General features: G+C 44.1%; 1 protein-coding gene across 13 annotated transcripts; it reads right to left on the bottom strand.

The window, feature by feature from the left end:
* Window positions 1-69,441: 69,441 nt before the first annotated feature.
* Window positions 69,442-198,827, bottom strand: SYNDIG1 (synapse differentiation inducing 1). 13 transcript variants are annotated; one of them, XM_084887123.1, is made up of 6 exons: window positions 198,672-198,807; window positions 179,697-179,759; window positions 179,404-179,471; window positions 133,488-134,047; window positions 116,040-116,287; window positions 69,442-70,599 (listed from the first exon to the last, which is right to left on the bottom strand). In XM_084887123.1, the coding sequence occupies exons 4-6, from the start codon at window positions 133,962-133,964 to the stop codon at window positions 70,350-70,352; spliced, it is 975 nt and encodes a 324-aa protein (XP_084743249.1). In that variant the 5' UTR covers window positions 133,965-134,047; window positions 179,404-179,471; window positions 179,697-179,759; window positions 198,672-198,807; the 3' UTR covers window positions 69,442-70,349. The 13 variants fall into 13 exon arrangements, with proteins under 13 accessions (XP_084743249.1, XP_084743248.1, XP_084743243.1 ...); XM_084887122.1 differs by having other exon boundaries at window positions 133,488-134,050; XM_084887117.1 differs by lacking the exon at window positions 198,672-198,807 and adding an exon at window positions 198,214-198,603 and having other exon boundaries at window positions 116,150-116,287.
* Between the last annotated feature and the right edge of the window lie 89,531 nt (window positions 198,828-288,358).

The following is a 288,358-nucleotide window of genomic DNA, read 5'->3' on the forward strand; positions in this document are numbered from 1 at the left end:
CTGGACAGCGAGTGTAACACATTCCCCGGGGAAGGGGGCGGTTGGACAGGCAGATACTGAACCAGAACTTGCATGTTAATGCTATCTAGGGCTGAGGTTGGCAAACTGTGGATCACGAGCCACATGCGGCTCTTTGGCCCCTTGAGTGTGGCTCTTCCACAAAATACTATGGCCTGGGCAAGTCTATTTTGAAGAAATGGCATTAGAAGTTTAAGTTTAAAAAATGTGGCTCTCAAAAATAAATTTCAATCATTGTACTGTTGACATTTGGCTCTGTTGGCTAATGAGTTTGCCAACCACTGATCTAGGGGAAGATCTGCCCCCGATGGATCCAGATGGGTTCTGTTGGATTCCAGGCAGGGATCTGGGTTTGTGTGACTCGGGCAAGCCTTGTAACGTGTTGGAGTCCCCCAGGTTTCTGGCTGCCCTGAGGACTGTTATCAGCAAAGTGTGGTTAACACAGTATGTGGTGCATGGTGACATTTGGTAATCCATGGCGGCTGAGGCAGCCGGTGTGCTCTGCTGGGCCTGCTCTGGCAGTGCTGGCCGCTCACCCTCCGGCTGTCAGCAGCTATGCATGAGGACTCCTTGCCAAGCTCTGTGCCCTGATCACATGTGCCACGTCTGGGATTCGTTCCCGGCCGGGGACTGGGCTGGAAGAGAGAAAAGTGCACACAACTGGTGTTTGCCCAACTCGGTGGCAGTTTGGCCGTAGGGCTCGCTGTTGGTGCTGTGGGCTGTTTTTAATTTCTGAGCATTGGGCAAGGCTCAGGACGGTTTGGGACTTTCCTTGGCCACTGTCTTCCCCGGCTGTAGCTTTTTGGTCTGTGAATGTGGGGAACAGCCCTCCACGTCTTTAGCCCTGCCCCCTTCACGCTGGTGGGGAAACAACAGTACAGGAAGGCCCTCATTCTGTCACAGAATGCATGGCAGGAAGGAGCGGATGTCACATGGCATGGTTAGAGGGTCCTCCAGGGAAAGTGTGTGTGTGTGTGTGTGTGTGTGTGTATATAGTATCATATATGTAGATGTGTGTGTCTGTTTGTGTCTCTGTGTGTATGCTGTGTGTCCAGGAGTCTATCTTAGTTTCAGTCTCTTGATATGGTTTGAAAGCGAATGTGTGTGTTTTCCTGAGTGTGTACAAATGAGTGTGTATGTGCTCATGTGCACGGGTGTGTATTTGTGTGGGCATGTTGTATCGTCAATTCCATATGTCAGCTGGACTGGGCCACGAGGTGCTCAGATATTTGGTTAAATGTGATTCTGGGTGTGTCTGCAGCATGTTCCCGGAGGAGGTGACATTTGAAACCCTGCGATGAGTAAAGCGATTGCCCTCCCATTGTGGGGGGATTCACCCAGTCAGCTGAAGGCCTGAGTCGAATTAAAGGTCAACTAAGAAAGACTTCTCCGTCTGACGTCTTCAAGCCAGGACATTGTCTTCTGCTTTCAGACTCAGATAGAACTGACACCACTTCTGAGGCCTTGGGACTCCAGCTGGGACCATGCTATTGGCTTTCCTGGTCAGACCTTTTAGCCTCCACAGTTGTGGGAGGCAGTTCCTTATAGTAAATCTCTTAACACACCCACACATACCCAATTGGCTCTGTTTCTCTGAGAATCCTGACTGATACATTTGTGCACATGTATCTCTGCCTATATGGATATCTATGTATGTAAGTGTATATTTGTGTATCTGTTTCTCTTTGCTTGCATGTTGTATGTTCATGTGAATCTGGTTGAAAAGCATTATATTTGTACCTCTGCATGTGAGCATGTGTGTGCACACATGTGCAGGTGTGTGATTGTGTGTAAATATGCTATATGCACTATTTCTATTCTATCCAAGGCATGCCTAAAGTGCTGCGGGGGTGATGGGCTCAGTACTGAGTCTCATTCATTCATTCATTCATTCATTCCTTATCCATCCTTTAACCCTTTTCTACTGGAAGTAGAGTCAGCATTTCCTGAAAATGCAGATTCTCAAGCCTCACCACATCTTATGAACCAGACTCTCTGTGAGTGGGGCCCAGGAATCTGCTCACAAGCTCTCCGGGAGAACTTTTGGCCTCTAAGGTTTAGGAGGCACTGACTGAACCCCTCTGTTGCCCCTCCTGTCCTCCTTTCTTGTGGATATGCTCAATGTCCTCCTGGCCTCCATGCTGTGCCCACTGCTGGCTTTGGCCAGTTGTCATCCCACCATGTGGAGAACATGGCTTGGCCCACTAACTGGTCTTACAGCAGGGCTCCTACATGAGATTCCTAGTCCCCAGGGTGTGAATGGATGCTGGAGGGACACAAGGTGGGTGAGGGAAGCCTGTGGCTGAATGAGGTCAGAGAGTGTGCATGCTCTTCTTCCACAGTGGATGTGAGCACCCTCTCAGACCCATCCCTCTGCTGGTTGGGAAACCTTGACTGTGGTTTTGCCAGAACTTCCAGAGCCAGGACTTCTAAGGCCCAACCCACATAGCTGGGAGCCTCCTATCTCTGGCTGGGTGAGCAGGAAGTGCTGTCTGTCTATTTGAGCAGTTAACAGAATTATAGACCTTGGTGGTGAGAGGGGGTTTGGGTCCCCTCGTCCCCAGCCTGGGTCACCTGGGAGCTCTTCCTCGCCTCCTCTTGGGGTGAAAGGAGGCAGGTGCAATTTAGGTGGCAGGGAGTCTCTTCTGAGCTTCTCCTTCCTGCCATCTCATTTTTTTTTTTTTTTTTTTTTTTTTAGCTCGTGGGACATAGCTGGAGGCTGCACAGTTGATTCAACGGTTAAATTTCACTTCAGAGAGAACATCTTGGCACAGACACTTTGCTGTGTGAATTCCAGGCAGGCCCTGCTCTCAGGGTACTTGTCTTGTTGCTTCTATCATGGATCTCTTTTGCATTGAAAGGAAAATCCAATGAAGTGTATTGCTATTGGATGAGTTATCAATTGCTGCATAACAAACGACCACAAAGTTAGCAGCTTAAAACAGCACACACCTGTTAGCTCACAATAACTGTTGGTCACGATCTGGGCACAGCTGAGCTGGGTTCTCTGCTCCAGGCCTCACCACACTGCAATCCAGGTGCATTTGAGGGCTGAACTGGAAAATGATCCCTTTTCAAGTTCAAGTGTCTGTTGGAAGCCACCAATGTGGCCATGCACTTCCTTAAAGCCAGCCAAAGGACAGTGTTACAGGCCTGCAAATAAGAGGGCAGGCATTCGGAAGGTAACCTTAGAATATGGCTGCCACACTTACCAACACTAATACAAACACGCATTAATTCTCCCCACTGAGGATGCCTGCAAAAAATAACCCAGGAGGTGGCAGTGAGCACCTTTAGGTGCACCTTCTCACTAGAAGGAGCCAAAGCTACTTGGAGAAACAGTGGTTCCAGGCCAGGACAGGAAATTCACAAGGTGAGCCTGGAACAGCTGGTCTACCCAGAGATCAGGGAAGCCATTGGAGATCATCAAGGTCATGTCAAAAGAACTCTCAACAAACAACAAGTGTTCCTGAGGATGTGGAGGGTAACCCTCGTGCATTGTTGGTGAGAATGCAGATTGGTGCAGCCATTATGGAAAACATTATGGACAGCCCTAAAAAAATTTTAAAAATGACCCAGCAATTTCACTTCTGGATATGTATCTGAAGAACCCAAAACACTAATTCAAAAAAACATATGCACCTCAGGTTCATCTCAAACATCTCAAAATTGTAGTTAAAACCTTACCATATACAAGGAAATAGCAGCAGAAAATCACTAATCTTAAACCAATCAACCAAGAAACAAAAACAAGTACAACTCTTAAAAAATGGAAAAAAAGTGCCATTGCAGCATTATTTACAGTAGCCAAGATATGGAAGCAACCCAAGTGCCCATCAATAGGTAAGTGGATAAAGAAAACTGGTTCATATATACAATGAAATGTTACTCGGCAATAAAAAAGAATATCTTACCATCTGTGATAGTATGGATGGACCTAGAGGGTAAGAGAACACGGAAGTTGACTTGAAGAGGCTCCCACTGGCCCAAGGGGACAACTTAGCATCAGTAAGAATACAACAGGAGGTTGAAACACAGCAAATATTCATACATGGTGAGTTTATAGTGATACAATGATTACAGTGATGGTGATTCTTCCTCCCCATCCTCTGAGGGCCGTGGCAAGGTGGGGCCAATCTCCCAGCTCCTGATCCCTGCTTCACCGCCCTGCTGCAGAAAGTGCCCTTCCTACCCCACAAAGCCTCAGGAAGGACAGCCAGTGCCACGACACTTCTGTGTAGTGGGAGCCGCAGCCCTCCCTCACCTGCAGAACATTGTGTTCCTGAAAAGCCATAGGATGGAGCTTTGTGGTCCAGCTGTGGACACTGGGTGGGTCATTGGACTTCTCCACATTCAGTCTCCTTGTCTGTTACAAAACAAGAAAAAAAGGAGGAAAGAAAAAGAGAGGTGCTTACCTCTTAGACTTCTTTTGGGGTTTAGGTGATGTGGAGGACAGCATTGTGACCCTGATTGCCCAGTGACAGGAAGCTGTTTTGTCTCCATGCTCATAGCTGGCGTCATATTTCCCAAACTCTCAGACGCCAGGTGTGCACCCACAAATTCCTTGCACAAATATGCACAAGGTCTGGGGGACTTCTCAGGGCCTTTAGAAAGCAGGTCTAGTGTGCAGATGCCCAGATTAATAGCAATGGCGACATGCTGCCACCTCTGCCCAGAGGGCTCTGACCTCTTAATTGGGGCTCGGGATTGAGGGAGGGTTCTAGTGAGGGAATGGCAGGGCAGAGGAGTGAATGGCAAGCCCTTCAGGGTGCTGGGGAGTGACCTGCTGCAGCCTGCCTTGGGGTTTTGAGTCCAGCGAGGAGGCATTTCGTTAGAGGGCTCCTGCTAGGTCGGGCCCCACATAGTTGCCTCCAGTGGTTGTCAGTGGACCTGCTACCCAGCCCGCTGGCCTTGTGCTCCAGCTCAGCAGTTTCAATGACTTGAGGCTCCGGAGCCTTGGTATTCACAGCTGCACAGAGGACACAAGCGGGGCCTTATAGTTTATGAAAGGCCAGCACCAGCCTATGGGAAGGTAGCCCCAGGCCTGTTGCCTCACCTGAAGACAGAGGCCAAGGAAACATGCCCCTGGCACAGTCCCTGCTATGGTGAAAGGAGCCGATGTCAGTCAGGCACCTATAAGACTGGAAAAACCATTCCAGCCCCACCCCCAAAAAAGCATGTCAGAGGTGTGGCTGCCTGCAGCTGGGTGGCTGTCCATCCCCACCCTGGGAGGTCAGCAATTCCCTGGCTGTGGGCGGAGAGGGGTGCCAGGAAGAGGCAGAAAAGGTGTGAGGGTGGCCTGGGGTGGTGTGGTTGGGTAGATGGAAATAATCAGAACAGCTGTCATTTATTGACCGCCTCCAGTATTCACATTAGCAAATCGACTCAGTTGATTGTCCTCATAACCCTTAAAGATGGGTGTGAGTGTCCCCACTTTACAGATGAGAAAACTGAGGTTCAGGTTGGTGAGGTCACTTGCATAAGGCCACGCAGCTCCTGTACTTGAGAGCCAGGCTTTGCACTTAGCTCTGAGGCTGAGCCAAGATCTGGATCGACTGCCATGCTGTCCCCAGCAGAGGGGGCTGTTCACCAATGCACCTGCTCAGTAGCCGGGGACCTTATGCTTAGTTCTGGAATATTCGAGAGCCCTGGCATTCTAGGGTACACAGCTGCAGGACAGAGCCTTGTCCAGAGGGAAGGGCCTGGCAAGCCTTTTGAAGACACTTTCAAGATCTGTGCATTTGTTGTTTCCATGGAGCAGGACTAAGCATGGGGTCAGACCAGTTTTGGTGGGTTCTGCAACCTGAGCAAATGCATTTAATCTCAGGAAAAACATCCTTCTGATTTTTGACCCAGTGCCCTTTGTCAGCCTAGAGCCCTTACTGAAAGGCCTGGGAGGTCTGGCATCTCAGAGGAGAAGCTGGCTGCTGGGTGGTGGTGGTGGTGGTGGTGGGGGGGGGTAGGAGAGGGGTTGGTGGTGCAGGAGCTTGGATATAGGTGGGGAGGCGGGGGAGGGTGCAGGCCACTCCCTTCCAGGCCACTGAACCCCTGCGATGCAGGCCAGGTTCCCAGGGGTGCAGACCTGACTCCAGTGTGGGACTCGACACCTCAAAACCCTGTGGGCCTTGAGGGCCTGCCTGTTCTGAGGCCCAGTGTCTGCCCTGCTCCAGCTCGCACTTGCACTATGTGGAGCTCAGTTGACCAAGAACTGTCCCGTATTTACATCGTCCTAGCCCCATCTGTCCAGCCAAGCAGCCTAGAAGCAAACTGGACATCTGAGACATCCTGTCACCTTCGGATCCTGAGCTTTCCTCCTCGTGCCGCCTGTCTGAGCCTCAGCGGGTCCCAGGGCTCCGTTAGCAAATGCTGTTCCTTGATAGAAACGACAATAATGAGAGGGGACGTTCTGACAGCACTTACTATGGCCCGGCACTTCCTCAGCACTTCATGACCATTTCTTCATTCCATCCCCACACCGTCATTTCACACACAGGAAACTGAGGGTGAGAAGTTGTGAGAAGATCTGCTGAGTTGGAGCGCAGGTCCAGGCAGTGTGCCCTGGCTTCTGGGTCCTCCCCATTGCCTGTTCCCCACTGGACCTGGTGCCCCCGCCTGTGGCTTTCTGTGCCAGTCATGCGGGCACTGGCTAGACTTGGGATTAGGTGAGAGGGACTCGGGAGCTCTGGACAACCTGCAGATGCCAGGATGGCAACGGGGGTCCCTGCTGGTGGCCTGAGCTGCTGGGAGAAGCAGAGGTAGAGGCACTGACATACCACCCGGAATGACCGGGAGCAAAAGTCACAAAGCTTTGCACAGCTGAGCTTCGGAAGGAGTCGCAGGGACTTAAACACTGTGTAGAAGAAACAAAAACCCGTGTCCGTGAGAGGAAACCTGATGAGTTTCTGAGACCTTTATGTTTTGTCTGTATTTTATTTTTTAACGTTGATGGTGGTTGTCTGAGTGGTGAGGCCAGAAGACCTTATTTTGTCTATTTTTCTGTGAAGAATAAAGTTCACACAGTTCTCCAGAGCGATTGCACATGTTGGGAGAATGTTGTCTACATGGTGGCGCTGTGATCTAAGCCATGAGCATGGCCTTGCCTGAGAACTGGTGTCTCCCAGCTTATTCCTTGGGACTCTGGGACTTCCTCCTAGGTGCCTGCCATAGGCGCTCCTCCCCCGACACACCCACACCCACGCCCTGTTCTGGAACCTGCTCCAGCTTCAGGCTTCCTCCATAAACAGCGGAGGGATTTCAGCAGTCTTTGGCCTCTTTCTGCAGGCTGGGAAATGTTCTGCTTTTGCAAATTAAGTCATTAAAGAAAGAGTAGCCAAAACCAGTTTGGCTCAGTGGATAGAGCGTCGGCTTGTGGACTGAAAGGTCCCAGGTTCGATTCCAGTCAAGGGCATATACATTGGTTGCGGGCACATCCCTGGTGGGAGGTGTGCAGGAGGCAGCTGATCGATAATCCTCTCTCATCGATGTTTCTAACTCTCTGTCCCTCTCTCTTTCTCTCTGTTAGAAAATCAATAAAATATATTAAAAAAAAAAAAAGAAAGCGTAAACTTGCACTAATTGTTGATGGCTTATTAGTGTCTCTGAGGATGGCCAAGCTGGGACAAGTGTGAATTTCATGAATTTCTCCAAGCTTTTGTGGTTTGGCTTGAACTCAAAGGCCCTCCGAGTAAACTCGTGTACAGCTTTAATTAACTTTCGCCAGTCTCGGTGTGTTTTATTACCTTTGAAACCCACAGCCTTCCTCCTGACTATTTACTCAGAGGCTCTCCGCTGTGATGAAGCAGGGGCTCGGTGCCCACACAGAGGGGGTTAAGTTGCCGTAGGCTCCGGCTGGACGGCAGTTCCTCTCCACCAGAGAGGATAACGGAGGGCTGCTCTATAAGGAAGCCAGTCAGCTTGTTTCCTACTGTCATTTGTGCCCTGGGTTCCTGTGGGGAGATAGTATCCTGTGGGAGGTGTCTGTGGGAGACCCCTGAGCCTCTTCACTCATCGTCAGATTTAAAATATATATATATATATATATATATATATATATATATATATATATATATATATATATTGATTTTTTACAGAGAGGAGGAGAGAGGGATAGAGAGCTAGAAACGTCCATGAGAGAGAAACATTGACCAGCTGCCTCTTGCACACCCCCTACCGGGGATGTGCCCGCAACCAATGTACATGCCCTTGACTGGAATTGAACCTGGGACCTTTCAGTCTGCAGACCAACGCTCTACCACTGAGCCAAACCAGTTTCGGCCATCGTCAGATTTGTCATTTCTTTCTAACATTTCTTGGTGAGTATTTATCTTTTTTCTTTTCTCCTCCTCTTCCTCCTCCTCCTCCTCCTCCTCCTCCTCCTCCTCCTCCTCCTCCTCCTCTTTTCTCTTCCTCTTCCTCTTCCTCTTCTTTTTCTCCTTCTTCCTCCTCTTCTTCTTCTTCTTCTTCTTCTTCTTCTTCTTCTTCTTCTTCTTCTTCTTCTTTATTTTTTATTTTTTATTTTTTATTTCCAGGCAGTCCTTTCTCCAGTGGCCCTCCTTCTTGCAACAGGGGCATTGATTGGTGCTTAGTGGGTCCTTCCCCTTTTTTGCAGGTCCCACTTCTCTTTCCTGCCTCCCCACACTGTTTCTAAGAAATCGGTGGCCTGCTTTAATTTCCTTGCTTCCTGGGCTTGGTAAATTTTAGAGACTATGTCCACCAGCTGGGAGGGACTCATTCCCAATGCTCTGTCCAAATGCTGAAGCTTCCCTCTGATATCTGGGGTGCTCTGCCCAAGGAAAGTCATGTTTACCATCTGGACATTTCCCCATGACTGTGGGTCGGCATCAGTGTGCCTTCAATAGGTCCAATAGATCCTTTCTAAGAATTTGGATTTTCATTTGGTTTCTGCTGAATGGCTTGTACCACATACAGGCTCCTTTGCTTAGGCACCCAAGTCCCTCCAATATGCACCCTCTGCAATGCTCCAGGAGGCCCAGGTCTCCACCTGTCCAGTCTGGATGGTGAGTGGCAAAATGGAGGTGATAAGATCTGCCATTCTCTGAGGATCCTCCCTATATGAGGGGCTGGAATTCTTTCAATGCAGTAAATCTGAAGTGGAAAATGAAATAGGGGCCGGATTGTAGACAGCAGGCTGGCCTTCCCAGTTTATTCACCTGTGGGGTCTCGCCTCATAGGGAATTGCTCTACTCTGGGTAGAGATGCTCTCTGGCCAAACTGGGTGCCTTGCAGGGTCTTCAAGGGGAAGACCATTCCTTCCTCATACAGGGGTGGGCCTGTCCCCCTCTAGGCCCTACTTCAGCGGTACCTAGCAGCAGGGGTGTTGGCAAGGGAATTTTTCCTGCTGCTAATTCTGATCTTCCTGTTCCAGAGCATTAAAGCAACTCATCTTGTTTTCCTTTCTTCCCATGTCTTATTATCAGGAAGAGTTTTTGAAGCAAATTTGCTTCTCTGCATCATTAATTTATTTCTCTCTCTCTCTCTCTCTCTCTCTCTCTCTCTCTCTCTCTCTCTCTCTCTGCCAAATTCTTATTATGTAAAGACATGAATGCCTAGGCATAAGGGATTTAGTCCCATTTCCATGGAAAAACAGTTCCAGTGTTATGATAGTGTAGAAATTTGAGAAACCATCCAGGGACCATTTTCCCTCATAGTATAACGTATACATAGGTCAAGCAATATTGCAATAGAAAACCAATTCCTATGGCTGCACATGGACCAATCTGCTAAAATTTGGTCAAGTGAACTCCCTTTAGGAGTGGAAACATAATAACCCCTGATGTCATGAAACTGCAAACCCCAAACCATAACTTTAGCAACACCCCAGGCAAAATGGAAACATATAAATAAAAATTGGATCCATAATTCCATTATTCCAGATGCTCACCGGAAAATCCTAGCATCTTACCTCCTGCCAACTAATACCCAAGTGACACAAGGCCCAAATTGTGATGTATCTTGGTGTGGGTCTCTTTGGATTAATCTTGACAGGGACTCTCTGTGCTTCTTCAACTTGTGTGACGTTTTCCTTCACCAGGTTAGGGAAAATTTCAGTCATTATTTCTTCAAACAGGCTTCTATACTTTGCTCACTCTCTTCTCTTTATGAAGTGATGTTATGTTTGATGTTGTCCTAGAGGTCCCTTAGACTTTCCTCATTTTTAAAAAATGTCTTTTCTTTTTGATGTTCTGCTTGGATGCTTACTTTGATTTTGTCCTCCAAGTACTGATTTTATCTTCTGCTTTATCTAACCTGCTTTTGATTATCTCTAGTATATTTCTCATTTCAGATATTATATTCTTCATTTCTGACTCTTTCTGACCCAGGCTGGCTTCCCTCTGGCTGCCCACAGGCACTAAGGACCTGGGCTTCCCCCCAGCCCCAGCTTTGTCTAGAAGAACGTCTGAAATGACATCCAGTCTAATTAGCATATTATCCTTTTGTTATTATAGATGTGATTTGGATATATTTTATTCAGTCTGTGAATTGTTTGTTTTTACTTGGTTAATAGTATCCTTTGGTACACAAAAAGTCTTACTTTTAATAAAGTCTAATTTAGCTATTGTTGTTGTTGTTTCCTGTGCTCCTGGTGTCATATCTAAGAAACCTTCAATGTCATGTTTTCTTCTAAGAGTTTTATTGTTTCAGATCTTACAGTGAGGTCATGGATCCATTGTGAATTAATTTTTTGTAGATGGTGTGAGGTAGGGGTCCCACATTATTCTCTGCCATGTGATACTGTGTCAAATGGTGATCACTGTTACTTTGGCAGGCAGGAGTGAGAAGATGTGGCAGTGTATGCTCTGGACCAGTGAATTTTTGTGAAGTTTCCTTATTCAAGCTGAGCTTGTCCACACCTTATTTGATTCCAGTTATGTGGAGTCACATGTCAAAAGCTACTCCAAGGTTTTGTCACTCATGTTTTCTGTCTCAATTCATGTTATCCCCAGGCTCCAGGGCCCATGGCTATGGGGTAGGGTGAAGTCCTGGGCAAAATACACTTCTCCTTAAAAATGTGTTGTTGATGAAGGGATTCAGGAAAGAAGTCAGCAGTTGCCAGGGGCTGGGGCTAGGGTTGGGGCTAGGGGTGGGGATGACTCGAAAAGGGCAGCATGAACGAGTTTTGAGGACAGTGAGACTCCTCTGAATCTTGATTGAACCTAGATTGCGGTGCTGGTTCCATGACTGAATACAGTTGTCAAAACTTCCAGTATTGTAACTGAAAAAATGACTCTTACTATATGTTAATTTAAAACATAGAAATCGGTAAGTGAACCTTGTGCTGTTTTGAGGCAACAGAATTTTGAGTGAGAGCGCCCTCTGGAGGCAAGCCACTTCGTTTCAAGTCCAGGCTCCCCCACTTTCCAGCTGAGGGATCTTGTCAACAGCTGCATGCCTCAGATTCTCTTTCTGTGAAAGGAGGGTGATGTGTAGGGTTTGGAATGCTCAGTGACCAAGTTCAGAGTTCCGCCACACAAAGCTTGGGGGATGGGCTGGTGTGTAGAGAGTGCTATGTGGGGGTTCGCTATTATCACAGGCATCTCCAGACCCCAAGGGGTTATGTGGGAATGAGGGAAGGAGGAGCTGAAGGGCTAGACGTTTCCGGTCCCTGTAAAGTACTCTGTTGTCAGTGGCTTTACTTGTGCATGTCACACTGCAGTACTAAGGCCACGTTTTGGTGGATGCTGTGCCTCCCAAAGAATCTCTCATGTCCTGGGCACGTGGCCTGAGGAGGTGGTTGGGCTGGGCTGGCTCATCTCTCCTGGGCCTTCTGATGGCTGTGGCCCCATCTGCTAGCCCTTAGAGGCCTCAGCCCTATGGTCCTGGTTAGGTGGGGCTGTTTCTGGGTGTCCAGGCTGCTCTCGTATCAGTATGACTCACTTTGCTGGTCAGCGGTCACACGGAAGGGAGAACTAGGCAAGTTGAGAGTGGCCACCTTGACTTGCAAAAGCTTCACTCTGCTCTGTCACCCCAGGTGCTGCTCAGCCCAGGAGCTTGTCTTACGGGGAGAGAATGCATCCTGTTATGGCCTGTTTGCCTGATGGGAGCTGTTCCTCTGGATTTTTCTGGTGAAGGGGCAGAAGCCAGGTCCTCACCTACTGGGCATGTCTGTGATATTCTTTCTAAGTGACTCTCAGATTCACCCTATCCCCCATCCGTGTGGCTGAGCAGAGGCCTCTCTGGGTCCTTCTAGGCACACTCGTCCCTGTCTGCTTGTATTTTGGGATGTAGATCCCTACCCTCTGTTTCACCCACCAACGTATTTCCATCTGCTTTCTGTCTGCCAGAAATGGAAAACTTGTGCCAGCTTGCTGATGGCCTGCTTCTAATTCTTTTTTCGGTAACAGGTTTATTCCCTTTTTTTATTTTTTGGTTTTGAGCTGTTTGAACCATATGGCTTTATTCTTGCAGATACATTGCTTATAGCTTATATAGCCATTCCCTAGGTCTTCAGCAAGAGGGAAATGTCAAGTAGCCATGAATCCTACTAAAAGCTCTGTTTTTCATGGAAATGCCCAAGGTGGTTGTTTCTTAAATTCTGCAACATGTTAACATTTGGAGGTGTAATCAAGGAAATAATTCTCAAGCACAAAGAAGATTCACAGTGGGGGACTGGAGTGGTCTCCTTAACAAGGCAACTACACACAGAGGTAGAGCCTGGCAGTCATTTACATGCTAGTGAGAATGATGCAAATCTGAGTATCTTTGAAAAGACATTTTTAGGGTGTGGGGAGCTAGAAAGAGTCAGCCATGTCTGAATTGAACATGGCAGGGGCAGTGTGAGGGCAGTGGTCCCAGTGATGGGGAGAAGGGACACTAGGAGGTAGGGTACAGGAGAAAAAGATAAGAATGAAGGTTACCTTAAAAAAAACAGGACCTTTGGGGATGGCCCAGCAGTAGGGCTTTGAGACAGGGTTCCAGGGGAACTTCTAGCTAGACATCCGGGGTTTTCTCTTTCTTCTTTCCAGACTCCCAAATGATGGATAAACCAGTTTTGTCAGACAGAAAGTAAAAGAATTAGAACTTTAACAGACACACAGCAGCCAGGAAAGTTTCCACCCAAGCACTTTATTCAGGAAAACAAAGGCAGCAGCATTAAGACGATTCTTAGGCTAGATTTCCCTGCAGGTCTTTCCTCGGGAAAAGGTGTGAGAGCCAGCAGTGAAGACTTCCTGGGGCAGGAATGAGGGCAGAGTGAGTGAGCAGGGGAGCAGGAGAAAGAGCGGCTGGGAAGCCCCTGGGCTGAGGGAGGGTCATGTGCCCCCCTCTCCCCATCCCTCTAAACCCTACCCCCCCCCCCCCCCAGTGATTTTCTGGGCATTGACTTCAGTGCTTCAGGCCCAGGATGCCTCTCTCACCCAAGCAGCATCGGTAGCACTGGTGGAGCCTAGGGTGGGTGGTCAGGGGCACATGTGGGTGTGGGGTAAGGCAACTGAGGCACACTCCCGTGGCAGGGCCCTGGCACACCAGAGGCAGAGACTGAGGTTGTCCCAAACCCCATGAGTCCAAGCAGGGCACTGTCTCTTTTCCCGTTAGGTTATTATTCTTTTAATCATTCCTTTTTATATAAAATATTGGCAGCTGTGGCCTCACCTATCACATTCCCTTTTCCTGAAGCATGAAACCTTGGGCTGCCCCCAGCCTAGCAGGGCTCTTCCAGCGGAGTGAGCATGCCAGCCTCACAGCCACACTCCCTCCTGCTCTCAGGGATGTGCTCACAGACCGTCCTTCCCCTGGGAGAGGTGCCCTCTGCTGGCAGGGCTAAGAGAGCTCCTGCCACAGGTGCTCAGCCAGCCCGCCCCTCAGGCATCCCTGCTGGGCTGGACCAGAGGGGGCTGCTCCCGTGGGCCTGCCCATCACCCACAGACGCTGTCAGTGCCCACACGTGAGATATCTCTGCACACAGCCATGGCCACAGGTGCTCATTCGCTCAGGTGGCTGACTTTCCCCTTGCTTTGTTTTTCAGGAAGGAAAATCGTGGCAGTTGGTGGTGTCTACGTCATTCCCTGCCTGGGGTGAGCCCAACACTGTCTCTGCTGAGCCCTAACAGTACATACTATTCCCTCTCCCCCCTTCCCTCACTGGCTCAGGCCCTGCATGCCTCCACAGCACCAGGCAGCCTGACCTTGTACCCAAGTGCCCCAGACCCACCTGCCTGCATGGCAACTCTGATGTGAGGGGCAGGAGAAGAGACGGAGACCAGGCTCTTTCTAACACACACGGGGGCTGGGGTGCATGCTGAAGGACCCTTCCTTTGGCCTCGGGGTGTCCAGGCCACCAAGTTGGCTACCACCCTGCTTCTGCTGGGCTCCCGGGCCATGCTGTGGCCAGGGCAGCAGCCTGTAACGCGTTGGCTGCCTCTTCATCAACTAGGAGCTGCCTCTGCTGGACCTCAACTGCCGTGCCCAGCTGAAGGATGAGAGCTGTAAGTGGGCAACGTGTGACAAATGTGCCCTTGGTCCAGGGCCACCATGAGAATGTGTGTGTGGGTCTTTATATATGTCTTGAGTGGGTGGGCTTATCTGGAGCTTGGCTAAGGATCAAGGAGACCCACTAATTCCCCCTTCGGGGGGTGCTGCCAGGAGAACCTCTCATCTCATGAAGTTGCTGGAGGGTCTCCCCAAATCGGCTCTCAGTGAAGCAAGCACTCCTGATGGACTTTCCTCTTATTTATCTCACTTACGATGCAGAAAAATCCCCAGCTCAGAACTGACTGTCCTGCTCTTCCTCTAAATGTTAGGTGGGGATCTGATCAGGGCTCCCCAAGAAATGTTTCAAATCCTCGCTGAGAACCCCTTCCCCTTTTCTTCTTCTGTGCCCCCTACTCTCCTCACATGAGCTTCTAGCAAGGACGTCTTGGCAAGGAAAGCAAAGTGAGTGAAGTCAGGAGTAACGGACTACCTTTTCATTTTCCTGTCCTGACAACACACCTGCCATGCTCACCCTCTGGCTTCTCTTCCAGTGGGGAGGGAGGGCAGTGGGCCTGGGTGAGGGGCAGCTCGGCAGCTTGGGCTGCAGGAGGGGCTGGGGGAAGCTGGGACCAGGAGGGAGTGCCTGGTGGCTGCACGTAGACTTAGGACATCTGGATTTGGGGAATGTTCAGCAGACCTCCTAGTGAGTGAGCATCAGGAAGATGGGCTTCCTTCCTGGCAGGTGGGGTGCCAGCTGGAATTCAAGGGGGATGCCATCTGAAGGGGTCAGAGGGCATGGAGTCTGGGCTGAGAACGCATTGACCAGCTGGCCAGTCCGTCTTCCTGGCTGTGAGTCCTGAGGGTGCCAGGCACAAAGGCTGGGAGGAAGTCGGCTCCCAGGCATTGCTCCCTAGATGTTCACAACCTGTTTCTAAAGGAGCCTTTCCTTCTGAGAGCACCAACTGGAGGCTCTTCCCATCGCTTTAGGTGGGAAAAATGATAATGCATTTTGTCAGTCCAGACCTCCAGATGTTGTAGGTGAATGCAGAGTTCTTGGGGTGCCATGAGGGAAATAATTCCCCGAGGCCCCTATGGGAGGATGGGGTGTCATGGAAAGCTTTATTGATGATGCCAAATTAAGGAGTTCCCCTCCAAGGTGCCATCTCTGTCCCTCCCACCATGGAATAAGTTCGACCTTGTCTTCAGCAGGGCCAGAGTGAGGGCCACTGCCCATACTTGCTGCTCCATGTTAAAGTCCAGACCAGTTGGCTAGCTTAGCTTCTGTTCCCAGCAGCAGTCCATTGCCTGTGGGGTCTGCATGCCCATGGGCCATGAATCTGCTTAAGGCCATATGGCTATGGAGAGAGAACATGTGAGGGCACAGGTGAGTACAGCTCATGGAACTAGAGAGAACAAGAGCAAACAAGAGCTTGAGAGAAGAACAAGAAAGAACTCTGGGGATTTGAAAAACAAACACACACACACACACATATTTATTGATTGCAAAGAGAAAGAGAGGGAGAAATAGAAACATCAATGATGAGAGAGACTCATTGATCAATTGCTTCCTGTCTGTGCCCCACTGGGCATCCAGCCCACAACCCAGGACCCTTCAGTCCACAGGCCAACATTCTATCCACTGAGCCCAACTGGCTAGGGCTGTCTGGGGAGTTTAACTTTCTAAGATTTTGTGCCCTTCTATGGAGTCCACTCCCTAGTCAATCCATTGTTCCCCAGGCTAGACTGACAGGCCAACACTTTCCTATGTCCACTGACTGCATTAATCCCTCACCGCAGTGATCTGCAGGGAATCCACTGGGTTCCCTGGGGAGCACGAAGCTGTAGCTTCCTGGCGAAACTGCCCAGATGGCCATGCTTACAATGCCTGGCCTCCCCTTTGCTCTCTTCCTATTATTAAAATTAATAACTAGGTAATATGCCAATAACACAAACAAGTCCCTAAAATATATATAAAACACCACAAAATTCATATTTATAAGTAACAGCCCAGACATATCCCCAGCATGTGGCAGAAACACCAGAGCATGCTCTCTCACAGGGATAATCTATGACGCTAGGGTATCATACACTGAGCACAGCCCTTCTGGGTCGCCAGCCAATGACTTTATGAAGGCTGTGTTGCAGGAGGTGACCCGCCAGTCTTGGAGCTCCTGGATCCCTTGGAGCCCGCACCATCTGAGAGCAAATCACGGTCACAATGCAGTGACTGTTGCTGTGTGAAAATTTACCCCCAAACCGAGTGGCTTAAGACAACCACTCTGTTAAGCTGCTCACAGCTTCTGAGACCCAGTGATTGGGGCAGGGCATGGGGCAGCCAGAGTTGCTCCATGACATCAGGGCCTTGGCTAGGAGACCCCAAGTTTGTGAGCTTCTTCACACACACACACACACACACACACACACACACACACACACACGTCAGGAATCTGGGCAGGAGCTTCCTCACAGCATGGTGGCTGAGCAGTCCGACTTCTCGCTGTGGTTCAGGGTTCAGAGTGGCAGTGAGAAAAGCAGCTCTTCACCTTTGAGGATCCCTCTTGGAAGTCACAAAGCATCACTCTGTCTACTGGGGGAAGCAGTCACAAGACGCCATGCGATTCAAGTACAACAGTGAAACAGACCAAGGAATAACCCCAAACTCCCCTCTGCACTCATTTTAATGCATCAGCATGTAAAAATGCACCTGGAAAGCTGATGAATACTCTACTGTAACCCTCCCCTAAGATCCTTGCCTGCAGGGAAATAAAAGATAAAAAGCCCTCAGGACAAAGGCTCAATGTGGGCTCGCTCTAGAGCAGGGCATGGACTTTTTATTTCTATGGGTCCCCACGAGACTTGCAAGCGGGGCAGCAATGTGCACCAGCAGCTTGACTCAGGCTCACCCTCTGATCCTGTCTCAGGGCCCCTTTTTCTCTGACTTTCTCTGAGCTAAAGCAGACCCACCCAGACTCCCTTTTGTCACCGTGACCTTCACTTCCCGGTGAGCTGCTTTCCTATAACATTTCCAGGAGGACAAAACAACTCTGCCTAGGTTCTCCCTTTCTGCTGCTTCTATCCTAATCCTCTCCTTTGTTTCACTGTCCCGCTTTAGTAAACGTACTCTCAAACCATCTGGACGGTGTTGTAAAATTCTTCCTATACGAAGTCAAGAGCCCACATACTGCCCAGCTGGCGTGGCCAGGTGGTTGAGTGTCAACCTATGAAACAGTTCGATTCCCGGTCCGGGCACATGCCTGAGTTACAGGACTCCATCCCCACTGTGGGGCATATATATATTTTAAAAATTAAAAAAAAAGAACCCACACACTACAGGCTGGTCTGAGGCAGACCTGCTCTCAGCCGTCCCTGTCAGGTAACAGATGCACCTTGAACACGTTATATGATAAGCCAGACACAGAAGGCCATACCGTATATGATTTCTTTCATCTGCAGATCCATAGATGTAAGAGTGGACTATTAGTTGCCAGGGGCTGAGGAGAGGGTGAAATGAAGAGTGACTGCTAATGGGTTTGGAATTTCCTTTAGGGCGATGAAAATGTTCTGGAATTAGTTGTACAACCTGTGAATACACTAAACCCACTGAATTGCATTTCATGGTTTGTGGATTAAATATCAATAAAAACTTTTTCAGAAAAAACATTTGAAAGTATCAGCTGACAGAATCTGTTGTATGACTGGGTGTTAAGAGTCAAGTGCCTTTCTGCCGGGAGCTGCAGCTGGGAAATGGTTAGCAGGTTTTGCTGCAAATGAATACAGATCCGCTACCTCCCAGCCCCGGGGCGGCCTCTCTGCAGGATGAGTTGGAAATGCAGTTTATGCTGGCAGACCACGCTGGCCTTCTACCCCAACCAGATATGAATCCTGGGACCAATGTTCTCAGCCAAGCCTGGCGGGTGGGGTGGGGAAAAGGGTGAGATGAACAGAAGCAGAATTAAAAGCTCAGGGCCCTCCAAGGATGGTGATTTTGAAGGCACGATGATGACCCTACCAGCTAGGACAGTGGTTGGCAAACAAACAGAGCCAAATATCAACAGTACAATGACTGACATTCCTTTTGAGAGCCAAATTTTTAAAACTTAAACTATATAGGTAGGTACATTTTTATTAACTTAATTAGGGTTAAGCTGGCTTTTGGTAAAAACTCAAGGGGGCCAAAGAGCTGCATGTGACTCTCAAAGAGCCGCAGTTTGCCGACCACTGAGGTAGTAAATGAGGCCCAGGGAATGCCTGGCTCCTCCTCTGCGTGGGATCATGGGAAGTGGTGGGGTCATGGAGGAATCAGGGGTCAGGTGAGACTCATGACAGGCAGTGATGAACAAAGTGGTCCAGTGACTCAGTCTGGCCACCGCTGCTACTCCCTGGGAGGACAGGGTTGGAAAGGTCTAGGTGGGGTGTCAGCACCCAAGGAAGTGGCTTTAAGTTGAGGACAGAGTTTCCATCCAAAGGGGTGTGGACGTGTTGGACACAAGGACCAAGATGGAGGCAGGGGATGGACTGGCTGCCATAGCCTGGGAAGAAAGGGGATACTGCAAATTAGGGGACATGCTCTGAGGTAGTCTGTGACATCGGGGTCCCCAAATAAACCCAGTCTGCTGGTATACACCACCTGGTGTAGTCCCCTGCCCTATGACTTGCTTTAACAGGAAAAATGCAGAGGAAGTGACACGTACTAGTTCCAGGTCTAAGCCACAAGGGGCCAGGCTTCTGCTTTTGAACTCTGGAAGCCCTGAGACCAGCGGGGAGAGCGAGGCCCACCTGTCTCAGCATCCAGCTGAGCCCAGTGCCAAGCTGGCCTTTCAGCTGGATGTAATCACACAGGTGACGGCTGGGGATCCCAGCAGGACAACTCAGCTCAGTGGGCAGAATCATGAGCAATTAAACCGTTTTGGTTGTTTTGGACTTAGTGAAGCTGCACGCTCTGAGTCTGTCCCCTCTGACTCCTGTCTGGAGGGCAGAGGCAGCTGGTCTTCCTCCAGCTCTGGAAGGGACTGGCGCTGGCCCTGGAAGGAGGAGATGCCGCAGGGAGAGAGAATCTGTGAGAGGCAGGCTGCCTGCAGGGGCTACCTGAGCTGAGGATGCATCTGTGGGATGGGCAGCTGTGCCCACGATGTTCAGGGCAGCCACAGCTCCCAACTCATGCTAATGTGCCCACCATCCGGTGACTCCTTGAAGCTCAGCCATGCCAGCCGGGCAGTATGTGGTTTTCTTGACTTGGTGTAGGAAAAACAATCTGCAGAGTTGTTCAAAGAGCTGCTCCACTGCTGCCTGTCACAAAGCCTGGCCCGTGTCACCTTGTTCACTGACTTGGTACCGAGCACATAGTCTGACACAAGTGGGCTCAGACACCACAACTCGGATGAGGGCTGAGTGGAAGCCTTCTCCAGCAGCTTCAGTGGCTGGATCCTTCCATAGCTCTTACCACGGGCCCGAGCTGGTCTCTGTGCCCACACCACATGCATCAGGAGGCCAAGGCCAGAGTTCGCATCTTTCCTACCCTGGGGTCTGGAAGGTACCTTGCACACAGAAGGTACCCCGCGATGATTGTTGAATGAAGAGCAGGCAGAGGGCAAGAAATGGGGAGTCCTGTCTCCCCAGGAAACAGAAGGACCACGGACGCTCTCCCTGGAGGCAAGCACAGTGTGAGTGTGAGTAAGTTGGAGCTGACAAAGAGAAACAACCTTTATTTCCTTCTGGCAGGCACAGAGTTCCATGTCTGCTCTGTGTCAATTATTCTGAGTTATTTAAAATGTAGCTATTGTGACTGAGGCACCCATACCTGTCAATGTCAATCTCACTTGTCAATGTCTCTCTCCATCTTCTCTCCCAACAATGAAGCAAGGCAGGAGAGACAGCCAAGACGCATCAGTAGTGACCTCGGGCACTAGAGAGCCTTCACTGTGGTGTAGAGCCCTTATATTAGAGCTGATTCTACTTCTTTTTTTAAAATTAACATTTTTTAATGTTGACATTATTGCAGATTTCCCTATTACCCCCATTTGCCACTCACCCTCATCTCCCCCTCTTTTGGCCTTCACCACACTATTGTTCCTGCCCATGGGAACAATCCCTTCAGCTTCTTTATCTTGTTATCAAGCTTCTTGTTATCCTTGATCCTTGAACTCCACCTGCCCTCCTTCCCTCTTCATCGGCCCCAACCTCACATCCCTGCAGAGTTCCCTCTTAATATCTTTTGAACCTGACCCCTTTTGCCAGCCACCACACTGCCGTGGGATTTCCCGATGGCGTTGTAAGAACATCCATATTCTTTTTATTTATTTATTTATTGATTGATTGATTAAAGTATCACATATTTGTCCTCATCTTCCCATTCCCATCGCAAATCCCTCCCCACGCATGCCCCCACCCCCTATTGTCTGTGACCACTGGTTAGGCTTATATGCATGCATACAAGTCCTTTGGTTCATCTCTCCCCCTTACCCCAACAATCCCCTACCTCCCCTCTGAGGTTTGACAGTCTGATTGATGCTTCCCTGTCTCCGGGTCCATTTTTGTTCATCAGTTTATGTTGTTCATTATTTCCCCTAAGATGAGTGAGATCATGTGATACTAGAAATACACGTATAAGAACCCAAAATGAGACAAACAATAATGTTTATGCTGAGATGCAAATGAATCAGTCTGTAGTGAGTTTCTTTCTGGGCCAACGGTTCTTTTGAGTCCCAATTTCAATGTCAAACAGTTCCTTATGTATACATTTCAGCAATGATATTTCAGTTCTGGATGGTGGACAAATGGTGGTAATGCAGGTCTGACCCTCTCTGGTTTGGTTCTGGGCAACCCGCAGTGATGCACAGCTGCTGACGGCAAGGTGTCGTCAGCGTTTCCATCTCTGTTGCTCCCACTTCTCCCCTCCTCTGTAAGTTCTTCCCCACACAGCCGCCAGACTGAGTTAATACAACCATAAATTCATTAATTCACTACCCTACTGTGCTCCCCACCTGCCACAGCCCCTCATTTCACCCAGATCCATCTTAGTCTCATGGCAGTTACAGGCTCCTTGTGTTCCAGGCTCCATCCTGTGGGCAGCATCGGTGTTGGTTGGACTCATGGGAAGGATGATGGCCACGAGGTGCCCTCTGGTCTGTTAGGTTTGCCTCTGCAGGGTCTTTCCTTGCTGACAGGAAGATGCATGGCTATGCTTCTCATCTCCCTAGGCTCAGGGAAAGCTCTTTGGGCCCCTGGTGAGATGACCTGAAAAGGCACCTTAGTAAGGTGGGCAGAGCTCAGTGGTGATTCAGCTAGTAGGTAGTCCCAGGTACCTGACCTTTCCCCTATAACAGAGGCGCACTGACTCCCAGGTTTCAGGATCCTGGGCTTTATGCACCCCAGGAGACTCTAGCATTTGGATGGGATTTATGCCTGGATGGAGAGAAATTTGCTGGGACCATCACTGGCACAATTGCTGAGCTCAGAATTTCTGGAAAGTCATCATTAAGAGGGGCAGAATTCCCCTGCTATCTGCAGACATCTGAAACTGAAGTTGGTTGTGGGTGATAGTGAGGGGGGGGAGTGAGGCTTGTCTTTGACCCCCAAGCTGTGGGATTATGGAAAAATCTCTCATCATAGCTCACAACTATTGTTGTGACTGAATCTATGGAATGTGGTTATCATGACAATTTATTCACAGAGCAAATAAAGGTGCTGTTCTAGGATGTGGGGTATATCAGTGAACACCAGGCAAACTTCTCTGCTCACATCTTCATCCCTCCCTTACCAAGAGCACACATTTATAGGGCTTTAGGAATGCTTGTGCCATGAAGGGGAGCAGGTGTTATTGGTTAGACATCTACATTTATTATCCTTTTAAATTTAGCTTTAATTTAGATAGAATAAAATACAAAGGTCTTAAGTTTCAGTTTGATGAGTTTTAGTAATTTTATATATTTGTGTAACCATCATCCACTTGATCCCCAAACCTGCTCCTCACCTAGGCAACCCACTGTGATCTTCAGCACAGACTGGTTTTGCTCTTCACATGCGGTGTGCCCTTTCTTGTGTGCCTGGTCACTTTTGTTCTATGTAATGATTGTGGACTCACCCATGCTGGAGCCCACTGCAGAATCCCCTCCTTTCTGCTACTGAGCAGATCTCAAGGTATGAGTGGACCATCATTTGTTGATTAATCTTGATGCACAGTGGGTCAGTTCCAACTTTTGTGGTGATGAATGAGCACTGTGAACATTTGTTCAGGTCTGTGTGTATACATGCATTGTCATTTCTCCTGAACGAATGGCCAGGTCTGGACCATTAGGTCATAGCCTGAACAAAGAAAGTGCCAAACAGTTTCTAGTGAGGTCCTGCTGTGCTACGCTCTACTCACAATTTCCTGTGATCTCCACCTTTGCTGGCATTTGACCATGTGTGGCATTTTTTTTTTCTTCTCTGCTAGGTGTGTGGTGAATCTCACTGGGATTTTAATGAACATTTCCTGATCACTGATGACACCAAGCTTCTCCTGGTGCCTATTGACTATTTTTTAAATAATACAATTTCTTTTCAATTGTTTGCTCAAGTCTTTTGCTCATTATTTCCTAAATGTCCACACTTAATTCTAGTGCTGGTTCTTCTCTTCATCGAGTGAAGTATATGGGGGCACAGAAATTAGTGGTGATTTTGTACTGATAGCAAGAAAAGTTTGAAGAAATGTATTAATTCCATAAGTTGGAGAAATTCTAGTTTTAAGACTGTCTTATATTCTCTGTAGCTGTTTCTGTTTTTTCATCCCTTTCTATAGTTGGGACAGTTAATCTTTCCTTTTTTAAAAAAATATATATTTTATTGATTTTTTAAAGAGGGGAAGAGAGAGGGATAGAGAGTTAGAAACATCAATGAGAGAAAATCATCAATCAGCTGCCTCTTGCACACCCCCTACTGGGGATGTGCCCGCAATCAAGGTACATGCCCTTGACCGGAATCGAACCCAGGACCTTTCAGTCTGCAGGCCGACGCTGCGGAAAGGTTTCGGCTAATCTTTCCTTTTTGATGCATGGCTACTCTTAGATGATTCTAAAATATGCCTGGGGAGACCTCTCTCTGACCATTCATTCAAATATCCGTCCTTGCATCTGCCCATCCATTTGTCCACTATTCATCCACCCATCCATACATGTATGCATCCATCCACTTATCTGACCCACTATGCATTCAATTGTGCATTCATCCATCATCCATCCATCAGCCACTCACCCACAACCCATCCATAATCCCTTCATCCATCCATTCATCCATGCATTCTTTCACCAATGCATCCACCCATTCACCTGCTCAATGAACTGTTAGAGGAGAGGCAGTGCCTGGACTTTCTTTTTTCTCTATGTTCACTATTCATGTTCTTGTTGGTTTCTTGATTGGACATTCTTGGACAACCCTTTAGATCCTCTTGGCACCTTTTCTTACTGAAGCCTTAGATATAATAATCAGTCCCTTGTGGCTTCTATAAGCTTTATGCAACCTGACACAGCCTTATCTCTCTTATTTCCTGCTTGTTCTATGTCTGATACTTTGGTGTGAGACACTCTGTACCGCATGTAGCACCCATACATCCCCTGAATGTGCAGAATAGCCAACCTTCTAGGGAGCTGATGGAAAAGTGTTTTCACCTTCACTCCTCCCAAGAGTGTCCTTAAGAAGGCCATAAGGGTTCTTACCATCCCAGATCAAGTGACAGCAGGCCTTAGCTGAGACCAATCCAATAAAGCAACTTTGAGTGAATTTTTCCTTCCTTGTCTTGCTCTCTTGTCCCTCACTCTTGCTCCTGGGATTATATCCCATATGCCATTGACTCAGACTTGGTTTTTGTAGTATCCAGGCTAAGATCATCTAAATGTACGTGTCATGTTGAAAACTCTACAGTGGCTGACCTGCACCTCCAGGACAAGGTGCTGGTGCTATAATGTGGACTGCTTGGTTTTTTCCAGGGCCAGCTCTGTCTTTCTCCCTTCATCAACACACCTCTCTCTCACAGAAACTGAAACTCCAATCAAAGGGGATGAGCAGTGCAATCTGCCAGGACTGGGGGACCAGGGAGCTCAGGGAAGTTTCATCAGGAGAAAGAATGCTTAGAGTCTTTTGGTTTGTATTTGTAGAGTTGTAGAGGTTACTGTACAAGGGTTATGAAGCCTTTTAATCAAAGCATAACAGAACACAGGGCTTTGCTTTCGATAGCATAGAGGAGGATTCAGTCCCACTGGTCACACCTCCCAATCTCCGGGAACATTCATTGGTTCTATCCAGAATTCCCTGGTTCCCAAAGATTTGAACCAGAAGTTTGGAAGGAATCAGGGAAGTTTCTCACTGGAGGAAAGACAGTGAACTTCCTAGGGCTTATAAGATGACGAGAAAAGGTTTTTGTGTTCCTGCTGTTGATTGGACAGAAAAGCTTATCTCCAAGGCCAGCATGGTACAAGTGTGCAATCCCTTTGATACAGATACAATTTCTGGAACTCTCCATAAGCTTAATGAGCTGAGGCTGAATCTCAGTTGCTAGAGAGAGGAGTTCCTGGAAACAGATCCTGAGATGATGACTCATGGGCAGATGATTCCTAAGGAAGTGTTCTCAGCTGAAACCAACATGGAGAGGAGGAGGCAAGAACGGCAGGGAAAGGTCAGCCAATGTGGGGCTCAGTCCACAGGGGGTTCTTCAGTCTGTCGGTCATTGAGACAAGATGCTGGTTTTTGTATTCCTTACTAGTCATTGTACAAGGATGACCAGGTTGTATAGGTGAAGAAACTGAGGCAATGAGCCGAAAGTTATCCAAATAGATATGCCGAAATGTGGATTTGAACTAGGATTATTGGATTCCAAACCCCATGACTGCAGATAAAGGGAAAATAAGGGTCAGATATAAAGATTTAATTGTGGAAAGGGTGCTGGGCAGTAGCAGATACAGAGCGAGAACTGATCTCTAGGCCCCAGTCCCGTGTTTGGCCAAGTATCTTACCATGTTGGAAGTGCCCAGGGGTCTTCAACTGAGATTTGAGATATCCTTGGAATCACACCGTTGGCCCTGCTTGGCCCAGGGCTCACCATTCATCCTTAAACCTATTATAGTTGCTTGTTTCCCGAGCACCACAGAGTGGATTGTGAGAGATATAAACCAGAGGCCAGGAGTCCTGGCTTGTTTCCATCTTGCCTCAGCCAATTGTGTGGCCTTGGGTGAACCCCCGCCTCTCTCTGAGCCTTGGTTCTCAGCTGTCCTTTCAGGTTCCTTCTGGCTCTGATGTTGGCCAGTTCTGGAAGATGTGAGCTGGTACAGGAGGGTGTGGTCTGGGCCCCCTGAGCTTCCTGTCGCCTGCTTTGTCCCACACCATCTTGCTGAGTGATAGCTGTATTTGACCACAGAAGCATAAAGAAGTGACCCTGGTCCAGTCTTTCGGAAGATACTTGTCATCTCTCATTATTGCCCATCCTTCTGACCTGCCATAGCAATAATGTTAATGGCTAACTTGAAGATAATTTCTAAGACTGACTAATGTTTATATTTTAAGGAAGAAGTAAAACTCTCATTATTTGTAGGTGACATGACACTGTATATATAGAAAATCCTAAAAACTCTACTGAAAAACTATGAGAACTAATAAATGAATTCAATAAAGCAGGATACAGAATAAATATACAGAAATCCATTGTGTTTTATACACCAATAACCAACAGTCAGAAGGAGAAATAAAACAACAACAATTCCATTTACAATTACTTCAAAAACCATGAAATGCCTAGGAATAAATTTAACCAAAAAGATGAAAGACATCCACTCAGAAAACCATCAGACCTTGAAGAAGATATAAATAAATGCTTATGCTTATGCATTGGAGGATTAATATTGTTAAAATGTCCTTACTACATAAAGTAATATACAGATTCAATGCAATCTCTATCAAAACACCTATGGCATTCTTCTCAGAACTAAAACTAATTATAAAATTTGAAAACATTTTCTTTTATTCTTTGTTTTTTTAACATTATTTTTGTTTTTAATATATATGTTTATTGTTGATAATATTACATATGTTTCCCATATAGTTAATATATAATATTATATTAGTTTCAGGTGTACAGCATAGTGGTTATACATTTACATATTTTATGAGGTTATTCCACCCCATCAAACTAGTACACACTTCACACCACACAAAGTTATTACAATATTATTGACTATATTCCTTATACTGTACTTTACACCCATGTGCTTATTTTTATAACTGCCAATTTGTATTTCTTAATACCTCAACCTTTTCATCCATTTACCCACACCCTCTTCCATCTGGCAACCATCCATTTGTTCTCTGTATCTATGAGTTTCTGTTTTGTTTGTTCATTTATTTTGATTTCAAGTGAAATCATATGGTATTTGTCTTTCTCTGATTTATTTCATTTTGCATAATGCCTTCTATGTCCATCCATGTTGTTGCAAATGGCAAGATTTCTTTCTTATTTATTATTAAGCATCAACACATGCATGCACACATGAGAATACATACATGCACACACATGCACACAAAATGCAGGGTACATCATTGCACAGGTATTTATAGAGTGCTGACTGGTGCAGGTTGTGCTAAGCAGTGCTCTTAGGGTTAATACCTATGGAAAGGCAGAGGTGGCTTGGAGCTGGATGCAGACCTAGTGTTGGCCTCTGCCACAGGAGCCCTGGAGCTGGATGGTTCCCCAGACTTGCCCTTAATTGGGTCAGAATGGCCAGGTCTTTTTATTCCCACCTGAATGAAACCCTGGATATGTGATGGCCTGAGCAGACCATGACCTTGGGTGAGCTGGCTCTTGCAACTGAGGCATGTAATAACAGCAGCTACAGTAACATTTCCTTTCCTAAGCCAGTAGGTTCGGGAGGTCACTTTTATTTTAGTTCAATTCCTGTCCTCTGTTTCATTGAGGACATCCATAGTTAGCCAACAAGGCACATTCCGGATGTTGGATGACCTGGCGGTTTGTAGCCCTAATGAAAAGATATTGCTGAACCCTGTTCATCCTTGATCGACACACAGCTCGATTACCTGCTCATAATGTGAATATCACTTATTTCTTCATTATGCACTTCTTTTCAAAGCTTGCAGAGATGGAGACACATAGCCAGTGAGAAGCAGTGTCTGCTACCAATGGTGTCTCAGGATGGAGAGAGTGACAGGTGCTCAGGCAGATGGAGGGAACCCAGATGTCAGCATGTTTGGAAGGAGGGATAAGCACTTCCTCACTAGTCCCTAGTCCTCACGCTTGCTGGGCCAGACTGCTCTAAGCTCCAGAGTAGTTAAGAGGGCCTCCTGAACACAGGGGCACATGGATGGGTGAAGGGGACTGGAGTTTGTCTTAAGACCCAGGTTCAAGTTTATGTAGCATTACTACTGCAGGGTTTGCTCCTCCCCTTCCCCACCCTGTGATCCCCGATCTGATGCTGCCAATCAAAACCTGACACAGTGGTTTTATTATTAAGCATCAACACATGTATTCACATATGAGAATACATACATGCACACACATACACAGAAAATGCAGAGTACATTCAATACACAGGTATTTTAGAGTGCTGACTGGTGCAGGTTGTGATAAGCCTGCCAGTGCTCTTAGGATGAATTCAGATCAGTTTCTCACCTCTCCCAAGGATATTTACATTGTAAGCACACTTCTGACTGTAGGATTAAAATATGCATCATGATAAAATTCCTTCAGAAAAGGAGGGGAGGGTTTGAAGGACTTGCCAAAACCCTAAAATTGATTTGACAGACATTGGTTTTGCACAAATCAGTCTCCATTTGTACCTGCTGTCCTGGGTTATTACGAAGGCAACTCTTCCATTCTCTCAAATGGGTCCTAGTCTGAATAATAACAATACTGTCCCTCTACTCACAGATCATCTCAGAAGAGCTTTCAAAAGGATGTCTTTGTAGAGGAATAATTGAGATGTGGACTCAGAAATGATCCTATCTTCCTTATCCCCAATTACTCAGCCGCCAGAACAGTGCAGACAGTAGGTGCTCAAGCAAAGAGTGGGTGACTTCCTTCCTTGGTCCCATTTTGAAGATGAGGAGGCTGAGGAAAGTCATTGTGTTACGGCCTCCCATTTTCTGACCTATGGCTCTTCCCCTGCTTGGAGTGGCTTTAGGCAAGTCCATGTTGGGAGCCAAGGCTGCTCTGCCTGGGCAGGGCTCTCTGGGGTCTGTCAGCTGTGGCAGGCCAGGGCCTGGGGACGAGGCTAAGCCCAGTGAGATTGCATGTGCAAGCCTTTTTAAAAAAATGTATTTTTATTGATTTCAGAGAGGAAGGGAGAAGGAGATAGATTCATCAATGATGAGAAAGAATTATTAATCCGCTGCCTCCTGCACACCCCCTACTGGGGATTGAGCATGCAGCCCAGGCATGTGCCATACCCTTGAATGGAATTGAACCTGGGACTCTTCAGTCCCCAGACCGATGCTCTTTCCAGCCAGAGCCATGTGCTTGTCTTAATGTCACTGCAGTTTCAGTTTTGTGCCCGTCGACTAGACTAGCCTAAGCATTCATCAAAAGGCACATAATTGGGCCTCCCCAATGCTAAGTCCATTGAAAGTCTACACTCAGCTAAGAAGGAGAACTTTCTTCATTGGATGCACATCAGCAAGCTTCCTGAGATGAAGGAGAAGATGTTAGTGGAGCATCTTTTAGAAAATGTATGTGCAAATGTGTGCAGTTAAATCTTGGGGAAAGAATAACCATTTTCTTCCAGCGGGTCTCAGGGCTGCCGAGCTTGTGGATTTAAGGCTTGATTAATTCCCTGATATTTGGCAAAAATCCAAAGTTCATGAATACTAGAAATAGGCTTTTTTTTTTTTTTTAATGAAAAATGCAAATGTCAGTGAATTTTGTTTATTTCAACTAAATACACTGAGGTTATAGGGAAGATGCATTCCGGTCCTAGTTTCACACAGGAAGTCATTAACTGTTCCTGATCTATGTGGGCTGGGGGAATAGTGATGAGATGCACCCAAGATTAGGGCTGTGGGGTGTGAGGCATGTGACAGCCTCAGGGAGAAGGAGGGGCTGTGACTCTGCTTAGCAAAACCATGGTTCATTGTGCCCTGTCAGGGTCCTGGGGAGTCAGCCTGGACACCAGGAAACTGTAAAACACAGGTGGGATTACCTACTCTGGCCTCCTGAACACAGGCACCTGTCTGACGAGAGCAAAAGAAGGCAATTGCATGACCCTGACCTTGCAGAACACAATCCTCCGTGTGCCAGTGGCTTTCCTCTTGGTGTTGCTCAAAGGGTTTCCTGGAGGGAGTGGGGGATGATGGAGAATTCCGGATGCCTCCTCACAAAGCCCAGATACCTTCTTCTGTCTCACACAGTGGCTATGTGGAAGAGTTCATAGAAAAAAGGGTTCCACGAAGAACCAGTCACTGAGTTAGAAAAGCACTCAGGAGCTCCAAGATGCCCTGGACATGCTCCCTGTCTGGCCATGGCCTCGCCCATAAATGTGAGATAAAGCATGTTGTTGGATCAGTGTTTGGTGCAGGAAATGTTATTCCCTCCGGCAGGAACATTGAACGGACAGACCGCAGGGCAGCATGGGCCTCCTTGGCTGGGGTCAAGGATGATTTGTCCACCTCAGCTTAGGGCTAGGGCAGATAGATACATATTCATTCTTTGGGGTCAATATTTTGCTCCTTATAACTTTCCCCTCCAACATTTTCATACAAAATTATCAAGCCTGCAGAAGAGGTGAAGAACTAGATGCCTCTTAAGAGTGGGTCTGCCTCTTGATCTCTCTCTAGCCCTTTCCAGTGGGCTTGTAACTGAACAAAAACAGGTTTGGCTTCCTGCCATAATGAAAGCCAACTAGTGAGGAAGGTGCTGGTGCAAAAGAAGAAAAAGAGAGTTTATTTAGGAGCCACAGGACCTAATTATCTTGCTGGCTTTTAGCGTTCAGGGTAAGAACCCCCTCCCCCCGCCCAGTGCCATCTTGGCTAATGGGGAGGCTCTCCATGCTTCTTGGCTGTCTTTGCTAACAGGCTGACAGGAGTAAGCAGCTTGGGGATGATGGTGCCCAGCAGAGACCTTTGCTGGACATGTCTGGGACCTTTTCCATCATGGCAGAGTCCTGTCCACTCAGCAGCGGTAATGGGAGGTGAGGGCAGATGGTGGTCCCTGTTCTCAGACCCCCATCAGTGGGATCACTCTCTCATACCCTTCATCAGCTCCCACACTTTGTTCTATCTGCTTTGATCCCAGATAAGCAGTAGGCAGGCCTCAGCCTGCAGAGGAGCATGCCTGGTGATGCCCACTCGGCTGCACGCTGGTTTGTGGGTCAAGAAGGTCAACATTGGCTAGCTCATGTATTGAAATAATGCGTATGGTTAAAATGTCCATGGGATTGGAGGATGTTGAACATTCAGAGTTGAATATTTATTTTAATACAAAAAAACTTCTTCCTCTATAATATTTATTCTGTTTTCCCCCCATTGCCGAGTCTTCTAGTTAGAGGGTTTGGGGGAACTTAACATTTACCCCCACCCTGAACCAGCGTCGTGTTGGATGTGGGATCAGCAGGAGCAAAGCAGAAACCCTTCTGGCTGGGAGGAGCAAGCTAAAGCCTAGACAAAGGCCTGGGCTTCCGGGGACAGTGTGGGGTGTTGGAGCAGTGGTCAGGGAAGGCCCCAGGAGTGGGGGGAAGATGGTGCTGCTGAATCTGTGTTGTAACTGGTGTCCTGAATACCACCCGCTAGGCTCTTTGGCCTGTCCCCTGTGAGCCACTGTGTCACCTGAGGGTCCTGACAGCCTGGACTTGTTATTTGCCGTGACAGAGGGGGTGGTACAGGTGTGGGCGGTGAGGAGACACAACTAGTAGAGGCGCTGTGTCCCAAAGCAGCACTGGGGCACAAAGAAGGGGGTTGACAGGGCTTAGAGACTGTGTGTTTTTTTCTGGTATGGATTCTTAGTCAATTCTTATAATATTTTATTTCAAAAGTCCAGGATCAAAGTAGGAAGGAAAGCGAGGGGCTAGAGAAACTTCAAAGGCTGTTTGTGATTCAAGCCCCTCCCTTCTCTTCCAGTATCTAAAACCAAATTAAACCGAAACACCTGATCCAACAAAAGAAATCTAGACCAAGGACTCCGGAAGTGGTGGGAGAACAGGAGTGAGTCGTCTGTGGCACCTTCTGGGGAAAGTTAAAATAAGAAGGAGCCAGAGTCACTGAGGAAGAAGACTCGGCACTGAAGCAAAAGCATCCTTCAGCTGGTCTCTGGATGGGGTTTCATGTCGTACCTACATTTAAGAGTGTTAGCGGACATCTAGATGGTTCTTGCTGGCCCCTGCAGGGCCAAGATTTGGGGGAGATTTTTCTTGAAAGTTTCACTGGCAGGAAATGACATGTTGGGCTACATAAGTTATTTTCTGCTTCCTATTTTATACACACTTTACACTTGCAAAGTTAAAAATGTTGCATGTCATGAGATGAAAAATCAAAGCTCTTCTACAACGAGGACCCACAGGGAGGACACGGGAGGTTTGCTGATTTTAAACAAGCGTTACTAGCTCTGTCCTCAGTGATTCTGGAAGCTGAGGCTGCCTGTGTGTGGGGAGAGGCTGTCGGAGGGGTAGCATGCTGCTCTGGTGACTGGAGGGACGACATGCGAGAAAGCTGGGCTTTTGATTAGAGTCTCTCATTAATTTGCTGCCGCTGCTGGCTGCTTCATGCCAGGTTTGCTAATGAAGTGAACTTTGGGTTTTGTGTGCAATTATCAGTGTTCTCTGATGAATACTGACAATATTCCAGGGGCATCCATGCGAGTGATGGGAATTGTACAGCACATTCTGGGAGTGCTTCACCACTAATGATAGTGGATGGTTCAAAGCTTTGTCTGGACTCTATTAAGCCAGCTAACGAGTGTCAGGTCAGTTACTCGCCTAGCAGAGGCTGGGAGCAGCTCATGGTTACCTACAAGGGGCCCCTCTGGGGATTTTTATTGCTCTGGAAGGACACTCAGGGGCACTGATCTGTCATGTGAGCTGTGAAGAGGTTTATGGGAGTCACAGAGCTGGGGTGGGTATGAGGATGATCACACGGATGTCATGTTTTATGACAACACCGGCCAAGGGCACTTGTAAAAAAATGCAGACTCCTGGGTCTTACCCTAGACTAGTGGAACTGGGATCTCTGGGTGTGGGGCCCAGGAAATTGTTTCTGCAACAAGCCTGCACTCTCCCATGTACATTCCAGTGACACGGAAAGTGCAGCTGACAGGATGGAGAGGGCCTGGCATGACTGAGACTCTGACATGGGCAGCCACTAGGAGTTTCTGCAGGAAGAGGAGGGGGAAGGGTTTGGTACACTTCTCCTCCCTCGTGTGTGTGTGTGTGGGGGTGGGGGGTGGGGGGGGGCATTGAGAAGGTGAGGAGGATTGGCTGGTAGGTGTCAGAGCAGTTGCCTTAGTGCAGATCTCATTCTCAAGACCTGTCTTCCCTCACCTGATTCCCTGCTTCTGACCTGGCCCCTCTGGACCTGCGCCTCTCTGCTTGGAGATGATTTGGACCCTCGTTGCTATTAAAAAAAAAAAAATATATATATATATATATATATATATATATATATATATATATATATTATTGATTTTTTACAGAGAGGAAGGGAGAGAGATAGAGAGCTAGAAATGTCGATGAGAGAGAAACATCGACCAGCTGCCCCTTACACAACCCCTACCAGGGATGTGCCCACAACCATTGTACATGCCCTTGCCCGGAATCGAACCTGGGACCTTTCAGTCCGCAGACCGACACTCTACCACTGAGCCAAACCAGCTTTGGCCCTCATTGCTATTTTTGAGACTATGTATTTCCTATCATAATCCAATGAGGATTTAAAACAGCAGAACAAGCTAGTTAGGGAAGGAGAATGCCAGCGCACGAAGAACTAGTTACAAGACTGGATGAGTGGTTCAGATGTCAGTTCAACAATTATGAGCTACGTGAACTACCAACCTGTTAGGGGCTGAATTTTTTTTTTTTTTATAATATATATTTTTTATTGATTTTTTAGAGAGGAAGAGAGAGGGATAGTTAGAAACATCGGTGAGAGAGAATCATCGACCAGCTGCCTCCTGCACACCTCCTACTGGGGATGTGCCCGCAACCAATGTACATGCCCTTGACCGGAATCGAACCAGGGACCCTTCAGTCCCCAAGCCGACGCTCTATCCATTGAGCCAAACCGGTTTCGGCGAGGGGCTGAATTGTTGAATTCATATGTTGAAGCCCTAACCCTCAGTACCTCAGGATGTGATTGTGCTTTGGAGATCTGGCCTTTATAGAGGCGATTAAGTTAGATGAGGGCAGATGGACTGGCTCTAATCCAATATCACCGGTGTGCTTTAAGGGGACATAATGCCACAATGATGCGCAGAGGGGAGACCAGGTGAAGATACATGAGAGATGTCATCTACAAGCCAAGGAGAGGGTCTCAGGAGGAACGAGCTTGATCTCAGACTTCTAGTCCCCAGACCGTGAGGAGATTGGTCTCTGTTGTTTCGGCCCCCAGTCCTTGGTACTGTGTTCTGGCAGGCCGAGCCGATTCATGTGCCACCTCAAATCAATTTAGGGAATTTTTTGGCTTATGTAATTGGGAGGTTGAGGGTTGGGTCTAGAGGTAGGACATTTGGGAGGGGGCACAGATGTTGTCAAGGTCCCTCATGCTCTCTCCCCACTTAGCTTCCCTCCGAGTCTGGTTGCTTCCCAACCTGCTGTAGATGCCTCCTTTCCAGGTAGCCATCTCGATAGAAAGTCTCCCCAATTTTCAAGAACCCGCAGTGTGGAAGGATCGGACTGGCCCTGCTCCAGGGCAGAGACACCTCCAGACCAACTGCTTTGTGCCAGGAGGTGTGGACCATCGATGTCCAGGCTGGGCCCCTTGCGCATCCCAGGGCTGAGCGTGTGTGTGGGGAAGGGGAGTGGTTGTACAGAGGGAGGAGCAGAGCAGACAGAACCAATTCAGGTCTGTTAGAGTCACATATTTGGATGAATTAATCTACATTATAATCCGTATTATTTGGTAGTAAAAACTTATCTAATAATTAAGAGTGTTATATATTGCAATACAAAACAACCCCAAATTATTAAAAATAAATGGCTTAATTTTCCAGATGACTTTCTGTGTTTTGGCAAATTTTAATAAGTGTAACCCATAGAAAAGGGTTTCATAGTTAAATACACTTGTGGAATACTCCTTAACCTCCTTGGGCATTCAAAATAAATATTCCCAGATTAAAGGCCCTGAGAATCCCAGCTCTGAAGAAATCTTTAATCAATCAATCAATTAATTAATTTTTATTGATTTCAGATAGAAAGGGAGAGGGAGATAGAAACATCAGTGATGAAAGAGAATCATTGATCAGCTACCTCTTGCACGCTCCCTACTGGGGACTGAGCCTGAAACCCAAGCATGAGCCCTGACTGGGAATCCAACCGTGACATCCTGGTTCATAGGTCAATGTTCAACCACTGAATCACACTGGCCTGGCTGAAGAAATGTTTTTAAGAGAGGTTATCTCTGATTTGCCAAATTTATTTGACTAAGAATCCCCATCTCACTCCCAGCCAACTGGTGTTTATGGAAGCCGTTTGGAAGTGCAGGGCTCACACTGTTTGGAGGGCTTGGGCATGCACCTGCTTGCTCAGCTTCATCTGGTTTTCTCCACAGTCACAGGTGGGGAGTGTTCCTGTTTTAGAGATGGGATGAAACCATTCAACTAGGATTTCACGGCTGGTGAGGCACAAGGCCAAGCTGTGTCTTCTGCCAGCCTCATTCTCTTTACCGTTATTCTTATAGGAGCCACAGCTGTCCGTTAGGCCCACTCGCTTTCCCAGATGCATGGGGTGCAGGAAAAGGGTGACTGGCTGGCATTCCAGGTAGAGGTGAAGGTGCAGGGGGAGGTAAGAGCCGAGCTCTGGACATGAATGTTCACAGATGAGGGAGGGTGCGTGGGCAGCTCCAATCTGCTTCCTGGCTCACCTGAGGGCCTGGTGGGGTTTCCAGATGATGGGAGTTTCTTTCCCCTTTACTCTATGCATAGCACTTGGAAGATCCTTCTTTCTGAAATATTTTTCCAGATTGCATACATGTATAAACTCAAATATATATACACAGATTTATAATATTTTGGATAGTCCAGTGGAGAGCAATTCTGGAGCAATGCAGAGTCTAAAATACATTCCTTTTTGTGGGGGTCATGGCTGTGGGGGTCGTGGCTTCCTCTTGGACCTCATCAGTTAGTTGGGGCTGGAAGCTCTGGTCTGCAAAACATGGAGGAGAAATGTAATTCAACCCTTTTTATTTCATTATTGTTCCTTTTTCCATAATTAGCTTAGCCAGTGCAGCCATTCCCGAACTAGGGCTCCCTCAGATGGGGTTCCTTCCTTATTCCCAGGAGACAAATCATGGAATTAAAAACCCTTTTAGGATCATCTGAGAACATGCCTGGCACCCCTCCCCACCTTGCCTCTTCCTGGAGTGCCAGCCAGTCACCCCAGGATTCAATGTTCCTTCTAGAATTTCTGCCCGAACCTCCCAGAGGCAATTCTCTCCTAGTACTGTATGCCAGCCATGCTCTGGGATGAATATTCTGGATTATTGTGTTAACATGTATGCAGTGAGCATGTAGCTGGGGAGGGGTGGAGCCCCTCACCGTGTCCACATGTCTGGTGCAAACCTGGAGCCCCACAGAGTGCACGGCCAGAGGAAGCAGTGGGACTGGGTGTGGAGGCCAGCATCTTGGGACCAGTGTTGTGAAGGTGGCTGGTACTTATCTGGAGCCTGCAGTTTTATTGTGGGCATCCTCTAGACACTCTGCAAGGAATCCTGAAGCCCTGTGTGGGTGGAAAGGGCTTCTGAGGCCTGGGAGAGCAGGTGCTGCTTGCAGGAGGGGTTGAGCGGGTCTGAGAGGTCAGAGTCTAAGCACAGGCTTCAAAGGGGAAGCAACCTTTGGTGTTTTGTGTCCTCTGTCCTGGACAGAAAGGTTGTGTCCTCTGTCAATGACCAGGAGGGATGGGTGTCCTCTGTCCTGGATCAGAAAGGTGGGTGTCCTCTGTCAATGACCAGGAGGGGTGGGGTGTCAGTCCCAGTCCCCTAGGAGGAGAGCTCCCATGAGCCATGCTGCTTACACAGAGTTCAGGCACCGTGAGCTGCTCCTAATTAGTTCAGGGAATGGTAGGAACTCTCCTGAGAAATCCAGTTCCAGATGCCAACCAAGGCCAACTTGCTAAGCAGCCTTCCAAGCAGAGCAGCCTCAGGCCTGCCTTACTATCTCATTTCTGCCCAGGTGTGGACCCTCTGTCGACTCAAACGGCGTGGCTCATGGGACTTAGGGACAAATGGCCAGCGGCACTGCACACTGATGAGCCAGAGAGCAGTGTGCTTCATGCCTTCGATCTTCCTTTTTCTTTCTTCCTTCCTTCTTTCCTTTTCCTTCCTTCCTTCCTTCCTTCCTTCCTTCCTTCCTTCCTTCCTTCCTTCCTTCCTTCCTTCCTTCCTTCCTTCCTTCCTTTCTTTCTTTCTTTCTTTCTTTCTTTCTTTCTTTCTTTCTTTCTTTCTTTCTTTCTTTCTTTCTTTCTTTCTATCTGTGATCCTCTGGCCCTCACTGCAGTGCCCATAACCCAGGCTGTGCTTCTCTCCACCCACCCTAACTCCATGCACCCCAGGAGTGGTCAGGTCCCCTTAGGATGCCGCCACCACCCACATATAGTTTTACAGCTTTATTTTTTCCTGATCCAAGGTTATGCTTTTTATTTATTTTAGAGAGAAGAAAGAGGAGAGAGTAAGGGAGAAACATCAATTGGTTGCCTCCTATCCATTGCCCAAATGGGGATCAAATCTGCAATCCAGGCCCTGACTGGGAATTGTGCCTTAACTGGGAATTGAACCTGCTACCCTTTGGTGTTCCAACCAACTGAGTGAGCCACAACAGCCAGGGCCCATGTGTGATTTTATTTTATTATTTTATTTATTTTATTATTTTTTTCCCTATGTGCAATTTTAAACCACTCAAGGGACAGACCCCAGGGCTCTGATTCTCCCCATGGTGATGACTCAAATGCATTGAATGGCATAGCAAATGTCAGGCTTTTCTTTTTGGTGGCCTTGCTCGCTGGGGTCCAGCCTGTGATGAGCACTACTGTTCTCAAGTCTGACTTTATCTCTGCCCCCAAGACAAAGCCACCATAAACCTGAAGCTACCTCCTGAGTCTGAGTGAGTGGTGTGTCCCACCCAACTGTCCTGAGAAGACGTCTCCTGGATGTTGACTCTCTCTACTCTCTCTTTAAGGCCCTCGGTGTCTTCTTAAAGCCACAGGACCCCTACTGATGCCACCTACAGTCACACCTGGCTCCCAGCTGCCTCTGGATTGCAGCTGAGGAGAAACATGGCTCTAAACCAGAAGTCCTCACTTCTGGTGAGGACTCACCAGAAGCCATGTATCTGAATCAAGGTTTTTACAGAAGATAGAATATTTCTTTCCTTTTAAGTTTACACAATTGTTTACAAAGGCTTTCAGATATTTCAGGATTTTATACAGACAGGACTGCTTCCTTGAACCCCTGTCGCTTTTGGAGGGATCACCTGTGCAGGATGCCTGGAGTGGCAGCCACGAGGGCACAAGTGTGGACTCTGGCCACTGCAGATTGTGGTAATGTTCCCCACAGCCCACCTGGGGCCTCCCAGGCCCCAGAGTGTCCTCTTCCCCTGCTTTCAGAAATGGATTTCTCACTTCCCCACATGGCACATGGCACCCAGCTTCACAAAGTCCTTTAGTTTCAGATCTGAGGGAAAGATCTAACCATCTGGAGTTACTGACTAGTTGAAGCTATGAGTGACCACACATGAAATCTGGGGTCCTGAGCGACTCTTCGCCTTGCTAAAGGAGGGGCTTCCATCCAAGCTGACTACTCAGATGATTTTGGTTTTAGAAAATGACGCCAGTATTTCCTGATGCGAAAGGAGAACAGTTTCAGTGAGATGGATGCAGAAGCCACCTGCTTCCTACAAAGAGCCATTCCCCTGGCCAGCCTGCTCGCCCAGCTCAGTTGGCTTTCTCTGGCCCTAGGTTGGGATTGATCACCGCCCAGACTCCTTGCCCTGGCCTCTGATAATTACGCTTCATACACATGATCATTTCTCATCATTAGAATCCTGGGTGGCCACCCAAAAGCCATTCATGGGTGGGAGGGGGCATGGCTATGTTCCCTGGCTCTGAGATGAGCTGGAGAGCTGGTTTCCTGTTCAAGTCTCTGGGTAATTCAGGCCACAGCAGTGAGTGCTGTTGTCCACGCATTGCCTTAAATGAAGACCGTGTAATTCACTTTCTTTAGTTTTCTAAGGGCCCAGCTCATCACAGATCTCTTTTGACTTCTCAACTGCAAAGCCTGGTCCTCCTTCCCCCCCCTCCCCTATTTCTTTCTTTCTATCAAGTGTAGGCTTTGAGAAAAAGCTGCCTTGTTTCCTAGTTTCATAAATATAAGGTAAAACCAGGCCACTCACTTTTCCCAATGCCTCTGTGTCCTTAAAATCTCTGGCCGGTTAGCAACAAAAGAAAATGTTGCTATAACGTTCTGTTTAAAAAACATCTAACATGCAGGTGGGGTGGAAAGAAAGCCATGCTGGGCTTTCTCTCTCTGGTGTTGGGCAGGGGTCCATGGCAGGGCCCTAACTCTGAAGCCTTCTATCTGCCCATAGCCCCACAGGCAGGCCTTCTCAGCCCCATTTTAAAGGCAAGTAGGATGTTCCCCTGAAACCCCCATGGAGGGAAAGGGGGGAGCTGGATCCAGATTGGCCTGACCCCATCCCGTTGGACCCACTGTGTGCTGAAGGTGACTTCATATCTGCGTAGTTTCTGGGTTTTGTTTTGGTTGGGTGTCGGGGTGCCTCCCTGGCTGTCACCCAGAGGCGGGCACTGGCACTCAGAGAATACACTCTGAGTCTCAGGGCCCCTGATTGTTTGGTGTGGGACTTGGCTCCTGGCAGTCACCCCAGGCACCTGCACTGCCTCTGTGTCAAAGGGAGTCAGAGGGACTGGGTGCCGCTGCCTGGCTGTGGGACTGGGGGAGGTATTAGCTCCTTTGTTCTTTAGTGCCTTTAAAATGTGTGCTTTGAGCATGAAGTCAGAAAAGGGATATACAGCACCCCGGAAGGCAGGTGGTGAAGGGGTGCTCAAATATGGTAAATTTGTGTTGCTCTGCTTCTCATCTTCCCCGTTTCCCTTCTTCCTGTTTTCCAAGAGGGAAAGGAGGGAGTGAGACTCTCAGCCTAGAGACAGCGGTGCGGGAAGCGGGTGTCTCCCAGTGAGAGGTGAACATGGAACATAAGAAAGCAGCTTGAATTTTTAAATTAAATATTGAAATATAAACAGGTGTAAAGAAATAAATATTTCTCATGGTTTTACATGATTCAAACAAACAAACAAACAACAACAACAACAACAACAACAACAACAACAAAGAGAGCAGCCCAGGCCTCCCTGCCACTCTCTGCTTGCACCGCACATGGCCACCCTCCTCTCCTGAGACCCAGCGGAGCCATTGCCAGCTCAGCATGCAGGTTACCCCAGAGGAAGAGAAGCAGGGGGGCAGCCAGGGCCAGTCCCTGCTAGTGCTTCCCTGAGCAGCGTCAGCCAGGAGTTGAAGGCAGAGAGAGAGCAGCCCGCCCCGCACGCCCGGCCTTCCAGGGCCCGCTCTGCTCATGCCAGGGGCAGCCCCGTGGCAAGGTTAACCACAGTGTGTGTTTCCGCTTTCAACCAGACACCGGCCCCTGGATCTATTTTTTTCATCGGTTTATTTTGTTCATTAGATTCCACAGATGAGTGAGACCATGTGTTACTTATTTTCTCTGACTGGCTTATTTCACTTAGCGTGATATTCAATATTATTTTGTATTGGTTTCAGGCATGCAGCCTCATGGTTAGACAAGGTTAGACAGTCGTACACTTTGCAGTGTTCCCCTAGATATTCCTAGTACCCACCTGGCACCGTACATATTTATTGCAATGCTGGCTGTGCTGCTTGTGCTGTACGTTACATCCCAGTGATTATTTTGTAACTGCCAACTTGAACTTCTTAGTCTCTTCACCTTATTCACCAGCACCCCACATCCAATCCCCTCTGGCAACCATCAGTCTGTTTATGAATCTGTTTCAATTGGGTTGCATTGTTCACTTTGTTCTTTAGATTCCACATATAAATTAAACCATATGGTATTTGTCTTTCTGATTGACTTTTACTGAGCATAATACCCTCTAGGCTGTCAGAGATTTCATCATTTTTTATGACTGAGTAATATTCCATTGTACGTATGTACCACTTCTTTATCCATTTGTCTGTTGATGGGCACTTGGTTGGCTTTCAGGTCTTACACTTAAATCTATAGTCCATTTTGAATTTATTTTTGTATATGTTGTAAGAAACTGGTCTAGTTTCATTTTTGCAAGTATCTGTCCAATTTTCCCAATACTATTTATTGAATAGATTATCTTTATCCTATTGTATGTTCTTGCCTTCTTTGTCATAGATCCTTGTGTCTCTTTTTATGCCAGCACCATGCTGTTTTGATCCTGTCTAGTAGTAGAGTTTGATGTCAGGTAGCATGATACCTCAACTTTGTTCTACCCTCTCCAAATTGCATTGGCTATTTTGGGTCCTAGGCTCATGGGGGAGTCTGAACGGCCATGAGCCCATGGAGACAGTGGAAACTGCTGCTCTCAGAAAGGTATATATGGCCAGAGCACCTCCCTCAGCAGGACATGGTCTCCCTGGGAAGCGGCAGCAGCACCCTACTCTGCTCTGCATCCCCAGAAGGTGAGCAAGATCCAGGTAATTTAGCTAGCTTGTGCCCTGGGCTCTCAGGCACCCTAGTTCCCAGCACTCTTTCTGGGAATCTGTCCTGCACTGTCTCTGTGGCCCACCGCACCCCTCACAGGGCACCGCACACATACACTGGTTGAATGCACGCCTGAGAATGGATGCCTAAAACGAGCATCTCTAGTTGGGATAGACCTTGCTAAGGGCTTCGTTTGCATCTGGCAGGCTGTCTGATTGGGTCCCTCTGCCCTTGTTTGCCTTGAGAACGGGGCCGGGAGTATGTGTAGTGTTAGCTGCAGTTTATGGGGGGCTGGGGTGTGGGTGAAGCAGACATCCCGCTCACTGCAGACATGCAGGGAAACTTGGATCATTTACTGGAAGATTCTGCCGCTCTCTTCAGTCCTCACCTGTCACTCATAGAGACTTCCGGGATCCACGTAACTGATGACTAATGTCCTTATTTCTCATCTCTGCTTCAGGAAATTGTTGTAGAATTGGGGCGGGAGGGGGCGGGTGGAATCCCACAGCCCATGTGCACTGCTTTCTTTCCAGAGTCCTGCTGCCTGTCCCTGAGACCTTTCATTTTCAGTAAGAAGACGGACAGCGGAGGGCTGTCGCATGACCCCCGGCCTGGCTGTGGCTGCTTGGAATTTCGTTTTCCACTGGGGCTTGTATCTTGTCAAGCTCTTCAAAAATCATTGATCTGCAAGGACTTATTTATATTAGATCAACTGACAAAGCTTCCAGGAAAGTTGGTGCTGAAGCCACTTTATGTAGCCATTCTCTCTAAATCAGAGGTCAGATCATCAGAGTTCTCTGTGTAGCCTGTGTTCAGCCTCTTGGAAATTCAGTGCATGGTGGGAAGTCAAATATTTCACTAAACAACTGTTAGATTCTGAGCCATTCTCAGCCCCAATATTAAAAGACCCTGGGTGTATGGGGCTTAAGGAGGTTAAAACATGATTCTGTAGAAGCAACATTGCAAGCACTGTCCTTAAAAAAAAAAAAAAAGAACGGATTCAGGGTTTATTTTTTCTCTTCTAAAGAGGCAAGTTGTAGTTCACCAGAGGACATCTCTGACTCATTTCCAACTGGAATTTTCACTCTAAGCTGAATGAATGAAGTGAATTACAAACCTAAAAGCCTTTCCCAGGCTTTCTTGCATCCAGATGAAAAAGCACAAGCTCATTTTCAAGGAAGTGCTCAGAGCCCGACTGGGTGGTTTCCCATAGTTACGAAGGTTTTTAAAATGATTATGTTCGGTTCTGAATGTGCACCCAGCACCGCCACATTGTTTCCCGGTTCGATGTAATCCATAGAGTGATTCTGATGCTGACCTCAGAATCCTGCATCATGGCAGCCCCATCAGAGCCCTCTGCTGGGTTCCTTAATGAACCAGAGTGTGAACTTGCCCCTGGAGGGAGAGGAACCCTCCCTACCCTGTCCCTGAGCATCTACAAAGTCTGCAGCTGGAGGATCGCCTCTACGAGAACATGCCTAAGATTTTCGTGGATGGGATTCTGAGACTTTTCCAAATCACTAAAAAAGTCTGTTGAAACAATTCACTGAAAAAAACAGCATGGGGGGTGTGAAGGGTCAGTGGCTCACTCAGGGGACCGCAAATACCTGAGGCCCTCCTCGAGCACCATGACCTTCATTAAGGTGCCTAACTTTCGAGCCCTATTGCCTTCAGTGTGAAATTAGGCTCGCAAGCCTCATGAGACTATTGTTGTGTGGATTTAACAGAGTCATTACAGGCAAATCACTGAGGACTCTGGCACAGGTACACACTTGAATTCCTTGTACCCTTGGGGACATTGAGTTGGCTTATCTCCATTCTTCTGTTGGAAACCACCCAAAGCCACCAGGAGAGAGGGAAGCCCCAAATGAGCCTTCTCTGGATGAATTAGGAGCGTGTGCTACCCCGCCCTGGCTCCTGCCCAGGCTTCTGGCATTTCTTGTCTCTGTACCACAGGCCCTCCGGTTATTCACATTCTTTGGACCCTCCTCACCTGACATGTTTTATTTCTCAGAGGCATCATCCCTCAGTGTGCCAGAGCAAGGGGCAGCCCTTTCACATTGTGCTGTCTGGGTTTCTCCAGAGCCCTCATCAGCATGCAAAATTATTCCATTTAGTTGTTTACTTTTTCAATGTTTGTGAACTGCTTAGAACAGCGCCAGTTTATAGTGAACACGGCATAAATATCTGCTATTATTGTTATTACTTATTACATCTCTGTGGGATGACAGGTATAGAGAACACTACCTGCCTAGATAATGTGCCTTCTCTGAATGTTTTAGATAAAATATTTTCAAGCCCATTCTCTTGGGAGGCACTGAGGGGTTTCCTTTCTTTGTCATGATGATTGTAATAGACTTTAGATCCACTATGCACTGTATGTATGGAATAGTTGGGTATATAGATTTAGGTAGAGATTAAGTTAATGAGGTCAAGGTGTGTCATGGTGAAAACACACACACACACACACACACACACACACACACACCTTGGAGTTAGAATATCTGGGTTCTAAAAGTCTCAGGCAGACCTAGCTGGTTTGGCTCAGTGGATAAAGCAGCCTACAGCCTACAGACTGAAGGGTCCCTGGTTTGATTCCAGTCAAAAGCACATACCAGTTGCAGCTTGATACCTGGCCCTGGCCAGGACACATGCGGGAGGCAACCAATAGTTGTGCCTCTCTTCACTGATGTTTCTCTCTTTCTCTCCCCCTCCATTCCACTCTCTCTAAAAATCAATGGAAAAATATCATTGGGTGAAGATTAGCAAACAACAAAAAAAAGTCTCAGGCAAAGTACCCCCTCCCCTGTGCCCCTGACCTCTGCCTTGAGGGCTCTCCATTCCCACTCTGCCCCCAGAGCAGAGTCGACTAGCCAGGAGCCAGGGGAGGGGACCACGGTCACTCTAGCAAGTCTAAGCACCTTCACGCTGACTCTTCCCTCAACCTGTCTCCTGACTCTCAGCATCTCACTTGGTGAAACTGAACTTAAGAAAGGGCATGATCTGAAAGGCAAGTCCTTGCAATCTCGAGAAAGGACATGAACTTGCCATGGCCATGCACTGCATGGGTTTGAGTCACTTGCATATGGAAGTGACTAGCTTTGCCAACAAACCTGGGTGTCACCTTGGCTGCTGTGGCTGCTCATCCTTGGGTGCCTCTATCATCTTTTTTTTTTTTTTTTAAGTAAATTTTTATTTTTAATTATAGTTGATACTAGAGGCCTGGTACATGGAAATTCATGCACTGGAGGGGTGCCCCTCAACCTGGTCTGCCCCCACTCACAGTCTGGAAGCTCTCAGGGGTGGGAGATGACCCATTGATTAGGGGAAGGCTCATTAGGTGTGAAGGTGCCCCCATCACACCTCTGCTGCTGCCACTGCTGACAGCACAAGCCTTGGCCCAACCCTGGTTACCTGAGCCTCAGGCAGCCCTGGGTGGCTGGGGGGCTGAGGAGACTGGGTACCATGCTAATTTGCTAATTGACCATCACGCCCTATCTTTGAGGGCGTGATGGTCAATTAGCATATTCCCTCTTAATTAAATAGGATTATATTAGTCTCAGGTGTACAAACCAGTGATTAGACTTTTATGTAACTAATGAATTGATCATCATTATCAATCTATTACTCATCTGACAGTATACATAGTTATTACAGTATATTGACTATGTTTTCCATGCTGTGCTTTACATCCCCCTGACTATTCTGTAACTACCAATTTGTACTTCTTAACCTCTTCACCTTTTTTTTACCCAGTCTTCCTACCCCTCCCCACAAAAATCTGGCAACTGTCACAATGTTCTCTGCATCTATGATTGCTCTCACATGCCTTCTCCCCTGGATGCTAGTCACACCTAAGTTCATACACTGTCATCTCACTGTATGAACATGTATCCCTGAGGAAATTTTGCTCTAGACCACATGTGTCAAACACAAGGCCCGTGGGCCAAATCCAGCCCGCCAGGCCTTGCAATGTGGCCCGCACCGCGCTGTCATCACTGCACTCCGCTGTCAGTTTATGACATTGTCAGTTTATGACTGTTCAGTAAACCATTTGGCCTGTGATTTAGGCTGGATTTTAGATTTTGGCCCCTTCTCTGATTGAGTTCGACACCCCTACTCTAGACTAAAGAGAGTCATCCAGTTTAAGATGGTGTGAGGCACAGTGTCCTTTAGAACTCTTGTTAATGGACTTGGGATATTGTTATGAAACCCTTGCTTCTCACTCATGATGTTTCCTTCTATGCAAGGTATTGGCCTCTCAACCCCCACCCCCCCCCCCCCGCCCCTCACTTACTCCTTCCCTCCCAGGGAACGTTCAGATTGGAGAATGCTGGAAGAAGGAATTAGGCATGCGTTCAGCTCCTTCTGCCTTTATTTTAGAGATGTGCAGGAGCACCTGGTGAGCTCAAGGGAAACTGCCCCAGGCTGAAGCCTACAGTCAGGACTTTCTGTCACTAATGGGTAAAGAGCCTCTTCTAGGGCACAGAACCAGGAAGCCTCCGCTGTCTCCTCCCCCTCCCACCCCTCCTTTGCTACATTCTCCAGGATCAGCTGTGATGGTTACAGAGTAGACATTTGGTTTCTGACGACCTGGTTGAGTCAGTATGCCTCAACTGGCTATTACTTTATCTCAGTTGGTTTTGAAATTGATAATTTGTATGATTCCACTGGTTTTGAAACTTGAGTGTGAAGCAGAAAGGCCTGATAGACAGACCCCTTCAAAACATAAATCCTAAGAGCCGGGGTTTCCTTTTCAGCTTATCTTGTGGTGACTGGCACATGGTGGTGGTACATGATGGAGAGGGGCGAGCCTGTAACTGGAGAAGGGGCGGAGATAGGAGACAACGCAGGCCAATAGCCATGATCTTAGTTTCCACTAAGGGAGGAACACAGCAGCAGCACTTCCAGCCCTGCCAAGGCCAGGATCCCTGCCAGCTCCCCATGGCCAGGCTCCTCCCACTCCATCAGCTGCAGGGAAGTGTCCTGTTCTCTGTCCTACAGGTCTGAAGGGGGAGCCTGACCGTCATACCCACGGTGTAAACAACTAGACCTCAGGAAACTTTCAAGGAAATGGCTGATTTTTCCAGGGAATGGATGACTTTCCCCATTGACCGTGGCTGGCTTGGCGACCGCAAGCTGGTGGGTGGTGCCATCACAAGTCACCTGAAGCATCCTTCCCTCACCCCTGGCTGAGATGATACTCCAACAACTGGTACAAAAACTCATCAGAAGCAACTGAAATGTTATGTAAATGTTACTTTGGAGAACTGGTTAATGTGTCAAATTATTCGGCTCCCAATGTATGGTAAAAATAACAGAGTTCTCTGTAATTTCATGATTTTATATTCAAATGATCAATTTAAGTTCCATTTCATAACATCCTATTTAAACCTGTCCCCCTTTCCAGGGTGTTGGATGGCTGCTTTGCTGTGTCCTGAATTTGTATGGGCCATAAATCACGACAGCAAACGACAGGTTTTGAAAATTGGGACAGGAGGCTCATGCTCTATTCTCTTAATAACAGCGCTCTGCAATTGTATTTGCACTACAGCAAAGAAAGCAGGGGGCCAGGAGCACGTTTGCTTCGTAGTCCTGGCCCACCACAAGCTTTAGGGGACAGGCTTGCTACACCAGGCAGCAGTAGTTTGTTTAAGGGCCCTATTGCTCATTTTCTCTGTCCTGATGGTAAAGGGAGAATGACCTCAGGGTGAATGCATCCTTCTGGCTCTGATAATGCTCCCAGTCGATTCTTTTTGGGGCCCATCCTAGACTGGACTCCCCAGAAAAGAGAGCCTGAGACATACAGAGCACGTGCTCACCTTTCACTGAAAGCACAATGGCAGGGAAGGGAAGGTAGTGAGCTGGAAAGGGGAGAGAAGATAGGAGGTCATCTCTGAGGATTGCTGGCTGCACTGGCATCCTCAGAGAGACTTAGGAAGCCACTGTGGAGGGGAATGTACCCCACCTCCATTGTCCTGGGGTCTCCAAGCGTTTTCACTCACACTTTAAAGAGCTGTGCATAAATCAGCATCAGAGGGCCGCACGCCCAGCAACACCATGGGCGATGGAGGCGAGACCTTGCCCCTTTGTGCTCCTTGCAGCATGCAGCAAGTAATGGGGTTAGAGCATTAATTGCCTACTTTACAAGGATTCTGTGGGTGACAGTAGATCACAGATCACAAGTGCGGTCCTTATACCAGCAGTCCCAACATGCCCAGAGGGCTTGTTAATTTCTTAAAAAAAAACAAAAAACAAACCACAAATAAATAAAATCTTGGCCCTGTCCAGACCTGCTGAGACAGATCCTGCCTCTTTATATGAGTTCCAGCTGTCTCATGTTTGAACCTGAGATGCTCTGAGTTGGATAGAAGAGCAGAGGCCTGGGCCTGGACTCTGGGTGTGGAAGCTCCCAGGATGCAGTGCTCTGAGAAGCAAGCAGCTGAGGGTCCTGAGCTCCTGCACATCCATGTGTATCTAAAACATCTGTCTCCCTTGGGGGACTTCAAAAGGGGATGATTGATTTGCTGAATGTCTCGAATACGTGTTACATATTCAGCCTTTTATGTTATGTTTCTAAATTATGACTGCAAGTTATCAGGCCACTGGCAATTCTCAGAAAAATATCAGTAAATTAGAGGCCTGGTGCATGGATTCGGCCTGGTCCCTCAGGCCCTCTTGTGCCCTCTTGAAATCTGGGATCCCTCAGGGGATGTTGGACTCCCTGTGGGGATCAGGCTGAAACCAGCAGTCTGACATCCTCCAAGGGATGTAGTAGTGCATAAAGCAGCAGGCAGTCAGGGAGGAGCCTGAGCCCTGGCCAGGAGCCGCATGCTCTCATTCCGGACCTGCCTGATAGCACTGCCACTGAGGTAGGAGAGACTCAGGCCACTGCAGCTGTGCTCACCAGCCATGAGCCCAGCATCTGGCACCTGGCACATGTTTGTCAGCTAAGTGGTGCTCCCGTTGTGGGAGCACACTGACCACCAGGGGGCAGCACCTGCATTGAGTATCTGCCCTGTGGTTGTCAGGGCCCATCATGGCAACCAGTCAAATGGTTAACTGGTTGAATGGTCCACCAGTTGCATAGGGTTTTATATAAATAGACTAGAAGCCCAATGCATGAAATTAGTGTAACTGTAGGCCTTCCTCCCCCTGGCTGCTGGCACTGGCTTCTCTTTGGCACCTGGGATCTGGGCTTCCCTTACAGCCCTGGCTTCAGGTCATCTGGTCTAATTAGCATATTATTGGGCCATAAATCACGACAGCAAACGACAGGTTTTGAAAATGGGGACAGGAGGCTCATGCTCTATTCTCTTAATAAGTCCCCATTTTCAAAACCTGTCCCCATTTTCAAAACCTGTCGTTTGCTGTCGTGATTTATGGCCCTTTTATTATTATAGACTAGTGGCCCGGTGCACAAAATTTGTGCACATCAAACGGGGATTAATTAGAGAAAATATTTATAATTGCTATTTGCCCTTTCTCTATAATAGAAGTGTCAGAGATGAAAGAAACTTAGTAAAATGTATATGAAAATCTTCCTCCTGTCAGAGTCTGGGACATGCCATGGGACGCAGATTCAAGTCCCTGCCCACCTGTGGCACCTCAAAATTGTGTGAGACCCAGATCCAGCCAGCCCACTCCCATTGGGTGAGATCCAGACCTGGCTGGCCCCACCCCTGTCAAGCCCTGCCAGGTGTGTGTGGGGGCACAACCTCAGGGCCCCCATCAAGCCCCGCAGGGTGGGAGGTGCAGCCTCAGGTCTCCCAGTGCACCCTCAGGTCCCCCAACCCTGCATCGGGGCAGGGGATGCACCTTGAGGTCCCCCATCAAGCCCCACCAGGTGGGGGGCATGGCCTGAGGTCCCGTCAAGCCTTGCTGGGCGGGGTGTGTGGCCTTAGGTCCCTGAGCCCGGGGTAGGGAGCGTGGCCTGAGGTTGCTCTGCCTGGGGCTGAGGGAGCAGCCTGAAGTCTCCCGGCCTGGTGCCAGGACAGAGGGTGCATGTTGAGGTCCCCCCTCATGCCATGCCAATGGGGGCGTGGTCTGAGGTCCCCTGTCAAGCCCCTCTGGGTAGGAGGGGCATGGCATCAGGTCCTCTGGCCCAGTGTTGGGGCAGGGTCATTGTTTGAGGTCCCCTGGGCCAGGGTAAGGGGATGCAGCCTGAGGCCCCCTGTCAAGCCCTGCTGGACAGGGACATGACCTCAGGTCCCCTGGCCCAGTGTAGCCTGAGGTCCCCCGACCCGGTGCTGGAGGTGGCAATGTGGCCTGAGGTCCCCCAGCCTGACACCAGGGCAGGGGGCGCAGCCTGAGGTCTCCTGTTAAGCCCCACCAGGCGCAGGATGGAGGCTCACGTCACCTGCCCTGGCTCAGCAGGGGAGATGGGAAGTACTAATGCCACGCAGCCTCAGGCCCCTGCTGATTGCTCCTTAAGGCTCATTATGGGGACTCAGCCTCTGCTGGGGGTGCAGCCATCTTGTGTTACAGAAACCCTGCCTCCACTGTGGGTGCTGCCATATTTGTGATGGTGTGTTGGTCGATTTGCATATCCCCTCTTTATTAGATAGGATGGGGCTCTTTATCAACAGTCAAAGCAGAGACACTGTATGACCAAGAGAGGGTGGTGCAGGGGAAGGTGATCCCACCTGAGAGCAGCTGTGAAGAGAGGACAGACTGACAATGGCCAAGTGTTCCCCAGGTCTCTGAGCCCCTGAACTGCAAGTACCCAGAAGGCTGGTCTAGAGTCTCCTGATGTTAATGTGCATTGAACTGGTCTCCATAACTGGTCAGGACACAGGGCGCAGGCCCTGCCCTGGAGAGTCTATGTCAGGAGGCCTGGCTTGGACCTGAGACCTGCACAGTAAGAAGACATTATTGGGTCTTCAGTCAATGCAGGTGGTCAGGAACTAGAATAGTACAGTCCTGCTTACTCCTAAAAGTCCTAGGGTTGGAAGGTGGCCAAAGCAGGGATGTCTTTCTTTCTAACAGACTTTTAATAACTTTCCAAATCCCAGCTTTCCAAATATATACTTACATATTAATAATTATATAAATGTCTAAATATAATGAATAAAACTTATATTTATATAAAAAATACAAATTATATGATATATACTATATTTTTATATATGGAAAATGTATACTTTTTCCCAGAGAGAATCACATTAACAGTTCAGTGTATACTTCTCTCAGCTTTCTTTTTTAATATTTATCTCCACTTTATAAAGTGGCATGATTTTGCAGCATCAGTTTTCCTTAATCCTTGGTCTCTGCTTTCCAGAGGCATGTGTGCACACACCTCCAGACTTTCAGGGGCAGGTAGTTTGCCATTGAAGGGATACACAATGAATATTTTTTTAATATGTGGTTAACCACATTTATAGTGTGGTTAATTGGACCCTGTAGTAAACCTTCTACATCTCATTTCTCGCCTTTGCCTACTGCCCTGTTGCCTGAGCAAACACACCCAGAACCCAGGAGTCTTTATGGTGAGGGCAGGTCCCAGGTCCCAGGGTGGCTTTTGGTGTCTCCCACTCCAGGCTGGCATCTATGTCCTCCTGCAGGCAAATCCTGCCTGGAGGAGATTCTGAGGGAGCAGCACATTTGTGGTGTTTGCTTCCATTGTCTGCTACCAGCCAGGGACATGCTGTCATGCATTAAGTGTTTGGTTTTGCATATTTGCTGTTTTGCTATGATTGACCATTAAGGACTCTAAAGCGAGCCAGAGAAAAAGCCCAGCAACATTGGGTGAAGAGGTGTGAAGTAACAAAGATCAACCTGAATGGCCTCTGCCTCCCCTTCCCCTTGTTATAATCAACAGAAATGATATGCTCGCTCACCACCCAGTGTGTCCCCAGGGGCCACAAACCCAGCAAAATGTCCTTGGAGACGCAATTGTTGTAGTTACTATGGCTTCAACACAAATCACCACAGATCTCACCAGATGGATTGGCCTCGAGGGCTTGTGGGTCAGGAATTTGGGTGAGTGCAGTGTAATGGCTTGTCTTTGCTCTATGCCACTAGTTCTCAAACTTTCTGATGCTGCGACCCTTTAATACAGTTCCTCATGTTGTGGTGAGCCACAACCATAAAATCATTTTCATTGCTACTTCATAACTGTAATTTTGCTACTGTTATGAATCATAATGTAAATATCTGTGTTTTCTGATGGTCTTAGGCGACCCTGCTAGCGGTTCTCAACCTGTGGGCCTGCCTGCTGGTCGAACTCCTGGTCAAGGGAACAGTTTGCATATTAGCCTTTTATTATATAGGATATACACGAAGTGGCCAGATTATTATGATTTCTGAATGCATAATAATCTGGCCACTCAGTATATATATTAGAGGCCCGATGGGGTCTGGCCCGCCTGGCCAGGGGAGGAGGAGACATGGGCGGTTGGCTGGCCTGCCTGCTGGTCGAACTCCTGGTTGAGGGGACAATTTGCATGTTAGCCTTTTAGTATATAGAATATACACTGAGTGGCCAGATTATTATGTATTCAAAGATCATAATAATCTGGCCACTCAGTCTATGTCACTGGGCCAGAGAGTGAGTTGGGACTCTCAGGCTGAGGCTGTCCCAGGATGCTGTGGAGAGCTTTTGGCTCACCTAGGCCCTGCTGATACCCAGGGATAAAGTGTGACCACAGAAGGGTTCAGGAAGGGGATCCCATGGATTTTGACACTAGAAGGCACCATGTTGCTGTGGGTTCATCAGTTCATTCAGACCAGGAGCCCAGCCAATGGCGGGGAGCAAGGAAATAAGAGAGTGGGGGAAGGGGGCGGTGCTGGCCCCCCAGGCAATATCCCAGCCAAGGAAGGGTCCAGGTGTCAAGCTGGATCATGCAGCCAGATGCAGGCAAGGGGGGAAGGTTTCCGTTAGCCCAACCTTTAACCAAGACCCTTCCAACCTGATTCCAGTTCTGCCTTACTGGGTAAAAGACCTGCTGGCCTTTTTGCCCGGTAAGAATAGGCCAGAAATTCTAGGAGCCCCGCTGGGTGGGGCCTGTGAAGGCTGACCCCTGTACAGTCTTGCAGTGTCTCCAAGGAGCTAGTCACCTGGTGGTCTCAGGAATGAAGCGTGAAGAGCAGAGGAGGAAGCACACTCCCGCAGGAGGTGCAGGGGCACCCTGAGCTGGCCGTGGCAGCACACCATCACCGCTTAAGCTCAACCCTTTCAGGAGCCTCCCCCATCTGCACCTTCCTTCTGGAAGCCCTTGGTGACTTCCTGCAAAGAGAGTTCCAGTGTCTGTCCTGAACTCCCACCTTCCCAAGATGTGCATGAGCCAGGGCTGGCAGCAGGACCTGTATGGCTAAGTTCTCCAGGTGCAAAGCACTGTCTATTCCACAGAGAGCACAGACCACCTCATCGTGGCTTGGCTGTGAAAGTTGTGGTTCCCATCCTCTTGTCCCAAGGACAAATGGTGTCAGGAATGTGGGGAGACAGCTGGGAGATGGCATCCTGTCTGAAGCCCATCCAAGCCATTGGCTCTCAGCCCCACTGGCTCAGGAGGGCTTTCCTGAGCAACAGGTTGCTGTGTCCTGTGCACATAGAAATGGAATGGAAAGTGGACAATGCCACCAGGAAATGGAAGAGCAAGGGGCTGGAGAAGTCTCATGCTAGAGTAATGGTAGGGTTCAGGGCTTGGCAGCTGTCACCCAGAGTGTAAGAGGGAGGCTCTGCGGCTTAGTCCCTGAGCATGGTGGACACTATGGGAGAAGCTGTGGCCTGGAGCCTGGAGGAAGGGCTGCACCTGCCTTCCTGCTGTGGGAGTACAGTCACGTGCTCAGGGCAGGCTGGTCTTTTTGGACCTGCCCTCCACATCCTCTGTCTCCACAAAGAGCCGCCTTGCTGGAGCCAGGCCACGTTCTGGGGTCAGGGCTGAGGCACTGCAGATGCAGAGGTGTCTGGAGCTCCCACCTGCTAGTCCACATGCTCCACCAGAGTCCCTTGGGCACCCAAGCTCACTGTCACTGTCTGCGGGCGCTTCTTGGAAGTTGTTCTCTGTTTCAACTTTTGGTTTGTCACATGTCCTCCTATTGACTAGAAGGGACTCTGTATCTTTACACAATTATTGTTAGCAAAATAGCAACTCCTCGTCACAATGTAAAAGAGGGGAGTGGCACCAGCAATTGCCTAGCCATGACAATTTTGTGAGTAACGTGGACAGATGTGGTGACTCACGTGGACAGTTAGGTGGAGGGAGGCATGGGGGAGGAGGGTGTTGGGAGTTTCTGAGAAGTCCCGGGACCCCACCACTCTGCAGACTGGGAGCGGAACTAGAATTCTCTGTCCACAGGGCCAGTCTCCAATATCTTCCAGTGTCTCCCAGCTCTGAGCCCAAGAGGCATGTGTGAGTCATGGCCTGATCTGGACAAGATGCTTAGACTGTTAATTAATGTAAATGTTTCTTAATCATTCTCAAATCATCCCATTGAGGGTTGCCATGGCCACAGGGCTCTGGTGAGGAAAAGTCATGGTGTCTTCACATCACTCTCCAACCCTCATGGGGTTCAGACAGCTCAGGTGCCTGCAGCATTTACAAGGTGCCTAGCACTTTTCCTTCTGCAACTCCTGAGAATCCCCATGGTGCCCCCTGCCTAGGAATCTGAGACACGAGGCCACCAGGGCAGGTTGCGACCAACTTTGGTATTTGCCACATGCCCTCCCAGTAACACCAATAGGGATGGCAAAGAGCGGCTGGTGCAACACTGGTCAGAAAGGAAAACAGAGGTTCACAGAGGACCGGCGACTCATACAACTCAGTCATGACTGGTCCAGCCTCGTGCCTGGTGAAGATGCTGAAGATCCTGGGCAGCTCCATAGCATTAGGTGCCAAGCTGGGGGCACGAACTGTCCACTCAGTCCCCTAGGAACATGTCACTAGCATTTCAGGTGAGGAGAGAGGCTCAGAGATGGTGTGTAAGTTGCCTCAGGTCACAGAGCAAGTGCGTGGCTGAGTAGGGATTTCAGGCATTCCAGTGCTCAGGCCTGGGAGGGAGGCAGGGTCCAGGGCTGGCTATGGTTCCTGTCTCCACCACAGTATTGAGCCACCCCTTGCCCCTGCCTGCCCTGCACTGTATCATGAGACCCTGGACTCGGAGCAGGAAGAGGGGAGTTTCACTGTTTGCTCCATGAGTGGTGCAGGGGAGCGTGCTTCTGCCCGTTAAACATAGAAGTCAGTTCTGTCCGGAAGGCTGCAGTGGCTCCTTCCAAAGGGGTGGAGTGTTTTTTACTTGTACCAGCACTCAGGGACTGTGCAGGAGCCAGGCCAGATGCCTGAGGAGGGTCAACAAGCTGTGGTTATGCTGAGGGCCCACAGCGGGCAGTCAGCACTGATGCTCACCATCAGGAGTGGCCCAGGTCCCATCATTAACGTCCCTTGCCCCACTGTTCCCAGCCTCCTAATTAGGACATGGTATCATTATCTGTGCTCACCTGCAGATTTATCAGATCCCCCTTCTCCAATTAGGCTAAGTAGGGCTGTTAGACCTAATCGTGTTAGAGGATTGTGGGTTACCGGTGTCAGATATTCCTTCTGGGAAGTCAGGTGTTCGAAGCACAGAACTATTGCTTAATTACCTGCCTCTCCACGCTCATGAGAATGAGTGTGGGCTGCTTCTTTGGCCTGAGGCATGTGTCTGTCTGGTACTTGACCAGAACACAGGAACGCAGCCCTTTCTTCCAAACTCACATCTCCTCATGACACTTCCTTGGTAGAGGTTCTTCAGATAACTCAGGTCTGACTCAGTTTGGGTATACTAGTGTGGCTGCTATAGCAAAAAGACCCCCAAATGTCCCATCTCTCATATGGAAACTCACTGCTTATTTGCTGAAGAATTCAGAGTGTGACTTCCTGGTGGGCAGGTGCTCTCCTCCATCTGAAGGTCCCTCCAGCGACCCAGCCTCCCTGCCTGGATGCAGCCTGCGGGAGGGGAAGGAGCATGCAGAAGGCACAGCCACTTCTTCAATCGGGACCTGGAGAGCATTATGCTAAGCAAAATAAGTCAGTCGGAGAAAGATAAATATCACATGATCTCACTCATTTGTGGAATATAATGAACAATATAAACTGATGAACAAAAACAGATCCAGAGACAGAGAAGCATCGATCGGACTGTCGAACTTCAGAGGGAAGGCAGGGGAGGGTGGGGGTAAGGGGGAAAGATCAACCAAAGTATATGTATGCATGCATATAAGCCTAACCAATGAACACAGACACCAGGGAGTGAGGGTGTGAGTGGCAGAGGGGGGAGGGCAGTTGGGGGAGACGATGGGGGATAAGGATACATATGTAATACCTTAATCAATAAAGAAAATAAAAAAATTAAAAAGACTTAAAAAAAAATAAAAAATCCAGGACTAGATACCATTGGCCTCTCTTGCTCACATCTCCTTGGTGGGAACTCTGTTGCTACCTGGCTATACCTGCCTGCAGGGGAGGCAGCACACAGGGAGAGGTGAGTGGGGCCCAGGTGGCCTCCCCGCACACATGTGAATGAGAAGGGCAGACTCCTGCAGGCTGATAGTGAAGGCTGGCTGTCAGCGTGGTGACTTGCGTCTCCTTCTTTGTGTACAACCCGCTTTATCCAAGGGCACACGGCCTCAGAGAGCTGCCGTGACCACACAGCTGGGCAGGAGCAGATGGGAACACAGACTTGAACATGGATAGTGCTTTCTCCAACATGACAGCCCGCAGTGGTCGGCACTGTCCACCTAAGGGACAAGACGACACACTGGTTCAGCCCCCACCCCTTGTAAGACCAGAATCCTGAGTCACCAAAGTTAACAGAAATTGTCTGTTACTTTCTAGTGCTTACCGAAATAACTCAAAAGAAGCAAATGAGGATCGCCCCGGTGGCCCAGCTAAAATCCCTAGGAAGCGCCAGTGAGCAGAATATCAGAGGTGGGTTGAGGCTGCTTCTTCCGGGGCCAGAAGCCACGCAGAGGGACGTAGCTTCCTCCCGTTACTTCTGCCGCCTCTGTGGAAGGTCTCTGTGACGTTGTGTTTGCGTGAGCAAGGCACAGCCAGTGCTGCCTCTTCCCCATTCACATTCTGAGCCCGGACTCAGCACATGCTCAAGGAGAGCAGCTTGCCTGCCTCAGCATGTTCTCTTCCCCCCCAGCCCACACTTGAGACTCCTGCGACTGCAGCACTGCCCTGAACTTGCCCTTGCCCACCATGATCCCACCCACCAGAGTCCCTGTTGGCTTGCCAGGCTTTCTAACTACTCCCCCAATTGCATCTTCAGTTTCCTTCTGGGTTTATCCCAGGCTTCTCTCTTCCTAGCAAGTCATTTCTCACGTTCCCTCTCACCACTAACCATCTCTGAATCCTGTTTCCCCCATCTCCCCCCCTCACCCCAGGAGGGTTTCCTGCTCCCTTCTCAGCTATGAGCACTCAGTTACCTTCTCTTGTCACGTCCCTGGTCTGAGGTTCAGGACCATCTTTGTCTTGGGGTGCATTTGACTGTGTGCCACACATGGTCTGCACCAGTGTTCAGCAAAGAACCACAGCCTCCAATATGCAAAATCCAATTAATGAGGTGTTCATTGCACCACAGCTGCAGGGCATTGGGAGAAGATGAGGGGTTAGTGAGTAAGGCTGACCTTGAAGGCTGCTGGTGCTCAGTGCTGTACCTCCAGCCTCCGACCTTGGGCTACTCCCAACTCTTCACATCCTCCTGCTTTGGTGCCTGTGGAGACCCCTGGGGTTGGTGTGCCCGTCAGTCTTGGGGACTGCTCAGAGCCCTTCTGATACCCTTTCCCACAAAACATTCTACTGCACATTCATAGGGCCATTTTCTCTGTTTTCTTATAGTCATTAATGTTTGTTTCATTATATGTGTTACAGAACTCACACACATTCAGACACACATAGATACACACACACACACACACACACACACACACACAATTGTCCATTCCTCCCCTTTTCCTCTGGGTGGACTCCACCTAGCACAGAGCCTAGGACAAGGCTGCTGCTCACCTGACTCCCACCTGGACTCACCATCGCTTGTTGTCAAAAGCAGACTCAAGGCAAGGACTTGGTTCCAGGAAGCACCGGTGAGGAAATGGTGATGTGGGACAGAGAAAGCAAAGAATTTACTTAAATAAAGTGAGATTTTGTGGTCCCCCAAAATTGTTTGCAGCAGCTTTATTCATAATTGCTCCAAACTGGAGACAACCCAAGGCCCTTCAGCTGGTGAGTGGATGACAGCCTATGATGGTGCCCACTGAGCAATAATGACAAGGAAGCAGCAATGCTCACCACGGCCCTGGCAGCCTCAGGGCCGGGCACAGGAGGCCGCATGCTCTGTGAGTCTGTTCCTGGGCCAATCGGAAGAGGGAGCACTGTGGGTGGAGGGTAGTGAGTGGTTGTCACAGGGAGCAGGTTGACTAAAATGGCATGGGAGATTTCTAGGAGGCGATGACATTTCTGTATCTTACAGTGATAGTGATTACAGGGTCATGTATATTGTCCAGCACGTGGAACTGTACATGAGAATAGGTGAACTGTGGGATCCCAATGAATCAACAAAGCTGGGCTCTACGTGCTAGTGTAGGGGTGTCGAACTCAATCAGAGAAGGGGCCAAAATCTAAAATCCAGCCTAAATCGCAGGCCGAATGGTTTACTGAACAGTCATAAACTGACAATGTCATAAACTGACAGCGGAGTGCAGTGATGACAGCGCGGTGCGGGCCACATTGCAAGGCCTGGCGGGCTGGATTTGGCCCGCGGGCCTTGTGTTTGACATATGTGTGCTAGTGTGTACAAATATGTGGTCAGGACACCGTCTGAGGCGGAAGTGGATGGGAACCCAGGCTGAGCTGAGCCAGACTTCTCAGGCGAGGTGAATGGTCCGGAACTTCATATCTAAAAGCTGCAGGGCACCTCAGAGCAGGAGAGCCATGCTCACAGCAGGGAGGCAGTGGGTCTGGAGGAAAGGAGGAACCCAGCAGGGTTTGAAGGTGAGATCTCAGGAGGCTCTGGAGCAGATGTGGGGACAAGAACGGCCCTGGGCATGTTTGGAAGCACTCCACTTTGCAGGGGCCATGGAGGGAGGTTTGGGACCTCAGGTTGCCCACCCTCCACCTGAAGCCCAGACTGGGACTTGGTGCCCGTGGCATATTTGGGAGGTTGTCCAGGAAGCAGTGGTGGGAGTGGGGGTAGGGAAATGAGATGGGACAGGGAAGAAGCCAGTCTGAGAAGGCGGTAAAGAACAGGTGACATCAGGGTGACACCTCAATCCCGCAGGGAAATCTGGGTGCCTGCCGATCACCTCAGCATTGTCTCTGAGCTGAGAGGAAGCTGGGCTTTATTCACCATTCATTCCCACCTCCCTGGACGAGGCTGCTCTTGACAGTAACGTCCTGGTACTGTAGCCCCGAGGGCAGACACTGTCAGCACGTGTGACTGAAAGAATGTGGGCAGGTGCCATCAACATTCACTACAGTTGGTGTCAACACAATCAACTTGCATTTGGTGATGTCTTATTATCAGGAAATGCAAATTGATTTACATATTGTTCTGTTTTCTTATTTTATCTCATCAACATCCACATATGCCCCATTATATGCATCAGCAAAAAACACTCTTGCCCAAAACAAAACAAACAGCAAAAAAAAAAACACTCTTGCCCAGATGGTGTGGCTCAGTGGTTGAGCATTGACCGATGAACCAGAAGGTCATGTTCGATTCCCAGTCAGGGCACATGCCTGGGTTGTGGGCTTGGTCCACAGTGTGGGGCATGCAGGAGGCAGCCAATCAAGAATTTTCTCTCATCATTGATGTTTCTATCTCTCTCCCTCTCCCTTCTTCTCTGAAATCAATCTATGTAGTAGTATATGAAAAGCTAGGTCGCTATGATGCCCACAGCGACCAGAGAACCAGCTGATCAGAGGGTTGGGCTGGATGATCAACCTTCTCACCCTCCCCTGCAGCCCTTCCACTTGGCCAGCCCTGCCACTGATCACCCCCAATAGGGGGTGGGGCTGGCCAGCCAACCTCCTGTAGCCTCTCCCCCCTGCTGGCCCCACCCCCAATGGGTCCCACCACCCAATCAACTTGAGACCCCTCCTGCCAGCCATCTCCACCCCTGATTGGCCCCCCACTCCGATCAGATCAGGGACAGGGCCTGCAGGCAAACCACCCATGACCCCTTCCCCAGGCTACTGGCCCCCAATTGTATCCCCGTTCCCCCACCCCCACACACACCAATCGGTCTTCTTATGTCTCAAACCCAGCAGAGCGCCCGGCACAAAGTAAATCTCCGACTTTATTAAACCATGAAGCAATATGTATAAAGGCAATCAGCAGCACCTGTGGATAGTCTCCCTCTTCCCCCAGCCCACCCAGCCTGAGAAAGGGAACCCTGCGGGTGTCCAGACTGCCCTCCTCCCTGCTCCGCGGGGAATAATCACCACCTTGGATTGTGTGCTCTCACAGCCCAGCCTCTCATGCTCTTTCAGTCACTCATGTGCTCTTCATTGCAGTTCAGTTTTTCTTCATTTGAACCACATCTAAATGGATGACATCATGTATGTTCTGCGACTTTATTTTTTTTTCTTTCTTATCTGTGTTTGGAAGTTCCTTCTGCACTCATTTTCACACCCCGGAGTCCCTCCACATTAATGGTGCTGGGTCTGTCATAAATGCTGCTGGTTCAGGGAAAGAATAAAAACATCACAGGTGCCTCAGCACAGAGGGTGGCGAGAGGAGTTCGGAGTTTGCAGGCAGCCCAAAGACAAGGCTTGGCGATGGGCTTGCATTTGCAGGGCCTTCTCTGGTGCGCACCTGTGTGGGCTGGGGGCAGGTTGGGGGTGGGGTGTGTTTCAGGGACCTGGTAGGACAGGGCAGGCCACACTGAAGGATCCCTGACCGAGGGCAGGGATAGGGGAGAGGTGTAGTGAGAGGCACTTCCTGGGGCCAAAGTTAACATTTCAGTTTTATGTGTGGACAGTGCTCCTTGGAGGAGGCTCTCGGACCTGAGCTCCAAGGGGAATGGGGCCAGGTCCCCAGGACCTTCTGATGCCAGTCTCCCTGCCTCAGGGCAGATGGCTGAGGGAGACACACACACTGCGAAGGCCCATTGATGAAGTCATCAAATCAACGTTCTTGCTAGGTGGGACCCTAAATGTGGTCGTTCGCAGAGTCCAGAGAGGCGTTCCCTGGTTTCCCCTTGCAGCACGCTGCTCTCCTCAGCCTTTGTGTCTACCCAAGACCGCTCCCAGCACACACATCTACTAGATCCAGGCTGACAGAAACCCAGGATGATCCTGGTTAAGCTAGGACAGCTTGTCAGCCCTGGCAAATGAGTTCCTTTGGGACAGAGCCCCCTGGGCCATGCGTCCCCACTTTCTGTGGATCTCTCTGTTTCTCCTGTGGGACGGCTTCTGCTTCGATCCCCGTGAAGAGCTAGAAAACACAGAGCCAGCTTGATGTCTCTGAAGCCAGGGTGTGTCCTGGCCAGGACCGGCCGCCAGGCTCTGGGGTCAGCTGGCGGGAGGTTGCCTCTCAGACTGAGGAGACGGGGCTCTAGTCTTTAGCAGCCACGGAAAGTTTTTAAGCAGAATTGTGATAGCAACGTGTGCACATTTACTCTCTTGTGTGTGCCTGTCAGAGAGAGGAAGAAGCAGGGGTGGGGAGGTGGGGGAGAGAACACCAGTTTGGTTCTGGGCCCCAGAGGAACATTCATATTTGAGTCATTTATTGAGAAAAAAAATAATTAAAATCCAAAACCAGAGTAAAGTTAAGGAACAAACTGATGTTCAGTGGGAGTGGACCAATTGAAAAGCAGAAGATTGAAGCCATTTTCCTTTTCTCTCTACTGTTCAAGCTCAAAAACCATTCCGAGAGAACCTTGCAAAATTGGCCCCGGAGAATGTGAGGAGCCCTGGGCAGGTGTGTGCTGTAAAGTGGGAGGGGCCTCTCCGTGGTCTGTTTTTCACCTGCACATGTCTGAGTGAAGCTAAGGTCATGGGCATATGCCACACACTGTGGCAGAAAATTAACTTCCCTGCATTACGGTCACACCTCAGTCATCTTCCTCCGGAATTACATTAAATATCCATCTCCCCCGCCCCTGCAATGTGTGCACCCAAAAGAGAGCGGTGCAAGGCAAGTGACAGCTCTGCACTCATCTTCAAACTGTGGTCTGTTCTCTGAGTTTCTCAACTCGCAGGACATCTCTCAAGGGGCCAGCTTTTGCCAGATGAGCAGGTTAGATGGCTGGAGGCTGTCTCAGGGCATCTGGAATGAAAGTCCCTTCCCAGCAGCCTTAGAGTAAGTTCCCTTTACGTGCAATTGGGGCTTGAATGGATTGGGGTTCAGTTAGCAGCAGGAGAGGCTGGTGCACTGGAATCTTCATGTCCTTGCTGCTCTGTCGCCAGCAGCAAACATGAAGATGACCCCTGATGGACGGGGTCTCATGTGATGGCCTAAGCTGGGCTGATTTAAACATGTATTTTTTTTTTTTTTAACATCACACTCTTATAGGATTTTTACATTTTACATTACAAAATTTCTAGGGTAATTTTGACCACGAGGTTTCCATTTTATGGTCTTTTAGAAACTATTTCAAAATGCAGCTCCAGAGTACTACCTGAGATCTTGAACACCCAAATACTGTTATCTTCAGCTCCCACGTCACAAATTACCATCATCAGAGCTGGTGTTTGTGACCAGACTGGTGTGACCACTGACTTCACACCTCACCTGGCCATCCTAAATTCTTACATTTCTCTTTTCTCAAGATTCCTACATCCTTTGCTCCTTTGCTGAATGGGTACAGGTGGTGCGTTCTGCCGGTGACTTTGTCAGTAAGGGAAGAGAAGGGAGAGGGGAAGGGAAGGGGTGTGGCCTGGGGCCAAGGATGTGAGCATGGCAGAGCAGTAAATTGATCTGGCTCAGACCCCTCTGTGTGTTTCATCACCGATGACACATGAAGTTCGAGAATAGATATGAGCATCTAAATCATCATGCTCCAGGACTCTGCGTCAATGGCATCTGAATGGGCTTCAGGGCATCTTAGCCATCCCTGTCAATCAGCCATCTCTGACAATCCCCATGGTCCCTCCCACTCCCACCCTGTCCCCTGCCTTTGTTTCTCCTGACCTCCCCATGTTCTGCAGTTACTTTATTGGCCTCTGGTTTGTGCGCTCACCTTCTGCCCTTGGGAGGCTGGCCTGTCTCTCGCTGATCCCTTTCACGAGAGCGCAGAGTGGCACTAAGCACAGAGGAGGTCTGCAGTAGAAACGTGTTGGATGTGTGGGTGTCCAGCTAAGCTTGTGTGCCAATCAGCGGGATGAGTCGGGACTTGGGGGCTAATGTTTAGATTGGGCAGGGGTCCCAGTGGGCTCAGGAAGGGGTCAAAGAAGGCTTTCCAGAGGAGAGCCTTGGCTGGCCTTGGCAGATGGGCAGCGTGTGGCCTGTGGGCCTCAGGCCGGGAATGCGGTAGCTGTACCAGGGCAGGCGCCTAGACCACTATCATACCTGCCAGCTGCTGCCCGCATTGTGGAGGGGACTGTCAGGGGAGTTCTGAGTTGGCCTTGGACTTCTAGCAGATCTCTGCTAGAAGTGTGGGTGGGAAGGGCCCCAATGGCTGATGGGAACTGATTCCTGGGAAAGCAACTGCTGTGGGCATGAGGTGGGCAGAGACAATGGGAGTAACACAGGGCTCCTCTCCCTTGGCTGCTCAGTGAGGGTGTGGAAACGCTGCCAGGCTGCCGAGGAGGGCTGGGGGGCCACCCTGGGGCAGCCTTGCTGGCGGTTTCTTTGCTGGCCCACATGCCAGGAGCTATGGCTGGGGAGCAGGAGAGAAGCTGGCCTGGTTCATTTTCTAAGGAATTCAATTTGTTTCTCAAACTTTCAAACTGAAAGGCGTGTTCATTTTTCTCTTTGGCGCACCGCTTATAAGTGACGAGTTTCCCAGCTGCATTGTACAGTCCCGCGCGGCTCCTCGACACCTGAGCCGAGATTCAGCCCAGAGGGGGACCTCCCGCATGCGATGAGCAAACAAAAGTGGAGGAAGTTTAACTGCAAAGGGAACGCGATGAAAACCCATATAAGCTGCCATGAGTATACACGCGGGGCTCTGCAAGCATTGGCACTGAGCCTGAAGGACACCTTTTCCGTGGGATTCTGCTCTCAGGCCCTCCCGCAAACCCGGCCTGCTCTCTCCACAGAGGACCAATCTGCCCTGCGCTGTGGACTTGCAGTGGGTTTGCTCAGTCTGTGGGCTTGTCTCTACCAAACCGAGTCCGTGTGGGCTGAGTTGAGCACCAGTGCAGAGTCGGCGAGCAGTGCACCCCCTTTCCCTCCAGGGGTTCCTGCCAGAGCAGGCGCTGCTCTGTGCTGGGCAGCAGCAGGGGGCCTACCTGGACAGTATAGGGACGAGATGTGGGCCCGGGAGCCCAGAGGAAGGCAGGTAAGTTCTGGAGCTGGCCACTGCAGGAGCCGGGTGTCACCTGTGACAGGGAAGGAGGTGGATGTGTGGCTGTGGAAGCTGAGGCTTCTTCCAGGAGATAGGGTGCCTCCCTCCTCCCCCTCTCCTCCTCCTTTCCCTTTTCTCCTAGTTGAACTATGGAGGGGTTTGGAGGAAGTGTGGCTCTGCGAGTGGATGCCAAGCTTCCTGGGCTGGTTGGTGCTCCACCCAGGTGGCACTGAATTCAGTCAGTGTTTAGAATATTTTGGGAATGACCAAGATGGATCGTAGAGTACAGGCTGGCTGATTCTCTGATGTGGTCGGTCTTGTGCACTGTAGGTTGTTGAGCAACACCCTTGGCCTCTATGCAGTAGATGGGCAGTCGTGACAGCCCCAAATGTCTCCAGATATTGACCGATGCCCCAGGATGGCGGGCGGGTAGGGAAACTGACCCTGGTTTGTTCATTCTTGTGCTGTCAGACCTCCATCTCTGGCCCATTTCCTCCTAGCTGGATGTCTTTGGGCTCTCTCTGCTGTTCCCTCTTTCCTGTGAATTGGCCTCTGAGATCCCTAGACTGGGTTCAGGGGACGTTCCCTGAACCATCTGAGAAGCTGCACAGGCTCTAAGGCAGCCACATGCCAGGCGTAAGGAGGAGGAAGCCTGGTCTTCCCAGTTTTCCAGCTCCTGCCCATCTTCCTGCAGGTTCATCAGCTTCTCCCAGGTGCCCTCCTGGACCAGGCTCAGTAAGATCTCAGAGAGCCCACAGTTTCCTGGTCCTGGTTGTGAGGGCACGGGCCCCAGAGCTGCTCGGCTGAGCCCAAGGCCAGGTTCTGTCACTTCCTGGCTTGATTACGGTGGGGTAAGAGCCTCCTCAAACTCACCTGACACTGAGGATCTGACAGGCCTGGCATGGAGCTGGACCCACTTGCAATGCCCTCTAAATTTAAGGTTCATGTTATTTTAGAAAGATCTATTGTATGGGAGTTCACAGGATGCCAGATAAAGAGCTGGTTTGGGACTTTGGAATAGCTGGGTTTCTGTGTGGGAATGGTAATGAGGGAAGCGTTATCTGTGGGCATCAACTTGAACTCCATTATGGGCTAAAACAAAGAGCGAGCAATACTGAAGTGGCCTGATCCCTGTTTCTAAATTAAAAAGGACTGTCTCTGGACAGTGACAACCTCTTACTTCTAATCGCACAAGACTTTGTGAGAGAACGAATGAAAGCCCTGCCTCATGGTGCTAAGTTGAGATTTCATAGCTCTTTATCAGCCCTTCGGCGAATTCAGCCCTTAGCAATAGCTGGTCGTAGCAGACTACTTACCAGGAATACTTTGTTTACCAAATCAAATAGAAAAATACCTTTTTAACATGTTCTGGGATCATATTCAGGGAACAAATACACTAGGTGTTTTAGAAGACTGCAAACCATTCTCCATCTTATTCCACCTATAAATCTTGATTCATTTAATAAAATAGTTTGGATCTAAATATGAATTCTCTTGTGTAGACAGGCAGCATACCCAAATCACCATTTATTTTTTCAGCTGAGCCATGAGTTGGACTCGGGTGATAGGAGGTGTCATAGCTGAAGGCTTGAGAGCTGCATGCATGGCTGGTGCTGTGATTTTGTGCGTGTTCACCCATTCTCTTCTCTTTCTTCCTTCTCTCCTTTCCTCCATTCCTTCCATCTATCAACTTTGATCTTTCTATTGGCCCATAATGGCCTAATTTTAGTGGAAAAACCAGGCATAGTCTGCTAGAGGTCGTAGGGATGCAGTGAATACTCCCTCTGGCACTTACCTGCCTCTCCCCCCTCCCCCCTGGGAGGGGGCAGAGTATCTTGTTTTTGGTCACTCCCTGCTGGTCAGTGGAGAGCATGGCTAAAAGTTGAATTCAGGTTCAGGAGCCAGTCTCCCTAGCTCTGGGTGTAAAAACAGCCACCTCTAGGCCTGGAACCCAGAGTCATCCTAACAGCAGAGGAACCGTGACCCAAAGCCCAGAGCAATTGCAGCACAAAACTCTGGGGAGGCAGCTCCTCTCACCATTGTCTGGATTTGAAAAGCCCAGGCTAGCCCCACCCCTGGGAATGCCTTCAGCTCAGTGCTTATCCATGCAGGTACCCATATTCCACCTCATCACCCCTATCATCCTGCCATGCTCTCTTTTCTGTGTGGTGGGTGTGGGAAAATCTTTAGAGCCCCCCAGTAATCTCCCCTGACCTGTGACTCACTGAAGACACAATCTCTACTAGGAAATCCCACAGGGAGCTCCACTCCTGAAGACCATGACCTTCTGTGTGGGGCAGTGTACTGGCTGTTATCAGTGATCTTACCAATATTCTTCCTGCAATGCAGGACAGCCTCTGGCTCACAGAACCCTGCTGTACCTTAAACACAGGGCAAACAGCTACTACCCACTCCCTCCTCACCCATGTGGAGCCCTGACCCCTCCTATGGGGCTCAGAGAGGGGACAAGTTCACTTCTTTATTTACATGCTTGTTTGGCAAGGAGCCAGTAGTCTGCTGGCCTCAACTATCTGTGGGTCTATTGTCCACCATTGCTTTCTTAAGATGTGTGGTCTTCAAATGAGAACTCTGGGGAAATGAGATTCCCCCACCGCAGGGAATGGAGCAGCCTTCCCACATGCCAACTCAGTGCATCCTGAAGACCAGGGGCTTCAAGAGGTCATGGGGGTGGAGACATCAGAGCCACAGCTTCACACACAACTTCTGGCTTCCTCTAATATTTCTAATGGCATCAAGAGCAGAGACAGATGCAAAGGTGGCATCTAGGTAGGAGATGGGACACCTGCATTTTTAGGGTCAGCCTCAGTTTAGGGTAAACCATTTACACTAAATGGTTTATTGGTAAATTGGGCAACAGATGTCAACACTCATGGCAACAAAGGTGGTGTTTGAGGGGGAAAGAGTGAAACACAAGTTGCTCTCATAAGGGTTAGGAATGAAGCAGTCCTCAGGAGGCCTCAGAGGCCCTGTAGAACCTCAGGGGTGAGGCCCAGAAACCCAGGCCAGGACCTCTGAAAAGGCAGCTGTGGCCCTGGCTTTAGCTGTGGTGACCATTGGACGTTTGTATATCCTGGAGCAGTAGAAGTTGTTGGCATGTGGGAAGGCTGCTCCATTAATGCATTTTAAATCCAGAAGCTGCTTCATATGAGGGAGGCTTCTAGCACCTTAAAAGGTGCCAAGAGTCTGGCTGGGTGTGAGGAGTGCCCTGCCCAGCTTTTGAAGAGGCTGGTCCTGTTGTCAGGGCCCTGGTTCTATTTAGCTGGATGGCCTAATTGTCTGTGGCACCTTGGGCAGCTGCTGATGACACAGTGACCAACGGATGTGGCTTCTCTCACCATGTTCTCCTTGGGCCCATTATAGTTCCTTGGGGAGAGTTGGGCAAGTGGGGATATCTGATGAAGTGGGAACACCTGGTGAAACCGGAGGCATTTGGTGAAGGAGGGACACCCGAGGAGGCCAGGCATGCCTAGTGAAGCAGGGTCAAGAAGAGCTTGGTGGCCGGTGGAGACGGGTTATCCAGGGATACCTCTAAGGCTGTGGGAAGGAGAGCATTGTGCACAGGAATAAGATATGCCCATGTCACCTTTGCCAAGGTGTCATTTCCCATGGAAGTCAGCTCAGCCCCCCTCCCCCCCTCACCACATTGTCCCACCACTTAGTGGCAAAGACAGGCTGTGAAACATAAACCAAAAGCATCTTTCCCGTCCCCTAAGAGTCTTGGCACACCGACAATGGGATCTTGGCCCAGATGCATTTTTTCTTGCTTATAAAGCCACAACTAAGTAACAGTGTAAGAGGAATCCGAGGGGGTTCATGATCCAATGGTCTAGGATGTATCTTGGCTTTGCTGTTTTCCAGGTGCGGGACTTAGAGAAAAATTATGAATGTGCTCTGGGTCTCTGTATGTCAATAAAATGGTTGTAATAAAGAGCACTTACAAAATGGAGTGAGCTGCTGAAGGGAAGGCTGTCTCTCATGATGAGGGGCGTGGAAGCAGGTTCTACCAGTAGGCACTATGTTGCCTGGAGGGGTGATGGGCTGGGGTATTCTACAACTGCCATTTGTGTGGTGTTGGGTGAGTTACCTTCTCTGAACCTCAGTTCTACCACCTTTTCACCTGCCTCCGATGGGATACATGAGATAATGTGGGCCCAGTGACTAATGTAGGGCCTGCCCAGGGCACTGTCTCATCCATGGTGGCTGCGATAACAACTAAGGTAATGTGACTTTAGAAGTTCATGGCAGCCCCAACTCACTTAAAAGACTGTTATGCTGCTCAGCAGTCACTAACAGGACACCGAGGTGACATGCAACCAGCTCCCTCACTGGTCAGAGAACAATGGGTTATGTTGTGTCTATCTATCCAGTGAGCTGTGAGGCCATACCCACTTCATTCAGCTGTCCTGACAGGTTGGGCCCTAACCCTATGCATATGATCATATGGTACCACATGTGGTCCTCATGCTGGTCCTTGGGAAGGACTTGGTAGAGCTTCAAAAAATACAGAGGGATGATGCACTGGAAATGAAAGCTTTTCCAACTGGAAAAGCAGGGCCTGAGAGAAGTGGGAGGTTTGTCTAGCAGGAGACAGAGTGTCTGGGCATAAAAGAGTTAGTGCAGAGCAACTATGATGAGGTAGTGAGATGGGGGACATGACATACATACAGTGTTGGTTCTACTTCTTAACCAAATCCAAAGTCATGGAACTTTGGGCACCTCTTAAACTTCAAATAAACTTTTTTTTGGACAAATATGAAAAAGCCCATTTCACACAGAGGTTCCTGATAAATAAACCTGGAGAGATTGGGCTGAAATGATGGGACGGTACAAGCAAGCCAGGGGATAATTACCCAAACACTGGGAATAACAGTGGCCACTCCAACTCCTTCACATGACCCAGGCCAGGGCTCTGTGTGCACACACTTACTAGCCATCCTAGGAATGGGCCTCACTTATCCTCTTCTAGAGATGAGGTTCCAAAAAATATACCCATCTACCCAGGATCACACAGCTAGAAAACAGCACAACTGGATTCAAGTCCAGGTTGGTTTGATCTCAAATCCCTGCTATCACTGGATTACTCGGATTCTTACAGGGGCATTTGGATTTCTTCCATATATATTTTTTAGAGCACATTTTTGAAGCAGCTATTACAACCAAATGGTAGAAGATCATAGACTTGACCTAGGAAGGCAGTGCTAATAATTTTCACAATATTAAGTGTTTAAAGTCAAGGGTAAGGAAGATCAAACCAGAGTCCTTATTCCAGGACAGTGATTCCGTACACTGGGATCACCAGGCTGTGCACCAATCAATCAAATCAGAAATCTGGGGCTGGAGTCCAGGCAGCAGGAATGCTGTAGGTGCTGGGATGAAACCGTTATCCTAGGGCCTAGAGAGATGGTCTCAGCATCTACTGAAAGTATCAGAACAACAGTGTTCCAGGTGGAACGTAAGCAGTCAGAGATGATGTGATTCTCATCTTAGGAGACCCTTCTCCAGTTTTAGCATCCAAGTCTTGCCTGGCTCTTCAATTATTTTAAAAAGAAACAATTATAAGTGAAAGCTAAGAAATAGTGTTAATAAAAAAAAATAGTCTTAGACAAAATAGCTAAAAGATAATTTTTGTTAAATAATGAACACTCGTGAAACAGCAATGAAATGGTATTAAAATGTCTGCGATTATTTCTCAGCAGTCGCCTGATAACTAAGCAGCATGAAGCAGTAGTTGCACTTAAAAAATGACAAGAAAATAGCTATTCATTTAGTTGACAGAGAAGGTTCATCTCCTTCTAAGATCACTAGCGCCCCTTTTATCATGAAGGCGGGGGCCAACGCTGGTCTTTATGCTGAGATGGAGTCCACAGTCCTGGAGCCAACCTCGGCGTCCTTCCGGGAGGAGTCCTGGGCCAGCCTGTGGCCTGCTCCCCTCGCCCTAGATCAATGAGGCCCAAGGTTGCAGACTGCTATGTGGTGAGTCCTAAGTTTGGACATGACAAGGGAGGCTGGATGAGCCTAGGCTAGGGAGAGGGGGGAAAGGAAAGATTGAGCCTGGGGACTGGTCCCACACAGTTCTGACTTGGCATTCTTAGGGCTGCACCCATTGAAGACCACAGACAGCAGGATTCCTGCCAGCAGCTTTGTCTGTCTTTTCTGATCAGCCCTGTTTCCTCTCCATGGGGAAGGTACATGGACTGGGAAAATGGCAGAGGCATCAAGCAGGGCAACAGACAGAAGAGTGACACGTCCCCGGCCTTCTGCCTATTGCACCATATCCCATAAAAAATAAACACAGTTTTACTATTTATATATTGCTAGTGCTATGGCTTTCCAGGCTCTGGCAGGCTGCTGAGAGCAGCACTGCCACTGGTCCACCAGACCCATCCAGACACAGCCCTCAGGGTAAGGATCTTTGGAGCTTCCACTGGGAAGGGTTAACGGTGCCCAGCTGTCTCCTGTTCTACAATGTGTTGTGAAAATAAAAGGGTAAAAACAAAACAAACTGATGAGTAGAAAACTCCAGGGTGTGATGGAGTTGTTTGGCAATAATTTATACTACACAGCATCACACAGGTGTTTCTCCCCTGCTAGCCCTGCTCTCTCTGCGCGGGCATGACACCAGCCCCGAGTTCTCCTCCTTCATGTGCGGAAGAAGCTCATAGGTGATTGTTCTTGGAGAGGTAGGCAATGAGGGCCACGGCCACGCCCACGTAGATGCCAGTTCCGATGGTGATGGAGAGCACGGCCAGGAAGAGGGCCCGCCGAGAGCTGGTGCTGGCCTGGTGGAAGTCCCCCTTGGCCACGGCTTTGTTGGTCTGCAGAGTTGAAAAGAAAGGAGGGGGAAGGAAAAGGAAGTCAAGAGGAGCAAGTCAGGACAGATGAAGAGCGTGCGTGGCTCACGTCTGGCTCCCTTCCAACCTTGAACCTGACTGGTTCCAGGGAGACAGGACTCCCTGCTCTGAGCTGGTGACAGCTGTTCTTTCTAACTGGCAAGAAAGGAATGGGGGACTGATGCTTATGACTGCTTCTCCACTGCAAGGCATTCAAAGTGAAAAAAGAAAAAAGAAAAAAAGGGCCTCCAGCAAACACCCATGGTCAGCAGTCGTCCAGCTGAACACTGTAAATGTGGGGCCCAGGGTCTCGGGCACCAGTATGCCAGGGATGGATAGCTACCACTCAGTGCCCTGCTTGCTACCCAATAATGCCATTTCCTTTCATCTGAATAACACTAAGCTTTCTAAAATACGTTCACACTTTATTAACCTTAATAGGAGGAGTGTGGGGAAGGGTATTATGGTCCTTATTTCCCAGAAAAGATATTGTGGCATGAGATTATTAAATTGACCGCAGGATACTTGAGACTCTACTCAACTGGTGGCCCTGGAGTCATGCTTCCCTTACGGTCTCCCTTCCTGGAACAGCTAGACTTGTTACAACTCATCCTTCAATACAGTGGTTTGAAGTAAGAGCACTATCTAGACATCTGGTTGTTCAGTTACATAACACGGCATTAGTTCTATTCGATTCATTTCTTATGATCTTATGATCATGAGGTGGCAGGAACGTGGTTTTGGATGTTGAATCAGATTTGGTATTTTTTGGTAGACCCACGTATTCCCTCTCATTCCCTTCCTTTCTGAAGGAAGGTTTCTGGCCGGGTCTCATTTCCATGTGTCACCAGTGGTATTTCTGCGTTGTGTAGGCAGGTACAGGAGTCAGGATATTTTTTACTCAGATTGAAAACACCGAGGCCTTTGCAATGAACCACAAGAGGTGAAACTCCAAGAGGACTCACAAAATGAATTTCTCTTCTCTGTGGTCCAGACCCCAACTGATGAGGTCTGCATCCCTGTGTCAGGTTGAGAAGGGACTTGTGTCTGCTTCATGGCTGCTCTCTCTTTCCCCTAATTTCTGGATCGCGAAGGCCAGTTTTTATGTCCTCCTCCCTCAATTTTTTGGCTTGGAAGTGAGCTTTGGATCTAACCAATGACTTCTAGTGAAGCAGGGCTAAGAAAATGCAAAATGGGAAGTCTCCTAGGGCAGTAATAATTAAGTCTTAATTAGGTGAGTTTCATTTTCTAGCAGTGCTTCTACCCTCTAATGCCCTAGAACATAACTCACTGTCACTGCCCATCTTCAGCCCAGCAGCCATCCTCTATTAGAATGTCATTTGTGCTTATCTCTGCCATTAGCCCTGTCCTTGTCCCCATCTGCCCACGGCTCTGCTGCCGGAGCAGTACATACAGAGAGGAAGGCAAGGTGGACACTGCATTCCTTACCCCTGGACTCAGGCCCCTGCAGGGAATTCCTGTCTCAGAGGACTATCCCATGAGAGTTCACACATTTTAGTAGTGCCCCCTTTTTATGTTTCATTGATCTCCATGCTTCTTCTTATACCAGTGCCAAGCTGTTTTGATTACAATGCCCTTGTGGATAATTTGATATTGAGTGGTATGATATCTTCAACTTTGTTCTTTTTCAAGATTGTGTTGGCGATTCAGAATCTTTTTTGGTTCCATATACACTTTTTGGGATATTTGTTCTAAATCTGTGAAATATGCCATTGGCATTTTAATAGGAATTGTGTTGAATCTATAGATTGCCCTGTGTAGGGTGGATATTTTAATTGTGTTAATTCTTTCTATCCATGAATACAGTATATGCTTCCATTTATTTGTATCTTCCTCAATTTCTTTCTTCAATGTCCTGTAATTTCCTGAGTACAGGGTTTTTTTGTTGTTTGTTTGTTTTTTACCTCAGTTAAATTTATTCCTACGTACGTCATATTTTTTGTTGCAATAGTAAATGGGATTGCTTTTTTAGATCTTCTTTCTGAGAGTTCATTACTAGTGTATAAAAATACAACTGATTTCTGATTATTCATTTTATAGCCTCCTACTTTGCAAATTCATTTATTAGATCTATCCCCACTTACCTGGTTGTAAAGATACTTAGAAAACCCAATTTTTAAATTCAAGAGCAAAAGTAAGTGGTAAGCTCATGAAAACAACAGACTTCCTTGAGTAATGTATTATTTACACCGAGGAAATGAAAATCGTATAAACAGGGCATGCGACAAGCACACGTGTTCTCTGTCTAAAATCTCTACCACCAGAACCATGATGCATTTTCCATCAGCATTTGCTGAAGAGGCAAGACTTCTCTATCCTCTATCTGTCTCTACCCACCATGCCTCAACTCCACAGTGGCAGACACCAAGGCTGGCAAGCTGTGAGGAGGACAGGACAGGAGAGACCATACCCTCTTTCCAATACGCAGGCATGCCATTGGCAACTACATTTTAAAAGAACAGTGCTATATAGCAACCCCCAGAATGGCTCAAATGGAAAAGTGACCCAGTAAAAAATGTCAGTAACAATATGGAAAAACTATAATTGTCATCCACTCCTAGTGAGAATCTACATTTGTATCACTATTTGGGGAAACTTCAGTACTTCTTATAGTTGAACATATAGCTATATTTTAACACTATTCCCTTCCTGGTAAATACACTACAGAAATTATCCCTATGTTCACCAAAAGACATCGACAAGAATGTTCACAGAAATATTAATAATTGTAGCCCCCAGATGGAAAATCAGTCAAATGCCCAACAACAGTAAAAAGTATAAATAATAATGGTACCCCAACATGGTAATGAAATAAATCTCAGGAACATAATGTTGACCAGAAGAAGTCTAATACATGATGTTATTCATATAAAGTACAGCATAGGCCAAAATAATCTATGCTATTTGTTGGCAAAGAAGTCAAGTTAGTGGATAGCTATGGGGAAGGTCAATAATTGGAAGAAAGCACAGTTTAAAAAAAATATAATTTTGCACCTCAAGATAATTTTAGAAATGATTCTAGCAAAAATTAAATGAACAGATAAGAAGCATCAATAAAGAAATCAGAAACTCATTTTATGAAACTACAGAAGAAAAGGAAAGAGATGCTAATTTCCCTATACACAGATGTAAATGAGATTCATCAAGGTGTGTCCCAGACTTGCTTCTCCAGGCTGCTCTGTCCAGGCCCTTGTGTTTGCAGTGGCGTTTTCATTACTCATCATCACTTGAATCCAGGACTCATCTCTATATTCATAGGAGCGTGGCCTGCCCCTTGCTGAGGGATAGGCCCCTGGGCCTCTTGAGGCTTCCATCCCAGAGCACAGCACCCGTGCACTCATACTTGCCTCTCACCCTGCATACTGGGACCTTCATCCAGCAGGGGCGGCATGTTTCCCAGGGGGACTATCCCTCAGCAAGGGGCAAGCCATGCTCCTATGAAAATAGAGATGAGTCCTGGATTCAAATGACGATGAGTTATGAAAACGCCACTGCAAATACAAGGCCTCAACAGAGCATGTTCACTCAATGAATAAACCACAGAGGCAATTGGCCTTTCTTCTCACCATTCTGAGCACAACATGCTTTAGTCAGAAACACTGCCACTCCAAATTAGAACCCCTTGGATGCATCTTCATGGCTGATAATCACTGGTCTTCTTCAGAATCTATAAGCTGATAAAGATGATAGAATCAGGCATTTGCAGGCTTCAGCATCCATGGCGATAGGAAGAGGGGTATTTGCTGTTTCTCAAGGAATATAGGAGGTGAGAAAGGCCAAGACAATCGAGGCTGGAGAGAGCCTGCCCGGTGAGTGCTGGGGAGGAGCTCCCTGTGATTGCTGGAGATGTTTCATGTCTGTGCTGTCCAGCATGGTGGCCACTAGCCACCCGTGGTTATTAAACACAAATACTATAGGCTCATGAGAAAACATGGCAGGTAACCCCACAGGGAAGAGACATGAGGGAGAAGGACCCCAGCTCTGGAGTGAACCAAAAAAGAAGGCAAAATGCCTAAAACTGAGGTTCAAGGAGTCTACCAGGCTATGCACTGCATGTGGGGCGCCCCCAGGCCCCTGGGAAACGGGCTCACACACGCCTGCCCTGTGTGGACCATGTGTGAGCTTGTTTTACTGCCCACCCAATCTGGTTCAGTGTCTGGCTGAGAAGGAAACAGGTGACCCCATGTCAAGGAAAAGCCCCTTGAATTTGCAGGTAACTTGGGGAGTCTTGGGACTTCCGCATGGCCCGGCACGAGCTTACCTGTATTTGAAGAGCACACAGGGCTCCTTTACATTTGGAATCGGGAGACACACTAACCCTGGCCTTTGGGGACCCTGAGGCAAGGACTTCTAAATGGAACACCTTCCCCTCATATGTGACCATCTCCTCTTCTCAAGCCAGCCCAGAGCTGCTCTGTGGGGCCTGGGCTCGGTCTCTCTCAGATGGATCAGGAACCCTGGGCTAATGTTTCTCTTTGCTCTGGATTCAGTTTCCTATAGGCTTTGGTCAAAGGCTTCATTTGACCAAACACCCACTATTTGGAAAACACCCACTATTTAAAAAATATATTTTATTGATTTTTTAAAGAAAGGAAGGGAGAGAGAGAGAGAGTTAGAAACATCAATGAGGGAGAAACACCCATCACCTGCCTCCTGCATGCCCCCTACTCGGGATCGAGCTCCCAACCTGGGCATGTGCCCTTGACCGGAATCAAAGGCTTGTGCCCTTGACCTGCATGCTTTATCCACTGAGCCAAACCAGTTAGAGCAACACCCACTATTTAAAAAATATATATATGGCCGAAACCGGTTTGGCTCAGTGGATAGAGCATCGGTCTGCTGACTGAAAGGTCCCAGGTTCGATTCCGGTCAAGGGCATGTAAATTGGTTGCTGGCACATCCCCAGTAGGGGGTGTGCAGGAGGCAGCTGGTGGATGATGCTCTCTCATTGATGCTTCTAACTTATATCTATCCCTCTCCCTTCCTCTCTGTGAAAAAATTAATTAAAAATTATATATATAATTATATATTATATATATTATATATATGGATTATATATATAATATATAATTATACATTATATATATATATATATATATATATATATATATATATATATATATATAAAGGATTTCAGAGAAGAAGGGAGAGGGAGAGAGAAATAGAAACATCAATGATGAGAATCATTGATTGGCTGCCTCCTGCACGCCCCCTACTAGGGATTGAACGCTCAACCTGGGACCCTTAGGTCTGCAGGCCAATGATCTATCCACTTAGCCAAACTGGCAAGGGCAGAAAACACCTGCTATTGTTTTAGGAAAATTATTTCCCCCTGAGATATGTCCCTGCTGTTTTGTTTTTCTTACACACTTATTTTAGGGGTAAGGTCGGATGTTTCCAGGTTCCATTAAAATCAGAGATATACAGTATTCTCTCTGCTCTTGTTGAGCACAGGGTCCAGGCACAGCCGGGAGGGCCTTAACAGAAAAGCCTGTGCCACACCCCAGCCTCCGAGATGTGTGATGGGCTCCCCAAGACACTCACTGCCCCTGCAACCATGTCTTCAGAAATGTATAGCTCACTGGGAGCATGGGGGCTCATTTCCCTCCAGTTCCAGTCTCTGTCTGACTGGTTTACATTTCTCTGCATTACTGCAAAGTTTGTTTCTAGTATTTATTATGCCTAACATTCGCTATGCATTCACCAGGCACTCGGAGCTGTACTTGATAGTCAGACTCAGTGTAATATTCTGCATAACAAGATAATGTAAACATACTACACCTGGAGGATGAAAAACCTCTCAGATGCAGGTGGTTTCACACACAAGCCTCAACACACACGTTTCTTTCCTTAATGAGTTTAACTCCAGGTGTATTTTCACGCGCCCCCACCTGCACTGCTCTTTTGAAGCAACTCTTCTATTTTAAGGCATTAAAAATACACTGAGTGGCCAGGTTATTTTGATCCTATATAATAAAAGGCTAATGTGCAAATTGTCCCCTCAACCAGGAGTTCGACCAGCAGGAGGCTGGCCAACAGCCCATGTCCCCTCTCCATGGCCAGGCTGGCAGGACCCCACCCATGTACGAATTCACTGAGTGGCCAGATTATTATGCATTCAGAGATCATAATAATCTGGCCACTCAGTGTGTATCTGTTGTTAGTTAAGTCTGAAGGGCAGAAAGAGTATATCAGTTACAAAACAAATGCACCAATCGTGTCTGGGTAACTGGATCACCTGGGTTTGAGCCCCGGCCTCCACAGAGCCACCCCGCCTGTCCTTGGCTTGGATCGCTGCACTCGGAGGGAGGGACTTCCCACAGAGATGTCTGCAGTGCCTTTCATCAAGGTCACCCCTTCTGTGGACCTTATTTTACAGGGACGACAGCATCATAAACATAACAGCATAAATATAAACGGAACAACAGTTACTGTGCCCGGCCCATGCAGGACACCCAAGCTGCTATTATCTCTCCATCTCCACGTGAGATCTGAGAAATCTCAAAGCCTTTAAGCCACTCAGCTCACGAGTGGCCTTCCCAATGGGCCTGAAGCAGTTTCACGCTCTTGCACTCTCTCACACGCTAAACTCTGGTCCCAACCAGAGGTTTTCTCTCCTGTGAGAGGAGGGCTGGGAGGCTGGGACTCCTCCAGCCAGGACGCAGGAAACCTAAGCCATCCAAGCAAAATGGGAACCCCTGGAGGAGGGTGGAGGGGCGCCTTCCGCTCAGCCCTGCCCCTGGTGCCCTCTCACTGCCACCTCCTCCCATTCAGCCTGCCATCCACATCCTCAAATACTCTCTCTCGAATCTCCTACCCAGCGCTGCCCCATTGCACTCCCATTCTCTTCTGGGAGTCACTGGCGCTCAGGTTGGTAGGAAGTAACCATGATAATAAGAATTTCTACTATTAAATTTTTACTCTCTAAAATAAGTTAAAAAATATATATATATATATATATATATATATATGTGTGTGTGTGTGTGTGTGTGTGTGTGTGTGTGTGTATATATATATATATATATATATATATATATATATATATATAAAATAAAAATTTGCTTTTGTCATTCTGTGAGATTCATCCCTGTTGTAGTAATTACGACATCATTTATTAAAGACAAAATCAGAGGGACTAAAAGTTGCTACCTTCATTTCTTAAATATGAACAGCTGTAACTGGCCAGAAATTTTATAGTGGCTTTCCCTGTGTCCTTCATATTTTTAAAAATATTTGTTTGCATAAACATACACACATACTAAGTATAAGACTCATAGAAAAGCGCACAATTTAAAAATTAATAAATACACAGCTTGGTGTATTACAATGTGCACACAGCCCTGTAGCCATCATTTGGAACAAGAACAGAACAGTATGTTCTGAAAAGTATGTACTTGAAAGCCTTCCACTGCCCCTTCACTGCCATTTTCCCACAGCAATAAACACTGTCCTGATTCAGCCTAGCTCGTGATTTTGTGCTATAGCAGGTGCTGCAAGATTCTTTAGAATTTGAAATACCTGACTATTCAGTCGAGGGCACTGACTTCTTTTCCCTTTGATTGTCAAATAACAAATGACAACAACTAACAAAATAATAGCCGTCTGGTGTAAATAGATCAAAATTATGCCTATTTTTTTTTAATCAGATAGGCAAAAATATATTTTTTGGAGGGTCACAGAATTTTAGTAATTAAAATTTAGTATGTGTGCCATGAGGTAAAAAAGGTTAAAAATAGCTGGCTTAGATTGTGTTGCCTGCTTTGGAATTTCCTGTAACAGGTCTTGTGGTATAAAAACTGGCTTCCACCCTAGCTGGTTTGACTCAATGGATAGAGCGTCGGCCTGTGGACTGAAGGGTCCCAGGTTTGATTCTAGCCTGGGTTGTGGATTTGTTCCTCAGTAATAGGTGTGCGGGAGGCAGCGAATCAATGATTCTCTCTCATCATTGATGTTTCTATCTCTCTCTTCCTCTTCCTGCTCTCTAAAATAAGTAAAAAAAAAATAAAAATAAAAATAAATATGTATATATATATGTGTGTGTGTGTGTGTGTGTGTATGTGTGTGTATATATATATATATATATATATATATATATATATATATATAATAAAAACTTGCTTTTGTCATTCTGTGAGATTCATCCCTGTTGTAGTAATTACGACATCATTTATTCTCTGGTGTCCTGCTGCATTAATATACTATGATTGATTTGTCCACTCTCCTGTACAAAGGCATCTGGGTAGTTTCCAGTTTTTGGCTATTATGAATAGGGCTGCTATGAACATAAACATTCTAATGACCATCTATATTTATTTCTGTTGGCTATACAGCTAAGAATAAAACTACAAATAATAGGGTATGTATATATTCAGTTCATAAAGTAGTTTTATAATCATAGTAACCGATGAATACAGGGTTTTATAAAATACATGGCACAAAAGATTTCTAAACTGATCCATCAACAGCGGTGTCACAAATACTTCTGTACCTCTGAGGCTTTTTCCAAAAGACATATGATGAACTTTTTAGTGGATCTGACTGTTATTTATTAAATTCTTAAAAGGTTAAACTTTTTATTTTTTAATTTATCAACTTATCATCTATTTATCACTGGCCACCTATTGTGGTCCTTTCTTACAGAACTTCCTGCCCTTGATTCCACCTCCCATTTGTCACCTATTCCCTTTCCCCACCTCCTAATGCATTTAGTTAACTCTTTATCTGACCAAGCCAAGCACACTGGTGTTGCTTCTTCTAGCTTTGATTACTAGTTTCTCATATGTTATGGAATTATTCTTTTTTTTTTTTTTTTTTTTTTTTTTACCATACTCACCAATAGCCTTTCCATATATATTTTTTTCATTATATGATCAAACGTATCAGATAACCTATCCATTTTTTTCCTTATTTTTCTGGAGACCACATTCCTGGAATCTGCTATCCTTCTGCTTCTATTTAATAGGATTGCTCTTTGATGCCATCCCTTTAATTATATTTTGAGATTTTCTTTTGCTTTTCCTCTAAGATAAAATTTTTGTATCCTTAGGTCTTTTCTGAGGAAGACTCATGCCTGCACTACATGCTACTGAAAACCCCTGAGAACCATTAGTGTGTGGATGATATGTTTGTAAGACTTTGCATATCTATAAATGACCATATATTACCACTGCTACCACCACCACCACCACACTTGATTGATGGTTTGGCTAGGTATTCCACATTTGACTAGAATTCCACATTGGATATCATTTTCCCTCAAATTTCTGAAGACATCTGTCTGTACTTTTCCAATTTTCAATCCTGTCTAAAGGTCTAGAATCCTCCTTATACCACTCACTATTAAAACCTGCTTCTTCTCTCTAGAAGCTTTTAGGAATCCCCCATTTATGTCCCAGATTCTGAAATGTTAATTTGAAAGGCCTTGATATTAAATCTATGAATTAATCCTTCAATTGTCTCATTTTTTTTGTACTACTGTCCATTTCTGGCTTTTTGTTAATATTTTATGGAAGATCTCCTCAACTGTTGAAAGGTATTTTTCTACTCCCTGCATTGTCTCTTTATTTGTCCCTCCTCTTACCCTTACCCATAAATTCAGTTCTCATTTTTTCAGGTTAGAGGCATTCTCAAATGTCAGGCAATCATCGGTGGCTACTTGACATTTAAGAGCACCAAAGGCCAACCAGATGCTCTGTGTGCTACTGAAATGCTCTCTATACCTACACTTCCTAAAGGTGCTATTTTTGTTTCTTGTTGGTCCATGTCCATTCTCTTTTTCTTTCATGGTTTTATGATTTTTATTTTATTCTAACGTTTTAAACATAATCCTATAGCATAAAAGGCTAATATGCAAATTGACTGAGCAGTAGAACGAACTGTCAGTATGACGCACACTCACCACCAGTGGGCAGATGCTCAACGCAGGAGCTGCTCCTGGTGGTCAGTGCGCTCCCACAGGGGTAGCACTGCTCAGCCAGAAGCCAGGCTCACAGCTGGCGAGCCCAGTGGTGATGGTGGGTTCATGTGTTCTCATTTTTGATCCTTTGCCACTTGTGTGGTAGTGTTGCCTACTCACTACTTTAAGAAATTTTGATGGACTCTTGATGGGGAAAGTTTATAAACCAATCAACTCATAATCTCTTGCTTCCTCATACTTTTTATTAAGAGAGACATTTGTGACATTTTTGTGTGATCTTTTCCTACAGAATTAGTTCAGCCTGTTGCCATGTCCCTAAGATAATACTTGGGACATGGCCCTGGTGGGCATCAATGCTTACAGTTGGCCTCCTTGTAGGAACGCAAGGCAGGTAAATTCAAGAATGCTGGCCTTATGAGTAAACACATATGGACAAATAAAAAGAAGATACATCAATAAGAAAACAATAATGAAAAATAAAAGCATGAAGAGAAAGAAAAGAAATTTCTTGGTACCCTGGCAAGCTTACAAAGCTCATTGGCCTTAGTGGCAAGATGTGAGTTTTAAGAAGTATGAGATGTATTGCAGTTTCAAGGAACACAGCTTTGTTTTCATGTTATAAAAACAGTCAATTTAAATATTTGCCACAAAACAATAACAGCTGACAGAGGCACCTTTAGGGATTCTAATCCCAGCTATGTAGGTTAACAATTTGAATTCTGGGACTCGGTGCTTAAAGAGAACAGTGGGACCATTTCCTTACCCGGAGAATTTGTACAACATGCAGAGTTGAATCTTCTACAGTTCAAGTAAAAAAACAACACCAAGTATGGAAATGGTGCTGCCCCAGGCCATTTGTATTATTTGATTCCATGATGCTCTCCCTAGACATAAGGAAGCAGTGACGATGCCACATAGCACTGGACAGTACCCAAATGTCAGATTGGAGACACACAGTTGGACATGGTTTTTTGTGGACAGAGAGAGGATAGTCAACTGTGGCCAGGACACAGCACAGATTGGAAGAACTGTTTATTTTTAGCGCAGCTGGCAAACCTTCAGCTTTCTGTTTATGAACCTGTTGTTTCCTGGAAGGTAGGCATAGCATTCTTCTTGTTTGCGTGTTTACTTCTAGTTGGTTTACTTTCGGTGAGGCCCCTTTCAGAACAGCCTTAAGAACTGGTCAGGCTGACATGTGATAGATGAGGAAATGGAGGCAGGGAAAGACTCAAGGATGCAGTTAGCAAAGGTTTGAAAGTGGAACTCGTGTTTCTTAATCATACCCAGCACTCTTTCTGTTCCGCATGCTACCTGTTCCAAGAATTGCCAAAGGTTAGTATATACTACAGGCAGGAATGACTACCTACTTTTGGATTTCAGTGGTGTTTGCATTTTCTATTCTAATTCTTTCCTGTTTTTTTTAAAAAAACAAAACTATTTACCTTTTCTATCATTATGGTGCTTATTTATAAAAGGCACCATGTCCTATGTTCTGGCAAATGATAAGCTGGCTGACATGGGAGATGCCTCCTGGAAAGATACAAAGTCAGGAAGCCCAAGGGGAATGCACTTTAGGAGAGAGGTCTGGGGGTCCATGTCTGGGTTTCTAACACTTTTGAGGGGAGAGAGGCCGTGGTGTTTGGCCAGAGAGATCCCATACACAAATCCCATAGCTTCAAAGAGTGTCCCTTTATGAAAGGGGTTAGAAACTTCTTCCTGCGGCTTGAGAAACAGCTTGAGAAACCAGAGGTTAAGTTTTTTTGTCTGTCCTGGATCCTGAATGTGCATTCAAAACCTAAGGGCCAGGCTAAAAATAGGTGCCAGCCCTGAATATATATATATAGGCACAGTGCCGAAGCCCTGATAACAAATTAAAATATACATGGATTCAGGACTTAAGCCATGGAAAGTACAAAGATGTTCTCTAAGGACAATTACAGTTTTGCAAGCTAGAGCTCATGAGTTTCCATTGGGGGGAAAATTAATCTTAGCTCTAGATAAAACCACAATAGGAAATTATAAACTACATGGTGTGTGTGTGTGTGTGTGTGAGTGCAGAGTACAATACATAAGAGGGTGGTTGGTGATATATCTCCCAAAACAGAACTATTACTTCCAGAATTAAATGACTCCAAGACAATTTATTTTTAATATCTATTACAACTCAAAAAGATTAAAGTAATTGAAATTATTTAAGTGAGTAAGAAGGAACAGAAAGCCACAGTGAAAAAACAAGAGACTATATTTTAAAAAATGCAAAGTTGGAAAATCCACAGCTAGAATTTTTATACTTTCCAAAGATTAAAGCAGTGAAAAAAAAGAAATTTCATTTTGGAGTTTTTAGGCAAAACCCAGTGTCTTGAGAGAAGACTGGAAAGGCAGGTCAGGAGGAAGATGCAATGATGATGGTGGTGGTTGAGAGGGAGTGGCCAGCAGGAAGGATGACAAGGTTGGCCTTGAGCACTGGATTTGAGTTTATTTTTGAGATATCCAAGTAAAGATACCAAGCTAAATATATGCATCTGGGCTGGAATTATAAGACCAGAAGTTCACTATATATGGGTGGTAATCAATGCTTTGGTTATCAATGATATAGAGTACTTGATATAAAAGTAAGCATAGAGTACTTGATATAAATAGTATAGAGTACTTGATATAAAAATAGAAACAACTTAAGGGTCAAATAGCAGACTGATTAGATGCAGCTGAAGGGAGAATCTATCTGCTGGAAGATGTTTAGAAGGGCATTAGCTAGGTATGCACAGAAAGACACAGAGATGAAAAATAGGCAACTTAGCACATAAAAGAGTCCAACATACTACCAATAGGAATTACAGAGGAAAGAATGGGGAACTAATGAGGTCATGAAATAGTCAAAGGTGGGAATTGTCCAAACCTATGACAGATAGGCATCATCAGCTTGCAGGAATTCACTGAATTCGGAGCAGAACAAATAAAACTGAATACACATAAAGACACACCATGGTGGAACTGAAGAGAATGGTTTGAAAGAATAAACAAAAGGCTTATTCTAGACCATTCACATTTCCACTTTACTCTTTTACCATTAAGCATATCATTAATATCCATAGCTTTGATGACCAACTATGTATAGTGAACTTTTGGTCTTATAACTCCAGCCCAGATGCATATATTTAGCTTCCAAATATATCTTTATTTGGATATCTCAAAAACAAACTCAAATCCAGTGCGCAAGGCCAACCTTGTCATCCTTCCTGATGGCCCACTGTCCCCCTCAACCACCACCATCATCACTGCCCATCTTCCTCATAACCTGCTTTTCCAGCCTTCTCTCAGGACACTGGGTTTTGCCTAAAAGCCCTGAAACAAAATTCCTTTTGCTTCACTGCTTCAATCTTTGACCATGCCAGCTTCTATTCCCTAGCCTTCACTCTAGCTAATCTGAAAGGAATGGAGTACATTTTTAAAACATGCACCACATGCTCTCCCTTCTCTCTTTTTAAAACAGCCCCCAGTAGCTTCTCATTCTAAAGGGCTCCCAAGACCTGTATGGTCTGGTCCTTTCTGCCTCTCTGTCTTGTTCTCTTCTGTCCAGCCTCTCGGGTGCCCTACCGTTAGCCTCCTTTCCCCTTATCTGCCTTCACAACAGGATATCTTCCGATTGAACGCAAGCCCTCAGTCACCAGGTGAATTTTGCCTAACTCCCATTTTGGTCACACTCCTCTGAAACATGCTTTCAGGCAACTGTGACCCTTCATTTATGCCATTTACGACATTAATGTTCAGTTCATCCCCCAAAATGTTCAGCTCCCCACTAGGCTATAAGCTCCAAGGCAACAGAGGCCACCTTCTTGTCAACTTCTTTATCTTCAACATTTAACACAGCACCTTGCACATCAATGGCATTAAAAAATATTCCTTTAGTGAAGGACTTTCACAGGTTCTTATTTTATAATTGTATCCCAAATACATGAGTGAACTAGTACCTTTTCTTTTTATTTCTTTTTTATAAATATATTGTTATTGATTTGAGAGAGAGAGAGAGAGAGAGAGAGAGAGAGAGAGAGAGAGAGAGAGAGAGAGAAACATCAATGATGAGAGAGAATCATTGATTGGCTGCCTCCTGTACACCCCCTACTGGGGATCGAGCCGACATCCTGGGCAAGTACCCTTGACCAGAATCAAACCTGGTACCCTTTAGTCCACAGGTTGACGCTGAATCAGTGCCTTTTCCAACACGAACTCAAACTCCATGCTGACTTGTGAAGACAGCAATGATGCGTCTTACAGACATAGGCCTCTGCGGGCTGCTAACATCACAATGTTATTTGTTGAAAGTGAGGCGTGGCCTCTGAGTGGCTGTGCTCAGCTTGCACATTCATTTATGACATTTATCTCTCTCCCTCTTATCACAGCTTGTTTAGCAGAGAGTTGCATGTGTATGTCCTAAAATCATTTTGCATCTGCTGCCAGCAAGTAGCCCATGCTGGTCCTCATTTTGTGCTCACTCCTGACCATCTGGCCTCTTCCTGAGGAACCTCACTGCCTTCGGGTTGGCTGCAGAGTCTGCCAGCTGGGGGTGTGCACTTTCCAATTATGCTCCCTCGGGATTCAGTCATTTGTTTTTATTTTCCTGCTGCAAGAATTCCTGACCTGAAGAAACCCCAAATGTGCGATGATCACATAGTGAGAAAGAGGAAGTTGAGCTTCAGAACTTATTGTTGAATCCAATGGAATGAAGGTGAGGTAACATAATAATTGCTAGTAAAACTAAGGAAGCTTTAAACCAAAATACTATACAATATCTAGGATTTGAATGATCAAAAGGACAAAGAAATTCATTGCTGGGTTGAAAGGAAGCATTATCCAGGGTGGCTCTACCCGCCATCAGAAGGTAATTACATGGATTCCTGCAAATGACTGGGTTTTGTTGACTTTGGATTCCTAATTTTGAAATCCCTATATAAAGCTCTTAAAAGAAATGACAATGAACCATTAAACTGGAATGCAGAATGCCTTAAGGCGTTCCATGCCATTTTGGAGACACTTTTAACAGCTCCAGCACTTGGTCTCTGGGACATTAGAAAGCCATTTGATCTTTTTGTGCAAAATATCACAGTTTGAGTCTTGGAACTAACTCAAAATTTAGGAGCCAGAAGACGAATACTTTACTCTTCTAACTAGTTAAACAACTGCAATTCAAGGATGGCCAGTTTGCCTCTGGGCTGTGGCCTCAAACTGTGACCTTTTATAGGAGGCTGAAAAATGTATCCTGAGACAGCCTCTACATTGTGTGTTACCTGTGTTTGAACAAAAAGATGCTGGGTAAATACCAGGTCATATTACTTGACAATTGTAATGTTAAATCAAAGGTGGTATCTATTCTACCTTCAGTATGACAGGAGAACATGTTCAAGGCTGCATATAAATAATTGAAGAAGTCTATTCTAGCAGACCTGACCTGGCCTTTCAGTCTTTAGAAACTCGTGACATGGAGATGTTTATTGATGGAAGAGCTTCATGGCCTGGTGGTTAAGATCCAGATATTTGGGAAATCCCCATTTCTCTTCCTGTTGTTGCTTTCTACTTTAATCCCTGCATTGTGTAAGGTGTCTTTTATGTGTTTTTTCCTATTCTTTTCCTATTTAAGGATTGTGTTGTGGCTCAGAATATGGTCTGTCTTGGTGAATGCTCCATGTGTGATATACTTACTTCAGAAGAATAAGTATTCTACTGTTGTTTGTTGGTATGTTCTTTTAATGACATATCAGTCAAGTTGATTAATAGAGCAATATAGCAAGTAAAGATATCTCTGTCTTCATTGATTGTCTGTCTACTTGATCTATACTGACAGTGTTGATGTCGCCAACTATATATCTACTACTCCTTTCATTTCTATTAGTTTACCCTCATATTTTGACTCTATAGTTGGGTGCACACACATTCAGGATTATTTCTTTTTGGAAATTGACCCTTTATTATTATGAAATGAGCCTCTTTATTCATGATAACTACCCTTCTTCCAACGTAGGTTTTTCTGACATTAATATAGATACCACAGCTTTGTGTTGGCATAGTATATCTTTCTTCATATCCTAACTTTTAATATATCTGGGTATATATATATATAGGTTTCTTTAACTGATTATAGTATATATATAGTATATAATTTATATTTAGATAGCATATAATTGAGTTTCTTTTTTAAACAAGTCTGACAACCTCTGTGTTTTTTTTTAAATTGAGTATTTAGCCCACTTACATATAAATTATTATTAAAATAATTGAATTAATATTTACCAACTTTATGTACTTCTTGTATTTTTTCCCCTTCTTTTAGCCTTCTCTGGTTTTAATTGGGCAATTTATATGATTTCATTTTTATCCCCTCTATTAACTTATTATGTACTAGAAGCCTGGCACTTGAAATTTGGGCACTTGAGGAGAGGTCCCTCAGCCCAGTCTGCCTCCTCTCACAGACTGGGAGCGCCAGCCCCATCACCCCACTGCTGCTGCCACTGCTGGCCGCCACAGCTGTCAAGGTGTTTTGATCAACACGGACTCCAGTCCCTTCTCCACAAAAAAATGACAACTTTCTTTCGGCATTTTCAAGATGTGTCTTTCATAGGATATGACATTTCTTTCTTTCTTTTTTTTTTTTTTTAAACCTTATCTGAGGATATGTTTTCATTAATTTTTAGAGAGTTTGGAAGAGAGAGGGAATGACAGATAGAAACATCAATGTGAGAGGGACACTTTGATTGGTTGCCTCCTGCATGAGCCCTGACAAGGGAGGAGCCTGCAACCTAGGTACCTGCCCTTGATCAGAATGAACCCAGACCCTGCAGTTGGCAGGCCGAGGCTCTATCCATTGAGCCAAATCGGCTATGGCAGAATATGACATTTCTTAGCCCTTCCAGCAGCAGACCTTAGTTTTTCCCTCCAGGAGTGAGGTGGAAAAACCCTAAATCACTTTCTTGGATTCTTATTACCCAAGTTACCAAGAACACTGCGAATAGTGTAGGGGGAGCTTAGCCAATGAGCAGTCAGAAAAGATGTTTCCTCTGCAGCTGATGTGCAGAGGCCCCCTGTGCCACATGGCGCCGCTGGGAGCACACCCCCGGCCCTGTGCTGTGTCGCTGTGCTGGGGGTGTGCTGCCTGCCCAGATGCCCTCCATCCCTCCCTCCATGTCCCACCCTGGCTGCTGTGAGTACTTCCATCTCTGTGATGAGTGACAGTTAATTTGCATATTATCCTTTTATTAGATTAGATACTTCTTTTTAAAAATATATATTTCAGTGGAGGTCCTAGGATTTACAGTAGCATTTTTAACTAGCTCAAGACTACTTTCAATAACACCTAATGTCTTAGTTGTAGTTCATACTTTATGACGGAATATTCCCAAATCCTGTTGTTCCTCTAATATTATTGTCACTTTTCATTTTTAAAAAATTTCTTTATTGATTAAGGTGCTACCTGTTTCCTTATTCCCCCACTACCTTCTCCTATCTTCCCCACTCATGCCCTCACCCCCCTGTTGTCTGTGTCCATTGGATAGGCTTATATGCATGCATAAAAGTCCTTTGGTTGATCTCTCCCCCTTACCCTCACCCTCCCTTCCCTTCCCTCTGAGTTTTGATGGTCTGATAGATGTTTCTCTGTCTCTGGATTTGTTTTTGTTAATCAGTTTATGTTGTTCATTATATTCCATAAATGAGTGAGATCATGTGATATTTATCTTTCTCTGATTGGCTTATTTCACTTAGCATAATGCTTTCCAGTTCCATCCATGCTGTTACAAATGGTAAGAACTCCTTCTTTTTTACCATAGCATAGTATTCCATTGTGTAGATGTACCACAGTTTTTTTAAGCCACTCATCTGCTGATAGGCACTTAGGCTGTTTTCAAATCTTAGCTATTATAAATTATGCTGCTATGAACATATGAGTGCAAATATCCTTTCTGATTGGTGTTTCTAGTTTCTTGGGATATATTCCCAGAAGTGGGATCACTACTTTTCATTTTTTCACATATGCTACAATCATCCAATCCAGTGTTACTATTACTTTAAACCAAGCATGTCAAACTCAAAGCCTGTGGGCCCCATGCAGCCTACAACAAATATCTGCCAATATAATGGTATATAAGAAACGTTTTAATAAAAATTTTGTAATTTAATTTTTATAATATCCTGTTATACATAACTAGAGGCCCAGTGCCTGAATTCATGCATGGATGGGGTCCAGCCAGCCCTCCCTGATTGGGACTGTAGGCAACTGGCTGGCCAGCCCCACCCCAACCCTTGGTCAAACTCCCGGAACAGGGAATAATTTGCATATTAGCCTTTTATTATATAAGATTATTAATAACAAACAACAACATTCACTAATGATTGATTACTATAATTGTATTGCACTCATTTCCCTTACATGCCTTATGTGCAGGCGCACCATTTCTCTCCACTCATACCAGCAGCAAATAAATATCTTAGTAGCCGATTGCCACCTCATTAGTCTTGGGCTGACATGTTTGGTATGCGCAACAGGAAATATTTCACTTTTGTAGAAAAGAAAAATAAGTTTATTTGTGTTATGCTTATTAATTTATGTCTGGTAAGTTATGTTCAAAAATATTAATTTTTATTAAAATGTTCTATTACTTTATGTTAATGATTACTCATTTATTTCAGTCCTTTGTATTCAGCATGTTTCTATTGAAGTAAACCTATGTTTCTATAAAAATTGAGCCACAAATTTGTTTTTTTGTGGCCCACATAAACTTAAACCTTATTTATTTGGCCCTTGTTTATTTTATTAACCTTTGAGTTTGACATGCTTGCCTTAAGTAGACATTTATATTTCAGATAAGTTAAAAACAATAAACTAAAAGATTATATTTCACTTCTTTCCCCCCCCATTATTGCTGCTATTCCTTTTTAAATGTGAACCCTATTTTCTAACCCATACCATTTTCCTGCATCCTGAAGAACTTCTATAATAATTTCGTAGAAATCAGGTCTGCTGGCAATGAATTTTCAGTTATTTTTTTGAAATCATTATTAATCCTCAGCTTTTGAAGGGTATGCTCACTGGATATACAATTTTAGGTTGGCAGGTTTTTATTTGTTTCATAAAGATTGCATTCAACTGCATGGTTTCTCTGTAAGTAAGGGTTTTGTTCCCCCCCCCCCCCTTCCTTTTTGGAGATCTTTCAGATTTTTCTTCTTGTTTTTAATTTTTTTCAGTTTAAATATGACACATCTAGATATTATTTTTCTTGTTTTTGTGTTTAATTCTGCTTGGAGATTTTTCTGCTTTTTGAACAGTGGTTTGGTCTGTCACTAAGATTGAAAAACTCTTGACCATTATTTTTAAAAAAAATATTTCTTCCTTTGGTATTCCAATTATACATGTTAAACCATTTCCTGCGGTTCCATCACTCTCAGTTGTAAGTTCTGCTCTGTTAGTTTTTCTTAATTCTTTTTTCTCTTTTTATTTCAATAATTTTTTGACCTATCTTCAAGCTCACTGATTCTTCCCTTAGCTGTGTCAAGTCTATCAACAAAAACATTCTTCATTTCTATTATTGCATTTTGGTTTACAGTTTTAATTTCTCTGCTGACATTGCTCATTCGTATAAATAATTGCTTTTTCTATTAGAGCCTTTAACCTATTGGTCATAGTTGTTTTAAATTCCCTGTCTAATAATTCCAACATCTAATCATAACCAACTTTGATTCTGATGATTGCTTTGTCTCTTAAAACTTTTCTTGATATTTGGCATGCCTTGCAATATTTGTTGAAGGGTATCTTGAAGAGGGCAATGCATATTGAGGGAAATAGGCCTTCAGTATGAAAATGTATGCTAATTTTGCCAGGGGTGGAGCTTATTTGATGTTTGTGATAGCTTTAGGTACCAAAGCTTCAAGGTCCTCTAAGTCCTCATGTTTGTCTTCCCTCTTGACTTCCCTATGTATAGACTACTCCTTACACAAAGTATATGTCTTTCATCCCTCCCAGCTCAAACCCATGGCTATCATACTGGTGGTTTATTCACGTGGTGGTAGGGTGTGGGGAGGAGAATGTCCTCTGGTCTAATTAAGTCTCACCCCTTGGAATATATAATGGGCCTAGGGTGCATTCCCCACAGAGGTATACATTTCACAATCCTTCTGTTCCTCCCACAGGGTAGGGTCCCCACCCATAAAAAGTATGCCAGAGGCCACCCTACATCAGATATGAATACCAGCAGACACATCCAAAAGGGGGCTTGGGATAAAGATCTATTTAGAACCATGAACAAACACTGTGGCAATTTAGAAATGCAGGATTTCAGCAAATATGAGATGACATCTTTTGTAAATGGCCACTTAATAAGACGGTGTGCTAAACTGGTGCTAACCATGTGCTAAACTAAGTAATGTTCTTACGATGCAATAATTTATTTACTTAAATGGCCAAAGTAAAGATGATAAGCTTTTTCCAGCACTTTGCTTTTGGATTCACAAATGAAAACATGTTGGAGATATTTTTAAAAATGCTCTAAGATAGCTCTCTTTTGCTCAGAAAGTTTCTATTTCTTTCCTGTACATACACATAGTGTTAGGCTATAGATATTTGAAGGATATGCTAAGTTAACTTGTTTTTAAATGATTTAAAAAATTTAATGTGATCATGTACCCTTACCAAGATAATGCTGTCTGCTCTGCTGACTGAAGATTTACAAGGTTCTCAGCCTTTCTATCTTCCCAGGCAACGTGTTTTCAGCACTGTTGTGCATGTCCATGTGTATTTGATCAGTATAACAGCTTTTAAGTAAAAATACTCTTTACTTTTACTGTAATAATGCCATGACCTAATAAAGGAGAAGGCATTTTAGGTCTCAGGAGAGTTGTTAATTTTATATAATCTTTCTAAATATAGAATTTAGGAAAGAAAATAGTTCTGGATTACAAATTTTTCTATAAACCTAGTAACATAAATATAGGGTGGAACAAAAACAGGCTTACAGTTGTTCATATAGAAAATAATATAATAGTTAATAATATAAGAAAAAATTCTTTTTCACATACTTACTGCTGTAAACCTGCTTTTGCCTACCCCCTGTATGTTGAGTGCCTAATTTTCTTTTCTCCCCAGAAGTGCAGCTATATTTTCCCCAAATGGCTGCTGCTGTATTTCCCATTCTTTGTTCTAGAGCCTTGACTTCAGTGTCCCTTCCCACGAGTCTGGATGGACCTGTCCCAAGGCCTTGACCAGTAAAGTCTGGCGGTAGTGATGCTGCATGACGTTGGAGGCTAAGTCATAACAAGATAACATATCTCCCTTGATATGATTAGGCTCAGATTAGCCCACTCGGAGAGACTACATGGGAAGGCCATATAATGGATACTCCTGTGGGGAGTCTGGTTCAAGTCCCAGCCAACAGTCAGCATCAATTATAAGACATGTCTGTGGAGGAACTATTAGGCCTTTCCCCACTAGCTGTCAAGTCAGCCCAACCTTGAATCTTCCCATTTAGGACAAACCATCTTAATGATACCGATGGATTCCCAACCCACAGAAATAGAGAACACAGTGAAAATGTCTTATGGCACTAAGTCTAAAGTGGTTTATTTTTTTAGAAGTAAGTGGAATCAGCATCCTAAACAAAATGTAAAGCTCCCCCCTCCTCCATCCCTGGAAAACTGGAAGCAGGTGTCACATGTAAAACACTTTTACTGTAAAACAAAGAACTACACAGATTGTGGGAGTTTGCAGGAAACTCCACAAGCCTCTTAAAGGCAGAGGAATGCAGCTACTTCTGTAGAAGTCTTAGGTCATTTCTCCTTGGAAGCCAGGGTTTTGTACTTCTTATTAGTTGGTACACTCTTGTGTCCACATTATAATGTTAGGAACTCAGCTGCCTCATATGCAGAATTTGACAAAGTGCTTTGGTTCATGCTACTCTCAACTGGAAAATGATGAACTGAGTTTAGTTAGGCTGGGACACACTGCATTGGGTCAGGAATACAGCTGTTCTGGTCACTAGGGAAGGACCTCCCTTTTATCACTGGAGCTTTGTAGTCTGATAAGCTAATGGAAATACTATAGACAGTGAGGGCTATACTATTATTCTGTATACAAGAGGGCTGGTGCATGCAATTCATGCGTGTGTGTGTGTGTGTGTGTGTGTGTGCGCGCGCACGCGCGCGTCCCTCAGCCCAGCCTTCACCCTCTTCAATCTGGGATCCCTCTCACAATCCAGGACTCCTGGCTCCCAATTGCTCGTCTACCTGCCTTCCTGATTGCCCTAATTGCTTTTGCCTGCCAGCTGATCACCCCCTAACCACTCCCCTGACAGCCTGATTTCCCCTAACTACCCTCCCCTGGTCGCCCCCAACTTCTCTTCTCTGCCAGCCTTGTCAGCTCTAACTGCCCTCCCTTTCAGGCTTGATTGCCTCCAACTGCCCTCCCTTGCAGGCCTGGTTCCTCCCAACTGCCCTCCCCTGCTGGCCATCTTGTGTCCATATGGGGCCAGCCATCTTTGACCACATGGGGGCAGCCACCTTGTGTGTTGGAGTGACAGTCAATTTGCATATTACTCTTTTATTAGATAGGATAGTGACAACACTACATTTATCTGGCATATAAGCATTACAAATAAGTGTGATATATGGGTAAGGTTCTTAAATTATGTGTGTGTACATGCAGGCATGTTCATGTGCAGATGTGCAGTCCTGTTCATGCCACATACATTTCAGCCCCCATGAGAATCATCTCTGAACAGGAAACACAAAGGTCAGGTGGAGAAGGGACTTGGAGAGGTGTCATGGGCCCACACACTTCCTCTCTGCTCTTGCTTTTCATTGTGTGGCTACCCCTTTTAGAAGCCTCAATATTCTTGCCACCCTCTTTTCCATTTAAGAAACAAGTACAACCTCTAGAAGTAAAATGCCCCTTTGGCTGGGGAATTAGTAACAATAGACCAAACTTTGCTCTTGCCTACGCCCACCCCTTCTGGATAACCACTTTTGTTGTGTACCACCTTTGGGTCAGGTAGAAATAGTCTGGCCTGTCTTGTTTCTCCTCAATACTGAGGGATGAAAGGAGGTGTGGTTAATACTTGCTGCCTCTAGTTCCCTAATGACACTGACATTTAAAGATCAGACTTCACTGTGACAAGTGACAGCTGAGCTTGGGATGGCCTGGGTGTGCCTGCTTTTTGGAGGACTCACAGCACAGTCTGCTGCCCTGCAGGGAGCTTAGATGGACATGCTGCCCCACCCCAGTCCCCAGGCCTTTCCTACCCACCTTGGTTAAGGATCTGAAGGACCCAATAATGGTCAAGTCTGGCTAAGGGTTCCAATAAGTCAAATTTCTAGGCTTAACATTTCCTTTCTTCCTTCCCAGCATCCAAACAAAGTGTTATGTTGTACACTTTAAACATAGACAATTTTATTTATCAATTATATCTCAATAAAGCTTGAGGGGAAAATGATAAACCCAAGGACATGGTCTTCCTCTAGACCCTTTTAGTAGTTCTAAATTATAGAAAACCTCAGTAAAAGCCCCCCACCTAGGGTGTGAACTATACCTCCCAACTACACCTCGAGGTCTAAATCTTCTCATGTAAGAGTCTGAGATTTGCTGAGGCCCAAAGGGAGAAAATGGGTGATCTCTTTCCCTCCGTATCATCTCATGTTTTCTTCATTGCTGCTGTGGCTTCAGTTGAGGAAATACTAATTCTGAAAGATGCCCTGGTCACTGGCTATCGAGGACTGATATCTGAATTTCAAAGAAGCAACACAGGGAAAGCAAGTGGAGGGGAAGGACGGAGAGGGGAAAAAAAATAGACTCTTATAAAAGGAAGAAAGGTCACTATGGCTATTTTCAATGGGTGAACTATTCCATTAGCTCCATTATGTGGAGAGCATTAGCGTTGTGCACACGGGAAGGGACATTTTAATGTAGAACATCTTTTTCCAGCTTCAAAAGACAAGACTGAAATATAAAGGCAATAAAATGGCTGTTGGGATGATGTCTTTTCTCCCTGGGGGCTTTGCAGGTTGGCAGAGTGACAGGAACATAATGTCCCAGGTCAGAGATGACCCTGGCAAGAGAAGAAAAGATAGGCTGAGCCCTCACAGCCAGCAAGGCCAGGTGCTCTGACTGGCAGAGATGCTGAAGGACCCCTGCACCCCTTCTCAGCCAGCAGGGGAGCAAGAGAGCCATGGGTTAGCCCAGAGGGTTAGCTCATTTCCTTCATGTAAGTGGCCTGTTCTCATGGCATTTTCCTTGTCCCCGTTTCTAAGGTCTGATGGACTATATTACCCTGATTGCTGCAACATCTTGAATGAGGAATTAAGGTCAGAAGACCTGGCTGAACCACCAACTAGGGATTTCAGGAGGTGTGTAGCACCATTTTTCAACCAAGGAGAATGGAAGGTTTTGGAAAAAGAGCTCATGGATGCCAGACCCATTTACCGTATTTTCCGGCATATAAGATGACTTTTGAAATGAAAAAAAGCCTGCTCAGATTGGCCAGAGTCAGAGAGGCAGTCTATTAAAAAAAGAACTGGTGTTGCCTCGGAAGTGGGGGGTAGTCTTATACAGCAAATATAGGCCTAAACCTATGTTTTAACTGTACAATTAGGGCGTCGTCTTATACGCCGGAAAATTCGGTAATGTTAGGATTAAGTTTTAGTCTTTACACCACCAATCAACAAACTCATGGACATGTATTTATTATAACCCTTTACTAGGCCACAGATTGCACAGGTACTGAACACTCTCCTAATGCATATTAAGACTATAGAATGATGCAAAGCCCCGTGACCGCCAGTGTGCTCTCCTTAGTAATCAGCACTGTGAGTAGCCCTTATGCCGTATGGGAGGCAGCACACTATCCATCCAAGCCATCCCCGAAGCCGTAAAAGCCCATCCTCTCCTGCTTTCAGATGCTAAGAATGCAGACTCACATCTCACTCACATCTTTGTCATTAGTGGGTCACAGTTCAAACTGGAAAGTCCCCTGAAGTCTTTCACTGTACCTGGAGAAGAGCTTACTGGGGCCTAAGGGAAGGGCGGACAGTGATTCCCAGCCATCCAGAGGGGCTTTGGAATGATGTTTCTAAGGAGGTGGCTGTATGGTTGAAGCAGGAATTCCCATGTGTTGAGAAGAGGATGGGCACAAAGGGAGAGACTCTAGGTCACATGTGTCAAACACAAGGCCTGCGGGCCAAATCCAGCCCGCCAGGCCTTGCAATGTGGCCCGCACCGCGCTGTCATCACTGCACTCCGCTGTCAGTTTATGACATTGTCAGTTTATGACTGTTCAGTAAACCATTCGGCCCGCGATTTAGGCTGGATTTTAGATTTTGGCCCCTTCTCTGATTGAGTTCGACACCCCTACTCTAGGTGAAGGCTCCAAGGTGGGGTGGGCAGGCAGCTTTGGGAGTTGCAACAGGTGGGTGCACAAGGTGTGGGTGCAGGCAAGACTCCACAGGTACTAGAGGCACCTTGGCAGGTTCTTACTTCGTCAGGTTGAAGTGTTTGCATTCTATACTGTTGGCCCTGTGGAGTCCTGAAGTTTGCAATCGGGTCCCATGAGCAGGTCTGTGGGGCCAGCAAGAAAACGGCACTGGGTGTGGAGGATTAACTGTTCCAGCTGGTAGATAAGGACAGGACAGTTGTCCAGGTGGGAGAGGTGATGTTCCTCTGACTTTGCAGAGCATGGTCACTCCCTGTCATCCAGGGTACAAACAGCTCTGTGAGGCCAAATGACATCACTTCCTTTATCTTGTATTGTCTTATCTTAAAGGCCCAGGAACCCTGAGTAACATATCCAGGGTCATGCAGCTGAGAGTGGATACTGCCAGGGTGATCTCCAGAATCCCAACCCCAAATTCTTACAGCCTTTATTTAAACAACATAGAGATGCATATGAAGGGGTATGCTCTGAGTCAGGTCTGCAGCCCAGGTTTCCATCCTACACTCTTGTCTTTAGGGAAGGCAAAGCCTCTCTGGGGCTTTGGACAAGTGATCTGATTTCCCTGAGACTCAGTTTCCTCATTTCATCTCAGAACTATGGAAGGATATGTGCAATACGGCTCGTGAAATGCTTTGCAGGGTGCCTGGCACATGCAAGTGCTCAAGAAATGATGGCAAGAATCGCTGTCATTGTCAATAGGGTAAGCTGGGGGTGGTGTCCTGTCAGGGCAATGGGTCACGTGTCCTGTCCCTGAGTGGCTGACAGTGGTGCGTCTAGATCAGGGAACTTGCTTAGATCCGGAGTTCTTGACTGTTCATAGATCACTGTGAACTAAAACCCTTAATCTGTGTTTTTAGATCAGTGGTTCTCAATCTTTCTATAATGCTGCGACCCTTTAATACAGATTCTCATGTTGTGGTGACCCCCAACCATAAAATTACTTTCGTTAGATGATAAACTATCGTTATAATTTTTTGCTAGGATCTGAGGGGAAATAGTTCTGAGATTAGATACATTTAGAAACATCTAAGGCTGATTCTGCTTTCAGCCCTTTCCTCTAGTTGCTGAATTCTAATCACTTTGCAGATTAATGAAAGTAATCATTTTGCAGATCACTTTTAAGTTCTGCTCCAGGACCATTCTTTAATTTTATGGCTCGCGGTGTCTCATGCCACGTGTGATGTGCACAGACTTCTTATCTCTCCTGCTTATGACAAGGGCACGAGGAGGGCCAGTCACAATATTCCCACCTGGACAGGGATGGGGGTTGGTGGTGTTCGGAGCACATCTGATTTCTGTCCTGGCCTTAAAGGTTAAGTCCTCTCTCCTAAGTCAACAACACCACCTCCCCAAACCCTTCAACTGGAGTCAGACAGTTCCTTTCTAATAAAAGAGCGAAAATTAATCGAGGAATAGATCACTCTATGGTGAAATATATTGAGTCACCTTAGGGACCCCCCCTGCTCCTAAAGTGGAGATGAGAAGTAATAAAGTAATAAAGAATTTTCAAAAGGACTTGGCCTTTCCTATGAAAGGCTTATAGGGTAAGAATTCGGACAAGTAGAATTAGTCTACATTTAACCAATCATATACTTACAGAATGTGATAATTTAATGGAATATTCACTAGGGTAATATTTTCTTGCCATTACCATTAAGTGGTTATGTAACTGTCAGCTCAGTTATGCAATGCACTTGATAAAGCAAGGACATGCTCATGAAGTTATCTAATTACAGGACAACAGTGTTTCGTGTGTTTCTGTATTTTAAAACTTCTGGCCCGGCAGGCTTGGCTCAGTGGTTGAACCAGGAGGTCACAATTCGATTCCTGGACAGGACACATGCCTAGATTGTGGGCCAATCCCCAGTAGGATTGACTGAGTGGATAGATCATTGGCCTGTGGACTGAAGGGTCCCAGGTTTGATTCCAGTCAAGGGCAGATGCCCAGGTTGGGAGCTCGATCCCCAGTAGGGAGTGTGCAGGAGACAGCTGATCAATGATTCTCTTTCATCATTGATGTTTCTGTCTCTCTTTCCCTCTCCCTTCTTCTCTGATACCAATAAAAAATATTAAAACACACACAGAAACTGAATTACAGGTTCACCCTTCTGACACTGACAAGAAGATGAGTCTGCCTGAGTCCCTGTGAGTCTGAGCCAAGAGAAAGTTCCCAGATGTATCTGAGATTGGTGCCATAAAACATAAACAGCACCAGAAAGGACCAGAGCATTTCCCTGAGGGGCACACTGGGTGCATATCTGGGTTAACGGAGAACACTCGGCACTGATTTTGCAGACCGAGTAGAAGCCTTCAGGGAGGAAGGCCCAGGGAGGGTTCTTGGGGGCAATGTGAGGTAGTGGCGGGTCTGGGAGAATGGGCCAGTGGTTGTGGGGAGGACAGCTCAGAAATGTGGACAGCAAAGGGGAGTTCCGGACATTCACGCAGCATTTGGAGCCCTTACTGCCATCAAACGCTAGCTCCATTAGGAGAAATATAATAAATAACACACTCTCAGCCCATCCCCAGAATACCCTGAGCATCGCAAGGTTCACACACGGGAGCAGGTTCTAAACTGTCCTCTAGGCATTGTACCCAGAGCGCACCCAGGCCTGAAAACCCCCCTCCGACTACAGAACAGATGCCAGCACCTCCCAATTTCTGTGACTGCAGCAGGGCTTCCGGGGAAGACACAAACCTGCCCTAGAAGGCACAGCTGCCCAGAGCAGCTTCCTTTCACCCATGAGCACATTGCCCCTTTCCCTAAGAAGTGACCAGCACAACTTTGGCAAAGAACACCCACATGCACCCACGTAAACATATAGCGCCCGCCCAGAGGGAGAGGCCTGGTGGCTGCATTCAGGGCTTTGACTTCCTTCAGACCTGAGCATGTCAGCTGGAGGCGCAACTCCCTTTCTCATAGTTCAGCATTCATGCATAGTAAACAGTGCCACACTGAGTGTTCCCTGCAAGATGTGTTGCCAATTACTTAAAAAAAAAAAAAGCTTAAGGAACAAGCAATCAGGTACTGTATAAATCTGAACCTTTGTGAGCAGTATGCCTGACTCAAGACCCTGCTGTAGAATCAAGGATAGGACTATTACCCCACATCTGGCTGATTAGTGCTTGGCTCCCTCAGGGGCACGGCTACAGGCATAAACGTGCTCCCAAGAGCCGCTGATGGGTGATTCCAAGCAGTTATAAACACAGATGGCTCTGAAAGGAAGATTTGTCGCTTACAAGATTCATTTGGTTTTCAGTCTCTGCATGTCATTTCCAAAGGAATGCACTTTATACACCTATAAGGACCAGGCAAAATTATGTGAAATAACCTCAGAAATGCACAGAATTATTTTAAGATTGAGCTATAGGAGGAAGTGTCTCAAGATGGCCATCTCTCTCCCCACCTACTCACCATATCTCCACTCCATATAGAGGGATTTCTGGGAGGACCACATAGGGACGGCCCATCTGTTCTTGTGTGCTTTATGCCTGTAAACCATTCGAGGACAGCCCAGAGCTCCTGTGACTTTCTTGGGGACTAAGAAAACCGTCAGAGACCATATCTGGTGGTGGGATAGGGGCAGGTGGCATTGGAGGGTAGCAACGTATCAGGATGCTGGGATAAGGGCAGAATTGGGGCAGAGGGGTAGCATTGGAGTTCAGGCTTTGAAATGCCAAGTTAAATGGAGCAGGCAGTGCCAGGGGGGTCCTGAGAGGTGATGCTGTCCCTGTGAAGGTTGTGCCTTGCAGGAGCCGCAGAGACAAGGACCAATAGCTGTTCTGGAATGGGGGATGAGAAGGGTGCAGCACATGGCCACAGGAGGTGACTGGCCCCAGGAACACCTGACATACTCATAAACTCACTTGCCTTCTACTATAGCCTAGTACAGGGCCCGCCAGTTCTAAAAGAAACCTTTCTGAATATCTTGGTGTTTCCAAATCCCCTAAGTAATCTGCAGCCATCTCATTCAAGAAGTCATTAAATGTGTTTTTAAGTCATTGATTCCAAACCATGCAGGCATTGCCTAATCTCTGTTTTGTTATTTATCTTTGAATTATTTTCGAGGCAACCAGCCTCATAGCTCTCACCTACAGCTTACAAGCTGAGAACATGGACTCACTATGCTTCTATTTTTGTGTGTGCCTGAACATCGCTGCAAAGCAAAGCTCAGATGGATTTAGATATAGATCAAGGGAAACACATTCTGTAGCTGCATTTCAAAGTTTCCTTACTATTTTATGCATAATCTGGACAAGTTAAAAAATAGTGCCCTGTCAAAAAGAGATAAGAAAAATAAAATCGAGGAGTATAACATACATTCTCTGCAGGTCACAGCACATGTTATGCTCAAGGTAACTTTTCCAGCTCCCCATTCAGTATTTGCTAATCTCTATGTCTGGGATTCACATAACTCTCAAAGTGCCAGAAAATGCTAACGTTCATCTGGAAGGAAGGAAAAGAGGGGCATTGGTGAGAGCAGACACCTCCAGAGTCATAAGGCAGGGCCCTGTCCTCTTGCAATAACATATTTTATGGCAGATGGGGATGTTATAGCACCTTTAAAATGTCCATGTACAATGGGCCTAAATGGTTAAGGGGGTTTCTGTCTGTGGGAAAGACTGAATTCCACTGATGTCAAATCAAAATCCATGAAAATTTACAAAGTGCTCATAACTAATGACTAATCGCAACCCTTCCTGAATTTGTATGTTTGGCTTGCATCAATATAGGTGAGAGTTAAAGCACATGAAACTGCTATCCTCCATGCAAAGTGGCACTTCATGCTATGAATGGCAGGATGGATCAGTAGCCTTGGCCCACCCCCTGTTTAGGAGGCAGAGGTGACCTGTGGACCACACTGTTGGTCACACCACTGACACACCTGGAGCCGTGAGATATGACTCAAGGCCATCTGGAAGTCAGCAGGCAGGGCTGCCCATGTGGCTGCACCCAGAGACACCTGTGGTGACCCCTAGGTGCCTCTTCATAGACCCGGGCATGCCCAGCTGTGTGTGTGTCACAGGTGATGGCAAGGCTGAAGTCACCATTCATGGGCATGGCCATGGGTGGTGGCCAGAGCTCCTGGCACTGCCCTTTCTGTTTAGTTCTCAGGAAGTCAATGGACCCATTCAGAGGGACTTCAATCTTAAAAGAGATGCAAAAGAAACAGGAACAATCATGCTTTTAGAGGCATGCTATGTCCTCAGAGTTTTAGCTACATCATCTCTAAGCAAAAGATCACACATTTGGAAATGAAATTTGAGGTGACCCATAAGGACAAATGGAAGAATGTAAAATTTAACACATTGTTATTTTAATCCTAGATTCCAAACATGCAGGCATTGCATGATCTCTGCCCCTGAACATTAATGTGTGAGTTTCTCCGCTGCAGACAATCACAAAATCAAAATACTCATCACTGAGACACTGTTTCACCTATAATTGAAAAATGACCCATCCATACATCAAAGGAACAAAACAGGCATGATGTATTTGCTCATTTATATACCCAAACAAATAAAAAGCAGTAACTTAACTCCAGCATAGATTCTAGATGAAAAGAAATAGATCACAAGTCGGTTTTATCTTCCCTGCACTGAGTCATTAATATTTATATGGAATTGTTTAAGTCCAGAAGTTGCAAAACAGCTTTCAGAAGCTATACTTTCCATATTAAAATATACATAAGCAGATAGAGTGATGGGACAGGAGGGGAGGGTGGTGAAGGGAAGGAATAGAGAGGGAGGGAGGGAGAAGGGAAAAGAATAGAGAGAGGAGGAGGAGGAAAGAGAGAGATGAAGAGTGTAAGGGGAGAAAAGGAGAGAGGAAATCTCACTTGATGACGATGGAGCTGCCATTTTCCCGATCCAAGTTTAAACACATCCATTGCTATATTGGGCCTATTCCTCTAGCAGTGTATTATAATCCATTTGTGTGCAATGGCAATGCTATTCCTATGGCTGGTTGATCTCTTGTAGCCTCAGCAGCTCCTTCAATGCAACCTTAATTTACATGTCATTCTCCTTGGAAACTGAAGTGGTCCTGGTCCTAGTCCTTCCCACCCATTTTGTCCCTTGGTAGCCTTTTCCTTCCCGCACGGTCCCACCACTCCTTCTACACCTCCTGGGGCTGAGGCGTGCTTTGCCAGATAATTCTCCCCTATTCCAGCACAGATTTTAAGGCTTCGGCAGTTATCTTGTGATTCTTAAGTCAAGAGTTAGATCTTAAGCTAATTATGAATCTGCTAATGCCTATACATGCATTAATTGGGTGTATTCAACTTACTATAAATCAGGGGACATTTGAGAATAATGAATCTGAGGACAAAAGAGGGACATGGTGAAGTACATAAAACATTAACTCCAAGACTTATTAATGATTATGATGACACTGTTTAGTGTGTGGAATACGCAGGGTCCATTTTTATGTAATGAACATGTTCCAAGCACACACCTTTGGGGAAACAAAAGGAATGATGAACATTTCAAAGGCCTGCCTTTGTGACAAGGTTTAGATGGGAGAACATGAAAGTGCTTTGGTGAGATAAATAGTGAGAAAAGACAGGTGGCAGTGCTGAAAACACTTAAAGCATTTTACTTGGAAAAAGTCCCAGTTCAATTATCACACTAGGCTAAGGTTTACTGGAACTATGCTGCTGGCTGTCAGGAAGGCAGAGGGAGATGAACTCTTTCGGGTTTTTCTCCATCTATGCCCTGTGACCTCACAAAGCTTGACAACATGCTTGCTCATTTCCTTGTGACAAGATGTTATGGTCTAAGGAAGAGTTTTCTTAGTTTTCAGTATTCTTCCTGTTGTTCTATTTCCAATTCTTTGGCTAAAATGTTCTATTAAGAGACAGTCTATACTTTGTATTCAAGACTCTCTGGCCCTGCCTTCCCAGTCTTATGTCAATCTATTTCCTTTTGCAGCATAAAGCTTATATCAGTATAATTTACTTCCTCCCTGAATTACCACTCAGGTTTCTCTGCTTTTGATTTCCCCCCACCTATGATGCATGAAGAACAAGCCAGAAGAGCCAGAAAATTAACATTTCCTGGAAGCAGCTCTAGACCTACAATTGACCACAAGCCACTCATGAAGGAGCATCATATCATGGAGGAGTGAGATCCATACTATCCCTTAGAGGTCCCTGGTGGGGTTAGTGCCAGCTGCCCACAGTCCTGCAGAGGGCACAGCATTTGGTGACTTGATTTGATCTCATGCCTGGCCAACTCTTCCCAACTCTTCCTGGACACATTAAGATGATAATACATTTATAAGCCAGCTGGTTTATCTAGGAAATGACCAAGCAGAACACTGGTGTGCAGGTCTCTGCATCACACATAGATTCAACCGGGACTTAGTGAGTAGCTATGAAGTGCCAGAACCTGTATATTCTACACAGGATGCCACTTTCTCAGAGTTTGATGAGGCGTATGAGGACTGTGTTCCATTTTCTCACACACTCTGTCAACTTAAATGGAATTATAGTTGTTGTGATTATGCAAAGAGACAGTTCAAATTTCTATTAGCACCAGCAAGAATGGGAATTCAAGCACAAATGATCTAAATTCCTCAAACAACCTTACTTTCTAGTTAAAAAATATTCCTGTTAAAAGAGGAATGCATTCTCTGTATAAACAATTAAGGAAAGAGAAAAAAGGCATATTTCTGCTCCTGATAATATCACTAGAAACCCACTTGCAGAAGACAGCTAAAAATCATTGAAGATATCTTATATAATAGAGGTAATATGTAAATTGACCCTCACACCCTCACACAAGTTGGCCACCCCCATGTGTTCAAAGATGGCTGCCACAGGATGGCTGACAGGGGAGCAGGTCAGCAGGGGAGGGTAGTTGGGGGTGACCAGACCTGCAGAGGAGGGCAGTTAGGGGTGACCGAGCCAGCAGGGGAGGGCAATTAGGGGTGACTGGGTTGGCAGGAAAGTGGTTAGGTGTCAATCAGGTTGGCAGGGGAGTGGCTAGGGGTTGATCAGGATGGCAGGCAGGTGAGCGGTTGGGTGCCAGCAGTTATGGATTGTGAGAGGGATTGGGCCTAAACCAGCAGTTGGATATCCCCTGAGAGGTCCCAGATTGGAGAGGGTGCAGGCTGGGCTGAAGAACACCCCCCAGTGCATGAAATTTGTGTACTGGCCTCTAATATGAGATAATTTTAAAGCATTGAAGAGATAAAAAAAAAAAAAAAGGAACTATTAGGCCAAGATCAAGAGAGAACGAGAATCTGGAGGGGTGAGTCAGCCACAGGGATGTTTGCTGATTATAAGAGATGCCTGAGAGGGTGAGTTTTGGGTTACTTCGGGGTTCAGAGCCAATCAAAGAGGGAGATCTTGGAAAATCAGCCCCTGTCATAGAATGGCACATCAAAAAGCAAAAGCATAGGATAAAGAGTGAAGTAAAAGTATATCCTCCCTCTCATGAATTACAGCCTGTCTTTGCTCAAAACATGAGCTTAGACGAAGGTGACTCTGAAATGTGCCCTTTGTCCTGGTGAAAGCAAAGAAATACCCTATTTGAAGGAAGGTAGCATCATTCTAATCCTCAAAATATTACCATGAATTCTTTAAAAAAAATAATTACCAGCCTGCAATGAAGAAAAATCTAAGAAAATATACCATAAGTGACAATAAGAAAAAGAAAGTAAAAGAAAACTCAGACTCACAGGGATTCCAGAGGTTGTAATCATCAGGCACAGCCTATCACATAACTCTGCTTACTCTACTTAAGAAAACAAACAAAAACAAGTTCGAATATCTTGGCAGGTAATTGGAAATGTTAAAAAATGTTACAGCAAATCAGAAAAAGAGACAAGTTATAGAACCGATAAATTTTGAAAAAAATTATAACTCAGTGAATAAGTTTATCAGAAGTTTCAATACAACTGAAGAAGAAAGTGTCAGTCAGAATCCTATGCCTAGTGAAAACACCTGTAAGACTAAAAGTAATGAAAAGACATTTCCAATGACACAAAACAGAGAGAATTGCCACCAGCAGATCCGTTCTAAAGGAAATTCTAAAGAATGTTCTTTAGACAAAGGGAAATTATGAAAGTACAAGGTCAAAGATTTAGGAAAGACTAGGAACATAGTAAGCGGAATATGTGAGTATACACAAGTAAATATTGACAGTATAGTAAAACAATCACAACATTGTGTTTTTGGAGGTAGATATATTTATCTATTCATATATATAGCTGCCTGTCTGTTTGTCTATCTATAAATCCTTTTATTTATATCCAAAAAAGAAATAAGTAAGGCCCAAATTCATACTTTGAAAAGATTGATAAAATTATGGAAAAAATACAGCTTGCCAAAGTAAAAGCTAATTAGACTCATCAATATTAAGCAAATTAAATCAGTAATTTAAAATTTCCTGCAAAAAAGCTCCAGGCCTAGATATATTCAACCAGTGAGTGCTACCAAAAAGTCAACAAATAAATAATCTCACATTCATAAAACTGTGACAAAGCATAAAACAAAAGGAAAGTCTTCACAGGGAGATAATACGGCTACAAACTTAAGGAAGAAATTACCAGAAAGAGTAATACAGACCAATCTCTCCCATGAATACAGATGTAAAAATCTCAAGGAACACAGAGGCACACAAATTCAACAACATATAAAAATTATGACCAGAGTCTATAAATGCAAGGTCAGTTTCACATTTTCAAAGGAGTCAATGCAATTTACCACATTAAAGATGATTATAGAAAGATTTATAGATTAAAGGTAAATACTCATAATTATTTTCATTTGCAAAAAGCTTTTGATAAATTTGACATTCATTCATAATAAAATTAAAAAAGGTACTAAAGATCCTACTTAATAATGAAAGTTGGACTTACAGACCCAAGAGACCCTTAGAGACCCAAGACAAGGATGTCACTTACATTCAACACAGTTCTATAAGTGCAGTAAGAAAATATTTTTTAAAAAATTAAGGCTTAGGAATGCAAATTTAGGGGGTAAAACAATAAAGATATGAAAAGAAGTAAGTCCTATAGAAGCCATTACAGTATGTAATGGTGGGGACATGGGTTGTGATCAGGAAGGGTGGAATTTGGGATCCTGGGGATATTCTATTTCATATCTTGGATAATGGTTACTTGGCTTCATGCTCTAAAATAATTTGTCAAGCAATACAAATTTTCAAACTATGATAGGTTTGAAAATCATCTTCACATTAATGGTGTTCAAACAAATAAGCAAATACACACAAAAACACATGTGGGAAAGAGAAGAACACCAATATTTGGGGTGATTTTCTTTCAGCCCCTTTTTCTTTTTTTTTTAAACTTAAGAAATATACAACAGCATACCCGAAGTGCTCAACATTTTTTCAAATGAAGACATAAGAAGAAATATTTAACTACTTTTCCCAAAAAACAGTTGGATGCCATGGGATAATTTTTGAAGCCACAAAATTGTCTTTGTTCGAAGGAGAAATGGGTAATAACTGAAAACAATTAATTTTTCCATGGGAAAGTAGTAATTCAAAACCAAGTAGCATTGAACTGAAAAAAAAAAATGTGACCATGAATAAATTGAACTAGAATCTCTAAGAGCCAAACATTCAATATCCACAGAGAGATTCCCTCAGAATCCCATCCCCCTGTTCCCTTTCAACCCTGCCCACCGTGGGCGTGCTGTGTGCAGTTAACCTGCGGGTGATTCTGCAGAAGTGTAACAGCTTTGCTGTCCTCCAGCTTCCCCACTTGCTGGGTTTATAGAGCCTGACTCTCCTTCAGTAGTCCTTGTGAGGAAGAAATAAAATGGACCATAACCCTTGTTCTGAAAAAGTAGCTCTGGGTGTATTTAAAGGATTTAAACATAGCACAGACGCTGATCTGAACAGGGTCCATAAGCCTTTTTCATGTGCAAAATGGTGATAATTTAGTACCATACTTAACGGGCCTGCTGTGATAATTAGGAGCATGCAAAGGATTGGTACATAGCCTAGTTAATATTCATAGCAAGATTCTAGTTCCACAGAGGCATGAAGGGGCTTCACCCGACCCCCTGCAGTACTGTTTGCCAGAGGCCTGAGGTGGGGGCACTGCCCTTGCCCAGCAGGACACTGTGGATCTCAGCAGTCCAAACAGGATTGTCTCAGGAAGGACTGCCCTCTCCAATGCGGTGTCCAGTGTAGCTGACACAGTTTGAATTTTGAAAAAATGCTGAATGTCAGCTTGTTATATCACCTGGTTTAGTTTCCCTGTCAGGTGCGGTCCAGAGCAGAATGAGTCTACATGCTAAATTTTCTTTTTAAATATATATATTGATTTCAGAGAGGAAGGGAGAGGGAAAGGGGCAGAAACATTAATGATGAGACAGAATCATGGTCTGAGTCTTAGGGAGCCCGGGGCAAGGCCAGGAGGATGGCAGGCATTTCTGCTTAGTGCTCACAGGCCACCCAGGTGTGGGGTTTGGTGTCTCTCAGGGCCCCTAGGAGAAGCAGGGGCCTGCGTCCAGCCCTGATGGGCCAGCCCTCCCTCAGTCACTCTGTGTCCACATCCTATGGAGAATAAGCCAAAATCGATACCATGGAAAAAACCCTACACTCTGTAATAACTGCAGCTCTTTCTGAAACAGACATAAAATGGAATGAGACAGTCCCTAAAGAGGTAAACTATGTCCTGAAATATTAGGACAGGAACAAGGAGAAGCACATGCGGCCCATAACACAGAGCCATAATCCCTACTGCACACATGATTTCTTTCCCCAACCTGCACGTTTATGTGCAGACAGACGCACAGTGGCCATGGCATCCATCATCTGTCTGCCGGGAAGCAAGGCTCCAAGTGCATTCTGGAAGAAGGCTGTGAGAAGGCCTTGGGTGGTAGGCTACGGTGAGAAAGGACGGAGGAAGAAATTCAGGGGCAATCTTTCTCCTGACCCCCCATGGAGGAAATGATCCCATTGCCTTCAGCACACCTGAGACACTGCATGTACCCCTCTGTGGTACCTTGAAGCTCTCTGCAACTCGGCAACAAGGGCTGGCGTCCCTTTGCACCCTGCACAGGCTGCAACACTTGTGGGCAACAAGTGAAACCGTGCGGTTTGCATAGAGACAAAACATGTAAATAAGATGTCCTGCTGATGGCCACTGAGTCTCCTGAGTGGGGCTGGAGGGCAGGGCGAGGACCCAGAAAGTCACCCATCCAGAAGGTGGACTGTCACCCATCCAGAAGGTGGGCTGCTGAACCATTCTGACTGAGGGGAAAGGGCAGGCATTGCCAAAACCAGAAATGACAGGTAGGTAAAACACATGTGTGGGGAGTGTCAATAGCAAATGGCATGGAGAAAATGGCATATTTAATCATCTCTTTGAAGAGCTTTGGACAAATTACACACACACACACACACACACACACACACACACACACACACACGACCTCTGTCTGACTTACTGCAGTTGCAATGAACAGAAGTCCCCAATAGTTCCCGGTTTTCTATTTTCCAATCATTTTACCAACCTCTCATTCTTCCAAGGGCAAATCAAGTACTCAATTCATGTTTTTTTTGATAATAGAAACTGAAATATGGAGGAAATCTTCTAAATCCTCATGACCTTTATGGTTTGTTTATTTTTGTGGCACAAGAAACAACTATGAAGAAGAAATTCAGCAAACATCTTTCTTTGGCAGGCTAACAGAAACCAGGCCCTCACTCTCCTTGAGAGGCACATGTCTTGACAGTGATTATAGAAGTTGGGGCTCTTTCTGAGAAATGGACTGAAAACTCGGAGAAGAATCCTAGGAGCCAGCCATAAGCGATTGGAGTAAAGATTCAGGTGGCAAACATTTACTTCCCTCTGGAACAGCAGTGGTGTCTCTCGTGCGCTCTTCCAGGGCTTACCTGAGTGACAGGTTTCACACCCCAAACCCCATAATTGTTCCCCTCCACCTTCACAGAATTTGCAGAACTGCTTATTGAAAGAGGGAAAGACATAGCCTGCAACGATCTTGACTTATATACCTGCTCTGCTGGACAAAGTCAAATTCAGGAGAAATGGTAGTGTTAGTTTATATCATTAATCAGGATTGCCTTTCTCCTCCATGATTTACTAGTATATAGTCTTGATGGAGTCAGATGGGGGAAGGATAGACAGGTCCGTGGGAGCTGTGGTCAAGGTTCTTATCTCACTGAGAAAAAAGGGAAATGACTCTGGACTTAATATGTTTCTTCTCTATTTGGGGATTTGTAAGTCTAAGTGAGGCCTATGGTTTCCTTTAACACTATTTGGGTAGAATCCGTCACCAAGTACTTAATTCATTGAGCACCAACCCATAAGAGGTCAATGATGCTGGGGCGTGGGGATCTAGGCTCTACCCCCGGGAATGTGACCTGGACTGTCAGGAACACTGCCCTCAGGCCTGCTGCAGTGTAAGTGTGGGGAGGTGTGTACCCATGGCCAGCACCATGCCTGGAGCAGCAAATGCTTGGTGCATAGGAGGCTTATCAGCACCCCATTGCCCTCACCTTCTCTCTTCCCTCTTTGCTTTGATGTCATGGCCGGCATCATAACCGGTCCTTTTCCCACACGGCAGAGTTCCTGCATCTTGTGCTTGTGGTCTTCCTCAGGCAGGTGGCCAGCCCTGGTGCATTCCTTCCTGGCTCTCGTTCTAGCTGCACATGCACTCAAAAATGTGGCCAAGGAGCCCCTGGTGAGGACCAGGCTGCCAAGGCCCTGCACCTCTACCAGAGTCCACAGTCCTGCCATGCTCTCTCTGGGCCCCTGGTGCAGCCTCGTCACTCTCCCTTTCTCCCCAGATTTCAACACCTGCTCCTCCAGCCCAGCTTCCTGGCAGCTCTCACCCACCTCCTGCCACTCTGCATGAACTCACGAGCTCCACCTCTCACTCCCCCATCTGCTCAAGAACATCTCCCCAAAATCTCTTTCGCCAGCCCCCCTTGACAACATCAATTTTCCCTCTTTGTTGGATTATGTTCATAAGCATTAAAATATGCAACCATTTCTCCACTTAACGAAATGCTCTTGACATCACTTTTCCTGTTAGTGATGACCCAATTCTCTCTGTTTACAACAGAATTCTTAAAAAAAAAAAGATAATTTGATGTACCATAACAAAGTGGTCATTTCCCATAATGTTTTTTAAAAAAATGTTCAAAAGTATAACATACCTACAGGAAAATGCACAAATCATAAGAGTCAAGTTCAGGCAGTAGAAACTAGTTCACTTATGAGTATGGTGGCAAGTGGGTAGCCAGCACCCAGAAATCCCTCTTTTGTACCTTACCCAGTGCCCCGTTCTAGTTCCTAGCATCAGGCATGGTGTTGCCTGATCTGTTCCTCCTGATCTCTCTTAAGTCCACACCATTGGGCTTTCACTTCCAGCCCCCCGAGACTGTGCTGGTCAGTGTTGCCATTGGCCTCATTGCTGAGAGCCTAATGCTCAGACCTGGTCTTATATGCCTATCCTCAGCCTAGATTTCTTTCTTGAACCTCCAAAATGTTCACACCCAGCTGCTGTGGGTGCCTCTACTGGTACGCTCACAGACATTTCGAATCTTCCAGAGGAAATGGATCAAAGCCCAGCTCCACCTGCTCCTTCGGCACCTATGCCCTGGCCAGAGGAGACTCCATCTTCTAGTCATCCTGTTCTTTCCTCCGTTTTCACCCATAACAGAGATCTCATGGCTATCCTTCCGCAGTCCATCTGTCCCCCACGGTTCACTAAATCCCCAGCAGGGACCGCAGTCCAGACCACCGCTGCCTCTTCTGGATGGTCACACAGCCTCCGGCATGGGGGCGCTTTCCACCTTGCTCTCCACAGGCTACCCTGAGAGAGCTGATGGTGTCTGTCCCCTGAGCAAATACCCCATGACATCTCACCCCAAAGAAAAGGCCCAAGTCAACATTACAGCCTAAACGGCCTTGTGGGGTCTGCTCTCAAACACCCCAGTCTTGTCACTTCTCTTGCCCCACTCCCTATTTCCACACCCAAAGGGCCCCACATCATTCTCAAACACACTGGCATGTTCCTACCTCAGAGCTTTTGCACTGGCTGTCCCTCTGCCTGAGAAGCTCCTCCTCAAGAGATCCGCATGGCTCATCCTGTAGTTTTATGGTGAAATGCTATCTCTAAGAAAGCCATCCCATGATCACCATTTTAAAAAATGCATACCCCATATCCATTTTTATAACTTATCACTGTTAGGCCCTCTATGACTTACTCTTGTTTGTTCCCTGCCTCTCAGCACTAGAATGTCAGCTCTGTGGAGCGGGTGTCCTGTTTCATTCACTGCCATATCCCTGTGCTCAGAACAGGGCCCGATGCAGAGCAGACGCTAAGTCAATGCTGGATGAATGAATGGATTTCAAGGATGCAGTTCCGGGTTGGACTCTCATTCTTCTAGGTTTTAAAGAGATTCCTTCTTCCCTAACTTATTCAATTCCCTTTGTTGGTGCCATTCATAAGATTCATAATCTGATTTTTAATACCCTTTCCTCATTTAATAACTGTTATAATGTTGCAGTTAGCAAAGGAAAGAAATGTTTTATGGAATAAAATGCTCAAATGTTGAAGCCACCTGCATGTAACCGTCTGGCCTGCACCCTGCCCAGTTCCAGACCCACGGCCTCACGGGGGGAGGGTCTCCAGTGGGCACCTGCCTGTGGGAGTGAGTAGGGAGCCCTGTTTAGAACGGGCTTCTCTTCCTCACTGCACCACGCTCCAGGCAGAGAGGGGGGCTGGATTTAGAAGCCAGTACTGGCTTCTATTTTTGTTTCCAAACAGATAAGAAGGTCAAAGTTTTATGGCAGAAAATGTCATTTTTAAGGTATAGAAATATCTCTATTTGCATCTACCTCTCTGATTTTTATAAATTATTTAATCCCTTGAAACCAGCTTCTTCATCCATAAAATGGGAATCATAATTTCCCACCTTTCAGACTCATTGCAAAGATTAAATCAGTGTGTATATGAATTAATTCACTAAAGTTGCTCAGCAAATTATGGATTCAGTTCTATCCTGCGCATCATTCAGAAGCATCCATTCCTAGATCTCCTACCAAAATTGCACATAGCACTTCCCTCTTCATAAAGTGGGTTAGGAAGCTTGCGTGCACTGGGAGCTGAATCGGTTAACATGGTTGGCGTACAATGATGTCTGAGACAAATGCTACGCCCCCTCCCCCACAGGCCTCCATGCTGATTCCTTCACCACAGTCAGGCCTGAGCACTGCCTTTTCCAGGGATGGCGCTGAGCCAGGCAGCCTGGCAGCCCCAGCCCCTGGCCAGCCAGCTCAGGCCTTAGGTCACCTTCCCCTCCCTGAACCTTGGTTCCAAGGCCACAGAGGGATGCTATGGCAGTGCCACATCGCAGGCTTGCTATGAGATCATGCAAAGGTACCAGCAACTTAAACTGAAGCAGCATCAGGACCAGCGGGAGGGCCTGTTCAAATGCGGGTTCCTGGACCCACCCCAGAGGCTCTGATGGAACAGACCTGTGGTGGGGCCAGACAGGTGCATGTCTAACTGTGCGAGGGATGCTGATGCTGTTGGCCAGGCCCACACCTCGAGTGGCAGGTACAAAGTATTTAACATGGGACCAACACTTAGTGGATCAACATGTTTCCCACTTTACAAGCACTTTCATTGTGCTTGTCAATGATAAAGTCTGTTGGAGAAAAGACCCTAAGTCGTCTTTTCCTAGGAGTCTCTTCATCCAGGGCCCCACACATGGACCGACAGTTTAGATTTGCAGGACAGCGTGCTCAGCACCCCCTGCTTTCCCTGGTACCTGTGGGGACTTCCTCTCTAACTTCAGTTCCTGAACACCTGGTGAGCTCCAAGCCTTAGGTAATTTTAACAGCACTTTAGGGATGAAGAAACTGAGGCGAGAAGAAGTTGCCTACCGATCTGGGCCCAGGTGAAATAGGACCGAACAAACACCACCCTGGGCTTTGTGAGTCCCGGGAGTCTGTGTATTTGTCTCAGCACTGCCTCCTGTCATCCAACCACTGAGATGCTGGGTTGGCTTTTCTAAAATGGCTCTGCATGTTCCCTCGACCTCACTGAGTGGTTATTTAACAAAGTGCAAACGCCGTCTAACTGTCAGTGAGACAGTGAACTAGGATCTGTGATAAATGAGGAAAAACTGCCGTCACACCAGTGTCAAAGATTTCCTTGTAAGTGGCGTTGGGACTTGGGGAGCTTTGGCTTCATCAGTATTCCGTTTGCTCTATTCTGACGTCACCACCCCAGCCACCAGCACCTCTGGGCAGCAGGAGGCAGTGGTAGCAATCACAAAGGCCACTGTAGAGATGGCTCTGGGTGCTCCTCTCTCCGGTGCCCTCCTCTCTCCAGAACTCCCAGACGCCTTGCCCGAGAAAGCGCTGATTAATGTGGTGTCAGGACGCTCAGAGTGGCTGTTCATTGCAGGTGCACACTCTCCCTGGGGCAGCTGCGTGCTCCCCTCGAATGCCTGCGGAAGACTGTGTGCCTGCAGACAGGCTGGAGGAGCACAAACAGCACGCCCACAGCCTCGTGGCTGTGCTGAAGCCTGTGTGTGTGTGTGTGTGTGGGGGGATTCCCCGGGTCTGCAGCCGAACCCAAAACCACACAGTGTGGACGGTGATGGAGAGAGCTGCAGGGGCCTGGTCAGCCTGGCCGTTCCCAGGTGGACAAATCTGGATACAGACCCCGTAGAGGGCACTTACCTCCAGAGACTTCTGCTCTGCTTTGCTCCCACTAAAGGGAAATCCATCCTCAGAGCACAATGAAAAGGACTGAAAGCCTGGGACCTCTTCTTATCCCCACAGTGAAAGCAAGCCCTCGACTCCCAGACCCCCGCCTTCCCCTCGGAGAAATGTGACCAGAAGCCTCCAAGGAAACGGCATTTCACGCTCACTGTTGAACAAATAATCAGAATCCTCTTTATCAACAAAGGTATAAAATGTCATGACTGGTCAGACCCAAGTCGAAGAGGTTTCTACAATGTGAAGAATAAAATTACTTTCTGAGAAAGAGACTCTACATGCTCGTCTCTGGAATTGTGGTCTTGGTGTTAGAAGTGCACTCTTTTAGACAAAGACCCTATGCACAACCTGCCCTGCTCTGAGACAGGCTTCACCGGGACACGGGGAGCAGCCAAGACAAGGGACAGCCTCTGTCCGGCCTCACAGGCAACCTTTCCTGTGCCCTCCCATTACCCAGGACACCCTCCCAGATGCATTTATGCATGTCCACTTCCATCTCCTGGAACAGGTGGTAACTGTCCTAGTAGAATCCAAGGTAAGAAGTCAATCCTCTGCTAAAAATGGGCAACCAGAGCTCTGCTGTGGACAGCACCTCCTGCTGGGGGCCAGGTCGCTTTCCCCAGGAGGCTGGGAGTGCCTGCTCCGTTTAACCTCACACATGTTAGGACTGGGATGCAGGAGAGACTCAGTTCATCGGAAAAGCCAGAAGTCCCACAATGTGTGAGATGCCATTTATTTCTCATGGCTCCATCCTGACCTTCCCTGTCGTAGTGAAGATGCTCTTGTCTCTGCAGCACTGTAACCCAGGTTGGGTGCAGTGTACACAACGTGGGTAAGCTCTCCTCCTCTGAGGTCTTCTTTCAGCAGGTTCTGCACACGAAGCATGTCTGTCCATAAGCCTTTCTCCAGGGCCCAGACTACGTCCTGGTCCTCAGCATACACAGGACCTACATTCTCTCCTTGGAATCTGCACACCTGGGCCTTGCTTCACCCAGAGCCTCCCAGGCCCCTCCCAAGCCTGGCAGTCTTGCTTTGCAGTCAATGTGTGTGCCTCCAAAGAAGGGGGGCCTGTGGCATTCTTGGACAGACTCACACAAGCGATGGTCAGGTCAACCCTCCAGGCCATCGATGGACATAGATCAACTGCTCAGCCCCACCTCAGCCGTGCAGGACTTTCCCATCACCCTCGCCACCCATTACCCTCTGGAACCAGGACCACAGGGCAGCCCAGAGCAGGGCCCCACATTGTCCCTCAGCTCCTTCGCCCCTACCCTGAAGGGTCTCCCAGTAACCCTGCTAAGAGGTGCATGCCTTCAGGAGTACCACCACCTGTCAGCTCACCGCTCTCCCCTGAGGGGTGTCAGGAAAGCAGGGGTCCAGGGGTAAAATAAAGAGCATAATGGGACTCCTGTCACAAGCCAAACAAAAGCCAAATCAACACTGAAACCAGCAAGAAGCAGTGAGAGGCCGCTGCGGGGCTTGGCCAAGGAATGGGTTTTTAAGCCAAGAGAAATGAGTATTTCAAACAAACGACCTCTCAGAGTCAGTGTTTGCTGCCTCAGTCCCAGAACCTCGCAGCTGGAGAGGGAAGCCCAGGGCTGACGGACGTCCCAGGAGTCAGGAGAGCAGCGCCACGCTCTCCCCGGCCAGCCCTGCAGCTGCCTTCTTCTCTGCTGGGCTGGGATGGTGGTGTTGCTGGAACCTGGTGCTTCAATGGGCAAATATAAAGGTCTTCCTTAGATTAATAAAAATGGGAAGATAGGTTATTTTGGAAAGAATGCTTTTCATTTGCTGGAGGAAATCTTCCAGAGCCTGGGTTTCCTGAAGGCATAGCAAGGAGGATGTTCTGCCATGAGAGAGGGCTAGACACCGAGCCCTTCCAAAGCCCTCTCACTGGCCACCCACCAACATACACCATTTCCGCTGGCAGAACATTGACTGAGGGTGAGTACACACAGGCTGCGGTGCAACAAGAACCTATTTTATCGAATGGCCCTTTCACAAAGAAAACACACCCCCTTTGAGTCCATTATCAGTTGGTTAGATGTCCTCACCTTAGGCACAGTGCTCTCCAGCACTGGTCAATGCCACTGCTGAAGCCCAAGTGCCCACGTGAAGGACAAACTACCCAACTTATCTGCTTTCCCCAGCAGACACTTGTTTCCGGTATTCAGCCCTTTCCCGGAGACTGCCTGCCTTACCTTGGGGAGCCATGGGGGCAGTCCCAGGACAACTCCTGAGGTGAGGTTGCCCTGACCCATGAGCTCCCTGTGGCACCCCGACTTACCCAGGCATGTTCTCCAGCCATAAAGTAAAGAGTCCTCTGGTGGCATGAGTAGAATGTCTTTGCTGACTCTCCTCTTTACTGCTGGGTGTGCTGGGTGTGTGTGGCCTTACCTCGTGGGACAGGTAGAAGGCTGCAATGCCCAAAGGCCAGAAGCAGCAGAGCATGGAGAAGACGCTGAGACCCAGGTGGTCCCGGGGAGGCATCATGAGAAAGTTGTCCTCGCTCTCTGTGTCACTGGAGTAGTTGCTCTGCAAGAGAGAAAGGGGGGATGAAGCAGGAGAAGAGGGTTAATAAAGAAACCACTCTGTGATGCCCTCTGAACCTGGCCCCAGAGAAGGTCACTGTTGTTATTGCCTGCAAGCACTTCCCCTCAAAAGGAAGTGCCTAACTGAGGGAACTCTTAACAAGAACAAAAGGAGAAGAATTCCAGGCACAAGGTTTTGGGTCGTTCCATAGATGACAAAACCCTACTCACAGATTTTTGGGACGAGGGCTGGGCAGTGGGTGTAAAGATCTACTCTACGGAAGATAGAACTGGATATTCTCTGAAGGACACATTCTGTGGATTCCACTCTTAATTCTGACACAGGGGGATTTCTATCTATCTATTTATTTATTTATTTATTTTATTTTATTTTATTTTATTTATTCACTACTGGCCTGGTGCACAAAATTCATGCACATTAAAAGGGAATTCATTAGAGGAAATATTTTAATATTGCTATTTGCCCTTTCTCCGTAATAGAAGTGTCTAGCCGGCCCCACCCCTGTCAAGCCCTGCTGGGTGGGGGACACAGCCTCATGTCCAGGCATCGGAGCAGGGGGGTGGCAGGTGGCTAGCCCCATCCATGCGGCCTCACCCAGACCTGCCACACTGTGAGACCCCAGATCTGCAGCTCTGTGGGACCCATTAATGCACCTCCTGGTGCCTGGTCGTTTGGTCATTACAGATAAAAATAAAGTCATGCGTTTAAGCATGCACATTCATTTTCAATGCCTGATTTGTCTACATTCTCTAAATTGCAAAATAAATAAGATCTTCAGCCAGATAGCATCACAATGTTGAGTTCTTTATGTAATGACACATACTATTCTCTCCACTCAGTATGCCCCATTTGAATGGATTAAATGTATGTGACTCATATCAAAGGCACTGCTGCTTGCTCTTAATACAGGAAAGCATTAGCTCATTACCTAATGCCATAAAGTGGTTTAAACGGCATATACTGACTTGAAGAACAGAAGGAATATAACAACAAAAATCAAAACAAAAAACAAGGTTCAGTGCTATGGATGGCAGAATCCTCTCCTCCCCCCCCTTTTTTTTCTTTTCTGCTTTTCCCATGAACCTATTTGCACGCTGCTTCAAAATCAACACAGAAGACAAAATCAGATGAATCTGCATTTTATAGTGCCATTTGCATACAAAGAGGTGTTTTTCAATCTTTACCTTTTTTTTTTTTTTTTTTAATTAATGCAGCTCAAATTTGCTCCCAACATTCCAGGAGCCAGGCCAACATGGCTGTGCATACACAGCTTTGCTAGGTGCTGTCAGGCTTCAGGGCTGGGGCAGGGAACACGCCAGGTGTTGCTGAAAACGAATCAGCTCTCCTCTCTACGTGGTAGGAATCTTTTCATTATAAAATGCAAAGCAGCAGCCATTTTCCATTACCCCCAGCCCCAGCCCTCCACACCCGGGGGGCGTAGGAAGAGGCTGGGAGGGTATTTACTCTTGGCTTTTTGATTTCTCTTATTTAACTGAGCCAAGTGACAGCTGCTTCTCTGAGCTTAGCGCCCGCCAGCTCAGGGCTAGCCGCACCTGGAAGGCAACCGGCAGAGCTGACCAGGGGCTTTGACCAAGCCTGAGTGCGTGGGTCACAGCAACCTGGGCAGGCGGGCTGCTCCTGAAGACTCTATGGAGTCCCTCCCAGCTCCCTGCCCTCCCCCTTTCACCCACAGGCCCCACTGGCATGGTGTGCCCCAAGGCTTGGTGTGCAGATGCCAGGGTTGCAGGTTCAAGACACTCCACCTCCTCCTGGCACTTTGAGCCATAAGCGCCGGCAGGGACCTTACCACTCGGTCTTGGTCTTTGGTCACTGCTGAGGTTTACTGGACTCTCTAGGCCAGGGACAGCCAGGACCTTTGCCTGTGACCAATGCCATGCCTGCAGCCTGCCTGGGGTACCCCCAGCCCTGGGAAAGTGTGGGGGTGTGACCAGCCTGAGTGAGGGGCTGGGGGCGGGGGAGGTTGGCTAACCATCCCACCCTGAGAGGCTGATCAGGGGTGGTGCCAAGGGAGGGACTGAGTGGAACAGCCATCTTGTGATGGCATTATGGTGTGAGGGTCAATTTGCATATAAGCTCTTTATTATATAGGATTTTTTAAGACTAGCTTATTGAGAGAGAGAGAAACATCGATATGAGAGTGCAACATGGATAGCTGCCTCCTACATACCCCCTAGTGGGGATCAAGCCTGCAACCTGGGCATGTGCCCTGACTTGGAATCAAACCAGCAACCTCCTGGTGCAGGGACTATGCTCAACCAACAGAGCCACACTGGCCTGGGCTGAGACAGAGGAATATTTAAAAAGCAGTTTGGACAATTCCAACTCTGATCAAACCTCCCTGCAGAGGGCACACTGGAGCGGAGCTCAAGGACACAAAAAGGCAGTCATGTTGTGGCAGGATGGCAAGAAACCAGGGAAATCCCTGGGCATGTGGAATGGGGAAACTGAGACAAGAAAGTTAAACAAGGCCAAGCAGTGTGGGCAGCTTGTGAATCACAAGACCTTCCCTTCCCCAACCAAGGACACTTGAGAGTAATGACTGATACCTCTCCTCCCTAACCAGCGAATACAGAGCTCCATCACCCTGGCCTGGGAAAATAGCGAGCAAAGACCCAATTAATGCCATTTGTGCCAGCTGAACCCTAGGACAGACGAAGCTGGGGAACAAATAACAAAAACCCCATTAAAGCCAGACGGACTTAAGGTAAAAGTACAACAGTAAAACGGACCAAAGAATAATCCAAAATTCCCCCAATATACTCATTCTGACACATCAGCATATTAAAAATGCACCTGGAAAGCTGGTGAATATTCTGCTGAAACCCTCCCCTCAGATTCTCACCTGCGGAAAAAAAAAGTGGGGGGAGCGGGGATAAAAAGCCCTCAGGACCAAGAATCAGTGTGGCGCCTATGCCCCTTCTTGGGCACCAACATTTGATTTTCTTCCTGAACTACGGTCCCTATGAGACTTGTAACCAGGGAGCAGTGGGCAGCTGAAGCCTGACTTGGGCTCACCCCGAGTCTGTCTCCAAGGCCCCCCACTCTACCTTTCTCTGACTTCCCAGTGAGCTCAACAGCCCTGCCTTGGCTCAGCTCTTTCCTGTAACATTTCTAAAGAGCCAAAGCCCTATGGAGCCCCACCTAGGCTCTCCCCTGCTGCTTCTTCTACCCTCATTCCTTCCTTTGTTCCCCTGTCCGCAGCATTAGTAAATGTACTCTCACACCCATCTGCACTGCTGATGTGAGATTTTTCCTACACAAAGTCAAGAACGCACTCACTACAGGCCATCCTGAGGCAGATCTGCTTTGGGTCGGTCCTTACTGGGAATAATCCTGTCAGTGTGCTTCCACTGCGACGTGCCCAGCTAGAGGATGCTTTTGTTCCAATTAGTTATCCCACTTGCTGGGCCCCCATGACACATGTTCTCTCCTCATCAGCATATGGCACACTCATTCCGGTTCATCCCAAACTGGGGCCACCCTCCGGGATGATTTTATAGAGATAGAGCCACGTTTTACTCCAGCTTCTGTCAGCTGTACGAGGTTGTTCAGCACGTGCCCTCCTGGTGCAAGCTGGAGACATGCAGGACCACCGCAGTGCATGCTGGCCTGAGGTGGCTTCAGAGGCAGGAGATCACCTAAGGTACCAAACACTCAGGGTGCCTAACACCTGTGTGGGTGCCATGGCCACCAGCACCACCCAGCAGTGCCCCCTCGTGTCTCCCCTGCCTTCCTACGCAGACAGACACCGAGGAAGCCCACAGGTGATGACGATGATGTCCTTTCCTATTTTGTTAATTAAAATGCATGTGAAATGCCCACCAGAGCCTCTAATCAGTGTGCAGACAGCAGCGGTGCTTTGGTGAAACGGTAGAAGCTTCCTGCTAGGACTTCTCTTGTCTTGTTGAGAAAACAGGCCAAGTCTGATGGGCTCACCCAAACCACAAACAAGGACCTTGTCTGGAGGGCCCTGTGATGGAAGTGGGTGACACACAGTCTACACAGCAGCTGTCCCTCCAGCCCTGCAGGGCAGTGGCTTTGAGGACCAGCCCCTTCCTGCCAGGGGTTACTGCCCCTTCTCAGGTGAGTCACAGGCACTGCTGAGTCTGGGATCACACAGCATATGACCACCCCCCCCCCCTTTCTCCACCCTCCCTTCCCCCCGAGCTGTGTCTGGAATTTACATCCTTTTACTCTGCAGCATCACCTCCCAGATGGTCTCCCCAACAATAGAGGGAAATGAAAATTACTCCCTTTATGTCTGTCAGAGACGGGAACTGAGCAGCCTTCAGGGATGCATAATTCATGGTGGATGAGGGCTGCCTCATGGGTATGCTGGCAGAGGGGTACACGAGTGGGGACCCTCCACTCTTTGTGGGATTCTGGGGCGTGGCTGAATTAGGAATTTTCAGAAGCCCCTATGGGAGGATGAGGTGGCAGAAGATTTCACTGGTGCAGAGCTGCCTCTCTCAGGTTCCAATGTCCCATTTCCCCCCGAGCCAGTCCAGGAAGAGGGGCAGCTGGAGTTCCGTAGAGCCAGAAAGAGGGCCAGTGTCGAGTTTCCATCCCATGTTGCAGCAGGGAGTGGTTCAAATTCAGGCCAGGTTCGAGTCTATTAGTCCTTTTGTGGGGCCCACCAAGGCCGTGCGCCATGTGGGCATGGGAGCCAAGAGAGCTCACTTCTTTGTTTAGAAGTTGAAACATTCAGGTTTTGTGTGCTTGCAGTGACCATGCCCATTCTGGCCAATTACCTGTTCCCAGGTCTGATTGATGAGCAATTGGCTTCCCCCATCACTCAGACCTTATTGGGCATGCATCGAACCTGCCATTGTCTAGTCCCTTCCCCCATGGATCAGCGGGGAATAGACCTGGAGGGTGTTAAATGCAGCTTTTTGGCAAAGCTGGGTAAGTAGCAAGCCTCTACTATCTGGTTTCCTCTTTCACTCCTTTCCTGTTAAACAATAACCAGGTTATTACAATGGTATGAAGTGGAGATGCACAGGTGCCAGCCCCTTGGAAGTTAACATCTTATTTGAATGGAGGCTGTGCAGAATGAAGGCTGTGCAGAATGGAGGCTGTGCAGTGTTGCCGGGCAGAGTCTGGGTGTCTTCATAGGCCTTCCTCTCCGCAGCCATATCAACCTCAGGGTCTCCAGACCCTCGTCTGGAAACAAGGGACCTGGAGCGCTGAGCTGTGCTGGAAAGGCTGAGCTGCACTTTCTGGGGGGAGGGCAGAGCCTACAGTGACAGCCCAGGCTGAGTGAATCCACAGAGCCTCTGAGCGAGGGTGAGGGGCAGGACTGAAAGGACAGCCTCCTCTAACCCTCAGCCAGTCTCTGAGTTCATGAACTTCATGCTGACAGATCCAGGTGCGGTTCCTGGTGTCCTCACACATGTACAGCAACTCTGTCTATGGATATCTGTTTAGTGTTTCTGATTGTTCCTTTTTTGTGTGTGTTTAAAAAAAAAAAAAAAAAAACCCACAAAAACACATGATTTTTGTTTTTTTGGTTTTTAGTTCGGGAAGAGTTTTATATACCCGAGTTGGCTGGATTCTAATAGCAACTCTGGAAATAGGTGCTCCTGTCTGTATTGTCACTTCTATTTTACAAAGGACAGAGCTGGCCTCCGAGAAATGGAAATCTTTCCCAATCACAGAGCCACCCAGTCGATGGCTGCTCAGTCCAAATTATGCTGTGTTTGGACACCAACCAAAAACATGGCTATAAATCAACTCTACTTTACCTCAGTCTCTTCTCGTCCAAGATAAGGTGTCTCCTATGACCCAAGGATTCAGATGACTTTACTTACTTTAAAAAAAAATATATATCTTATTGATTTCAGAGAGGAAGGGAGAGGGAGATAGAGAGAGAGAGAGAGAGAGAGAGATAGAAACATCAATGATGAGAGAAAATCATTGGTCGGCTGCCTCCTGCATGCCCCACACTGGGGAGCAAGCCCACAATGTGGGCATGTGCCCTTGACTGGGAATCACACTGTGACCTGGTCCATAGGTCAACACTCAATCATTGAGCCAACCGATTGGTTGGACATGACTTAACTTCTTGACTGGCCTGTTTCATGGTGGTGACATGGAGGCCAGTGGTGGCAGTGTCCCATGGAGAGTTTTCTCAATCAAATGGCCAGGGTGCGTGAACTGCTGGCCCAGGCCACACAGGCAGCCGGCAGCACCAACTTCCGCCTTTGGAAACTGCTTAGAATGACACTGCTACACCCAGGAAGCAAAGAATCAGACTCCAGGGCACTCCCCCAAAATCCTCACAGATTTTTATTCAGAAGCATAAGGAAGCACACTACAAATTACCGAGTTGTTGCTACATGGCACCAGAACAATTAGTCAATCTTGACTAAAATAGATTTTAAAATAGATTCAGACAAATTACAGGGTAGACGGAACAGCCCAGCTTTCTTCCATTAGTAGGTTGTAAGTGGCTGTGGGCTTCGTGCCACCAAACAGCAAGGAGAGGAAGCGAGGGCGCGTGCAGGAGGTTATGTACACAGCAATACACCAAGCGGAGAAAATATGCATAACTACCAACACCCATACATCATCACCCACAGCAGCTGTTACTAAAATTCCTCCTCATGGGTCGTCAGATTGGAATTGCTGCAACGCAGATTGAAAGTATTCTAATGAAGGTGAAAGTCCTCCCTTTTGAGCTAACCCTCTGCAGGAGGCAAATGCTACAAAAAGGTAGAGAAATGAAGGAGCCGCTGGGATCCTCAGCCGGTGACTTGGTGACCTGCTGATCTGGCCGTTCCCCCTACCATCTGCTCATTCTATATCCCATTTTTGTTGCCTCCACTCAGTGGAATGGCTTTTAGTCAGCTTGGGGTTTTCTTGCCTGGGGTATTTTAAGTCCCGATGTGTCCCATTCTCCCAGCTCTGCGAGCAAGGGCAGCAGGGTGCCTTTCAAGGATGGGAAGCTGTGCTCAGCTGTGTGACTTAGTCTCCCTCAGGCCTCACTCATCCCCACAATGCCTCCCTCTGGGCCACATGCTGCTCTCCCACTGCCCCCTGGCCTTCTCTGCTTGCTAATTCTGGGGCGCACCTACTGCTCGGCTTGAGGGAGAGAGCAGAGGACCAGCGAGCAGGCTGGTGCAGGGGTGGCCTCGGCTAGGCCGGGATGCAGAGTCCAGGAGGCAGCCTTCCTGTGGAGGCTCAGGTTGCAGAAGCACTGTTTAAAAAACACAAGGACAAGCATGCAGGGGTGTTCCTTCTAGAGTGTTCCTGGCAGCACTGTTTAAAAACAGTAAAATTATAACAGAATTCTACACACCAGGCAGGTACGAGGGTAGCGGTGGGAGACAGCAGGGACAGTCTGGCAGGGTGTCCTGGAAAGCTCTGAGAAGTGGCATTTGGCTAAAGCCCTGAATATGGTGAGACAACTAAAACTGGTGGCATGGCTGATTATTGGTTGCCCAGGGAAGGTGCTTATAATAAATGGAGTGAAAAACCAGGGCAGAAAGTGAATGTATCATAGTTCCTCCAGGGTGCCTGGAGTTAGATGCTTCTGCATAGAGGACATGTCCTTAACTTCTTTCTTTCTTTTTGCATTCCTGGGTTTTCTTGTTTTGTTTGTTTTACTAAAATAGGTAATATGCATTTGGCAATGAGAATTATAAAAAACAGAGGTGCTCCCAGTGTAGAGGCCTCCACCATCCCTCTGTCCTCGCCAAGAACTCAGTGGAGTATGTTTCCCTGAGACTCAGCCTGGAGAAATCGCATGGCATGGGCCTGACACTCAATGAGCCGCCGTCAGAGTAGGATCCGAAGGAACCAGCACCACCTAAGGGCGTGCGCTGAGACACGGGTCACCCATGACCCCTGGCCCCTTGGACCTGTCTGACTGAGGATTGAGCTCAGGGCCTCCGAGCTGCCCAGGACACCCATGTCTGTGCGGACTGGTGCAGCAGCCACAGCCACATGAAGCTCCATACACTGAAATGATCTCAGATCAAATACACCTGACAGTTAGTTCCCCAGCCACATTACCATATTCCAGTGCTCAGTAGCCAGAGGCTGTTGGTGCCTCTCACAGTGGATAGCACAGAATCCCAGCATTTCCATCATCTCAGAAAATTCTGCTAGACAGCCCTGTCTCATGGGGTCTGGTCCCTATTAACTCTTGCCTCATTCTCTCCCACCCAGGGAGCGCTCTGCTGTTCCTCCAACAGGCCGGCACCTGCTCCTGCCCCAGGGCCCTTGCACTTGCTGTTCCTCACCCGGAAACACTGTTCTTCAGGTATACACGTGACTAGTCTTCTCACCATATTCAGGGCTTTACCCAAATGCCATTTCTCCTCAGAGCTTTCCAGAATACCCTGCCAGACTGTCACTGCTATCTCCCACCGCTACCCTCATACCTGCCTGATGCATCCCTTTGATCCCCAGGGGTTGCTGGCTTATTTACTGTCTGAGACCCTTCCTCTAAGCGCTAGGAGGGCAGAAGTCTCTGCATGTTTTGTTTGTAGCTATATCCTAAGTGCCTACAATAACACCTGGCCCACAGTAGGCACCTAATGTACCTGCCAAGTGAGTGAAGAATTAATGTGTGCCCTCAGCCAACAATGATAGCACTGACTGACACAGCAAAGCTCCCCAGTTTGTTCAGAATACCCTGGGCTCCTTAAGGTTATCACTGCCCATGAATGCACCGTCTTCAGCCCTTCTGCCCCACCACAGCTCCTCTCCTCCCCCACCTACAACACCTTTCCTGTGTATTCCAGGATGCACACCCAAACCAGCCATTCAGGTGAGATGGCAAGGAGGGAGGGAAAGAATGATGACCCATCTGGCTCAAGGCTGCCTTACTCAGGGCGGCTGATGAACAGAACCAAGGATAAACCATGGCCCGCATGCAGGCAGGTGTATCTGTCAACCTGCCTGTGTTTGTCAGCTGCATACTTGATGTCTTATGGTCTTGGTAGCCAGTATGCAACATGGTATCTTTGTCTGCGTCAGAGTAGATACGTGTGGGGAAGCATCTTTGATATCCCAGACAGGTCAACACCTAGCAGAGCTTCTACTGAAGGAAATAACTCCTAGTGAGCCCTGTTGGCAAGGCTAATGTCTAGGTTTTGAGCCCCGGGTTTCTTTTTTTCTTTTTTGTTTAAATATTTTTATTGATTTCAGAGAGGAATCATGCTCTCTACTGGGGATTGAGTCCACAACCTGGGCATGTGCCCTGATTGGGAATTGAACTGTGATCTCCCGAATCATAGGTTGATGCTCATTCACTGAGCCACGCCAGCCGGGAGAGCCCTGGGTTTCTTACAAAGCTAACACTGGGATTATCTTCCTTCACCTGTACCATTAGGGTGGGCTCCAAAAATCCCCGGGTATCCACTTAGGGGTTCTATTTGGCAGCCTAGCTTTGGAAGAGTAGGTGAAATCATCCCAGCTTTCCCCAGCACCTTGAAGCCCACTTGCCTCTCCTTTACCCAAAATTAGATCAATAAACACCACAGATGTCTCCTAGGGACCCTCTCTGTGTCATGCGTATGGCTTGCAGATGCAAAGAGGCATAGAGATCTGGGGGTTCAATCTATGAAATGCAAAGAAATCATATTTTAGTTTCTGAACACATATTACCCTAAATTACTATTAAATTATTCCAAGAATAAAATTTAGTTTCTCCAACTAGATAGTAATTTTCTTGTCAATAGAGACTATTTCTTACACAGATGTGATGGAAGCAAATTAAGGCACAAAACCCTCTACTGCAAGACTGAAACTGTCTCTTTGGGGCCTTTTTAAAGAGCTCGTTTGTTGAGTATGTTGTACCTGAACAGGCCAGGTAGACAACAGGACAAGGAGCTGGAAAGAGCCCCACCGTTTTTCCAAAAGTGGTGTGGATTTGGGGACTCCTAGGGAAAGCTGTATAGAAAAGGTGGGAGGGAGAGGGGAGGTCAAGCGAGGGGTGAGAGGGTATCTTGGGTTTGGGGCAAGCAGAGGGTGCGAGCCAGTGAGCAACAAGGCTGCAGGGACGGTCTAAGGCCTGCAGCCATCCTTATTTATTCCTTACCACACGGTAGAGGTCCTCCTAGAAACAATCCCAGTGGCTGTCACTCCCTTCCCAATACTCAGTGAGGGCCAAGGCATTTGAGTTCACAATTTTGGAATCAGTCGGCCAGGACCAGGAGCAAAGCATAGCATGAAGCCAGACCTCAGCCCTTGCTGCAGCCTCTTTCAAGTATGTAATGCTGGGAGCACGTGCTTTGCAGCCCAGCCCCCTTCTTCCCTGCACTGAGATAGCCCAAAGGAGATTTTCCTCAGAAACACTCAACAGTCATCCTCCTACTCAGTAGCTCGCTGCCCCACCCTTCTGCTGATGAGTGATCTGGTCATTACGCTTCAGGGCAAAACAACCATTTGCATATTACATCTTTATTATATAGGATATGCATAGCCCATGGACACAGACAATAGGGTGCTGAAGGCTTGGGATGGGGACGGGGGTGGGCTGGCGGAGGTCAATGGGAAAAAGGAGGTATATATGTAATACTTTTCACAATAAAGAATTATTGAAAAAATAATCACCCCTCTAAACTAGCACCCTGCATTATCATAGGAAGATGTACTGCACTCTTTATTCTAATTCCTAAAAGCTGGGAATTCAGTTATTCTTTGTTAACCACCTCTCCATTAATCAGGCAAGTAACAACAGGGACACGATTTCCCAACAAATATATGTTTCTAACCGCAGCACATTTGAGGTGGCTTCAGTCATAGCCATATAGATCTATCCTCCTCTGTGTGCCTGAAAATGGGGAAAGCACCACTTGCTTTTGGTGGGTCTGGTCTAAACAGTTGTTCTCCATTTGCTTTTTAGGGGCCATCACAGAGAGTATGCTCAGCTGGCAGTGTCATGTGTCACTTTAAGAGGGGCACTTCTGTGACCCAAACAGCTTCCCCTCTTCCTCTTTTGCAGGTTGGGTTCCCAGGAAATTGCTCAACTAAAAATGAAAAAAAGTTTGAAAATATGGGAGTTAATACATCACTTGGAAGTACTTTTTTTTTTTTTTTTTTTTTTTTGCCTCCTAGTAGTATCTGGTACAATAGTCCCAAAATGAGTTTACATTTCCCGAGGAAGGAGGCATTTTTAGAAGCTACTAATCTGATTAAGAGCTTAAAAATAAAATTTCTACAGATGGGGGGAAAACAAAGTTAACTCAAAGGGAAATAAAATACAATACCAGTGTCTTGCATTTTCCAGAATGAATGCAATCCAGTTCCTATGGCCCATAATACTGAGATTAGGAAGTACAAAATACCAGATAAAAATAGTCTTAGGGATGTAAAGTACATCAGAGGCAATATAGTAAATGATATCATAATAACTATATATGGTGTCAAATGGTTACTAGATTCATTGTGGTAATTACTCCATAAGGAATATAAATATCTACTCACTGTGTTGTACACCTGAAGCTAATATTGTACATTTTTTTATTTATCAAAATTCAACTTTTATTGAATTTATTGGGGTGATATTAGTTAATAAATGTATATAGGGTTCTAGTATAATTCTAAAACCCACCATCTGTATAATGTATTGTGTGTTCACCATTCAAAGTCAAGTTTCTTTCCATCACCATTTACAGTATTTTCTGGCATATAAGACGACCCCCTAATTTTACAGTTAAAACATAGGTTTAGGCCTATATTCGCTGTATAAGACTATCCCCCACTTCTGAGGCAACACCAGTTCTTTTTTTAATAGACTGCCTCTCTAACTCAGCCAATCCAAGCAGGCTTTTTATGCATTCAAATTATACATGTTCTGTACCCGAAGCTACACTGTGTTCTAGTAAAAAGCCTGCTCAGATTGGCCAGAGTCAGAGAGGTGGTCTATTAAAAAAAGAACTGGTGTTGCCTCGGAAGTGGAGGGTAGTCTTATACAGCGAATATAGGCCTAAACCTATGTTTTAACTGTAAAATTAGGGGGTTGTCTTATATGCTGGAAAATACGGTATTCTCCCTTTACCTTCTGCTACATGCCTAAACCCCCTTTCCCTCTTGTAATCATCTTATCACCCTATTGTGATATGAGTTTTTTTTCTTGTTCTCTCAAAGAATGTTCACTGATTAAACTGAAATTGAGGGTATCAGTTTTGATCTATCTATCTATCTATCATATAAAAATATATGCGCATGTAAAAGCACGCTATTATATAGATATGTTTATGTATATTCCCAGCTCAGTCTGCTGAGAGGGCTTAGATACAATGACACCCCCACCTGTCCCAAGTAGCAGTGAGGAGATCTAGTCATCATATTTTGGTTTCTGAATGCAATTTCTCCAACAAAAGGAGCCTGGGCTCTTTGGGGTAGTGGCTGATTTCGGGGCTGGGGCTGGCAGCAGAGAAGATACATTTGGAGCAGATTGCCGCAGCAGGAAGTGATGATCACAGCTGATTAAAAAATGATGAGCTACTGCAAAAGGCACAGAAGCCAACTTGAAGGGGCCTTTCCTTTCTAGTAAAATAAAGTGAACAACAGAATAAATATGCAATACACAATGTAATAAATGTGACAGCAAGCCACTGAATAAAATAAGGATCAATAGCCAGCCTGAAACAAAGTAATAAACAGATAACACAATAAATATGGGGAGGAATAACTCTTCCTTATAATGGAATGCCAACTAATACATTTATAAGGAACTATAGAGTTAGACATTTGTTGAAGAATGGTAAAAACAGTAGGTGAGCGGTTAATGGAACACATGATGTGTTCTCCCAACAAGTGCCTTCCTAAAAAATACTTATTAATTGAAAAGAAACACCATCACTTGGCCAGTGAGAAACTTCAACAAGTGATAAAATTACCACCATGAGGAATGGGGCACATTGACACCAAGGGCCTCCTGAAGGTACTGGCAAGGGCATTGCCCCACCTGCGTGTTAGTCCCGCCAAAAATGCAGTCACCTGAATCCAATCAAAGGAATCATCAGACAAAACTGAACTGAGAGCTGTCTGTTCATCTCCCCTGCCCTTGGCCTACTGGGCCTATTTCAAGGATATGGATATGAAACATATGGGTAGAACAGTGACAAAAGAATGATGGAGACATTCAGGAACTTCATTTACATTTTCTATTCCAAACTTTTTGCTGCTGGTGGATATTGTATATTGAAGCTGATTTTCCCAAAACTCATAGCAAAACTAAAAATCCTTTGTTGGCCAACTTGGCCACTTAGGGCACTGGAAACATCTATGTACAAGAGGGGTCTGTGGATGCATGTTTTTTGGCTAACGCCTTCACCTTCATAAGTAACACACAGACATAGACAACAGTGTGGTGATAGCCAGAGGGAAAGGGCTGGGGGGCTAGGTGGAGGTGGACAAAAGTGGGGGGAGTGGGGATGGAGAGAGACTTTGCTTGGGGTGATAGGCACATGATGCAGTGTGCAGATAACGTTTTATTGAGTTGTACATTTGAAACCTGTATGGTTTTGTGAACCAATGTCAACCCAATAAATTCAATTTTTTTTTTTTTTTAAAAGGAAGAGGCCTGACTTCTTCCTTCTCATCATCTCCAAATAATGGCCTAAAATATTCAGTTTAATGTTGTCCTGATTCTCTCTTTCACCATCCCTGACAATAGGCCCCCAATAGGCTCTGTGCCTCCAGTGTAACTAGCCCCATACTTCCTCCTGTCTCACCTCCATCTCCCCTACACTCTTGTTCCACTCTATAGCCAGAACAGCTTCCAAAACTATGGATCTGACCATGACCCTGCTGCCTGAAACTCCTCGGTGCTTTCCTGCTCCCAGCAGCCGTCAGGGTCCAGCAGCCTGGCCTGCGTGGTGCAGCACAAAGCACTCTGAACAGGCCTGGGCTATAGATAGGCCTGGGCTCCCGTCCACACCCACCTCTCCATAGGGCTCTTTATTGACACTATTACGTGTCCATCCTTCCTGGCTGGTAGTTACCCACCTAAAATCCAGCCTCCCTTAGAGGGCTGGTAAGGCCCTCAGTGATGAGATCTTACTTCTTTTAGGTCCTGTCTCTAAGATCTCACCGTGATCCATAGGTTTTTTCAAATCTAACTTGTTAGCGTTCCCTGTAGATCTAGGTTGGATGCCTCTAGGCTTTATCTGCTCATGTGTCTCCTTGGACTGAAATTCTGCCCCCACCTGCCCACAGCCCTTCTTGGCCGACAGTCTGGTTCTCCTCCTCAAGATGCAGTGCAGGAGCCCCATCCCCTCCCTTAGATGCTCTCAGGGCAGACTGGGAAGTCTATTATTACAACTCTCTGTTATGATGAAATTGCATTTTTGTATCTGCTTCTCAATGTAGGAAAGTAGCATTTCTACTTTTGCTTTCAGCAAAAAACCTCAGACCTGAACAGAGTGGACACTTAACAGAAGGTTTCGAATGGAAATCAAAGCCCTCTCCCAACTTTCTCAAAACTCTAGCATTGCCAGAGCTCACACCCTTCTCTTCCCCTTAACAGGTGTCTCTTCCCCTTAACAGGTCTCCCACTAGAACAACTTCTCTCCACAGACTGCCCGTTGGTTTTCAGCTCTATGCATAGGGATTGCTACATCACTTTTTATTTTTCCATTTCTTAATTAGGCTCTGGGTCCTTCCATACTGTCCCAGAAGGTAAGATTTCATTCTTTTTTTTTTTTTAAAGGCTGAGTAGCAATCCATTGTGTAACTATACCACAGCGTTTTTATCCACTCATCTACTGATGGGCACTTGGGCTGCTTCCAAACTTGACTATTGAAAATAACACTGCAATGAACATGGGGTACATGTAGTCTTTTGAATTAGGGTTTTGGGTTTTTGGGATATATTCCCATAAGTGAAATTGCTAAGTCATAAGGCAGTTCCATTTCTGGTTTTTTAGGTCTCTCCATATTGTTTTCCATAGTGGCTGCACCAATCTGCATTCTCATCAATAGTGCATGAGAGTTCTCCTTCCCCACATCCTCAGCAGCATTTGTTGTTTGTTAATTTATTGATGATAGCCATACTGACAAGCTTGAGGTGATACCTCATTATGTGTGTTGTTTTTTAAATTCTTATCCGAGGTTATCTTTCCATTGATTTTTAGAGAGAATGAAGGAGCGGGGGGGAGGGGAAGAGAGAGAGAGAGCAAGAAACATCAATGTGAGAGAGACCCATCAATTGGTTGCCTTCTGCACACGCTCTAACCATAGCTGAGGATGGAGCCTGCAACTGAGGTATGTTCCCTTGACCAGGAATCAAACCTGTGACCCTTCAGCTCACAGTCCAACACTCTAATCACTGAGCAAAACCAGCCAGGGCTCATTGTGGTTTTAATTTGCATTTCTCTGATAATTAGTGTCCTTGAACATTTTATCTATAGGCCATTTGTGTGTCCTTTTTGGAGAAGTGTCTATTCTGATCCTTTGCCCATTTTTAAATTAGATTGTTTGTTTTCCTGGTGTTGAGTTGTGTAAGTTCTTTATATATTTTGGAAATTAGTGCATCATTGGCAATATGTTCTCCCATACAATTTGTTTCCCTTTCATCTTGTTGATGATTTCCTTTGCAATCCAAAAACTTTTTATTTTGATGTAGTCCCATCTAATTTTTTCTTTTGTTTCCCTTGCCGGAGGTCATATATCAGGAAAAAAAATATTGCTGAGAAATATCCAAGATTTTTTTCATTTATATGTGGAGTCTAATGTACAAAATAAACTAACAAAGTAAAGATAGACTTGTGGATGCAGAGAACAGTACGGTGATTGCCAGAGGGAAAGGGCAGTGGGGGGAGGTAGAGGAAAGTAAAGGGGGTGTAAATAGTGATGGAAGGAGACTTGACTTGGGGGGGAAACACACAATACAATAAACAGATGATGTATTATAGAACTGTGTACCTGAAGCCTGTATGATTTTTTAACCAATGTTACCGTAATAAATGCCATTAAAAAAGAACATCTCTCTCCAGCTGCTTCTTTCACCTCCAATCCTGACAATTCTGGTCTTGTTGAGCCATCAATTCCTCATTATTCATTGGCCTTCTACCTAGTCCGGGGCCCCATGCATGTGGGTCTGATTCTGCTCCAAACCTCCTCCTTCACGCTCTCTCCTGCCTCCGCCAGAAAACCTGGCTCTTCTTTCTATGCCACTCACGTCCTAGAGGAATATCCTCTATCTTCAAGCCAGTAAAATTACTTCCTTAGGCTTGGGTTTCTGCCTCTTACTTGCCAAATGTATGGCTTTTGTTAAGATGTGTGGACAAAAGAGCCTCCCATTTGGGGTGCTTCATCGAAGGAGAAGGGACGAGACACACTGGAGGCTGTTGTGCATCTTACACCAAGTCTATGTGCATGCTTCTAAGAATGGAATCCAACCACCCTTACCTGCTCTCCAGTCTAATGAAGAAGTGACTCTTGGGATAATTTAATTTCCCTTCTCTTAAGACTATCAATTCTACGACTTCTTCCAGCAGGTTTTAGCTCTACCAGTGATCCTTTTGGTACAGTGGTCAGCAAACTCACTAGTCAACAGAGCCAAATATCAGTACAATGATTGAAATTTCTTTTGAGAGTCAAATTTTCTAAACTTAAACTTCTTCTAGTGCCACTTCTTCAAAATAGACTTGCCCAGGCCGTGGTATTTTATGGAAGAGCCACACTCAAGGGGCCAAAGAGCCACATGTGGCTCACTAGCCGCAGTTTGCCGACCACAGCTTTAGTAGAAACTTTGACCTGCCAAATTAAGGAAAACACGCACGAGGGGCAATAAAAATACATCCCAAAAATACACACATGCATTTCTAGCCTTTTGCTGCCTAGCACTACATGTCCCTCTCACCTCGTTCACGTTGCCAATAACCCCTCTTTCCGGTGGGTGGGGTATTAGTGGGAGTCCTCAAGTGACCCTCTGGGGCTGCCAACCTTTGAATCCACCTGTAGCCCCAATCGCCACAGCTATTACCTTAGGGCACTTCTGATGAGAATTCCTGCTGAAGCCCTCGGGTCTTGGTCATTTAATCTATCTCCATTCCTCCCATCTTTCGCAAATCCTGAAGAGTTTAAGGGGCACCCAAAATGTTTCAGTTTCTCTGCAATTTATCACACTAGTTCCATTCCCTAATTTTTGCCAGGCACTCGTGGATTCCCACCAAATCACCAGATCCCATTCCCATCTGACCTCCAGATCCTGAAATTCCTCTTCCTCCTCCACATCATAGGAGAGGGTGTGGATTTTGATGTCATCAGCTGAGAGGTCAATGAACTTCCCGTCGGGGTACTCCAGGCTCTCTTTGGTGGGTGACCGGTCCTCAATGAAGGTGGTCTCGCAGCAGTCGGCAGCCACACCATCCCCCCAGGAGCGCAGCATGCCCTCGGAGTAGAGGATGATGTTGGGATGGTAGTGGGACTCCACTGACTGCTGCAGGGTGTTGGGGTCCAGCAGCTGCTGGACCGGCTCACTCCTGCCGCTGTCCAGGGTGGCTGCTGCTGCACTGCCCAGCAGCCGGCAGTTCTGGTACTGGGGTGCAGGGTAAACAGACACCAGGCCATCTCTGCTCTCAGCCATGAAGTTTCTGGTATTAATTAAGCCATTCCTCTTGCCAGCATCGTTGATCTTACTGTGCATCAGATTCTTCTGTTCAATCATGCCATCCATGGTGCTCTGCCTGCCCAGCTGGGTGTCGGGCTGTGGCTGCAGGGTTGGGCTTCAGGGTCACACTTGCCTCATGGAACCCATGTCTGCTGGAGGAGAAGAAAACAGAGATGAGACAAGGAAATCACACATGATAAAAAGCTAATCACCCAGACCCTTGTTCTCTCAGGTATACTGGTCAGCCAGTACGCACCATAGCGAGGAGAGAGATGAGAGTCCAGCCCTACCAAATCTGCCAGTTTTATTGCTTTAAGATTGTTTTAGTTGATTTATTTTTATTTTTTATTTTTTTAGAGAGAGAGAAAGGGAGAGGGAGAGAAAAACATTGACGTGAGAGCGAAGCATCAATTAGCAGCCTCCTGCATGCCTGGAGCTGCCTCCTGCACACCTACTAGGGATTGAGCCCAGAACCCAGGCATGTGTCCAGACTGAGAATCGAACTGGAAACTTTTCAGTCCACTGGACAAGGCCCAACCAACTGAGCTACACGGGCCAGGGCACCTAATCCACCAATTTAAAAAAGGCTTTATCAGAGCAGCCGGCCAGAGTAAAGCAGAAACTGATTATCTGCATCTCTATAAAGTCTGTTTCCAAAAAGGACTCTGCAGAAATTGGAATCACTGCATCTCTAGAGAAACCTGTGATGGACAGCATGCATCCTGAGTCTCATAGGTAAGCTCAAGCACATTAGCATCAGACCGGTCCTCAGGGAGAACAAGCTGTAAATCTGTAATAGAGCTAGAGTTTCCACATCCATGGCTACCCATTCCAGCAAAAAACACACACCCAAAGAAGAAAGGGTTTAGAATAACACCCCACACAGATTTAGAAAATAAATGACGAGACCATGCCATTGTACAAAATTCCCGAATGGAGGAAATACATATATATTCTGAGGTAGGTATTAGAATTAGCTCAACACACATGCCTACTGGCCTTCCAGCATAGTCCTGGGAATCAGCCTAGAAATTTCTTTGCCTTAATGGTGCTCAACTGAGAGAAATATCTACATATTAGGGACATAATTAAGAAGTCCTCCAAATTGTTTCTCCTTAGATTGTGTTTCTTCCTAGGGTTTCAATTAAAAAAAAAAAAATAGACAAGCTTGAGATTTTCAGAGCTAATGAATGAATTTCCTCAGGTTTTTCATCTTTGCAAGTTATCTACTGTTCAGTAAAATATTCTGTCTTGGGGGCTTAGGGTGCTAGAGCTTTCTATGATTCAAGCACTTTCTTACATTATAACTGTTTTACTTTGTGGTAGTTTTTGGAATTTACAATTTCTGGCTGACTAAAGGAGAAGAGATAGAGAGGACACCTTGGTGACTAACTGGAAAATAATATTTTAATAGAGTTGACAAATGACTAGTCAAACTACAGTATATGAGCTGAGAGATTGGTCCGATTATTAAGGTTACACTGTGTCAAACTTAAGAGAGGTCAGAAACATACTTCCACCTCTGCTTACACAGCACAGAGTAGTTTGCTCAAATTTAAATATTCAATATTTAAACAAGATTTCGTGACCATCTGCAACAAGCAAGGCACACCATGTGTTTGAGCATCACCTCTGTGCTTGATCATCTTCCAAGCTAGCATCATGTGCTTTATTGAGGTATTCCTGGTCCAAACACTACACTTCTTTACTCTTCCTCCTTCTTTAGAGAAGCCACAGGATTGATCTCAATGCCAGGCCCCTCATCTGGTTTGTGATCTGCAGGATGTACTATCAAGACTAGAATAATTTTCTTGAAGTCAGTTCATTCTCAGACTTAGCTCCTTCCTCCCAGATCCACTGTAAGCATCTTACAAAAGACACTTGGTTCAAATCTCACCTCCTCAATGAAACCACATGCTCTTGATCAGCCTGAGCAGTGGTCAGTAAACTGCAGTTCACGAGCCACATGCGGCTCTGTTTGCCGCTCTGTTGACTAATGAGTTTGCTGACCACTGAGTCAGAGTAACCTCTTCCTTTTCTGATATGTTCACAGCAGCTGTGCTATGCTTCTCTTATAGTTCCTGTAGCATCCTTCTCTGCCCACATGGCATCTACTAATGTCAGCATTCTCCTGCAGCCCCCGTTCCTGCCCAAGAGCTCCGCAAACCAGAGAACCAGTGTTACCTTTTCCCTTTCTAGTGCCTGTTAAGTGTGTTGAAATAAACAGTATCGTCTTATGTGATACCCAAATCCCTACTTAGTGATCTTTTTGCACTGCACAAGCCCCAGATGTGAAAGGCAGGCACAGCTTAGGTCTCCCTATAGTTGGCTACTCAAAGTGCCCAGTGAGAACTGGCAGCATCAGCAACCCCTGGAAGCCTGATAGGAATGTAGGATCCTGAACACCACCTGGCACCATTGAACCAGGACCTGCATTTTACCATGAGAACAGATGATTTGTCTTCACATTAAAGTCAAAGGGCACCATGCTAGGGTGGAGAGAGCAAGTTTGGCCTGTTGGAGAGTTGGCTCAAATTTACAATAGATTATTTACTATATTTTTGAGGTATTAAATAAACATATCAAACAATTGCATTCTCAAATAAGTATTTTCTTCTTGAAGTTTTGCAACTTTGAGTATTATAAATTATGATTACATCTGAAGGAAAGGGCTGGAATTAGTGGGATTTTATTCTTGTCCCTGTATCATGCTTCAGTATCTCTTTTAGCACACACCGGCTTGTCCTATTTAGAGTTCAACTTCATGATTCTTCTGAACCCAATTCTTCTACGTTTCCTTCTATGCACTCCTTCCTCATAAGCCTTTCTTCAAGCACCAGCTTAGCAGTTCAGAGATACAGTGGAGAGAGAATACCCCCAACGATGCCACTGGCTGGGTGATCTACCAGCCCCCTCACTATTGCCCTCTGGGGCCGTATCCAGCAACTGTGTTGTTCTTCTAAGGCTCTTCACAACAGCTATCTAATCCCATATGATTGGTTATACTGTATGACAAATAACACGTTGTTTATTTTGTATGTTTCCCCTTAGCCCTTGATACTCAGAACCAGTGGCTGCGATGAGAAAAACCTCTCACTTGATCCTTTATTTCTGCTGGAAGAGCTTCTGCTGTGTCTAGGATGCTGCCTTCTGTTGACAAAACTCTTTCTAGGCTGCAATCACAGCTAAGCTCCTGATTCCATCCTCTGGGTGCGGCTTTGGCGACTGTTTGTGTGAGGCTGGCAGAGGAAGCTGACTGAGTGCCTCACCAGCCAATCACACTCCACCTGATGCGTTCCCCAAGGCTGGCAGTGGGGTGAGGAGAGCGGTGGAAAGGGGCCTCCTTGTCCTTGAATGTGATTCCCCATTACTTCTTCTTTTGTTCTTGCTCTGTACCACTGCTCAAGGAACCCTCTTGTCTACAAGTTTGGGTGAAAATCAGATAGGTACCTTGCAATAATAAGCTATTGATGAGTACATATTTATATAGACTCTATCAGAAACTATGAATGGGAGGGGGAAAAAGGACAGAAAGTAGGTATGCAACATCTGCACACATTTTATATTGTGTATAAACACGTTTTTCTTTACTTTGAGACTGTCAATATATTGGGTCGGCAACTAAGTAATTGCGGGTTTTACACATATATGGCTTCAGTTGAATTTTTAGGTTTGCAGACGTAGTACAAATGTAAAACACATTTTGTTATTTGATAGTTGGCTATTCAGCTGTTAATCAGTAAAAAAAAGTTTTTTGATCTGTTTTGTAGTTTTCGTTTAGAGTTCGTTAAAAAATGGAAAATCAAAAGGAACATTTTCGTCATATTTTGCTTTTTTATTTCCTCAAAGGGAAAAACGCATCGCAAGCTCATAAAAAGTTATGTGCTGTTTATGGTGACGAAGCCTTAAAAGAACGGCAGTGTCAAAATTGGTTTGCCAAATTTCGTTCTGGTGATTTTTCACTCAAAGATGAAAAACGCTCTGGTCGTCCAGTTGAAGTTGATGACGCCCTAATCAAAGCAATAATCAATTCGGACTGTCACAGTACAACACGTGAGATTGCAGAGAAGCTTCATGTATCACATACATGCATTGAAAATCACTTAAAACAACTTGGCTATGTTCAAAAACTCGATACATGGGTTCCTCACGAACTGAAAGAATCACAGTTAACGCAACGCATTAGCAGCTGCGATTTGCTAAAGAAACGTAATGAAAATGATCCATTTTTAAAACGACTGATAACTGGCGATGAAAAATGGGTTGTTTACAACAATATCAAGTGGAAAAGATCGTGGAGCAGGCCAGGTGAACCAACTCAAACAACATCAAAAGCTGATATTCATCAAAAGAAGGTTTTGTTATCAGTTTGGTGGGATTACAAAGGAATTGTCTACTTTGAACTCTTACCACCCAACCGAACGATCAATTCTGATGTCTACATTGAACAACTAATGAAATTAAACAATGCAGTTGAAGAAAAGCGGCCCGAATTGACAAATCGAAAAGGTGTTGTATTCCATCATGACAATGCAAGGCCACACACAACTTTGGTCACTCGGCAAAAATTAATGGAGCTTGGTTGGGATGTTTTGCCACATCCACCATATAGTCCTGACCTTGCACCATCTGATTACTTTTTGTTTCGATCTTTACAAAACTCCTTGAATGGTAAAAATTTCAATAATGATGATGATGTCAAATCGTACCTGATTCAGTTTTTTGCTAATAAAAACCAGAAGTTTTTTGAACGTGGGATTATGATGCTGCCTGAAAGATGGCAAAAGGTCATTGATCAAAATGGGCAATACATTACAGAATAAAGTTATTTAGTTCCATGAAAAAATTGTCTTTGATTTTCTTTAAAAAATCCGCAATTACTTAGCTGCCGACCCAATATATACGACACTACACTGAGAGTCAGGAAACCAGGGATTTAGCCTTAATTTTGCTACTACATGTCTGTAAGATCTTGGGAGAGTTGTTTATGAAAATGAAATTAATTTTTTAAAAATATGTTTCTATTGATTTCAAGGAAGAAGGAAGAGGGAGAGAGAGAAACATGAATGATGAGAGAGAATCATTGATTGGCTGCCTCCTGCAGGCCCCACACTGGGTGAAAATGGAATTATTAATAAAGCCACTGAGCAAGAGCTTTAAGGTCTTTGCAGCTCTGTGATTGGTAGGTCTTAGGCATAGTCTTAAGGTTTTATGAAATTAAGATATCGCTTTCACTACAGCGTGGTGAAAATCTCACATTGTTCACAATAGGTTAGGTTTCAATTCAATAAAAAGGTTATTTATCAATAACTTATTAATTTGAGCATTATGCTAGGTGCTTCCTGGAAATAATAAGGCGAGTTCCTAATATTAAAAGTTGAATCAATAGATAAAAGCAACATTAAACCACTGTAATAGTAGTCAAACATGAATGTATAACAAAGACATGCCAACATGAAACTGAAATCTAGTATTTCAAAATGAGCTAAAAGAAATTGAAAAAAAAATGTAATGGGAGGCAACAACATAAATCAGAATCGGGAAAGAATCAGAAGCAATGTAATTTGTGAACAGAATTCAGGAATTAGAAATAAAAGAGAAAGTAATTTCAGAAATCAATGCTAGACCAGGAAGGACAGAAGAGTGAAAAAAATACAGTGGATCATACCTTAAAATAGGTAGGACATGGAAAATAGAAAGCTGTCTTAAATTTTTAAAAATGAATACTTCAGTTCATTTGAAATCCTAGAGTAGACAAAAGTGTTGTGATGTGAAAGCCATAAAAATACTGACTCAGGTGAGAAGGACTATTTCGTGGGAAGAGCAAGAGGGAACTTCCCATAATGCAGATACTTTTTATCTAGGAGAACAGAGATTATGTAGACATATGCATTTATCAAAACTAATGAAATTCTAACACTAAATATGTATGCATTTAGAATGCTAAAATATATTTTTTTAAAGTGATAAATATAGAATAAACACAAAGAAAGCACAATATGCACATAAAAGGAGAACTTGGAGAATTAAGTAACTAATGGATAAGAATAAGTACTAAAACTATGATTTCTAGCTTCCTGGATATTCATGGTGAAAGGGTACAATAAAAAACTGACTCAGTATTAACAACCAAAATATCAATTATAGTACATCACTAAACTTTAAAGAAAAACAAACATAAAAACAAAAACAAAAACCCACTTTGGTTATTTTGGGTTGTGGCAGGGGTATGGGAGGCACAAAAAACCTGTATATCTAAAAAAGGGTATAAAAATCAGATTATCTTCCGACTTGTCAACAGAAAAAGCTTTATAACAAGCCAATAAAATAAAGTACTGAAGATACCCAAGGCATTAAAATGTGAATCAAGGTTTTATATCTAGTCAAAATGAACTTCAAGTTTAAGGGCTTATATGTAAGCTGATATGAAAGAACTAAAAGAAAGATATGATATGATATCTGGATTTGTTTAAAAAATAATCTGGATAAGGAGGAGGAGTGGGTAGGTAACAGAGAAAATAAGACTGGCCATGGGTTAATCACATGAGATAATCATTCAAGTTGGTACCTTGGGTCTATTATGTAATTCTCTTTATTTTCATGTCTGCTTACAATTTTCTATAATAACGTACTTTTTTCAAACCAATGGGTGCAGATGTGTAAGAAAAATCTTCCAGGCAGAGGGAACATCGTGAAACAAAAGCAAAGAGGCAGGGACCTGTGCAAGTTGCATGTAGTGAAATTCTAGTGCCAGGAAGCTGGGAGATAAAGTTGACGGAGCTTGGGAGAAGCCTTACTTAGAAGGTCTTGGATGCCAATTACAGATACAACATTTACTTTAGGAAATGATGGGATGTTGAAGAAAGGCGCCTGAGTGGAATGTGATACTCACAGATGGGGTTTTGGACAGTGTGGGGAATGCGTGTGAGAAAGCACAGTACACATTAGTGGTACAGCGCAATGAGGCACAGTGTACTCCTCTAATGCTCCGCTGGGTGACCTGCAGGAACCTTTAGGGTGACATGAACTAACAAAGCACTAGTTCTGATTCCTTTGTTTTATATATTTCATCTCTGACAAATGAATCATAAAGAGACAACCTGAGTAGCCACATCAATGGCTGGAAGAGTACACAACCAGCATCCCCAATGCTCTCGACACCAGATAACAGAGGCCTACCCGGAGGACAATGATGCCTGGACACCCAACTGGAAAGCACTGCCTCCACAGTGAGTGCTTCCCCTTTAACTGACGGGGTCCTGCAGGGGCAGGCAGGAGGGCAGGAGGTGATGAGCTCAGGTGCACTGCCTGTCCCTCTCACTCAGTCATCTCACGTACGACCACTCTTCCAGGCTGTGCGTGGCTCTCACTTCCCCCAGGGGTCTTCAAACTACGGCCCGCGGGCCACATGCAGCCCCCAGGGGAGTCTGATCCTGCCCGCCAGGTTTTTTGGGCAGTGAGCGCAGCCGAGGTGTTACAGTAGGAATTAGTAGTTCATATAGTCCGGCCCTCCAGCTCTCTGAGGGACCGTGATCTGGCCCCCACTTTAAAAAGTTTGAGGACCCCTGCGAGTAGACTGTGTTCTGTTTGGATCACCTGGGCGAGGATGTGTGTGTGAATATAGGCTGGGTTTCTAACACTGAGGTGGCTATGTGGACTGAGGCCATCTCCAAAATGCTGAGGAAGAACTCCTGGCCAGGTGCAAAGTACTCCCTGCACAGCCCCCGTGGCCTGGGCACACTGGGCTGGATCCTCTGAGTTAGGGCCGCTGGTGCCTTGCTAGCTTGGGACTCTCCAGTCTCACAAGTTGAGCACTAACAGCAATCTATTCACAGAGAGCCGGAGGCTCTCTGACTTGGAGGCAGAGCAGGGGGCTCGTCCAGAAGGAGGTGAAGGAACAACAGCTGACCCTGACCCTCTGGTAAAAAAAGAAATGAGGATTTACTTGAATCTGCTTGTGAATAATTCATGGGGAAAATAATTATAAACAGCTTCCAAGGTCGAGAAGCCATCCAAGAAGAGAAAAACAACCAAAATAGGTAACAATGAAGAGTAGAGTGGCGATGATAGGGTAGTGGGGAGCAGGCCTGAGAACAGGGTTCTTGGACCCCCCACCATTTTTGTTGTGTTTAGGTTGGATTTTGAGTCTTGTTGCTTTTGATGTCATTAAACCTAATTTAGAAACCACTCTCCAAAAGGAAAAGAAATCGCTTTCCAAACAGCTCATCCCTTCATTCCTGCTCTACCAGGAATCATACTTTACGAGTATGACAGAATTAAACATGGACCTATCCACGTAGAAATTAGGGTTATATATTACAAGCTGCGTTTTTCTCAGACTTCTCTCTAATATTTAATAGATGCTTTGCTCTGAGAAAATAAACTAGAAAAAGCTAAAAAGAGTTTTGGGAACCAGTGTTGAAGTGTAATAATTTCCAGACAAAGGCACAAACCAAGTGAAGACAAATGGAAGTATTAAAACTTTTTCAGATTAGTTGCCCTTTTTTTTTTTATTCTGAGCCCGTGAACCATTTAGGTTTTACAAAACTCTCTTCTGCTTCCCCCGAATCGCTCATTCCTCATTCCCCCACACCTCGTCCACTGGAAGACTTAAAGGTCTGCACTGTTGGGCTTAAGATTTGTTTGTGTGTGAAGTGGAAACACTTTTTACAAAGTGGTACCTAATATCTGTACCTGTGTGTCTGATTAAAAACTTTATTTGCCAAGTTTTATGCAGAAACAGTCACATTTAACACAAATCCTTCAAAGCATTTTCTCCAGTTAGAAACAGAATAGAGCCAACTACGCAACTGATGAGGAAAATTAAACAAGTAAGCAGATTAGTATAACCTGGATGCTTGGGATGTGTGACAGGTTGGATTGCTCCTAACACTTTTAATCCCTTCTTAACTCATTTAAGCAAAGCATTAGGAGGGCTCTAGGTGCTGGGTCTTCCCTGAATCCCAACGCTTTTAGAAGCCTTTTATGTAGGCGGCAATACTTCCCTCCTGCGAAGCAAATGAATATGTACTTCTGCCCAAAATCCAAATGTTAAGAAAAAAGCTACTTGCAAATTTTCATTAAAACAATTGAAATTTGCCTTTAGCACTAACAAGTAGAAGAGCCTGTGCTTTGGCAGTGGAGAGAGTTAATGAAGCATGAGGAACCAGATCAGTTAATATTGTTTAACATTTAAATGGCACATTACAATTGCAAAATGCTGCATCTTGAAACTTATCACTGGTGGTGGCCTGGTCACAAAGCCAACCAATACTTATGCTAAGTGAGCAAGGCTTTGTTATAGCTCCTCCAGAAATTTGAAATCTGATCCAACAGAGGTCAGAGGAGTGCAGAAAAAATGCTGTGGTGCTGCAAATGAGAAAACCTAAGCTATTAGAACCATTGCCGACTGTGCAAGTTACATTAACTTCTTTTAGCTTTGAGGATCTATCTCTGTTTTAAGGTAAGAGGAAGCTTCTTTAAAAAAAAAAAAAAAATTCCCCCATTGATTTTCTAGAGGGAGAGAGAAACATCAATGATGAGCATCATCAATCAGCTGCCTCCTGCATGCCCCTACTGGGGAGTGAGCCTGCAACCAGGACATGTGCCCTGACCAGGAATCAAACTGGGACCTCCTGCTTCATAGGTCGACGCTCAGCCACTGAGCCATGTTGGCCAGGTGAGGAAGCTTCTTGACCTGTAGCATCTCCATGTTCACCTTGACCAGTTCCATCACTTTCATTATCTTTACAACCATCACCACTACCAGCATCATCAATCATCACCACTGCCTTCAGCACTTTCACTACCATCGTTATTCCCACCACTAACACCACAAACAGGGTGTTGGCAAACAATAGCTCACAGGACAAACCCAGCTCAAAACCTGCATTTGGATAGCCCGCCAGCTAAGCATGCTCTTTACATTTTTAAATGTAATGTAGAAAAAAAGAAGTATATTCCAAGACACATGAAAATGGTAAGAAATTCAAATGTCGGTATCCACAAATAAAGTTTTATTGACCCACACCCACATCCATTCCTTCACATATGCCTACAGCGGTTCTGCACTACAAGGGCAGAGTAGAATAGTTGTGGCAGAGGTCATATGGTCCATAAAATAGTTGTCTGTAACTTCACAGATAAAAGTGACTAATTTAAGACCATTAGCCCTTCCATACCACCACATATCACCATTATACCACCACCACTGCTAACAACACCACGGCCATCAGAACAAGTACTGCCTCCACTACCATCACCATCAACAGCAACGACACCACACTCCCACCCGCACACACCACTCCATGGCTTAGAGATGTGGAGGCTGCACGTGCAGTCGAAGAATTCAGGGAGGAGACTATAAATGTGGGCACAGACTCAAACAAAAGTCTTCCTCCCACCACTGAGTGGGACAGAAAGCCTTGAAAGTATCCTTGTCTCTAAAATTCCTCTGGGTAACCTGATATTTTAGGAGTGTGCTAAGGTGACTTCCTCTCAGAATTCCTAATTGTAAGCCAGACTCACACACAATCACTGTGCCTTGAACAACACAGTTGAACACTTATTCTGGAGTGTTTTGGGCTGGGAATCCCCCAGCCTTAATTCTTATGAGAAGCAAATGCAAAACCCTTCTGGCCTCAGGAAATTTCCATAAATCCTATATAATAAAGAGGTGATATGCAAATTGACCCTCATGACATAAGAAGAGAAATTGCTAGGTGATAAGGCAGGTCCATTTTATTTTTTGAGAAAACTCCATCCTGTTTTCCACAGTGGCTTTACCAATCTGCATTCCCACCAACACTGTGTGAGGTTGCCCTTTTCTCCACATTCTTGCCAGCACATGTGGAGTGTTGATTTATTGAAGACAGCCATTCTGACAGGTGTGAGGTGATATCTCATTGAGGATCTAACTTGCATTTTTCTGATGATTAGTAATTTGGGGCATCTTTTGATATGTCCATTGGTCATCTTATCTTCTCTTTGAAGAAGTGTCTGTACACTTTTTAATTGGATTATTTGTTTTTTTGGTTTTGAATTGTATACATTTTTAATAAATTTTGAATATTAACCCCTTACCAGATATATCCCACTGGCAAATATTTTCTCCCATTCTGTTGGCTGCCTTTTTGTTTCCTTGGTGATTTTTGCTATAAAAAAAAACCTTAATTTATTTTGTTTCCCTTGTTTTGTTTCCCAGAAAATACGTCAGAAAAAAACAAACACAAAAACATTACTGAGAAAAATACCAGAGATTTTACTGCTGATGTTTTCTTCTAGAAGTTTTATGATTTCAAGTCTTATATTTAAGTCTTTAAATCATTTTGAGATTATTCTTGTATATGGTGCAAAAGGGTGGTATAGTTTCATTTTTTGCATATATCACCAATTTTCCCATTTATTGTATACACATTATCCCATTGTATGTTCTTGCCTCTTTTGTCATATATATTGACCATATAGGTATAGGTTTATCTCTGAGCTCTCCATTCTGTTCCACTGATCTATGTGTCTGTTTTTTGTGTTAGTACCTGCAGTTTTGATTACTATCGCCTTGTAGTATAATTTGATACCAGGTAGTGTAAAACCTCCAATTTTTTTCTTCTTTTTCAAGATTGCTGTGACTGTTCAGGCTATTTCTAAAAGTTTTTAGTAGAATTTTAAAAGTTCTTTATATATATCATGCCATCTGCAAATAATGACAGTTTTATTTCTTCCTTTCCAATTTGGAAGTCTTTTACTTCTTGCTTTTTAACCGTGGGTAGGGCTTCCAGTACTATGTTGAATAAGAGTGGAGAAATTGAACATCTTTGTCTTGTTCCCAATCTTAGGAGAAATGCTTTTAGTTTTCCCTACTGAGTTTGATGGTACCTGTGAGTTTGTCCTATATGGTCTTATTATGTTGAGATATGTTTTCTTTCTTCCCACTTTGCTGAAAGTTTTAATAAAAAATGAATGTTATATTGTGTTAAGTGCTTTTTTCTGCATTTATTAACAGGATCATATAATTTTTATCCTTCATTTTGTTTATGTGGTGTATCATGTTGATTGATTCTCAAATAATGAACCATCCTTGCATCCCAGGAATAAATTCCACCAATCATGGTGTATGATCTCTTTAATGTATAGCTGAATTTGTTTTACTAATATTCTGTTGAGGATTTTTCATCTATGTTCATCAGGGATATGGGTCTTGCATTTTCTTTCTTTTTAGTATGCTTATTTAGTTTGGAATAAGGACCTTGTAAAATAAGATTTGGAGTCTTTCTCTCCTCTTGAATTTTTTGGAATAGCTTGAGAAGGATAGCTTAATTTTTCCTTGAAACTTTGTGAAGCCACCCTACTAGCACTTTTGTTTATGGATTTATTTTATTTTATTATTACTGATTCAATGTCATTGGTTGTAATCAATCAGTTCAGATTTTCTGTTTCTTCTTGATTCAGTTTTGAAAGATTATGTTTCTAAGAATTTATTTTTTTCTAGATTGTCCAATTGTTTCACATATACTTCAACATTATATTTTCTTATACAGGCATTCCTCGGGTTACGCTGGACATGACATACATTGTTTTGTGGTTATGTTGCCATCTCCCATTTATGTACAATATATATATAAAAAAAGGACTTGTGTGCATACATATGGGCCTAGCCAGTGGCCATGGACAATGGGGGTTGGGAGGGGTTTGGGATTGGAATGGGGGAATAAGGACAATTATGTGAGACCATAATCAATAAAATATATATATATATTAAAAAAAGTCTGTCATTTCGACAAATGTACATATGTGCTTTATGTTTTTATTATTATTTATTTATCACAAGTAAAGGTCAGGAATTGTTATCTTTATTTAAAATTTTTTTTTTTACTGTTTCAGTTCATTACTGCTGTATATGTGCTCCATGTGAGAGACGTAGGTGCTTATGTAGGTGGGTTCTGACTTACTGCGAAAATCTTATTATGTCGCGCTGTAGGAACGGATCTCCAATGTAATCGGAGAACCTACTGTACTCCTTTGAATTTCTGTGCTGCCAGTTGTTACTTCACAACTTTCATTTCTGATTTTTTTATTTGAGCCATCCCTCTTTTCTTTTTTTCTTTTTCCCCTGATGAATCTGGTTAAGGATTTATCAATCTTGTTTATCTTTTCAAATAACTAGCTATTGGTATCATTAAAATTTGTATTATTTTTTAAAGACTACTTGGTTTATTATATTTTTCCTTTTACTCACATTGAGTTTTATTAGTTGTTCTAGTTCTTTTAGGTGTAAGATTAAATTGTTTTTTGGTAATTTTCTTTTTTTTTAAATTAAATTTACTGGAGTCACATTGGTTAATAGGACCACATACGTTTCAGGTGTAGATCTCTATGTTAAAAGGTCTGTATATTACACTGTGTGCCCACAACCCAAAGTCAAGTAATCTTCCATCACCATTTATTAGGCCCCACCACCTTTCCTCTGGTAACCACCAAATTTCTGTTTGTGACCACGAATATCAGTTTAATTTCCCACATATGAGTGAAATCATGGTTCTCAGCTTTTTCTTACTTACTTATTTCACCTAGTATAATATTCTCAAGGTCCATTCATGTCACAAATAGCAGTATTTTGTCATTTCTTATGGCTGAGTAATATCCCCCTGTGTATATGTGCCACATCTTCTTTATCCAATTCTCTATGGTAGGACACTTTGGTTGTCTCCATGTCTTAGCCACCAGGAATAATGCTGCATTGAACAGGGGTGCATATATCTTTGCGAATACATGTTTTTGAGGTTTTGGTACATATTGGGGTGATACTGGTTAATGAATTATATAGATTTCAAGTGTAAAATTGTATAACACATCACCTCTATATTGCATTGTGTGCCCATCAGCCAAAGTCAAATCCCTTTCTGTCACCATATATTTGATCCCCATTACCATTTACCACCTCCCCCCATCAGCTTTCCCTTTGGTAACAACCATACTATCTGTGTCTATGAGTTGTTTTTTCCTTGTTTGTCCATTTGTTGCTTTTAGTTTTATCTACCACATATGAGTGAAATCATATGGTTCTTGACATTTTCTGAGTGACTTATTTCACTTAGCATGATATTCTTAAAATCCATCTACGTTGTCACAAATGACAGTATTTCCTCTTTTCTTATGGCTAAGTTGTATTCCATTGTATATACTAATATGTATCACATCTTCTTTACCTAATCATTTGTTGAAGGACACTGTAGTTGTTTTTATGTCTTAGACATTGTGAATAATGGTATAATAAATGGAAGGGTACATATATCTTTATAAATAAATGTTTTAAAATTTTGGATACCCAGTAGCAAGTTTGCTTGGTTATATGGTAACTCTATTCTTAATTTTTTCAGCAACTTCCATAGTCTTTTCAATAAAGGCAATACCAGGTTATGTTCTTACCAGCATTGAATGAGGGTTTATTTATTTATTTATTTATTTATTTTTACCACAGTCTCTCCAATGCTTATCTTTCTTTTTAAAATTCTTTATTATTTAAAGTATTACATATCTCCTTTTTCCCCATTGACATCTCCCTGGCTGTTTCCACCCCCCTGTCCAAGCACATGCTCTTACCCCACTACTGTCTGTGTCCATGGATTATGCTTATACGTATGCATACAAGTCCTTTGGTTGCTCTTAACCCCCTCCTCTGCCTTCCCGCTGAGGTTGGTTGGCCTGTTCTATGCTTCTGTGTCTCAGGATCTATTTTTGTTCATCAGTTTATGTTGTTCATTATATTCCACAAATGAGTGAGATCATGTGACATTTATCTTTCTCTGACTGACTTATTCCACTTAGCATAATGCTCTCCAGGTCCATCCATGCTATTGCAAATGGTAAGCGTTCCTTCTTTTAAATAAACTCAGAATGGATAAAGGACTTAAAGTAAGACAGGAAACCATAAAAATCTTAGAAGAATCAATTCATAGGCAACAAAATATCAGACATATGTTGTAGCAATATCTTTACTGATACAGCTCCTAGGACAATGGAAACTAAGGAGAAAATAAACAAATGGGAATACATCAAAATAAAAAGCTTCTGCACAGTAAAAGTACCATCAACAAAACAACACAAAGCTCACTGTATGAGAGAACATATTTGCCAGTGTTATATCTGACAAGGTTTTAATCTCCAAAATTTATAGGGAACTCATACAGCTTAACAAAAGGAATATAAACAATCCAATCAAAAAATGGGCAAAGGCCCTAAATAAGTGGTTCTCAATTTTTCTAATGTCGCAACCCTTTGTGGTGACCCCCAACCATAAAATTATTTCCATTGCTACTTAATAACTTTAATTTTGCTACTGTTAATGAATTGTAATGTAAATATCTGTGTTTTCCGATAGTCTTAGGTTGAGAACCACTACTATAGAGCCTAAGACCATCGGAAAACACAGATAGTTACATAACGATTCATTAAGAGTAGCAAAATTAAGGTTAAGTAGCAATAAAAATAATTTTATGGTTGGGGATCACCATAATATAAGGAACTGTATTAAAGGGTCACGGCATTAGAAAGGTTGAAAACCACTGCCCAAAATATACACTTTTCGAAAGAGGACATACAGAAGGCCAAGAGACATAGGAAAATATCCTCAAAGTCATTAACCATATGAGAGAGGCAAATCAAAGAGACAATGAGGTCCCATCTCACACCTGTCAGAATGGCTATATCAACAAGTGCTGGTGAGGATGTGGAGAAAAAGGAACGCTTGTGCACTGCGGGTGGGAATGCAGACTGGTGCAGCCACTGTGGAAAACAGTATGGAGTTGCCTCAAAAAAAATTTTTTTTTTAAATGGATCTCTAATACATATTTCTTATCCTATTTACTAAAAGAGTAATATGTAAATTGACTGTCACTCCAACACATGAGATGGCTGCCCCCATGTGGATACAAGATGGACACCACAAAATGGCCATCAGGGCAGGGCAGTTGTAGGTGATCAGGCCTGCAGGGGAGAAAGTTGGGAAGGACCAAGCCTGCAGGGGAGGGCTGTTGGAAGGAATCCAGGTCTGCAGGGGAGGGCAGTTGGGAGGGACCAAGGCCTGCAGGGAAGGGCAGTTAGAGGCAACTAGGCCTGCAGGGGAGGGCAGTTAGGGGTGACCAGGCCAGCACAGAAGGGCAGTTAGAGGAGACCAGGCTTGCAGGAAAGGGCAGTTGGGAGGGACCCAAGCCTGAAGGGAAGGGCAGTTGGGAGGGACCAGCCTGCAGGGGAGGGCAGTTAGGGCCAACCAGGCCTGCAGGGGAAAAAAGTTGGGGGGGGACCAGGCTGGCAGGGGAGGACAGTTAGGGGCCACCAGGTCAGCCAGGGAGGGCAGTTAGGGGCAATTATGTCAGCTGGAGAGCAGTTAGGCATTGATCAGGCTGGCAGGGGAGTGGTTAGGAGGTGATCAGGCTGGCAGGCAGGCAGACAGATGAGAGGTTGGGAGCCAGCAGTCCTGGATTGTGAAAGGAATATCCAACTGCCCATTTAGGCCCATTCCCACCAGGGGTCCCAGATTGGAAAGGGTGCAGACTGGGCTGAGGGACACCCTCCCCTATGCATGAATTTTGTGCACCGGGCCTCTGAATCCTACTAATAAAAGCCTATGTGGTCGTAACACCCTCACATAGTAATGAGCAATCATTAGGAGACTGTGTGCACAGCAAGTGTGTGTGTGTGTGTGTGTGGGGGGGGGGGGGGTGGCTTAACTTTGCATGTGTGGCACAGTGGCGGGTCCCACAGTTCCAGACTACCTCTTTGGAGCAATCCATTGAGGGGCCCCAGATGGGTGGGCAGGGCCTCCCTGTTTGAGGTGATCAATTGCGGGGCTCTTGCACTGTGAGAGGGCACAGGCCAGGCTGGAGGGGAACCCCCCTCCCCAGTGCATGGATTTCATGCACCAGGCCTCTAGTTTTGTTCAAAAAAGCCATTCTAATTGTGGTTAGGTGGTATCACATCGTACTTTTCATTTGTATTGCCCTAATAACAAGCAAAGTTGAGTATCTTTTCACATATCTGTTGGCCATTTGTATGTCTTCTTGGGAAAAGTGTCTGCTCAGGTTTATTTGCTTGGTGTTGAGATGTACGAGTTCTTCTTATATTTTGGATATTAACCATTATTGGAACTGTTGTTTGCAAAACTGTCTTCTCCCATTTGGCTGGTTGCCTTTTTGTTTTATTTGCCATTTATTGTGCTCTAAAGAAGCCTTTTAGTTTAATATAGTCCCATTTAGTTATTTCTGCCTTTACTTCCTTATCCTGGGGTCAAATTTATAAAATCCCCTTTAAGGCCATGGTTTCTTTTATGTAATTTATTGCTTCAGATTTTATAATTCAGATTATTGCTTCATTTTGGGTTAATTTTTGTATATGGAGATAAACAGCAGTCTAGTTTCATTCTTTTGCATGTGGCTTTCCATTTTTAAAGCACCATTTACTGAAGAGGTTTGCTTTTATCTATTGTATGTTTTTGGCTCTTTTATCAAAATTATTTCCACATATACATGTGGGTTTACTTTTGGGCTCTCAATTCTGTTCTCTTAGTCTGTTTGTCTGCTTATCTGCCAGTTCCATGCTGTTTTAATTATCATCTTTTTGTAGTATAATTGAAGTCAGGGACTATTATATCTAAAGTTTTATTCATGTTTCTCAGGATTGCTTTGGGTAAGTAGGGTCTTTTGTGGTTCCATACAAATCTGATAATTTTTATTCCATTAAAAAAAAAATCTTTGGGATTTTGATAGGGATTGCATTAAATCTGTATTTTGCTTTGAATAATATGGCCATTTTAACTATGTTGATTCTTTCAATCTACAAACATGAAATTTCTTTTGTATCTTTTTCAATCTCTTTTAATAATGCCTTGTAGTTTTAGTATACAGGTCCTTCACGTCCTTTATTAAATTTATTCCTAATGTATTTTATTATTTTATGTTGCAACTGGAATTATTTCTTTCATTTCAATTTTTGAAATGTCATTCTTACTCTGTAGAATTGAAAAGCTGTTTATTTTGTACATTGATTTTCTGTCCTGCAACTTTACTGTATCTATTTATCATTTCTAATGATTTTTTGTTAGAGTCTTTATGGTTTTCTATATAAAAAAATTATGTCATTTGCAATAAGTGACAATTTTACTTCTTCATTTCCAATTTAGATGCTTTTTATTTTTTTCTCTTGCCTGATTGTTCTGGCTAGGATTCCAGTACTATGTTGAATAAGAGTGGTAAGAGTGGATGTCCTTGTCTTATTCCTGATCTCAGAGAAAAATATTTTAATTTTTCACCATTGAGTATGATCTTAACTGAGGGTTTGGCATATAGAGCCCTTATTATGTTGAAGAACATCCTTCTATGCACATTTTTGGTAAGTGTTTTAATCATAATTGGATACTGTATTTTATCGAATATTTTTCTGAATCTATTGATATATTATTTTAATTTATTATTTTGTTAATGAAGTGTATTACATCGATCAATTTACATATGTTGAACCATCCTTGTGCTCCTGAAATGAATCCCACTTGATCATAATGTATTTTTATAAAATCCTTTTGTATTCTTTTTTGCGAATATTTTGCTTAGGATTTTTTAAAAAATATTTTTATTTTATTTTATTTTATTTTTTAATATATTTTATTGATTTTTTACAGATAGGGAGAGAGGGATAGAGAGTTAGAAACATTGATGAGAATCATTGATCAGCTGCCTCTTGTACCCCCCCCCCCCCCCCCCACTGGGGATGTGCCTGCGACCAAGGTACATGCCCTTGACCGGAATCAAACCTGGGACTTTTCAGTTTGCAGACCGACGCTCTATCTACTGAGCCAAACTGTTTCGGTTTGCTTAGGATTTTTGCACTGTATTTATTAGAGTCTAGAGGCCTGGTACACGAATTCGCACACCAGATCTTTCATAGTATATTTGTATTTTTGTAGGTTCTCTTTTATTTCTGATTTTGTTTGAGTGTTTTCTCTTTTTTGCTTAGTGAGCCCTACTGGTTTATTGACTTTATTAATCTTTTCAATGAAACAGCTTTGTTGCATTAATGTTTTGTATAGTCTTTTTGTTCACTATTGCATTTAATTTGGCTCTAATTTTTATTATTTCCTTTATTTTGCACACTTGGGCTTTTTTTTTTGTTTTTGAGGTTTTTTTACTCATATTTTTTAAAATGTATTTTTTCAGAGAGGAAGAGAAAGAAAAAAAATCATTGATAAAGTATCAAACAGACTGTAAATTACAGCGGGAAGGTTAAGAAGTGGTGAGAGAGATAAGAGATCAACTGAAGGATTTGAATGCATGCATATAAAATAACTAACAGATGCAAAACATTGGGGGGTGAGGGCATGTATGGGAGTGGGGTGGGGTTGGGGCAATGGTAAGATATGTACACATATAATACCTTAATAAAAGAAAAAAAAGGAAGAAATTATTGATTAAATGCCTCCTGCATGCCTCACACTAGGGATTGAGCCCACAGCCTGGGCATATGCCATGACCGGGCCATGACCAGGAACTGAACTGTGGCCTTCTGGTTCATAGATTGATGCTCAACCATTGAACCACACCTGCTGGGCTGCCTATTATTCTTTTTTTTTTTTAAATTGATTTTTTATAGAGAGGAAGAGAGAGGGATAGAGAGTTAGAAATATCGATGAGAGAGAATCATCAATCATCTGCCTCTTGCACACCCCCTACTGGGGATGTGCCTGCAATCAAGGTACATGCCCTTGACCGGAATTGAACCCAGGACCCTTCAGTCCGCAGGCCGACGCTTAATCCACTGAGCCAAATCGGTTTCGGCTGCCTATTATTCTTATATTGCCATTTCTGACTGGTGTCAAATAAAATTCTTTGATTTTTTTTTTTTTTTTTTTAATGCTCAAGACTCTGTGTCCTTCCATCTGTGCCATTTCTAGGTTTCTAGCTTCAATATCACTAATTCTTTTCTCCACCAAGTCAGCTCTATTTCCTAAGCTCACTAGTTCATTCTTTATCTCTTTAACTGAGTTCTTCATCTCTAGAATTTCTATATGCGCTTTTTTTTTTTTTTTTTAAAGTTTCTAAGTACAGGTCCTTTACTTCCTTGGTTAAGTTCATTCCTAGGTGCCTTATTTTTTGGTGTTGTTGCAATGGCAAACAAGATTGTTGTTGTGTTTTGTTTAGTCTCTCTTTCAGAAAGTTCATTATTAGTGTAGGTCTTTAAGAGAGAGAAGAAAAGTAATGTGTGCCCAGTCCTCTACCTTGAATCAGAAGCATAGTTCCATTACTGGTACTTTTTCCTGTCCCTCTAATCAGTTTCAGTAAAGGTGTGGTTTTCAAAGATCAAACTTTTGGCTTTGTTGATTCTCTGTGTTGTAGCTTTGCTTTTTAGTTCACTAGGTTTGCTTTCTATCACCATCTATCACATGTATTCCTATCCATTATTATTATTTTAGCTAATTTAGTTGTTGACTTCTTACATCTTACTCTTTATTCTCTTCATATAAGCATTAAAGCTACATATTTTTCTCTAAAGGTTGCTTCACCTGCACTCCTAAGTTTGAGATGTAGCTTGTTTTGAAATGTAGTTTTTTCAATATGATTCAGTTCTAAATAATTTTACATTTTGCTATGATTCTCCTCTAGTCCAATGGTTATTAGAAAGCATTTATTTTTCCTTAATTTCCAAATGAATGTAGAACTTATTAACTATGTTTTATTACATGTAAATACACTTTTATATCAATTGTGTTTTGGTTAGAAAAACTTATCAAAATATACTAGTCTTTTGAAGTTTGTTGATACTTCATGGCTTAGTACTTGATTAATTTTTAGTAGGAATGAAGAGTGGGACAGAGGGAGGGAGGAAAGGAAGAAAAGATAAAAAGGAAACAGAAAAGAAAGAAAACATGTGCCTAGAAGAAACTCTATCCTCTGATTGTTGGATTCAGAATTTTATATATGCTTATTTGCTTAAAATTGTTACTGTTTTTTTCAGTATTCTATGTCTTTTTTATTTTTGGTCTGTGTATTTCTTAACATAATTGAGAGAATGTTTTGAAAGCTCTTGTACTGATGGTAGAGATACTACGTTATCCCTGTAATTTTATCAATTTTACTTTTTACACCGTGACAAACTATTTAGAATATAAAAGTTGAGACTTGAAACTGTGAATTGAACCTCTTCCTATGTAGAAACTATGTTACTGTGTAGTGTAATTTTCTAGTCCTTATTTTCTGTTTTGTTTTAGATTCATTAAAGTGGGCATGACTTGGCATATTTTGCTTATGATTTTCCTTACAGATATGTTTACACCCTTTTTCTCTCAATGTTTCCATGTACCTATGCCATATGTGCGTCTCTTAAAAAATAACATATGTTTGGATATTGTTTTAAATCCTAGCTAAAAATTATTTTAACAGGCAATTTAATTTATTCTAACTATGAATACTAATATATTTTCACTTGCTATTTAAATTTTTATCTGAATATTTCTTTCTTCTTATTATTTTTCTCTCTCCTGGCTTGAAATATATATAACTCTTTCTATTCATTTGGTAGTTATCCTTGAGGTATGCCCAAGCCTGAATCTAAAACAGAATATTTTAATATACTTCTAGAACATTTAAAAGAACTTAGAACCACCTACCTTTTGATTTTCATACTATTATTTTCCAGTGTTTACATTTAAAAAAAATATATTTTATTGATTTTTTACAGAGAGGAAGAGAGAGGGATAGAGAGTTAGAAACACCAATGAGAGAGAAACATTGACCAGCTGCCTCCTGCACACCCCCTACTGGGATGTGCCCGCAACCAATGTACATGCCCTTGACCAGAATTGAACCTGGGTCCTTTCAGTCCACAGACTGATGTTTCAGCTAGTGTTTACATTTTCTTAAATACACCTCAGCATTTAGGGGTTTGGGGTGGCTTATATATAGTCAATACTTATTTGGATTCACATATATGTCTTTGGTTCATCTGTTCATCAGTCTTTGCACATTCTAGTGTTATTTTCCTTCTTCCAGAAGTGCATCTTTTAGAATTTCTTTTGCTGTAAGTTTCTTAGTTTTTCAGTCTATCTGTAAATATCTTATTTTACTTTTTTCTGAAAATATAATTTTATTATGTATAGTTCAAAGTTGATAGCTAATTTTGTTCAAGATACTGAAGATACAAGTTTACTGTCTTCTGGCTTCCATTATTCCATTATTGTCTTCTGGCTTCCATTAGGTCTTTCTAATGTTGCTGCCATGTACTTACTGGTAGCTGTCTTTTTCCTCCGATTGATTTTAAGACCTCCTTTTATAATAATATCATGTAGCATGTCAATGTGGTGTTTCCTGATGGAGGTGACTGGATAAAGAAGGTGAAGGTATGAGTTAAATATCATATATGCAGACCCCAGACATGGACAATAGATTGGTGAAAGTAAAGGGAGGGAGAGAAACAAGTCGGTGGTTGGGCAAAGGGCTTGTAAAGGGGAACACCTGAAATTATGTCAACATTAAAAGCTTTTAATAAAAAATAAAAGAAAAAAATATTTGAATAAAAGATAAAATAGTAACAAATAATTAAAGAAATAAAGAATTTTAAAAATTCCATAGTAGATGATGAGTCCAGTAGATTGTTGAAAGAAGGAAGGTCCCTTTAAGCTGAATGAGGAAACTGCGGCCTGGATTTCCTGAGAAGAGATGGTGGCAGCTAAGAGGACGAGGCATACAGACTGAAGTCAGACTTCCTTAGAACAACACATGCTGTAAGGACAGTGGGGTTATGCCTTCAAAGTTGGGAGAAAAAATATTTAAGTTAGGCACCAACAAAGCAATCACTGCTATGTGAGCAGAAAACAAAAAGGAAACAGCAACAACAATAATGAATATTTCAGTACTCGGAAAACTTATCTCACACAATGCCTCTCTGAATGAGCAACTTACAAATTTACTTTAGAAAGAAATGATATTAGAAACCAAGAATTGGGTAACCAGGTATAAAAGAGGCAGTGCACAACTCCAGAAATGAATAAAAAGAGATCTCCATATGTCAGCTGTTCCGCAACAATCTGTACAATTGTAACAAATGTCTGCATCTGTGAGCTTCACAAAGGCCGTCTTCATGAACAGGAAAAAGAGGACAAAGAAATTTGGAAGATAACAGTGATGCTCAAAATAAGGCACAGGTTTCTTTCCTCAGTGTTAAAACGAAGTCATTGAGAAACTCCAGAAAAACACCCACAAAACCTGAAAAACTACAAGAATTCCATGGGTCCAAACACAAAAGAAAACAAAATTTCCCATTATGTTGAGAAGTTATGGAATATAAAAATAGTCCATTTGACCTAAACACTAAGAATATTTTCCTCCTTCTGGTGCAAGGGTCATAACTGGAACCTAGTTATATTATTTTATCACTAGCACTTGAATTTACAGGCAGTAATGTTTATAGAATCATTGTAATAACTTTAATAATTTAATTCTTGGAATCAACCTAATTAAAAACACAGATTTTAAGACAAAGTCATCATCAGCTCTGCCAACATTATCACCATCGTCGTCATCATCATCATCATCTTCATCATCATCATCATCTTCATCATCATCATCATTTTGGGCAAGAAACATTGGGTGTTCCCTAAGTGCCAGATATTGTACTAAAATCTCATAAGAATTACTCTGTTTAATTGTCAGAGCAATCCCTTGATGTCCGTATTATTGTTATCCTCATTTCACTTATTAGGCACCGAGAAGCTAAGTAACTTGCTCCACATCTTTCCTCTGTAAGAAGTAGGATCTGACTCATAGTTACTAAATTAGATCCACTCATTTTAATGTAGGAGAGAGGACTCAGCCAACCTCAATGGGCAAGCAAATGGCAACGAGGAAAGAAAGGGCCAGCATGCCATCCACAGTCTCATCCTGCCTGCTTGGATGACAAGAGGTGGAGATGGGTTAATATTCATTTAAACATACAATAGCAACCAATGAAAGAACTAAAAATTTCACAACCCCAAAAAGTTGGGAGGAGGGGAGAGGGGTTTGTGCACTGCATTCTAACCTTAAGCTAAATTTTACCCTTTCGAAGCAGGGAGAGCATTTTGCTAAGTGAAATAAACCAGAGAAAGACAAGTATCATGATTTCACTTAATGTAGAATCTAATGAATAAAATAAACTAATAACAAAATAGAAATAGACTCATAGATACAGAGAACAGATTGACAGGTGTCAGAGGCGAAGAGTATTGAGGGCTGGGTAAAAAAAAAAAAAAAAAAAAAAAAAAAAAAAAAAAAAAAAAAAAAGTCAAGAGATTAAGCAAAGAAAAAGAACTTCATAGACAGGGGCAGCAGTGTAGTGATTACCAGAGAAAAATGGAGGTGTGTGAGGTGGAGAAAGGTATAGGGGGAATAAATGGCAATAAAAGGAGAGTTGATTTGGGGTAGTAAATACACAATCAATATACAGATGATGTACCTAAAACCTATATAAGTTTATTAAACAATGTCACCTCAACAAATTCAATAACAAATAAATTGAAGGTAGTTAGAGTGCCACATGAAACCTCACGTACCCACAAAAACAAAATGGTAGAGTGGTTTTCTTTTCCCTATGCAACTGGGGTTTTACTAAACCTCAGAATTGCTAAAATAAACTGAAAGCAAAAACAAAGAAACAGAAAAAATCTAAACTAAATATGATTATCCTTTCCCATTTCTCCTATAGCAAAGTATTTCTTTAATATAAAAACACAATTTCTTTATACAATAATTCAGAAATAAATGCATAATCTCACAGATTGAATCCACGGTCCACCTTCTAATTATCTAACATAATAATCACTCAGGCTGCATCCTGGACATTTATGTGAGAAACAGAGAGAATAAATACAACCAAACTCATTTTGCTATATGTGTGTTTGGTCTTGACCTTGTGAGCTTTAACAGAAGCAAACCTCAAAGCCAGAACACAAGGTCCCATAAAAATGCTGGATCATAAATGCCAACAAAGGATGAGAATTGTACAATAAGTGATAAGTTATAGCCTGAAGAAAGGGCGTATGTCCCAAAACAACTTTCTAGTCTATTTTAGTCCTGCTGTAACACAAACCTTGTGTTGCCAGATCTTCAAAATTTTCAGGGAAAAAAATCTGCTTTCACAACAGAGGAAGACCAGTTTAAAACCTTCTACAGCAATGCATCTAAGAAGTTGTACAATATAGCAAAGATTCCTTTAAAATCGCAACTGAACTCACAAAAAGGTAAGGGAAATTTGGAGCTAAAATTAAAAAGGGAAGTGAAATACAGACACTGAAACACAAATTGATGCTGCCCTATCCTTGGGGAGAGAGAGCGGTCTTAGTAAACAAGGCGTTGGGTTTAGGGGCCATGGAAAGAGAGGAGGAAGGCCTTGGGTCTCCTCAGGGAGACAGTAGAAACCCCTCCATAAAGTCAGTAACCTCAAATGACACCTCCTGTGGACGCACTGTACATTCACTCTACCAATCACTAACAGATCTTCGTTAGGACTACTAAAGTGTGTCCTCCAGATGAAAGGAAATTGGTCACAGAAAGTGGCAAGATATAAGGTAAGTAAAGACTATGAGTAATCTTTAATAACCATTAACTTATAGAAAAGAATACCAACAATAGTGACAATAATAATGATGAATTCTGGTGTTGGAAGAGTGAGAATAAAGTGAAATATGAACAATGATATTAAACAGTAAGAATTATTTAGAAAACAACAACTCTGTGTTCTTATTGATTTTAGAGAGGAAGGGAGATGGAGATATATATATATATATATATATATATATATATATATATATATACACACATCGATTGGCTCCATCCTGCATGCCCCCTACTGGGGATCAAACCCATAACTGGAATAAAACCAGTGACCTCTTGGTTCATGTGCCAATGCTTAAACCACTGAGCAACACCAGCATGGTGGCAGGAAGAAAACTCTGATGGTGATAGCATTAACTCTAGAGTTTGTACATGATGGAATGCACCTGGGAGAGAGTCCACGCTGTGACTCAAGGCTGCCTGCCAACAGCGCTGGTGCCTGTGAGCAAGTGAATCTGTGTGCAGTCCCTTTAGGAGGACAATGGGTTTCCACAGCCCTGTTTTCCGTCTCATCGAGGATGCAGCTGAGTGGAAGGGGCAGGTCTCAGGGAGTCAGGGGAAGGGGGGAGTGTTTCCGATGGTCTTAGGCTCTATAGCAGCGGTTCTCAACCTGTGGGCCGCTAGCTGGGTCGCCTAAGACCATTTACAATACAATTCATAACAGTAGCAAAATTACAGTGATGAAGTAGCAACAAAAATAATTTTATGGTTGGGGGTCACCACAACATGAGGAACTGTATTAAAGGGTCGCGGCATTAGAAAGGTTGAGATCCTGACCCTCTCTAGAGCTATTCCTCAGCGACCCCTTTAGGTGCAGGCTCTTCTGAGGGACCAGTGCTGCTGGCTGACCTAACTTACCTGCTTAGATGCTCCTGGATTCATAGGAACAGTGGGCCTCCTGGCTCGCCCCTCAGCCCTTCTTGGCATTGAACTCCTTGAATGGAATAATGAGTTCTGGTCAGTGTGTGCCGGAGAAGGAGGAGACAGACTACTGGCAGGAGGCAGGCGCAGGCTGCTTCCCTCTTGGTTGGATGGTGGAGAAGACATGGCTGGCGGCAGATATCCTGTTTGCACCTGCTTATGCTCACTTTGTTTTCCCAGGAGGGGCCACAGGAGGAACCTGCAGCTTTGGCAACAGCTGCACTGTCTGCTGAGGAAGGGCAAGGAGGAGTTTCCTCAAGGGCCCTGCAGCTCCTTCCCTCTGAGCTCCTGTGCTCCCCGCCATCTGATGGTGGTAAGGTTTACATGCCTATTGGTGCAGAGGCATGAGCTTGGAACAGGGCTTCATACAAAGGAGGAGGCTAAGAGGTGAGCTCCAAGCAACATCTTCCAAGCAACTCACACCAGTCCCGAGTAAAATGATACTATTATAGGCCCCATCTTCAGGAATCACATATATTGGCATAAAAATGATCTGAAATTGTTTTGGCATTCTTGTGTTGCAGATGTTGATCGTCCTGTTGGATTACCCTTGACACTCGTCACTGCAGCATTCACCATTGGCATCCAACCGTAACCAACCAAAGATGCTACCTGAGTCCACATGTTTGATGGGCCGGGGGAGAAGCAGCCATGGCCACCACAGGCAAAAGGTTAAAGCCATCAGCCCTCGGCGTGCAGGTGTTTAAAGCACCTGAAGAGGTCCTACTTTGTCTCCCATAACTCCCCAGCAGAACTGACCCTCGTCACCCCTGGGGTGACTCTTGATAATGAGCCATTTATTCACTTCCCTCCTTTAACTGCTTAATTCCCCACTCTTCCCCCTGAATGCCTTCCCAATGAGGCCACATGAATGCAAGTTCTTATCTTAGGCTCCAATCTCTCCTTTATTCTAATATTCCCTCCTGAAGGAATGAGAAAATGGGCTGTAGGCTACCTCACTCACCGCCCAACTTCTCTCCTTGTATGGCTGACTCACACCTGCCCCTCCCATGGGACCTGGGATCCACAAGGCACACTTCTCTGTCAATTCTGGGAAGTGGTGTGGTCTCTGGTGGGCCATGCTGATTTGGCTTGGCAGATTGAGGAAGAGCCACTGCCTTGGCAGTCACTGCACAGAAGGCTTTAAACAAGCCAGAGTGAAACCAACAGGCACTTTAATTTTAGGTGAAGACAATCTCTGTATTGTGCCCACAGTGGGCATGGTTCCTTTTCAGCAAGGAGGTCAGTCTGGGGCATCCAGCTAGGAACCTTTCCTGGTGGGCATGAATGTTATGTGACTTTGAGAGACTTGAATTTTGGAAAGTGTAGTTTGAGATCTTATTTGCCCAGGTAACAAGGCGAAATAACACACAACAGGGACAGTATATCAGAACACTGGCCACCCTTAGCTCTGGTAGCATCGAGGAGGACTGTTATGCTCTCAATCTCCTCAGGGGGGTGTTTCTTTCTTCAAAGCCAGGCTTGGTTTCCTGACAACTTGGATGTGTTTATCTTAATTGTATTCTGGGTATGTTGGGTGTGTTGCCAGTGGGACACATGTTTTAGATAAAGGTTTAACTTACCTTATTTCATGTGTCCTTGATCTTAAAGCTTGCTAAAGATAGGTATGCCCGTATTGATACACCCTAGCCATGTGCTTTCAACCACAGCTGAATTAACCCAAATAGAAAATTCTTCCCTGAAATAATTTATAAATAGAATTTTGTGTTGCCTAATTAAAGCACTTGGGATAAACTGAGGCTGGGGCTTGATGGTGTGGGAGCTAAATCCTAATCCAAGCCTCAGGGTCACCAATGAGAATATATCACAGGCCCTCTTTTATTTCTGCCATCCTAGGTCATATATTCTGAACCCCTTAAAATAAACTATTTTCCTCTACACATGTTCTGCAGTAGGCCTCTGATTAGTGAGAAATACTGAAACTTTCAATGACATGTCATTATCTACAGACTTTTCTTTTAAAAAAATATATATTTTATTGATTTTTTACAGAGAGGTAGGGAGAGGGATAGAAACATCTGTGAAAGAGAAACATCAATCAGCTGCCTCCTGCACAACCTGCAGTGGAGATGTGCCTGCTACCGAGGTACATGCCCTTGACCGGAATCGAACCTGGGACCCTTCAGTCCAATGCTCTATCACTGAGCCAAACCAGTCATGGCTATCTATAGACTTTTCAAAACTTGCTTTGCGTGTACAAGAGTAAGTATCTTTTCTCCTGTGTTTGGACTTGTGATCTCAGGAATAAGCCCTAGCCTCACTGTGCTCTTACATCTAAGACCTGGCTTTCTAAGGAAAAAGCTGAGAAGATCTCATATTTAGCCTACACACCCTGAGCTGGTTAGTAAAGCAAACTGTGTTACATGCCCTTCAGGGTGGAGACCCCATGAATGAGTGGTGTCTACAATGTCCTGTGCACAGCAGCTCTGCTCAGTTCCTATAGACTCAAATCTATCTCTTCTTTTATGAGTCAATCCATCTCATATTTAGTCTTCCTCTTTCCTTGCTGCCTTCTATTTTTTCCCCCAGCCATATTGCCTTTTCCAAAAAAGCGCATGAAGCAATAAATATAGGTGGATGTCACCTGGGATCTTATTAAATTCAAAATTTATTACAAATACTGCAGTGCTACTAAAAAACAAACCCCCAACATATAAGAAATCAATGTGAATGCCTGAAATCTACCCACATTTAGCTGTGATGTTGAGTGAGAAAGGGCATGTTTGGCATATAAATATGCAGGAACCAATCTGGTCCCTTCTCTCAATTCCCTTGAAAGAACCCCTGGCTTAAATATCAATGAGCCAAAAAGATACTTTCCATGCTTTACCTCACTTTTCATGACAACTCTCAGAAACATGTGCTCCCTTCTCCCTGAGATAATTTTCCCCATGGCTTCCCCCACTGCTTTTTTCCTACTCCCTCCCCAGATAGTCCCCTCTACTCTTGGTCATCTTCCTCTGTCCAGCCTTTAAGTGTTGGGTTTAAATCCTTTTTTCACTCATAACCTCCCTGTAACCCCTGGTGACAACTATCACCCACATGACAGTGATCACCAGACCAACTGGAATCTCCACTTAGGACTTTTCAAAAGTACCAAGCTCGCCTGGCCAGCATGGCTCAGTGGTTGAGCAGCAACCTATGAACCAGGAGGTCATGGTCCAATTCCGGGTCAGGGCATATGCGTGGGTTGAGGACTCAATTCCCAGTGTGGGGCATGTAGGAGGCAACTGAAGAATGATGGTTTCTCATCATTGATGTTTCTATCTCTCTCTCCCTCTCCCTTCCTCTCTAAAATCAATACAAATATATTTTTAAAAAAGGACCAAGCTCAATGTGCATCAGACCTTCTGCTGGTTTATCACCCCACCCAATGTCTATGAACAGTCCCACCACCTGTCCACTTGCCCGTCAAGTTTCAAACCTAGGAGCCTATTTTGGCATTACCTTCTCCTCACCATCAAAAATGAGTCTTTGACAAGTCCTGTCAACTCTTCCACTTGTCTCCCTTGTCACTAGAAACTATTATCATCTCTCTCAGCCATGCCACTTCAATTATCTTCTAGCTCTTCCTGCACACCCTTTCTTGGTCAGTGCAGTGGCCATAGGGGTCTCTCAGAACCACAACTGTTCTTGTAACACTCCTACATAATTACTTCAGTGGCACTGACCCTTGGTACTGACAAATGGTCTTGGTGTAGCTTATGAGACCCAACATAAACCAACTCCTCAACTCTTATCCTCCCCGCAACCTCAACTTTCTGTGCTCCAGGCCCACTGGCCTTCTTCACTTCTTTGAAGTAAAAGCTTGTGTTCATATTCTACAGAGTTCAAGTTTAAATGTTGATCTACTCTGAAGAAGCTGAAAACTAATGACTTGCATGTTACACAGCAGGAAAAATAAACTTGATCACTCAACCCCTAAAATAGCCTTACAGCCATAGATGGAGATCTAGAGCCAAAATTAGGACTAGAGAGCCACAATGACTTGAGAGTGACCTAGTCTAGCTTGAAAAGGTTTTTTTCACTTTGTCTCAATCCTTACCTTTCCCTATTTTCTTTTAATGTGCTTCTTTAAACATTTTTGTTATTTATATGATATATATAAATATATCATTTATATGATATATATATATCAGTGATCTATACACCAAAATTGTCTGTTCTTGCTGGATCCCACAGATCTCTTTTCTAAGAATAGACCCAGCAAAATAAAATTTATGCAATCTAATAATTTAACAAAGATGCAATAAGCATCTGCCCTGTATCAGGCAGCATTTCCAGTGCTGGAGAACCAGTCAAACGAAGCCTCTGTTTTTGTGACGCTTATGCTCTACCTGAAGATGAACGATAGATCGTGGCTTTAATAAGTGTGCTGATGAGAGTACGGAAAAGCTAGAGCAGGGTAAGGGACTGGAGAGCTGAGTTGGGGGCAGGGAAGCATTCCCAGTGGAGTGTTTTCAGGGAATGCTGCTCATTGCAGTGCAGTATTGTTTAAATGAGAACTTTGCATCTCATCTCAGTGACAGAAATAGATGAGCTTCTCATGAGTCCCTGGACTATTTTTACCACTTGGACACTGTGAGTCATGTTGCTGATTGCATCTCCTTCTCCTCATTGCTGCTGATGAGCTTATAGCCAGTTCTGGACATCAACACAAATATTTGAGGTTCTGACCTCTCTCCTGGTTTTATCTCACCAGCCTCCCCTGAAGACCACAAAGCTCCTGACAACCTAACCATGAATTTGGGGCAAAGGACCATTCACATATCTGGGGTAAAAGCACCTTGAGACCTGGAAAACAAATATGATATGCTTAATGCTATGACTTCTGAATGAGCATTAACCTATCCACTTAAGACCTTAAGTAGTCTTAATTTGTAGTAGAATAAACATAAATGCAGGCAAAATTCTATTGAAGGTGCTTTCCATGTATATCAGAAGCATGCACCTTAATTATTATAAAACTGCCTTGGTGTACTTATCCTACTTCAATGAACTTTGAATTTTATTACCTTTAATGGCAATGGGCAGCCCCACAGGCCTTCACACTTTCCTGACCCGAAGCCAAATGGCAATGTACTGCGGTGAATCTACATTTGATGTAAAAAAGCAAATGAGCATGTTCGTAAGGGCTTTTGGATGAGACATCCATGGAATAACAATCTTGCTGCTGGGGTCAAATGAGTGATTATTTCAGAGTCATATTCTTTCCAATTAGACTCCAGAGGAGAAGATTCATTTGTGAGGATCCGGTATTGTCTCCCTAAGATTTACTCCTGTCTGTGCTGGCATGTGATTCATCTTGAAGAGGTTTTGACACTCTGTGAATTAGGACAGCATCATCAATGCACAAGCAGAGCCACTTTGCAAGTGACAATGCCTCTCAGTGTGACACCGCAGTGCCAGCTCTCTGCCAGTCCTTGGAAGAGTCCACTTAGAAAGTAGGAGAAAAGTGACTAATGCAGAACAGTTCCACCATTTCAATTAGGCTATGATTCCTATGTCCATGGGGATGCCCAAGACTTCCCACTGGGAGGCCCTCAGACAAGAATTGAAGTGCAAATAGTTCATTAGAGAGGTGGTTCCAGAACATTGGACAGGTAGTGGTGAGTAATGGAGGTAGGGAGCAGAGAGAAGCCAAAAGAGTATGTGCTAATAAGGCAGTATATGCTACCGGCAGCTGGGCTTAATCTTGCCTCAGAAGTCTGGGAGGCCATGTAGAGAACACACTCAGAATAGTCTTACCTAAGGGTGAGGGACCAGGGCATTTGTACACATTTCCCTCTCCATCATTGGTCCATGGCTGCCCCAGGAACATTCACTCTCTGGCCCTTGCAACTTGGTGTGGGCTGAGTGCTCTTCCACTATTGGAAAAGAGCCCCCAGGCAGAAAAATCTCAAGTGTTAGGAGTAAGAAGCTTTGGACTTGCAGAGGTGAGTGTACAGAAGGTACACCTAGCCTACCTGCTGTGGCTCAGTGGTTGAGCATCAACTTATGAAGTAGGAGGTCAGGGTTCAATTCCCAGTCAGGGCACATGCAGGGGTTGAGGGCTTGATTTCCAATAGGGGGTGTCCATCAATGAATGATTGTCATATATATAATATATGGCAATCTGAAATCAATGTTTAAGAAAAGAAGGAGAAGAAGAAGAAGAAGAAGAAGAAGAAGAAGAAGAAGAAGAAGAAGGAGGAGGAGGAGGAGGAGGAGGAGGAGGAGGAGGAGGAGGAGGAGGAGGAGGAGGAGGAAGAAGAGGAGAAGGAGGAGGAGGAGGAAGAGGAGAAGGAGGAGGAGGAGGAGGAGGAGGAAGAGGAGAAGGAGGAGGAGGAGAAGGAGGAGGAGGAGGAGAAGGAGGAGAAGGAGGAGGAGGAGAAGGAGGAGGAGGAGGAGGAGGAGGAGGAGAGGAGGAGGGAGGAGGAGGAGGGGGAGGAGGAGGAGGAGGAGGAGGAGGAAGAAAATGAGGTACACCTGAACATAAAACTTATGGATGAGACTCCACAAGTGGAATACTTTTTGAACTCCATAAGGTACAGCCTATAGTGTGATGGATGGATAGTATCAGAGGTGATATGAGCCAAGTACCCCACAATTCAATATGCCACAACCATCCTGTGAGGAGGGCACTGTTATTACCACTACCATATTCAGGAGAGGAAACTGAGGTACAGAGAGCTAAAGCCAGTTGCTAACAGCCAGATAGCTACTAAGTGGCTTAACTAGAATTGGATCTCAGTCTGGCCTCAGAGCTCCTGCCCCCAACTCTGCTTCATATAGTTTCCCATCAGAAATGTAGCTGGCCATGCAAATGGACCCAGCCTAATATAAGGCCTGCAATAAACATGAACACTGATAAAGAGGACCCAGCAAATGGGTGGGGAATGTCCTCATTTGCTGCTGCCGCTCAGCAGTGTCACATGTAATATCTTAGCCATTACCCAGGGCTAGTGTGCTATGAGTGATGCAAAGTCAGCTCAAGCTGCCATCAAAACCACAGCTTACACAACAGACCTCTATTTCCTCACAGCTCTGGAAGCTAGGAAGTCTAAAATCAGGGTGCCGGCTGATTTGGCTTCTGGTGAGGGTCTTCTTCCTATCGTACAGATGACCACCTCCCTGTGTCCTCACATGGCCTTTTCTGGGCAAGAGATACCTCTTTTTATAAGGCCACTAATCTCATTGTGAGAGCCCCACCCTCATGACCTCATTTAACCCCAATTAACGCCTAAAGCCTCCATTTCCAAATACCATCCCAATGGAGGCTTTGACATGAATTGCAGGGGAGGGACGACAAACATTCAGCCCATAGCCCAATACAATGATAATGTCCAAGAGTTTTTATTATATGTAGAAGGACAGTATTCAAAGCAAAGCACATACATAATACTACACAAAATATAAAATAAAATTTATAATATACTTAAATATATGAAATTTGCAAATATGCTATCTCAGTAGTTAAATAGATGTATTTCTTTTCCTAAAGTCTTCAAATTACTTCAGATGCCTACTGACTTAAGAAATCTTTTATTTTTTTTATTAAAAAATGTTTATAATGTAAAGTTGGTAAGCTGATTCCAATTAAAATCCATCTCCCTGGGGACCCCCTGGGGCCCCTAGCACTGTCAGCCTCAGCCTATGATGACAATCTATTTTGATTTATGGGAAAAGGATCTCCCAGAGCACAGGCTGCCAAGCAGAAATCACACATTCTGTCTTGTGCTCTTCCCAGGGCAGAGCTGATGTTGAAATAGACAGGGCTGATATGAGCAACATTCTAAAAGCTGTGCTTTTACTGAGAGCATTGTGGAGACAGGCATGGAGGTCCTGTCTAACGCACCTCAATCAGAATCCTGGATTTTATGTTCCATGAATACTGGGGGTGGTGCACAGCATTTGAATTAAGGCAGAGACAAAAAAGAAGAAAAGCTGCTACTTTTGTTTGCCTATAGAAACCTTAAGTAGCTTAATATTCTGTAAAAACTCACAGAAAAGACATTAAAAACAGAACTGGGTAGAAAGGGGCTCAATACTTTTTGTCTAATAAAATAGCAATATGCAAATTGACCATCACTCCAACACACAAAATGGCTACCCCCATGTGGTCAAAGATGGCTGTCCCCATGTGGACACAAGATGGCCACCACAAGATGGCCAGCAGGTGAGGGCAGTTGGGGGCAACCAGGCCAGCAAGGGAGGGTAGTTAGGGGTGACTGGGTCTGCAGGGGAAGGCAGTTAGGGGTGACCAGGTTGGCAGAGGAGGGCAGTTGGGTGTTACCAGGCCAGTAGGGGAGGGCAGTTAGGGGGTGACCAGTCCTACAGGGGAGGGCAGTTGGGGGCAACTGGGCTGCCAGGGGAGCAGTTAGGCATCAATCAGGCTGGCAGGGGAGTGGTTAGGGGGTGATTAAGCAGGTAGGCAGGTGAGCAGTTGGGAGTCAGCAGTCCTGGATTGTGAGAGGGATGTCCAACTGCCCATTTAGGCCCGATCCCATAGCTGGGATCGAGCCTAAACGACCAGTTGGACCTCCCTCAAAGGGTCCCAGATTAGAAAGGGTGAAGGCTAAGCTGAGGGTCACCCTCCCCCCCGACCCCATGCATGAATTTCGTGCACCGAGCTTCTAGTAATAACATAAAAGATGTTTCTATTTCTTTGTCACTTTCTTCCAATTGTGTTGACTCCAACTGTACCTACATCTTCCAATTATATTTATTCATTCCTAAAGAAGCATTGCAGTCACCATTTGGCATCTTCTAAAATGTCATTAGTATGATATAGATAAGCAAACCAAATGTTACTTAGAGGACCAGGTGCCAGCACAGCCCCAGTGTGCCAGTCGGCACAGGTCACACCTGGTCCTGAATCTGGGGGCAAACCTCTGGCTGGTGAAGGGATGAGTTCTTGGCAATTTTGGTTTTACCTTTACTGACACCTTCTGGCTATCTGACTTCCCACCTGGCCTCGGGAGAAGTGTGGGAATGCAGTGAGAGTGATTGTGACACTTCTAGGTGCAGCTATTCATATCCAAAGCATGCTCTGCACAGAATTATTAGGATCAATGGCACACTTTACAAGGCATTATTATCTCTGCTCCCTTGGCTGATAATCAGGGATCAGCTTTATATATTTATCCCAACCATTCATAAAGATTTTCATCTTGTTCCACTGAATTTTTAAGTGACAGAGTGGCCACTTCCTGTTTCTCCAGAATGCTTCCTTTCCTTGCTTCTGTCCCAACCAGCAACCTCTGCCTGCACACGACATGAGGGGACGCTGTTTGGCCGTTAAAGCTCTTGGCAAAGCTTGTAAATGTGGGCTGGTACTGACCCACCCTTACACGTTATTTCTAGTCATTAACATCATGCAGTGACAGAAATGTTTATGCCATGGCAGGTCAGCGTTGCAGTTTCACTGTACTCGGGCAGTTTTCATGTGCTCGTGGGTAAACAGCATAACGGCCATGTACTGCAGCCTTGCCAGGTACTGCAGCCTTGCCTGGTGCCACAGAGTGTGCGCTGGTGAATGTGAAATCATTGCCCTTCACTGCCGCCTGCAATGAGCTCTGTGCTACTAAGTGTGGGAACGAGAGAGTCTCGGTCTCCTCACCAGTCAGGCCTGTGATCAGGAAGGACTCTCTCTCCTCACCAGGGTGACATCCATGCCCATCAGACTGCTCCTTCCTGGTCTAGGCTGTGATGTCACCATGTGGGGAAGCCAGCTGGGAGTGAGGGCTGTGAGGGTTTGGGAAGTGTCAGCACATCGGGCTGATGACAAATTGTATGACAGTGTGAACTGTTTGCAGTGTAAAATCATAGATTTTGACAGTCCAGGTTGGGGAAGCCGTCACTGTTAGTGTTTAGCCATCCTTTCCATCTAGCTGGAGCAGAAGTGAACCCATGTGTCACGTACAAAGTCAGAATAGAGTGTGATCTTCAAATGCTCACAGGAATTGTTAGCTAAACTCAACTTTTCAGCTCCTGTTGCTGATACTCTTCACTAGCTCATGATTCTTCTTTTTAACAGCGATAGTCTCCAGTGTTATTTTCAAAATATATTTTTATTAATTTCAGAGACGAAGGGAGAGGGAGAGATAGAAACATCAATGATGAGAGGGAATCATTGATTGGCTGCCTCCTGCATGCCCCTTACAGGGAATCGAACCCGCAACCTAGACATACGGTCTTGACCGGAATTGAATCCAGAACCCTTCAGTGCGCAGGCTGACTCTATCTACTGAGCCAAACCGGCTAGGGCTCCAGTGTGCTTGTTTTTTTAAAAGCCCCAGTGTCTCTCTACCTTGGGGAGAAAACCCAATGTTCCTGAAGGTCTGCTTTTACTACCCTGTTTCCCTGAAAATAAGACAGTGTCTTATATTAATTTTTTCTCCCAAAGTTGTGCTAGGTCTTATTTTCAGGGGATGTCTTATCTTTCCATGCGCTAGGTCTTATTTTCGGGGAAACACGGTGGTTCATCCAACTGAATCCTGGTGGGGCATTCATGCTCACCATCACCTCACAACGGTGCCTGTCCTTTCAAGGATAGGTGATCAGTCCCTCATTATCCTTCTGAAATCTTTTTTTTTTTTTTTTTTTAAACAGTCCCTATGCATGATAAAAAAGCACTGAACTCAAAGAAGGGAATTTAACTTGCTTGATTTAAATGGGTTGGACATCAATAACCCCAAATATTTCATTACATTCTTAAATATGGTGAAATAGATATATATAGTAACTATATATATATAACTATTCATATACATATGAATAGACTCTGATAAAATTTCTTGCTTCTAAGATAATGAAACTAGCAATGAGATATTAAATGGAGAAAAATGTACTTTTCTTCTACACTACTTTGATATAAAATTCTAAAAACTCAAAGGGATTTTGGGGGGTGCAAGAGGGAGAAGTTGAGAATTAGAGATGGATAAAAAATGTTATCACTAAAGAATATGAGTGAAAAATGTTTTAAAATATCTAAAGTACAAAAGTAGTCAGATCTTTTTTCCCCCAATTCTCATACTGCATAAGAGAACAAGATATTATATGTGAAAAAAATAATAGATTTTACTGTAGAGTTAGTAAAGGAAGGAATAATACTAATATTTACTTTCACTGTGTTGTGTATTGTCACATATATTTCCCTGGGTAGTAACCTCCCAACCCAAGCAGGAATAAATTATGATGCCCACCATATAGATGAGGAAACACATGTTCAGGGAAGCCAGTATCTTGCCCAGGTTTACAACCTAGTTAGTAAGAGAATCAGAATTTACATCCACATTTGTTAGATGCTCACATTCATCCCAGTATATAAAATGCTAACTTTAGAATCAATAATACACTTAGAAATGTCTTTAACAAAAGTTGTGTAAGACTTGTACACCAAAAAGTATAAGACACCATTGAAAGAAATTATAGATCTAAACAAATGGAAAGGTACTCCATGCTTATGAACTGGAAAACTTAATGTTGTTAAGATGGGAATATGTCTCAAATTGATCTACAGACTCAATGCAATCCCTAGCAACATTCCAGCTGGTTTCTGGCAGAAATTGATAAGCTTAACCTAAAATTCACATTAAAATGCAAGAAACAGGTTTTCTCTCTTGTTGTTCTTGCAACATGCAGTCAATCTAACAGTTTTGAATATAAAAATAGTAGCAATCCTCATTTATCAGTTGCTGTTACTCTAGGGGGTTAAGCATGCTAACCAATATGATCTTGTTAGAATCCCCTATAACCTTAGTATTCTATTATTCTCATTTTTTTTTAATATGAAGAAAAGTGAGGTCCAAGTACTAGAATCTGATCCTAATTCTGTTCAAAGAAACTCTCACTGGCTTTGTTACAAAGGATGTCTCTACCATGCTTATTCCAACCATAACCAATATTGTCTAAGATTTGGATTGTCAGTTTGAGGTGTCTCATAGAAAAGTAGAATATCCAGTTGCCCTCCTCATCCCCACCTCCAACCCCCATGCAGCATTCCTGGCCTGAATGCCAAAATCCTACAGAGAATCAGTCAGCTTGGGAACGTAAGGAATGAAAAGACATCAGCTCAGATTATAAATCAAGAATTATGCCTAAACTACAAGCAGGGCTATGGAGCCAGTGTGGCAATAAAGGATGAGAGTTTTGTGCCCCTCCTAAAAGGGCAGTGATGGGTAGGGGGTCTTCTAAAGATGGTCAAGTGGCTGACCTTCAGCAAGATACAGAGAGTGTGGAGGGTTGGTCTGAAATTAGTTTGCTGAGTAGTAAGGATAAATCTGTCGTCTGAAACCTACAAGGAACTCACCCTACCTCTCCAGGTTGTGAAAGTCCAGATCACAAAATTTAACTGGCAAATCCCATCCTAGTAGAGGAGCAAGTATACATATGTTCTTTGCTCCAGGATATATTCTGGTGTTAGATTAAAGAGTACACAAAGTGGTAAGCATAATAAATACACTGTTAATGACAGCAATTGTAATAGATGCATTAGTGAGTATTCTTATAACTAGAAACTTTTATTATGAGCGAGTTTTCCATAACAAATGAGAACTGGCATCTCTAGGACCTTGAACTAAACAGTGCAATTCAAGTTGAACCTATACAGACATAGTAACTTAGAGAGCTGGGCAGGACCTCCATGAGGTGACCTCACACTGACAGTGGGATAGAGGGCATCTGCAGGTTGGTCGCCATGATGGAAGGAGAGGACATCATGAAAATCAGAACTCCATGGCACCTGCCACATCCAAGTTCCTGACAGCCAGCACAACAGGGGCTTCTCTGGGCAGTCACTTAAGCCTTCCTCATGGCTAAGGAGCAGGGTGACCAGGTTGGTTCCTCAGGGTCTCAAATCCAACTCTGGGGGTAATCCTGGCAGCCCCTTTCCTGGCCACCCCTCTCTTGTCCCCTGCAACCTCTCTGAGTTGGGCCTTCCTTTATCCAACCTCAAGGACACCTTCAATATGAATCACTCACTAGCCCACTGTCTCTTCAACCTCCACCATTATGCCACTGTTTTGTGGTCATGTGGTCATAAGTTTAGACTTTTTCTTAACTGATTTAGTCATAACTAAGCTGGCAGAGACCCTGGCTTTTGTTTTAGGATTCCCCCAGACTTAGCATGTCACCAGGACTGAGGGTGAGCTCAAGGGCCCTTATCGGTAGAAGCATCCCAAAAATCAGAGCTATCAAAGTAGCCCTGTTTATGAAACTTTTATAAAAGATGGTTTGGAAATCTCCAGGAGCTTATTTTAATATGAGAGGTTATTGCTTGCAAAGATATTTGACACTGGGGGGAAACCCAGTTACAATAAATCCAGTTAAACCAGAAACCAAACTTCATAGGTGGGCTTGATACTCAAAATAGAAACCAAAAACTACAAAAGTGAATTCATTTACTCTTTAACAAGATTTTGATTACAACTGAATGCGTGTATTCATTCTCAGAGGAAAGAATGATGGAGTGTTGTGTAGGTTGCTGGTGTTAATTCTCCCAATGAAATTGATCTTGACAGCACCAGTTAGATTTTTACACAAGGATTCATGGCTACCCTAACATTTCTGAGGACACCTCAGTACTTTGTCTTATATTGCAAACCTCCTTAGTTGTCCAAAGCATCATAGACTTTCTCTTCCATTATAAAGGCGTTAGTATGTCAGAACTGTTGTGATCTGTTTTGATCCCACAGGAAACCATTCCCCAGCATCACCTGCATCCACACCTTAAATTCTTGCCACTGTGCAAGGTGTGCAGTTTCCCTTTGCCTGGAGGATCTAGCTGGCAGTAGGAAGTTTCTGCTGGGTGCCAGGAAGAGGTTCTGACACATAAAGGGAAGAGGGGACTTGTAGGTGGAGAGCTAGCTGTCCAGTGAGTCCTTCCCCATGCAGTCATGTGGCCCTGGAGGATCTTCATTCTCCAGGAAGGAGAGGAGGTCCAATATTTAGTAATCCTACCTGGCACACACTGCCTGTTTTTATACTCTTTCCAGCTCAGTGGTGTGGAATGGAAGATTATGCAAAACCTCACTCAACCCATTCTCTGCAGAAAATGCATGGCATTTATGTCCATTATCCTGCAAAGTGGTGACTGTTAGGTTTGTTGTTTGTTTCTTCTTTGGAAGTCGGAGGTTTACCAAAGTCTCCCAAGCAGGAATATGGTATTCAGCAGCAGATCTCTCGGACCAGACAACAGAACGGTGTTGTGCACACCCTAGTCCTCCCTCCCCTGCCTGGCCCAGCTCTCTGTCTAGTTAATGCCCATCTCTGATCTCTCATTCAAGGCAGAGCTATGGGGGCTGCTTCCTCTGTTCAGTGTTGGCAAAGCGCCAACCCTAAGAAGAAACTGTGATGTTTAGCAGGAACCAGCAAAAAGGGGTGGGCACCTCCAGAGGGCCAGGGACAGAGAAGTCTCTACTCAGTGCCTGTGTGGATGCCGGTGGCCCACTACAGGCACAGCAGGCACAAAAGCACAGTGTTTGGAAGCACAACTCTCTAGTAAGACAGAGCTGGGGAGGGTCCCCTGTACCCTGCTAGATACTCCATCTACTAAAGAGTTAGCAGTTAACAGTAACTCATAACATGTTCATGACATAGTATATTTTAGCCTTATTTTTACTTTCTTCATCTATCCTTAGTATTTCTTATTCTTGTTGTATTTTTATACATTTTTGTTTTTTGCTTCCAAGATGTACCTGAATCAAAGGAAACTATCAGCTTCTTGAAGAAAGGTGTGACAACTCCTATTTTATTGTTTCCAAAAAGCACAGGCATACAGTAGGTGCCCAATGCCTTGTGACACAGTGCGTTAATGAACTGAGCTGTCTTCAGTCATGACATATCCCTCATTATTTTTCAAATACTTCAAAGTGCTGTCAAGTTGATGTCATTTGTCATTATGACTAGGTTTCCTGTTTCATCATTCGGTCAGTGTAAAGGTTAATGTGGATCCCCACTTGGGAGCCACTCCTGAGATGTCTGTCTTCACCCCAGGCTTCAGGAATCGTTGATGGAATATTCCTGGGTCTACCATGGAAAGATGTCAAAAGCACCTCCCTCATACAGTAGTCCCTCACTGCTAGCCCTGTACTTTGCTCTGCTGTGGGCCAGCTTCTCTCAAAATCAGCTGCTAACAACGTCCGGGTGATAGCATCTTAGGCTCACCCTTTTAATATGCCACACCTGCCTACCTGTGGGGCGTGGGTTTACACTGATCTGATGATTTGCTCTGCATAAAGGCTCCGTGAGTATACTGCTCTCTCCAGGCTGGCTGCAAATGGCATTCTCCCAGCCTGTACAGATCTGGAATCTCAAGGGGCATCCTTTCCTTTGCTTCATTTGGTATTCCACTGGTCATGACTTGTATGTTTAAAGAATTCACACAACTGATTGAAACTGAACTCACATTAGTTCAGCTAATTAGCTGGTGTCTTAAGCACCAAATCCAAAGGGCCCCTTGAATGCAGCACATTTGGCTTGAAAATTTCTTTTCTGTGAGTTTTAGGACCTTCGTTCCGTTAATAGTTCCACCTGCCCTCTCCTGGTACCAGTCCTCAGTGGCCAACCCCCACCTGCCACCAGCATCAGGCCCACAAAGAAGTGCTGGGCAGTGACCCTGTGGCACTTCACTATGGACTCAGAAAGGCTGGTCTAGGCAGGGCCTCTGGGATTCTGCATCCCTGGCTTTGTCACACTCGGATGGTCCAAGTTGGACATGGTTTGATGACTTGGCATTTGCCACCCCCTTCTCTGGCCTCCCAGCTTTCCAGCATTTCCTCATCTCCTAGACCAGTGGTCGACAAACTCATTAGTCAACAGAGCCAAATATCAACAGTACAACGATTGAAATTTATTTTGAGAGCCAAATTTTTTAAACTTAAACTTCTTCTAATGCCACTTCTTCAAAATAGACTCATCCAGGTCGTGGTATTTTGTGGAAGAGCCACACTCAAGGAGCCAATGAGTTGCATGTGGCTTGCAAGCTGCAGTATTCTGACCATGGCCATAGGGATTCTGACAAGCCCATTTCCCAGGGGCTCACCTCAGTTAAGGATGCAGGTAAGGAAACACTAGCATCAGTGGTTGCATGATGGACCCCACTTTGGCTGACATTACTGAAAGCTGCCTATCTGTCATCTCATGTAATTGCCTTGACAATACCATGGAGAAGCACTGATGCATCCTCTTCATTCACAGGGAAACTGAGGCACAGAGAATAATTGAATAATTACTTGAATAATTTCCCGAAGGGTAAGGGGTAAACCAGGATTCAAATTTGGGCAGACTGACTGCAGAGTCCCCAGGTACATCCCAGAGTCCCCATTTATACTCCAATACCACTCCCTCTCCAGCCCCAGCCAGTCCAAGTTACTATGGCTTGTTTTCCCCTCCTCTCAGCCTCTGTTTCCCAAATGCCATAAGCAAATCTCATCCTTGCGGGCTTATAGGCAAAACAATAACTGCTATTTTGCACAAAATAACTCTTTATAAATAAAAATCAGGAAGTCACAAGACAAGTTTTACATAAAGTACTCAGGGGACTGGGATCTGTATACTCCTCATTCAGGCATGGAGACAAACTGAGCCTCCTTAAAGAACCAAATACAACAGGGAAATTCCCATTTGCTCCCCCCACCACCACCACCACTCTAGTCAATACCTGGAGCAGCACAGAAAGAATCTACTTCTGTAAAAGCCTAAGGCTCCAAATTCTCCCCATGGCCCTCTCCTGACAGCTCTGCTCTCAGGCTCTGGTCTGCCCTCCCTCCCTCCGCACCTCCCTCTGCTGTTATTTATGGGCAGAGGGGCAGTGAACCCAATTCTGGGGACTGTGTCCAGATCCCACCAGCTGGAAGAAACAGGCTCAGACACACTGTTGGGAGAGCTGCTTGGTGAAGGCACAAAGCATCCCATGAGGCTTCTCAATACAGTCCAGGGGCTGTGGCCAGGAGGTCTCATCCTCAACTTGGTGCGCATGAGCGCTTCCTACAGCGGTGAAGTTCACAGGAGGGTTTACTATTCACAGTGTATGTGTGTGAGTGAGTGTGAATGTGTAGGCCCATGTGAGTGTGAATGTGTTGAGTGGATATGCCCATATGTGTCAGTATCTATGTGAGTGTGTTTAGGTGTGCGTATATGTGAAGAAATGGGGACGGGAAGGTGACCTTCATATTCATGTGTCTAGAATATTGTCTTCTTAAAGAAGCAGGATGTTCAGTTCTAGGTCAGGACACCTGCAGGAATCTCTGCCTCCGCAGGGAGCTTATACCTGCCAAAACCATGAGTAGGGCTGAGTCACTACAGATGAAATGAAGACGAACATGGAAAAGGTTTTTACACGGGAAAATCCTGACTCAAGGATCAATGCCCCAATCTATTGGGTCGGCAACTAAGTAATTGCGGATTTTTTAAAGAAAATCAAAGACAATTTTTTCATGGAACTAAATAACTTTATTCTGTAATGTATTGCCCATTTTGATCAATGACCTTTTGCCATCTTTCAGGCAGCATCATAATCCCACGTTCAAAAAACTTCTGGTTTTTATTAGCAAAAAACTGAATCAGGTACGATTTGACATCATCATCATTATTGAAATTTTTACCATTCAAGGAGTTTTGTAAAGATCGAAACAAAAAGTAATCAGATGGTGCAAGGTCAGGACTATATGGTGGATGTGGCAAAACATCCCAACCAAGCTCCATTAATTTTTGCCGAGTGACCAAAGATGTGTGTGGCCTTGCATTGTCATGATGGAATACAACACCTTTTTGATTTGTCAATTCGGGCCGCTTTTCTTCAATTGCATTGTTTAATTTCGTTAGTTGTTCAATGTAGACATCAGAATTGATCGTTCGGTTGGGTGGTAAGAGTTCAAAGTAGACAATTCCTTTGTAATCCCACCAAACTGATAACAAAACCTTCTTTTGATGAATATCAGCTTTTGATGTTGTTTGAGTTGGTTCACCTGGCCTGCTCCACGATCTTTTCCGCTTGATATTGTTGTAAACAACCCATTTTTCATCGCCAGTTATCAGTTGTTTTAAAAATGGATCATTTTCATTATGTTTCTTCAGCAAATCGCAGCTGCTAATGCGTTGCGTTAACTGTGATTCTTTAATTTCGTGAGGAACCCATGTATCGAGTTTTAAAACATAGCCAAGTTGTTTTAAGTGATTTTCAATGCATGTATGTGATACATGAAGCTTCTCTGCAATCTCACGTGTTGTACTGTGACAGTCCGAATTGATTATTGCTTTGATTAGGGCGTCATCAACTTCAACTGGACGACCAGAGCGTTTTTCATCTTTGAGTGAAAAATCACCAGAACGAAATTTGGCAAACCAATTTTGACACTGCCGTTCTTTTAAGGCTTCGTCACCATAAACAGCACATAACTTTTTATGAGCTTGCGATGCGTTTTCCCTTTGCGGAAATAAAAAAGCAAAATATGACGAAAATGTTCCTTTTGATTTTCCATTTTTCAATGAACGCCAAACGAAAACTACAAAACAGATCAAAAAACTTTTTTTACTGATTAACAGCTGAATAGCCAACTATCAATAACAAAATGTGTTTTACATTTGTACTACGTCTGCAAACCTAAAAATTCAACTGAAGCCATATATGTGTGAAACCCGCAATTACTTAGCTGCCGACCCAATAGAACAGCAGAGCAATGCCTTACCTTTCACCCCAGAGCCCAGCAACGCCCTGGCCCAGGCCTGGTGCCAAGGGTAGTGCCGGTCCAGGAGCAGTTTCTAGCTGAGAATCCTGGTGGAGGATTCCATCACACTTAACTCCTATTCTGTGAAACCCCCACCTCTTGGTGCCACTTAGCTCATCGATAAAGACACCTGGGCCTGCCTGAGAAAGAGGGTTCTCAGCAAAGGCGGAAAAAATGGAGATTCATCTGTTCTAGGCAGGAACCAGTATGAGGACTCCCAGCACTCACATCTATGGGTCTCAGGATGAGGAAGCCTGTCCCTCTTCGGCTTGTCACTGCAGTCTCCGGTCCGCAGCCTAAAGAAAGGCCGGAGGTAGATAATGTATCACCATTCGCTTAGTGCTTCTCCATCTCAGCACACCGCCAGGCAGCGTGAGCCACAGTGAGGTGGCAAACAGACATCAAATGCTGATGAGGGAGGCTACTTCATAAGGCACTGCTTTAAGCACTTTGTATGTTTAAAGAATGAAACATGTCTGGCTGGCCCTCCAATTCTGGTTCAGTGTGAACCAGCAGCTTACCTGGGGCCTTATCTTCCACAGGGACTCAACGATCCTTGCCGAGACACTTCCCAAGTTTCCTCTCTGCAAGAGCATTAGAATATATATATAATTATGCAGTTACTTTTTCAATCCTTTTCTAGCCATATGTATCAATTATTACCTATTGTGTGACAAACCACCCCAAAAGTTAGTGGGTTAAAAGAACAGCTACTTCATTTGTTCACAGTTCTCTGGGTCAACAGGGGGAGCTGAATTGAGCTGCTCTGTTCTCAGAAGATCTTTCCTGGAGTCACTTAACGAGACTCCAGGCACGAGGGGTTCCATTGTGTCTGAAGTGCACAGGACAGCCCCACTGGCATTGGTAGCTCTTGGCAGAAACACATCATAGCCTGGGCTCTTTCACTAGTTGGTGGACAAGGTCCAAAAGAGCAAGTTCAAGTGCACAAGGCTTCATGAAGCCTGGGTTCAGAACCGGCACATTTTCATCCCCATTTCACTATGTTAGTCAAAGTCATTGGAGGCATGGGAGAAGAGGACCACATCCAGTCCAAACACAAGGGGAACAGAGTGAACTGGACTCCTCTTCTTGCTGGGACGTGTGGGAAAGTCACAGTGCAAAGGTGGGTGTGGGGAAATGAACTGCTGACGCCCATGTTTACAAATAACCTACCATACTTCACATGGGCAAACTCTTACGGGAGGGAGGAGTCAGGGCAGGGAGATTAAGCATGCATATGCACACACACACACACACACACACACACACACACACACACACATATATATATATATATATATATATATATATATATATATATATATTGTGTGTGTGTTTATGTGTGTATGTAATATATATTAGTGTATTTATTTAGACCCACTGCATGCCAAGAAGTAAACTGGATAAAGGTGCGGGAGCTCAGGATGGCCATGGACTGCTGCCTTCGGAGCCTAGGCTCCATCCACATGTCCTTGCAACACTCACCTCAATAAACCCAGAGGCGCAGCAGTTGCCAGCTCTAGCATTTGTGTGTGTGTGTGTGTGTGTGTGTGTGTGTGTGTGTTTGTTGTTGTTTTGTTTTGTTTTTTACCTCTAAGTGTTTAAATAAAAGGGACACTAGATTGTGTTTTTTATATACCTTACATAAGACAAACTTTAAGTATATTATATTTCTGACCCCAACTTCAGGTTATGTAAGTTTACATAAGGCGAATCAAAACATGTATTGGAGTGGTCAGCAAGCTTGCACCGTTAGCATCTTCAGCTAAAACAGCTGTTGCCCTTCTTTGGCTCAAACCAGGGTCAACAGATGTAGTCCTCTTCTTCCATGCCTCCCCCTAACCTCTCCACCATCTCAGCCCTTTACTAGCGGCGCTCCAAGTATGGCCTGGCGGGATCAGCAGCATTGCCACCCCCTGGCCCTGGTTAGAAATGCAGGATCGCAAGCCCTCCCACAGCAGCTGAGCTGGAATCTGCATCTGCAAACCCCAGGTGTTTAGTGTGCGCATTAGTCTGACGAGTGCAGCTTTAACAGATGCTTCAGTAAGCGCCACTGACTCAGATGCTTCTTTAATGTTATTGACCCGAGTCAATTTATATTCTTTACGTTATTTGTATGTGAACCAACTTTTCAATATCCCCAGATGAAGCTACTCTGCAAACAAGTTTGAGAGCCTCCTGAACCTGACTTCTCAAAGGGACGCAATATTAGCAAGATGCTTGGTGGAAATTCAGGACCCCTCTCCCTGGACCACTGCTTCAGAACCTGCATTTTACCAGCTCCCAGGAAATGCATGTGCTCACTTCAGCCAAACACCTCTGCTCAGCCTCAGTCCAGGGCCTCTGCCTGGCAGCCCTGGCCCAAGCCCAAGGCATGCTGCCTCTCTGTACCCACATACTTGCCATCCCTCCCACACCCACCGTACACACTTTCAGAGTTACCAGCAAACCACTTCTCTGTTCACAAATACACACAGTGTGGTCTTCCCATCCCACATCTATCTCACAATGTGCCTTGGTGCTCGTCTCACTGCGAGGTGGATGACAAGCACTGGCTGAGTCGAGATCCCACCACAGGCTCCCGCCTTTGCCCATCTTCACCTGGAGGCTAAAGGTTAACTCGTCATCCTCATTTGAGCCTTTCTTATAGCCAAGAGTGTCTATAGACACAGCTCTGGCCAAAGAGAGCTGTGGGCAAATGCCTTCGGGGGGGCTCTGTTCATCTCTCCCACTTTTTTTTTTAAAAAATATATTTTATTGATTTTTCACAGAGAGGAAGAGAGAGGGATAGAGAGTCAGAAACATCGATGAGAGAGAAACATCGACCAGCTGCCTCCTGCACACCCCACCAGGGATGTGCCCACAACCAAAGTACATGCCCTTGACTGGAATCGAACCTGGGACCCTTCAGTCCTCAGACCGACGCTCTATCCACTGAGCCAAACCGGTTTCGGCCATCTCTCCCACTTTTGCCTTGATCTCAGATGTGATGTCTGAGGCTGTAGCAGCAGCTGGGAACCAGGAAGATGGTAGAGATGCCGACTCGACTCCACTGAGCTCCTGAGTCAGCATCTCCCAGCTCCCAGCTTGTATCACCGTGGGGGTAAAAACTCCATGGCTCAGCTTCTGTATGCTGCTTTGACATCATTTGTTGCTGTTTCATGTGCTCACATAGTTGCTTAAATCAGTTTCTCTAATTTGCACATGAATAAGGGAGAAAAAAACACACACACCAAAAGCCTAAAAAGCTAGATCCAAATCAACGTTGCCACTGATTTCTAACTTTTTCAGAAGTCTGGAGAAGTTATTAGACATGCAAGGACATAAAACTCCCAATTTTCCTCACCTTTCTCTTCCACTTCTTCAGTGAAAACACTATAGAATGATGGAATTGAACAAAATTCCTAAGATCTAAAATTCACTTGTAGTAACCAATGCACCCATATAATGTGCAAAAATTGGTGCTATTAATCTGCCCCACTTTCTTTTTTTTTTTTTTTTTAAATCAATCTTTATTGTTCATATTATTACAAAGGTTCCTCATTTCTTCCCCCCTCCACCAGGTTCCCACCCCACCCTCTGCCCCCTCCCCATCCCCCATTGTCCTCATCCATAGGTGCAGTTTATGTTCAGTCTCTTCCTCCCTCCCTTTCCCCGATAGTAAATCCCTTTTCAGATAGTAAATCTGTTACTTAGCATTTTCTCATATCAATAATACCTCCACATGCCCAATGATACACTTCACACAAAAGACATTTCCAAATAGGTCAACCAGCCTCATCCAGGCCCCACCCAAGGCACTCACAGATCAACACCCCAGGGCTATACTAACTCAACACATCCAGATCTAAGCCTTCATCACTTGATTCAGCAGACCCTCAAGTTCCCGCAAAAGTTTCCAGCCATGTCCAAGAGGCAGCCGTGGGCAGGGACAGGCGAGGAGCGAGCTGTTTTGGGCCTGGCTGCTCCGGGCCTGGCCTCTGTTGCTCTGGTTCGTTCCACAACCAGCTGCTCCGGGTCTGGTCACTGCCGCTCCCGACCTAGTTGCTCTGGACTTGGCTGTTGCTGCTACAGGCCTGGCCGCACCCGACCCGGCTGCTCCAGGCCTGGCTGCTCCCAGCCTGGCAGCTGCTGCTCCGGGCCTGGCCGCTCCCAGCCTGGCAGCCGCTGCTCCGTAATCTGCCCCACTTTCTGACTGTGGACCTAACAGCATCACACTCTGGAATGCACTTTCAATTTTTTTGTTAATCCTCACCTGAAGATATTTTTTCCATTGATTTTTAGAGAGTGGAGGAGAGGGAGGGAGCGGGGGAGAAAGAGATGTGAGACACACATGGATCGGTTGCCTCCCACACGCACCCTGACCAAGGCTAGGGATGATGACTAGGAAATCAAACCCTCAACCCTTTGGCGTGTGGACCAACGCTCTAACCACTGAAGGACATTGGCCAGGACTAGCTAATGCACTTTTGAGACACAATCTGACACACTAAGAATTTATATTGACATGAGAAAATAAGCAACAATGGGACTTTCATATACCAAAAATATGAACATAAATCATTTTCTGTTGAGAAAAGATTTCACCTTTCATGTATTTGTTACCTGTAAAGCACGTAATTTGAGTCTTTTTTTTAAAAAAAAAAATTTATTTAGTATTTGTGTCATATCATATTTTCCATCCCACAGCTATGGCACAGGTGGCCTTGGCATTACCCTCATTGAGGCGGGATCTCTGCCCTCTCATGCATCTCAATGGGCTTTCGACTCCCTTGTAATTGATGGCATGTGGCAGTAGTGTTGACGTGTGATTCTGAGGCTATGTCAGGAAAATCCATGCAGCTTGCACCTTTTGCTAGAAAACTAGCACTGAAGCCTTGAGCAGCCATTTAGGGAATCCCGGACCTGAAGGCCACCATGCTGTGGAAATCCAGTGGATTCCAGGTGGAGACTACATGGATAGCTCCTGGGTTTTCAAAGAGCAGCCCTGCTGGCCCCCAGCTGCCCAAGTTCCCTGATCGTCCAGCTCTGGCTACCCTCTTTCTGTTCCCTAATGATAAACTGGAGCTGGAAGCACCAGCTGGCTCCTGCCAGACTCCCCAACCCTCAATGTGAGCATTCCATGCTGGCAAGTTTTGGGGATGCAGCAATAGAGAACTACAGCCATCCAAGAAATCATCTGACTGTTTAGTTTCTCAAATGTGAGTTACCTCCATGGGAACAGATCAGATTCTGAGGCCACAGCAAAATGTCACATCCTAGTACCCAGACCTCTGACTTCTGGTCCTTATCCTGCCCCCTCTGTCTGGAAGGCTTTAGTGTGCTTTTTGCTGTTGTTTTTGTTTGAAATGTTTTTATTGATTTTTTTTTTTTAAGAGAGAGTGAGGAAAGGAAGAGGGAGAGAAGAAAAATGAGAGAAATGTAAGATGGATTGGGTGCCTCCTGTATGACCCCACAACCCAGGCATGTGCCCTGACTAGAAATTGAACTGGTGACCTTCTAGTGTAGTGTTTCCCAAACTTCTCTCATGATGAGAATCACCTGGTGGAGTTGTTAAAACACAGATTCCTGAATCCCAACTAAGAAGTGCTAAACTAGAATTTTTGGGAACATATAAGTAAAATTGCTTACAGAGCACTAAGTTAAATATACAATTTACCTATATGTTCCCAAAAATTCTAGTTTAGCACTTCTTAGTTGGGATTCAGGAATCTGTATTTTAACAACTCCACCAGATGATTCTCATCATGAGAGAAGTTTGGAAAACATTGTTCTAGTGTATGGGTCGATGCTCAACCACTGAGCCCCACCAGCTGTGTGACCTTAGCATTTTTTTATTTCTTCAGATAAATGCCCAGAAGTGGAGTTGCTGGATCTTATGGCAGTCCTATTTTTGATTTTTTTGAGAAAACTCCCTACTCTTTTCCAAAGTGGCTGCACCAATTTACATTCCTACTAACACTTGTTATTTCTTATCTTTTCATACTGGCCATTCTAACAGGTGTGAGGTGATAGGTCATGGTGATTTTGATTTTCATTTCCCTGATGATTAGTGATGACGATCACCTGTTGGCCACCTGTATGTTTTCTTTGGAACAATTCTATTCATATCCTTTTACCATTTTTAGGTGCAATTTATGCTTTTTTGTTCGTTTTTTAAACATATTTTTATTGATTTCAGAGAGGAAGGGAGAGGGAGAGAGAGATGGGAACACCAATGATGAGAGAGAATCATCCATCAGTTGCTTCCTGCACATCCCACACTAGGGATAGAGCCTACAACTCAGGCATGTGCCCTGACAGAATCAAACCATAACCTCCTGGTTCCTAGGCTGATGCTCAACCACTGAGTCACACCAGCCTGGTGCAACTTGTGTGATTGAGTTGTATGAGCTCTTTATATATTTGGGATGTTAACCCCTTAGTGCATATATGATTTGCAAATATTTCCTCCCATTTGGTAGGTTGTCTTGTCATTTTGTTGGTGGTTTCCTTTGCCTTGATAAAGCTTTTATGTATGATGTAGTACCCCTGGCTTATTTTTGTTTTTGGTGTCAAAAAACAAAATCACTGCCAAGAACAATGTCAAGGAGGTTACTGCTTATGTTTTTTTACAGTAATCTTATTTTATGTTATTTTTAAAATATATTTTTACTAATTTCAGAGAGGAAGGGCGAAGGAGAGAGAGACAGAAACATCAATGACTACAGAGAATCATTGATTTGCTCCCTCCTGCAGAGCCCCTACTGGGGATCAAGCCTACAACATGGGCATGTGTCCTTGATCAGAATCGAACCTAGAACACTTCAGTTCACAGGCTGACTGACACCCTATCCACTGAGCCAAACCAGTTAGCGCACTTACAGGAATCTTATGGTTCCAGGCCTTATGTTCAAATCTTTGGTTCATCTTGAGTTAATTTGGCATAACATAGGGGTAAAGTATTATCCTTTTACTAGTTCATGTGGCTCCTTAGTTTTCTCAACACCGTTTATTGAAAAAAACTGTCATTTCCTATGATATATTCCTAGCTCCTATGTGATAAATTAATTGTCCATATATGTTTGGGTTTATTTCTGGGCTCTCTAGCCTATTCCATATACCTATGTGGATTTATACAAATATCATATTGTTGTGGTTACAGTAACTTTGTAATATAGTTTGAAAACAGGAGGCACTTTGTCTCCACCTTTATTCATCTTGCTCAGGGTTCTTTGTGGTACTATGCAAATTTTAGGATTTTTTTTTTTTTTAATTTCTGTGCAAAAATGCCATTAGCTTTTTTTATAGGAATTGCATAGAATCCATAGATTGCTTCAAGTAGTATGGACTTTTAAACAATATTAATTCTCTCAACCCATGAGCACAAGTATATCCTTCAATTTTATGTGCCATCTTCAATTTCTTCATTATTTTCTTATAATTTTCATAATATATCTTTAACCTTCTTGGTTAAGTTTATTTCTAGGCAGTATTCTTTTTGATGAAACTGATAAGTTTGTTAAAACTATCAGAAAACAACATTTTTTTAATATTAATTTTGTTACCCTGAAACATTACTGAATTTATTAGTTCTTATAGTTTTTTAGTGGAGTCTTCAGATTTGTCTACCTATAGTGTCACCTGCAAGTAGTAACAATTTTACTTCTTCCTTTCTGATTGGGATGCCTTTTATTTCTTTTTCTTGCCTATTTACTCTAAGACTTTCAATATTACCTTACCTAATAAAAGAGAAACATGCAAATTAATCATCACTCTGCTACACCCACAGCCAACCAGAGTGAATATGCAAATTAATCCAAGAAAGATGGAGGTTAATTTGCATATGCAGGTGCGGAGTGGCCTGGAGGCGCAGGGGGTCAGCTGAGGGAGCTATAGGAGTGGTGCTCCAGACAGAAGTGAGGACTTGCTGGCTCCTGGGCAGCTGGGAGTGAAGCCAGGGGAAGGAAGGCCTACTCTGGCATGAATATCATGCAACGGGCCTCTAGTGTTAAATAAAATTGGGCATCCTTGTCTTGATCCCAAAGAAAAAACTTTAAACCTTTCACCGTGCAGTATGATTATTAGCTGTGGCAATCATACATGGTCTTTATTATGTATCTTTGTACCCACTTCATTGAGTTTTTACCATAAATGAATTTTCAATTTTGTCAAATGCTGTTCTCCATTTATTGAGAGGTGCATATAATTTTCAGCCTTCATTTTGTTATTGTGTTTTAATCACAATGATTGATTTACTGATGTTGAATAATCCTTACATTTCTGGAATAAATTCCACTTGATCATAGTGTATGATCCTTTTAATGTATTGTTGAATTCCATTTGCTAATATTTTGTTGAGTATTTTATTTTATTTTATTTTTTTGTTGAGTATTTTTACATCTATGTTCATCAGGGATATTGGCCTGTAATTTTTATTAATTATTGTGTCCTTGTCTGGTTTTGATATTAGGGCAATGCTGGTCTTGCAAAACGAGTTAAAAATATTCTCTCTTCAATCTTTTGGAAGAGTTTGGGAAGAACTGGTATTAATTATTCTTTAAATATTTGGTAGAATTCACAAGTAAAGTCATCTGGTCCTGCAATTTTGTTTGTTGGGAAATTTCAGAACTTTTACATTTTGTAAAACTCTGAATTCATTAAACAATTTCCCTATCCTCCTTCTCCCCAATTCCAATTAACCATCATTCTATTTTTGTCTCTATGAATTTACCTGTGTAGAAACCTCATATAAGTAGAATCATACAGTACTTGCCTTTTTGGGACTGGACTATTTGATTCAGCACAATGTCCTCCACAATGTCAAGTTGCAGCATGTGTCAGAGTTCACTTCCTTTTTAAGGCTAAATAATATTCCTGTATGTACAAATTACATGTTGTTTATCCATCAATGGACATACAGGCTACCTTCACTTCTGGGCTATTGTGCATAATGCTGCTATTAACATGGGTGTGCAAAAATCTCTTCAAGACTCTGCTTTCAATTCTTTTGGATCTATACCTAGAAAGGGGATTGCTGAATCGTCTAATAACTCTGTTTTGTTTTGTTTTGTTTTGGGAGGGGGGCCGTTTTTTGGTGTGTGAAATCTCCAAATTGTTTTCCATAACATTTACATCATTTTGCAATTCCATCAACAGTGCATAAGAGCTCCAATTTCTCAACATGTTCCCAACCTCTCATTTCCTTTTTTTCTTTTTTGATCATAGATATCCTAATTGGTTTGAGGTTGATTAATGTTTGACTTTTTTTTTTAATCTGGTAGGGCAAATCCTCCTTCATTCCTTGTCACTTAAAAAATAGTATCATAGCTTGATTATTCTTATATAAACTTTTGAATTATTTTGTTAAGTTCAAAACGCAATGTCATGTTGGGATTCTGATTGAAAAGGCACTTAACTTACAAAGTAACTTGGTGAAAATAATATCTTGTTGCTCTTGAGTGTTCCTATCCAGAAGCATGGTATTTCTCTTTTATTTATTCAAGTGTTCTCTTATTCCATGAGTAAAAATGTGCAGTTTACTTTGTGCAGATCTTACATTTATTCCCAAAGTTATTTCTGGATATTTCATACTTTGGTTGTTTGGCTAATGCCACACAAGGACATTGAGTGGGACTAGGTACCTAGGACACCCATATTGGGGACACTGAGCCTTGAGGAGAGGACTCCAGGAAGAGGGGATGGCCAAGCTAAACCTTTAGTAGATTAACAAGAGTTAGCAACCAAATACAGGGAGAGGCATGAAAGCAGTGATGTGTCCACATAGTATTTGTGCATGTTTGTGGGCAGGACTTTCCCAGTATGCTGGGAACCTAAAAAGGGGGGGGATGAGGCTGGAGTATAGGCAGGACTATCATGAACAGCCTGTTATTCTCCACAGGTAGCCTGTCCTATGTCATGGGAGAAGGGAAGTCAATAGAGAGGTTCGGGAGAAGAGTCACTGAAGCAGATCTGTCCTAGAGAACAGAGGTGAGAAGCACAAGAAGGAAGGTAAGGAGACCTTGCAGCATTCTACTGAGAGAATCTGACAAGAGATGAGTGTCTACATGGGGCTAATGATAGAAACGATGCAGGGGAGAGGTAAAAATATTTAGGGAAGAATTTAGGTAAGAGTCTAAGTTAAGAGGTGAGCAGTTTTCAGGTGTGGTTATTGGGGTTACTGTGTGTCCTCACCAGACCAAGGGTATGGTCAGGAGGTGAGAGGATCTGGGGAGGTTTTCTGAGATTGATGTTTTCTGAGGTTGATGCCCCAGGGAACACCACATGCTGAGGGCATATGGATAGACAGGGCTGAGTCTTAGGAGGGCGTAGGTATAGGAAAAAAAATCTGGAAGCTAGCTGCATGTACTAGGTGTACAGGTTAATAATACTGGATTTTGTAATCAAAGAACACATGATAATTTCAAGAGAAACATCAAAAGTGCTTTATTCAAAGTAATGTCCATCGCTAGCTACACATTTCCCCATCTTTCATTTGTGCATACTGTCTCAATAGAACTTTTTTTGTTTTGAGGCAAACCATTCAGAGGCCCAATTTTCCACTTCTTCATATGTTTTGAAGTGCTGCTCAGAAAGTGCGTGTGCCATCGATCAGAACAAGTGGTAATCAGAAGAGCAAGGTCTGGTGAACACGGCGGATGTGTTAATACTTCCCAGGCAAGTATTTAGGGCTGTGCTCTCAAGACATTCTCTGGGGCCAAGCCTTACTCTGGTAGAAACAATGTCACTTTGATTTATGTTCCCAAGAAACTGAGTGCATCTTTCTTTTCTAAGAAATGTACCAACGTAGTATTCAGGAGAGATGTCAGCAATGGGCAGAATCAAAATATATTTTTGAAGTATATCAAGCTCTGAATTCAAATTCCAGGAAGACCAGCATTTCTGGGCAGTGTCCAAGGACAAAGGACATTTCCATCATCTGGAAAAGTTTTAAGCTAACAATAAGATGGGAACACACTCTCATGAGGCCTTCCTGGTTGCCTTACTTTGGTGTTCTCTTTAGATGTCTGGAAATAAATGTTAGAGGAAAAGCATTTTCCCCTCTGATTGCTATATGTCCTCCAGGAGATTTCTGTTATCCTGGACTTCTCTAGATGCATAATTTTCTGGCTTGGCCTACAACCTCGCTTTCCCCTCGTCCATACTTAGGGGTCACAGTTCGCTGACTTGCTGTGGATGCTGTCCTCTACGGAAAGCACAAAGAACACAGCTGAAGAAATTACCTAATTACATTTTGTCCTACTTGGACTTTATTACAAAACAGAATTGTCTGTCTAACTATTATTGCACAGCATATGTCAATGTCCGCAGCATTATGCCATGCATTAGCAATGCCAAGAAAGCTGAGTGCTGTGGGTGACCAAACATGAACTTTAGAGACAAACACAACAACAAATAAACCCTAAAGACTTGGGTCCATGTATGAAGGCCCTTCCTCTGGTAAAAGATCACAGGACAAGTTAGGAAACCCTGCTGGGTCTTGTCCCATCAAGTGTAACATGGGGACATTCTTAAGAGATTGCTGAGGGGATCAAGTGGAATGATACACACATTTGGATCTTTCCCTTCCCTTTCCTTGTTCTTCTTGTTCCCTTCTGGCCTGGGAGAGAGACGCTGATCATGCAATAAATCACCAACAGTAGAAGCTTCTCTTGGTTTTCCTGTATAACCCTTGTGACAAGATACAAACAAGCCATGAACGCTTACTTTACTTTGTCCCTTTAAACATGGATCACTCTACTTTTCCAAATTCATTAACTCACCTCCATTTTACCCAGATAGGAGAGGGGTGGGGCTACCCTTTGAAGGCACCCAGGCTGGCTTTGTTGTGAGGCTTAGGGAGGCACAATAGCTCCACCCCAGAGAGGATGTGGAGTGGGGCTCCCTCACACATGGAGTGGCTCCATGCCCAGCATCAAGGGCCAAATCCCGAGGTCAGGAAGGCCAGAAGCACACATCCTTGTGGTAGGTGTTGAGAGGCCAGACTCCTGGCATCTGGGATACCCGTAGCTGTGCAGGAGTGAGGCCATTCCTTGTCCAGTCCTCCACTGCCACTAACATCTGCATGAGTCTCTGCTTTACTCACCCCTCCCCTCACCACACGTCAGTTTCCACCGAAGCTAAAGCCTCCACAGCCCATGGCTCTCCTCCCCCACTTCCTTGCCACCTAAGACACATGGAGCTCAGAGAGGAAAGAGAGGAGGGTCATCACAGAGACTCACACCCCAGGCTCTCCCTGCTGGTCTGGGCTCCACCTCCACCACTCCCTGAGTCCGGAGACCCATGACCGTGCCCAGGTGCCCCCTCTCAGCTTGCTTTACTTCATGATCTAATGTTATCATGGAGAACAACAATGTGGTTGCCCCACGTGTAAAGGTGGAACCCTTCCATCCATAGCTTACAAAGAAATCAGGAGAGTTCAAGGCAGAAAATCTAGAAATAACAAAACAGATTATTTCCCTTTATTGAAAGGTGGCTTTGAGAGCATTGTGCAGTGTCAGAGGACTGATATGAATGTGCTGTGTCTCTGGGGTTAGTGTATAAAAGAATAACTGTTAAATAGTATGCACATTAATTAATCAACTCATAGGTCTTTGTTGCTGAACTGCTTGTACCCAAGGGTACTATGGGAAAGAAAGAAATTAGGGGGGAAAAAAAAAAAAGGAAGATAGGCTCTTTACAGGCAAGAAACATGTGTAAGCATGTCTAGTCTAGGCGGGGAGAGTGGTATGATTGCTGAGTGCTGGGACATAACCATGATCCCTTGCACGTAGTGTGAAGAGGCTCCATGGGATATCTGGAGTAGACGAATGGCTCTTAAATAAAAAAGATGAAGGGTTGAGCTACTAGCACTGGCCAGACCCTGTGCTTAGATGCATCTCAGACCCAGTGCACACGATTAACCTGTGAGATTGCAGCTTGCCTCACTGTAGCACCATTATCCCAAATGGTAAGGATAAGGTACTTCTAAAGCCGTGGTCGGCAAACGGCGGCTCGCGAGCCACATGTGGCTCTTTGGCTCCTTGAGTGTGGAGCTCTTCCACAAAATATCACGGCCTGGGCAAGTCTATTTTGAAGAAGTGATGTTAGAAGAAGTTTAAGTTTAAAAAATTTGGCCCTAACTAATTTAGCTAAGTGGATAGAGCGTCGGCCTGCAAACTGAAAGGTCCCAGGTTCGATTCCAATCAAGGGTATGTACCTTGGTTGCAGGCACATCCCCAGTGGGGGGTGTGTAGGAGACAGCTTATCGATGTTTCTCTCCCATCAATATTTCTAACTCTCTATCCCCCTCTCCCTTTCTCTCTATAAAAACTCAATAAAATATATATTTTAAAAAAAATTTGGCTCTCAAAAGAAATTTCAATCATTGTACTGTTGATATTTGGCTCTGTTGACTAATGAGTTTGTTCGTCACTGTTCTAAATAAAGGAAACACCGGAGGGAAGAAGCAGAGCCTGAGACTTCAGATATTAAAGTTGGGAACCGAAATATATACTCTATTTAAAGGCAATTTTACTCACTGCAAATAAAAGAACTGGTAGCAATGTTTGGTACGAAGAGCTGAGCATTCTCAGGGTCCCCTCACACGCTAAACTGATCCTGAGTGCACCCCTTGGCAGGGCCACTGCATTTCCCAACCCAGCCCCAGGACTTAAACCCACTAGAACCCTCAGAAGCAAACCGTATCCCCAACACCTGCACCAACTTCGAGCCTGTGGCACTGAGGTGTGAGGACCAAAATCATAAAAAGAACTTTAAAACGGCACCTTGTACACATGGCAGAAAGGTAAGTTTATGTAACATTTTTGTCTTTGCTTCCATAAGCAGGGTGGTGAAGCCCCAATATATTTGAAGTTAATATATTTTTCTCTTTCGGAAGCATCTTCAGTTTAAAGTTGAAGCAGTGAAATAAAACGTTCATGTTTCTAGCTGCTTGAAATGTCTGTTTGCTTTTTTGGGTTACTGATATTTCCCGATGGAGAGAAAGATTAAGGAAGTAACAGGTGGAAGCACTTCTGAAAGCAGTCACCCAATGAGGCCAAGTGTTTGAGAAGAAATCATTTTTTATGAACGTAAAGTAATTGGGCCTTTGATGAAAAGGCCCAACTTACAATCAGGAAATACCTGCTCTCTCCTTACAGCATTATCAGGACCTGAGTTTAAAAATGCCCGTGATCGATACAAGAATCGATTGGCAAACTAAAAACTCACCATGTTTCACAATGAACATTGATTTGAACCCCAAGAGCACTATACTTGTCTCTCTCAAATAACATTAACTGAACTCCTAGATAAATTACTTTTATGCAAGTAAAAGTGTCCCCTGGGTCGATCTGAAGTATGCTTTTTGTTGCAGCTTTTATTTTTATTATTTCCCACATATGTATGTTGTTTCCTGGTTGTATTATTTAACAGTTATATTGGGTCTCAATACTTATTTGTTGTTGTTTTTGTTCTTTTATGTAACTGAACAGGTTATCATAAAATGGTTTAAGATGATTAGAACTTTTGATCTAAACAAAGTTTGTAACTTACATCATCATTATAAATAACGGTTCTTTGTAGTTTGTTGGTTATCTGCTTTATACTATTGTATCCTAGAGAATATGCATTGTGTACTTTTATAATGTGACTAGGGGCCCAGTGCATGAATTCGTGCACCTTGAAAGGAACTGTGGGTTGCAAGCTGTGATGGGTCTTGGCCCATCCTCCACGCCCCCACCTTTCCCCTCCCACTGTGGCCCCTGGTCCCCTGGTCCCGTCTGCCAGCAGCCCTGCTCCTGCTGCCTCCATTCCCACATGCTGATGGCATCAGGCCCACTCGCATCCACTGATGGCATAGAGCAATTGGGGCCGGAGCCAGCAGCAGATTCGAGCGGCAGCTGCTGCCCTGATCAACCCTCAGGAACAGGGGGAGGTGGAGAAGCCCTGGGGGGCAATCAGGGCCAGCAGCCAAGTGATCAGGGCCAGTGCCGGGTGCTGGCAGCAGGTGCAAGCACCGAGTGAGACTGCAGTGCACGGGGAGCAAAGAATTTTCAGTAACTACCAGAGGCTCGCCCTGATGACAGCAATTGGCTGTCCCTGCTCACCTGCTCCACCATCCTCCACACTCTGCCTCCTGCTGCCGACGCCTGCCATGTTCCGAGTATGCCCCCGGTGGTCAGCGCACACCATAGCAACCAGTTGTTTAGTTGTTCCACCATTCCGTCTATTTGGATATTAGAGTTTTATATATATAGCTATGAGTCTAAGTTTTGTTGGTTAAATTTAGTTGTGTCAAAGATATTGCTCATAAGCCTTTCCTATACATTTCCTTTAAGCCCTAGCAGACACGAATGTCTACACCATTTCTATGTGGGAATGCATACCTACAGGGACGTGTACACACACTGTCCTTATCCTGACTCTTGACAACAAGGAGTTGTAGGACACAGGTACAATGAAGGGCCTGACTCTTTTTCTATTCTCAGAGAGCAATGGGGAATACAAAGGAAACATTCCATTAAGACACATGTGTCAAACACAAGGCCCGCGGGCCAAATCCAGCCCACCAGGCCTTGCAATGTGGCCCGCACCGCGCTGTCATCACTGCACTCCACTGTCAGTTTATGACATTGTCAGTTTATGACTGTTCAGTAAACCATTCGGCCCGCGATTTAGGCTGGATTTTACAATAGATTTTGGCCCCTTCTCTGATTGAGTTCGACACCCCTACATTAAGACATGCTGAAATGTTCTCAATCATCCTCCCCATATAAAAAATTGTGACAACCATATATATTTCCTTTTCAAAATCCTGGAAAGAACATGGATGAAAAGAAACAATCTCAGAAAAGTTAAGGGGCCTAGGATTATTCAGCAAGCAAACAGCAGAGGGTTTGAAACTTAAGTCTTCTCACAGGCATAGTGAGCAAAAACTGTGGGGAGGAAGGGTAGTCATGGACTTGAGAAAATGGCAAATGTGTCTCCTTCAGTCCTCCTCCCCCACTCCAGTTGAAATCTAGTAAACTGCCTGAGGGGACAATGAGGGCCCTGCATTATTGTATGACGCCTGAGTTACTTCAGCTCCTCTTTAAAATACATGCTTATGAACTCTCAGGAAAAACGTGAAATGTCTTAAGTATCTTGCACAGAGAATGTTGAACAGTCACATTTGTTAAAACCACCTACTACTGCATTCCAATTCTGGTGGCATGGGCAGGAACTCGTCCGCCTATCTTTAATGCTTTTAATATTTAATGTTTGAATGTCTTCATTGTTTTTGCTTTTTTGATATGTTGACCCAATGACTGCAGTGTAATGACCCAATGACTGCAGAGTAATGATGCTGGGTCATAAGCTATGCTCCGATATCACCTCATATCATCCTGTTTCCACAAAACAGCCCTATGACTTCCCATTGAAAGAAAGACTGGTTTGCTACCCAGTCTGTTTTTGCTGCTGCTGACAAAAGAACACTCCATTCTTCAATTCTTGCCACCTTCGCCCACTCATTCAAGGATTTTGCTGGAAAATTGAAGTCTGTTCAAACTATAGGGTGTACTCAGTCCGTGTTGGACAGGAGAATGTCCAGTGTGCACGGGGACCTTGCAGAGGATGTGAGGGGTCAGGGTCATGCTGGTGCCATGGAAAGATGTGGTTTTACTTAGGAGGAGAAAGACTTATAAAAGTGCTCACTTACAGGATGGTTATTCATATTACAAAAGGTTAGCTAAGGATGCTTTTAAATAGTGCACCTTATAAAGGTATTCAGTAGTCTGGCTGACTCCTCCAAGAATGTCACTGGCAATTTTTAGAAACAGCTTTTATATAAATGAAGGTGCAGAGGTGTGCAGGGTGGAAGGGGGGCATGTAGGTGTGTGAGGGTAGGGGTCACCCTCCCACTGTCCCAGAAGGTCTTCTTCATGCTATTTTCCAACAACAGAAATCAAATTTGAGTGAGTAGAGGGTCTCTCCAGAGGGGATGTAACCAAATGTTTTCTAATTCAGAGGTGAAATACTGATTGCTCTTCAAAACCTCAGAATAGCACTGACAAGTGTCTTTGAAAGGAAACTTACATAAGAAAATATCTTTTTATTCTCATATAATAGTAGTAACTCCCAGGGGGGGAAATTGAGCTACATGAGAAAAATTGCATCAAGTCCAGTGCAGCACTATTATGTCAAGCTAAATGTAGATGAAATCAATGGTTTGTTATCGCTGAAGTAATTTTTAAAGTTTCCACCAAAAAAAAAAAAAGTTATTTTGCCTATCATGATTCAACTAGATTCTTGTGTATCCACTGCACATCAAGTGTTATATAAATCTATATTGTTTCAAATGTCTTTTTCTCAGGATCTGGATTCCCCCCCCCCCCCCCCCACACACACACCATCATGCCTCAAAGACTATTAGCAGGTTTTCTTTTTCTACTCCAAAATGGAAATGGGGGAGTGCCTTCATTTTTATTTTCACATCACTACGTTCTAATGGAATACTTTAAAGCAGTCATTTCCGTTAGATGAAAATGTAACGTCATCAGCTGGAGATGGCCGAAGACGCATTTGGAGGTGACATAAGCTTGTCATGGGGTTTTTAATCCAGCAAACATGGCCTCCAGAACTCTGAGGAGGGTCCGTAAACACGGGAGGAGGGAGGGAGAGGAGGCGTCAAAAGGCGAATGAGTTTGGTGGTGGGATGAGGGGTACACTGGAGGTTCAGTGTACTATGCCCTCTACCTTTGGGTACCACTGAAATCTTCCATAATAAGAAACTTGAAGCGTAAATGTCCCAATTTTCCCCTTTATTTAACAAGTTCCTGTTGATTGTGACTATTTCATTTGCATGCAGTCCTTGGGGACCTGATGGGAAGAGAGCCTCAGATCAGCCAGAAATCAACATTTGCTCGTTGCAAGGGAGCCTGAGTGTGGCAGAGAGGGAGAGAGGGACGGAGGGAGGGCTCCTCCTGGCACATCCCACAGGCCCCGCACCTGTGGTCTGATCTCCAGAAAGGCATTCCACACAATTGCAAGGCACACAGCATGCAACAATTCCTCCGAAAATTCAGCTCCAGCTACTTTCCAGTCCTCTCCAGCACGGACAGCAGACCGCCCCCGACCCCCTCCTGAAGGCGCATTTCCACTTGAGCCGCGGTGAGAATTTCGGGAGTCAGACTCCAGCTTGGAAGACCGCATTCCTGCGCCAGCACGACTCGGCCCAGGCAATGGCACCTCGGCACGGAAAAGTTGGCTCCTTCCCCCCAATTTGCTACCAGGCTGCTGAGCACTACCGGCTGCAGGTTGCGCAGCAGCCTCTCCCTCTGGATTCAGACTCACCACGCCGGCGAGTAGGGGAGGGGCGGACATGATCGCAAACCCGGGTGCCTGACCCTGATTCTAATTAGAAAACGTAGCCAGAACCCCCAAATCGCCAAGCCTTCGGCCAATGTTCGCAGCAATAAACCCCGGGACATGGCCCGCAGCGCAGGCAGGGAGCGCGGGCCAGCGGCCAGGCGGCGCCAGCGCATCTGCCGTCTCAGCAGGGCTGTGCGCACCTGAAATGTGGGCGCCAGGAGTCCGAGCCCCTGTGGGCAAGCGGATCCCCAAGGAAATAAAATACGACCAGAGGACCTCTTCCTCTGTCCGTCTGAAAAGCCATCTTGGGATCTTGTAAAAAACACAGGGCTCCAAGTCCCAGCCCTAAAGTGCCCAATCCTCCCGCTGTGGCTTGGAGAGCGCACGGGAAGAGGCAAAAATCAGACTTAGGAAAATCGAGACGAACTTGAACAACAGCAACAAAAAAAAAACACGAATCCACTCGCTTTCCCTCCCGCTCCTGGGCCGGTGGCTAGCGGGGCTGCGGGCCGCCACGGCTGCCCGTCCTGCTCCTCCCGGCGGCGAGGGGCTCCGGGAGTCCCAGTCCGGGCCGCCTGTTGGGAGATCCCAGCCAAGGCGCTAGAACCTTCGCCGCCTTCCTCTCCCCGCTCTGCTCTGCGAATCGAAGCCCCGCTTTCCGGTCCCAAACAGACCTCGTCCCCAGCTCCGCCGCTTCCCACTCACCAGCCCCGGCCGGTCTTCTTGGGGTCGCTCCAGGGGTGTCGCTTGCACCCCCCGAGCCCACGCCCGCGCGCGCCGTCACAGCCCGGGCAGCCGCGCTCCGCCGCGCTCCCGGGTCTGCTCCCCAGCTCCCACCGACTTCGCACGGCAGCCCTCCACATCCTGGGCGCCCGGGGTGGCGGGGCGCCAGGCTGCAGCCGGAGCCGACCGCGCCGGCCCCTTCCTCCGCATCTGGCTAGCCCGCTCCGCTCCGCTCTCTCCGCCCGCCTGGCGACCCGCGCCGCGCGGGTCCCGCCGCTGCGACCACCCCGACCGACTCACCACGGGCGCCGTGCGCTCCGAGGCGGAGCCAGGACGCCCTCCCCGCGGGGCCTGCCTCCGAGCCCGCCGCCCGCCCGCAGCCCCCGCCCCGCACCCTCCGGCCCCTCCGCCGCCCGCGCTGCCCGGGGCGGGGGACTCACCTCCGGGGCAAAGTGACCCGGCGAAGGCGTCCAGGGGGCCCCCGGTCCGTCTCCCCAAAGAGCCAGCGGGCGGGAGCCGGGCGGAGCGGCGCCCGCCTTTGATCCTCTGCTCCCCTGCTCCCTCCTCCTCCTCCCGCACCCCACCCCGCTTCCCTCTGCGTCTCCCTCCCTCTCCCCCACCCCGCCGCTCCCAGCCTTGCGCTCGCCGCCCGCGCCCCCGGCTGCCCCGAGAGTACTGGAGCGGCCGCGGCTGGGCCGGCGGGGAGCTCCCGGGCGCACCACGGGGCGTCGCCGGGCCCTCTGGCTCCGCAGGAGGGAAGGGTGCGGGGAGACTCGCCCTGCGGGCGGGGTGGGCCCGGGGCTCCCTGTGGCATGTTACTAGAGTTGCTAAGCCCGGCGACGACACGCTAGCGGGAGACAGCAGCCGGGAACTCCAGGGGAGGATAGCAGCGAGGAGCAGGAGGAGGAGGATGGGGAGGCGGGAACTTCCCCGCGCAAAGGTGGCCGCCAACTTTGCCCTAGGCCCTTGGCTGGTGTCTGGGAATGCGAGGGCGACAAAGGCTGGGGGAGGGGAGCGCCCCTGGGGACTTGAAGGATAGGGAATTACCGCCTGGCTCCCCCGGGTCCTAAAGGGTTCCCCAGTGTCAGGTTAGGTTCTGAGGTCTGCAAAAACCCCCTCTATAGGTCTGGTACTTGTTTGAGTCCTAACCCGCCAACCCTCCAGGGGAAACCAGGCTAAGCCCGCCCAACTCCCTAAGAGGTTTGGAGTTGCTGGCCCCACACAATTGGAATTGAAAATAAACTGTTAGGGGCAGAAATAGAATATTGGGGACCAGCTATAATCATAAGACATATTAATCATGTTCTGTTAATTGTGATTGTTTTTGTTCTGATTAAAGAAAGCACATTCTAACCTGCCTGGGAGTTGCATGGGGGAGGGGAGCTCACCTTTCTGGAATGCAACCCATCCTCCACATAGAGCTGCCTATTATCATGGAGAGATTAACCACCCGAGAAACCTGAGGGCAGCCCTTTGAAAACCGCCAGCCCTTTGCATGCCTGCAGGCCTTTGCAACCCCCTAGACAGCTTTATCTGTAAACTGCCCATTTTGCATACCCTTTCTTTTTTTAAATTTTTAAAAATATATTTTATTGATTTTTTTACAGAGAGGAAGAGAGAGGAACAGAGAGAGAGAATCATCGATCAGCTGCCTCTTGCACACCACCTACTGGGGATGTGCCCACAACCAAGGTACATGCCCCTGACCAGAATCAAACCTGGGACCTTTCAGTCCACAGGCCAGTGCTCTATCCACTGAGCCAAACCGGTTTCAGCTGCATACCCTTTCTTATCCCTTTTGCTGACTTCGACTTCTCCGTGTAATCTTCCTCCTACCCAGTATAAGCTGCTGGCTTCTGGTGAGGGTGCAGAGCAGATTTTTGTGGGTGACCTGCTGCTCTCCCATACTGCTGGCATTATTGGAATAAACACTTATATATGATTCAACCCTGTCTCTGCTGAATTGGCTCCAGGTCGCCTGGAACATTGATTGTCCGTTACAAACCTAGAGTGGCTGCAGGACTGGAATGGCAGAGCAGGCACAATCATGGGGGGGGGGGGGGGGGGGGGGGGGCAGGAGGATAGAGGAGAGCCAGAGCCCAGGGAGGGCAAACTACCCAGAGTCTGCATTTCAAACATTGGGGGGAAGTTGTGGATTTGGATTTCATGAACTATGATAGAAAGATATACCATAAAGGGGGTTAAAGTGATTTAGAAAAACATCTGTGAACCCATTTTTACCCCAGGCTCAGACCTGTTACTCTTGCCCCAACCTTGGGAGCCCAGGCTTAGCCCAGGTTGTCAAGGCTGGTTATGCCCCATGAAAGCTTCCTAGGGACCCAACCCTCCCTCCTGCCTGGTAACCAACCATTGGCCTCAGAAGGTCTTGCTTCCTCTGACAGGCCTCCTCTGGCAGTTTCCCTGGGGTAGGAGTTGAAGATGGTGCCAGAACAGCAGGCCCCACCCTGTGGTCACTTCACAGAAGGACTTGGCTTCCTGTCGAACCCCAGCAGCCCAAAGAGAATGCTAACCCCTGAGTGCTCCCATAAAGGATGCATTTGCGTGGAGGAGAGGATTGGCAGAACCAGCACCACCTGTGGGTTGTCTTTATGAACTTGCGTCACATCCCTCTCCATCTCTGCACATGGCAAAGCACAACTGAGGCTGCCTCCTAGATCCCTGAGCTGCAAGGCTGCGGTGCAGAATGCTCAGAAGAGGGCGCTGCACATTCTCCATCTAGAACTCAAATGGCTCTTAACCTTAGGATACTTGCTTAGTTAGTGTTCCTGGCTCTTTCCCTGAATAGAACATTCTCTCATCTGGACCACCTGGCTGAGCAGATAGATATTGTTAGACTCGTGTGAGGCAGAGAATCATTATTTCTATTTGTCAGATGAAGAAGCTGAAGTTTTTAAAAAAGGTTAACTGGCCCCAATCCCTGCCTCTCTGTTGGTGTACGTTTTGCTGTTTAGGCTTTGGGATGACCTTGAGGGCCAGTTTGTTTTGCCAAGAGAACACCACACCAGCCTGCGTGGCAGGAAACTCTAGGGCACTGTTTGAATTTTAAATTGGACTTCTCTAATACAGCAGGCAGGACCCTTCCTGAGTTCTGTGTAAGATGTGGTCACTGGTCACCTCTGGCTGCCAGTGGAGTGCAGAAGTCAGAGGAAGAAAATGCCTTTGCAGTCACCCCAGTATTGAGTTCCGTGGACTATCCCCATGACCGAGCTACTTTGAAACTTTCCGGCTGATGCTTTGGAGCTCGGCACCCTGGCTCTTCAGGTGATGTGTTGAGTGTTGAGCGTGGATACATGTGTGCCCCCGCCTGTGCATGTGCTTGGAGGGATGAGTTGTCTTGCATTTCCTAAAATTATCAAAGGCCTAGTTTTCATAACATGCTTCACTCAATTTAACATTTGAACATACACATTTTCTTCTATTGTGGAATGAATATGCAACTTCTCTCTCTCACTTATTATAGGTAAGCACCCTCAGGTCACAGTGTTTATACTGACACAGCTCTTTGCTTGAGCACACCCTGGTCCTGAACAAATACTCAGTAAGTGATAGTTGTTGAAAAAAACAACATTTGATTGTGGGGTCAAAAATATAGATTTCTGGTAAAAGAGCAATTTGAAAGAATGGGGGAAAAGTTCATGATGTGGTGGGTTTTATTATTACTATTGTTATCGTGATTACGGTATTTTCTTCCATGCCACTTGCATAGCTTCAAGAGGCCCAGATGAATGTTGTTTCTCTTTACTTCTCCTCTCCATAGACACACTCATCTTTTAGTGTTTCTGTAATCCTAATGGCCTTACACTTCATTGCAAAAGAAACTTGCCAGCATCAGGAATCTCAAATGAAAAGATGTCACTTCCTCCCAGCATATGTGGCAGCTAAGGGGAGGGGTTTGAGGTTCCTGGTGGACACCTCAGTTGATCTGGAATGGTAGCTGCATATAGGGTGGTTTCTTAGGTGTGGATCTGTGGTTGTTGCTTTATCTAATAAAAAGGGAATATACTAATTGACCATCACACCCTCACAAAGATGGCAGCACCCACAGCCAATAAGGAGGGAATATGCTAATTGACTGCCATGCCCTCAAAGATGGCAGTGCCCAGTCCCCCTAGCTTCCCAGCCACCCAGGGCTAGCCTGAGGCACAGGCAAGCCTCGAATGTCAGCTGCCCAGCTGCCCAGGGCTGGCCCAAGGGATGACCAAATGACTGAACAGCAGGGTGTGTGAGGTGACCAGGCTGACATGGGAGGCAGTTGGGGGCGACCAGGTCAGCAGGGGGTTGGGGGTGCAGTTGGGGGCAACTGGGCTGGCAGGGGGGACAGTTGGTGCGATTAGGCTGGCATGGGGGAGGCAGTGAGGCGTGACTAGGCCGGTGGGGAAGGCAGTTGGGGATGATCAGGTGGGGGGGCTGGGGGAGAGCAGTAGGGGCAACTTGGCCAGCAAGGGGGCAGTTGGGGGCGATTAGGCTGGCAGGGGGGGCAGTGAGGGGTGACTAGACTAGTAGGGGGGACAGTTGGGGCAACCAGGCTGGCAGGGGGGGGGGCAGTTGGGGGCAACTAGGCTAGCAGACAAACGTGGTTGGGGGTGACCAGGCCAGCAGGAGGGGTAGTAGGGATGACCAGGCCAGCAGGGGGGAGGAGCAGTTAGGAGCCACCAGGCTGGCAGAGAGGGGCAGTTAGGGGCAAACATGCCGGCAGGGGGGTGAAGTTTGGGGCGATCATGCTGGCACGCAGAGGCAGTGAGGCCTGCTGGGGCGGGGGGGGGGGGGGGGGCAGTTAGGGGCAACCAGGCAGACAGGCAGATGAGCGATTATGAGCCAGCTATCCAGGATTGTGAGAAGGATTCTGGATTGGAGAGGGTGCAGGCTGGGCTAAATTTCATGCACCGGGCCTCTAATGTTACCATAGTTATTATGCTATGATTTAGCATTGAAATTACAAAGCATTGAGGGGCTATCATATATTGGGCAATGTGACACAGTAGAATTTGCTGTATCTCCTGGGTTACCTTCTTAATAATGCTTGTGTCTTAGAAGAGATTACAGAACTTTCAGAGCTAAGAGAGGTTGGTGAGGCCAGTTCGCATGTTGTGAAGAACTGACACTCGAGCACCCATCCAGCTGCCAGGCTTAGGATGACTTTCAGGAGAAGTTTTTAAGTGCCTATAGAGAGGTGACCTGAGGAGGGAAAACACGGATTTGAGATTTTCAAATAGGAAATATTTCTCAATATGTCTTGAACTTTAGACAATGGGAAAAGGTTACAAAATGCCTATGTTTTGTGTCTAAGGGGTCATCAGTGCTCATTCAGAAACCATCTTTAGATCAAATATGTAACAGGCATGGCCTCAAACGTTTGTTGCATTACTAAAAATGAAGAACGGAACAAAACAACAAGAAAGCCCACTGTATGGGAGAACATATTAGCAAATGTTATCACTGATAAAGGTTTAATCTCCAACATCTACAGACAGCTTATACAACTAAATAAAAGGAAGATGAATGATCCAATTAAAAAATGGGCAATGGACCTAAATAGAATATTTTCAAAAGAAGACAGAAGGAAGGCTAAGAGGCACATGAAAACATGCTCAAAGTCACTAATTATCCGAGAGATGCAAATCAAAACAACAATGCGGTACCATCTCACACCTGTCAGAATGGCCAACATCAACAAATCAACAAATGACAAGTGTTGGCTAGGTTGCAGAGAAAAAGGAACCCTTGTGCACTGCTGGTGGGAATGCAGACTGGTGCAACCACTGTGGAGAACAGTTTGGAGTTTCCTCAAAAAACTGAAAATGGAACCCAGTAATCCCACTCCCATTTGACCCAGTAATCCCACTCCTAGGAATATATCCCAAGAAACTAGAAACACCAATCAGAAAGGATATATGCACCCCTATGTTCATAGCAGCACAAGCTACAATAGCTAGAATTTGGAAACAGCCTAGGTGCCCGTCAGCAAATGATTGGATCCAAAAACTATGGTACATCTACACAATGGAATACTATGCTGCCACAAAAAGGAAGGAATTCTCATCATTTGCAGCAACCTGAATAGAACTAAAGAACATCATGCTGAGTGAAATAAGCCAGTCAATGAAAGAGAAATACCACATGACCTCACTCATTTATGGATATTAAAGAACATTATAAACTGATGAACCAAAAGACAGATATAAAGACAGTAAAGCAACAAGCAGACTGTCAAATTACAGCCGGAAGGGTAGGGAGATCTGGGGGAGATAAGACATCAACCGAAGGACTTGTATACATGCATATAAGTATAACCAATGGACACAAAACTCTGGGGAGGGAGAGTATGTATGGGAGGGAGGGGACAATGTTAAAATATGTACACAGATAATAATTTAATAAAAAAGTAATAATTTAAAAAAATGAAGAATGGTATACCCAATTTTAGAGCAATGTAATTAATCCAGTTTTTCCTTTTCTTCCCCCAAATCTGTTATTGTTTGAGTTAAATCGATGACATTTAGGAATTAAAAAGCTGTAATGTCTTATTAAAGTAGGATCTTGTTGACTTAGAAGAACAGAAAGATGACCATTCAGATGTTCAATGTAGACATGATTGGAAAGGCTCTGAGAAAAACATGAAATTGCTTATCAGAAATAAGAAGAGAGACTAGAACAATTTCTGAGGCAATGTTGAAGTGAGAATTCAGAACTGGATAAAAGATGCAACAATTGGAGAAGTCCTTCTCAATCACCTAGCATCATCCTCTGATCCTACAGGTGAGGAACCAGTTCCAGAGCGGCCAGGTGGAAGGAAGTCAAGCTCAGGTCTGGGTTACTGACTTCCAAATCAGCAGTCTTTCTTCTGCATTCATTACATCACTTTGGGAGGGAAAAAATCAAGGAAGAAAGTTAATATATTTTAGGCAACCTCTTTAGTCCCAGCATATCAACTGTCTTCAGCTCTGCAAGTGGCAACATCAACAGGGGGTGTCGGTCAAGAGTCGCTGAATGTTTACCATCAGGTGAACACCTCAGAACCAAGAGCTAGAGAAACCTCCAAGTGAGTGTGTCTCAATTCTCATTACTCTCTGTCCTCACTTATAGAGCTTACATGGGCTTCCTTACATGTAAAATGAACATAATTAGAATATTGGAGACCTTGCATTTTATGAGGCAAGAAAGTGTTCAACACACTCAGCATGCTTTCCAGGGCAGAGATTACTGGTTATTGTTCTTTTGTTGTTGTTAATCCTCACCTGAGGGTATTTTCCATTGATTTTTAGAGAGCATGGAAGGGAGGGAGACAGAGAGAAGCATAGATGTGAGAAAGACACATCGATTGGTTGTCTCCCACATGCATTCTGACCACGGCCTGGGATTGAGCCTACAATGGAAACACGTGGCCTCTACCGAAATCGATCCCTGGACCCTTCAGTCGATGCTCTATCCACTGAGAAAGACCGGCTACTGCTGGTTATTGTTCTTAAAGACAGTTGGCAAGACTGTCAGGGCTTGCTAGGTACTCTTCCCAAAGACGTTGAGGGGAATGGCAAATTCTAGATTTTTAGCACAAAACTGCTGCTGGTGCTGGAAGGCCTTTAAGTGCTATGGAAGAAGGGTGACTGATATGATCTCTTTCATGCAAGTACTTCTCCTTTCAAGGAGGAAGAGGCAGTTGTGTTCCCTCAGATCTTCCCAGATCCTTTTGGCCATTCCATTTTCTTGTTCGCTGGCTTCTGTGGACCTTGCTGTTAATGACTCTCACCTGTATATCCCTTTAGCGTCATTCTCATTCTGGGAGAGACCTAATTTCTCTTATAAGAGTGTAAAACCCTGGGCTGCCTGGCCCCAGCCCTTTAAAGCCAGAGCCTAGAGAGACACCTGAGCATGTCTAGAAGCAAGGAACACTCCACCGTGTAATGGAAGAGGAAATGTCAGAGTCTGGTAGGTGAGGTTGAATTCAGCTCATGTTTTTAACCTAGTTGACATTCAACCAGTTCCTGACCTCTCAACCTCTAGAAATAATGGGCATAAAGGCATTTGCCATGGAGGGCTAGTCAGGGCACCTATGTGTAGGGCACACCAAAGAGGAGCTATGATTACTGCGGGCATGATCAGGCATGCTGGCAAGGAACACTTCCAAGTTTCTTCTCTTGGGACCCAACCAGAGCTGAATCAGCAGGTTTCGCTACCCTTTCTCTTAGTGTCTGTGTGCCCATCCTCTATCGGCATAGTTTTCTTAGTGCAGCTCACAGTTTCACACCCCTGCATCAAACAAGGTCTGTCACCCTCAGTAAAACACAGGTGCTCAAGATCCAGAAAGCAGGTGTCTTGGCCCGAGCTTCCTTCCTTTTCTGAAATCAGAGCCTGCAAGTGCAGTCAGGCAGTTTATTTGGGAAATAATCCCTGGGACAGGAGTGAAAGGTCAGCAGGAGGAATCCCCGTGGTGATCACTACTGTGGGCGAAAATCAGTTCTTGATCCCCTGAGCTGTCTGATGAATGAAGAGGGCGTTTCTCAGGACCACCCAGGCAAGAGATAAAAAAGAAGAGAGGGTGCAGAGCCTGCCTCCTCTGTGGGCCCAGGAGGCTTCAGCAACCAAATTTCTGGGAAGTACCTGAACATGTGTCAAACAGGCTCCCTTCGGCACAAGAGAGGCTTCTAAGTGGGATGTTGAGACATTTTGCTGTGTGATTCAATGGGTGCAATTTCTGAGTCACTCAAATCTGCTTTAAAGATCTTCAGTTTACTTCAAAATGTTAGCTGTCGCCTGTCCAGCATGGCTCAGTGGTTGAGCATTGCCTATGAACCAGGTGGTCATGGTTTGATTCCAGGTCAGGGCACAGGCCCAGGTTGTGGGCTCGGTCCCCCAGAGTGGGGCGTGATCCCTCAGTGTGGGGCATGCTGGAAGCAGCTGATCAATGGTTCTCTCTCATTGATGTTCCTCTCTGTCTCTTCCTCTCCATTCCTTTCTGAAATCAATAAAATATATTTTTAAAAAATATGTTAGGTGTCAAATTGCTCTTTCTTTGACTGTGACTCAGTTTTGTTTTTTTTTGTGTTTTTTTTTTAAATATATATTTTATTGATTTTTCACAGAGAGGAAGAGAGAGATAGAGAGTTAGAAACATTGATGAGAGAGAATCATCGATCAGCTGCCTCTTGCACACCCCCTACTGGGGATGTGCCCGCAACCAAGGTACATGCCCTTGCCTGGAATCGAACCTGGGACCTTTCAGTCCGCAGGCCGACACTCTATCCACTGAGCCAAACCGGTCCCGGCTGACTGTGACTCTGTTTTGAGACAGGGCCACAAGGCTGCTTATTATTGTTATTTTTTTAAATGTATTTTATTAATTTTCCACAGAGGGAGAGAGAGGGATAGAGAGTTAGAAACATCGATGAGAGAGAAACATTGATCTGCCTCTTGCACACCCCCTACTGGGGATGTGCCTGCAACCAAGGTACATGCCCTTAACCGGAATCCAACCTGGGACCTTTCAGTCGGCAGGCTGATGCTCTATCCACTGAGCCAAACCGGTTTCGGCAAGGCTGCTCATTATTGTGCATTACAGCAGAAACACACAAAGGTAGTTTTAATTCAATTGCCTGGTTGGAATAGATCCTGTGCCGTTCCCAGTGAGTAGCCCATGCATTCCATGCAGCCAGAGATCAGTCAGGAAAGTGAGATCAAGTTCCCTTGCCCTGCTGAGCTGGATGCACATATTGTGAATTTTCTTCCCTTTGCTCTCCTGCTTGTCTCCCACTCAGCATCTACTCCCTCTCCTCACTTTGATCATCTGTGTTTTCTTAGACTCACTTGACCTTCACACAGATTTCGTTTTGCGTTCTCTTGGACATTTGCAGCTGTCAGGTGACAACCCAACCTGTGCACATTTGAGCCTCCAGCACCAGCTCTCTATGTCACTAGTGTGGCTGCTGCCACCTGTTCACCGGCCCCTCTCTTACCCGTCCTGCCACGACAGTTCCCATTTGACTTTTATCTCTTTACTGACTCCTGTGATTCCGTTAGTGATTCATAGCCTATATCACATGTGTCAAACACAAGGCCCGCGGGCCAAATCCAGCCCGCCAGGCCTTGCAATGTGGCCCGCACCGCGCTGTCATCACTGCACTCCGCTGTCAGTTTATGACATTGTCAGTTTATGACTGTTCAGTAAACCATTCGGCCCGCGATTTAAGCTGGATTTTAGATTTTGGCCCCTTCTCTGATTGAGTTCGACACCCCTAGCCTATATCTATTATGACAGAGCACAGGATCAGAATAATCAGTCTCTTTCAGAAAATGTATTTGCCAAAAGTTAGAAAACAGGATTGTTTCCAGAACTGTTGGAGAGAAAAAAAAAAATGAGAGAAAGTTTGGCTTTACAAAACCTTGCTTTCAGGATGGACAGTGAGGCCAGGATTTGCAGCCTGTGCTCAAAAACACTAGCCTCGCTGAAACCGGTTTGGCTCAGTGGATAGAGCGTCAGCCTGCCGACTGAAAGGTCCCGGATTCAATTCCGGTCAAAGGCATGTTCCTTGGTTGCAGGCACATTCCCAGTAGGGGGTGTGCAGGAGGCAGCTGGTCGATGTTTCTCTCTCATCGATGTTTCTAGCTTTCTATCCCTTTCCCTTCCTCTCTGTAAAATAATAATAATAATAATAATTTTAAAAAATCAATAAAATATATTTTAAACAAACAATCAAATAAAAAACACTAGCCTCAAATTTTGGATTCAGGTAACCACGTAGATACCTGAATTAAATGTATTAGTATAGCCCTAACTAATCAGTATAGCCCTAACAAAAAAAACTAAGAGTTTGGGATCATCAAAAATATTGCTGGGGCAGAACTAAGCATTTAAACCTGCCATTAATCATTAGCATGATTTTTTGTATTTTTCTAAAAGGCATTAAGAACTCATTTTTGGCTCAAGATGGTATATACTATATATATATATCTTTGCTGCATGTACTTTTCAACCTGCCATAAAGAAAGAATTCTATTACAAAATCAACCATTTCTGTAATTCTGCAGGATATGGAACTGGACAAAAAAACACATAAAGGTAAGCAATTTCATGTTTGTGATTCTCAGGTTTTCACTCATATTTTAAGAAAAGAATGCCTCCTTAACAAAGGAACTTAATGCAAGTACCAGAACCAGATAGTGCAGGGCCCTCCTGCACTCTAGCTGTGTTCCTGGGGGCACTGGTCATGCACATGAGTGGGGCCCATGGAGAACCAGGGTTTGGCATTGCCCCACTGTTCTGGCAGCCTCTCCTCCCTGCGGTCCCTTAAACATGGTGTTCTTGATGTCAGTGCAACAGAATGCCATGAGAATCTCCTTACACAGCAGGCACTGAGCCTACCACCCAGAATCTATCCAGTTTGGGGTGTGGGAGCAATATGCCTTGGCTAGCAGTTCAAAGGCATGAGTTCTCTCTGGTCCACGGACCACCTGACTGTACAGAAGGGGTTTCTACCAGCTCAGGGGCAGGTTGTCAAATATTGACGTCTTGTCCCCCCAGTCATGGACAGAAGAACAAGATAAGATGATCTAACAAATGATGGAAAGTGGCAGTATCCACAGTGGCAGACTGTTTTGGAAGGCCAAGTGAATGGATGTGCCCCTCTCAGCCTGCATAGGTGACACCAGTTCATGGACCTTTGCTGGTGTCTACTGTGGGGCATAGGTGAGCAGTGATGCTGAGGCCCTTGCAGATGGGGGACAGGCGGTGGTTTTGCAGATCCATGGTTCCTCCAACAGGGCACGCAGGAGCCAATGGAGCAGGACAGGAATGCAGGCCACAGAGGCTGGGAGACATCAGGACAGCTGAGCCCTGAGTACTCAGCATGAGTTACAGGTCTGTATGCGGATGTTTGTGCACACTGAGGGCTGGGGAGATAGTTCTCCTGGGGGCTCAGGGGCTCTTACGGGTTTTTAAGAGAGAAAGCCCCAAAGTCCAGGCCATGTGCGGTCAGCTCAGGTTGGGGAGCTAGGCAGTAGCCAGATCACTAAAAGCCTCCGCCCAGGGTGAAGGAGGTTGGGCCTCATCCTGGGGCCACAAGTAACCTTTGACTAGAACAGTGGTCGGCAAACTCATTAGTTAACAGAGCCAAATATCAACGGTACAACAATTGAAATTTCTTTTGAGAGCCAAATTTTTTAAACTTAAACTTTTTCTAGCGCCACTTCTTCATTCAAAATAGACTTGCCCAGGCCATGGTATTTTGTGGAAGAGCCACACTCAAGGGGCCAAAAAACTGCATGTGGCTCGCAAGCTGCAGTTTACCGACCACGGGACTAGAAGAATGGCAGAGTACGGTTTATAGATGTAAGCCCTGAGGAAACCTTCCACAGGCAGCAAAGAAAGATGATGAATTTTGAAGATTCTTCAGGTAACTTTGAAATCATCACATATCATTAGCCACACCGATTTTCTCATACTTTTTGTAACGTGTTTCTCTCACAAAAACATCGGAAGGCAAGTAAGTGTCATGGCCCCCTTGTTCAGGGCGGTGCCTGGACTTCCCATGATTCTTGGCCCGGTAACTTCCCCACTTGCCCCCTGATCTTCCTCCCCACTGGCTGCACAGTGGCCCTCCCACCCAGCGGCAGGCTTATCTCCAACAACCCCACGTCTGGAACACTACATTGGGATCTTGTCCTTCTTTTAAAAAGGTAACCACCCCTCTTTTGTCTCTGCCAGCCAGACCACTTCCTGTCTGTGCACTGTCCTTTACTCACTCGACTTATTACACTTACTGAACTGGAAGCTCTTTGCTGGTAGATTGCACGTGTGTGCACATATATGCAGGTTGCATGTGTACTTAGGAAGGTGTGCCAGGGGGCGTCTTTCCCCACAGCAGCTGCTCCAAATCCTGTTAACCTGGTAAGAGCTAAAAAGCCTTAGAGAACTGAGTGCATGTCATTAGAGTACTGTGGGACATCCTTGCTGCAAACAAAACTACTTATTTTCTAGGATTTATATATATTACTAGAGGCCCAATGCACGAAATTCGTGCATGGGGCTCCGCCCTCACAGCTCTGGCGGCTTGCCTCGGCCCTCGCAGCCCCAGCTTTGTCCAGAAGTTTGTCTGGAAGGTTGTTCAGCTGTCCAGTCTAATTAGCATATTACACTTTTATTATTATAGATGTGGCTTTTTTCCCTTACCATACAAATATATTTGATAGTTAAAATTTATATGAACTGTAATTACTGCATATATATTTCATTTTGTCATGATTTTCATTGCTGTGGGGCTTTCAGCAGTGGGCGCTGAGGCTCCCGCTAACAAGGTACCAAACAGCTCTGAGGCCTTCCACCTTCCACCCAGACACTGACTAGCAGCACCCACAGTAGTGTGCTTTGCCTTGTGAAGAAACTCTGTTTAGGCACCAAAGTAGTTAACAGGTAGGAAAATGCATTTGTTGCTTCCCTGAAAACATGATTTTCAACAGAAGCATGTCTTTTTCCTGCAACCACCTGCCTATGCTCTAACTGTCGAAACAGGGGCAAATTCTGGAGACGCAACCAAGATGCCATAGCTGCATGGGGGATCCCCTTGGCTGCCCTCTCCTTTAGACCTGCTCTCGGACAGTGTGTTGGTGGAGGAGACATGCCTAGCGCAGTCTCATGGCACAGAAACCACAACACAGTAAGGGGTGATCAGAAGCCAGGGTGGCATCATGGAGAGAGAAAGCTTCTGTGCCAGACTCCCTGCTCTCTCCAAAACTGGCTACTGGAGTATGTGCTTAGACAGAGTGTTGTAACCCCTCCCTCTCTCTCTCTGTTCTCCTCTCACTTATTGCTGCTTTGCTGAACTCTCGCTGCAATCTTAAGATTGTAAGGGAGGCCCACTGGAGTGGCTCGGTGGTTGAGTGTTGACCAATGAACCAGGAAGCAGGGTTTGATTCTTGGGTTGTGGGCTCAATCCCCAGTAGGGGACGTGCAGCAGCAGCCTATCAATGATTCTATCTCTCATCCACTGATGTTTTCTATCTCTCTTTCCCTCTCCCTTCCTCGCTGAAATCAATAAAATGGATTGTAAGGGAGGAGACATGCAGTGAGGCCTGCTTTTCCTCCAGATTCAGGAAGCAGCCACTTGATTCATTTTTCAGTTTTTGTATCTGCAAACTGGAGATGCTAGTTTGTGAATTTCACCTCATACCCAGGGGCATTGGGAGGATGAATGAGCTTCTATTTCAGATATTCAGAATGCTTTTGGTGTCCCTGATGCTGCTGCATTGGCTCAAATAAATTCTGTTCCAGCAAATGAGTGTTTTAAATCCCTGTAAACAGCAGTGAATGCCACTCTTCCACCAGGCATAGGTCTATATTTTAACTTTAAAGAGCTATTCTGGTTAATATTTCATTCTCCGATCCCAGCTCTGAGTGTGTCTGTACCCACAGTCTACACACAGTAGCCACATGATGCAGGGACTGGCGCCACTGCCACTGTTCACACAAGTCCCAAAGAGGTCAGTTATGTCCTGACATTACACAGCTGGAAAGGGCCATGATGTGGAGCAACCTGACTCCCGGCCCACGCTTAGAAAAGTTAGCCTATTTCCACTATCTTCAAACAGGGCCAAGCGGGCTAGGGAAGAGCTACTCATCCTGGGTTTGTCTCATTCATCTCCATGTACTTATGCCCCCCAAATTGCATCCCCAGAGATTCTCAGAAATGTTCTCTGTGTCATGATTCTATGTTAATGACAGGTCAATTCAGGAGGGACCCTAAATAATGCTGTACAGCAGATCCAGGCATGTGGAATTTATGCCCCTCATTGCCTTCTTCCTTTTTTTCTTTTTAATCATTTTTTTTTTCAATTACAGTTGACATATATATTATATTAGTTTCAGGTGTATACCCCAGTGTTTAAACTTATAAAACTTAAGTGATTATTCTGAAAAATATCACAGCCATCTGACACCATACATAGTTATTAGAATATTATTAACTGTACGAGAGGCCTGATGCATGAAGATTCATGCAAGAATGGGCCTTCCTTCCCCTGGCTGCCAGCACTGCCTTCACTCCCACCAGCTGGAGATGCCTTTCTGCTTACCCACACTGTCCAGAGGCCCTGAGCTGCTGGGGCAGTGCAGAACGCCTGTGTTGTCACCATGGCAATAATGCAAGCATCTTATCCCCAACCACTCAGCATCTGCACATGCAAATTAACCCACCATCTTTGTTGTATTAATTTGCATACTCATTCCTGATTGGCTGGTGGACATCACAAAGGTATGGTCAATTTACATCTTTCTTTTTTATTAGTGTAGATTTCCTATGTTATACTTTATACCCCCATGACAACACTATCACTACTAATTTGTAATTCTTTATCCCTTCACCTTTTTTTACCCACCCTCCCAAAACTCATCCCATCTGGGGACCTTCAAAATGTTCTCTGTATCTATGAGTCTGTTTCTGTTCTGCTATTCATTTACTTTGATTTTTATATTCAATTGTTTATAGATATGTATTTATTGCCTTTTTATTGTTCATATTTTTTATATCTTTTTCTTCTTAAAGAAGACCCTTTAACATTTCATGTTTTTGTGGTGATGAGCTTCTTTAGCTTTTCCTTGTCTAGGAAGCTCTTTATCTGACTTTCAATTCTCAATGATAGCTTTTCTGGGTAGACTAATCTTGGTTGTAGGTTCTTGCTTTTCATAATTTTGAATATTTCTTGCCATTTTCTTCTGGTCTACAAAGTTCCTGTTGAGAAATAAGCTGACAGTCATATGGACACTCCCTTCTAGATAACTAACTGCCTTTCTTTGGGTGCTTTTAAGATTTTCTCTTTGATTTAACTTCTGGCATTTTAATTATGATGAATTTTTGGTGTGGGCCTCTTTGGATCCATCTTGTTTGGAACTCTCTGTGCTTTCTTTAAGCAGGTAAGGGAAATTTTCTGTCATTATTTTTTCAAGTGGGTTTTCAATTTCTTGTTCCTTCTCTTCTCCTTCCAACCCCCCCCCCCCCCCCCCCCCCCGATGATGACACTTGGAGTTGTCCCAGGGGCTCCTTATACTATCTTCATATTTTTAGATTCCTTTTCCTTTCAGTTGTTCTGACTGGGTAGTTTTTACTTCCTTTATTCCAAATTCTTGATTTGATTCTCAGTGTCTTCTACTCTACTGTTGACCCCTTGTAAATTATTCTTATTTCAGTTAGTGTATCCTTCATTTATGACTAGTCCTTTTTTATGTTGCTGATGTTCTCACTAAATTCCTTGAAGTGATCACTAAGTTCATTTAAGTTCTCATTAAGTTCCTCAAGCATACTTATAACCATTGTTTTGAACTCTGTATCTGGTAGTTTTCTTGCTTCCATTTCATTTAGCTATTTTTCTAAAAATTTGTTATGCTTCTTTGTCTCCGAATTTTGGATGATTCCCTGTGTTTGTTTCTATGTATTAGGTAGAGCTGCTATGTCTCCTGGACTTGGTAGAGTTGCCTTGTGTAGTAAGTATCCTGTAGGGCTCAGTGGGACAGCCTTTCTAGTCACATGAGCTGGGCACCCAGGTGCACCCCTGTGTCAGATGTGTGCACTGTCCTATTGTAGTTAAGCCTTGATTGATGTTGGTGTCACTGGGAGGGATTGACTCCAAGGCCAATCAATTGTAAGGATCAAACTGGGACTACAACAGAAGAGCATTTTAATTACAATGTGTCTTGGTGTGAGCCTCTTTGAGTCCAGCTAAGATGACTGCAGGTACAAACCTTATGGAGCAGGACTTCCTTCAATGGGGCTTTAGTGCTCACTGAGTCCACCCTTTGAGTGTGTACTATGTCAGTGGTAGGGTTTCACTCTAGCATGGTCAAAGCTAACCACTGAGTGCACTGACTCTGGGACCTTCCATGAGGTTCAAAATCAGCCTCTGCTTGTGCCCGGCCTGGAGAAGCCAGATGAGCTACAAAGCAGTCTGCAGATGGCCACTACTTGTATTAATCTTGGAGGTTCCCAGGAGAAGCCAACCTATGAACCAGAGCAGGCTATCACTGGTGTCATGCTTAGGGCCACTTTTTGAGAAGTACAGGGCACACTGATGTCATCTGCTGCTTGTTTGAGAGATTTTAGGAAAGTCTGAAGCATGAGGCAAGAGAGGCCAGTTGTATGGAAAAGCTGCTGGAAATTGTTTGGATAAGCCTACAAGTAGGGAGAAGCAGAGTCTCAGAGAATCACCAGAACGGGCAAAAACTATGACGCAGGTTGATGGAGATTTAAATGTGGTGCCCCACCTGCTGGCTCTGTGCTGGGGAGGGGTCAGCAAAGGAACACTGGCATCTGCCAGCATTTTTGTCTGGGAGACAGTTGCTCTTCCAGGTCTCACCAATTCCAGACAAGTTATTTCCTCCCTGAATGTCCCAGTTTCCTTTCAAGTTGCTGCCCCAGAGAAAGTGAGTTCAGGTAAGTCCATGTGTGGGACCTTTAAAAGTAACTGCCTAGGACTCTCACCACCTTCATATCTCTGTTGGTTTTTACAACCATAAGTTTTGGGGATTTCTCTTTCCAGCACTAGAAGCCTGCACTGGGGGCCTGTGCAAGGGGCCCTTTGCTCCTCATGGAAACCTCCACAGCCAAGATATTCCTTCCAATTTTAAACCACCACACATGGATGTGGGACCAGCTGGTTCTGGAGATTCCACCCTGCATCTCAGTCACTCCTACCAATCTTTTTTTTTTTTTTTTTTTAATATATTTTATTGATTTTGTACAGAGACGAAGGGAGAGAGGTAGTTAGAAACATCGATGAGAGAGAGTCATTGATTAGCTGCCTCTTGCACACCCCCTACTGGGGATATGCCCGCAACCAAGGTACATGCCCTTGACCGGAATCGAACCCGGGACCCTTCAGTCCCCAAGCCGACGCTCCATCCATTGAGCCAAACCGGTCTTGGCACTCCTACCAATCTTGATGTGCTTCTTTTTTTTAATTCCCTTGTTGTAGGATTTCTGTCCAGCACAATTTCAGTTAGTTCTGAATGATGGTTCTTCTGTATTTCAGTTGTACAGTGGTGCCTCGCACAACGAACTTAATTAGTTCCAGGAGCAAGTTTGTTATGCGAAAAGTTCGTTATGTGAAACGCGTTTTCCCATAACAATACATGTTAAAAAAAATAATTCGTTCTGTAGCATAAAATATGCTAAGATGACATAAAAAAAGATAAATTTTTTGTTATTATTTTTATTTAGATACATCTAAAAACATAATTTAATTTAATTTAATTCGTAATGAAGAACGATTGCCGCGATACGTGCTTAAGTTAAGCGCAGTGACTAACGACTGCCTGCAGTGCCTGCGCGGAAGGATGCAATACATCTGCAGCGATCGTGGAAGCTCGGGCGAAGCAGTCGTGGAAGCTCGGGCAAAGCGGTCGTGGAAGCTCGGGCGACTTCGTTGTGTGAAACGAAGTTCGTTGTATGAATCATGAAATGAAGTTCGTTGTGTGCAGCGTTCGCTGTGCGAGGCGTTCTTTATGCGAGGCACCACTGTAAATTTTTGATGTGGTTATGGGAGGTGGTGAGTCCCTGTTTACCTATGTCACCATCTTGACTGGACCCTTGAGGGCTGCCATTCTTTATCAGGATTTTTTCCCTTAGGTCTGACACCAATCCCTCTAAGTTATACTAAGTTACACAAAGTTATAAATCCTGAATCTATAGTCACTGAGTCAGCCATTGTTCTCTTTTCACTGAGTCTCTGTTTTCTTGCACATTTACTGGATAACTATTTCATCTCCTCTTAAGGCTAATTATTCTAATTCTATTCTAATTCAACCTTTCTTTGGAAGTCTGTTTTTCAATCTCCTTTATCTATTTCACTGTTTATAGTTGGAAGGCTTCCCAGTTCCCCACACTCCCTGATGAGGTCTTGGGGTTTTGAGGTAAGGAGCATGGTTCTGGCTTCATGTTTAGCATTGTAATAAAAATGATGGTCCTGTGACATGAATCCTGGTTATCTTGACTCAGACACCCCCTGGTTCCTTTATCTGACCTGTGACACCCATCTCCTTGGCTGTGAGGTGAGCACAAGCATTTGGCACCCTCCTTTGCAAAGGGTCACCCGATAGCATGCTGTTCCCCTAATTTCAGCACTTATGCTTTCTTCAAAGGACTGCCTTACCCTTGAAGCTTAGAGTACTGACTGGTAGTGCCTATGGGTTTGTCCTCCCTGGTATCCAGTAACCAGTTATGAACAGGTACACATATGAAAGTCTAGCTCCCTTGCTCCAAGGCAGGGCAAACTCAGAGAGGCGTCACTCTCCAGAGCCCTTATTATAATAATGTTATGGTCATAAGGAAACCCCTTTAATATATGAAATAATTATTGTGTGAAATGTTTGCTGTGCGGAGTCCCCAATACTCTGTAACTTCCAAATTGGTGAATACCCCACAGTCCTGATGTGAAAGTCCTGAGCCCTTAAAGTATAAACTCCCTGCTCCTAGCATAAGGCACACGTCTGGCCCACAGCGATAAGGATACAAGTTGTTCATTACCGGCTATATAAGTATCGGACCCTTCTTCAGTCGACGTCTCCTGTCTGATAGAGGAGGACTCCATGTCGCTCCATGAGACAAGCCCCTGACTGACTGATCTGGTGTGCGAGCCTGAACCAGCTGTGGCTGCCTGTCTGTCTCCATCTTTGTTGTCTGTCTTTCAGAGTGCATCGCTGGGTGGCCTTTGCTGGAGCCCAGGAACCACTAGGAATAGGTAAATAAACCTTGTGTGATTTCATACTAATTCTGTCTTGTGTGTTTATGTGTTCCGGTTTGGCTCAGCTGTCTAGTCATTGAAGTACCAGGAAATAGGCCGTGATTACTCCTATTTACCTGTGTTTGTCCCACTAAGTCTAGACAGATAATTAATTAATTGGGCATAATTGGGACAGCCCTCTTTTGGATCAGGCTGCAGCTGCTCTCTACAGGACTTCCTGATATTTTACCCCATATGACTTCCTCTTCTTCCCATCCTCTTCTGCTCCCTGACTACCTCCCCTGGAACTTCTTCCATAACCAGCCACTTGCCCAGGGATCCTCATCTTGGGGCCTGATTCTGGGAGAACCTGCCAAAGACACTTGGGTTTCAATACCTCCTCAAGGTCCCAAAGGCTTTTTGGTTAACCTCATCTGTGTGACCTCAAGTACAATATCCACCTACACTTATATTTGAATTTCTCAGTTGAACTGGAGTTTCTGCCTGCTGTAACTTCACAAGCCTCTACACTTTAGATACATAAAAGAAGGCTGCTTTTAGGAGGCATCCTAAGTCATGCGTAGGAGGTAGATCTCTGGGTCAATAGGCTGCTCTGTGTACACATGAGAGAGAGCAAGACCAACCCTGGGTGAGCTACTTACTTCCTCTGGGCCTCAGGTCTAAACTGTGAACTGGAGGCAATGGTACTATCCCTTCTTCACGTTGAGACAGTTCAATGGCATCCTGCAATGTGCTTGATATCTAGAGCCTCTTGCTAGCATTCATTGTGCATTAAACACTAGTCCTTTACACTTTTCCTCTGAAGTCACAGTCCAGAGGGCATCTTGGAATATTTTTAGAATTGCCTTTCAGATTGCTTATCTAAGAAGCTCTCTTCTATTGCCTGGGGCTGGGAACAGGTGAAGAGACATATCAAGAAGATAAAGTCCTTGAATTTTCTGCAAAGAGACGCCAGGATCCAGGAGATGCACAGCCTGTCCCTGAGGTGAAGGAGACACATCTCATCGGCTGTAGGGGTGAGTATAAGCATTTGGCACCTGCCTTTGCAAAGGGTCAGGGATGGTTTCAGCTCCACGACGGACGAGAAGCCATTCATCTCTAAAGTCAACGTTAAAAGCAAGACTGAACCAATTTACTCTTCCCTTTGGCTTGCAAGCAAGCAATAATTTATAATTAAAGTATTTTGCCAAGAAAGGAATGTCAGAAATTTATGGCACCAGTGCCTGCTCATTGGATGCTCACATATAAGAGAAAAGGACAAAACACTTAGGGAAATTAGAAGCCATTTAGAAAATAAATCCCCGGGGAGTCTATTGAATTTCAATCAGCCGAGGACAACGGTTATTTCCCTAATATATTTTCCAGTCTACTTTCTTTGCTCCCAGTCAGGACATACTTCTGTTGGCATGGCTGAGTCATTAGCAAGGACTTTTGAGCAGTCATGAAATCCTGCTTAGAGAAGGTAGATTCTGAATCCACAGAAAATATTCCACCCCTTGGATCAATAGATAGTCAAGAGATTCAGTTCAACTATGGCTGGTGCAGCTCAGTTGGTTGAGTGTCGTGGGTTCAATCCCTAGTCCTGTATGATTCTCTCTCATACATTGATATTTCTTTCTTTCTCTCCTATTTTTCTCCCCCTTTTTCTTCCTCTCTCTCTCAAATTAATAAACACATATTATTTAATAAAAAAAGAGACTCGGTACTTAACAAGCACAAGCTATCTTCTTAGATGCTACAGAGGATATGCGGATGATTATAACACAGCCTCTGCCTGGCAAGGCTTGTAATCTACAAGTAAGGAAGAGACAAAACTAAGAACATCCAAAGCAAAGGGAGGAAGTACAGTAAAGGAATTGCAAAGTAAGAGTCTAGATGGTCAAATAAAGGGAAATTATGTCTGAAGCTAAGGGTTGGGGGTGTGCACAGCCCCTTCCGCATGGTGGTGGATAACCTCTGACTCACCCGCTGATTGCCAAGGCACCTGGAAGGAGCCCCTGGGGTCCCACTGCCTGTCTCTCCTCAAGAACTTTTTCATTAAACAGTTGGTCTAAAATACTTTAAAATCATGCATGCATGCCGATATTGTGTTTAATTTTATATTCATTTAGCTTTGTGATCAATTTAAATACATTTGTGATATAAACATCCTTCCCAGGAAGATCCTATTTTAACACATCATGAATATAAAAAGCAAGGATCTGAATCAAGGCGACTGGATTTGGTGTTCAGACTTAGCGAGGAAGTTAATTGGCTGTTGTTGCAGGAGGATTTGGAGAAGGCATGTAATAAAATTTTCCCAATCAGCCTTCAAGCTGTGACATCACATGCTGGTCTTTCTGGATATAGCACAGGCTGCTAGTGATGCCTGCTTCCTCAGGCTTACTTCTTCTCTTAGTCTCCCTTGGCAAAGCACTAAACAAGTTACCGTGTCTTCTCCTAGCCCTACCATCTTCGACATATTTAACAAAATTAATATACTTCATTATTGTCTCTAATAAAATTCCCGATTTTAATTTCTAATTGAAAATAGCTCCGTTGTATTGCATTATTTAGAACACATTATTTGATACACTATGTTTATATTCATAGGATGTTTCATTTCATTGAAAAAATATTAGGTTGATTCATTAAACTGGGATTAATAGATTGAATTATATTACTAAACATGCAGTTAAAATAAAAATTACCTCAGAGGGGCAAGACAGCTTTCCGTCTCTGCTCCCCCTGGTGACTGCAGAGATGCCTGCATTTACTTTCTTCTGACTTTTTCTTTCCTCATGAACACATGGATTTTCACTTACATACTCTTATCTGAGTAGACTTCTTTCTGTGTGGCTTCAAATGTGTGTTTAAGCCTTCCTTCTGGTTAATACTAAGAACTGAAACCAACATGATTTCTTGTCCCTGTGCTAAATAGTCCAGAGACTAAAGGAAAATTGAGCAAAATAAAAACAAAACAAAAACACCACAAAAACAAAACAAAACACACAAACGAACAAACAAACAAAAAACCTAGCACATACAATGGCAACCAGTCTGCATGCTGCAGGAAACCACCTACTCCTGGAAGGTAAGATTCAGCAAAGATGTTGCCCAGCAGGACTCACCGTAACATCCTCTGTTGCTGTGCCCACCAATCCAAGGCTTTTGTCGTTAATTCTGCCCAATTCCAAGTTTTCCTCACTTTCCAAGACCTGCCCAACAACCCCTGAGGTCAGTGCCCTTCTTACCACCGGCCACACTAGCCAGGCAAGCCTCCCCTCCTGTGCTAACTCTTTCCCTGGAGTTCAGTGGAGGAGTTGCAGGTTGCTCGTATCAAGAGACTGAGGGCTGAAATCTGCATTCAAGGTGACTCTGAACCTTGGATGCGGATTTGACTCACATCAGTAGTTTCAACAAATATGAAGCCTGGGCTCTTCTCCAGAACAATTAAATCAGAAGTTCTGGCTATGGAACCCTGGGTGTTCATATTTTTTAAAGCCAACATTTTGATTATTTTGTGCCCCAAGTTGAGAACCCCTGATACAGAAGGTCGGCATTTGTCAGTCAGTTATTTAATCATTCACTTCATACATATTTATTGACTGCCTTATAAATTCCAGGTCACTGGGCACTGAAAATAAAATATAAACAAGGCCCAGAGGTTAAGGGGGATCTCTCAGCCTGACCTGCACTCTTTCCAATCTGGGAACCCTCAGGGGATGTCCTACTGATGACTTAGGCCCACTCCCCATGGTTCTCTGCTGTCTCTGGGGTCCCCTTGGCCTCTCCTAGGTCTCCACAGGTGATGGCCAATCAGGCCCTCCTCTCAGGAACTGCCCCCCAGAACTGAAGGATTCCAGGGGGGTTGAGAGGCCTGGGCGCCGCCATCTTGTAGCTATGGGTGCTGTCATCTTTGTGTCAGAGTGATGGTTAATTTGCATATTACTCTTTTATTAGATAGGATTGGGAGAAGAAATAAAGTAATCCCATGATTAAGGTAAGTGCTTATGGAGACAATACAGACTGGGTGGTGTGCAAGAAGGTGATGGGCAGAGTGTCCACTCTATAATGCATGGTCGGAGGAAACCTCTCTGAGGAGGTGATCTGCAGTTGGGCCCTCTCATGCAAAGGAGCAGCCATGTCAGCTGCAGGTAGAAGAAAATACATGTATGCAGACTCTAACTCAGGTGTGATCTTGGATTATTGAAGAAAAGAAAGCTGGTCAGTGCAACTGGACTGTATTGAGCCAGGAGGAGAGTGTCCCCAGATGCAGCTGGAAGGTGATCAGGTGGCCATGTGGTAAGGGTTCTGCATGTGACTCTAAGTTCAGTGGAGGCCTTGGCAGACATGCAGGGTCAGGGACAGATCTCAAGTGTGCAGTCCCCTAACAAGACTTCTCTAACAAGAATACATGGGCTGCTGCTCAGAAAACAGATTGTAGGAAGGAGGAGAAGAAGCTGGTAAAACAGTCATGACGTTTCTGCTGAATCAAGAGTAGATATGACAACACTAAGCAGGATGGGGCAGGGAAGGTGATGGAAAGAACTGGACATGGCTGATTTCGTACAGAAGCAGAGCAAAGAGAACTGCAAATGAGTGAAAAAGGGCACGAGGGAAAGAGATGAATCAGGAGTGATATGTTGGTCTGATGTTGATCATCACGATGAGAAGAAGCAAAGAGAAGTGTGAGCACAAACCAAAGCTTAGATCTATTGTACCCTCTTGTTCCACATCCAGGTGGAATGTCAGGGAAGCAGGTACACATAGGAGAATGCAGGTAGAGTTCACAACCAGGAATTGTAATTTGGCATGTATAGAAGTCACCATGGGCATTTAGATGCATTGACAACTACATTGATGAAGACATCACCTCGGTTGAAAATGAAGGAAGAGCACAGAAGAGGCCCTGGGACCCAGTACTAGAACATGGATATGTCCCTGATGGATAGCAAAGGAGAGACCACAGCGGAGGAGGGTCAGAAGTGTGCCATCCTTACAACCAAGAGGACAGAGCGTTTCCACACACAGGTAGTGTCAAACAGCTAAGGCACCAAAGACACCCCTGGACTAGACAGAATGCAGTTAGTCCCTCTGTCTTGCCCCACTCCTCGGGGCACCATTATACTCAGGGCCACACTCCAGAGAGTGATGTTCATGATGCTCCCTGGACATGAGGGGCTACAGGGCCTCCCAGAGAGTGGGTTCAGGGCAGAGGTGGGGCCACACCATTTAGATGGAATGAGCAGGAAATGACCTCTCCCTGAAATGAGGGCATCTCCTGAACTCAGCTAGATGCCTGTCCTATATAATAGCAATTGTCCCACCTAGATCTGCCTTTGGAAATTGGGTTACGTGTTGGACTTTTTTCAAGATAAATATAGAGTGAGGTTGGCAGAGGATCTGGAGCAGCAGACAAAGCAGAAATGGCAGAGAATTAAAGAGTGAGCACATTTAGGAGGGGAAAAGGAGATAGTACTGAGGATGAGGCACCGGGAGGGAGGGATGTATATAAGTGAGTTAGTGTGTGTAAGTATGTGTGTGTGTGTGAGTGCATGTGAGTGTGCATGCATATGTGTATGTGCATGTACATATGAGCATATATACGAGTGTGTGTTCACATGTGGCAGTGGCAGTGGATATCGGTCTAAGTGACAAGAAGGAGGTCTTTGGCTTCATACCATGAGTTCAGTCCTCAGAAGATGGAGGCCACTGATGGGTCCAGTCCTCATTATTCACCAAAAACTCCTGTGAGGCAAATTTATCTATAGTATTTTAAGCACAAATAAACTCTGAGCGTGGAGGGACAGGAATGCATTGCTGATTTTCTCTATGAAATTGCAGGATTCAAAGCAGCCTTGAAAAGCCCGAAGTTGGCACCAAATTAAAAACAAATTTAACAGGATAATCTTGGCCACCCCGTTTTAAAAGGGTCAGTGATAAATTACACTGTGCAACAAAGGATAGTCACAAGTCAGAAGGCTACATAGATGTGCATTGCAGGAAAGGGGAACATGACACCATGGGTGTTTAATCCGAAGGGGAAGATAACGAAGAGAGCAGAACATAACTGGTTCCCATGTGTCCTTGTTTCAGAAACTAGACCCATTCTGCCTCCTGCTGAATTAGAAGCTCTCATGACTGTAAGGAAGAACTTAACAACAGCACCAGCTGCTCCTGAGCGGTCCTGTGTTCCATCCAGCATATCTGGTTCTGAAAGTGCCACCCCCTTGAGAGGGGGGGTCCCTTGGTGAGTGAGTGACTGAGCAAACTCAACCCTTTGAACTCAAAGATCTTCTGTTGCCCCAATATAGTGAGAATGCCAGAATTCTGTAAATGGCATGTGAAAATACTCTTGTAGTGGAGGTGGCTCCCAGTACTTAATCTCTCTGTAGATGTGGCTAATGATTGCCAACATGTGGGAGGGTGATTGCAGGGGACAATTGATGGGTAAGAGGACACTTGCTGAAGGGAAGAAGGGAAGGTTTGGTAAATGTCAGGCATCTTCATCCTCTGGAAAGTAGAGATGGGGATCTCAGTTCCATTCTAAGCACAACAGGGAACAAAGGAAAGGGGGTGACAGAGCCTCACCAGGTTTCTCCGTTGGCAGTGAGAGTTCCTTGATGGACTTTCAGGCTGTCTGGCCTGTCGATGGGACGACCAACATTGTTGAGAAAGATCCAGTCTTCTGGCTCCTGGACATTTGACAGATACCGAAAAGGGGTCAGGTGGGAAATAACATTTCAGTTTGAGGCTGATAAAAGCTGAGTCAGAGAGCATGGCTTGGAGCTGATGCCAAAACAGGGCTTCCTAGATCTTGCCCACTGAAGGGAAATTTTCTGCCCAATCAGGGAAAACCAGCTGGAGCCCTGGCCCCTCAGCTCACTTTCATAAGAAATAACTAACAACCATCTGCTCTTCTGAAATTAAACTAAAATATAATATTACTTGCATGCACAAGTAATATCAAAAACTTACAAATTTCAAATAAATTTAATATCCTAATTATAATATGAAGGAGAGGTAAAAGTAAGTTATGTCATCCCATATATGTTTTCATACATAGGTCTCAGAGTATGAACATATATGGTAGGAATTTGAAAGACTACTGGTGGAAACTAAAAGGAAAATCAGTCAGTCATTGTGAAAAGTAATAACAGCCCTGCCAGTGTGGCTCAGAGGTTGAGTGTCAACCTATGAACCAGGAGGTCATGATTCAATTCCCAGTTAGGGTACATGCCCGGGTTTTGGGCTCGATTCCCAGTGTGGAGTGTGTAGGAGGCAGCTAATCAATGGTTCTCTCTCATCATTGATATCTCTATCTCTCTCTCCCTCTCTCTTTCTCTCTGAAATCAATAAAAATATTTTTTAAAAACATAAAAATCATATTTTTATAAAATTATATTTTTAAAAATAATTTTATATTTAAAAATATAATTTTTAGGGGATATGACACCAAAAGCATAGTCAAAAAATATATTGAACGTAAAATCATATTTAAAAAAATAAAATAAAAGGATGACTTTTAAACACACACATACACACACACACTCACATAAGTAAGTTTTCTGGTAGATTACTGAGGAAACAGCTGTCAGAGCACAGCAAAAGTCCTACTCAGCATTGCTGCTAGGAATTGCTCTGAGTCCATATATTCTTCTTAATTCTTCCATACTATGCCAGGGCAGGTTCCTTCTCTAACCCTGCCCACTGTACTAACTGTTGGAAACTTAGTCCAAATTCCTCCTGTACCTTCTGCTACTAGTAACAGGTGTTGGGTCCAAGCCCCTCTGCCTGGGGTTGGATCTCCTTGGCTGCCTGGTCTTAGATGGAGAAGCCATGAGAAGTTGTGGGTGTATTGCCTAAGCCAGTGGCCATAGAACCATCAGAAAAACAGTTCTTTACAACAGTCCTATACTAGCAGCTGTACACCAGTTGGCAAATACATACCTTTCCTACACAGAAGTAGCAGTTCTGTATCCACAGTTATTATCTGAGCAGCCTCCCACTGCCCCCTAGACTCGCCGCTTCAGCTCGTAGCAATACCTAAGCTTTCTGCCTCCCCAGCTTCTCCTGTCTCCCCTGTCTAGCACTCTGACTGGTCTCTGTAGACTCTCATAGTAACTACCTCCGAGCTTCTCTCTTAGCTCTGTCTCTTCAGTATACTCTTCACACACTTCAGCAGACTAGCTGGTCAGTAACTTGTATATTATTCCAGAGACAAAGAAGGCTTCATGCCAATAGTTACATCAATCATATTGGAGACAGCAAGGCACAGCGCACTGTGAGATCGCTGTGACCTTGCAGCTGTCTATGGTATCTTAGCCTAGGCCCAGAGTGGTCTTGGACATCCGGCAAACTATCAGCAAGGCTTCCACACTCTAGCCTTGACTATCCAAGGACTCTGGCATGGTTTCCACATATGATATCCTCACAAGTGAGATTTTTATACCTTAGTTATGTGCATGTGCTGGCACACATACATCCACGTGCAAAAACACACATTTTATGGCAGTTGTAGAAATTATTTTTTTTAACAACTTATTGATAAAATCATTTCATGTGTCTCTGTCACATGATAACGCCTGCTTCCAGGGCTACATGATGAGTCTTCAGTCAGCTCCTCACCTGGTGGCCACCTTGTAGGTGTCTCAGCCTACAGGGTAGGACAAGGAGGGGCAAGGAGGAAAGGAGGAGTGGGCTGTGTTTTTAATGACAGACACTTATTAGCCCTGTTTTAAATATAAAGAGCAATGCATATCCACTTAATTTTTCTCTAGAAATGTAGAAAATCATGAGAAAATAAAATTTACCCCAAATCCCATTGACTAAATAGAGACAAATTTAACATCTTTATAATATTTTTTGCCTTTGCATTTTTTAAACTGAATTGGATTCACACTCTGTAGTTTTATTTTCCTGTACAAAACATTATATTATCAAAATATGCCATTTACAATTCCTTGCATGCATTATTCCCAGGCTACATCATATTATGTTATCTGATTGTATACTTTATCTATTATGCTCCTATTTTTGGACACAGATCTCTTAAAGTGCTTAATGCTGATAAACAGTGTTCTTTATAAGACATTTCAAGCAAGCGTTTTATTACTTTTCTGCAGCAGAGCTACATAGCCTTGGTGTATCACCTGGAGCTCGAGGATGACATTTTTCAGCTGATGACTAGCTGGACTGCCCCTTTGAACTATACGGAATGTAAGCAACATAATATTTCAAATAATATTTTTAAAATATTTTTATTGGTTTTGTACAGAGAGAAAGGGAGAGAGATAGAGAGTTAGAAACATCGATGAGAGAGAGTCATTGATTAGCTGCCTCTTGTATAATACACCCTCTACTGGGGATATGCCCTCAACCAAGGTACATGCCCTTGACTGAAATCGAACCCAGGACCTTTCAGTCCCCAAGCCGACACTCCATCCATTGAGCCAAACCAGTTTCGGCTCAGGTAATATTTCTGTCTATGTGATGCCATCAAAAGTATTACAAACCACAATAAAATTAAATAAATAATATTTTTTAAATTAACTTAAAAATTATACTTGAGATCTCTCACAAGAAACATCATAGAGAAATTTTAAGATTTGCCGAAACTGGTTTGGCTCAGTGGATAGAGCGTTGGTCTGTGAACTGAAAGGTCCCAGGTTTGATTCTGGTCAAGGGCATGTACTTTGGTTGCGGGCACATCCCCAATGAGGGGCGAGGTGCAAGAGACAGCTGATCAATGATTCTCATTGATGTTTCTAACTCTCTATCCCTCTCTCTTCCTCTCTGTAAAAAATCAATAAAATATATTTTTTTAAAAAGAGAAATTTTAAGATTTGCTAGTTCTATCATAGACTCCCCACTGTTGGGGGTGGGCAAGTGGGACATATAATAAAAGTTATATAACCAAGAAATGTTAAAAATAAAAACTAAGCTAGATGGTTAAGAAAGTCCTAAATGTATGTACTTCAGAGATAGCGAGTGGAGTAGAGCTTGACCAATGTCTTTGACAGGTATAGACATGTATTAGATTCCAAGGTTCTAAAATGATAGGGGATATGACACCAAAAGCAGAGTCAAAAAATATATTGAACATTATCAAAATTAAATACTTTTGTGTACCAAAGGATACTGTGAGTAGAGTGAAAAGGCAACCAATCCACAAAACTAAAGAAAATATTTGAAAATCACATATCTTGTAAGAGGTTGATATCCAGAATATATAAAGAGCTCTTACAACTCAACAAGAAAACAAATAGATTGATTAAGCATGGGCTTAGAAAGACATTTCTCTAAAGATAAACAAATGGCCAATAAGAACATGTTCAACATCACTTATGGTTAAGGAAGTGCAAATTAATGAGCTATTACTTTACACCCATTAGGATGACTTTTAAAACACACACACACACACACACACACACACACACACACTCTAACAAATATGAGAAAGGATGTGGGAAATTGAAATTGGTACCCTTACACTTCTGCTGGTAACATAAAATGGTACAGCTGCCATGTGGGGCCAGGCATCCCTTTCAGTGATAATGTGCTCTGTGGGGTCCTTAATATGCAGGCTTCCATGTGTGGTCTCACCCAGTGTGTAAGGAAGGAAGTGGATTATACTTTCCAGGAAGTTATGTCACATCTAGGTCTTACTCCAGGTGAAACTTTCCAAATTGAGCAAGTACACCTTTGAGCCTCTAAGTGAAAAAGGTAGCTCACCTGCCCCCCAGCGGTTAAGATAGCTTACAAAATGTTTCTAGATGACAATAATAAAGCAATTGATGTTGTGTTTATATCACATCTATAATCATGAGTTTCCCAAACATTCCCCATGAAGAAGTAGCTGTTGAAGTCACATTTGTGGTTGAGGAACTGAGGCTCAGAGAGGTCAGATCACTCACACGAGGTTGCATGGGAAAGTGCCTCGAGTCTGGAAATCCTGGCATTGGATCCTCATGCTCTCTCCTCTCCAGGTAGCACCTTCTGAGTAGAACTCTGTCAGCAGGTCTGAGGACGGGGCTAAACCATGGCAGGGAGCTTCTTTATTGCTGTCCATGCCCCATGCCCAGTGCCCAGAAAGGACAGACTATTTCTTCATTAACAGGACATGAGCAGATAACGTGTGGGAGGAGAGGGGGCACAGTGCCCATTGCTTTAGCTCCTAACAGATGGAAGAGGCCCACTGCCCTCCCACACACCCTCCAGATGCACTGTGATGTGGGCCCTGTTTGTGGAGAGGCAGCCACCATATGTTTACCCACGCCAGGCTCTCTGCGCAGTCAGCCTCGGATCGCAGCCCCCTGGGAGCCTGCTGTGGTGGGAACAGCTGCCTGCTGCACTAGGAGAAGAGAGAGTAGGAAGATGCTGTTCTGATTCATAGATGCAACTCTTACTTAAACCACAGGGTAGGTGGCAGGGTACAGGCGACTAGTGGTGCCTAAAAACAGGAAGAATACGACACTTTGGAACTAAGCTGTTTTCTGTACAGCCTTCCTTTGCAGATGTGGATGAGGCTTCAGCTCCACCTCACTCAGGATTAGGTATCTGCCACCCAGGTGGGAATTTTCCACCATTTCATCTGTGTCTTCATGAATGCTATTTGGCATGTCTCTAAACCATCATTGAATGCACTTCAATGACTTCACGGTACTAATACCTGTGAGCTTGCAAGGCAGCACCTTGCCTAGTTATCAAGATGCCAGCTGGGCCCTAACTGGTTTGGCTCAGTGGATAGAGCATTGGCCTTCGGACTCAAGGGTCCCAGGTTTGATTACAGTCAAGGGCATGTACCTTGGTTGTAGGCACATCCCCAGTAGGAGGAGTTCAGGAGGCAGCTGATCAATGTTTCTCTTGCATCGATGTTTCTAACTCTCTATCCCTCTCCCTTCCTTTCTGTAAAAAAATCAATAAAATATATTAAAAAAACCAAAAGATGCCAGGCAGGCAGAGGTGGGTGGGCTAGTGGTTCTTCCTGTAGTAAAGAGACCCATGGGTTTTTAATTAGGGACGCTTACCAGACTGTCCTGGAGTAAAAACTCCTAAGAACAGGTGAGGGTTCACAGTCAGTTCATCCCTGGGGTTCCTGCACATTGGGGGTAAATGAGAAGCCTTTTTGATCCCTCCCCAGGGAAGTGTGGGGACAGAGATGTTTAAACACCACACTGTGCACATGGGCTTCCCAGATTAGCAGCCAGGAGCCTTTCCTGATGTGGGAATATGGCCTATTCTTTCCTATGTTGTTCTCTATGTTCTTCAGCCCAGCTCATGGGAAACACCACAAGTTTCAGACCCAACAGCACCGAGGTAGAGTCTGGGGCTCTCTATCCAGTCAGTTCATGGCCACATGGTAGATGACTGGGTACAGGTGACCCTGCACCAGGAATACAACTATGGTACTTGAGTGCTGATATGAGAATAATCAGGACGGCTACCAAGCTGGCAACCACATGCAAACACTCAGTACTTGGCTTATTGATACGATATTGCAGCAAAATAGACAATAATAATATCTCTATTTCTAGAGTCTGTGGCCACATTAAACTCTCCCTCTTGGTTAGGTGGGTAGAGAAACAAAAATACCCAATAATTGGCCTTAATTATAAATGGCGTTGCGTCCAAGGGCTACGTGGACTTAGGCTATGTCTTCTGGGCCGAGGTCATGGAATCCCCCTCACAGTGGACTGGCTGTCCTCTGGGGTCTGGGTTCCTCTTCTCCTGCTTTATTGTGTGATGACTTAAGGAAAAAAGAGAGAAACTTCCTTCCCCCAACACTCTACACACCCCAGCCTGAGGAACAGCTGTCCTTGCTGTTTGTTAGTCAACACCAGCATCTTTTGTTGCCACAGAGAATTCTCTGCCACACCTTAGCTTTCTTCTGGTTAACCTCCCCACCCCTGCCCAAGCCCCGCCCCTGTACTTCCACAGCACAGACTGTGACAATGGGCAAGAAGTGCTGAAGAACTCCCAAGACAAAAGCATCAGATGTGATTCAGCCTTTGCCTCACTCTCACCACCAGACAGGTGAGGGGCCTCTGGCCAGGTGGCTCAGTTGGTTGGAATATCATCCTGAATATCAAAAGGACACAGATTTGATTCTCAGTCATGGCACTCAGCAGGAAACAACCTACTGATGTTTCTCTCTCTCTCTCTCTCTCTCTCTCTCTCTCTCTCTCTCTCTCTCTCTCTCTCTTCCTCTCTCTCTCTTCCTCTCTCTTACTGTCTTACTCTCTCTCTCTCTCTCTCTTCCTCTCTCTTACTGTCTCACTCTCTCTCACTTTTTCCCTCTCTAAAAATCAATAAAAACATATCCTCAGGTGAGGACTGAAAAAGAAATGGCCAAGAAGATAAGAAAAAGATGAAGAGGATTGACATTTTTTCCCATATGTTACTGTCCATTTAAATTGCTTATTCTAGAAATTACCTGGTCTTCTACTGTGTAATTTTTAAAACCAGTTATTGTTATTTTTCCTGAATGTTGTACACCTGTTTTCAATGATAAATATGCTATGCTTTTCCACTTACATATGTCAGAAGTACTCTCCCTCAGGCTAGTTTTGTCTTTAATCTTTTTGTTTGTTTTTCCTTTTAAGTTTTTTGAAGTCATATTTGTCCATCATTTTGGTTTTTATCCTTTTGTATTTTATGTGTTGCATGGAGAGCTTTTCTGCACATCAAATGTATAAGCACATCCCACTAAAGCTTCTTTTATTCCTACCATCTCACAAATGCATGTTTGTGCATGCTAGAATGTGTGTTTGTAACTATCTCACAAAATGTTTTGTTGTATTTGGCTCATTAAAGAATTTAGTTTTATATGTAGAATGAGGTAGAAATCTTACTTTTTAAAAGTTTTCCATTGCTGCTGTTTAAAACCACCCAAAGTTATTATATCACTAGAGACCCGGTGCATGAAATTCATGTATGGGTAGGGGCTGTCCCTCTGCCCAGCCTGCACCCTCTCCAATCTGGGACCCCTCGAGGGATGTCCGACTGCCTGTTTAGGCCCGATTTCTCTCACAATCCAGAACTGCTGGCTCCCAACCACTCACCTGCTTGCCTTCCTGATTGCCCCTAATCGCTTCCATTTGCCAGCCTGATCACCCCTTAACCACTCCCCTGCCAGCCTGATCAATGCCTAACTGCTCCCCTGCTAGCCTGATTGCCCCTAATTGCCCTCCCCTGCTGGCCTAGTCACCCCTAACTGCCCTCCCTTGCCAGCCTGGTTTCTCCCATCTGCCCTCACTTGCAGGCCTGGTCACTCCCAACTGCCCTCCCCTACAGGCCTGGTCCCTCTCAATTGCCCTCCCCTGATGGCCATCTTGTGGCAGCCATCTTGTGTCCATATGGGAATGGCCATCTTTGACCACATGGGGGTGGTCATCTTGTGTGTTGGAGAATGGTCAACTTGCATATTACTCATTTATTATATAGGTTATATTTCAGAAAATATGTCCAAGCAGGAGAGGTTAAGGGTAGTTCACCTTAACAGATACTTTGTCAAGTTTCATTAAAATTTATCACAAGATTATGATAGGGATTGTTTAAATTACTGAGTAATTCAAGAGTATTTGCCTTTGTGTAGTACTGGGACTTCACTTATAGGAACACTGCACATCCTACAGCTATTTAGTTCCTGTCATTCAGTAAAAATATATGTGGATATGTGTTAGTATGGATTTGTGAGCCTACAATATATGCATTTTTTAATTTGTTTATTCCTGGGCATTTTATCCTGTTTTTATTCCTTTGAATGCAATCTCTCTCCTTTTTTTTTTTTTCTTTCCTGATTATTGCCAGTGAATTGTTATTAAGCTTCCTTGTCCAAGCTCCTAATTAGTTCCAGCAGTGGGTCAGTTTATTTTATTGGAGTTTTAAAGTAGATAAATATTTGGAGTTAGAGTTTCAGAAACACACAAATTAAGGTTGTTAATCATTTTCTTTTCATTAAGTTTTGCCTTAAGGCTTTTTCACAGTCAGGAAAAAAGCCACAGTTAAATAATTTCTTTAAAAGAATTTGTTTTCACCCCACTCTCAATTTATTTCAGAGAAAAGAATGGAAAAAAAAAAAAAGACCTGGGAGTCTCTGTTTTCTCTGTCTTCTGCACATCTCTGTCCTCTCCTCACAGGTGCTGGATATAATTAGAAAACAGCACTACTTTACACAGTTATAATACCCATGTATTGTCAGTTGTTTGGTGTTTTCACTCTTAATGGCCTCCCTGGACCTCAATACCATGTAAACTAGGTTTCTACTCAGAGGCTTTGGAGCCTGCTGGCTGAATATGTTGCCTTTGCTTTCAGCAAATCTGCAAAAAGGAAAAGAGCAGCATGGTCTTGAGGGGAAGGAGTAAGACATGTTTCTTAGGAGGTTGCTGGATGTAAGGGGAGAGGAGGTCTGTGTCCTCTATTGACCGTGGAAAACAGACAGTTTTAGAAGAGCACTTCCTGGTGGTGTTTGTGAGACTCTGTGTTCATTATTGCTTGTTCTGCTGTTTCATACATGCATACATGAATATGCATGTGCATGTAAATAATTAGCAATAATGTTTCAAGTTTTCCTGTCTTTTCTCTTGTTCTCTCTCTCTTTTTTCATACCAGCCTGTCCTTGTATGCAACATCTATATTGTTCTCACAGCTGATCTCTGATGACAAGTGTTTTTAGGTTGATTTCCTTCTACATTTAACATAGTTTCAGTGGGTCCATTTGATTAAGCTTGATTCCTCTCTCTGAATGACTAGGTATTATGCTTCACAAATTCTCTTATGCATAATATATTATATTTATGTAAGTATATATAATCTGTATATATAACTATGATATGTGCTATTATATTTATATAAATATAATATATTTATAACTATTAATATATAAGTATACTATACTTACATATTAGACTTATCTACCATTACCAATTTTACTAATTGGTTTATTTTACTCTTGGTTTTTACATTTAAAAAAATATTTTAAATTAATTTCAGAGATAGGAAGGGAGAAATAGGTAGAAACATCAATGATGAGAGAGAATTATTGATTGGCTGCTTCTTGTACGCCCGCTACTGAGTATCAAGGTTACAACTCTGGCAGATGCCCTAACCTGGTTTGAACCATGACCTTCTGGTTTATAGGTCAACGCTTAGCCATTGAACCACACGGGGCAGGATTAGTTTCTACATTTTATATTTATCTCTTCTTTTCTAGGCAGCTTATTTTGAGGTAATTAAATTATTAATATTTTATTATATTAATCTGCTAAAATTTAATCTTTAGTGGTTGTTCTAAAATTTCATTATACATTTTATTTGCACATTCTACATATAATTAACATGGTATCACTTTATAGGAAATATTCCAATATTGCAAGAGAATAATTTCATTTACCTTATATAATTCATGCCTTTTATTATATATTATTGTGAATATATATAGCCCATCATTGTTTATATTATATTTTATTTTTTATTGAATTTATTGGGGTGACATTGGCTCACAAAACCTTACATACTTCAAGTGTACAACTTAATAAAACTTTGTCTGCACATGTATAATGTGCTCATTGCCCCAAGCAAAGTCTCTTTCTTTCTGTCTTTCCCCCACTTTATGACCAAGTAGTATTCCATTAATGTAAATATACCTTTTTTTTTTTTTATCCATTCATCCATTGATGGGCCCTTAGGCTATTGCCATATCTTGCCTATTATAAATAATGCTGCAAAGAACATAGGAATGTATATATTCTTTCAAATTAGTGTTTCGGGTTTCTTAGGATATATTCTCAGAAGTGGGAATGCTGGGACAGAAGGCAGTTCCATTTTTAATTTTTTGAAAAAAACTTCTTATAGTTTTCCACAGAGCAGAACAAGTCTGCATTCCCGTCAACATTGCAGGAGAGTTCCCTTTTCTCCACATTCTCCCATAATCTGTTGTTTGTTGATTTATTGATAACTTAGAGGATTAGTGCACGAAATTCATACATGGGGGTACGGTCCCCCAGCCTGGCCTGTGCCCTCTTACAGTGTGAGAGCCTCGAGATGGATCACCCCAAAAAGGTAGACCAGAGCCACAGGACTTCCTCTGTGCCTCGAAGAGCCACGGGACCCTTCGCTGAGCTGCACACGCAGCATCAAGCCCCTGCTCACTCCTGTGCCCACTGTGCAACAGCTCCTGGTGATCGCTCCTTCCGGTGTGAGGGCTTCACAACCACGTGGACTTTAATTAATAGGCAAGTCATTCTGGCAAGTGTGAGGTGACATCTCATTGTGCTTTTTTTTTTTTTTTTTTTTTTTTTTAATATATTTTATTGAATTTTTACAGAGAGGAAGAGAGAGGGATAGAGAGCTAGAAACATCGATGAGAGAGAAACATTAATCAGCTGCCTCCTGCACACTCCCTGCTGGAGATGTGCCCGAAACCAGGGTACATGCCCTTGACCGGAATCGAACCTGGGACCTTTGAGTCTGCAGGCTGATGCTCTATCTCCTGAGCCAAACCGGTTTCGGCTCATTGTGCTTTTAATTTGCATCATTCTGATAATGAGTGACGGTGAGCATTTTTTCATATCTCTATTGTTCATTTATATGTTCTCTTTGGAGAGGTGTCTTTTCAGGCCCTTTTTCCATTAATTTTTAAAAAATCTTCACATGAATACATGCTGTGAAAGAGAAAGATTGAGCATGTGTGAGGGAGACATTAATTTGAGAGAGAAACATCAATCAGTTACCTTTTGTATGTGGACCAGGCGTCAAACCAGTAACCTATCTGTGCACAGGACAATGCTCAACCAGCTTAGCCACTCTGGCCGGGCAAGGTGTTTTGATCATTTTCTAATAGGATTCTTTGTCTTCCTGGTTTTGAGTTGTACATATTTATATATTTTGGAAATTAGCCCCTTATCAGTTGTATCATTGGCAAATATATTCTCCCATTCAGGGGGTAGCCTTTCCTTTTGTTGATGGTTTCTGTTGCTGTACAAAAGTTTTTATAGCCTCAATTGTTTATTTTTTTCTTTTGTTTCCCTTGCCTGAGGAAATATATCAGCAAAAATGTAGCTATGAAAGATGTTTCCAATTTTACTGCCTATGTTTTCTTCTAGAATTTTTAAGGATTCTCAACTTTTATGTAAGTCTTTTATTTGTTTCTAGTCTGTTTTTGTATATATTGTATGTTGGTGGTCTAGTTTCTTCTTTTGAATGTTGCTGTCCAATTTTCACATCATTTTTTGAAGAAACTGTCTTTATTCCATTGTATGCTCTTGCCTCCTTTGTCAAATATTAATTGACCATAAATGTGTGGATTTATTTTTTGGCTCTCTGTTCTGTTCCATTGATCACCATGCCTGTTCCTCTGCCAGTTTCAGGCTGTTTTGATTACAAATGGCCTTGTAGTATAATTTGACATCTAGCTTTGTGAACCCTCCAACTCTGTTCTTCTTTCTCAACATTGCTTAGGCAATTCAGTGTCTTTATTTTGGTTCCATATAAATTTTTAAAATATTTTTTTCTGATCTATGAAATATACTATTGCTGTTTTAATAGGAATTGCATTAGATCTGTGGATAGCTTTAGGTAGTATGGACATACTAATGATGGTTCCATGGACACTGTATATGCTCCCACTTATTTGCATCCTCCTTAGTTTCTTTCTTCATAACATATAATTTTCTGAGGACACATCTTTTACCTCTTTGGTTAAATTTATTCCTAGGTATCTTTAAAAAAATTTTTTTTGTTTTTGCAATAGTGAGTGGGATTGTTTACTTAATTTCCATTTCTGATAGTTCATTATTGGTGTGTAAAAATGCCACAAATTTCTCTAGAGGTTAACTTTGTATTCTGCTACTGTGCTGTATTCATTTATTAAATCTGGTAGTTTTTTGGTGGAGTTTTTAGGGTTTCCCATGTACAATACCATGCCATCTGAAAATAATGACAGTTTCTGTCCTTCTTTCCATTTTGAATGCCTTTGATTTCTTCTTCTTGTCTGATTGCTGTGGCTAGACTTCCAGTATTATGTTGAAGAGTAGTAGTAAAAATGGACATTCCTGTCTTGTTCTTGATCTTAAAGGAAACATTTTTAGTTTTTGCCCCGTAAGTATGATGTTGGCTCTGGGTTTGTCACATCTGGCCTTTATTATGTTGTGGTATGATCCCTCTATTCTCACTTTGGTGAGAGTTTTTATCATAAATCAATGATGGATTTTATCAAATGGTTTTTCTGCATCTATTGATAGATCATGTGATTTTTATCATTCATTTTGTTTATATGATGCATCATGTTTATTGTGGTACAAATATTGTATTAAACTTGCATTCCTGAAATAAATTCCATTTGTTCATGGTATATGATCTTTTTAATGTATTTTTGGATCTAATTTGCTAATATTTTGTTGCAGATTTTAGCATCTATATTTATCAGGGATATTGACCTATAATATTTTTCTTTCTAGTGTTGTTATCTGCTTTTGGAAATGGGATAATCATGTCTCCTTGCTCTCTATTTGATTTTTTTAAAATACTGGAAATATTTATTTAGTTATTTAGCAAAATTCCAAGGAGCTCAGTGCCTAACAAACTATAATAAATTAATCAAGTCAATATAATTGCCTTAAGTTCTTCAAATAAAGCACCATAATTATCATATTTGTTGACAGTTGGTTAATAGTGAATCTGTATTTAAAATCAGATCGACACATTGAAACCTACATTTTAAATACATGTTTATGCTATAGAACATGTTTTTGAAGCAATCACTCCATGCAAGTTTTTCTGGGTTCTAGAAAGCCCTCCACCAAAAGTCTAGTGTAATGGGATAGCACAAGAACTTAGGGCTAGAGATCTTCTTTAGGCCTGGTTCTGCTACAATAAAACTATAGCCTGTCCTAAGGATTGGCTTCCTGTGCGCATATGTGTGTGTGTATGGATTTGTGTATGCATGTGTGCATGGCCAGATATAAGTGAGATCAAATATGATGGCATATACAGGTAAGTGTTTGAAGTTTCAAAATTGAATAAATGTAATTTTTTAGTTTATGCCTCAAGATTACCCCTTCAACAAAACACTTCAGATAAGGCAATATAGGAATTTAAGCAACCAAACCCCCTTGCTTTCTATTCAATAGAAATACTTCAGATAAGGCAATATAGGAATGTAAGCAAACAAATCACCTTGATTTATATTCCACATGCTTTATAGTTGGGATTATCTACTAGTATGTCCTGGGTTGCCCAAATAGTCTGAGTTTATATCTACTATTGTCATAATTACTGAAAGTACCTCTTCACTTGCAGTGGTGTCTGATTGGAGCTATTATGTAGATATTGACCTATAATATTTTTTCTTTCTAGTGTTGTTATCTGCTTTTAGAAATAGTAGTTGGAGCTACTATTTATCTCTGTACTTATTGCAAAGTGTACCCTGTGATATTCTGATTTATAAGAAAGATATAGATAGATATAGATATATACATTTGGTCTTTATCTATGGTTTCTGGTTCACAGCTCCCAAATATCCTGGGATTTTCTAAGTGATGAGAGCAACAAAAGTTTTTTTTTTTTCTCTATTAGAGATGTGACTTTTGGACTCCACTCAAGGATAGGTGCTGTTTGCCAATAGGAGCCAACCATCATGTGGTTAGAGGATTGGAAATTTCAATCCCACCCCCTGATTTCCAGGGACGGGAAAGGGGCTTGGTGATGAATTAATCACCAATGGCAATGACTTAGCCAATCATAACTAGGTAGTGAAGCCTCCATAAAAAAACCCAAAAGGACCTGTGTTGGTTGGCCCTTTTTTGGAGAACCAGAAAGCTTCCTTGCTTGGCCCGAAGATTTATGAGGACAGAAGTGCCTTCTTTCAGGACCTTACTCCCTGGAACTCTTCATCTGGCTGTTAATTTGTATCCATTAATTTCCTTCATAATAAATAAGTTATCTAGTGAGTAAGCAAGTTATCTTGAATTCTTTGAGCAGTTTTAGCAAATTAATTGAGCATGAGGAGGGCATCATAGAGGTCTTCAATTTATAGACCATCTGTCAGAAGCACATGTTGCAACTTGCCTCTGAGGGGAAGGTTGCTCTTGTGGAACTCAGCCCTTTACCTGTGGAATCTGGTTTTATCTCCGGGTAGACAGTGCCATCACTGAGTTAAATTCTGAGACACTCTGCTGGCATCGGAGAATTGCTTGCTGGTGTGGGGAAGCCTCCACACACGTTGGAATTGGGTATAGAAATCTGTTTCACACCCCACCGTGCAGCAATAGGTTCCAGTTCAAAGGACATAAATAGTTTTGGTTCAAGAATATAAAATGTTTGAATAATTTTCATGGATAAAAATGCATCTTTCATCCTTCTTTATAGAGAATTTATAGACAAGTTCAAAAGACTTTTATTTTTTGCATAGCAATGAACTCTAGGACATAAAAGGGAATAACAAGTCAGAACTTAGCACAAATATGATCATAGTCACCATACCAGGGAAAGCATATGACCTTGAAAATTGAAATGACTTGTTTTAATGACATTTTTATCCGTTCCTACAAGTTCAATTAAACTCTTATACACTATAGAGAAATACAGTAAAATATTCTCCAAAGAAGGAATGAAGGGCAGGAGTATTTTAAAGCTTTTTTTTTTTTTTTTAATTCTTATTTGATTTATTTATTTATTTATTTATTTATTTATTTATTTATTTATTTATTTTATACAGGACAAAGAAGTCCTGCATGCAAAATGTAGTCCAAAGCAAATAGTGATGCATGAAAAATATTTGTTTATACTTTTTTTGTCTAGTTACTCTAGTACTTCTTTTTTTTTTTTTTTTTTAATATATTTTATTGATTTTTTTTCAGAGAGGAAGGGAGAGAGATAGAGAGCTAGAAACGTCGATGAGAGAGAAACATCGACCAGCTGCCTCTTGCACACCCCCCAGCGGGGATGTGCCCGCAACCAATGTACATGCCCTTGACCGGAATCGAACCTGGGACCTTTCAGTCCGCAGACCGACGCTCTACCACTGAGCCAAACCGGTTTCAGCGACTGTTTATACTTTTTCATCATATCTTGGAACTATAATAACAAAAGAGAAAGCAATACAAATAGCAGAAAATTACATCTGCAAATGCCACCAATGTAATGGAAGGAGTAATGTCTCAGACTCAACAGAGTCCTTTTTTTTAATGTTAAAGGGGAATCTTGGTGGCCAAGGGGAATCTTTAGCTTTGGGCTCAAGAAAAACTTCGTCCTCTTTCTTAACTACACAGAAGAATCTAAACTAGTGACCTTGCCCATAAGAAAAGATTATCAGAGATAACCTCTTTTGACCTATCTATAGGGCAAGGCAAACTACTGACTATTGCAGACCTGATCTCCCTACAATGACCTTCTGAAGGCTTCACCTCTAGCTCAGAATGTCATATGTACAGTATACCCATTTTTCCTTTCTGTCTTCTTTGAATCTCTTGTGCATGTGGTGTCTCTCTCTTCTATGAGGGGTCCCCATACATATGTGTGTAATTAAACTTGACCATTTTCTCTTGTTGATCTGGCTCACGTCTATTTGATTATCTGACCAGCTGAAAACAATCTGAGGGTGGAGGGAAGTTTCTCCTCTCCTCTCACCGCCACAAAGGCTAACACCACATTTAGAAGTCCCTTTGCCGACACAACATTTAGCTGCCAGTCTCTTTGCTATACCCAGAAGTGGCTTACGACAAGCACAACTATTTATCATGAACATTTTTCATCAGAAGATTAAAAATTGTTAAAACAGAATAACTTTTTGAGGAAATCTTTTTACTCATGCCTGGGTGTCAGACTGGAAGAAGATGGTTAACTGAAAAACAACAACAAAAAAATTAGTTAGAGATGCAAATCAGTCTCCAATTTATTATTCATAGTGCAGCCCCGAGGAAGTCATTAGCAGTTTTGAGCCTCATTTTTCTAAATGTTTAAAGAGAATAGCACATGTAAGATCCATCACATTGCCTGGAATATAGTAGATATTGAATAAAATTCTGCTGATACATAATGATTGAGACAGAGTCAATGTTATATAACTTTGTTGACATAAGAATGTCCAAACCTGTAGGAAAAAAATTTGTAAGAGTTTATTAGAGTTCATTTGAGCCAAACAGAGGATAGGCCTAGAAGCAAGATCTCAACAGACTGAGAAAATTGCTTCTCAGAGTGACAGTGTGCAGTTTCTTTTATTTATTTGGAATTAGAAAGGGAACATAAGGAAGATTACATGAAGGTAAGAGAAAGCACGAAGGGGATTGAATTACAAAATAACTAACAAGATTATGTGCTCTATTGAGGGTAGTTACACTTCTGAAGGGTCTGAAAAAGGCATTTCAAAGGTGTGCTAACCTAGATGCACAAAGACAAGGCTTGCTTAAGGCTAACATAACCTTTTATAGAGAAGTTATATAGACAACACACCATGATCTGCCCAGTCAGAAATTTATGACCAAATAACCCTGTGAGGTTACGTGGCTAGATGTCTTACAAAGCCCTCTTTCGCCCAGAGCCTCCACAGCCTTCTATTTCTGGACTGAGAGAAAGGCTCTGCTTTCCTGCTTCCCTCAGTTGAGTGAGGGTGATTTGATTGACTTCTGGCTAATGGAATGGGAGCGGAAGCAATGTGAGGCCTTCCAGAGTGGCATCTACTGTATGTTAGTATGTAGTATTCTGCATTCTCCTTGGAGACAAATGCTCTGGAGCATGTAGCTGTAAGATACAGGTCAACTACTCAGCCTGCATCAGAGTATGACATGACAAAAACCATTGAAATATTGGAGTTCATTTTTAGTGCACTAAAACCTAGCCTTTGCCACCTAATATAACTATCTTGTAAGTTGTTCTAGAATTAAAAGTGATAGTCCAAGTGCCCATCAGAAGAAGAGTGGATAAGAATGCTCTGGTACATTTACATAATGGAATGCTATGCATCTGTAAAGATAAAAAGAAGAAACTCCCTTTGCAACAGCATGGGCAGACCTGGAGATTATTATGCTAAACTAAATAAGCCAGTTAGAGAAAGACAGATACCACACAATCTCACTTGTCTCAGATCTAACCTCTAGGCCTCTTTATCCCTACCCCCACCTTTCCCAAACCAGTTCAGGGTGCTGTGCTCTGTGCTCGCACACTTTTCTGCACTTGTCATAGAGTTTTTATTGTTTGACTTCCTGGTTAGTGTCTAGTTCTCCCACTGGATTGGACACTCCTTGGAGACATGGTCAAATTTGTCTTTATCCTCTCACCTTAGTACCCTATAGAGCCATGGCCCACTGAGAAGTTTAAATAAACCTGCATTAAATAAAAAAAGATGAAATGTCCCTCTCTGATTCTGAGAATTAACTGTGAAGTGAGTATGTAGTACTCAGCCTTCATTTCCTTTTAGAGTGGAGTCCTCACCATGGGCACCACTGCCACTTGCGGCAATTCTCCTGTGGAACTGTCACCAGCAGAAACCAACTTCAAGGTCAGATCTGGGCTCTGTGCCTGGATGACAACATTAAACTATCAAAACACCTGTTTGGATTAAGGGCTCAGTACATCAAGCCAAGGCTTCCTCAAGTCAGGGAGGGAGGAAGCAATGGAACATTCCCAAGAGCACAAGGTATTAGCCTTGCGGTCCTTCAGACCCAATTCCGGTTGCTGAATCGCTCTGACCAAGTAGCCAAAATCACTTTTGGAGTATTTGGGGACAATTGGTGGTGAGTGAAGTCAATAGAATTAGAAGCAAAGCTTGCAGACTTTGTCTGGAAATTTAGGAAAAAAGCCAAAGAAAACAAAACACCTCCATCTAGATCCTGGAATGCATGTCTAATTTAGGAGCCTAAAGAAAAGCAAATAGTGGTTCCATTAAAATGTACTTAAGTGGAGACCTCAGAATTCTGTTTCCATGATAGATGCAGATACATTGTGTTCACTTGAGAAGCCTAAAGCATGGGGCATCAGTGACTTGAAAGAAGGTATTTTATTTGGTTCTATTTTCCCCAAACGGGCATTATGATACTCATGTGATCAAGGACCAAAAGAAGGCTAAGAAGGTTCCAGAATTTTGTATAGTAACTTAGTCAGAGAGGAGTGAGTGGAAGCCATGGCCCAGCCTCTCTGCCCATGGTATTTTGGTCTGTGGGACAACTTTCAGTCAATGCTCCAGGCTGCGTGCTGAAGGGGAGGAGGCAGCATACATTTTCAATTTAAAGTTCAATATTCCTGTCTCTGTGACAGGTGCCTTTTCAATCCTGTATTAAAATGTCAACACTCTGCACTAGAGCACTGATGCTTTCGCTCAGGATGTAGGAGCAACACCAGCACAGCCTGGCAGAAATGCATTTTCTCAGGCCCCGTTCTGGGAACCTGGCTGTGGGAGGGCCCCATGCAGACAGGGTATTTATGATGAATGGGAACTGCAAGAATACGGCCCCATTGTGGTCTCTGGGCCACAACTCAGAGCAGAGCCCAACTCCAGAAACATTTGACGTGTCTGGGTCTGAAGATGAATGTGCTTTGGTTCTAATACCCGATACAGAGAATAAATGGCTGAAGCCCTTAGAACTCTAGATTCTGATAACCCTCATCATACATCTACGACATTAACGTTTTATGGGTGGAAAAGCCCATACACAGGCACTCTTGTTTGCCGCATTCACCTTGTTGGTAAATGTGATTTCCCGGGGGTGGTGAAAGGCTCAGCCCTTCTCTCTGAACCCAGAATTCTTGACTATTTTTGGTGAGGATTCAGCTGTTCCAATATTTAATGTCTGGCAGTATCATTTTTATATTTCTGTAAATATAAGAAGAGGTTGTGAGTGATGGGTATTTTAAAATATGGCCCATTTCGATATCTAATCTGCTTCCTCCAAAGGACCTAATGGTGAAAACCGAGAGGCAATATGTCAAGTGCTGAGCTAAATTCAAGCCCTGGCTCTGATACTTGCCAATTGTAGAAACTGGGGGAAATTGCTTCATCTCCAATAAAAATGTGTATTTGCATGAACCAGAGGCAATTCCACAGATTAGTTCACATTCCCAAGCCCAGCGAAAAGTCACAGACAGCATCTGCTAGCAGTCAGTGGCACAAAGCAAGTCCTTAATGACTGTTCGTGTGATAATGAGAACAGCAACGAAAGGATTATTTGCTCTAAGATGCCAAGATAACTTCTTGAGTCAGCCCTGCTTAGGAAGGGGCTGGAGTGCAGCTAAAGACATAACAAATTAACTATATTAGCAAGAGCAAGTGCAAATTTTTTCCAAATGTGTTTCAATCGGAGTGACCTGCTGATGAATACAAATAGCTTGGGTTACATGTAGGTAAATAAAAGTGCCTCTACTTTGCATTTACATTATACTTTCAAGTTTCTGAAGCACTTTTTCATACCTCATTTATATAAAAGCAAAGCACAGTGTGTCTTTTTTCTCCCCAGAAAGTGTAAACCCACGAACCCGGGGTAGGCCATGGGATAGAACACACCTGACAGATGAGTGGGTGAGAATGGCTGTTTCCTCTTCCTGACATCTTCATCTGCAGAATCTCCCCATCCACCAAGCCCCGACTCTCACCCCCTCACCTGTAACTTCTTCCCTACTCTTCGGGCTGGGTTTAGCCACCCTCTTTCCTGAATTTCCTCAGAGCTTCATGCATAGTACCATTTGACCTCTGACATTTGATCTTGCCTGTTTTTTGTTGTTGTTGTTGTTGTTGTTATTGTTGTTTGTTTGTTTTGAGTAAACCGTTGCTGTATTTTCCAAGGGAAGGGGCCTTTCTTGGCCCTGTTACCCAGCCAAGAAGATAAGCACTATCCAGAGATACAGTGAAGAAATCCAGGGATCCTTCTAGATCAGTGGCTCCCAATGTGGGGCACAGGCCCCACAGAGGGGCAATTTGATTTTTAAGAATGGCAATTCAAGAATGAGTTATTAACAGTAAATTTTTTGCACTTCTTATGGTTGTGGGAGCCTCATATACAGTATATCCTATATAATAAAAGCCTAAATATGCTAAGTGTCCAGTCGTCTGGTCAACCAATCAAAGTGTAATATGCTAATGACATTTTAAGACCACTCAACTGCTTGCTATGACATACACTGACCACCAGGGGGCAGGTGCTCCAACTGGTAGGTTAGCTTGCTGCTGAGTTCTAGTCAGGACTGAGCAAGATAGGCTGGACATGCCCTGGAGTCCTCCTATGGTCCCTCCCCAGCTGGCCAACCTCCTGCATCCCTCCTCATCCTAATTGTGCCCTCTTGCAATCTGGGATGCCTTGGGGGATGGCTGAGGTAAATCCTATTGTCCTGTCCACTTCCCAATGAGAGAATACTGCAGCTTGGATAGAATAGGTCACTTCCCAGGGGTTGTTCAGCTGATGTTTGCAGACTCAATATTCAAATTTAGGGCCAACTCAAGAGCCATGTCAAGAGCCCAGACTCTTAGCCATCTCCCATATGGGCTGTTTCAGATCTGGATGTTGTCAAAGACCTATACTTTCAAATAGGCGTTTCAGGGGCTGATAGAGGGCTATGGATACAGAATGGGTTGGGAAAATTCCAAAGACTTGCACTGGCTGAAAGCATACATTAAAGGAGCCTCAGATAAAGCCTCTCTCATGCCCTGGATCAACACTAAGCAGCCAAGAGGAATGGGGTCTCCTCTGAGCTGGGATGCAGGTAGATCTTGACTAGCAATGACCACAGGAAATTGTTAATTAGGGTGAAAAGCAGACAATTTGAGAATTTATCACCAACACTGGTGGAGTGCTCAGCTTGTGTTAGGGGCTCACTCAGAAGCCCCCATTCCAGCCATGGGCAGGTCTATGTTCTCCCCATTCCCAGCATTCCATAGGTAGCGCATGCCTACATAGTGGCCAGTAGTAGAAACAGAAAGAACTTCTGTGAAGATCTTGTCCAATCCTTGTATTTTAAAGATGAGTTGAAAGAAGGCACTGAGTTTATGAAATGTCTAAGACTCTGTGCTGAGCAGTGGCAGAGCTGGACTTGAATTCAGTCTTTTCAGGGCCTCCCAGGACACCAAATAGTCCCTCAAGGAAGGAGGTGAGAGAGACAATTCCAGAGCTCAGCCCCAGTCCCAGTAGGTCTATTAGTAAGAATGCTCTGGAAAGTAACGTGAGGTAATTGTATATCATTCTAGAATTTCAACATGGTGCATTACTAAGTGGGAAGTGGAGGGTGGGGGGAAGAGGCCCCCAAATTCTTGACCCTGACACTTGTCTTTGGCAGTGGTTCTTAATCTTGATACAATATTAAAATCCCAAAGCCAGAGCATTGTCTAGATCTATGAAACCAGAATCTCTGGTGATGAGACACAGGCATCAGGGAAAAGTTCTCCAGTTGATTCCTATAGGCCTCCAGATTGAAATCACCAAGCCTCAGAGGATTTGCCTCCCCATTTCATCCCCATGCAGTGATGCTAACGTGATTTGGGATGGACATCACTTTGGTGCTGTTGCTGACTCTTCATGATCTTCTTATCCTGTTCTTATCCTGGCCAGGCAATGGCAAGGCATGGATTTGTCATCCCAGCTAAAATGGCAGGTAGGGTTTGGCTAAGAAGACCAGAAGATGACACAATAACATTGCTGAATAAAAGCTAGTCTAATGGCTGTTGGGTGAGATGTGCACTCACAGGCCAATGCAGATCCAAGTCAGCACGTTTGGGGCAAGGCAGTTGTATACCAGTTCGGGTCATAACCTGGAGTCTGGACACACCAAAAGCAATTTCTTGACAGGGGCAGTGAACAATGAACTGCTTTCAGTGTAGCTCAGGTCTGTCCAGCCTCTCTGGCTACCTCCCCTCTGCATAGGGATGCTCACCTAAGGGCAATTCTGGAACTGGACTCATGTCCAGTCCTCCCACTAGTTTCTCCCCAGGTATCCTAATAGCTGTGTTCTTGGCCAGGGACCTTTGTGTCTCTGGCTTCTGTTTATTCTTTTATCACCAAATACAATTTGGATTTTGCTGATCAATTCCGACTTAAAGGTCACTTTTGGTCAGTCATGTCTGAACAAGTAGATTTCAACAGAATGACCTTAGGCTCCTTTTGCATTTATTCCCAAAATAGATAGTTATGTTTCAATTTTAAGAACAGCCAAGCAAACCTGACAAAAAGCACAAATAATCTAGTTCTAAGACTGATAGAAAAATCTCATGCTGCACAAATTAATTATTAAACTTATTTTTTCATATCTGAAGAGTGCATTTTAGGGCAGAATTCTTTCTGTTATCTGTCATATATAAACATGGGCTAGGTTCTTTTTTTTATTATTTTTAAAATTTTTACTTACCAGGTTCTTTTTTTCCTGGTACAGACTTGAAAGATTCTCTTCTTCCTGGGTGTGATGTTTAATGTTGGTAACTGAAAGAAAAAATTGGCTTGGGTGCTCTCTGGTGATCCAAATGCTTTCTGAACAAATAAATATGCAATGAGTAAAGGCTTAGGAAATGGTATTCCAGCTTTCTTCATTTGTTACTGAATAATTTGATTAATTCAGATGGATGAGTGAGTATGGACACATTTTCCTTGTCAAATTTTCAGCATCCTCAAAGGCATTTTCTATTCCAAACTCTGTATGTAAGTCCCATGTGAATGTGCTCATGGCAGTGCTCAGGTGAGAAGCTGTGGCAGACATATGAAGGTTGACCTGTACCTCATTGGCTCAGGTCTGAGTTCTCCTGCAGCTGTGATAGTTAATTCCTTGTGTTCTGATAGCATCTCACCTAATGCACCTGCATGAGTCTGTGGCCCGGCCTTAGGCTTTCTGCACCATTATGGCTACTTGCCTAGGCACTTACAGGGAATCCTGGGAGTGTCAAGGATTTAATACTCCCAAGGGTATCAACCAATTAAAGATAATGACCCCAGGTTTTCTGTCCCCCAGAAAGTAAATTCTGAGGGTTTCAGAGAGGGTCCTAGCAGACGGATCTTCAGTTACTCTTACTATAACTCTTATTAATTCACTTTTTAGTTTTCAAACCCTCCTTCTCCTTCATTCTTCTTCCTTTTTAGGCTTCCTGGGACCACCTCCCAAATAAAAAATTGCACCCTGATCGTGATCTCCCAGGGTCTGCTTTTGAGGGGAACCTAAAGTGAGATAAAGCTTAACCTGGGACTGAGAAGAAAGGGAAGTCTTGTTAACCTCTTGTGTGAGGGCCAATTGGAAAGCTCCAGGCAAAAATCCAGAGCAGAATTCATAATTAATTGATATTTTTGTTGAAGCTGGAGAAAACTGTTTAAATCCTACTTACTTCTAACAAAGAGGCAAGAGAAAGGAAGTAAAAACTGTTCTCTCCTCAGAGCTAAAGAATACACAGGGGGCTTTCAGTTTGCATGAAAGACTCATTCTAGCTGGGCTGTCCAGACAAAAGGTGAGAAATTATGTGGTTCAGAAAGACTGGTTTAACAACATCCAACTTCTAATTAACGTGCTCATTCACATAACATCTTTGCAAAAGAGCTGGAGGATGCCCATTTGTTGCTAAAAAATAAAAGTTTCAGGTTTAACATGATAATAGTTGTTGGTAATTGATTTCAAACCCTGACAATGAGTGTGCTGGTCTGCTGGCTCCAAGGGCTTGGATGTATTTAATGCATTATTAGACCTTCAAGAACCTCCAGCCCAGGAGGCAGCCTTACCACTTCATGCCCTCATTGGGTATTGAACATGGGAGCTGTTACACCTCAGACACTGTTGGGGGCTGAATAATTCACTAAAAAATGGCCTTTTCGGTGACATTTCCAACATTATGAAATGGGCCACGGAAAGAAAGGACTATGTGCCTAAGGCCAAACAAAAGAACAAGTCAATCAAATGAATATAAAGGAAAAACAAAACAAAACAAAACAAAACAAAACAAAACAGGACAAACTGAGATATAAAAGTGAAAGCAGAAGCTGGTGTTTTAAAGAAATTGAGATCTTTAAACTCACCATGATCTATAAAGTCAAAATAATTACCTCGCATGTCTCGCTTTGCCCAAAAGGAGGCACTCATGTTACCTGTGCCGAAGGGAGGGCCGGTTTGTGTTTGGGCAGGGAAGATGGTGGGACCCTCAAGAAGATGTCTTCTGCTGAAACAGGTTTGGCTCAGTGGTAGAGCGTCAGTCTGCGGACTGAAAGGTCCCGGGTTCGATTCCAGTCAAGGGCATGTACCTTGGTTGTGGGCACATCCCCAGTAGGGGGTGTGCAAGAGGCAGCTGGTCGATGTTTCTCTCTCATCGACGTTTCTAGCTCTCTATCTCTCTCCCTTCCTCTCTGTAAAATATCAATAAAAAATATATTTGAGAAAAAAAAGAAGATGTCTTCTAGCAAATAAAATCACACCTCGGGATGTTCTAAGACAGTTCTTTTATCTAAAAAAATATATTAAATTCATTGTTAAATGTGATTTAATTAATATAATTTCACAAAGATTTTGCTAATAAATTCATTCAATACATTACTAATGAGCAAGTATCTTTACTAAGTAAAAATAATTAGAACATTTAAAACATTTTATTGACATATAATGTATGCAGAAAGTGTGCAGATCATAGATGAATGGCTTGATAAATATTCACAACATAACAGAACACAGCTATGTAACCAGCATCTGAATCAATAAATAGAACATTTATGTCCTCTCCTGGTCACTTCCCTGCTTCCTGAAAATGAGCCACTATCTTGTTTTTAAAAGCTTAAATTATTATTGCTATTATTATTATTATTATTATTATTTTGTTTTGCATTATGCTGTGTGCCGATTTTTCTTTTTAAAAATATTTGTTGTTGAAAGTATTACCTATGACCCTCTTCTCCCCCAATTGACCTCCTCTAGCCCACCCCAGGCCTTCACCATCCTATTGCCTGTGTCCATAGGTTATGCATATGTGCATACAAGTTGTTTGGTTGATCTCTTCTCAACCCCTAACTTCTCCCCACCATCTTCCCCCTCACCTTCACCACCTTCCCCCATACTGCCTTCCCTCTGAGGTTCGACAGTCTGTTCCATGCTTCTATGTCTCTGGATCTATTTTGTTCTTCAGTCTATTTCATTCATTAGATTCCACACATGAGTGAGATCATGTGATGCTCATCTTCCCTCGACTAGCTAATACTCTCCAAGTCCTTTATAAACGGAAGCATACAGCATGTATTTTGGAGTCTTACAATGTGTGCTTGTTTTAATTTAACTTTTTGCTGAACATTTGATTATTTTTGGTTTAAAAAAATATATTTACTTGCCCCTACATCCTACTGATTCTTACTAAGTGTACTCTAACTTCTCCCCTCCATAACCTGGCAACACAAGGGTGATGGGTAGTTAACTCTGGGCCCTCTTTTGGGGTCAGCAGTAATATGAAAGGGGCACCGGTGAGACTCTTCGATCCTACTTACAATGACTGCAGGTCTGGAGAAGGGTCACTTTGCATGCTCCCTCTTGTTCCTCCAATGGCAGAGCCCACAGGTTGTCAGGGAGCCTTTATCAAATACTTCCTATAACCATTCAGACACATAATGTGGCTCGGCTCTTATCGGCATAGTCCAGCAGGCTGGAGAGGCAGGGAGCCCTAAATCCTGGGTGTCATAAATCTTGGGGAATAGCAGGGATGAGCCTTAGTCCAGGGATAGGTTATGGCATGCTCTTATTCAGTCACACAGATTCCTAATTCACCTGTAAGCAATGCAAAGGTCTCAGGCTTTCTCTCTCTACAGTCTCTGTCTCTTCTCTCCTCTTCTCTCCCCCCATTCCCGCCCCACCTACTCAATCTCTGGTCCTCAGCTAAACTGAAGGAAAAGGGATAGGGAAGAATGAAATCTATATTATTACATTTTATTATCACAGTTAAAACCAATTCAATAACTAGCCAATCAGTCCAACTACTAGACAGAAACAATATGGAAAATAAGAAAACCAGGCTAATAAGTGTGATGGATTAAGACTAAATGTGCTTAATAAATCCACAGCTGCCTCTCCTGTGAAAATTCAACTGTCCCATAAAATGAATGGTTTTTACCACCAAAGTTTGGTTATTCAATTGTATTAAACAATATATTGCTATATGTCAATGGGCATATTCTACAAAGGAAAAGAAAGGAAACTCATCACAAATAGAAAGAGGTCTGCAAACTAAGAAAGAGGAATTAATCAAGGGAATTTTGCAATAATCTGAAGAATTCTGACAAATATGCCCCCCTATGGCTAGCTCATCTCTCTGCACATGAACCCTATGAAAGGGTGGTTGGTTTAACAAAAGTTTGAAAGAAACAAATTATTATGTTTCCCATGAACCATAATTTACTAATCTTATGCTGTCCCTGAAGTCAAATCTTCAAAAGTCAATTTATAATTGGAAATTTATTTTGGGCTACACTTCTCTAGATATTAGTTGAGGCTTACTGAATTGAATTGACAGAGATTCTGAGTATTTTGTTCAGTTGTCCATTCATGTGGCTCAGAGTTTTTCCATGTCATATTGCAGTAAACTTAGATTAAATTATCACATAGGAAATCCACAAAAGAGGACAGAGAGAGTGGGAAGGAGAGAGTTCTCAAATAAAATGAATATTTTCATGGCTGAGCAAGATTTTACTCCTTAGATCAAAATGTTCCATGCATGGAACATGAAATAAAATATAGTGTGGGGGATTTTAGGAAATTAAGAATGGAGATATCTTAAAGGCTTGGAGTGGTGGTAGTAATAAGAAAAATGACAATCTATTTGACATCAGGATACTACTATCGATAAGAAAATAAGGGAGAAATACACTCAACAATCTCTAAGGTGGAAAAAAAGAGTATAAAAATACCATGTTTATAAATTTACAGCCAGATAAAGTATCATTCTAATGGGAGAGTTAAAGAAATATGTTTTAAATTTCAGATAATTTACCACTTCTTTAAAATGATATTCTTAAATATTTTTCTTTAAAATTAGTACATCATATACTCCAGAAGAAGGACAATTAAATTCAACACTTAAAAGGGGACACAAGAGATGATAATGAAGAACATAGAAACCTCATTTTTTTGGTACAATTGAAGTAATTTTTATTATAAAAAAGAAAAGCAAATAATAATTCTGTGATTAAACTCAAGAAGCAAAACACAGAAGGGAGTTTTCTCAATTTGATAAAGGACACCTATGACAAGGCTATAGTTTAATGGTGAAAGACTGAATGCAATGAAAAAATGTGCAAAGGGATCAATAGGTTAAACATAAGAGAATAAATCCAAGTTGCTGAGAAACCTATGGAAATATCCTCCATTTCACAAGAATAAAAAATGATAGCAGCAATGAAGTGTCATGAGATTGCTAAAAAAGAAAAAGAGTAGTGAGAATTTATTAGCAAGTAATTCTGAGAATTAGGTGCCTCTTTGCCAATGAGACTGTACTTACGTTTACATACACACATGCACACACACAAAACACAAACTTCTAAAGATAGATGGGCATTTCACATGGAAGCAGGCAGCAGATCGATACATGGTCTTTCTGGAGTGTCCTTCCTTGTCACAGCATTCCAAGAGAGGGGGAGCACTGAGCATCTGCCCCAGGGATGGCTTGGTTCGAGGCCAAAAGCAAAACTGCTAGGACTGCGCACCAGAACCCAAGCATGCAGGCTATTGGCAACGTGATTATACTTTAGTAACAGATGCTAAAACAGGACTCATTCTGCACCAGAGTTGAATAAAGGGCCAAGTAGATGGATACAAATATAATATTGTTGGTGTTAGGTCTGTTTAAATCATTGAATCAATACCCTCTCCCCTGAGAACTGACCTATAGGCCACTTCACGATAGACATTTCACTTGCTAAGACCACATCCCATTTGCTAAGACCATTATCTTTCCCCTTAGGATCCACTCAGAGAATTCTCTGCCCAGAAAAAGCTCACCTAGAGTTTTTTAAGACTCTGACTAACAGTCCCTGGGGGCTGGTGCCATTGTGGAGCTCACCCCATCTGGTATCCAGATGACTTAATAAATTCATAATTCTTCACCCCTCTTGGCTTTGTGCATTCCTCCTTCTGTGACCCTAACAGCTGATTAGGTGACTCACTGTGGCTGAGCGTTGACCTATGAACCAGGAGATCACGGTTTGATTCTCAGTCACAGCAGATGCCCGTGTTGTGGGGCCTGCAGGAGGCAGCCGATCAATGATTTTGTCTCATCATTGTTGTTTCTCTCTCTCCCTCTTCCTTCCTTTCTGAAATAAATGAAAATATATTTTTTAAAGAGTACCTCATATATAAGTTGAGCTGCTCAAGAAAGAAGCACACTGCCTTCACTGGGTTCCTTAGGAATTATCTAGAGAGCCCTATGACAAATATATTTTTTGTATTTGTATTGTTCTACTTCTTATAGGAACCACACTGTTTTATTTTTTTCAGCACAGTTAATTACTTTATTATTAAAATAAGCTAATAAAATAAATTAAAGACAATATAAAAAAGATTGCATTGATAAGAGTAACAAAATTATAAAATATCAATAATAAGTTATAAACAACATGCAAATATTACATCAATAGAACTACTAAATTTTTAATGGAGAATATCAAGAGATCCTGAAAAAATTAAATTACTTACTATGTACTTGGATAAAAATACTCAATATTTTCACAAGGTTATTTCTCCCAGAATTAATTTATAAATTCATTACAACTCTAATTAAAATTGCAAAGGAAATTATCCTGACCTTTGCAAGCTAATTCTAGAACACAAATGGGAAAAATGCACAAGAATATGCATAGCAAATGTGGACTTGACCTAGTAATCTACATACTAATTGGGAACTAGAATTGCTAAGCTACACAATGAATGTGGCCTTGACCATATTAAATTACATAAGGAATGTGAACTTGACATACAAAACTACATAATAAAGTAGTTGACCTACTAAACTTCATAATAGACATAATAGAATACTAAACTACATATTGAATGTGGACTTAACTTTCTAAACTACACAATAAATGTGAACTTGAACACTAAACTACATAATAATGTGGTTTGACATACTGAACTTCATAATAAAGGTGGACTTGACTACTAAGCTTTATAATAAATGTGAACCTGACCTACCAAACTTCATAATGAATGTGAACATGACCGATGTAATGAATGTGGATTTAATATTCTAAAGCACTCAATGAATATAGACTTGGTGTACTAAACTTCACAATGAATGTGGAGTTGACCAACTAAACTTAATAATTAATGTGGACATATAAGGAACATAAACTTTATCTGCTAAACTTCATAATATATGTGGAATTGACCCACAAAAATTTTTAATGAATATAAACTTGATCTGCTAAACCTCATAATAAATGTGGCCTTCACCTACTAAAAGTACATAATGAGTGTGGAACTACATAATAAATGTAGACTTAATCTATTAAACTTTATAATGAATGTGGATTTGACTTACTAAACTTCTTAATGAATCTAGACTTGACTTACTAAACCTCATAATGAATGTAGAATTGACCTACTAACCTTCATAATGAAAGTGGACTTGACCTACTAAGTTTAATAATAAATGTAAACTTGATGTACTGAATTTCATAATAAATGTAAACTTTACCTACTAAACTACAAATTATATGGACTTGACCTACCAAACCCTGTAAATGTGGACTTTATCTATGAACCTGCATAATCAATGTGGAGTTGACCTACTAAACTATGTAAGGAATGTGAACTTGACCTACTAACCTTTCAGTATAAATGTGAATTTTACCTACTACACTGCACAACCAATGTTAAGTTTACCTACTAAACTTTATAATGAATGTGGAGTTGACCCACAAAAATTCATAATAAATGTGGATTTGAACTACTAAAGTACATAATGAGTATGGAATTAAAATACTGAACTTCATAATGAATGTGGTTTTGCCTTACTAAACTTTATAATAATTGTTGGCTTGACTTACTAAAATTCATAATGAATGTAGATTTGGCTTACTAAAGTGCACAGTAACTGTGGGATTGACTTATTAAAATACATAATAAATGTGGCCTTCTGTACTAAACTACATAATGAATCTGGAGTTGACCTACTAATAATAGAGCTAGACTTAACCTACCAATCATCATAATGAATGCATACTTGACCTACTAAACTTAATAGTGAACATGAACTTGATGTACTAAACTTCATAATCAATGTAAAATTCACTAGTTAAACTACAGAATAATGTGGACTTGAACTACTGAACTTCATTACAAATGTAGGCTCGGTTCGTTAGTGCGTCATCCTGATACACCAAGGTTGTGGTTCAATCCCTCATTAGGGCGCATACAAGAGTCAGTCAGTGGATGCGTGAATGAGTTGAGTAACAAATTGATATCTCTCTCTCTCTATTTCTCTCTCTCTCTCTCTCTCTCTCTCTCTCTCTCTCTCTCTTTCTCTCTTTCTCTCTCTCTTTAAAAAAAAAGTGAGCTTTACCTACTAAACTGGGTAAGCAATGTGGAGTTGACCCAATAAACAGCAAAATGAGCATAGACTTGACCTACTAGTCAGCTTAATGAAGGTGGAGTTATCCCATTAAACTACTTAATGAATATAGACTTGACCCACTAACCTTTATATTGAAAGTGGACCTAACTTATTACACCTGATGATTAATTAGGCTTTGAACTTGACCTATTAGCATTCAGAAAAAAAAGGTGGTATAAGTAGTTTTGTTTTTTTTCTAGAGTCCTGCTTATAACACTCATAAAAACAAATTCAAATTGTATACAGCTAAATATAAAAACAAATGAAACATATATAAACCTATCTCTAAACTAAAGAAAATAAATCAGTAAATACAAAGTAAGAGAATGTTTATTTCATTGTGCATAGAGAAAGCTCCTTAATATATATGCAATACAATTGTTAGAAAAAAAAATTTATGTTTATCTGTATCAAAATTAATGTTTTCTCTATAATCCTAACAGATAAGAGACAAAAAAGTCCTTGGGATATATATCACAAATATTAATGTTCAGAACACTGTATGAAATCTTAATAATTCATATGAAGAGACAAACAATTTAATAGCGAACAATACAAACAATTCAGAGGAAAGAAAATGGAAAACAAATAAATCCATCAACTGAAAGTTTCCATATAGATTGATGCATAGTTATTCAAGAAGGAATAGACCACTGTTTTAAAGAATGCTGTAGATATTTATTTATTGGACAATATCTCTAAGGTAGATAGCTAAATGGAAAATAGAAAGTTTGGTTATGGTACCAATGATCAAAACCAGAAACCTCAAATGAATGAACCTCATATTTATCAAAAAAGAATATTTGTAATGCATAGAAAAAATGTCTAGAAGACCACTCAATAAATTGGTTAGAGTAAAACATTTCTAGTTTTTTTCTTTTGTAATTTTACAAGCTTACAATTATTGCTCTTTTAAGCTCCTGAGTGTAATGACCAGGCATGACTGTCAGCCACCTGCTTCTGTTTTCCTGGTACATCCAGGCAAGTACCACCTTTTGTCCTCATGAGAGAAGGAAGCTGAGAAGGCAGTTCCCAGGCCCACCACACCGGCCAGTTCACAGCCTGGGTGCAGCATTTGCTCGCTGGGAGTGAGTCGTGCTACCTCCCAGCACAGCAGCCTGCTACAGTGCTCCCCTGCCCGGCAGTCCCTCAGGCTCTTTGCTCTCATTTTCAGCTCATCTTGTTTACAAGGAGTTCACAGGACTTTCTCTTCACAGGGAAAGGGTATGTTCTCAGGCTTCATGTGGAGAGAACATAAAAGAGAATCATTTCCCCCCCCACTATTCCCAGACCCATGAGAATATAAACAACAAATACAATTTAACTCACTGACTCACAACACACAAAACACTTCCTCTGATAGCAGGATAAAGCCAGTACCAGGCCCTGGCCTAAGTTACTAAGTAATGCATAAGCATGCACTTTGGCCCAAGTTGAAGAAAGACATTATTCTAGATTTCAATGAAGTATGTACTTGATGAGTACTTTACCTTAGAGATATTGTCCATATCAATAAATAAATTGAATTTTCTTATTTCCTATCAACTAAAACAAAGGAGTAGAGGACAGTCTCAGACTTATAAAACTTCACAGAGCGCTGCAGAATTTACTGTGCACTGTCGTACAACCTTGCTTCTGATTTCTAAAATGTCCTTGAGAGGTGAAAGGCTTTAGACTGTAGGGGTGTCGAACTCAATCAGAGAAGGGTCCAAAATCTAAAATCCAGCCTAAATCGCGGGCCGAATGGTTTACTGAACAGTCATAAACTGACAATGTCATAAACTGACAGCGGAGTGCAGTGATGACAGCGTGGTGCGGGCCACATTGCAAGGCCTGGCGGGCTGGATTTGGCCCGCGGGCCTTGTGTTTGACACATGTGCTTTAGAGAAAGAAATGTCAGTCTCCAAACCTGTGGAGATTTGTCCAAAGTCACAGACTGTGGAAGCAACACATCAGGGCTGACCCCCAGCCCCTGTGGTTTTATTATGACCCCAGGGCCCCTCCTTTGGCACTGAAACTGTCTTTGGGTGATTGGAAGGAAGCACTGGGATGTAAGGAAGAGGAGAAAGTAATCAGGGTACTGTCCGTGTGCTATAGAGCACCTGAGGTTGCCAGGCAGCCTGGTATCAAGTCCAGACTTGCACCTGGGGATGGAGACCTGGTGGCACTGCCACAGAACTCCTCATGTCCCCTATGCAACCTCTCAGTGACCCTGAAACCATGTGGGCATCTTTGGTACCCTTTCTCCACCTCACTCCTGCTGACGGCAATCGATCTGCAACCAAGTCCTGTTTCAAGCTCTGTTCTTCCCCCACTTATCCCCCATCCCCATCCCAACTGTCCTCTGAGATTCATAGGTCTGTTCCAGGTTTCTATATCTCTGGATCTATTTTTCTCATCATTTTATTTTGTTCATTAGATTTCACATATGCATGAGATCATGTGATTCTTATCTTTCTCTGACTGACTTAATTCTCTTAGCATAGTACTCTCCAGGTCCCTCCATGCTGTCTCAAAGGGTAAGAGATCCTTTCTTACAGCTGATAGTATTCCAGGGTGTAAATGTACCACAGCTCTTTTATCCACTCACCTGCTGATGGGCACTTGAGCTGTTTCCAGATCTTAGCTATTGCAAGTTGCACTGCTTTGAACATAGGGGTGCGTACATTCTTTCTCATTGGTGTTTCAGGTTTCATAGAATATATTCCTAGAAGTGGAATCACTAGATCAAATGGCAGTTCCATTTTCAGTTTTTTGAGGAAACTCCATAATGGTTTCCACAGTGGCTGCACCAGTCTGCAGTCCCACCAGCAGTGCACGAGGGTTCCCTTACCTCCACAACCACACCAGCACTGGTTGTTTGTTGATTTGTTGGTGATAGCCATTCTGACAGATGTGAGCCCATGGATACAGACAGTATGTTCTGAAGGCTTGGGCAGGGTAGGTGAGGGATGGAGGGGGTCCATGGGAAAAAGGGGGGGCACCTATAATATTTTCAACAATAATAATAAATTTTTAAGAAATAAAACACAAAGAAAAACAACTCATCAAGCAGAATTGTGCTTGTATGGCTCAACTGTTATCCTTTCTAATTCATTCAAAGTTTCAAAAGGAAGAGGTATGAACTATACAGACCCGGTGCCTGGTATCAGCAGCAGGTAGGACTTCTCACCGTCCTCTCTGGACCTGACCTGGCACCACACACCCAGGCAGAATGTTGTCACAGCCAGTGGTTCACCCTTCCTGGGTGGGGAGGCCCCATGCTCGTCCTTGGTTCCTATCGGAGCTCTCCCACTCGGCTCTGAGAGTAAGCATGGGCTCCTTTGGAACTGGGAGAGGCCTGGTGTGGCTGTGGTCCCAATGGAGAGCATCTGGATGGGAGATGTTTGCTCCTGGTGAGAGGCATTTTGTCTAGGTGGGTAGTTAAGTCTAGTTTATAATGAGCCCAAGAGAGCTCAGAGAAACTACAGGTCATGGGAGTCACCAGCATGTAAGAGGCAGAGGGGGACCTGCCTGGGCCAGACTTCCCTGGTGGCACGGGTTTGTCCTCATATGCTGCCGCCTACTGTGGGGCTGTAGCTACTTCACCTCTGCTCAGGAGTCCACGGGTAGAAGAGCAAAAAATGCCCCTTGTGAACGAAAGATTCTCCAATTCCATGAGAGAAAACAGGGCACTCCCTATGAAGGTTCCAAGACAAGCTCTGAGGGGAAACAATGAAAAACAGAAAAATAGTTGGTATGGAACAGTGGCCTCAACCACACTAGTCAGTCCAGTATTTCTCCAATCAGAGTGAGATACCTGAAACAGGGTCCTGGAGGAGGAAACGGGAGGAGAATGCAAACTGGGCCCATGATTTCCCCACCAGCCTCACACCTGCTAGGACGAGGCAGAGACAAGCTCATTGTTTTGCTGGGAGAGAACCTGAATGTCCTGAGCCACAGGGGACAGTTCTCTAAGGAGGGCCAGGGCCACAGGCAGGAAGCAGTCCAGCCCTCGCCACTGGTGGGGTTTCCTGGAACCTGCCAGCCAGGCGGAATTCAGTCTTGTACAACTGAAATCTATTGTGCTTAAGTTAAAATGTCCAGCATACATCAGGAGAGATCCCAGTTATTGGAAAGGAGTAAAACTAACTCTCTCACTTCCCAGCCTCTTTATATTCTGTGGAACAGTTTGGCACTTCCCAAGTGAAAGGTCCCCTTGGATGAGGGCCTTTCTGTTCCTGGTGTAGATGATAAGCACATCAAACGCTGTCACGCCCTCCATCCTGGCATTCAGGTACTACATGGCTGAGCACAGTGGAGTAGTTGGAGACCATGCTTTAAGGCATATGTAGTCTTAGGATTAAAGATAATGATTTTTAAAAAAGAATGCATGACTGTATCACCAAAAGTTTTAATTCTTTTAAATTAAATTAAATTAAATTTATTCACTTAATGGATAAATAAATTGATGTATAAAAACATTATAAGATAGCATAAAGAAAGAACTCTCCAAACTAAATATGGTCAAAGAGCAGATTAGAACCCATTTGCTTTTCTCTTCCAAAGTAAGACACTCATGTCTAGTTTTAAATGTGAAATGCTTTTTATCTGAGTCCAGCTGAGTTCAAGTAGATTTAGTACAGAATCATTCCTAATTTCTGGCCCATATTTTAACTGAAAGATCCATAACCAGACATTTTTAATTACCCAGAAATGACTTCTAATTTAATAACATTAAAGAATCATGATTTGATTTGGGATTTGACCTTTGAGTCAAATTATCTATCATTAAACTAGACATTTGTTCCTTTGTTAAATAATGCAGTACTATCATCCTTTTCAGGTGCAATAATTGTTTCTTTTGATGATAAGCTGATATACTTTATCCTATACTTTATCCTATACTTTAAAATTATAATAAAACTTCAAAATTTACTTATTTTAAAATTTTGCCTATCACTTGTGCTCACTTAAGTTGGATAACCATTCAATGGTAGGTGTTGAGAAACTTAAAAAAAAATTACAACTAAAAAAAAATAAACTTTAATTTTTAAAAAGAATATAAAGAGGCTGGGAAGTGAGAGAGCCAGTCTCAATCCTTCTCAAGAACTGGGATCTCTAGCTGATGTATGCTGGACATTATAACTTAAGCACAATAGATTTCAGTTGTACAAGAATCCTCTAGTTACAACATAAAGATTTACTGGAAGAAGATAAAAGTTGGGTCAGAGAGAAGGTGAGAAAGGTTTTGGTCAAGATCCCAGTAGAAAAGAATCCCATTGGCCAAACCCACAGGGCAGCCAGGGGGCAAAAAACATACAGGTTGGCCTCCCAGGATGAATAGATGGAGAAGATGCAAATAATAGTTCTGTGAAGGCCTGGGGTGGGGGATAGGCGTGAGTTGGGTGGAGGGGTGAATGGGAGGACAAAAAGAAGACATCTGTAATACTTCCAACAATAAAGACATATATATGTGTGTATATATCTATACATAGATATATATAACATATATCTTATATATGTGATATACATATACATATATACATATATAATATACATATACATACACACACGTTTGTTTATTTATTTATTTATTTGTTTGTTTGTTTATTTGTTTATTTTTTAAGTTACTTTGCATAAACTACCTTGCCACAACCAGATTCCCAGAAACCCCTTCTGAGAGTCTAGATAGAGGGAGCCAGGACTTCTTAGCTTTTATTTTAGTTTCTGTGTCTATCTTGGTTAAAGATCCTCATTTGCTCCAATCACTCAGAGACTAAAGTGAGATGAACTGGCTTTAAGCCCCTCCGGGTTGGCTACCGGCCTGCCTTCCCAGCATGAGTGTCCCTCATGCCTCTTAGTCCATAATACACCGCTTTCCCTGCACTTTGTCCATTCACTCACCTCCAAGCCTTGTCCATCAGCTACTTCCCTTTGGAATGCTTCTCCTCCCATTCCCAAGTGTACATCCTGTAGACAAAGCCTCCCGTAACTTCCCAGCTGAAATTCTCTATTTTTCATTCACCAGAAGGACTATTGTCTGGAACCAGTGGTGTCAAGTTGCCAAATGTCTGACAACTAGCTCTCCAGCTGGGGCGTGGAATTGCTGTTTGGCAATTTCTCTCACCCTGGCCAATTTCAAGTTGCCAACAGTGTAACAGTGGTTTCACAGAATTCCTGAAAAATGAACAGTTGATTCTCACCAGACTTCCGAACACCACTGCTTGGCACACACCCCTAGCGATTTAATTCCCATGGGGTGTGGCCTGGCAGGGAGGTTTGATAAAGCTCCCAGGTGGTCCCAGAATGTAGCCATGGTGAGAATCTCTGCCATCTGAGTCTCAGCTGCTGCATGTTAACATCTCTGGGAGTTTAAGACATTCCAATCCCACTACACACTCCCAGAGATTATGATTTACTGGCCTCAGGGTACCGAGTTTGAATATTTCTTTCTTTTCTTTTTTTAAAAATTGATTTCAGAGAGGAAGGGAGAGGAGAGAGAGATAGAAACATCAATGATGAGAGAGAATCATTGATTGGCTGACTCCTGCATGCCTCCTACTGGGGATCAAGCCTGCATCCTTGGCATGTACCCTTGACTGGAATCGAACCCCAGACCCGCCAGTCCACAGGACAATGCTCTGTCCACTGAGCCAAACCGGTCAGGGCCAGGGCCTGAGTTTGAATATTTCCACCACTTCCCAGGTGATGCTGTGGTCAGGGTTAAGCGAGAGCCAATGCCACAGTAAATGCCTGTCACCTCTGTTACTAATGTTTTCCTTCTTTTGTAGTTGGTTATGCATGGGTCTCATTGAAACAGGAATTTTTAGGGGGGTACAGGGAGGTTTAGGGAATTTTTGGAATTGGGGTCCATGGAAAAAATCATAGGGCTACAGATTGAGAGAAGATACTAGTACATCTCCATAACACAAAAAAGCCAGGTACAGGGAGCAGCAACAGTTGCATTTACATAAGACAAGGAAGCTGGAAGTAGCCAAAAAGGTCCATATTTACAAAATAAATAAGGGATAAACCCCAGAAAGAAAAGAACAATAAGGAAAGAGGGCATCACAAGTCTCATGTGGTTGACCTTTGAGTTCAGGAGCTGCTATAGCAGTGTTTTTCAACCTTTTTTGGGCAAAGGCACACTTGTTTCATGAAAAAAATCACGAGGCACACCACCATTAGAAAATGTTAAAAAATTTAACTGTGTGCCTATATTGACTATATATAAAGTAATTCTCTTGAATAGGAATCAAATAAACACAAAGAAAGTATTTTATAATTACTTTATTATGAAATATTAAGTAAACAAAATAGTGAAAAATTATAAAATTCTTGTCTTGTCTGCACCTACGGCACACCAGGCAACATCTCGTGTGCCGCGGAACAGCGGTTGAAAAACGCTGTGCTATAGTGACCAACTAAAAAAGGGGGATAGTGACCAACAGAGGGGATATCAGGACACAGGAACCACAGCCTTTATAAACCATGGAAATAGGAAGTAGGCGGGAGCTTTTCCCCCACTTCCCAGGTGGGAGTTCATTCTCTGGGACTCTTTCCGTCTCCCCACGTGAGAGTCTGTACTTGTTCTTCAATAGCTCTCCACCTCTGCTATACTACACTCTGTCCATGGGTTCATTCTTTGACTCCGGCGGACAAAGAATCCGGGTTCCAACCCCAAATTTCCATTTCATCATCTTCTCTGTCAGATTATAAATGCCTGAATCATTTGCCCCCAGGGGTTTCAGTAATGAATTAAAAATGACACTAACATTTTATTTAAAAATGAGTCACATTGTATGCAAAATTTATTTAAAAATGGGTCACATTGTATGCAAAATTTATTTTAAAATGAGCTGCATTTGCTGAATGAGTGAAGTAGTGGTTATCTGAGTCCAGCCATCACCCTCACTGACTCAGGAGGTCCCAGGAGTAAGGGACACCAGCTCAGGAGCTCTCTGTGGAGACCTCCTTCCTGCCCTATGGAATCCCCTACATTCCACACCTGCCTCCAGCCTATGGGGTCTACTGTGCCCAAGACTTGGGAGTAAATGCCACCTGATAAGGCTCCAGGAACCAGGAATGTGGGAAAGTCCGGCCTCTCTTCTGGCAGAGATGAAGGTTATTCACACTGGCTTCTCTGTACTTGATGCTCAAGCCCACACTTCGCCCCTTCCTGCACAGCTAAAGCATTCAGCCGCAGGACAGCATTTCCAGGTAAGTCACTGTTTGGTCAGCTGTCACTACCTATTGTGTGCAAACCCTGCTCAGTGAAGCCTGGTCAGTTTGAAGGGGTGAGAGTTGGAGCAGAAAGGAGGGGGTGCTATCCATTTTCCTGGGAAGCTGACATGACAGAAATGGAGGGTTGCCCACGATGTTTATAATTGAGCAGCTTTAACTCTGAGTAATAATCATTTGTCTTTTTCTCTTCTACTTACTGACTCTTCCCTCAGATATAGTGTGTCAATGTTTTCCTTCTTCACAGTTTCTGAGCCCTTTAAATCTGTTTAAAATCCAGGTTAGAGGTAGGGAAGTTTCAGGCACCCTGGTCAGAATCTGTATAGCTTCTCCCCAGGGACACTTCTCAGAGGATCTTGTGGACAGGGAAAAAAAAAAAAAAAAAAAAAAAAAGGCCACATGCTAACTTGATAAGCTCAGGGAAGGCCTGCCTGGCACTTTTGCAAATTCAAAGACCTTAAGTAACCACAAAGGATGGTCTATAATTAAGACTTTCATTAAGAGCAGTTTATAGTGGGTAGTCAGGTCCCAGTCAGCATCTTCCCTGATAAAGGCCAATCTTGACCTTAACTGAGCCTATTGTCTTTTTGCATCTAAGATAACATCTTTGGGAAATTCAGGGACGCTTGTAACTTCTCTTTTTCTGGACTCCTCAGAGCACAAACAAGTGCACCTGGGCTCCAGGACAGAGACCATAAATTCCTTCATTGTCATTTTTATGTAAATTGTTGACTGTTAACTATCTTGCACCCACCTAAGTAAAAGAAGTATGTGTCATCCTTTTACTTTTATTCAATCCCAGAGGTTCCCTCCTCCCTGTCCTGCCTTTTTGCTTTCTCCCACCTCTGTAATTTATCACCAATGGATTTCCTGTAACCCACTTATATCTCCTTCTTTGACTGTAATGTATAAAACAAGGTGAAGAACTGCCATTCTCAGGAGCAATATCCCAATCCATTGAGATTTCGCTTCTTGGCAATTGTGAAAGTTTGGCTCAAATAAACTCACAAAAATTCTTTACAGGATTGAATGTTTTTATGTGAACAATCCAAAGAGAGACCAACATTGCTGCTCTTTGCTAAGCAGCATCTAGGTCTTAATTTCACTTCTGCTGTGAGTTAGGTAGAGTTATCTCCATTTAATTGAAGCAAAACAACACAAAAAACTGAGGCTCATAAAATTAGTATAATACTTTCCTGAGTAACACCCAGGGTCCTCAGGCTTCTCTGGCTTCCAGACCTCTACTACACACCATGCTTGACATAGGGCGGTGTAAGTGACCTGAGGACCAGAGCAGTTTTTTTGTTTTTTTTGTTTTTTCTTCTTCTTTTAATTTCTCACTGTGGCTCTTGGGCATACAGCAAATCCCCCTGCTGTGGTTATTTGTAAGCAAGCAGACTAACCTGGCTTCACATTCCGTACTCTGGGCTCAGGAACCTATACTTCCCATAAGCAGTCACCTCCTTTTTTCCTCTTGAATGTTCCATTTTCAAAACGACTGGCTTAGAGAATATTTGCAAGCTAAATCTTCACTGAAGCTTACCAAAATTGATTAGATCTCACAATGAGATTCATTCTGAGTTAAACCGAAATGAATGCATCCTCTGAGCTATTCAAAGAATCATGTTTGCTCACAATTGAACCGAAAACAATTTCAACAAGCCAATCAAGAACAAGTGCAGCCTCATGTTCATTGCCATAAAATGCAATGAGCTTGGGAAATAGAAAGATGGGGGAGGGGACCCAAGTTTCCCCCTGGATCTTATAAGAAAGGAAGTGTTTGGGGTGCCTCTGCACCCCAGAGCTGCTTCCAACAAGCATCCAGGTGATGAGCAAACTAAACACAGGCAGAGAAGCGAGTAAAGTGGCAATAATGCCGCTTTAAAGGTTTCGTCAATCGGCAGCTGTGGCTTGAGAATGTGCTCCATCAAACACCCCTTAGATGCTAGAGGCTCTGTTTGAAACCAAATCCCCTTTTGGTTTTGAGATCCAGAGGCTGACTCCAACATCAAGATGATTCCATTTAAAGGGTGAATTGTGCAGTTTCATTTACAAAGGTATTTGTGGATTGCAAATGAAAATTCATTCTCATAACAGCTTCTATGTGCCAACAGGAGGTCTTGAATTGGTTCCCAGGAGAGGCTAGGTTGGGAAAATGCTTTCTGTCTCATGGAAGGGCAGAATCTTTGTGTGTGATAGGCTGAGAGAGCCCTTCCCACCTCGGGAGCACATAGGGCAGTTGGAAATAGAAATGGTTTCATGAGGAAGTGAAGGGGGAGGTGCCCAGCATGGCCCTGGCACCCGTGCACTATCCAGAAATAAGAGAGTCCTCTCTGGGACAATCCTCCTAGGAATGTGACTGGAGAAGAAATATGATGTGGTAGGAGAAAGGCTTGTGGCAGCTATGCCCATATGTGCTGAGTCTCTTCTCTCCCTCCAACTCATGCCTTATGTGAAATATGGGTATTCCAACTTGTCAGGCTCCTGTGGATAAAATTGTAGTAGCTTCAACAATTCCAGGGAGGTGAGAGGTCAGGTCCACTACACACAACTTCTCACAGTGAAATCAAGCTTCAGATTAAACTCTCCCATGTGGGAAAACTTGTTTTAGTATTGGGGGAGGGGGGGGAAAGGACCGTGTAACCTGCACTCTGCCTGGTGTGAACTGCTTCCTCCAAGGCAAAGATAGGGCTGAGGCATGAAGGGCAGCGTGCTCAGCTCACATTGCTGTGGAGGCAGGTGGTGGGTCACTAATAAGCTGGGTGGAATTCTGCACACACGTACTAGGCTCTAGATTCTTTATTTTTCCTTTGAAATTTATTTTCATTGTTGACAATATTACAGATATCCCCCATTCCCCCTCACTCCCCTCACCAGACTATGAATATATTCATATAAGTTCTCTGATTAATCTCCTGCCGACCCACCTTCCCTGTAAGATCTGACAGTCTGTTCCATGCATCCATGTCTCTGGACCTATTTTGTTTGTCAGTTTATTTTGTTAGATTCCACCAGAATATAACTTCCATGGTACCAGGTACACCTTGTATGAGAGATTCTCCTCCATCAATGTCAGTTGAAGGAATACATGATGGCTAGTACTGTGGAAAGTGCCCTGTCAGCCATGTAATGTTTTACAATCACCCATCCTCACTGGGTCTTACTTATAAACAAAATGTACATGTGGACTAATTGCTCTTCAAATTTTTTTCTAATTCTGATCTTGGTTGAAGCAAGCCAAGAGTCCTGTGTCAGCCATCTCTAAATTGCATACCTTGCTGGGTTTAGCTTACATTTTGGACAATATTTCATAGCACATGGGTGGGACATTGTGGTGTTTGTCATTGAAACAATATATGTTCCATTTGCCATTGGCCACTGGCCTTTAAAGTCCCAGGGTAAAGGGAAAACACTAGCTGCCCATGACATTTAGGATATCAGACCCACAGTGATGTGACAGCACAGTAAAAATGTGGTCTAAGATTGGCCCACAGAAACATCTTTTCATCAATATTATTAACTCATCTTCCACCTTTATCCTCTCCCTGATGTGAATGAGCTCAGTTCAGCAGGCCTCTCAGGAAAGACACCATATGTAACCCACTCTGGGGTCTTCATCTTCTTTAATATTCAAAGTGAGCTACATGTTTCCTTTGGGCTTTGGTGATCCCAAGTTACCTACTTTTTATATATCAGAAGACTTGGCTTTATGGTACATGGTGATGGAAAACCAGCTAGTTCTAAAGTGATTTAGTTGAGGTTATTGCAAGACCCAACAGGGAGGTCACTTACAAAGATATGGCTGCCAAAAGGCAAACAATTCCAGCCCTGTAGCCCCACTTATTCAAGACAGAACGTTGTGATGTTATATACTGTGGAATTTGAGCAAGTCCCACTGAGGCTCAGAATGTGGAGAGTTACAGGGGTATGATTGGAAACTTTCCCTTTCCTGAGATAGTTGTAAGACTTAAATTAATGCAGGCAACATATAGCACAATGCCTGGAATACAGTGACCACCTAATAATTATTAAGCCTTATGACTGGTGACTGGTGGATTTACAAGTGTCCTGCTCAGTTTTTCTGAATATCATAGGCTTGAGTCTCTGTGGCATCAGGTCTGCAAATGACCCCATCTTGTTAATACCTTTGACAGAGGTGAACAAAGGAGTACAGTTCCAAGGAGTGTGGGGTCATGGCACATGGGTGGGATGGAAACAGATGTCCTGGTGGATATATCTGGAGAAGTAGAATACCTAAGAAAGAATTGGGGTGAGTAAAGGACATATGCCAACCCAAGATACAGCCATAGATTTGAGTGTCTTTTGGAGGTGATAGTGATGAAATTCACTACACATTTTAGACAAGAAAAGATTTTCCTTTGAGAGTCAATGAATAAATCCAGCACAACATGGATGACATTAGAAAGATGCATGTAACACCAGTCAACTTTATTGAGCATCTAGAAGGGTTCAGCAATCTAGAGAAGGGCTGTGCATATATTAATAAAAAGTCCAGAGATGAAACATAATTTTGGAAGGCATTTAGGGAGTCAGAGAAGGCTTAGCTAAAAGGATCTAAGTTCTCCTTGTCTCAGGACCCTTCACTTTATATTAACACAATTTGTCTTAAGGCATGGTGGAGATATACACATCAAAGGGTAGGGTTAGGTACAGAATCCATTGTCAGATTGGAAGAATTTGCCTACAGCTGTTCAGGTTTTGGCCAGTAGGAGGCAATAACATGTAGATTAAGATGCCTTGAGCTGTCTGGCAGCAAGCAATCATTTTATGCATCCTTTTCAGGTATGGGGAAATGCCCTCAGCCAACTCCAATAGGTGATAACATATGTGACTTAGCCCTTGTTGAGTCCCCTCATTCCATCAACCTTTCAATGAAACTCTTGCAATCAGGACATGCTGTAATTGGCTTCCAGCACTCATGTGCTCTTTATAAAAAGGTAGCAAGATATTGGCCCCATGCCAGTGCAACTTTTGACTCAGCATATCAATATAGATTTAAATAAAATATGTTAATCAGTAAAGTAAGGGATGGATTGGTCAGCAGAAAATATGTAAACATTATGAAACAAAATAAGTAATTACAGAAACAAATGTTGAAGTGTCCATTTATTAACTGTAGCAGGGCTGCATAAGAAGACTCTGGATATTCATTCTTCTTGAATGATCCGAATAACCTTTTTTTCTGAGTTCCTATACCTTGAGTAGCCTTCACATGATGATTCTGTTTCTTTCTCACCTATGAGAATAGAATAATCTAGGGATGCCAGGGAGAGTTATCTGATCAGCCTGAGAAGTGCATTTTTCATTATAGTTTTCTGAGTAGAATTTTTGTTTATAAATCTACTAGAAGACTGGTGCATGAAATTCATACACTCTGGCATGGGCCAGACCAAGAGACCCCACCAGTGCCAGTGCACAATTAGGGCCAGGGAGGGACATGGGATGTTGGCCAGCCAGGGAGGGACCATAGGAGGGCTCCAGGGCATGTCCGGCCATCTTGCTCAGCTCCAATTATCAGGACCCCAGCAGCAAACTAATTTACAGGTTGTAACATTTGTCCCCTGTGGGATCCCTGAACATGACCCGCGTGATTCAGGGCCCACTCAGGGTCCGGTTTCTGGAGAAGGCCGCACACTAAAATGAAGAGAGAGACTGGAAAATAGTTAATTTGGGAAAATGGGGGCCAGGAGGGAAGTCTACCTCTAGTGTAGGGGTGTCGAACTCAATCAAAGAAGGGGCCAAAATCTAAAATCCAGCCTAAATCACGGGCCGAATGGTTTACTGAACAGTCATAAACTGACAATGTCATAAACTGACAGCGGAGTGCAGTGATGACAGCGCGGTGCGGGCCACATTGCAAGGCCTGGCAGGCTGGATTTGGCCCGCGGGCCTTGTGTTTGATATATGTGCTCTAGTGGGAAGACTAACCGCTCTCTGGCCTTTTACCATTCCTTTTATTGAGATTCTGAAACAAAGACATCTCTTAAGGAGGAAGTTCCAACAGCAGAAAATCAACTTACATTTACATATGATTAACAAATTAAAGTTGCCTCAAGCACCACTATCTCAACTATACAATGAGTTAATGCCTCTGACCATTCAGAGCCATCAAGGTCCGCTAGCTCTTTTTACATTTTATCTCCAGTGACAATGCTAGGTTTTGGTTCCCTGTTCCCAGTTCCAGGTTCCCGGCAGTCCCCTGGTGGTGAGTGCACATCATAATGAGCGGTTGAGTGGCCTTAGCATATCATTAGCATATTATGTTTTGATTGGTTGAATGGCTGACCAGACACTTAGCATATTAGGCTTCTATTATATAGGATATCTTGTGAGCTTGGCAAGTGTGGATCTGTCCTTGTGGGCAGGTTTACACTATAAGAGCTGATAGGATCAGATTTCTGATGCTACAAAGCACAGTGAAATGCCATTTGTCAGACATTTTGGCAGCATATGGGGTAGGAAAGGCAAATTAGTCCCATTTTTATTCAAATTACAGATCAATAAAGAGGCCTCTCACAGTTGCTCAAACCATAGCCTGGAACCATTATGAAAAATCTACAATAAAAAATTCTCACTTTGTTATGTCCTTTAGGGTGCAGATTCTTCATCCCAGTATACTTACTACACTGTCATAAATACTCGGTCCCACCCACAACGTCTGTAAAAAAGCAGCTGAGTAATTTTGCTTAAGAAGAATAAATAAAAAGCTTTCAATCTATAAATCACATGGAAGTCTGGCAGGGCAGAGCGTACCCAAACTAAAAGTAAAAGCATAAATTCCTCTTTCGGAGGTGGTATACCAATGTTGTAATCTTTCAGATATAAATTTTTCTCGGTACCACATAGCCACTACATCATTGAGGAGCTCAAAGCAGCACCCAGGGAACTGCTTTTCAGGGTGTGTATGTTGGGGGCTACCTTCCCAGCCCCACATGGAGCTGCAGAAACCCAGAGTGGGAATGGTTTATTCACCAGGAAAAAGGTGGCCGATTCTATCCATGGTGGTGGTAGAGTGGGTGGCTGATGTGGAGCACGGTGAGATCAGCAGTAAAGGTGGGCCCAAGTATTTAAAAAATATTTAGGTAGGTGACTGAAAATGTTTTCAAAAGAAAGAACCTAAGAGTATTGTTGATTTTTTATCTTCTTCCAGATGCTTATCTTGGCAAGATTTACTCTCAGAAAATCTAGGTTTAGGTTTCCCAAAAGTAGACAATCAGCCCTGGTGGAAGCCAGATGCTGGGACAGTCAAAACCAAGACTGAGTTTGTGTGTGTGGAGACACCCATTTTTTGCACCAAGAACCAGGCCCAACAGGCTCTTTTGCTTATGTTCTATGGGGCTTGGTAGTCTTTTGAGGTGCTTTACTTTAAGAATTTTCTAATCCTGCATAAAGTTATCTCTCTCCTCTCCCCTATCCCCCAACTCCCGCCTCCAATCAAGCATGCCTCAGGGAAGGAAGGGGCAGGGGCAGAGAAATTTCAGCCTGAGAGATTTTCTGCAGCTGTGGGGGATTTATCAGTGCTGGTGAAGGAGTTAAAGGGAGAGAAATTTTGTGGTGGAAGCAACATGCCTTGGAAACAAAAGGGAGGAAAGAGAAGCTTTTCCTAATTAAGGAGAAATCTTCCTAGGCTGTGAGGAAAGAGAAAACTGTGTACTAGGCAGGAGACTTCTGAGTGGGAGGGTCAGGGAAGCAGAGCAGGGTCCTGGCATCCTGGGAGGAGATGTGTGACCCCAGAGAGATGTGTCTAGGAGAATACAACCCTGAAGATCCCTCTAACTCCTGTGGCAATGGGCAAAGACAGGGCATGAAACCTTAAGTAAAAACTGAGCAGGTAGGCAATGGATGGCCAAGGACCTCTCCTCACACATGGACTCCTTCCAGCCATTTTGTAATGCAAGATCCTAGAAACATGCACATTCTTCTTGGTGGAACTTCAAGATTAAATTTAGTTGCCTTTCCTGCCAAACAAGTGGGATGGGATCCAAAATCCAAATTAAGTTAGAGATAGCAGATTGATAGCTCCCCTTATCTAAAGCTTCCAAGAATTCACTTTTTTTTTTTTTAAGAATTCACATTCTTTTAAAAAATATATATTTTATTGATTTTTTTTTTAACAAAGAAGAAGGAAGAGGGATAAAGAGTTAGAAACATCGATGAGAGAGAAACATCGACCAGCTACCTTTTGCACACTCCCCACTGGGTATGTGCCTGCAACCAAGGAACATGCCCTTGACCGGAACCGAATCTGGGACCCCTGAATCTGCAGGCCAATGCTCACTGAGCCAAACCAGCCAGGGCCACATTCTTTAATTTTGGAAGAAAACATATCTTTCTGTGTATCTCCCTCCTGTCCTGTGCTCCCCCCCGCCCCCCCCCACCCCCGCCACAAACAGGTAAGAAAAGATCGGGATTGATGCCAAGGTGGTCTGACTTGAGTGGATCCCAGGGGCTACAGCCAGATGCAGGGGTGTTGTTTCTTCTTCGAAAGAGATGAGGTATTTAGTCAGGGACCTATAAAGGTTCAGTACTATATCAGAGTTTGCCCCAGATGGTTCAAATGAAGACACTTTAATGAAATAATAATTGAGAGGTGAGGAGTAGGACTATAAAACTAAACCACATGTGGTGAAGGCACTTTGAGCCTGGGTAACATAGAAGCTGTAGAGAAAAGTTATCTGGTGGGAAATGTTGCAGATGACTCAGTTACTACCAGGACGTGTTGCTAAAAAGGGGGGTATTAGGGAAGAAACACCCGATCTCTCACTATTCCTACATCTCATTTTCTGCTGATGTCAGACTCAACTGGAAACTCAACTTAAAAACCCACTGGGGACAGACAGCCTCCTGGTCCACAGGTACCAGCCTCCTGGGATATAAAGCAGGGCCGAGACGACTGTGGAATGAGTCTGGGTAGAAAACAAAACAAAACAAAACAAAAAAATGATGAAGCAGGTGCTAAGGCCTAAGGCAAGGTGCACAGTCTAAGCCAAAACCTTTGGTGCCTGTGGTTAGTTCAGGAAAAGAAGCCAATTCATGGAACCAACATGGTGCTCCACAGAGCAGGAGAGCAGATGAATCCGGGGGAATCTGGACATCTTCCATGGTTTCAGGGAGCTCTAATTCTAGATTGGACTTGTGGGATGTCATTCTGCTCAGAGGGTATCAGTGTATTTCCAGGAAAGTTGAACATTTGGTGTCTTTTATGTGTTGCATTCACAGTAGTTGTACTTAAATATGCTGAACAACCACTCATGTCACACAGAGACAAATACTTCCAGTTCTTGTCTTTGTGCTCAGCTGAGCTGGGATTCGTCTCCTGTACTCCATAGCTCAGCTTTTTATAAAAAATATATATTTTTCTAAAATTTTTTTTCAGGGAAAAAGCACATTTTTTTTTTATCCATTAAAAAACGTTATTGCTGGAAGTATTACATATGTCCCCTTTTTTTCTCCCATTGACCCCTTCTAGCTCATGCCTGCCCCCTATCTCAGGCCTTTTACCACCCTATTTCTGTGTCCATGGGTTATGCATATATGCATACAAGTTCATATTTGGTTCATCTCTTCCTACTCTTCCCTGCCTTCTCTCTGAGATTCATCAGTCTGTTCCATGCTTCTATGTCTCTTGACATGTAACAGTATGAGTTTCAGGTATATAACATAATGATTCCATATTTGTATATCCTGTGAAATGATTACCATAACAAGTCTAGTTAACATCTATCATCATACGTAATTACAAATTCTTTTTGTTTTTTTCTTGTAATGAGAACTACAAAGGTTGATTCTCTTAGCTCTCAGCTTTCTGGTAAGTGGGAATGATGAAATTCATTTCCAGAAAGCTTTTATAATGCAAATAATGTATAGACCAAAAATTGTTCTAGCCAAAAAATAAATTAATAAAATAATAATAATAATAACATCCTCTAAAACACTTCAGCAAAAAGTAAAAAGGTTTAATTCTGACTTTTATTACCCATTCAACATCAAATTTTATTGAAACAATAACTAGAAGGAGAGATTAGCACAGGAGAGAAGAGTAGAATGAGAGCAGGACAATCCTAGAATGCAGTCCCCTGCATCAAAGAAGGATCCTGCTCTGACTCTCCACCACTTGGCCAGAAACTGAGGGCCTAGGGGACACACTCATCAGGAGGCCTCCTCTTACCAAAAAAATACATGCCAAGTTTCCAGACAGAAATACTCTCCCCAAATGACCTGAACTTGTTCTCGTGGGCTGTGTGGGTAGTAGCTAAGAGTGACAAAAAGACCAACCAATATTAGCTGTGGATCTGAAAAAGAGATAAACAGGTGACATGGGAATTTAGGAACATGATATCAGAAAACCAGTGGAGAAGAAAAAACATGCAAAATTAAGCTCTAAACTTTTTCAGGCCAAACGTTTCTCTCCTGCCACTGCTCTTCTAGCTCATCCACTTACCTAAGATAAGGGGGCAGAGCAGTGCTGAGGGCAGGATCCTTGGAGAATGGGTCTATGAGCATCTTGGAAAAGTAAAGAGTTTGTTCAGTGACTGACTCTTTCCAGGAAAAACCAGGGTGTTAGACTAAGAAGGCAGCATGGGAGTGGAAACAAAACCAGAGCGTTGAAATTTGAAAGGAGCAAGCAGGAAAGCTGTGCTGGGTCTGAGATAAGAGTTCCTATTTGGATTCTAGGGAGTCTGTTGGCAGTGAGCTAGTGTCTGAAGGAGGGAGATTTCAACAATTTGTGAGCAAACTGCTGAAATATCCTCAAGATATTATAGAGAAACCTGCTTCCCACTGCAACTGGGTATGTGAGAAGTTGTATGCATACCTCTCTCACAGTAGCTCCCCCTTCAGATTTGCTCAGAGTAAAACTCAGTTTCATCTGCTCTTCGTTCTAATTCCACGGCTGCTGTCTTGCCTCAGAAGAGGAGGCTTAGACCCAAACGTGGTCCAAAAGGAGCTGATGATCCTGAGCAGCCTGGAAAGAATCGATCCAGTCTGTCTGCCTTCACCATCTTGGCAGCATGCCCACATTCCAATATGCAAGGAGAGTGGCCATGAGTGGGCAGGGAGCATATGATAGAGCACAAGGACCCTGGACTTTATTTCTGGCTTCATCGTTCAGCCTCTCTGAGATTCTAAGGTACATAGCTGCAAAATAGCAGTGATAATATATTACAGCAACAGAAGTGATGGATGAACCACAATTACCTGAGTTTTGCTGATGCTTCTCTGGCTTCAGAGATGTAGCAGCCTGGGTTGCTCTTTATACTCTGTATATTTCACATCAGGTTAAAACAGGAGAACATATAGGGCAGTTTCTGGCACTAGCACTCCAAACTATGGTTGGATCGAGAGTTGCTAGAAGACCGAAAGGAGTTGATCAGGTATGTGCCCAGGTCAAAACTTTGGTGGTGGTGGTGGGTGGGGGTTGGCTGGTGACTGAAGTAACTGCAGAGGTGGAGGAGAGGACAATATGGCTCAGTGTCTCTCTTGCAGAAGTTCAGACACTGTCAATGAAAGCAGTTTCCTCCAGGCATCCTTAGAGGGGGCTCAGGACTTGCCATTGACATGATTCTCACACCCCTCTGACTCTTTCCTGACCCTGTCTCACTTGCAGGGGTAACCATAAAGGAACTTGGCTTCTCCATCAATGAATCAAATGCCCCAGAGAACCAAGGAACCGGAATGGATTTGGGTTGGTTAGAACCTTCAGCCTTGTGTGATGGAGCCCAAGTCCCTGAAAAGATAGAGACTTGAGGCCTGTAGTTTCTTCAGGGAAGAGCAGCCAGATCCTCCCCTTTGGGATGGTCAGGTGCTGGCTTGGTATGGGGCCATTTGGGCTCTGAGAAAAGGAACTGGGATACTCCTCAGGATTAATGGTTCTGAAGATCCCATGACCACACTGCCTTGCCAGGTCTCCTCTCTTGATCTCTCAGGGACTTTATTGCCATTGCCTGATAGTTTTATTTTACCTGTTTTCTCCTAAAGGTGGTCACCATTCCAGTGGGAATCAATATTTTAGATATAACCCATTATTCTGGTTACTTGTTGCATTGTAGCACCATTCAAATTTAATGGCTTAAAACACCAATAACTTTGCTAAAACTCATGATGTTATGAGTCAGGAATTCAAGCAGGACTTGGGCAGGTGTCATTCTGGTCCACATAGTCTCCTGTGATCACTTGGTGATATTCAGCTGATGGCTGGGCTGAATGTTCTAAGATGGTCCCATTCACATATCTAGTGTCTTATTGAAAATGGCTGGAAGTTCAGACCTGACTAGCCCCCCTTCAATCATGTGTAGTCCCAGGGTATCCCCCATCTTTTCAGCAGGACAGTTGGTCTTATTCCAAAACTTACTGTTCCAAGGGGCTTAGGTGGGATCTGCAATGATTCTTATTACTTAGACACAGAAGTCCCACCTCATTCTATTGGTCAAGTAAGCATTGAGGGTCAACCCAGATTTAAAGGGAAGGGAGGGTATTTCTTCTCTCAAAAGGGGATTGGCCTGCATGTCCTGGGAGGGGGTGGCTTGATATACCATCCTGGAGTTTGGGATTGTGGAGTTTATAAACTGACATGTCTCAGTTCACCCCCTGGATCTTCCACTTACCTTGGAGACCTGGGGCAAGTTATACAATTCCCAAAAAAGTGTTTCATCATCAGTAAAGGTGGAGTAATAATACTACATCCTTCAAAGAGTCACTGATAGGGCTTCATGTCTGTCTGACTGCTTAATATTTAAGCTATCTTGCAAGTGGGTTCATGTGTCAGACCCTGTGTGAACAGAGGGGATCTGGCACAGGAATTTACTAGCCAGATTACTTAAACATCAAGCAGTTCACTGCCACAAAGTGGAGCAGTTATGGTTGTGAGTTCTAGCACAGCTGCTAGACTCAACCCTGGCTCCATTGTCTTCATGCCTTAATTACTCTGCCTCAGTTTTCTCATATATAAAGTATACACAATAATAGTGCTGACTTTGTGGGAATTTCGTGGGTGGGGGAGGGTGTTGGTTAACTATTGTTCTATTGTAGAATGCCACATCTGCTTAATAGATGTTAATTGCTGCAGCAGTCCATCTCTATTCACAGTTTCAATTTCCCCTGTTCAAGTTACCCAAAATGTTAAGTGGAAAATTCCAGAAATAAGTAATACATCACTTTTAAAGTGCATGCTGTTCCGAGGAGCATGACGAAAGTGTGTGCCATCTTGCTCCATCCTGCCTAAACACGAGTTATCTCTTTGTCCAGCATCTCCACACCGTATATGCTCCCTGCCTATTTGTACTTAGTAGCCAGCCATCTGGGCTATCAGATCAACTGTTGTGGTGTCACCATGCTTGTGTTCAAATACCTTGATTTTACTTAATAATATCGCCTCCCTACCCCCACCCCCCCAAAAAAGCACAAGAGTAGTGATACTGGCAACTTGGATATGCCAAAGAGAAGCTGTAAGATGCTTGCTTTAAGTGAACAGGTATGCATGTATAGGAAAAAACTCAGTATATGCAGGGTTTGGTCCCATCTTTAGTTTCAGGTATCTACTGGGGGGTTCTTGGAATGTGTCCCCCATGGATAAGGAGGGACTACTATATTATTATTCACATGAATTATTTCTAGTCTATGTAACAAGAATGCTTGATAGGTGTTTTCTCTTAATTTTATGCATAAGAAAACTGAGGTTTATGGACAAAATAAATGAAAAGTGTAATTTCTTCTCCAAGGACACAGTGCTAGTAAAATGTGAAGTTAAACTCAGGTCAAGATGACATGAGAGAACGAGAGAGAATGTGTGATTAGGTGACTGAAGATATATTAAGAATATACCACGTAAAGAAAGACAGGAGAGAGTGAAAAGGGAAACACACAAATTTAAGAGAATGTTGCTGGACAGTAAAAGGTGACTGAGAGGAAAATGGCAGAGATAAGAGAGATGGATACCAAATTCAAAGATATTTATGAGAGATAAAAAGGTTACAAACCTGTAAATGAGAGAAAGAAGGGGGGGGGGGGAAGAAGGTAGAAAGCGTGTTAGACCATGGGGTAAGAAATGGTTAAGAAAAAGACACAGAAATTAGGAAAACTATCCATGACAATGTTTCTACAGAACAGATACATGACATAAGTTCCTTGGAGGAGTGTATCTAGTGTAACTCACATATGGGAAGTTAAAATGCATTCATTTACAATCGTTACCGCTTGTGGATGAATATAATTTCTGTACTCAAGCAGTAAAGAGTTGGTCTCTCCAGGAAATAATTAGGACAATAATAAACATTTAAAAAGGTCATGCACTAAAATTGACTGAGAATTAGAATAATAATGTGGGATCAGATGGCGCCACAATTGGGACGTGACTTCAGTCTCATCTATTTATCTGTCTGCCTGTGAAGCAGGTGGCAGCACATGTGGCTCTGAGAGCAGGGCACTTGCCCCAGGAGTTTCTCAACTAAATGGAAATTGGTAAACCCGGAGCTGTGGGTAAGGAGATGTCTTCAGATTACCGGAAAGATCGATTGCCCTGATGCTGGGCCAGAGACTTGCCAAATGAAACACACACACACACACACACACACACACACTCACATATTTGATATATGTCTTAGGTCCAAATTATAGACTATACAAACAAAACAATGTTCATCAAAACTATTCAGATAAAACAGTATTCATCAAAATTAAAACCTGCTACTCTTCCAAAGAACTTGTTGAAAGCATTAAGAGACAAGCTGAAGACTTGGAGATAATATTTGAACCCTATACATCTGACAAAGGTCTCACATTTAGAATATATGAAGCTGTTTCAAAGCTTGATAGTTTAAAACATACATAAACAATCCATCTGGAAAATGGAAAAAAGACGCGAAGAGACACCAGCAGTGTCAAATAAACACATGAAAAGATGATCAACTTCTAGCTAATAGAAAGAGGCAAATTAACATCATTATGAGGTATCACTACACACCTAATAGAACAAATAAAATTTACCAAAAAACAGCTGACAATAATAAATGCTGTTGCATGTGTCTTAAAAATGGATCATTTATATATTGCTGGTGGTGATGTAAAGCAGTACAGACTCTCTGAGAAATATTTGGCAGTTTAAGAAGAAACTAAAATAAACTTACTTTGTAACCCATCAATCGCACTCCAAGGCATTTATTCCAGAGACATGAAAACTTATGTCAGCATAAAAATCTGTGCACAATCAATCACAGCAGCTTTACAAGTAATATCTGAAAACTGAAAATATCCCAGATATTCCTAATAGATGATGGTAAAATTAACTGGTGCATCCATATCACAAAATACAACTCAGCTGTAAAAAAAGGAATAAATAATGATATATATGACATTTTGAGTCAGTCTCTAGAGAAATGACACTGAGGAATAAAAGCCAGTTGTGGGTTTGATTCTGGGTCAAGAGCACATACCTTGGTTACAGGTTGAATCCTCAGCTCTGGTCAGGGTGTGAGCAGGAGGCAGCGAGTCGATGTGTCTCTCACACATTGATGTTTCTCACTTTCTCTCTCCTTTTTTCCCCTCCCACTTTCTCCTAAAAATCATGGGGAAAGTATCCTGATTCCTTGGGTGAGGACTTAAAAATAAGAGATAAAAGGGGTCATGAGCTGGCATGTGCACTGCTCCCCTTAGCTCGCTGCTCCTGGCTTCCTGGCTGGGCTTCCCCTGAGAGGCGCCGGAGCTCTCAGCACAGGTGTGACACTCAGTACGTCTCAACTCTCACTGGTGATGGCAGTTGCTTTATGTTATTCAATGGTCAGGTGTCTCCTGTCCTATTGACCAGAAAAAGAAACTGAGTCAGAGAGAACTGACCTAACATCTCACATCATTCACAGTAGGGATGGATCTGAGATTCTAACCTCAGCTTATCTTACTCTAAGATGATGTAGAACCTCTATTTTATAATAGGAAATATTTCTCTGATCCCTGAGGCTTTTAACCCAGAAATGTTGAATTATCTACATCCTGTGGGGAACATGGTGGCCTGGGGCAGAGCGGTGCCGCCAGGCTGAGGTGGAGGAATGCCTTGCCTCTGGCACCCCAGAAGCCAAAACAAAACAAACTTAAGCTGAAACAAGCTCCCCCGAAATACTATTACTGTTTGAGTTAGCCAAACTGTCACAAATAAGAAATTTAATTTCTAGAAATGGAAGCTATGTGTGTATCCTTCCTTTTCCGAAGCCCCACCAAACAGGGCTGCCGACAGCACGGGGTTAGCACACGTTTTCTCTTTCAGGTATGCAGAATGCCACATCCTTTCTTTGAACAACACATCCTAAAGAACGATGCCCAAAAGTATAAAGTAAAAGTCAGCTTCCTGGCCTAAGGAAATAGGTTATTCCCTGAGAAACATGGATGGCAGCAAAAGTAATTATTAAGCTGACACCAACTGTTGAAAGAGCAATAAAAAAATCACTTTTTAGAGACAGAAAATGTAGCATGATTCTAGAATTCAAAAACATATATTTTTTACCTTTCGAACATGTCTTATAATTGATTTAACCATGTTGGAGGGCCATTTTCTTTGCTTTTTCCCCTGAAAAGCTGTAAGTGGTCATCACATTGATAGTGAGCCTGAGAAATGGGGGCATATGAACTGCGCCAGCTGCCAAGAACCTCCCCCCTCCCTTACCTCTCCCTTCTTCGCTCCTCTCTTCTCTGCAACAGAAAGTAGGAAGTCATGCTTTCAAAAAGTGTCAAGGAGAGGGGAATTTCCCTCTTGAGTTCTTGTGGCCAGAGTGATAATAAAATTGACACAAGGGAGATTCACAGGAGAAAACCAACTTACGCTGTTGTACACATATCATAAAATTAATGGGCAGAGAGTGGCCAAAAATCAGGCAGCTTTTATTGTCTTTTTACATAGAGGAACAATAAATTTGTGAGGTTTCAACAAAACAAAAGTAAAACGTAGGTGTGGGAGTTCATTATGAGGAATCTAAGCAAAGATTTGGCTTGGGTAGCAAATGAGCAAAGACAGTAACAACTTTGTTTAGAGAGGCTTTTGGTCCCTGTATTCTCCTAACCCGGTGGTAGGCACGACTCTCGATCTCCAGGTGCCCGGATGGTGCCTGTCACGGAGGAAATGCATTTACTGCATTCTTAGAGACAAAGGTCATTCTTGCACTAGCCATTTTTTAAGTAACGTTAAATTAGAGATAATCGATGTGCCCAAGTGGCATATTTTAGAGCTGCCTGCCCTGGGCCCCCAATCAAAACTCCTGAAAAACTTATTACATTAAAAGGCAAGATGGAGAATTAAATTTGAGGTGAAAAGTGACATCTGAATTTATTTTTCCTCCCGGAAAGAACTTTAAGAACCTTGGGTTGTGTGGCAGCTCCAGAGCTTGGCCTGATGTGGCAGTCTGACCTCAGCAGAGCAGGGCATCCTACTAACCATGCCATGGGGGTAATATTTTAAGTTAATTCATGGTTTACTCCCCCTAGTAGGGAAGAAGGACTCAGAGTAAAAGGAGGTGAAGCCAATCACAAAAGAACAGGGGAGCTAGGAGGGTCCCAGCAGCACAGCTGCAGGTGGGACCTCAGGGACAATGTGGCCACCTGGATTGTAGGCACTGTGATATCTGACAGTGGTCTTTATTCATTAAGAAATATTTTACTTTGTCTTTAATACCCAAACCATGTATGAAAAAATTATATATGCTGTGTCCGGCTGGTGTGGCCTAGTGGTTGAATGCTGACCTATGAACCAGAAGGTCATGGTACAATTCCCAATCAGGGCACAAGCCCTGGTTGCTGATCATTAATTTTTTCTCATCATTGATATTTCTGTCTCTCCCTCTCCCTTTATCTCTGAAATCAATAAAAATATATTTAAAGCCCTGGTTGGCTTGGCTCAGTGGATAGAGCATGGGTCTGTGGACTGAAGGATCCCGGGTTCAATTCCAGTCAAGAGCACATGTCTGGATTGTGTACTGGATCCTTAGTGGGGGACACACATGAGGCATCATTGATGTTTCTATCTCCCCCTTCCTCTCTGAAATCAATAAAAATATATTTTAAAATATTTTTAAAATATATGTTGTATTTAGTTCAACATATCAAAATACTGCATGTAGAGTGTAGAAAGAATAAATTGCTAAGGGCAAGGAGTATCAGGCATTCACAGTGGGCTCAGGGGACCAGGTATTTAACATGGGCTCCAAGAATGAATGGGTCATGTATTTTAGGTATGGCTGGAGAACACCTGCAGCAGAGGGTAGCCTGGAGAAAGATAAAGTCACTAGGAAGCTATTTGTAAATAACAGATGTTCCTTCACCTCAGAGGGGGGTGGCATGAAGATTTGGAAGAAGGAGTACACCACTGCCTCAAAGAAAGCAATGACCTGTATGAAGACAAGTGACATGGCTAAGTGCAGGACCATGGGGAGAGAAGGTAGCTTGACACGCAGGCACACAGGGCAGGGATCCAGAGGAAATCAAAGGCAGGTGGAACATAGGCAGGGACAGCCATGGCAGTTTGAGCAGCCTAACCACAGGAACCAACCAAGCTGAAATAATAGAATGTTTTTGGACACAGAGTGGGAGGCATGGGAGATCAAGGGAGAGCCTGCTATAACAAGGCCTTCTGACACACGGGAACAGAGAAAGTTGAAGTCCATTGCTGGGCAAGAACAATGAGAGAATCAATCAGGTGGCAACACAGGTAGATGTAGAGCAGGCTTGTAGCACGTATATAATCCTAGACCACCTAGTTTCACTGGCAACCCGTTATTTGGGCCCCCTCACAGTGTGGGAGTCTGAATCTACTAGTAATAAATTATCCACACTTTTGCATAAACCTCTGAAATTATTCTGTTTAAAGAGAATATACAAGTTGGATGGATGACTGTTACTTTATTATATAATTTAGGCCCTTCTTTATTGCCAGCTCTGAATCTCAAGGCCATTTTAGTATGCTCTTGACATTGACCATGAAGTTCTCTCCTTATCATTCTCCCTGTCTTCCTGGACTGGCTCAGATGCTTCCTGTTTCTTTTTAAAGCTCTGTCCTGTTTTACATGAATGAGAAATAGCTACCATCAAGGCTTGTGATGTTGGGTAAGTCTGGCTAGCACAACCGTCAGTGTGAAGTGACTCTAAAGTACACACACACACACACACACACACACACAAACACACACATATCTAAGTGCCACATTCATTTTTGCAGAGAAATGAGACTTAAATTCCTACATTTGTTAACTGTATATACATCCTTTTAATAATGTCTGTCTTAATTCAAGTTGTCCAGAGAAACAGGGCCAATAGAATATAAGTGTATGTGCAAGGTTCATAATAAAACTGTTATGTCAAATATACAATAGCATTTAATGCCTGCCTTCCCAGACCGTGTTCAGAACTCAGTGACAGGATCAATGTGTAGAGTTCTGAAGGAAATGGGTAGTGGGCACCTGAACAGACTATTTTTGTGACTAACACGTAAAAGGAAGAGCTTTTAAATAAAACACCACAAACAAACTGAGTTGAAAACTTGAGAGATTTGACAACATTAAATTTAATGATTAGGGCTTAAAAATAAAATGCCAGAAATACAGTTACCATATGGTGACAGGATAACAGAAGACATTTGTAAAACCAAACACTAAGGAATTAGAGACTCTTGTATCTAGCATAGAGGTATCTATTCTGCATTTCCTTGTTTTATTCATGGAAAATTTCTGAAAAGTAGTAAGGAGAATGACAAGTGAAAACACACACTCCAGCTTCACTAAAATGAGGAGACCTAACCACTCCCTGATTTCAGGTGGTTAGGACCACTGAGAGCAGTGGGTATAACGCAGGGCACATTGAGGGAGAAAGCTTAGGGGCAGATCTCAAAATCAGCAAGAAAAGTCAATTCTTAAAGCTGACAGGCACACATTGAAGCATAAACTGAAATTCCTTTGGTGTTGCAGACAGCACAGAGTGTATGGCTAGTTATAGGAGCTCCTCTGGACTCCACTGGAGTCCAAGAAGCAGTGGGTATGGCCTAAGTGAGGAAATCCAGACTTGGGGACAGCTCTCTGCAGCTGGAGTAGAGAAGAGAGACTTCATATCGGCACCCAGCTGCCTACCATGATCTCTTGTGCAAAACTAATTAAAGAAAATCACACAAAATATTTGGTTATAATAAAAATGTACGGCATAGGGAATTCAGTCAATAATACTCTAATAACCATGTATGGTGTCAGATAGGTATGAGATATATCAAGATGATCACTTAGTAAGTTTTATACTGTCTAATTACTCGGGTGTACACCTGAAACTAATATAATATTGTATGTCAAATGTAGTTGAAAATTTAAAAAATTAAAAACAAATAAAAACTATAATTAGCGTGAGAGGTAGTTCTACTTCTTTCCATATTTAAATATCTTGCCAATAGATGGTATATGTATGTATGTATATATATATATATATATATATATATATATATATATATATATATATATATTACCCTCATATATATATATATTTCCCCCCCAAATAAATACATACTTTTTGAATAATTATAAAGGCAATGTTTATTAAAATACATTTAATTTTCAAAATTGAGCTATCAGCTGTTAAAGTGTGTCTATATTTTTATGGTATGCTCTGTATATATAGTTATTTATAATGGGCTACAACTTTTTGTCCCATAGAAACTCTTTTCTGTAAATTTTCTGCTTGCTTTTTCCAACTTCTTTAATAATTATTTGTCCTTGTAATCCTTTTTATAAATGCTGTTTTGAATCTATGACAGTATGTATACAGGGTGGGCCAAAAGTAGGTTCATAGTAATGAGTACATGAAACACATACTTTAATATTGTATTCTTATTGAATAATTACTATATTGTTTTCCATATGAACAACTTAAAACCTAGTTTTGCCCCAGGCTGCATTTATACTGTATTGCATTTTTATATGTAAAGCAAGCAAACAAAACAAAAACTTTAGTGAAGCCTTCATCTTTGTGGAGCAAGAGCACCAAGCACACATGTAGGAAGTGAGGAAAGACAGCAGGCCATGGGGAGATGAGCAGTGGTGCATAGTAAGGAAGCAGCAAAGCCAATATTAAGTCATCACTGAAATGCAGGCGAAATGAAAGAGCACATAGGAGAACAGACACTGTTGATAGCTAGTACATTACAGTATATACATATACATATACATATACATATACATATACATATACATATACATATACATATATATATATATATATATATATATATATATATATATATATATATTTCAAACTAAGCCCAGAAGAAGAAAAATGGTGATAAAGTTAGCTACATATATAAAAAGTTTGGGCATTGTGTACACCATGCAGTGAAGTCAAAAGCCAAATAATGAGTTGAGGGAAATTGGGATATGCCACCAATATCACAGAAACATCTTGTTTCTCTAGTATAAGAAACACTCTTCCAAAAGCAAAAGGCCAGAGACACTGTGGAGAAACAGCACAGCAGCTCAGAGGACAGAAGTGCACGTGGGTGCTGTGCTAGGCAAGGACCTGCCCTTCCTCACAGATGACTGTACTGTGTGCCCATGTGTCTCTGAGCAGTGTTTCCATTCACTGTGATCCCACCCTCCTTGTCAGCGGTACATGAGCACAGCTGTTCTCACATGTCCCCAATGGGAGTTTTCACTGGTAGAGCCTCTGTGAGAGGCTCTAAGATAAATTTCAAAGTTAAAAATTCATGGGCCTTTTTATTCAGCTGTTCTACTTCTAGAACAGAGAAAAATGATTGGAAACAAGCTAGATGTCTTTTAACAGTAAATTGGTTAAATATTTTATCAAAGGAGCGCACCACAAAGGAGTGCACCACAATCTCAAAAAGGCAGGAGCAAATGCTTTATGTCTTGATATGTGACAATCCCCAGGATATACAGTTAAACAACGAGAGCAAGGTAAGGAGCATGCTTAAACAATCCATCATTTGTGTGCATTTATGTGAATGCTTATACGAATTATTTGCTTTCACATGCACAAAGTATCTCAAGAATGATAAATAAGAAATGAGATGGTTGAAGGTCAGGAGTGGAGGTGAAATATTACAGAAGATCCTCCTTAGCTATTGAAATTTGATCCTCATGAGTTACTACTAATTGAAAATGTATACTATAACATAGAAATAATACATTGATGACAGGGAGAACAATTAAAAAAATAGGCAAAAACTAAGAAGTGAAAATTTTCAGACGTAGACTGAAAGGGTTAATGAATCTGAAAAGAAGATACAAGTTTTCAGTCATCAGAGAGCTACACTGAGACAAAGGAGATGCCCAGAAAATAGGCAAAGACTGGAAAGGGGAGCCACACCTAGTGCTGGAGAGGATGCGGGCACAGAGGCCCCCTCTGGGGGAGTGGGACAGTCTCTGCCAGAACAAGTGAGGCCACCTCAGAGCATCTTCCCTGAGACCTGGCTCCACCACCCCTAGCTCACCATTTGAATGGAAACTCTTTATATTCTGGAGTTATGTGTCAACTTCAAGGTCCTGGCTTGTTTCTTTGTTTTTGTTGTTAATTTATTTCCTTTGTTTAGTGCCCAGCATCTCGTGGTATGAAATGTACAACTCAGGTTTGCTGAGTAAACATTTAAATCAGTCATTCCCAAACTTTACATATTAAACGCAACACAAAGGAGTTCACCATATTCACCCCCTCCCCAATATATAAAGGCAGTGTTTATTAAAATACATTTAATTTTTATTTTATTTTATTTTATTTATTTTGTAAAATGTATTTTATTGAGTTTTTTACAGGGAGGAAGAGAGAGGGACAGAGAGTTAGAAACATCAATGAGAGAGAATCATCAACCAGCTGCCTCCTGCACACCCCCAACTGGGGATGTGCCCGCAACCAATATACATGCCCTTGACCAGAATCGAACCCGGGACCTTTCAGTCCACAGGCCGATGCTCTATCCACTGAGCCAAACCTGTCTTGGCATAAAATACATTTCATTTTTTAAATGATCTGGAGATTTTAAAAAATTCTGAAAACCTGGTCAACCCCAAGACGAATCATTCACAGTACTGGGGATAGGTGTGGAAACCACTGGTATAATCTCATAGAGGCAAAAAGCAAAAACAAAAACACAAACCTATGTTTACTGTTCATGAGACAGTCATTTAAGAAGTACAATGACAGGCTTCTACATTGGAGTGTGAGCTCATTTGAGGGGTATGCAGTAAGCTCTCCCATCTCTGTGGCCTCCCCATATCAATCAATCCCTTATCTCCAAATGCAACAGACCTAGCCAGCTCAACTTCGAAACCAGCGATTGCTCCAGATGTAAAAAGAAATGCATTAAGTAAAGGAATAATCACAAATGCAGAGCATTTCTACAGGGCATAGTATTGTGCTATTGTGATTATTGCTTTGTGCTTTTATTTATTTAGTTAGTTATTTGGTTTTTACTTTTCTTTGTGAGGAAGTTGGAGGTCAAGTATGTTTTATCTCTATTCTTGCAGAATGCATATATAATTTCTAAGAATGGCAACATTTTCAAGAACATTCCATTTACACCAAACAATGACATGTCCTGAATAGATTTTCCTTATGAATAAAGTCTCTTTCATGCGTTCTTTTCCCTCGGAAGAAAGCCTGCGAGAGGTCTGGGTAAGTGCCTGAGAGTGTGTGTGGGTCCCTTGGAGCAGTAGTTGCAGCGTTTGTATGTTGGTGGCTGGAAGTGGGGGCAGGTTCTGGGAGGTCCTGTTCAATAGACAAAGCTGCCACCTTAATCAGTTATTAATACTTAACTGTTTGAGGAGCCAATGAAATGCATATATTGCTCAGTGTAAAGTCAGCAACATAACAAGTGCTTAATAAATGCGAGCTGGGGTGACAATGATAATGATGGTAATTTCCATAGGGTGCTCTCTTTTCTGAAAACACTTCCTTCCTCATTTCATAAACTGAGGAATTGTCTTATTATGTGACTGTTTGTGATGGTCCCTTTCCATCTTCAAAGCTCCCAATGCGTCACTCTGACTCTTGACTCCTCCCTCTGCCTCCCTCGCCTACTCAGAAGGACTCTGTCACTACTTTGGGCCCACCTGGGACAGGCAGGATGACTTCCTCATCTGAAGACCATCTGACTAGCAAATTTATATCTATCCACAATCTAGCCATGTGATCTAGCATACACAAAGGTTCTTGGGATTAGGACACATGTGTCAAACACTAGGCCCGCGGGCCAAATCCAGCCCGCCAGGCCTTGCAATGTGGCCCGCACCGCGCTGTCATCACTGCACTCCGCTGTCAGTTTATGACATTGTCAGTTTATGACTGTTCAGTAAACCATTCGGCCCGCGATTTAGGCTGGATTTTACAATAGATTTTGGCCCCTTCTCTGATTGAGTTCGACACCCCTAGATTAGGATGTGGATGTCTTTGGGGGACCATTAATCTGCCTGCCACAAAAAACAAAACCTGAGCTCTGTGTGGGCTCATTACTACTGGAGTATCCCTGTTTCTAGGCCCTCTCAGAAGACAGAGTAAGAAAATATATGTGTATATTGAATATATTCACACCTACATGTGAGTATACTGGTATATATCTGTATCTATTGTATATTGACCTAAACATAAATTCATCCTGATGTTTCCAACTTTAATTCTCTAATCTAG

Source organism: Pipistrellus hanaki (genome assembly GCF_964339955.1).
Source record: "Pipistrellus hanaki genome assembly, chromosome: 6".
In the NCBI taxonomy this organism is placed as follows: Eukaryota; Metazoa; Chordata; class Mammalia; order Chiroptera; family Vespertilionidae; genus Pipistrellus; species Pipistrellus hanaki.

Excerpts from the sequence above, each read along its gene's own strand:
- SYNDIG1 (XM_084887113.1), bottom strand. The coding sequence starts at position 133,964 with ATGGATGGCATGATTGAACAGAAGAATCTGATGCACAGTAAGATCAAC. Across the intron at positions 116,288-133,487 it reads AGGAATTTCAGGATCTGGAG|AGCAACTACTCCAGTGACAC; the intron begins GTCAGATGGGAA and ends TCTCTCTTGCAG. Across the intron at positions 70,600-116,039 it reads TGGCTGGAGAACATGCCTGG|ACCAACAAAGCCGTGGCCAA; the intron begins GTAAGTCGGGGT and ends TCAACTCTGCAG.